Genomic DNA, 287,428 nt, shown 5'->3' with positions numbered 1-287,428 from the left:
CTTGGCCTCAGCTCAAGGAAAGCGCCTCTCTGTTGAGGAGGACATGGAGAGTTGTAGTTAAGAGAATGAGCTTTGGAGTCAGACCAGCCTGGGTTGGACTGAGTCAGAGAGCCAACACTTAACTAACAGAGTGACTTCAAGCAAGTCACTTAATCTCTCTGGCCTCAGTTTCCTCATCCGTACAATGGGAGTAATATGACCTAACAGCTCATGATAGCTACACAATTAGGTGAAAATCAAGTGAGATAAATACATGCAAATAGTTGGCACATAGTCAACTCAACAGAAAACAAGTGGTATTAGATCTAGGATTCCGTATTCCCCATTAACACATTGCCAAGCCCATGGAAGCTGAATAACTATTTGTTGGTTGGTTAAGTTAGCATTAATACATTTTATCCCTTTTTGATCTTTTGGCCTTTAGAACTGAAATTTTTTTTAGATTTTTTAAAATTTATTTATTTGACAGAGAGAGCACATGCACAAGCAGGGGGAGCAGCGGGCAGAGGGGGAGAGAGAAGCAGGCTCCCCGCTGAGCAGGGAGCCCAAGGCGGGGCTTGATCCCAGCACCCTGGGATCATGACCTGAGCCGAGGCAGATGCTTAACTGATCGAGCCACCCAGGTGCCCCAGAACTGAAATTTTTAATAAGGCAGGGACAAGTCGGTATAGTAAAACACGAAAGGCCCACTATAGCTAGTAGCGTATCCCTACACTGTGTGAGAACATGGATTCTTCACTTTAATTTAGCGATAAAATATTCACTTCACTTTAATTTAGTGATAAAATATTACATAGTAGACATTCTCAAAACATAGTGAGCTTCATTTGGTTCTTTTAATGAATAAAAATATATTCAAAGCACAGACCCTGAGTGAGAGAGCCACCAGAAAAGCTCTCTGCCCTTGCCTAATACTTCTTCTGGGTCTTAAAAACTCCTGGGACTAAACTGGCTTCAGTCCTTGCACAGTGACTGGTGATTTAGAGTCTCCGATTCTAAAAAAATATCTTGATTCTTGAGACAATCAAAACTGTATTTTGAAAATAGCACTAACTCCGAAGTAAAAGTGAGGTTCGAAAATAGCTCAGTCTAGACCAGGGTTTCTTAACAGTGGCACCACTGACGTTTGGGGCCCGATAAATCTTTGTTGTAGAAGGCTGTCCTGCGTGTAGTAGGATGGTCAGCAGAACTCCTAGCCTCTACCCACTAGATGTCTCTAGCACTCTTCCAGTCATGACAATTAAGAATGGTTCCACGTACTGTTAAATGTTCCCTAGGGAGCAAATTCACCCCTGGGTTGAGAAACACTGCTCTAGAATAATAGATTGTGGCTGAATAATGGACCTTGGCTACATACAGACATTTTTCATGGCTTGCCTAAAATATACATCATCATGTAAAAGATGTCATTCATTACCCAACAGCAATGCCAAGGTTTATATTAGGTTAGAAATGTCAGTATTATAATAGAAGATAGTACTTTAGACTTTTAGAGAAGGAATCTTAAGTGTTAGATTTTTATTGGTTATTGTGAGTTTATGTCCTTCCTTTCAAAATAAAACTACACTATTTCTTTTTTTTTAAACTACACTATTTCAATTCATTTTCTTTAAGATTTTTATTTATTTATTTGATAGACAGAGAGAGATCACAAGTCGGCAGAGAGGCAGGCAGAGAGAGAGGGGGAAGCAGGCTCCCTGCTGAGCAGAGAGCCCTATGTGGGGCTCGATCCCAGGACCCTGAGATCATGACCTGAGCTGAAGACAGAGGCTTAAACCACTGAGCCACCCAGGTGCCCCTTCAATTCATTTTCTTAAGACTTTAACTCACTTAGGGAACCCGGCTGCTTCAGTCAGCATGTGACTCTTGATCTTGGGGTTGTAAGTTCAAGTAGAGATTACTTAAAAATAAAAATTTTTTTAAAGACTTTAACTCGGGCGCCTGGGTGGCTCAGCGGGTTAAGCCTCTGCCTTGGGCTCAGGTCATGATCTGGAGGTCCTGGATCGAGCCCTGCATCAGGCTTTCTGCTCAGCGGGGAGCCTGCTTCCCCCTCTCTCTCTGCCTGCCTCTATGCCTACCTGTGATTTCTCTCTGTGTGTGTCAAATAAATAAAAATATTTTTTAAAAAAAGACTTTAACCCATTTGATATCTAAAACAAAACTTGATGCAAATAAAAAATCACTAACTATCCTCCAATCAAAACTAAGTATCCGTAAGCATCCATTAGAAATCAGAGGCAAACAATCAAATTAGAAGAGAGCAAAGTCTACACATCTGTAAGCAAAGACTTAGCTTCCTTTTTAACTAGCTTAACCAGGTGATAAGCTAGTCTTTAAAAAGCAGTTAGGCTGGGCCGCATGGGTGGCTCAGTGGGTCAAAGCCTCTGCCTTCGGCTCAGGTCATGATCCCAGCATCCTGGGATCAAGCCCCGCTTCCCCTTCTCTCTGCCTGCTCTCTGCCCACTTGTGATCTCTCTCTGTCAAATAAATAAATAAAATCTTAAAAAAAAAAAAAAAACAGGATTTGGGGCAAGTCACCGACACATAACTGAAATTTATTATCTTAGTCTACACAATACAAGGTTTCCATCCTGGTACCCTTGGATGATATTGTTGATATATTGTGGCTTATCTTCCCTCTCACTGTCACTTGAATCCTACTTCGACATGTTGTTTATACAACTGTAAGTGTGCCACCAACTGAAAACTGGGTAGAGGAACACCAGCCACAATGCACATCACTTCCTTTTCCTCAAAAAATGAGTGGAAGAGGGGCACCTGGGTGGCTCAGAGTGTTAAGCCTCTGCCTTCGGCTCAGGTCATGATCTCGGGGTCCTAGGATAGAGACCCACATTGGGCTCTCTGCTCAGCGGGGAGCCTGCTTCCCCCTCTCTCTGTCTGCCTCTCTGCCTACTTGTGATCTCTCTCTCTCTGTCAAATGAATAAATAAAATCTTAAAAAATAATGAGTGGAAGAAAAAAATGGGATGCCATTTTAGACATATCATGTTACCAAAAAGGAAAACCACTGCTTAAGTTTTGTTTTGTTTTTTCAAAAAGTATACTCAATGCCAGCCAAGGTTGTGGAGGAACCAATACACTATGTTAATGACAGAAAAGTGTAAAGAACCATAAACATATTCATGCTTTTTGACACTGCTATCCTATTTCACAGACTACCTTAAGGAAATAAGTCAAAACAGAAAAAAACAAGTTCAATGGACAAGAAACAAGTAATCTGCTCACTAGCTTAAGCAGTCTCACAAACGATAAATATAAAGGATTCATATTTGAATATGGATTCATATTCATATTCATATTCCATAGTTGGGGCACCGGCCTGGCTCAGTCAGAAGGGCACGGGACTCTTGATCTTGGGGTTGCAAGTTCAAGCCCCATGTTGGGTGTAGAGATTCCTTAAATAAATTTTTTTAAGTAAATAAAAATAAAAGATTTGTAGCAACATGGAAATATAATTAGTATGTGAATAATCTTCTCTACAGTCACAATACTCAATATTGAAAGATGACAGCTGTGAAGTCTTATCTCTCTGCTGCAACGACACAGAAGAATCCGAATAGCAAAGACAATGTGGTGACCACAAGGAAGAGCTTTGGATGAATGCATAATTATTCTAAATGAGTGTGAAACTCCTTGGCATTTTAAGCATGAGTGGATATTGCTAATTTTCCAGTTGCCATTTAAAAAAAACCCTCTCGGAAGCATTTGTCTACAGCAAGAAAGAGTAATCAGCAATTATTAACTGTACTTTTGTGACATCCATATTCTCAAGACTAATGATTTAATTAAGGATGTCTTCCTCAAAAGTGAAACAACATGAACATAAGCCATAAGCCTTACTTCCCGCGGCGAACCTCAAAATATAATGATGATGACAAAATAAAAGGAACTCAACAGAAAAAATATATATAATGATGAACTGTAAAGAGATGCCATTTAAGGGTCTATAAGCAGGACAAGGCTTCTTAAAGAAGAGTTCTAGAGAATAGATGCCAAAAACACACATCATGGGATGCCTGGGTAGCTCAGTCAGCTGAGTGTCCAACTCTTGATTTTGGCTCAGGTCATGATCTCAGGGTTGTGGGTTCGAGCCCCCCCCCACCCCATACCACTGGGCTCTGCACACAGCGGGGAGTTCAATTCTCCATTCCACCCACCCCCCGCCCCTCCCCACCACGCTCGGTCTCTCTAAAATAAATAAATCCATCAAAGATGGAAAGAAATTAAAATGAGTCAGTCTGGGGGAAAGGAAGCACTACACTCACTGGAGTTGGCATGTTGAGTTGGTAGTGCCAGTGTGACATGCAAATGCTCAGAATCTAACTGCCTAGAAGTTACAGCTTGAGATACAGACTTAGGAGCTGTCAGCACTGGGGACCTAGACGAAGCCATGGGACTGAATGAGCAATGAAAGGGAGAGGGTACAAAGAGAGGACTGGAATGCTGAAGACTGAACCCTGCATAGAGGCTAGAGGTAGGTGACAGGAAGAGGAAGGCAAAAGAAGGTCCAGAGCAGTACAAGGAGAATGATACAAATCACACTGAGAGAGTTTCACAGAATAGGTGCTGATTAGTTAGCTGCAGAAACTAAGGAGGGTGAAAGTTAGGGAAAGGCCATTAGATCTGGCAAGGGATCATTGGGAACCTTCAAGAGACAGTATTCAGGCGCACCTGGGCAGTTCAGTCGGTTGAGGTTCTGCCTTTGGCTCAGGTCATGATCATGTGGTCCTAGGATTAAGCCCCACATTGGGATCCTTGCTCAGGGGGGCCTGCTTCTCCCTCTCCCTCTGATGCACCCCTGCTGCTTGTGCCCTCTCACTCCCTCTCAAATAAATAAATAAAATCTTTTTTTTAAATCTTAGTATTAAAAAAAAAGAATCAGTATTCAGTGGAGTGTGACCAAAGAGACAACAAGTGATGGAGCCAACCAAGGGGAGAAGATTTCTGTCAGCAGTGTGACCATTCAGCATTCCATCTACCTTCTGAAGGAAGCTGTTGTCATACAAGACTCCCAGGAAAAAAGCAACCTGAGTCAAAGTGCTAGGTATTGAAGAAAACAGAAGCCTGAAATTACAGTGAGACAAATCCAACTGCACAGCACCCAAATATAAAAGCCAGTCAGTCACTGAGGGAGAAATCCAAAACAAAAGATACAAGGGGTAGAGACAACGTCTACACACAGCATCATGGGGGAACTTCACCAACAATACTGAGGAAAAGAGAGCAGACATAAAAGAGTACATCCTGTAGGATTCCACTTATGCACAATTCACAAACCGGCCAAATTAACCCATGATGCTAGGAGTTAGGGGAGCAGCTACCTTTGGGGAAGGCGAGTAGAGAGAAGTGGCTCCCGGGGCACTGATTGTGTACCATTCACTGACACCAGTGCCAGTTACAAAAGTGCGTTTACTTGGCGATAACTCACTGAGCTGTGCGTGCATGTTGTGTGCACATCTCTGTATGCGTATTTCAAATGAGAAGTTAGAAAAACCGCAAAACACATGAGGATCCTGGTTAGACCAGGATGGTGAGATGTCGTCAGGCCCTCAGTTTTATCTAAAACATCTGGTGGCTGAGATATGAGAGGAATCCTGCACAGTCTTCTTTGACCTGAGGAGATGAGGCTGGTAGGTCATAGGTAATACAGTATTAAACAGGGAGCCACCACCAAGATGCCTTGGTTTCTCAGATAACAGACTTGTCTTAAGGCTTTGATTTCTGACACATTTCCACAGTTTACGTATCTGTTGAACCTGACAGTTAGAGACAATACTTGAAATTTGTCCAAGTGACCTACATAAGTCATACAACTTGAAAGAAGAACCAGAACTTAAAAGTGAGGCAGGTAGAAGGGCGCCTGACTGGCTCAGTTGGAGGAGCTTGCGATTCTTCTTGATCTCAGGGTCGTGAGTTCAAGCTCCATGTCAGGTATGAAGATGACTTAAAAGTAAAATCTTAAAAAAAAAAAAAAAGTGAGGCAGATGGAATGGAACACTGCCTCGCTCATCCTGAAAGGGTCTCCAAGCTCTCAACTTCATTATTTTTCTAAATGGATCATTTTATAAACCACTCCATGTTGCCACCTACATCAAGCATTAATCTAAACAAGAGTTGCCATCACGTCTTGGACTCAAATAACAACCCCAAATGAGTAATCCTGAGAAGTATACATCTTGTCCCTCATATCTAATTGCTCAAATGACTACACATTCATTTAATCTATTTTTGCTAATTTAAAAGTTATTCAAGCCAGTTAATGTTTATGCTCGGAGGCCATTCAAAGGTGATTACACATAACCCTTTCTGTACTTTGGAACACATCCCTACTGCTTAAAAACATTCACCAGGGACAACCTTGAAGCTAAGTACATAAGGTCCCTCCAGTTCCCCAGGCTTTGCAATCTTTTATCCCCAAAGCATAAAAACGAACGTGATGACTTTGTTCCCTATTCCTTCCATTAATTGTTAATTGATGCTTATTACATTATGGCTACCTCCAGGTCTCTTCAGAGAGTCTGAAATGCATGAAGTAGTTCTGTGGTTACCTGTAAAAAGGAAGAAGATCAGGACGATGACCATTGTGTACCCAAAGTATAAAATGCTGCTTGCAAAGCCCGTGATCTGAAGTTTGGAGAAGAAGTAATGAACCGCATAAATGAAAAGGTAGACAGCTGTGAAACTGCTGGTAAAAAAGGCTCTCCACCACCAACGATAATCCTGCAAAAAGAAATAGAAAAAAAATAACTTTTTAGGTGAAATCTAACTATAAATGAGTTAGCAATTATTGTCATAAAATAGGCTCCATTAGATTACGGAGTAAGAGAAATAAAAGGGAAACTTCCATAAGAAGTTCAACGTGAAGGGTGCTGGGTGGCCCAGTTAGTTAAGAGACTGCCTTCAGCTGAGGTCATGATCCTGGGGTCCTGGGATGGAGAACTGGCTCTCTGCTCAGCGGGGAGCCTGCTTTTCCCCTCTCCCTCTGCCTGCTGCTCCCGCTGCTTGTGCTCTCTGTCTCAAATAAATTAATTTTTTAAATTCTTTTTTTAAAAAAAAGAAATTCAATGTGGTATACACTATCTGACTAATGTAGCTCTGCTTGGGGTGCCTTAACTTGTATAAACTCCTTGTTTCCAGGGAGACCACGTGTGCCTTCAGGGTCTGCACTCGTAATGCACACGTCTTTTCTATCAGGACGCTGCCTCAGCCTTGGAAGGCTTTTCCGGTCAGCTTCAATTTACTGGCCAGAGCTGCCTCGGGCTAGGTAGGAAACTGTTAGTATAGAACTTCAGATTGAGTTTTACAGCGAATTCGATTTGTTTTACCCTACTGAAGCTGGGATCCATGGAGGCATGACGGAGGTCAATACGCAGGTTCTGCGTATTCTGCGGGCTCCTGCTGATGCTAATTTTACTCTAAGGGGTGGGTAGAGCCTACAGACTCTTATCTCAAGGTTGAGTTCAAGCCCCACATTGGGTGTAGAGTCTACTTTAAAAAGAAAAAAAGGAAAGAATTTTACTGGAAAGTCACTATGGTCAGGGGCTAAGGGGATCTACAGTGCAGAGAAGAGTTAACATAGCAGGTTTGAAGTTACTATCTTTAGAAGAGCCCACTTGCAAATTTGGCGCTTAGCTTACATCTGGGAATTTGGCATTTAATCATTACCTGATGATAAGACTGGTTTGCTATACCTAGACTATACAAACAATGTGATTGATGATGAGCACTTGCTTTCCTTTTGGGAGTCTGGAATTTTTGTAGTTGCTACGCAGAAGTTGCCTGTGTGATTAGCTCCTAATGAAGACCTTGGATGCGGAGTCTCCAATGGGCTTCCCTGAGCACAAACACTGCATATCTATTACTATATTTTTTGCTGCCCGAGAAAGAAGCACAATTGATGTATTCTCTTATGGAAAAGAGAAAGCATGGGAAGACTGAATGTGGATTTCTCCAGGCTCTACCTGTGTCTTTTCCCCTTGCCGATCCTGTTGTGTATCCTTCGGCTGCAATGGGCCGTAGCCATGTGTACATCTATATGCTGAGCCCCATGAGTCCTTCCACTGAACTGTCCAATATGTAGGTGGTCTTGGGAGCCTCCAAAACATTTTTTTTTCTTAAGTAGGCTCCAAACTCAGCGTGGAGCCCAATGCGGGGTTTGAACTCATGACCCTGGAGCTGAGATCAAGAGCTGGATGTTTAACTGACTGAGCCACCTGGCACCCCATCTAAGAAATAGAAGTAGATACATGATATGTCTATGAAAATGCTCTCAGACATCAGGTACACGATTGTCATTCCCTAAACTCTCTATTGTCACCTTTAGAGAGTCATACCAAAACAAGAAGGATGTAGGGCATTTATGAAAATGATGTTCACTACCACCTTAATTATCCAGAATAACATCAGAAAAAAAAATGGGGGTGGAGTAGGGTTAGCAGAACTATTTATGTCCATGGTAACCAAAAGGCAATGAAATGAAAATAAGAGAAAGGGCCTTTAGCAGCAACCTCAAACCCATAAAACACAATGCTGGCCTAAGTGGCGAAATTTTAATTGTTATTAAAAAAAAAACACTATTGAAGCAGATCTTTTATAGGTCTAAATATCAAATCAGTTCCCTATATTTTTCTATGTTAGCTGAATATTACATAGCAATTACAGTAACTAGCCAGAGAGAAATTGCATTCTGTTTAAATTTTCCATCAAAGTTGCATTAACTTGATCAAAATCAAAATGTGTCATCAGGAAAACAATATAAAACTGATGCCACATTCCTGAAACCATGCGGTTAACAGTTGTTTCAATTCCTTCCTCAACACAAGCTCCTCATTCCATTAACACGAGTTTGAGAAGCAGAAAATAATTCATTTCTTAGGTCTTTACCTCAGCACACAAATGGAAATAACACAGCAAAACTGTAGCTTCTGAACAGGTAATCAGGAGAATTATAAAGACCAAGAAAAGGAAGCCAAACATGAAGTACATCTGATGAGACCTGAAAATAAAAATGACAGCTTTAAAATTAACTTCGAGTACACAGAAAGCCCAATCCAAATCCAATACGAGAGATGGCCACACTTCTCGAACCTTAGCCATTCATTCCAAACCTTGATCTATCCATCCAGTATCCAAAAGAGACTTCCTGACCTGTGCGGCTTCTGAGTCCCCCCCCCCCCCCGATCCTGTCCAGACGGGTGACCCCGTCTGGCTACTAACCCATAATTCCCTGCTCACGTAATTGAGACCCATCAGAATCTCCGTCATTTTCTCTTTATGCACACATTAAACCACGCTTTCTTTTTAGCAACGGAAGGTTGTAAGTGCCATAAATATCAGCGGCGACGTTATATAACAGAAAACCACAGAATCAAATACGCTTTGCCTTTGAAGCTCTATTGATAGGCAGCCTCTCCCGATGGGACTTGCTAGCACAGCGCACATAATTCTATTAAATATACTTTCAGACATGCATCCTCTTAAAGCTCTGTGTGTGGACTCCATTTCTGCCAGACTTTGCAGGAACAAAGTCATTTCTTTCATTATGACAGAGCTGAGCTGACTAAATTGGGATGAGCAATTTTTAAGAGCCTCCTGAAGAAAAGAAACTGAGGAACCAATCAATACCCCATTTTACACTCTCCTGCAGAATGCATTCCCCGGGCACAAGGGCGAGGGACAGGGCTTGGGGAGAATCTTTTTTTTTTTTTTTTAAGATTTTATTTATTTATTTGACAGAGACCAGAAGTAGGCAGAGAGAGAAGAAGAAGCAGGCTCCCTGCTGAGCAGAGAGCCCAATGTGGGGCTTGATCCCAGGACCCTGGGATCATGACCTGAGCCGAAGGCAGAGGCTTTAATCCACTGAGCCACTGAGGCGTCCTGGGAGAATCATTTCGATAATGAACATATACACAGTTGTATACGGCAAGCACCCTCTGTTTCACTGAAATAAAACTTGTCTGAAGACTCTTCTAGTTTTCACTTGAAAATTATTTTCCCATCAAAAACATCTGGAAAATGCAGTTACTATAATCGATTTTACAGCAGGTTAAATATTTAGTTGCTGACAAGGTAACAGACTTTATTGCTTATCTTTTAAACAAATTTGGCACAATGCTGTTTAAAAGGTAAGCGATTAATGTGCATGATTAAGCCTAACTTTTGAGGACTTGAAAGCTGTGCCTGGAAGGTGGCTTTGGGACAAAAGCATTCTAAACACACACAGCTGGCTACTGCATTTGATTTGATCATGTGTTTGTCCCATCTCCAAAACTCCCTCCAGAGCGCCACCCCACTGACCAGCTCCTGAAACCAGAATGCAGTCAAAAATCAGGAATTAAGGAAAATAAAGGGACTTGGGAGAAGCTGAAGCTGTCGCACTTGCATCAGAGAGCTCAGATTCTTACTTAACATATCAAGATTCTTAAATCACGACAGATTCAAAGTAGCCAAGAGAAAGGGGAACGTTGTAAGGAACAAGCATCCCAACATCAGAGATAACAGCTGACAGACAGGAAAGCAGAAAAATATTACTCACATACAGCTCAGTATAGATGAAGACCCAGAGTCAGTGGTCTTCAAGGTATTTTTAGCGGAGGAACTCTGAAATCTTGCATGGAAGGTCAGTACGGAAAAAAGAGATACATGGGAGCCCCCTCTTCCCATGTTCAGATGCCTCCTTCCAAGGGACACCCCCACCCCACCTCCTGCAAAGGCTCAAAGAAGTATGGTGGGAGCCAACTTTCTAAGTCATCCGGAAAGGCTTAAAAAGAGGTTATTACTTTTGTAAAAAAGGAAACCCGCATAGAAATTTCCATCAAGAGCGCCTGGGTGGCTCAGTGGGTTAAGCCGCTGCCTTCGGCTCGGGTCGTGATCTCAGGGTCCTGGGATCGAGTCCCGTGTCAGGCTCTCTGCTCGGCGGGGAGCCTGCTTCCTCCCTCTCTCTCTCTGCCTGCCTCTCTGCCTGCTTGTGATCTCTGTCTGTCAAATAAATAAATAAAATCTTTAAAAAAAAAAAAGAAATTTCCATCAAAAAGTGTCTTCAAAAACTTGTGAATTAAGTCTTAATTCCCTAGGAAACTCCCCTGGGGTCAGATCGCCATTTCCTGGATACAAAAATGTGGGAGGGGGGACAACTGAAGTTTTATCATACCAGAATTAAACCTCCTTGAAATACAGGAAAATTAACTGATCAACAATTAAGATTTTTTGAGATTATGAAGATATAATACTCACCACATACTGTTTAGAATGAAAAAGAGTTGAATAAAAATACAGCCAAAAGGTAAAATGCCACCGATTATGATGCCAAAAATAGGTTTAGTAAAGAAATTCTGCCGAGGAATGTGACGGGGAATCTGGTTTGTGTGAACTGGACACCTAAACTGCTCGAAAAGAAATTCAAGTGAAAATCAGAATAACATGAAACTGAAGTGAATTTATATACTTATAATCACATACTGAATCCTAAATTGGAACAGGTCAAGGAACACTGCAGAGGCTAGACCAACTCTATGCGAGAGAAACATAATGCAAGCCATATATGCAATCTTAAAGCGTTTAGAAGCTGCATTTTGGGACACCTGGGTGGCTCAGTTGGTTAAGCAGCTGCCTTCGGCTCAGGTCATGATCCCAGCGTCCTGGGATCGAGTCCCACATCGGGATCCTTGCTCCGCAGGGAGCCTGCTTCTCCCTCTGACTCTGCCTTACACTCTGACTGCCTGTGCTCGCTCACGCTCGCTCGCTCTCTGACAAATAAATAAATAAAATCTTAAAAAAAAAAAAAAAAAAAAAAAGAAGCTGCATTTTTAAAAAGTGGAAAGAAATAGGCAACATCATGGCGCCTGGGTGGCTCAGTCGGTTAAGCGTCTGCCTTTGGCTCAGGTCATGATCTCAGGGTCCTGGGATCGAGCCCCGCATTGGGCTCCCTGCTCACTGGAGAGCCTGCTTCTCCCTCTTCCTCTGCCCTTCCCGTCCCTTGTACTCTCTCTCACTCTCTCAGAAAAATAAATTTTAAAAATTTTAAAAAGAAATAGGCAGAATCAATTTATGAATACATTTCATTTGATCTAACATAGCCAAATATTATCAGTTAAACTTGTCATCCATACAAAAAGTACTAACTTGATGTTTTTTATTTTGTTGCTGTTGTTCTGTTTGAAATTCACTGTGTATTTTTTTTTTAAGATTTTACTTATTTATTTGAGAGAGATACAGTGAGAGAGAGCATGAGGGGGAGAAGATCAGAGGGAGAAGCAGACTCCCCGTGGAGCTGGGAGCCAGATGTGGGACTCAATCCCAGGACTCCAGGATTATGACCTGAGCTAAAGGCAGTTGCTTAACCAACTGAGCCACCAAGGCGCCCTCACTTTGTATTTTATACTTCCTTACAACACTTACCAGTTTGGAACTTGCCATATTTCAAGCACTCAAAAGTCATATGGGGTGGGGGGCGCCTAAGTGGCTCAGTGGGTTAAGCCTCTGCCTTTGGCTCAGGTCATGATCTTAGGATCCTGGGATCGACCCCCTCATCAGGCTCTCTTCTCCTTCCCTCTCTCTCTCTCTGCTTGCCTCTCTGCCTACTTGTAATCTCTGTCTGTCAAATAAATAAATAAAATCTTTAAAAAAGAAAAAAGTCATGTGGGGCTGGTGACCACCATACTAGAGAGCACGCAGCTACATAATAAGAGACTTTTATCCTTTCTTATCACTTTCAAGGAAGAGATTAGACAAGATTTAGTGGTGATTATTCCAATATGAAGTATTTGATAACAAAAAGTCCACTCAGAATGTATAGAAAAACCTGAAAGACTCCATCAAAAAATTGCTAGAACTACTACATGAATTCAGCAAAGTTGCAGGATATAAAAATCAATGTACGGAAATCAGTTGCATTTCTATAGACCCATAATGAAGCAGCAGAAAAAGAAATCAAGGAATCAGTCCCATTTACAATTGCACCAAAAACAATGAGATACCTAGGAATAAACTTAACCAAAGAGGTAAAAGATCTCTACTCTGAAAACTATAGAATACTTATGAAAGAAACTGAAGAGGACACAAAGAAATGGAAAAACGTTCCATGCTCATGGAGTGGAAGAACACTGTTAATTGTCAAAACTACCCAAAGCAGTCTATATTATCAAATGCAATCCCGAATCAAAAATGCAATCCCTATCAAAATACCAATAGCAGGGGTGCCCGGGTGTCTCAGTGGGCGAAGCCTCTGCCTTCAGCTCAGGTCATGATCTCAGGGTCCTAGGATCGAGCCCCGCATCAGGCTCTCTGCTCAGCAGGGAGCCTGCTTCCCGTCTCTCTCTGCCTGCCTCTCTGCCTACTTGTGTTCTCTCTCTCTCTATGTCAAATAAATAAATAAAATCTTTTTTAAAAATACCAACAGCATTTCTCACAGAGCTGGAAAAAACAATCCTAAAATTTGTATGGAACCACAAAAGACCCACATAACCAAAGCAATCCTGAAAAAAGAAAAGCAAAGCTGGAGGCATCATGATTCCGGACTTCCAAGTTACATTACAAAGCTATAGTCATTGAGGCAGTATGGTGCTGGCATACAGACACACAGATCAATGGAACAGAATAGAGAACCCAGAAATGGACTGTCAACTCCATGGTCAACTAATCCTCGACAAAGCAGGAAAAAATGTCCAATGGAGAAAAAGACAGTCTCCTCAACAAATGGTGTTGGGAAGACTGGACAGCAACCTGCAGAAGAATGAACCTGGACCGCTTTCTGACACCATACACAAAAATAGATTCCAAATGGATGAAAGATCTACATGTGAGACAGGCAACCATCAGACCCTAGAAGAGAACACAGGCAGCAAACTCTTTGCTCAGCCATAGCAACTTCTTACTAGGCATGTTGCTGGAGGCAAGGGAAACAAAAGCAAAAATGAACTATCGAGACTCATCCAGATGAAAAGCTTCTGTGCAGCAAAGAAAACAAAACTAAAAGGCAGCCTGCAGAATGGCAGAAGATATTTGCAAGTGGCATAGCTAATAAAGGGCTGGTATCCAAAATCTGTAGAAGTCATCAAACTTAACATCCGAAAAACAAAAATCCAATTAAGAAATGGGCAGAAGACATGAACAGACATTTTTCCAAAGACATCCAGATGGCCAACAGACACATGAAAAAGTGCTCCACATCACTCATCATCAGAGAAATACAAATCAAAACCATAGTAAAATACCACCTCACACCATTCAGAACGACTAAAATGAACAAGACAGGAAACAACAGGTGCTAGTGAAGATGCGGAAGAAGGGGAATCCTCTTGCACTGTTGGTGGGAATGCAAGCTGATGCAGCCACTCTGGAAAACTGTATGGAGGTTTCCCAAAAAAGTTAAAAACGGAACTACCCTACAACCCAGCAATTGTACTACTAGGTATTTACCCAAAGGATCCAAAAATACAGATTCAAAGGGGCACATGCACCCTGATGTTTATAGCAGCAAAGTCCACAATAGCCAAACTATGGAAAGAGCCCAGATGTCCATTGACAGATGAATGGATAAAGAAGATGTCATAGGTACATATACATATACATATACAAATACATATATATAACTATAGTAGATAGATAGATGTGGTATGTATATATACACACATATAGAGGGATGTAGTACACACACACACACACACAAAGTACACACACACACACACACACACATACAAAGCATGGACTATTGCACAGCCATCAAAAAGAATGAAATCTTGCTACATGCAACCATGAGGTTAGAGCTAAAGGGTATTACACTAAGCAAAATAAGTCACTCAGAGAAAGACAAATACCATATGATCTCCCTCATATGTGGAATTTAAGAAACAAAGAGATGAGCATAGGTGAAGGGAAGAAAAAGAGAGAGGGAAGCGGACGGTGAGGCTCTTAATCGAGAGAGGGTTGTTAGAAGGAGGCGGGTGACACACGGACCACATGGGGATCAAGGGGGGCACTTGCTGTGGTGAGCACTGGGTGGTCTTTGTAAGGGATGAATCGATAAATCCTACTTCTGAAACCAATATTAAACTATATGGTAACTAACCAGAATTTAAATGAAATTTTGGACCAAAAAACAAAAGAGAGAATTTCTCTTAAAATGTGTCAGTGCTTTTCAGGCGTCTTTCTTTTTTTCTGCTCTGTGTGGAACCAGCTCGTGTTTTGTCTTATCTGATTTCTCTCCTGCAAATGCACACCATATCTTTGTACAATCCTTTTGCAGGCTGGCCTCATTTAGTTTTTTTGATATCCTGCTCCTTTACCCTATGCATGGAATAGGCTAACTTCAGATCTATAAACTGAATAGCTCCATTTTTCAGACTGTATCTTTGCTTTCTTCCCCCACTCCATAATCTTATTACTTTTCTGACTTTGTTAAAGTCAGCCTTCTAACAATATGTCCCTTTAATTTCATCTAACAGAGATAGACAGAAATATAAACAACCTATAAAATGGGAAGTACATTAAATAGTGTCTTTTGAAGTGTTACTGTGTTTCATTTTTTTAATTTTTTTAAATTTTTTATTCTAACATGATTATTCTTTGTAGTTTTTGCCAATGGTACATTTCACTTTCCATGTATAGTAATATACGCTTTGAGGTATTATTACAGACATTAGTCAATGGCCAAAAGCAGGATTTTACAAATTTACCTTTATCTTGCTTCCGAAGTATGCACCCAAAAATGTTAATGGTACAGAAATTCCAAACCACAGCGCAAGGATACCTATCAGGGTACCAAAGGAGATGGCAGCTGATGACCTTTCCACCCAAAGAATCAGGTTCATAAAGAACAGGTCGATGAAGACGACACTAGGGAGAAAAAAAAAAATCAGGAAACAATACGCTTTCAGGAAAATGTTATAATTATACTTGATGTGAATGTCGGGAAATTCTTTTGGTGGGAAGGCTAGAATAAATGACAAGGCAAAACCCTAGAAGAATATTGTGCCTCAGGGACGCCTGGGTGGCTCAGTTGGTTGGACGACTGCCTTCGGCTCAGGTCAGATCCCGGAGTCCTGGGATCGAGTCCCGCATCGGGCTCCCAGCTCCATGGGGAGTCTGCTTCTCCCTTTGATTTCTCCTCGCTCATACTCTCTCTCACTACCTCTCTCTCAATAAATAAATAAAAATCTTTAAAAAAAAAAAAAAAAAGAATATTGTGCCTCACTGTGGAAACCCAGCCACTGAGCTGGGGCTTAACCCTAACACCATGTAACGAGCCAGCAGTTGAGTCCAACAAGCGTTGACTTAACACAAAAGCTTTCAATCAGTCACTCAAAATCAAGGGGTCAGCTGTGAATCTACTGGGTAAATCACGAGGCGAGCTACTGTGGGCTCCCCCTGTGGGCTCCAGCCAAGCTTGGCCAAAGCTACAGGTGAGTCTGGGTATGGATGTGGGTGTTTCTGACACCCACATTTTAAGTTTTCTTAAAAGATGAGAATGCTACTGTGCTTTTGAAAGGCTCATGTGTGCTCCTGCCAGAGATGCATGTGATTTGAAGCCCTTCCAAATGACAACAAACCTTAGGTCTCATCACTTTCTGGCATCTTAATAAGGGATTCTGGTTTCCTACGATTTAACCATACTTCTTCAAATGTTTCTTAATACCTTTCTGCTCTAATGAATTTGTTCAGCCACAATACTCCTCTGCCAAATTTCCCAGCCTTTGAGAGATTCATTTCAGCTGTTATCATTCCACGGCCAGAAAAATTACTTCTCACTTGACAAATCATAACCTCCCTTCTTATACATAAACTCAATTAACCCGTCTCAACAATTTTCCTTTTGAAAGTACACTCTAGAATGTTAATATGTGTTTAACAATTCTGTAACTGCCCTTCAGTTTCAAGTTTTTATATTCTAAATAGCTCTTCCTTTGTTGATCTCTAATTATTTCTAGACCTTTTCATGGAATCTTAAACAGCAAAACTAAAAGGAAACTAAAGATGTCATCTGGGGTCATCTCCTACCTGAAACATTTATTCACATGTTCATCAAACATTTATTGAGTACCTGTGTGTTAGCCCCTGGAGTTCAGAGGTAAATAAAAACCCTTGCTCTGAAAAGCTTAGTCTGGTGGGAGAGAGAGATAAATAAATTACAATACAACATGGGATATACTATAGCAGATGACAAAGACAGAGCAGTAGGAACAAAGAAGAAAAGAGTGACCAAAAATACTTTATAGCTCACAAAACAATTTCACAATCCATTAGTTCATTTACTTCTCTAAACGACTGTGACACAGGCATTACCAGGCAAGGAAACGGACAATCAGGAAGGTTGTAGGACTTCTCCCAAAGTCACTTACCTAATACCGAGGGCCTGATCGTAAGTGCTAGAATTCAGGCTTGCTTCTTTCTAATTGTAAAGTTTGGGTACATGCCCATCGAAGTAGGCTACCTTTTCCTTTTCCTACCTGCCACTTTTGGGGTTACATGAAAGAAAAGTATATGGTTGAAGAATCTTACTTTCTTCAATTTCTTTTTTAAAAAGATTTTATTTATTTATTTGACAGAGATCACAAGTAGGCGGAGAGGCAGGCAGAGAGAAATGGGGAAGCAGGCTCCCTGCCGAGCAGAGAGCCCGATGTGGGGCTTGATCCCAGAACCTGAGATCATGATCTGAGCTGAAGGCAGAGGCTTTAACCCACTGAGCCACCCAGGCACCCCATTTCTTCAATTTCTTTTAGGGAATGTCTATGTTCATTAGCCTGAATGCTTCTCCTTTTAAGTTAAAGCCGTTTTTATGGTGCCCATTTAAGGCGCCATATGAGCTATTCGCACACTGATCCATTACGAGGCACTGAACTTCTCTCTCAACCTACTACAGTCTAAGAAATGAGAACACCAGTACCTTACGATTCTCTCTCATATACCTAAGAGAGCCCTCGAACCACTTGAGCGAAATATGTCCTTTGTATCATGCCTGGTTTATTACTTTAAAATTGCATTCAGTTCTACCAACAGAACAAGGAAACCAAATCTGTTTTGCATTTTTAAATTATTCATTTGATTCGATCATACAGTAGATATTTACTGAACACTTACTCCATATAAGGCACTTGGTTACATGCTGTGAAAGATACAGAAATGATTAAGACATAGTAATCACCCTGGTGAGATTTAGAATGCACAATGAGATAAAGCATATCACAAATAAGTCCAATCTAAGGAACACTGTGACAAGTGTTATAATAATGATAGTAGACGCGATATAATTCCAGAACATGGAAGTGGTAGCATTTCAGCAGGGACATAAAAAAAGAACAGGAGGGGCACCTGGGTAGCTCAGTGGGTTAAGCCTCTGCCTTCAGCTCGGATCATGATCCCAGGGTCCTGGGATCGAGCCCCGCATCGGGCTCTCTGCTTGGGGGGGAGCCTGCTTCCCTCTCTCTCTCTGCCTGCCTCTCTGCCTACTTGTGATCTCTCTCTGTCAAATAAATAAAAATCTTAAAAAAAAAAAAAAAGAGGGGCACCTGGGTGGCTCAGTGGGTTGAAGCCTCTGCCTTTGGCTCGGGTCTTGGTCCCGGGGTCCTGGGATCGAGCCCCGCATGGGGCTCTCTGCTCTGTGAGGAGCCTGCTTCCTCCCCTCTTTCTCTGCCTGCCTCTCTGCCGACTTGTGATCTCTCTCTCTCTCTCTCTGTCAAATAAATAAGTAAAATCTTAAAAAAAAAAAAAAACAGGAATCTGGCATTGGAGGATTGGAAAGAAGTGATTAGAAAAAGAGGGAACAGCATGAGCAAAGGCATGATGGCAAAAGTCAAGAGTAGCTAACAACCACAGCTACCATTTGTTGAGCACTCAGTATCTGCTAGGCACTCTTTCAAATCTGTCACACATCATCCCATTTAATCCTCACAGCAACCCTGAGGTAGATAACACCACGATCTGCATACTCCAGAGAAGGAAAGCCAGGATTAGAGAGGTAAAACCACTTGCCCAACAGCCCATGATTAGCAAATATATTAGTTGAAGCTCTTTTTCGTCCAATTTAAAAGACTATAGCATAATGCGATCATTATAAATCCGTGTTGACGAGCATGCACAGTATTAAGATGTCATCTGTCTGGCAATAACAGCACAAGGAAGGAAGGAGGGAAAGGCGCTACATAGGAGCAAATTTTCCGTATAATACTGAAATTAAATTAATCCAAACCAGACTGGTGTAAATTGAGGCATTAATTGTAATCTGTAAGGTAACCACTAAGAAAATCATTCAAAAAAATAGTAAGAAATGACAAGGGAATAAAAATAGTAGAAAAATATCTATTTAACGCAACAGAAGGCCAAGATTTCAAAGAGAGGCCCAAACCCCTATGTTCATTCAGCAATATTCACAACGTGCACAGGGCCTGGTAACTTGAAGGAGGCAGAACTGGGAAATGAACTGCTGTGTGTGTGTTGAGTGTAGGGTTGGTGTACAAGGGAGAGTGCCTGTGGGTGTGCGTGCACGTGCTCGGGTATGTGCGTGTATGTGTGTCTGTGTCTGTGTATCTGACTCTAAAGTGTGTGCTTTTAGCTTCTATCAGTATCTCTCCCCTTTAATATACAGTTATGAGTTGTTATTGTTGTTTATAATGAAATTATTTAAAAATTATCTAAAAATTAAAATAAAAATTACTTTAAAATAATGAAATGATTTTTTTTAATAATGAAATTATTTTAAAATTTTTCTAAAAGGTGGGGCACCTGGGTGTGTCAGTCAGTTAAGCATCTCTTTTTTTTTAATTTTAAGATTTTATTTATTTGACAGAGAGACAGCGAGAGAGGGAACACAAGCAGGGGGAGTGCGAGAGGGAGAAGCAGGCTCCCCACTGAGCCGGGAGTCCGATGAGATCATGACCTGAGCCAAAGGCAGACACTTAACAACTGAGCCACCAGGTGCCCCAAACATCTGAGTCTTGATATCAACTCAGGTCTTGATCTTAGGGCATGGAGCCTACTCAAAATCATAATAATAATAAAAGTAACAAAATAAAAATAGAAATAGGTAACAAATGCATACCGTATACGATGCAAAACTTTTTAAAAAAAGAGTGAAAAGTAAATCTGATATAAATAGTCTCCTTCACACTACTGCCCCCAGCCATCCAAAACCCCACCCAGGACACAACCACCATTATTTAAATTTGTTTTTCAATTTTCAATTTTTTGTTTTATTTTTACAAAACTATGGCTTCATACTGCATCGTGTCATAATCCACATAAACCTGAGCCCCATGATTATGGATTTCTGCTCAAATTTTTGAATTTTTCTGTGTAAGAAATCCATCTCTTCAAAATGTTTTGAATCCCAATTTGCTCCCATAGAAAACATGATGAAAACAGCTCATAGTGTGTTGCAAATGCTAATGCCTTTCAGACATTAATTGTTTAATTTGGCTAATCAAGCTTAGTGATACAGTATATTCTAATTCTTTTACATCTATTTCAATGATGTAACTTCTTTTTGCAGTAAGATGGGACATCTGTGTGATGAAAAATGGGCCATTATTATTCATCATGAGCCACGAAGCCAGAGATTTAGGGGCAATTTGTATTTATTTCCTCTATAGTGCCTAGCATAATGCCTTAAATATAATAAAAACAAAAACAAAACAAAACCAAAAAGACCACAGTAAGTATGTTGAATGAGTAACTAAATAATGCAGAGAACAGTGAATGGCTTATTGACTGGCTCTCGCGTGTAATATCCCTTGTATTACAATCCAGTATAATGACTTCTGCACAATGACACTTCGTCGCCAAATTTATTCAGTTTTGGATTCATTTGAGGCTCAAACTGGAAGCAACAGATATCTGAAGTATTGTCAAGGACACTGCTTTCTTACAGAAATGTAATAAAGCATTCACCTCAGAAAAGACCACCCATTCTTGTTCCCTTGAAAAGAGTTATAGGAAAAGCAGATGGCTCTATTCAAGGTGGGGGAGGGGAGCGGAGGGCATTGTCTGTATTTGAAACCAGTTTAAAATTCTGAGGTTCCCGTATTTGATGTGCAAACTTGGAACATTCAAGCCTTTCAATGATCTAATCTTTTTCCCTGGAGTTTGAGAGAAACCAGCCACATGGAGAAGAATGATTATGGAACTACAGAACCCATCACTGTATTGCATGACTTATTGTGTGACGCGCAGTCACAGACCATTATTGAAGCATTTGCTCTCACTTTGTCACTATTCAGAATGTAACGTAACTGAATTCACTATGTGTAACTTTCACTATTGGACCTCTTCTGCTATTGCGACATCCTCTTAGCATCACGGATGTGAACTTCGTAACAAGTAGAAATTAACGTACCACGTGACAATTAAGATATAATCCACTACTTTCTCCTTAAAAAAAAAAAAAAGCTATCCTTCCTAACAGATCAAGGAAAGAATATTAGAAATGAAACGTGCTGTGGACTGCATTGTGTTCCCCCTCCATTCATTTGTTGAAACCCTAATCCATAATGTAATGGTATTTGGAGGTGAGGCCTTTGGGAGGTGATGAAGCTTAGATGAGGTCATGACAGGAGGGCCCTCACGATGAGATAGGTGCCTTTAGGAGAAGAGACACCAGAGTTCACCGTCTCTGCCTGCCATGTGAGGAAACACTGAGAAGGTGGTCGTCTACAAGCCAGAAGACAGCCCTCACCAGGACCCGACCCTGTTGGTGCCCTGATCTCTGACATGACTGCCTCCAGAACTGTGAGAAATCAAATTTCTATTGTCTAAGCACCCCCCGACCCCCGTCTATGGTATTTTGTTATGGTAGCCCAGACTAAGTAAGGAAATGAAATGCAGGAAATAAAAGGAAAGGAATGAAAGGAAATAAAAGTGCCGGGCACCCGGGGGTCTGGCTTAGCCAGTGAAGTGTCTGCCTTCAGCTCAGGCCATAATCCCAGGGTCCTGAAATTGAGTCCCGGGTGGGGTTCTCTGTTCATCGGGGAGTCTGCTTCTCCCCCCTCCTCCCACTCATTCTCTCTCTTTCTCAAATAAATAAATAAAATGTATTTTATTTTTTTTTAAAGATTTTATTTATTTATTTATTTGACAGAGATCACAAGTAGGCAGAGAGGCACAGAGGCAGGCAGAGAGAGAGAGGAGGAAGCAGGCTCCCTGCCAAGCAGAGAGCCCGACGCGGGACTCGATCCCAGGACCCTGAGATCATGACCTGAGCCGAAGGCAGCGGCTTAACCCACTGAGCCACCCAGGCGCCCGAAATAAAATGTATTTTAAAAAAGAATTCAACAGGGTGCCTGGGTGGCTCAGTGGGTTAAGCCGCTGCCTTCAGCTCAGGTCATGATCTCAGGGTCCTGGAATCGAGTCCCGCATTGGGCTCTCTGCTCGGCAGGGAGCCTGCTTCCCCCCCTCTCTCTGCCTGTCTCTCTACTTGTGATCTCTGTCTGTAAAATAAATAAATAAAATCTTTAAAAAAAAAAAACAATTCAACAAAATGTGAAAGAAAGAAAGAGAGGGAGGGAGGAAGGAAGGAAGGAAGAAAAAAAGAAAGAAAGAAAGAATAAAAGAAAGAAAGAAAGAAAAAAAAAGGAAGGAAGAAACCCAAAGTGGGTCAGCACTTCATCAGCGAGGTTCTGTGGGAAGAGCCCTGGACAGGATGCCGGGAGGACTTTCAGCCTGGGCTCTGTCACTAACTTCGCATGTGACCTCGAACACCTGCTCCCCAGCTTGGCCGCCAGTCTCCCGTCTCTATAATCAGGGGGCGGAGGGAGCTACTAGCACCCACCCCGAGCAGCCACGCCTACTCCCCCTGGGACAAGGACCCTACCTGGGAGTGGCAGTCACTACTGATACCGCAAGAACCAGGTGAGACAGGAAGAAAGGATCAGGGAAGCCCGTGACAGGTGGTATGGAACGCGAGCTATATAACCAGATGCGCATTTAGGAACTCCGCTTGCAGACCAAATCTCAAACTCGAACACAGCAGCACCAAAGCCGTCCCTCTGTCCTAGAGGGTACGATGTACAAAAAGATGAAAGGAATGCAGATACCACAAAGAGAATGCCGGCGCTACAGAGAGCACAAGGGTCTCTCATCTCCTGTCTCCTCATTACCGCGTACAGTGATTTTTTTCCAAGATGGAATCCAAGAAAGAGTATAATTGTGTAGAGAAAAAAGAACAAGCAATACTAACCCAGGACATAAGAGTGCCGTCAGCAGAAAATTTGTCTTCCAGTTAACACCTTTAAGTGCTGAGGAAGGAAAAGACAGAAATAGTTACTGTAGCAACTTATTTAGCCCAATTACAGCTACTTTATACCCAGGGCCCAATTACATTTTGGTAGGCCGGTTAAAATGCCACATGCAATGTTTAAATGTTTTCTTTTACGGCCTTTTAATTTCTACATTTAACACACCAACTAACCAGAATGATAACAGTTGCGATGCTTACTTTTATACATTCTGGCGGACACGTATCCGGCAGGGGTTCCCAGGAGGACCCATAACACGACGGCACAGGTCATTAAGGCCCCTCGATTGGCGGGGGACAGAAAACCAAAGCAGGCTAGAACTAAAGGTACAAAAAAGAAATATCAAAGCAGTGACGGTAACAGTCTCAGAGCCACACAAGATTTTGTAATAAATTTAAGATCTGCTCATTAAGACCCATTATGTGTAACAGCACACAAGGAAATTCTGTGGTGTGAGTACTTAAATGACAGTGGGAACGACTGTTATTTACTTTGCTTTTTTTCTGAACAAAAAGGTGTGGTTTCTCAATACCAGGCAAATGAAGTCCGTTTCCAAGTGGGGTCTAGTCTTTAATCTCACTGTTGAAATCAAAATTAAACAAACTAACCCCCCGTTCCCTACTCCGGGATCACAACCTAAAGACAAATAATTTTTCCACACAAAAATTTCCTTCTACTTCCTTTTATTCAAGGTGAGGGATAAAAAAAACAAAAATCAAAGTGAGACTTAGTCTCAAGAAAATACAACCTTAGGAGCTGAATTTTGAAATTATCACTGACATGTGAAACACCTAATAAGCCTTTTTTTTCCTTTTTAACAGCAGCTTTGTTTATAAAAATCACCACTCTGGCTATCAAAAACTGACAAGCTCCATATTCACTTTATAAATGAAGGCAGCCAGGGTTTGTCGGCTGTTGTAAGACTACTCAAGAAGCCGTTGTGTTTATACATTTAAAGACCAGTGCCTAGGCTTCCCGTAGCATTTCAAAATGCTAGTCGTTAGGGGCCCCTGGGTGGCTCAGTGGGTTAAGCCTCTGCCTTCAGCTCGGGTCCTGGTCTCAGGGTCCTGGGATCGAGCCCCGCATCAGGCTCTGCTCAGCAGGGAGCCTGTTTCCCCCTCTCTCTCTGCCTGCCTCTCTGCCCACTTGTGATCTCTGTCAAATAAACAAATAAAATCTTTTAAAAAATGCTAGTCATTAATTATGAATTCTCTCAGTCCATGTTAAATATGCTTCTGCCCACATACTGATTTTCTTTCTTTCTTTCTTTCTTTCTTTCTTTCTTTCTTTCTTTCTTTCTTTCTTTTTAATTTGAGAGAGAGAATGAAGGGGAAAGAGAACATGAGAAGGGGGGAGGGTCAGAGGGAGAAGCAGACTCTCCTCTGAGCAGAGAGCCCGACGCAGGACTCAACCCCAGGATTCCAGAATCATGACCTGAGCCAAAGGCAGTCGCCCAACTAACTGAGCCACCGAAGCCTCCAATACATGTTGATTTTCAAGAAAGCATTTATTTCTCAAAGCAAGGAATATGGGTATTAGATAGTACAATAAATTATTCAGAACTGAAGAAAGCCACAAAAGGTCCTTGACATAGGAACTATTCAGAGTCCTATCCTTAATTTGCAAAGATGGAAATGTAAGTACTATAAAACACACATTTTCGTAAAACATCAGGGTATCTTCAAAATCCTTTTGTGCATGTGGATCAAAATTTAACATACGTCAGCAGTTGACTAAGAATGTTTAAGGTGACACCAACTGATCTGAGTCTACTCACATAAGGTAATAAACGTCATAATCAAAACTTGGGTTCCTTGCCCCAGGAAAGCTGACAGCAGCATTCTGTTCCTTGGAGGTCTGAATACATCCCCATGAACCAACTTCCAACCGAAGTCCTCCTGGATGCCTTCCTGCATGTGAGAAAGTCTTTGGTAAATGCACACTATAACCGAAAGTTACCGAAAATCTGAAATGTGCATGAAAATGAATTTTCCTCTAAAGACAGATTAATGTTGGGGCACCTGGGTGGCTCAGTGGGTTCAAGCCTCTGCCTTCGGCTCGGGTCATGATCCCAGGGTCCTGGGATCGAGCCCTGCATCGGTCTCTCTGCTCAGCAGGGAGCCTGCTTCCCTTCCTCTCTCTCTGTCTGCCTCTCTGCCTACTTGTGATCTCTGTCAAATAAATAAAATCTTTTTAAAAAAGACAGATTAATGGAAACCAGTAGCTCATTTTGGATACAGTGAGGTCTCTGTAAGGTTAGTGATCCTGCCATACAAGTAAATTGCTCCCTTACTTTAAGGTTTGCACTGGGCAGGGGACGGGGTGTTCACCTTATAAGGGCACACACCTGGCTTCATTTCATGAAGAAAGCAAAATCATTTAACACACAAAAGGAATTGAACCAATTTTATAGACATTGAAAATTCACCATACGCAAATGATGATAAGAGTTAAAACAGCATAAATGAGATGAAAACTAAATTTAGCCTAAATGATAGCATTTTGCAATGTTTGGTACATTTATTTCTTGCTCTAAATTTATGAAAACCTTAAATAATAATATTCTGCAAGTTCAGAAACATACCAAAAGGAATGGAACCAGAGTTGATAACAAATATTTCTCTAATTAGCTTACTTGTGCTTTTTAAAAATCTATACAACTCCATAATTTCTGATTTGGTCTAATAGGCAAAATGACTAGACATCAAAAATGTGCTGTATTCAAGGTATTATATACTCTAAGTACAAGTATAACATTGACTACTGGGCAGCGTAGGCATTTAGATATGTGCTGAATCAAATATGTGCATTTTTACTTACAGAATTTGTCTGATTATATCTGATAATATCTCTATGGAGGGTTCTTAATAGAATCATAGCCACCATCCCAGACAAGAAGAGAGCAATAACGAAGGAATTCATAATACTAGAAAATTTAAGGAAGAACAAGAGAGAAGTTAGATCTCAAGGTCCTTAAACAGTGAAGAGAAAATGTGTGTACGTATAAAAGAAAGACATGCAAATTATCGTTACAGTGATCAGCTTTCCAAGGTTAAACTTAGATCAAATGCTGAATGCATCAATATATAAACAAACTTAAAGCTCTACCATAAAAAGGCATTACAAATAAAGCAATAGAAGCAACACTATTCTTCAGGTGATTTTAGAATTTTTTTAAGAGTACATTCTCAGGGGCGCCTGGGTAGCTCAGTGGGTTAAGCCTCTGCTTTCAGCTCAGGTCATGATCCCCGGGTCCTGGGATCAAGCCCCACATCGGGCTCTCTGCTCAGTGGGGAGCCTGTTTCCCCCTCCCTCTGCCTGCCTCTCTGCCTACTTGTGATCTCTGTCTGTCAAATAAATAAGTAAAATCTTTAAAAAGAAAAAGAGTACATTCCCAAAAAGAAGCAAGGAGAAGTAAATAAGATCAATAACAGAAACTCAGTTCCAGAGCATGGAACTGAGAACGAAAGTGCAGGAATCAAGGTTGAACTAATGGCAGACCGACTTCTTCGCTGATAAACCAAGGTTGTAGTCTTTTTGTCATTCTGTGAGCTTCAGGGTAATGACCCCACGGACGACTGACCTGCCAGCTCTTACTGTTACTAAAACTACAACTTGAAAATTATCCCCAAATCACAACCAGTACGTCTGCCATCCCACCACCCAGCCAAACCAGACACATCAACAGATTCCACCAGAATCTATGAAAAGACCAGCACTGTTTTAGAAAGATGCCAATAAGGTGATGGATGTCTACGACTGTCTGTGAGGGATGGGCAACACAGGTGAAGGGGAGCGGGACGGCAGGCTTCCAGTCATGGAATGAGTAAGTCACAGGGATGGAAGGCGCAGCCTAGGGAATGTCCCGAATGGTATCGAAACGGCCCTGTATGGGGACAGATTGTATAGGGAGCATGGCAGAACGTGTAGATTTGTCCAGTCACGATGTCTTACACCTGAAACTCAGATAATATTGTGTGTCAACTAGAATTTTGGATATAAATAAATAAGCAAGCCAGCCAGCCAGCCCTGGGGATGAAAGGTACATCACAAGGAATATAGTCAATAATATTGTAATAACTGTATGTGGTGACAGATGGTAAGGACACTTATCACGGTAAGCATTTCGCAATGTACACGATTGTCAAATCGCCATGTTGTGCACCTGAAACTAATAATATCGTCCGGCAGCTATACTTCAATTAAAAAGTTTTAAAAAGATGAGTGACTTCTAAAATGTCTGTTAAATGTTGTAAGTAAATTAGCTCATGACAGAAACTGAAGTACATTCCCTCATTACGCTACAAAGATCACTACTATTAGAGATTAGCCCCCACAGTGTATCCGATTGCTTTTACAATCCCTTTGGAGAAACCATTCACCTAAATTTTATCTAAAGAGACTTCTCAGGGTGTAAGAAAATGGAACCTGGACATTTGCCCAAAGAAAAGACTCAGTGGAAAAGCTATGATATGATCATAATAATGAAGATGAAAAGGAGGAGGGAGAGTGGGAAGAGAAGGAGGAACAAATCTAGAAAAACAGGAGTGGGGGATGCTGTTCTCACTTTTTTTAAGATTTATTTATTTAGAGAGAGAGAGAGAGAGAATGCATGCAGGGGGTAGGGGCAGAAGGAGAAGGAGAGAGAGAATCTCCAGCAGACCCCCACTGAGTATGGAGCCCAATGTGGGGCTCGATCTCACCACCCTGAGATCATGACTTGAGCTGAAACCAAGAGTCACTTACCAGCCACACCACCCAGGTGCCCCGCTATTGTCACTTCAAAGGCAATGTCAATATTAGGAAAATCATCACCTCAAAAGACCATACTCAGAATCACACCTTTCCTCACTTTCATTTTCCCTTTGATAGTCTTCTTCCACCCCAAATTGAGCTAACACCCTACCCCTCCCTCAGGACTTTGCCACAGTCGTGCCCGATCATCACGTTCTCAGCTGGTGTATCCCTCTGTCTCAGGCTGAAATTCTAACTCTGTGGCTTGGCCCTGTGGAAGATTCCTAAGGAATCAAGCACTTTCCCCGGAATCCCCTAGAACGTGGTAAGCTTCATGGGAGCGGAAGTCTGCGTGCCTCACTCACACTGTCTCAAAGCCCAGCAGAGTGCCCGGCTGCCTAAGAGAGACGAGGAAGAACTCCAGTGGAATGAGTGAGCTCACTTTTCCTCACACAGTCCTCTCCACTAACTGCCCTGCTGATAATTAAATAATAAATAATAAAGCTGCTCCTTCCCTTCGGCAGAAACATTCGTGTATTTAAGACACATCTTCCTTTCTTACTTTTTCTCTGTGTATGTGCAGAGGTGGGAGATAGGAAGGTGTGGAGAAACTAGCCAAACGTCACTCAAGATCATCTCTGGTAACAAAATAATTTTAAAAAATAGGGCTGCCTGAGTGGCTCGGTTGGTTAAGCAACTGACTCTTATTTCAACTCAGGTCATGATCTCAGGGTTGTGGGATCGAGCCCAGCATCGGGCTCTGCGCTGGGCATGGAGCTTCTTTGGGACTCTCTTTCCCTCTGCTCCCTCACCCTTAAAAAAATAATGTATCAAAAAATATATATATAGGGGCACCTGGGTGGCTCAGCGGGTTAAAGCCTCTGCCTTCAGCTCAGGTCATGATCCCAGAGTCCTGGGATCGTGCCCCATGTCCCGCTCTCTGCTCAGCGGGGAACCTCCTTCCCCCTCTCTCTGTGCCTGCCTCTCTGCCTACCTGTGATCTCTCTCTCTATGTCAAATAAATTTAAAAAAAAAAAATCAATTTCTTAGGGGCACCTGGGTGGCTCAGCGGATTAAAGCCTCTGCCTTCAGCTCAGGTCATGATCCCGGGGTCCTGGGATCAAGCCCCGCATCGGGCTCTCTGCTCAGCGGGGAGCCTGCTTCCTCCTCTCTCTCTGCCTGCCTCTCTGCCTTCTTGTGAGCTCTGTCAAATAAATAAATAAATGTATAATGTATATATATATACATATATATATATTTATATATATGGATGTATAGGGGCGCTGGGTGGCTCAGTCAGTTAAGCCTCTGACTCTCGATCTGGTCTCAGGCCATGATCTTGGGGTCCTGGGACTGAGCCCTGCATCAGGCCCCATGCTCAGTGGGGAGTCTGCCTGACATTCTCTCTCTCCCTCTCGCTTTGCCCCTCCCCTTGCTCTTGCTCTCTAAAATAAAATCTTAGGGGTGCCTGGGTGGCTCAGTGGGTTAAGCCGCTGCCTTCAGCTCAGGTCATGATCTCAGGGTCCTGGGATCGAGTACCGCATCGGGCTCTCTGCTCAGCGGGGAGCCTGCTTCCCTCTCTCTCTCTCTGCCTGCCTCTCCGTCTACTTGTGATTTCTCTCTGTCAAATAAATACATAAAATCTTTTAAAAATAAATAAATAAAATAAAATCTTATATATATATATATGATACAAATAAATACTTACATCTCCCTCCCTTAAACTATGTATTCTTTGTGTCATAAACTACTTACATAGGGGCACCTGGCTGGCTCAGTTGGAGCAGCGTGAGATTTGATCTCAGGGTCATGAGTCAAGCCCCACATTGGGGGTAGAGATTACCAAAAATTAATTAATTAATTAAAAAATAAAAATAAAGTACTTACCTAAACCACTGAATGTTGGTATGAGGCATGGACTCCAAAATATAATCCCATCTAGATGCCCACCTGATACTTCTGTTTTCCTAAAAAACAAAAATATATAATTACATGACCGACTGTCACTGACCTTTTTCCTGGTTATAATCCTAAAACAGGCAGAAAGTTATTCTGCATGTACTTTCTCTATTTCTTTATTACTAAATTCGTGGAATAATGAGACGTAACCTGGCATTTTTATCTTTTATTAACTGATACTCCTCTTCATTTCGGGAAGAGACTAGGAAGAAAGTAATCTTAGCTCGCTGCTATTCCCCAGAAGCCGCAACCTTTTTTTAAAAAAAACAAACTATCTAAGGTCTCCTGGATGGCTCAGTTGATTATGCGTCTGCCTTCACCTCAGGTCATGATCTCAGGATTCTGGGATCGAGCCCTGAGTTGTGCTTCCCACTCAGCAGGGAGTCTGCTTGTCCCTCTGCCCCTCCCCCTACTTGAGCACGTTCTCTCTCTCTCAAATAAATAAAAATTAAACAAAAATAAAACAGACTATTCATTAACTTAAAGTCATCTGTACATTCAATGTGGGGCTCGAACTCACAACCCCGAGATCTAGAGTCCCACGCTCTTCCGACTGAGCCAGCCAAGCATCCCTACATTTTTTTTTCATCCCTACATTTTTATACCTTGAGTATTTTGAGATGTAATGGCAACAAGTTTATAAAAAGATGTTTTGTTTTCAAATATTGTAATTTTCAACACTGAATAAACCACAAGAAAATACAATTACCAATCAAGCTGTTTCTGCTGATGTGTGATCAAACTCAAACTGTCAGTAGCTTTCTTACAAAATATCCCCAGTAGATGAAGATCTTAACTAGTAACCCCAATAAATGCTTACACCATTAATACAGAGTAATCACCCCTCAAATCAATAACATGCTCTCAGCAGAAGGAAAATGCTGGTACAAATTGATCAAGTAATGTCTGAAATGACTTATTTAAAATTGGGTGTTTGTAAGACAAAATCAGAGAGGGACAGAAACCATAAAAGACTCAACTCTAGGAAACAAACTGAGGGTTCACGGAGGGGAGAGGGGTGCGGGAATGGGGTAACCAGGTGACGGGCATTAAGGAGGACACGGGATATAATGAGCCCTGGGGGTTCTAGAAGACTGATGAATCACTGACCTCTACCTCTGAAACTAGTAGTACATTATATGTTATTTACTTGAATTTAAGTTAAAAAAATAAAATAAAATATGGGTGCCTGGGTGGCTCAGTTGTTAAGCAGCTGCCTTCAGCTCAGGTCATGATTCCAGGGTCCGGGGATCAAGCCCCACATCCGGCTCCTTGCTGGATGGGAAGCCTGCTTCTTCCTCTCCCACTCCCCCTGCTTGTGTTCCTACTCTCTATCTCTGTCCAATAAATATTAATTAATTAATTAATTAATTAAAACCTTTTTTTTTAAGATTTTATTTTATTTATTTGTCATAGCGAGAGAAGCGAGAGCAAGCACAGGCAGACAGAGTGGCAGGCAGAGGCAGAGGGAGAAGCAGGCTCCCTGCCAAGCAAGGAGCCCGATGTGGGACTCGATCCCATGACGCCGGGATCATGACCCGAGCCGAAGGCAGCCGCCCAACCAACTGAGCCACCCAGGCGTCCCTAAATAAAACCTTTAAAATAAATAAAATAAAAGTAGGTTTTTGTTAGGTGTTTTTTCTGAAGTTTAGAGTTGGGAGTATGGAGAAACTCAATGTGCATTGCTTTTTTTTTTTTTTTTCCACAAGTAGGCTCCAAGCCCAACATGGGGCTTGAACTCAACCTTGAGATCAAGAAATGATACTCGGAGCGCCTGGGTGGCTCAGTGGGTTAAAGCCTCTGCCTTTGGCTTGGGTCGTGATCCCAGAGTCCTGGGATGGAGCCCCGTATCGGGCTCTCTGCTCGGCGGGGAGCCTGCTTCCCGCCCCCCCCTCTCTGCCTGCCTCTCTGCCTACTTGTGATCTCTCTCTCTCTCTCTCTCTCTCTGTCAAATAAATAAATAAATAAATATATTTAAAAAAAAAAAAAGGGGCACCTAGCTTGTTTAGTTGGTAGAACATGCATGTGACTCCTGATCTCAGGGTTGTGAGTTCAAGCCCCAAACTGGGTGTGGAGCCTACTTAAAAAAAATAAAAATTTTTAAAAATCCAAATGATAGATTTTAATTGGGGTTTGATTCAGCAGTGGATTTTAGTTAAAAGCTGATGAGCAAACAGCTACTGATCCCCAAACTGTGTCGACAAATGTTTCAAGTAGTCATCATACATACATCACAAAGCCATCGTACATCTAAAAATGTTTTCCATCCAACATGGTTTTAATTGATTCCCATTGCTTACAGGGATAAGCCTTAGACATTTAAGTTTTGCACTCAGGGGTATGGAACTTTTTCCACACTGTCAATGACTAAAAGAAATGTTACTGTATATTTACAAAAAGGGCAGCATCAGCTCAATCAGTTTAAAAAATAAAAATTTACTATGAGAACTGTTAAGAATCTTCCCTTTTAGGTCCATTGCCAAAGGACATTCGAATACTGCATTTCTGCAATGACTCTGCAGAAGCATTTCTTGGAAAATTGCTTACAAAGGATATATTTTAGAAAAAAGAAACGGCCATGGAAGTTTAAGCCTTATTCAAAATGCATAACAGCTGTATTAAATTCTCTGAGTAGGCGCGCCTGGGTGGTTCAGTGGGTTAAAGCCTCTGCCTTCAGCTCAGGTGATGATCCCAGGGTCCTGGGATCGAACCCCGAATCGGGCTCTCTGCTCAGCAGGGAGCCTGCTTCCTCCTTCTCTCTCTCTGCCTGCCTCTCAGCCTACTTGTAATCTCTGCCTGTCAAATAAATAAATAAAATCTTAAAAAAAAATTCTCTGAGTAAAGAAAGAAACGTTCCAAAAAAAAAAAAAAAAAGCTGATGACCAGAAGATCGTGATTAACCAGTGACAAGGCAGGTTTACATCACATGCGACCTAATGTGCGACATCACTTCTGCCATGTAATCTCTGCCTAGAATGTGGCCTGAGCCTGTTCATAAAGAACCATCAGACATTAATGATCATCCTGCAGGTTGCCAAGTCCTGACTCTATAAAAATTTCAAGGATGTGGAAGACAGAGAAAGAACCAATCTGGATTGGAGATCACAAACTAAACAACACACACTCCTGGATAGGATCTCAAACCACAAAGGGAAAAAGTGACATTTTTGGCCAACTGGTGACATTTGAATGGACGGATGTGGACCAGATGGGAATGAGATACCGATGCAGATTCCTGATTTGGAATCACTATGCTAGTGGTACGCTATGCTAGTAGGAAAGTGATCTTGTTTGGGAGAAAGACTCTGTAGTGTTTGGGGGTGTTGGAACACCTAGATCTCCAAAGATTCAGAGAAAGACTAAGGCTAATGGACACACAAGGGTGAAGAATGCAGCAAAATGAGTAAAATGGCAACGATTGGGACATCTGATTAAAGGGACTACGGGAGTTCTTTGCATTGTTCTGACCATCTTTCCGTAGTCTGAAACTGTTTCAAGATAATCATTATTTAAAACCAATAAGGAGGGGTGCCTGGGTGGCTCAGTCAGTTAAACATCTACCTTTGGCTCAGGTCATGATCCTGGGGTCCTGGCATCAAGTCCCGAATCAGGCTCCCTGCTCAGCAGGAAGCCTGCTTCTCCTTCTCCCTCTGCCTGCTGCTCCCCCTGCTTGTGCGTGCTCTGTCAAATAAATAAATGAATAAAATACTTTTAATAAATAAATAAAACTTATAAGGAGGGGTGCCTGGGTGGCTCAGTCGGTTAAGCGTCCGCCTTTGGCTTGGGTCATGATTTTAGGGTCCTAGGATCGAGCCTAGGCATCAGGCTCCCTGCTCGGCAGGGGGCCTGCTTCTCCCTCTTCCTCTGCCTACTGCTCCTCTTGGGCTTTCTCTCTTTCAAATGAATAAATAAAATCTTTAAGAAAATAAATATTAAAATTAAAAAACCTATAAGGAAATCAGAATTCATAGACAAATCAAGGGAAGGATTAAATATTCATTGCATGAAAGCATGTATCTAAGCCATTCTATTAAAATATTGTTTCTACAGTAAAATGTGACTTAATTTGTAAAAATTTGAATTACAGGCATCTTCGTCACCAGTCTATCCATTGCCTTAAGCATGTTAACTCATATCAAGTCTTTCAAAACAGACAAATATTTTAAAATATGCGCCAAGAAGTTTGGATTTTAAATACAAAGAGATCTTGGAAAAATCTGCATTTGTTAAGCCTAATAGTTTTGCACCCAACACTGCCATCTGCTGGAAATAACAGACCATAACACATATTACTCCTCCCTAAGAGAATAAGAAACCATTTAAAAATCCTACAGCACATTTGAGAACAAAATGACAAAAGCAGACAGATAACTAAGTGGTGAAACCTATTTCCTTAATCCACAGAAAACTAATGAGTTATTCTGCTTCTTTCCATGCCAGAGTTTCAAAGAAAACATTCATGTTTTCTTAGACATAGCAAATTCCCCTAAAACAAGTCCTTAATGTTGTCTATACTGGACACATAATAAGCCAAGTTGGAAACACACACACAGGACTTCTAGAGTCCTGACACAGTGTCCCATGATGGATCTCACTCAATAAATAACCAGGCAGGGGCTCCAAGAATCAAATGGACAGACAACTAGGGCTTCTTCTAGTCCAGATGTTTTTCAACATGGGGAGCAGCACCCCCTAGGAGGTCAAATGAAAATGTGTATGGATATTTCCAGCGTTCTGCAGCAGAGAACGCCAGACTTCCTACAGGGCACTGGGAGACCAACACAGCAACAAATTGAGAAAAACTTCCAAAGCGCCACCCAATATGGTTTGAGGGAAAGACTGCTTATGATTATGATCTGTGGAAAGCTGAGGTGGTTCAGTCGGTTAAGTGTCTGCCTTTGGGGGCGCCTGGGTGGCTCAGTGGGTTAAAGCCTCTGCTTTCGGCTCAGGTCATGATCCCAGGGTCCTGGGATTGAGCCCTACTTCGGGCTCTCTCCTCAGCAGGGAGCCTGCTTCCTCCTCTCTCTCTGCCTACTTGTGATCTCTCTCTCTGTGTCAAATAAATAAATAAAATCTTTAAAAAAAAAAAAGTGTCTGCCTTCGGCTCAGGTCATGATCTCAGGGTCCTGGGGTCAAGTTCCCCATCAGGGTCTCTGCTCAGCGGGGAGCCTGCTTCTCCTTCTGCCTTCATCCCTCCTCCCGATCGCGCTCTATCTCAAATAAATAAAATCTTTAAAATTTTTTATTATTTTTTTAAAGGATTATGATCTGTGCCTAGAATCAAGTTCCATTTTATAGCTAAAGTACCTTTATGCATTTTTAATATACAATGACTTTTGGGGGGAGTGCAACTACCATGTAGTTGAGGGAAAACAGTATTATGTTTGGTTTAAAATTTTTTTAATTTTTTTAAAGATTTTATTTATTTATCAGAGAGAGAGAGGGTGAGAGAGCAAGCACAGGCAGACAGAATGGCAGGCAGAGGCAGAGGGAGAAGCAGGCTCCCTGCCGAGCAAGGAGCCCGATGCGGGACTCGATCCCAGGATGCTGGGATCATGACCTGAGCCGAAGGCAGCTGCTTAACCAACTGAGCCACCCAGGCGTCCCTGGTTTGAAACTTTTTATTTGACAGAGAGAGAGCACAAGCAGGGGGAGCAGCAGGCAGAAGGAGAGGGATAAGCAGGCTCCCCGCTGAGCAGGGAGCAGGATGCGGGGCTCGATCCCAGGACCCCGGGATCATGACCTGAGCCAAAAGCAGCCGCGAAACTGACAAAGCCACCCAGATGTCCGTTAAAACTTTTTTTTTTAAACAGTATTTTTTTTCTAGGTAATCTCTCAGCCCAATGTGGGGCTCAAACTCACAAGCCCAAGACTGAGAATAGCATGCCCTACCGACTGAGCCGTCCCTGGTTTGCAACTTGACCGAAATTGATCAGCATTTCAGAGACTCCTGTCTTCATGTGGAAATATGAGCTACCAATGCACAGTATTCTCATCTTCATCTGCCTCCATGGCAATCACATTTATAGTGATTATACTCATTGGCACATGCATCTGACAAGCTGATATATGTACTGAATTACATGTTATTTTATTAGAAGTTATTTTCTTTTTGTTTATTTGATATTATAGCTAGGCTGTTATACTGATGTTTATTGAAACTACGTGTATAGACAGGTTCCATCATTTAGTATCTATAAATATGAATTCACAGTAGTAAAGGGAGACCACAAAAACATTTGATATTAAAACAGGACATCAGGGGCACCTAAGTGGCTCAGTCAGTTGAGCATGTCCGACTCTTGGTGTCAGGTTGGGTCATGATCTCAGAGCTGGGGGACTGAGCCCCCACATGGATCTCCAAGCTCAGCACGGGGTCTGTTTGCCCCTCTCCCACCCCATCACTCACACCAGTGCTGTCTCTCTCAAATAAATAAAATCTTTTAAATAAATAAAAGAGGACATCAATGTGATAGGGTTGAGAACTACTGATCCGTTGTCAAGCCTCGCTTTTATTATGGGGAAACTAGAGTCCAGACAGGCAAATAAACCTCCTCAAAGTCCCAGGATGAGTTTGAGGCAAGAGAATGCCAAAATACCAAAATATTCCATTTCTCAATTCAGTTAGTGGCCCATGCTGCCTACAAATCAAGAATATATTTTGGAGGGGGTGCCTGGGTGGCAGTGTCGGTTAGGAATATATTTTGGAGGAAAAAAAGCAAAGCTAATAAGTAAATTAATGAATTAATTAAACCAAAAAAAAAGGAAAGAAAAGAAAAAAATGCTATAAATGTGGCCAGGGTCCCAGGTTAGCCCACAAATAAAGCTTATATAATTCACATAAATAGCTAAAAGTACTGGGATTAGAATGAAACAAAAAAAAAATTTGATTGGTGGTATAAAAACAGTAAGTTTCTGAAATAAAAGTACTGGGAATAAAAACACCTTAGCCTAGCACTCAAAGCCATTCAAAATCTGACCCATGTCTATCTTTCTGACCTTTCTACCAATACTATATAAACACTTAAAAGTCTAGAGTGTTAGACTGAATCTTTTTGGCCATTACAAACCAGCACCTAAATGCACTTAATGTCCTTTGATGATCGGATAAGCAACACTTTGTTTCAACTGGATGTTTGTTTGCTGTTCTCCGCATACACCATGCACAATCTTATCCGAAAAGCCTTACCCCACCTCCTCTCCAAATTTGTAAAATCTGGGTCTCTTAATTCAGTCCATTGGCCTTCCCACAATGCCTTGTACACCTCTGTCCCTTTCATCCAAATCACATGCAGCGTCCTTTGAAGCCCAGCTCAAGGCCCCTATCTTATAGTGTCCTCTTGGACAATTCACCCAAAATAATTCTTTTTTTTTAAAGATTTTATTTATTTACTTGACAGACAGAGATCACAAGTAGGCAGAGAGGCAGAGAGAGAGGAGGAAGCAGGCTCCCTGCTGAGGAGAGAGCCCAATGTGGGGCTTGATCCCAGGACCCTGGGATTATGACCTGAGCCGAAAGCAGAGGCTTTAACCCACTGAGCCACCCAGGCGCCCCGCCCACAATAATTCTTTACCATTTTAAGGTCACACCGTGTAGTTGAGAGGCTGTGTTAACAGCGTGGACTCTCTACTCTAGTCAAACTAGTTTTGATTTATTAGCCTTTACAGCCATGACCTTGGGCAAGTGACTTTCCCTCTGTGAGTCTCAGTTTTATTTTCTATAAAATGGAGATTTAAAATAGTACCTGCTTTCAGAGGACTATTGTGAGAAATGAAGTTAGACTAAGTACTTCAAAAAATCCCCATGCCAGGCATACAATAGGCACTTGATAAATATTTGTCATCTAAATGGATGAATGAAAGGTCTTCGCTCTGATGTTAACTTTATGACCCATCCTTCAATGACTTCTGAACAAATTTGTTATATAAACTCCCAACCTTATACCCCTTTGGGAACATGAGTCATTTTCCGAAAACATAAAGTACACAAGATGTTTAATTTAATAACCAAAACCACAGAATTTTTTTAACTAAAAATTGTATTGTCAGGGCATCTGGGTGGCTCGGTGGGTTAAAGCCTCTGCCTTCAGTTCAGGTCATGATCTCAGGGTCCTGGGATCGAGCCCCGCATCGGGCTCTCTGCTCAGCAGGGAGCCTGCTTCCCCCTCTCTTTCTGCCTGCCTCTCTGTCTACTTGTGATCTCTGTTTGTCAAATAAATAAATAAAATCTTTAAAAATAAATAAATAAAATAAAAATTGTATTGTCTCTGGACCTTTCTGTAGCCAGTAGCTGCCTAAGCAGGGGCTTAGGCCCACAGTCTCAGCCGATGACCATGGGCTCTGCTTCCAAACAACAGCTTGCAGGTGGCTGTACAGGAGATACAAGGAGGTCTAAGGCGATAGAGGGAGGCCAGGAGGAGGGGGGCCACAAGCCAGGTGGCCGAGGAGCCCCAGCTGCTGCATGGCTTGACATATGCATGAAGTTTGGCTTCCTGTCCATGTCCCCCGGCCCCACCTCTGTGTCCGGATTGTGCGTGCCCCTCCCCCGCTGATCCTGAGAAGGACTCTGTGTGCCAGAGGTACATTAAAGGCTTCCACCGTATGTACGAGGGTGAGACGGTGTGGTTTGCCCAACCAAGGGCCTGGAATCAATCCATGTCACAGGACCTGGTGGGATCTTCTGTACTGGGAGTGAGAAGCAGCAAAAAGAGGGAAAACAGGGGTGCCTGGGTGGCTCAGTGGGTTAAAGCCTCAGCCTTCAGCTCAGGTCATGGTCCCAGGGTCCTGGGATCCAGCCCCACATCGGGCTCTCTGCTCAGCGTGAATCTGCTTCCCCCTCTCTCTCTGCCTGCCTCTCTGCCTACTTGTGATTTCTATCTGTCAAATAAATAAATAAATCTTTTAAAAATATATATTAAAAAAAAAAAAGAGGAAAAACATGCAGAAGCATGGACCAAAGGGGTAACTCCCAGGAAATGGGGAGGGTTAGATCTTTGCCAAGATGACAGCAACTTGTCACCTGTGGCTACTGAGCACCAGAAATGTGGCTGGTCCGAAGGGAGATGAGCTTTAAGTATAACATATACGCTGGATTTCAAAGACTTGGTACAAGATAAAAGAACACAAGGTATTGCTTTACCAAAACAAGTGCTAAACAAATATGGCATTCTAGTTAATAACTGTGTCTCTCACAGGGGTATAGGTTACAGACACTACATGTATGCTAGGGTTGAACAAATAAGTCAACACACGGTAGACGATAGGCCAGAGTCAGAGAATGACCAATGAGCGAGGGGAAAGGGCTAGCCGGAACCCCACAGTACTAGGTTAGGTCTGAGTTACTGGTATGAGCTCATATTCACTTATTTCCTTATCCACTCACTTATTTTTCTATTTTCCCATTTGCAATTAGCAAGTCGTCTGTGGTCATCATACTTTGCTACTGTGAGAGTGACCAGTTCCCCAGTACTCATTCACCTCCAATTTTAACACCCACTGATAACATTGACCTGAATCGATTATTGGACTGGAGGGTGAAAAATAGTGGTTTCTGAATTTAAATTCAATTTCCACTTCAAATAGTCATGACCACCGAAGCATTTCAAAAAATGATGATGTCAGCCCAGCGAGTTGACAAAATCCTGCACAAGCCATAGTGCACTTTTATATTACAGTTACCAGCGTGGGAAGCTTTGCTTATTTGCACTGAAAGTTCAAGCTGTGTTAGGAGTTCAATAAGATTTTGTGAGCTACTCCAAGATGCAACAACCACGTACACTTGGGAAAACCGAAGTGACATTCACTATGCAACATAAATTGTGTTCCAGAAGAGGGCGCCTGGGGGGCTCAGGTCATGATCGCAGGCTCCTGGGATGGAGCCCCACATCTGGCTCCCTGCTTGGCAGAGAGCCTGCTTCTCCCTCTCCCACTCCCCCTGTTTGTGTTTCCTCTCTCGTTGTGTCTCTCTCTGTCAAATAAATAAATAAAATCTTTTTTAAAAAATCATACTCCAGAAGAGGACTCCAGAGCCAAGTGTAGATATAAAATGCTGGGTTAGACTCAGTCAAAAGGTCACTTTACTAGGAGACTTTTTTTTTTAATAAAGATTTTATTTATTTAAGAAGGGGCGCCTGGGTGGCTCAATGGGTTAAGCTTCTGCCTTCGGCTCACGTCATGATCTCAGGATGCTGGGATCAAGACCCGCATCAGGCTCTCTGCTCAGCAGGGAGCCTGCTTCCCCCTCTGTCACTGCCTGCCTCTCTGCCTACTTGTGATCTCTGTCAAATAAATAAAATCTTTTAAAAAAGACAGAGAGAGTGCGAGGGGTGAGGGGTGTAGGGCAGAGTGACGAGGAAGACACAGGCTCCCCACTGAGCAGGGAGCCCGATGCGGGACTCGATCCTAGGACCCTGGGATCATGACCTGAGTCAAAGGCAGACGCTTAGCTGACAGAGCCACCCAGGCACCCTAGGGGACTTTTAAGTATTTTACTGATGGGCTTTGTGAAGCTAGAGAGCAGCGTTTTCCAAACTTGTTTGACTAGTGTCCTAGGGAATGCGCTTTGGAAAATGCTGATGTATATCACTGTCACTGGGTTTTCAAAAAAATCATTTTTCAACTAAAGACAATAAAATGAACGGCAGAAGAGTTATACAACACCACTCCTCTTGACAACCCTCCCCCACCTACAACAGCAACATTCTGGTGTTCAGACCAAGAATATGGTGGCTCCACGTGCTCTCTGCACGCATGAGCCATTGTCATGTGAGATACTTAGGAATCACGGGCTCCTGTATCCTCAAGAAGGAAGAAGAAACATTGCGTGTCTACTACGGCTAGGCCCCGTGCTAAACGTTTTATGTGAGCTCACATATCTTGGATAGTAATCACTGGAGATGATGATTTTATGCCCATTTTACAGATTAGGAAAAATAGGCACAAAGTACCCCGCCCAAGTTCACACAGCTAGTAAATGTCAGAGCCAGAATTCAAATCAGACATGTCTGGTTCTTTCCATTGTGCCACTTCTTGAAGCCAAGGGCCTTCTAAGCACCCTAAATGAGCTTCAACAGGAGAGGGAGAGAATTCCCCAGAAGCTCTGGGCTTCCAGGATAGAGGCCTGTTAAGAAACAAGGGATTGAGAATGTTTATAGCAGCAATGTCCACAATAGCCAAAATAGGGAAAGAACTTAGATGTTCCATCACAGATGAATGGATAAAGAAGATGTGATACACACACACACACACACACACACACACACACACACACACGATGGAATACTATGCAGCCATCAAAAGAAATGAAATCTTGACATTTGCGACGACGTGGATGGAACTAGAGGGTATCATGCTTAGCGAAGTAAGTCAATCGGAGAAAGACAATTATCATATGATCTCCCTGATATGAGGAAGTGGAGATGCAACATGGGGGGTTTGGGGGGTAGGAAAAGAATAAATGAAACAAGATGGGATTGGGAGGGAGACAAACCATAAGAGACTCTTAATCTCCCAAGACAAACTGAGGGTGGCTTGGGGGGACGCAGGGGGAGGGAGAGGGTGGTGGGGTTATGGACATTGGGGAGGGTATGTGCTATGGTGAGTGCTGTAAAGTGTGTAAACCTGGCGATTCACAGACCTGTACCCCTGGGGCTAATAATACATTATATGTTTATTTTAAAAATTTAAAAATTAAAAAAAATTAAAAATGAGGGGTGCCTGGGTGCCTCAGTGGGTTAAAGCCTCTGACTCTGGCTCAGGTCATGATCCCAGGGTCCTGGGATCGAGCCCCACATCAGGCTCTCTGCTCAGCGGGGAGCCTGCTTCCTCCTCTCTCTCTGTCTGCCTCTCTGCCTACTTGTGATCTCTGTCTGTCAAATAAATAAATAAATAAATAAATAAATAAATGTTTTTTAAAAAAAGAAAAATGAAAAAAAAAAGAAACAAGGGGTTGAACCCTAACCCCAAATAAGGCAATTTCTCCATACTCCCCCCATTTGATATAGCTGCATCTGAACTTGTACTTCAGCTTTGGATAGCCACGGTTGCTTCCTGACGGCCAGATGTCATGTAGGCTCCTGATATAAATCTGGACTTCAATTTAGAAGCGTTCTCCCTTGGCTTTTACTGTAAACATAAGGCTTCCTACATTTATTTTTTTTAAGTAGGCTCTGTGCCCAGCATGGTGCTTGAACTCATGTCCCTGAGATTAAGAGTCACCTGCTCTACTGAGTGAGCCAACCAGGCGCCTCCCTTCTACATTTAAATTTTTAACAGTTGATGAATAAGAGATAAATATGTAGAAGGGCTTCCGTTCTTTGATCAATTTCTGACAGTAACTTAGACACTTAGTAATATTCTTGATCACCGGGGAAAGTTTATTTTAACTTCTTGAGTGTATTTCATCCCTTCCCCCAGATTACACTTCTGCATTTCATCCCAAGATCAGGCAGCTGACTGGACTATACTTATCGGACTAGTAAAATGCCTGTTTTGTTTTTTTTTTAACCAATTGTATTTTGGGTGAACTGCAGGATGTGGGATCAAGTAATCTTGACCTCTAGCTGGATGATCTAAAGTACACACACACGCAGGTGCACACGCGCACACACACACATACACACACACATTTCTAATGCAAAAGCTTCTCATTTTCTTCGCAGTAACTCTGTGGACAGAAACATAACTGACCTTTAACGTTGAAGGGCAGAATAATAGAGTAGAAAAGTTGTGACTCTGGAGGCCAGGCAGATCTGAGTTTGAATATCACTTCCACCTCCTACCAGCTATGATCCTGAGAAAATTACTTCACCTCGCTGGGCATCAGGATCCTCATTTAAAAAATGGATATAACCACATAGGTGATCTAGAGGGACAAAAGCAAGCCATCCCCAACCTGGAATTGCTTTCAGAATGGGATTAGGAAAAATCATGTTCTGATGGCTGTCAGGCATCTTTGGAAATGATACAAACTGAGCACAATTTGTAAATATTTGAAAAAATTTGAGACTTAATCCCAAATAATATGATTAGGGTTTGGTCTCAAGAAAGCACATCAATGGGGCGCCTGGGTGGCTCAGTGGGTTGAGCCTCTGCCTTCGGCTCAGGTCATGATCCCAGGGGCCTGGGATCGAGTCCCGCATGGGGCTCTCTGCTCAGCAGGGAGCCTGCTTCTCCTCATCTCTCTATCTGTCTGTCTCTCTGCCTATTTGTGATCTCTCTCTCTCTGTCAAATAAATAAATAAAATCTTTAAAAAAAAAAAAAGAAAGCACATCAAAAGCTTTAAGAAATAAGCCTTTTATACAAAATTAAGTATAATCAAAGCAGAATCAAAAATATGAGATACAGGGCACCTGGGTGGCTCAGTGGGTTAAAGCCCCTGCCTTCAGCTCAGGTCATGATCTCAGGGTCCTGGGATCGAGTCCCACATTGGGCTCTCTGCTCAGCAGGGAGCCTGCTTCCCCCTCTCTCTCTGCCTGCCTCTCTGTCTACTTGTGATCTCTCTCTGTCAAATAAATAAATAAAATCTTATATGAGATATAGGGTGCCTGGGTGGCTCAGAGGGTTAAAGCCCCTGCCTTCAGCTCAGGTCATGATCTCAGGGTCCTGGGATCGAGTCCCACATTGGGCTCTCTGCTCAGCAGCAGGCCTGCTTCCCCCTCTCTCTGCCTGCCTCTCTGCCTGCTCGTGATCTCTCTCTCTCTCTCTCTCTCTCTCTCTCTCTGTGTGAAATAAATAAATAAATAAATTTTTAAAAAGATGAGATATACATATGATCTCCCTGATATGAGGAAGTTGAGAGGCAACATGGAGGTTTGGGGGTAGGAAAGGAATAAATGAAACAAGACAGGCTCGAGAGGCAGACAAACCATAAGAGACTCTCAATCTCACAAAACAAACTGAGAGTTATGGGGGTGGAGGGTAGGGAGAGGGGGGTGGGGTTATGGACATTGGGGAGGGTATGTGCTATGGTGAGTGCTGTGAAGTGTGTAAACCTGGCGATTCACAGACCTGTACCCCTGGGGCTAATAATACATTATATGTTAATAAAAAATATAATAAAAAACATATATGAGATATAGTCTTTAAAACAAAACTAAAAACAGGGGCGCCTGGGTGGCTCAGTGGGTTAAAGCCTCTGCCTTCAGCTCAGGTCATGATCCCAGGGTCCTGGGATCGAGCCCTGCATTGGGCTCTCTGCTCAGCGGGGAGCCTGCTTCCCCCTCTCTCTTTGCTTGCCTCTCTGCCTATTGGTGATTTCTGTCTGTCAAATAAATAAATAAAATCTTTAAAAAAAAAAAAACTAAAAACAGAAATACATGGATCTGTATAGTCATAAAAGGTTTTCCCTATAAAAGGAGAGCCCCAAAGTTAATCTTTTGGTGAAGCACCTCTAATACTGCCCAGGGCTGAGTCCCTAACTCATGAATATGAACATTTGGTCCATGGGCAAGCAGAGCACTAGAGTGCCATGAATATCATCTTTCAATACCTTATTTCCCTTTGCTCTGGGGTCCTATGCTCACCATGAAACTTTCTATTCATTCTATTCTGTTTCTATTCGCTTTTTCACATATCATTATAACAGGCAGATGTGCTAACCAGCTCACATGAATGGTGTGGTCTGCTAGGCACTTTTATTTCTCCTTGTAAATTAATAAGTTGGTATTCTGATTTATACATTGGACCCTTAGGAGTTTGGTTAGTATGAATCAATCTTCCTTTGACATACTCACAGAATTAAAATTCTGAAGAAAGATTTTTTAAAATTGACAAAAACCTAATGTTGCTGCATATGTGAGGAAACAGCAGATCCTCAGGCCCAGCAACTTGTCTGGACAAAAATTTGGCAATGTGTTATCAAAATATGTACATCCTTTTATCTAAATAAGCCTACTGCTAAGAATTTAACTTTAGGAGGTAATCATACAAGAAAACAAATAAGAATGTATTGTTTATAGTAATTAGAAATTAGACATTTGAGTCATTTTTATCAATAGTACACTAAGGAAATCAACGATGTCCTACACATTGTGTGTATGTAGTAGGGGGTATCTTGGCAGCCCAGTCGGTTAAGCGTTCAACTCTTGATTTTGGCTCAGGTCACGATTTCAGGGACATGGGACCAAGTCCCACATGGGGCTCTGCGCTCAGCATGGAGTCTGCTTGACTCTTTCTCCTTCTCTTTCTGCCCCTCCCCACCCTCCCCTCTCTAAAATAAAAATAAGTCTAAAAAACTTTTAAAAATGGAGTGCCCAGGGGCGCCTGGGTGGCTCAGTGGGTTAAAGCCTCTCCCTTCAGCTCAGGTCATGATCTCAGGATCCTGGGATCGAGCCCCGCATCGGGCTCTCTGCTTAGCGGGGAGCCTGCTTCCTCCTCTCTCTCTGCCTGCCTCTCTGCCTGCTTGTAATCTCTGTCTATCAAATAAATAAATAAAATCTTTTTTTTTAAAAAATGGAGTACCTGGGTGGCTCAGTTGGTTAAGCATCTACCTTTGGCTAAGGCTGTGATCTCAGTGTCCTGGGATCAAGCCCTGAGTCAGGCTCCCTGCTTAGCAGGGGGTCTGTTCCTCCCTCTGCCTCTGCCCCTTCTCATGCTTCCTCACCACCCTCTCTCAAATAAATAAATAAAATCTTTTTAAAATTTTAAAAATAGGGATGCCTGGGTGGCTCGGTCTGTTTAGCAGCTGCCTTCGGCTCAGGTCATGATCCTAGGGTTCTGGGATCAAGCCCCGCATCAGGCTCTCTGCTCAGTGGGGAGCCTGCTTCTCTCTCAGCCTCTGCCTACTTTTGCTCTCTCTCTGACAAATAAGTAAATGAAATCTTTAAAAAATTTTAAATAAATGTGCCAGGCAGTAAATAAAAAGAAGGCTGTGACTCTATATTTATTGATATGGAAAGATGTCCATGATAAACACGGAGTGAAAATAGCATGTGTTGTATCTCATTTCTACAAAGTCACATATTTTTTTGGTACCACAGGCAGTGTTTCCCTTGAATATGTTACAGAACATTATAATCCATGAGTTCTGCCATTGTCTATGAAATGCCACGTATCATAATCATCTTCTGAAAAATCACAGTGCTTTCAAACATAATGACTACTCTCGATGCCATTGTTTTAACATCATTTAACTCAACTTTATCTGAAGTAAACTCGTCATAGAATCCCTTTTTCACATAACGCTTCTGAAAATACAAAGCAAAAATAAATAAAATAGGGGCACCTGGGTGGCTCAGTGGGTTAAAGCCTCTGCCTTCAGCTCAGGTCATGGTCTCAGGGTCCTGGGATCGAGCCCCACATCGGGCTCTCTGCTCATTGGGGAGCCTGCTTCCTCCTCTCTCTCTCTCTCTCTGCCTGCCTCTCTGCCTACTTATGATCTCTGTCTGTCGGATAAATAAATAAAATCTTTAAAAATAAATAAATTAGGGGCACCTGGGTGGCTCAGTGGGTTAAGGCCTCTGTCTTCGGCTCAGGTCATGATCCCAGGGTCCTGAGATCGAGCCCCACGTTGGGCCGCTCTGCTCAGCGGGGAGCCTGCTTCCCTTCCTCTCTTTCTGCCTGCCTCTCTGCCTGCTTGTGATCTCTGTCTGTCAAATAAATAAATAAATAAATTTTAAGAAAAAAAAATTTTTAATAAATAAATATTAATTAATTAATTAATTTAAAAAATATGAAGCAACGAATTTCCAGAAAAATCTTTGGGAAACATGGGCATCACAGTGCTGACAAATTATTCACTAGAATGTTAATAGTCAGTCTGTATGTCTATCCACCTGCCCCCAAATACAGACCACTTCATAAAAACAGCCACTTACAAAAGACAAATGAGAGATGTAAAAACAATAATGAGTGCCATATGTTGGGGACCTACTGTGTCATGCTAAGGTCTTTATATATTCTGAAAATGAGGATGAAATAACATGTGAAAAAACATTTGAGCCTGAGGTCAAATGACTTACCTAAGCTCACACCACTAGCAACCGGCCAAGCCTCAACTTGAACCACAGGTCAGTCTGAGCCCAATTAAGGATGTGCTTTTCAGGGTGTCTGGGTGGCTCAGTCGGTTAAGCATCTGACTCTTGATTTTGGCTCCGGTCATGATCTCAGGGTTGTGGGACTGAGCCCTGCATCAGGCTCTGGGGCTTTGCATGGGAGTCTGCTTGACATTCTCTCTCCCTTTGCCCCTGGACCCTCTTTCTTTCTCTCAAATATATTTTTTAAAAAATTTGAAGGACTCTCTTTTCACTACATGATACTCTGTCCTTTAAGGTTCCACTGGAGCAGCCCGACAGCCTGCCGACCCCAAGTGAGACTCCTCTGATTTTCCAAGTACTTCTTTCAAACCTCCACTTAAAATAAGAGAAAGTAAGTTATCTGACACAGTACCTGAAAGGGAGATTTAATACAGAATTCCTTTCACCATTGTCCTCTGACTAGTTTTAATATAAAGAACTTACCTGCTTTCCTGGGCTCTTAGCTGTGTTATAAAAAAACTTGATGGAAATTAAGGCTTTACTATTAATGAACATATAGTATTTATATATTTGATTTGGAACAAAAGTAAGATGATGGCATGGAACGCTTACTTCAAATCTCACGGAGTAAGTATAGGTTACATTCATCTTATCTGTATCTTCTCCAGGAATTTCCATAGGGGGTCCACTGCAAGTCAGGTGGTTTTCATCTGAATGCTTATAGCTAAGAAAAGGGGGGGGGGGAGGGAAAACCGCTGCTGTAAATTTCCGAGTCATGGTAATTCAGGCATGTAAGAATAGCAGACAGAAGAAATACGCCTTCCATTATATTTCATATTTAACACTCTTTATGGCTTAAAATACTTCTGTTTCTAAATGTCCCTAACACTCAAATGAGAGTCAATATCCTGCCCAAAATGCAATACAGCTTTTCCGTAGCTCACTTTATTCCACTTCGCTTTAATGAAAGCCCTACATTAGCACCTGTTTTCATGAACTAACGGGAAGAAATGCGAAGAAGATTTTCACTTTTACAAAAAATCGAAAAGAGGATTCAGCATCACTTTTGCAGGAAGCCATCCTAAACGCGGCTCGCAGTCCCGAAGCGAGAATGGCGCCACCCAGCGACTTTCCTGGGAACTACACAGCATGTTGACCTGAAGCCGTCAATGCTCTGAACTGTGTCTGTGAGCATCTGCGCTTGACCTTGCTTTACTTTGTGCATCCATTAGCAAGCTGTGTCTTAAGGCATTAGAAAAGCCTATGTGAGGTGATCTGGGGGGTCTGGGAAGGCTCACAAATTTTTCCATATAAATTAATGACAATTCCGTCTTCACTTCGGCATTTCAGCTTCCAAATACTTTTAGAGGAATGCTCTACTTCAGACAGCAGGGGAAAACATATCCCTAAGAACCTTCTCACAGTTCTTCTCATGAGCCTTGCTGGCTCAGTCAGTAGAGCGTGCAACTCTTGATCTCAGAGCTGTAAGCTCAAGCCCCATGTTAGATGTAGAGATTATTTAAAAATAAAATCTCAAAAAAAAAAAAAAGGAATCTTCTCTTTGGCTGTACACAGATTTTTTTTAAGTCCTTCTATTAGCAAATGGCTTTATTTCTCATCTCTCACCTTATCCCTCCCAATATGTTAAACAACCTAGCTTGTAATCTTAGCTGTAGGCTTAGAAAACCAAACAGAGGGCGCCTGGGTGGCTCAGTGGGTTAAAGCCTCTGCCTTCGGCTCAGGTCATGATCTCAGGGTCCTGGAATCGAGTCCTGCATCGGGCTCTCTGCTCAGCAGGGAGCCTGCTTCCTCCTCTCTCTGCCTGCCTCTCTGCCTACTTGTGATCTGTCTCTGTCAAAGAAATAAATAAAATTTTAAAAATTAAAAAAAAAAAAGAAAAGAAAAGAAAACCAAACAGAAATCATATTTATAGGCAGCCAGGGATCTGAGGGCCTACTGTGTATAAAATGCTACGATTAGTGATGAAAGGTCAGGAGGACATAATCGATGCACACAGGACTGATGCACTGAACAGGACTGATGAAAATGACCAGCGCCTAGTCAGGAACAAAGAGACTGTAATATTACTTGAAAAGTAAAAGCGGAATAAAGGGGAGAGAGAAAAATTGAAAGGAGAAACAGTGGTTCTTCCCTTTTGAATTATTTACTCAACATACAACTTATCCCTTGGCTTCTGTGTAAAGGAGAATATGCAACCCTTATGGGATGGTTATTTCTACATGTATATGCACAATAAAAACATTCACTCACAATTGCAGGAGTGACTGACGTGGCCCTCTTGCTATTCATTTTTGTAACCCTAATGTCTGGCAATATGATGTGCCCTTACTAAGTGTCTGTAGGCTGAATTCTATTTATAGCCAAAATGTAGGAGCACCTGCATGGCTTAGTCAATTAAGAAGCTGCCTTGGGCTCGGGTCATGATCACAGGGTTCTGGGATCGAGCCCCACATCAGGTTTGCCGCTCAGTGGGAAGCCTGCTTCTCCCTCTCCCACTCTGCGTGCTTAAGTTCCCTCTCTCGCTGTGCCTCTCTCTGTCAAATAAATAAATAATCTTTAAAAAAAAATAAGGCCAAAATGTATTTTTAAAAAGCTATGAATTAGGGCGCCTAGGTGGCTCAGTCGGTTAAGTGTCTGACTCTTGATCGTGGCTCAGATCTTGATCTCAGAGTGGTGAGTTCAAGCCCCACACTGGGCTCCACACTCGGCCCAGAGCCTACTTTTAAAAAATTTAAAAATTAAAAGTAAAATAAAACAGCTATGAATTAAAGAAATGATCACTGTTAAGGCTACCGATTAAAACTTCACATCTACAGAAAAACATTCCATCACCGAATGACAACACATATCAAGGTTTACTGTTTAAGTGCGGGCCTTGAACCCAGCATAGGAAATACCTGAATTTCATGTGAGAGAGATCATGCACCAAAAAGTGTATTAAGATCTCCAACCAGGGGCGCCTGGGTGGCTCAGTGGGTTAAGCCGCTGCCTTCGGCTCGGGTCATGATCTCAGGGTCCTGGGATTGAGTCCCGCATGGGGCTCTCTGCTCAGCGGGGAGCCTGCTTCCTCCTCTCTCTCTCTCTGCCTGCCTCTCCGACTACTTGTGATTTCTCTCTGTCAAATAAATAAATAAAATCTTAAAAAAAAAAAATCTCCAACCAATGTAAAAGGCCTATTTTAAACCACTGGCCTTACATACGGGTTGCATAAGGCCTTCTAGGTCTTTTGAAAACTTGGGCCTTTAAGTGAGATCAGAAGCCACTGGAAGATTCTGAGCGGAGGACTGACAGGAGCTGAATGCTCTGTACAGAATGCTGCTCGCTGTATGGGGAACAGACTGCTGGACGACAAGGATGGCACCAGGGAGACTGGCGAGAGTGTTGCCACCAGTCAGGTGAGATGTAACGATGTCTTGGACCAGATGATAGAGGTGGAGGTGATGAGAAAGATGTCCTGAATATATCTTAAAAACACGGTACCATGGTCTGCCAAAGGATTGGAATACATACAGGGTAGGAGTGAAAAATTGTAAAGAGGAGTCAAGGAGGCTGCCAGTAGTGTGGGGGCCTGAGCAACTGGAAGGACGTAGCTTCCATTTGCTGAGATGGACAAGACAACAGGAAAAACAGGCTGGAGGGAAGATTACAAATTCATGTTTGGTCCCACTAAATTTGCCAGGGCACCTGGGTGGCTCATGGAGCTCAGCGTCTGACTTTGGCTCCGGTCATGATCTCAGGGTCTTGGGATCGAGCTCTGGGCAGGGAAGCCCGCTTCTCCCTCTTCCCCTTCCCCTTCTTCCACCACTCGTGCGCTCTCTCTCTCTCTCTCTTTCTCAAATAAATCTTCTTACAAAATTTCGAATGCTTACTAGACATCCATGTGGTCATGTCAATTGGACAACTAGATATACAAGTTTACAGGTCTAAGGGTCATTGTTGGATTTAATACCAAGAGATAGGATAAGATTACCAATGTGGAAGTATATATAAGGAAGAAAAAAGTTCAAAGACTCAGTCCTGGGGCCCTCCAATATGAAGATGTTGGAGAAATGAGGAAGACTGATACACAACCAGTGAGACAGGAGACAATCAGTGAAGTATGGTCATTCAAAAGCCAAATGAAGTCAATAATTTTAATAAAAAGAAATGATCAACTATGGTAACCAACAGGGAAATTAGCTGGGTACAATCCCTAATAAAAAACACAAGACTGTAGGTCTAGAATACCGTGAGGCCTAACTCACTTTGTATGACCTTGAGCAGACTGCCTAATTGTAAAAAAAATGATTTGCAGCACAGTCCTTGTTCTCAAGGGGCCCACATAAATGACCTTTACAATGATTAGATAAAAGTTTCATTGCATGCATACATGAACTGTTACTATGTGCAATGTTGAATAAATATGTCTAAAAAATATTTTCTTGGCTTTTTTACTCTGAGTCTGACAATAGGAGATATAACTGTAAAGCATTAAGCTTGATTTTCATACAGCTGATGGGACTAGCTTCCTGGGTGAGCCCTACCTATGTCTGTGTTTACTACCTAATGACTGTACGTTAACTACCTAATGACTATGTTTACTACCTAATGACTTCAAATATGAGCAGCCATCCTGAGTTAGACCTCACAGTCCAGCCTCCTAACATTCTGTTGAAGTGACATACACCAAAAAAAGCATCGGTGATTGCCCTTGACAAGGATTAGTATTTCCTGTTAATTTAAAAACAATTTCAAAAGAAGATCCTTTTGGGTACCTGGGTGACTCCATTGGTTGAGCAACTGCCTTCAGCTCAGGTCATCATCCCAGAGTCCCGGGACTGAGGCCCACATCAGGCTCCAGTTCCACATCTGGCTACCAGCTCCATGGGGAGTCTGCTTCTTGCTCTGACCTTCTCCCCTCTCAAGCTCTCTCTCTCTCTCTCTCAAATAAATAAATAAAGTCTTTAAAAAAAACTCTAAACAACAAATTTTAAAAAAAAAAAAGGATATCCTTTTACTAAGATAAACCAGAGTTGGAAAGTACCAGTGTTCCTCACCACTTGGGGTCCATTTAATGAAATCTATAGGCCCTTTTTATCCAGAAAAATACACATCAATAAAAATTTCCAGAGTTTGGGGGTGCCTAGGTGGCTCAGTGGGTTAAAGCCTCTGCCCTAAGCTCAGGTCATGATCCCAGGGTCCTGGGATCGAGCCCCACATCGGGCTCTCTGCTCAGCAGGGAGCCTGCTTCCTCCTCTCTCTCTCTGCCTGCGTCTCTGCCTACTCATCTGTTGAATAAATAAATAAAATCTTTAAAAAATAATTCCAGAGTTTGATATATCAGGGACCATATTAAAAACTCCTAATTCAAAAAAAAAAACAAAAAACAAAAAAACAAAACTAATTCAGTCCTCTCCTTTCACAGATGAGGATATTAAGCCTATGGCAGATCAAGTTAACTGACCCAATGGTCAAAAGTTTGGCACAATACAGTTTCTAGCTCTTCTTTCCCTTTGGGAATCAATCATCTGTGCCAGACAGAACAACCTTGGCTGACGTCAAATAGGGCAGTAACCTTAAAAACAATAAAGTCTGATCCATTTCTATAAACTAGGGTTGACTTACAAAATGGAACCAGGAGAGTTGAGACTAAAATCCAAATTTCCTAATTCCTCATTTTGTCTTGGAAAACTCTATCACAAGGGCCTCCTTTAATATACTCACATTCTTTCCCCCATCTTAGTATTTCAGGTTTTATAATAGTTTGCCCATAATGGACCATGACTTTACACATTGTGTGCTATATTCCCCTCTCTGTCTTAATTGAAGAGTTCTCATTTATCCTATAGTTTTGAAGGATCCTAGTTGCAACATTCAAGGTTACCTGTCTAGTCTCTTACATAGTGCTGATTGTGCTTTACAATCTGTTGAGCATTTACTGGGGACCAGACACTACACTGGATGCCTAGTTATGAACTCTCTAACAGCTGTGCCATCCATTGTTAGTAGATTCTTCCTTATTTTCAGTTTATATCTGCCTGACAGACTCCAGTAATAGACCTGTCCAGAGAAGAAATCCAGATCTAAATCCCAGCTCTTTGTCCTATGGCAGCCAGCAAAGAAGAGCGTTAGGAGCCCTCAGTAAGTCTATTCCCTTCCACATCTGTCCATTTTTCCTCACATTACATGATAGGCAAACGCTAGGGAATAAATGGCCTGTTTGATTTTTCGAACCATATGTCTAAGGTTACATTACACATGTATCCTAAAAATGAAAATTCTAGTTGAGAACTCCCACATTCTGAATTAATTTTTAAATTAAAGGGGCTAATTAAAAAGATAGTCTATAATTACCTTTGGGGGTCAAGTCTAGCAGCAACCAATCTTGCAGTACTCCAATTTCTTTCACTTTCTTTGTGATATGTGATAATAATATCAACGTGGTTGAAGAGGTAGAAAGTATTACTTTTGTTGAATTCAGGCTGCAAAAAAGACATGGAAATTTTAAAGAAGCTTGAGCTTTTCCCAGAATCTAAAAAATATATAATCTGACCATTGATTTAAAATGAGACCCATTATAATATTACTGGCTAGGGGGTACCTGGGTGGCTCAGTGGGTTAAAGCCTCTGCCTTCAGCTCAGGTCATGATCCCAGAGTCCTGGAATTAAGTCTCGCATCGGGCTCTCTGCTCAGCAGGGAGCCTGTTTCCCTTCCTCTCTCTCTGCCTGCCTCTCTGCCTACTTGTGATCTTTGTCTGTCAAATAAATAAATAAAATCTTTTTTAAAATTATTACTGGCTATATTCCCTATGCTTTTTATCTTCATAACTTATTTATTTTATAACTGGCAGTTTGTACTTCTTAATCCCCTTCACCTATTTTGCCCATCCCCCATCCCCTCCCCTCTGGCAACCGCTGCCTACACCTTGATCTTGGACTTCTAGACTCCAGAACTAGGAGACAATAAATGTTTGTTGGGTTTTTTTTAAAGATGTATTTATTTATTAGAGAGAAAGAGAGAGAGCATGCGCATGGCGCGGGGGCAGAGAGAGAGAATCTCAAGCAGACTCCTACTGAGCAGGGAGCCTGATGCACAGGGCTCCATCCCAGGACTCTGAGATCATGACCTGAGCCAAAATCAGATGCTTCACCAACTAAGCCACTCAAGCACCCCAAACTTTTATTGTTTTAAGCTACCCATTTTGGTTTGTTTTTTTTTTTAAGATTTTATTTATTTATTTGACAGAGATCACAAGAGGCAGAGAGGCAGGCCAAGAGGAAGGGAAGCAGGCTCCCTGCTGAGGAGAGAGCCCAATGCGGGGCTCCATCCCAGGACCCTGAGATCATGACCTGAGCTGAAGGCAGAGGCTTTAACCCACTGAGCCACCCAGGTGCCCCTAAGCTACCCATTTTACAGTGTATTTTTAGTGAAGCCCTAGCAAATAAAGGGCTTTGTAATACGAGCTTTGAAATCAGACAGCACCTACAAGCTATATGAACACAGACAAGTCACTTAACCTCTTTGAGCCTCAGTTTCCTCTTTTTAAAAATGGGAGCAATAAGGGAGCCTGGCTGGCCCAGTTGGTACAACATGTGATTCCTGATCTGAGGGTCATGAGTTTGAGCTCCACCTTGGATGTAGAGATTACTTATAAAAATAAATTTAACTGGGATGCCTGGGTGGCTCAGTCAGTTAAGCATCTGCCTTCAGCTCCAGTTGCGATCCCAGGGTCCTGGGATCAAGTCCTGTGCTAGACTCCCTCCGCAGCGAGCCTGCCTCTCTGTCTGCCTCTCTCTCTCTCACTCACTCTGACAGATAAAAATATAAATCTTTTAAAAATAGATTTAACTAGGGACACCTGGGTGGCTCAGTGGGTTAAAGCCTCTGCCTCCAGCTCAGGTCATGATCTCAGGGTCCCGGGATCGAACCCCGCATCAGACTTTCCGATCTTTAAAAAATAGATTTAACTAAAAAAAAAATGGGGACTATAATAGGATTGCTCATAGAATGGTTGAGGATTAAATAGAATAATGTATGTATTCAGTACAGTGCTTGGCATAAGAAGCCTTCAACAAATATTAGCTATTACATTACCCAAGCCCTTCAATCTTCAGAAAATGAATCCAAACGAACCTTGTCAATTACCATATTCAGTAATCTACAACATGCAGGACACCTAGATTGAGAATTATGGCTCTGGAAATCCCAGAATTGAGGGTGATGGCCTGAAGGAATTTTAGAGATCCTTTAGTACAATGATGATAGAGAAGAGGGTAGGAGTGATCCTGTGGAGGAGTCTCACAGTCAGCTTAGGGTGGAGAGTAAGTACTGCTCCCTGCAGGGCTGTCCGTAAATGCAAAGGATTAAAAACCACCAAGAAACCACTGTCTATCCACTCAGTTAAATGAAACATGGTGTGATCATATAGAGAAATAAACTGCAGCTAGCAGATTTGCATGTCCTAGTATGGAGAATACCACGTATTGGTATCGGATGTCCATGATATATACAAATAGAAGCAGCCAGCGTTGTGGTTAAGGTTGTGGTCTCCACAGTCAAACTGCCTAGGTTGAAAGCTCAGGTATGAGATATACTAACCTGTGTGATCACAAGGCTAGGAACATTGCTTCATTCATTCATTCATTCATTCAGCAAATATTTTTGAACATCTGTTATATGCCAGGCACATCTTAACTATGCCCTAAGGGCTAACATCCTACAAGCATTCAAATAATATAAGAGGGAGTTCCCTATGTTGCAGAGAGAATGGAATTTGGACCAGAAAACACTGGGACGCAATTCAGATTTTGCCACATACACTCTAGGGAGTTTTCTTTTTCTTTTTTTTTTTTTATAAATTTATTTATTTCACAGACAGAGATAGGCAGAGAGGCAGTCAGAGAGAGAGGAGGAAACAGGCTCCCTGATGAGCAGAGAGCCCGATGCAGGGCTTGATCCCAGGATCCTGGGATCCTGACCCGAGCCAAAGGCAAAGGCTTTAACCCACTGAGCCACCCAGGAGCCCCTGGCCGTAGTTTTCTTAAAATGGGGACACCATCACTCACTTCATAAAATCATTAAGTGGATTAAATGAGAAATTATAGGGAAAGAACTAGCCCAGCACCTGGCACAGAACAAGGAGATCATTAAATGTTAGTTTCCTTCCTACTGATGTTAAAATTGTGCTTTGAATCTTCACCTAGATTTCCAATTCCAATCCACTTTGGGCTAAATCTCCTGCTGAAAACTACAAATGATAAATATAACATAACAAATATCTTCATAAAAGCAACATGAACATAGAATGTACAACAGCAAAAGTCAACCGTAATGTAAAGTACGGACATTGGGTGTCAATTGTTCATCAGTTGTGTAAAATGTACCACTCTGGGGTGGGCAGCTGGCTCAGTTGGTAGAACATGTGACCTTCAATCTCCAGCTTGTAAGTTCAAGCCCCACGTTGGTGTAGAGATGACTTAAAAATAAAATCTTTTTAGGGGTGCCTGGGTGAGTCAGCCAGTTAAGTGTCAGACTCAGTTTCAGCTCAGATCATGAGCCCAGGATCATGAGATCAGGACCCAGACCCAAGTCTGCTTGTCCCTCTTCCTCTGCTCCTACCCGAGCTCTTGATTTCTCTCTCTCAAATAAATAAGTAAAATCTTAATTTTTTTAAATTTATATATATATATTTTTTAAAGATTTTATTTATTTATCAGAGAGAGAGCGAGAGCGAGCGAGCACAGGCAGACAGAATGGCAAGCAGAGGCAGAAGGAGAAGCAGGCTCCCCACCGAGCAAGGAGCCTGATGCGGGACTCGATCCCAGGACGCTGGGATCATGACCTGAGCCGAAGGCAGCTGCTTAACCAACTGAGCCGCCCAGGCGTCCCTTTTTTTTAATTTTTAAAAACAAAATGAAATATACTACTCTGGTGGGGGAGGTTGATAGTGGGGGAGGCTATGTATCTATCGGGGTAGGGAGTCTATGAGAACTCTCTGTACATTTCCTCTTAATTTTGCTGTGAACCTAATCCTGCTCTAAAAAATAAAGTCTTTTAAATTTGAAACAAAAACAAAACATGAGCTGAGGAGAAAATGAGGAATTACCATGCCAAATTCTAAGGGAAATCTGGAAGCCAGAGAGTTAAGCTGGGTGAGGGAGCACGGACATGGCTATTGCCCTGAGGACACCTGCTGTTCTGGGTAAACTTGAACTTAAGTTTGGGTAGCCTCATGGGATAGGGAGGAGAGCACTCAGGGAGGGCCCTCCCAGCTGAGAAGGCTAAAATGAGACCCTATGCCCATTAATCTGAGACCACTGACCCCTCGCAAAACCAATACCCTCAAAGGTAAAGATGAGCCAGGAGTAAGCCTTCTCCACAACCGCCAATGGACTATAAGGAAGATGGCCTTGATGCTAAACACAAAAAGGGAGTGGGGGAACTGTCCTTGAGTAGTTTTGGCCACAGGCCAGTCCTAACATAGATTTGCAATGTGGATTCCCATCACCTAAGTGGCCCCAGGAAATTCAAGTTGTGAATTTGCTTTAAGGCAGTCCCAGGCTGGTATTTCCCAAAGACGCTTTGCAGAAGTGAATGAAAATCTTCTCTGGAGGAAACTAGTTTGACCCTGGGACTCAAAGAAACTCCACAAACAACTTTCTTTTAGAGATTGAGAGAGTGAGCAAGAAGCATTGGGGGCCAGAGGGAGAGGGAGAATCTCAAGCAGGCTCCACGCCCAGTGTAGAGCCAGACACTTGAACTCACGACGCTGAGACCATGACCTGAGCTGAAATCAAGAATCAGACTGACTGAAATCTAGTCATTTGCGATAACGTGGATGGAACTAGAGCGTATCATGCTTAGCGAAATAAGTCAATCGGAGAAAGACAACTATCATATGATCTCCCTGATATGAGGAAGTGGTGATGCAACATGGGGGCTTAAGTGGGTAGGAGAAGAATAAATGAAACAAGATGGGATTGGGAGGGAGACAAACCATAAGTGACTCTTAAGCTCACAAAACAAACTGAGGGTTGCTGGGGGAAGGGGGGTTGGGAGAAGGGGGGAGGGGTTATGGACATTGGGGGAGGGTATGTGCTTTGTTGAGTGCTGTGAAGTGTGTAAACCTGGCGATTCACAGACCTGTACCCCAGGGGATAAAAATACATTACATGTTTATAAAAAATTGAAAATTAAAAATTTTTTAAAAAAAGAATCTGGCTGAGCAACCCACGTGCCCCATCAGAAGCAGATTTAAAATTAACATTTACTATACTTCAAAGAAGTAAAATACAAGCATGATAGCATGTGCATGAAATAGAAAAGTACAAAATAATGATATAGCAAATTTGCAAAAGAACAAAACAAAACTTGCAGAAATGAGAAAGCTAATTGTTGAAATTAAAAATTCATTGCCTATGAGGGTTTTTTTAGGATTTTTGAGGTTTGTTTATGTATGAATAAACTTATAAATTATCAGATGCCAAGGCAAAGGGCTTAAAAATATGAGATACAGGGCACCTGGGTGGCTCAGTGGGTTAAGCCTCTGCCTTCAGCTCAGGTCATGATCCCAGGGTTCTGCGATCGAGTCCCGCATCGGGTTCTCTGCTCAGCGGGGCGCCTGCTTCCTCCTCTCTCTCTGCCTGCCTCTCTGCCTACTTGTGATCTGTCTGTCAAATAAATAAATAAATAAAGATCTTTTAAAAAATAAAAAAAAAATGTGAGAACAAAAATCTCAATATGTTTGATATCAATGTTATTGTAATAAAACATTTCTTTTTTTCTAAGTTCTTATTTAAATTCTAGTAAGTTAACACACAGTGCAATATTGATTTCAGGAGTAGAATCTAGTGATTCATCATTTACATACAACACCCGGGGCTCATCACAACATGTGCCCTCAATGCCAATGTTCATAAGAGAAGAAACAAATGAGAAGAAAATTTAGACTAGAAGATAAGCCAGAACACAGCACAGAAAAAAATGGAAAATACAGAAGGGAGATTAAGAGGCATGTAGGAGAAAATAAAAACATTTCACACAGCTTTAACTGGAGTCTGAAGGAAAGAAGAAAGCATCTGACAATGCTGAGAATTCCAGAACTGATAAGGCACACCAATTCAGGAAACTCAAAAAAGTTACAAAGAAGATTAAAAACAAAGCAAAACAAAAATCTATAACTAGACACCTAATCATGAAACTGCATGAGACCCTTTAAAGAAAGAGGTGACTAATAATTCCATTTCATGGAATCTAAAATGCCACCAACTATAAAACATTATTTTAGTGGCACAGTCAGTTAAGCATCTGACTCTTGGTTTCGGCTCGGGTCGTGGTCTCAGGGTTGTAGGATCGAGCCCTGTGTGGGGCTCCATGATCAGAGTAGGGTCTGCTTGGAGATCTCACTCCCTCTGTCCCTCCCTTCCCCCACCTCCACTTTCTCTCTTAAATAAATAAATCTTTTGGAAAGACATTATTTCATGTGCTGCTAAGAAAAAACATTGCTAATTAAACTTTGCCAAGCCATCAACTGAAAGGGACACATTCTGATTTCATAAATGTTAAAATATAGGAAAAGATGAGTTTTAGAATCAATAAAATGCAGAATATAAAAATTATGAACAAAGGGTGCCTGGGTGGCTCAGTAGGTTAAAGCCTCTGCCTTCGGCTCGGGTCATGATCCCAGGGTCATGGGATGGAGCCCTGCATTGGGCTCTCTGCTCAGCAGGGAGCCTGCTTCCTCCTCTCTCTCTGCCTGCCCCTCTGCCTACTTGTGATGTCTGTCTGTCAAATAAATAAATAGAATATTTAAAAATAAATAAATAGGGGTGCCTGGGTGGCTCAGTGGGTTAAAGCCTCTGCCTTCGGCTCAGGTCATGATCCCAGGTCCTGGGATGGAGCCCCACATCGGGCTCCTGCTCAGCCAGGAGCCTGCTTCCTCCTCTCTTTCTGCCTGACTCTCTGCCTATTTGTGATCTCTGTCTGTCAAATAAACAAATAAAATCTTTTTTAAAATAAATAAATAAATAAAAACAAAAATAATGAACAAAACCATAAACTAGTATAACAGAAGTGAGACCAAACATCATATCAGTATATGTAAATGGCTTAACTCACCCAGTAAGAGGAAAAGGACTTTCGGAAGATACCACAAAGCAAAACTCAACATGTTGTGTACAAGAGGTACAACAAAGAGGTTCTGAAAAGCTAAAAAGGGATGGGCAAAGTTACACCGAAGGAATGCACGCAAGAAGAAAGCAAGGGACTTGGACTCCCTTCTTCCGACATGATGGAATAATGCAAGACCAGATTTATCCCTTCACTTTAAACAACTAAAAAAAATGGGTAAAATATATAAAGACAACATTTTTTAGACTTCAGACAACAAAGAGCATTAAGATACTGATTACTGGGGCACCTGGGTGGCTCAGTTGGTTGAGCAACTGACTCTTGGTTTCAGCTCAGGTCATGGTCTTGGGGGTCCTGGGATCAAGCCCCACATTGGGCTCCACAGTCAGTGGGGAGTCTGCTTGGGATTCTCTCTCTCCCTTTGCCCTCCCCAAATGAATAAATAAATCTTTAAAAAAGAGAGAGAAAGACTGATCATTAAGAGAAAGGCAACTAAGGTGAGCCCACCTATTGCTTCAGGCTTACTTCCCAGGGAGAATTTTCAGGATCTGGGGCAAGGAAAGGGTACCCAATCAGAATTGGGTATCCCAGAATTGAGGAGACAAGGTTCACAATCCAGGGATGCCCAGGGGCTACATTGTATGGGGTAGAAACCAGAGAGAAGAGAGCTACACAGAGATTTCATCGGTAAATGCATATAAAGTGTGCCAGTGGGGCGCCTGGGTGACTCAGTGGGTTGAAGCCTCTGCCTTTGGCTCAGGTCCGGATCCCAGGGTCTTGGGATTGAGCCCCCGCATCGGGCTCTCTGCTCGGCAGGGAGCCTGCTTCCCTTTCTCTCTCTCTCTGCCTGCTTCTCTGCCTACTTGTGATCTCTGTCTGTCAAATAAATAAATAAAATCTTTTTAAAAATAAATAAATAGGGGTTCCTGGGTGGCTCAGTGCGTTAAAGCCTCTGCCTTCGGCTCAGGTCATGATCCCAGGGTCCTGGGATCGAGCCCCCCATCAGACTCTCTGCTCCACAGGGAGCCTGCTTCTCCCCTCTCTCTCTGCCTGCCTCTCTGCCTACTTGTGATCTCTCTCTCTCTGTCAAATAAATAAAATCTTTTTAAAAAATAAATAAATAAATAAATAAATAATAAATAAAGTGTGCCATAAAGTGTGCCAGTCATTGACTTCTTGCCTCACATCTCCAAATTCATTCCTTTTGGCCTCTATGAAAATTATGCAGGCCCTTTAATTTTTTTTCTTTGGCAGGTGACTGGGTGGCTCAGTTGGCTTAGGTCGTGATCCCAGGGTCCTCAGATCAAGGACCACATCGGGCTCCCTGCTCAGCAGAGAGTTTGCTTCTCCCTCTCCCTCTGCCTGCTGCTCCCCCTGCTTGTGCATTCATCCGCTCCCTCTCTCAAATAAATAAAATCTTTGTTTTAAATATTTTATTTATTTATTTGATAGACAGAGATCACAAGTAGGCAGAGAGGCAGGCAGAGAGAGAGAGAGGAGGAAACAGGCTCCCTGCTGAGCAGAGAGCCCGATGCGGGGCTCGATCCCAGGACCCTGGGATCATGACCTGAGCCTAAGGCCGAGGCTTTAACCCACTGAGTCACCCAGGCGCCCCTAAATAAAATCTTTTTTAAAAAATTGTTTTCCGGGGCACCTGGGTGGCTTAGTGGGTTAAAGCCTCGGCCTTAGGCTCAGGTCATGATCCCAGGGTCCTGGAATCAAGTCCCACATCGGGCTCTCTGCTCAGCAGGGATCCTGCTTCCCCCTCTCTCTCTGTCTGCCTCTTTGCCTACTTGTGATCTCCGTCTGTCAAATAAATAAATAAAATCTTTAAATTTTTTTTAAAAAATAAAAAATCGTTTTCCTTTGCAAGAAGGTGTTGAATGAAGTGTTGCCAGTAGAGGGCGCTGGACAAACATTACCAGGGAGAAGAGTTTGGATTTCTGGTTGAGGGGAGCTCTGGCTCTAGGCTCCCGCTCCAGTTTCTCCAGTGAACACAACCTCTAAAGAATTAATGGATCCATGTGTCTCAACAAAAAGAAAGATAAAAAGACATCAGGGTTGGGGTGGGAGGGAGGGATGAGTAGGCATAAGGAAGAACACAGATTTATAGGGCTGTGAGACTACTCAGTAGGATACCCTTACAGTAGGTATGTGTCATTATACATTTGTCCAAACCCATAAAATGTACAACACGAAGAGTGAACCCTACTGAAAACTGTGCTCTCTGGGCGATAATGCTGTGTCAATGTAGGTTTATCAGTTGTAACAAATGTGCCACACTCTGGTGAGTGATACTGATCATGAGCGAGGCTATCTATGCACATGGGGGAGGGCAAGGGGTCTGAGGGAAAATCTCTGCACCTGCCTCTCAATTTTTCTCTGAACCTAAAACATCTAAATAATAAATCTGTTTTTTTGGAGGGGGGATCCTGGGTGGCACAGTTGGTTAACTGTCTGACTCTCAGTTTCAGCTCATGGTCATGGTCTCAGGGTCATGGGATCTAGCCCCAAGTCAGACTCCACACACAGCACAGAATCAGCTTGTCCCCCTTTTTCTCTTTTTCAAGTAAATAAAATCTTAAAAATAATAATAATAAATTCATTTGTTAAAAAGGAGACATCATTTGTCTCTTGAAAGAACGCACCACTATCTTATCTCACCAAGAAATCAAACTTGAATCTGATCAAGCCAGCAGATCCATCTGCCAATTTTCAAGAACTAAAAGAGAACATGCAGCCTTGTTTGGATGAATGATACAGGGATAGACAAAAGGATAGACATGGGATAAATCAAATATTTTAAAATGCTAATTTGGGGCATGTTTCTGGCTCAGTTGGAAAAGCATCCAACTCTTGATCTTGGACTCATGAATTCAAGCCCCTGTTGGGTGTAAAGATTACTTAAATAGAACTGTAAAAAAAATTAAAACGTGGGGCGCCTGGGTGGCTCAGTGGGTTAAAGCCTCTGCCTTCAGCTCAGGTCGTGATCTCAGGGTCCTGGGATCGAGCCCTGCATCGGGCTCTCTGTTCAGTGGGGAGCCTGCTTCCCCCTCTCTCTGCCTACTTGTGACCTCTGTCTGTCAAATAAATAAATAAATAAAATCTTTTTTAAAAATAAAAAAAAAATTAAAACGCTTATGATAGAATCTAGGTACTGGGGTGCCTGTATGGCTCAGTGGGTTAAGCCTCTGCCTTCAGATCAGGTCATGATCTCAGGGTCCTGGGATCAAGCCCCACATTGGGCTCTCTGCTCAGCAGGGAGCCTACTTCTCCCACTCTCTCTGCCTGTCTCTGCCTACTTGTGATCTCTGTCTCCATCAAATAAATAAAATCTTAAAAAAAAAAGAATCTAGGCACTGCGTATATGAGTGTCCACTACATAATGAATTAAGCTTTTCTATGTGTTTGAAATTGCTCATAATAAAAGATTTTAAAAAGATATATGAGGGGTGCCTGGGTGGCTCAGTTGGTTAAGCATCTGTCTTCAGCTCAGGTCAAGATCTCAGGGTCCTTGGATCGAGCCCCACATCAGGCTCCCTGCTTAGCGGGGAGCCTGCTTCTCCCTTTCCCTCTGCCTGCTGCTCCCCATGCTTGTGCTCTCCCTGTGTCAAATAAATAAATAAATAAATAAAATCTTTAAATTTTTTTTAAATCTAAAAATCTTCAAAAAAAACATTTAGGGGTGCCTGGCTGGCTCAGTCAGAAGAACATGTGATGCTTGATCTTGGGGTCCTGAGTTCCAGCCCCAGGATAGGTGTAGAAATGACTAAGACTAAGTAAACTAAAAAAATTTAATAGATAAATAGTAAGTCCCTCAAATATGACCAAAATCACCAAGATGGTGCATAAATGACTGAAATTTCAGAAGTACTGCACTTTTCTCTGGAAAGAAACAGTTAAGTGCACCATCAGTTAGACAACCAAGGCAGAAACTGGGCAGTCACCCTACACTCTTCCTTCTCCTGTCCCTTTTGTCCCCATCACTGACCTGCATCAAGTCACCATACAGAAAACAGATCAAAAGCAGTGCTGCCCTGGTGGAGCCCTTTCACGTCCGTTCGGCCCCTTAGTCATGCACCATGGCAGCCCCAAGACACTCCTGCTAGTCTGGAGCCTGGTAGGAGACTGCCTGAGAACCGCAAGGCAGAACAGTGTGATTGGGACATCCAAGCTAGAAAGATCAGAGCTAGAGTCCACTTCTGCCACGTAACTAGCTTTATGCCTCTAGTCATGCCATAGCCTCTCGGAGACTGAGTCTCACCTTCTGTAAAATGACAGCAGTGGATCCCCACAACAGGGCCATTCTCAGGATGAAATCAATCACTGTCTAAAGCAATACAACATCGGGGTGCCTGGGTGGCTCAGTGGGTTAAGGCTTCTGCCTTCAGCTCAGGTCATGATCTCAGGGTCCTGGGATCGAGCCCCTCATCGGGCTCTCTGCTCAGCGGGGAGCCTGCTTCCTCCTATCTCTCTGCCTATCTCTCTGCCTGCTTGTGATCTCTGTCTGTCAAATAAATGAATAAAATCTTAAAAAAAAAAAAAAAGGTGTTGGCAATGAGCCATCTTACACCGAACATCAATGCAATATTTTAAAAATAAATAAATAAATAAAGCAACATAACATCGCTCCTGGCCCAAAAAGAGGCATTCAATACAATTCTCCTCACCATTGGACACAGGACTTCCCTCCATGACCTGGCTTCTGCCTACTCCCCATTTTAGCTTCATCTCTAGCTGTACTTTCCAAACCCCAAAACTTATGCTGAGAGACATGCTCGACTCCTCACAGTCCGCCAATCACATCATCCTACTTCAGACTTCCAAGCTTTTTTTTTTAAATTTATTTATTTGACACAGAGAGAGAGATCACAAGTAGGCAGAGAGGCAGGCAGAGAGAGAGGAGGAAGCAGGCTCCCCGCTGAGCAGAGAGTGGGGAGCCTGCTTCCCGATGTGGGGCTTCCCTGCTTCTCGATGTGGGGCTCGATCCCAGGACCCTGGGTCATGACCTGAGCTGAAGGCAGAGGCTTAACCCACCAAGCCACCCAGGCGCCACGACTTCCAAGCTCTAGATCACATTGATCTCCCTCCTAGAAATGCTCACCTACCCATTTATTTCACAAATACTTTTTCATTCCCTCCATTATATCCTCCTTGTCCCTTTTATACAGGGCCACCTCCTTACTCAGGACTGGGAACTTTGTGAGGACAGAGACCATACCTACTTGAGTTTGTATTCCCAACACCTAGCCCAAAACCTAGAAGATGGTAGGTGTCCCGTTAATGTTTGCTAAGTGACTATAACAGAAAGCAAATTACAAGCAACTTATATTCTATAGTAAGTTCTCAACACTTACGCGGATAGCGCAAACATCTTTTGCTGCGCCATCTTTGGTAATAAAACAGCCTATCGGAAATCCTGTTGTGCAGTACTTTCCATCCTCAATAACGTGACACCATATTACTGGCATATTATCAATAATCCTAAACATAAATAAAAAATAAAAGATTTAACAAGCATGCATGTCACACCAAGCAATACCAACATCATCTTGCATATATTTAATTCAAATATGTATTCAAAGTCACAAAAAATAGTCTATAATTTCAAGTATTAATTAAAACTACTTTTTTTTAAAAAAACTATTGAAAGGACTTAAAATTTTTAATCAAAGTCACCAAAATAGTGTACAATTTCAAGTACTAAAACTACTTTTTTTTATAAAAAACTACTTCTGAAAGGACTTAAAAAATTAAGTCATGTTATCTCAGTGTTATCGCAAACCTACCAGTGATGTTGATAGTTTAGTTGTATCCCTTTCTTCAAAAAAGCCAGTTTTTTCTTGTGGTGGTCATTTCCTTTATCGTAGGATTTTACACAGACTTTTCTACATGTTTCTGTCTTGTTAAAAGAAAACTGTTAAAAAACATTTAAAATAATGAAAGATTTGACTACATTTTAGAAAACAAGTGTCACAAAATAAGCACTTTACCTTACAGATAAAACTTGTTCTCAGAGATTTAAGTATGCCATTAGCCTCAATACTCTCTCCTTTGAGTTTCAATTCATACCTGAAATGATTACACTACACACACACACACATATAATACACACATGCATGCACACGCACACACACACATGCGCACATACATTGACAATATGCTTTCACCACTAAGCAGAAGAATTTTCCTTCTTCAGTAACACATAAGGTGGGATATAATATCTACTGTAACTTCCTAAGACCACCTTGATATGGAACCCTTCACTTAAAAGTGGTAACAAAATTGATTTTAGTGATGGTCACACAATGCTCTGAATATACTAAAAAAAATTAAGTCAAAGGGGCGCCTGGGTGGCTTAGTCAGTTAAGTGTCTGCCTTTGGCTCAGTCCATGATCTCAGGGTCCTGGGATTGAGCCCTGCATCAAGCTCCTTGCTCAGCGGGGAGTCTGCTTCTCCCTCTCCCACTCCCCACCCCTGGCTTATACCCTCTCTCAAATAAATAAAATCTTTAACAAACAGAAAATAAAAAATAAACAAACGTTAAATCAGATACTTCAAGGGGTGCCTGGCTGACTCAGTCAATGCAGCATGCAACTCTTGATCTCCAGGCTGTGAGTTCAAGCCCCACCTTGGGTGTGTAGAGCTTACTTTAAAAAAAAATGGCCACTTCAAATAGGTGAATTCTTTGGTATGTGAATATTTCTCAATAGAGCTGTTAATAAAAAAGTATTAATAAAATATTTCATACTTTTAATATGAAACCTCTTATTTACAAAGTCTAGCTATCAAGGATTATCAGGACGAAGTACCAGTGTTACTAATCAGGAAATAATGGGCAAGAATAAACTACGAAAAAGAGTTATAGTAAGGACCTCATACCCTGAAATCATACAAATATTAACCAAAAAGTTCCCTATTGGCAGCTGAGAAGAACACTGTCATCTTTCTTTCTTCCTATCTTTCTTTCTCTCTTTCTAGTACTATCATGTTCTTCATTTCAAGGGACAGCACTCCTTGAAAAAGTTCCCTTTTTTGTTAGGACAATGGTACTCCACGCAGGTATTTTGTGCAACTTTAATTATCAAAAAGCTAATGCCTGGGGCGCCTGGGTGGCTCAGTGGGTTAAAGCCTCTGCCTTCGGCTCAGGTCATGATCCCAGGGTCCTGAGATGGAGCCCCTCATCGGGCTCTCTGCTCAGCGGGGAGCCTGCTTCCTCCTCTCTCTCTGCCTGCTTCTCTGCCTACTTGTGATCTCTCTCTGTCAAATAAGTAAATAAAAATCTTTAAAAAAATTTTTTTTTAAAAAGCTAATGCCTGGGACGCCTGGGTGGCTCAGTTGGTTGAGCGGCTGCCTTCAGCTCAGGTCATGATCCCAGCGTCATGGGATCGAGTCCCACATCGGGCTCCTTGCCCCGCAGGGAGCCTGCTTCTCCCTCTGACTCTGCCTGCCACTCTGTCTGCCTGTGCTCGCTCTCGCTTGCTCTCTCTCCAACAGATAAATAAATAAAATCTTAAAAAAAAGCTAATGCCTGACACACAGACCAAAGAAACAGATCAACAGAGAACCCAGAAATAGAACTCTACAACTATACCTGTGTGATTTTTTTGACAAACATGCAAAAGCAATTCAGAGAAGGAATGACAGTCTTTTGAACAGATAGTGTTGAAGCAAATTGACTTCTACTCGCCAAAAAAAAGAAACCCAAAAAGCAAAACCAAAAAAATTCTCTAATTTCAATCCAAACCTCTACCTGATACAAAATAACTCAAAAAAGATTACAGACTTAAATATATAAATTATAAAAGTTTCAGAAGGAAACATAAAAGAAAATCTTCAAGACCTAAAGGCTTATGTCATGTGTTCTTAGACTAGACACCAAAAACACACTCCATAAAAAGGAAATTTGATTATTGGACCTCATAAAAATTAATGTTTGCTCTGTGGAATACTCTGTTAAGAAGATGAAAACAGGGGCGCCTGGGTGGCTCAGTGGGTTAAAGCCTCTGCTTTCGGCTCAGGTCATGATCCCAGGGTCCTGGGATCGAGCCCCGCATCGGGCTCTCTGCTCAGCAGGAAGCCTGTTTCCTCCTCTCTCTCTGCCTGCCTCTCTGCCTACTTGTGATCTCTGTCTGTCAAATAAATCAATAAAATATTAAAAAAAAAAAAAAAGAAGAAGATGAAAACACGGGGCACCTGGGTGGCTCAGAGGTTAAGTAAGTGTCTGCCTTTGGCTTGCATGGCGGTCCCAGGATCCTGGGATCAAGACCCAGAAAAACTGCTTCTCCCTCTTCCACTCCCCCTGCTTGTGTTCCCTCTCTTGCTGTGTCTCTGTCAAATAAATAAATAAAATCTACAAAAAATAAAATAGATGAAGACACAGGGGTGTCTGGCTGGCCCAGTTTGTTAGAGCACACTATTCCTGATCTCAGAGTCATGAGTTTGAGCCTCAAGTTGAGCAGAGAGATTATTTAAAAATAAAATCTTGGGGCGCCTGGGTGGCTCAGTGGGTTAAAGCCTCTGCCTTCAGCTCAGGTCATGATCTCAGGGTTCTGGGATCCAGCCCCTCATCGGGCTCTCTGTTCAGCAGGGAGCCTGCTTCCCCCTCTCTCTCTGCCTGCCTCTCTGCCTACCTGTGATCTCTGTCAAATAAATAAATTAAATATTTTTTAAAAATAAATAAATAAAAAATAAAATCTTAAAAAAAAAAAAAAAAGATGATGGAAACAAAAGCTACAGACTGGGAAAAAACTATTTGTAAACTACTGCCCTAACAAAGGAATCACACCTAGAATATATAAGGAATTCTGAAAACTCAATAGTAAAGGTACAAACAATCCAAATATAAAAGGGGTAAAAGAGGAGACAGAGGGCCTGGGTGGCTTAGTCGGTTAAGCATCTTTTTCAGCTCAGGTCATGATCCTGGGGTCCTGGGATCAAGCCCCCCACAACAGGCTCCCTGCTTAGAGGGGAGTCTGCTTGTCTCTCTCCTTCTGCCTCTTCCCCTGCTTCTGTTCCCTCTGTCTGTCTCTCTCTCTCTCTCTCTCTCTCTCTCTCCCCCAAATGAATAAATAAAATCTTTTAAAAAATAAATTAAATTGGGACGCCTGGGTGGCTCAGTGGGTTAAGCCGCTGCCTCCGGCTCAGGTCATGATCTCAGAGTCCTAGGATCGAGTCCCGCATCGGGCTCTCTGCTCAGCAGAGAGCCTGCTTCCTTCTCTCTCTCTCTCTGGCTGCCTCTCCGTGTACTTGTGATTTCTCTCTGTCAAATTAAGAAATAAAATCTTTTAAAAAAATAAAAAATAAAAAAATAATAATAAAATAAAAAATAAATTAAATAAATGAGTGAATAAAAATCCTAAAAAAAAGTTTAAAAGAAGCTAATTCCCAATGGTTTCACAAGAGTATACATAAATTAATATTGAGCAAACTACATACTTTTAAAAAAAGTTTTATTTAAGTAATCTCCAAACCCCATGCAGGGCTCAAACTCACAGCCCTGAGACCAAGAGTTGCATACATCTCTGACTGAGCTAGCCAGTTGCCCCCAAACAAAACACTTTCAATATGTGCAGTGTATTGTACTTCAAGTAGACTTCAATGAACTTGGAAAAAAAAGAAGAAAAAAGTTAATGCCTTCATAATCATAACTGCTTATGAAAACATCCCTACTCTATCCCCGAATCTATTAAGGTATTGAAGGCAAAATCAATACACAATGACAGTCCAATGACATCTGCTTATACCACCTTACCCAAAACATGTAGGAACAATAAAGGAAACTGTTTTCTTTACAAAGCAAAAGTGGTCATGTGGAACCACTCCCTACTGCAGATAGTTCGAAGAGCACATATTCAGGCATTCTTCTGACAATACCACATCCTATCTCCTTTCCTTTTTCTCTGCCTCCTTCTAAAACAGACTCTTTGTGGGGCGCCAGGGTGGCTCAGTCGGTTAGGCTCAGGTCATGATCCCAGGGTCCTGGGATCAAGTCCTGCATCAGGTTCCCTGCTTGGTAGGAAACCTGCTTCCTTCTCCCCCACTCCCCCTGCTTGTGTTCCCTCTCTTGTTGTGTCTCTCTCTGTCAACTAAATAAAATCTTTAAAAAGAAAATAAAAATATAACAGACTTTCTGCTACAATTTTAAGTAGCCAGTTCTGAAAAGATTCCATTTAAAACAATATTATATAAGATCCACTGAATAACCTTATAGGGAGATGATGTTATTCGTTCTCCGAATAGTACTTGTCCAAGATTTTCAGAAGGGTTTTTCTTCCCAGAGGCTTGACAGAAGTCAAAGCTAGAGGGAAAGTTCAAGGAAGGAAAAAAAAATCAGCAAAGAAATTAATCTTTGTAATTTGTCAAGCCTCTCCACTGTTAATGGTAGATACTTCTAAAAACATGACCCAGAAGGTCTCTAATAATGATTTATAGACCTCATTTTTTAAACCGTTTAATCTCTTATAACTATGAATTCATTATTTAAAATGCTTATGGTACTGCTCTTGACTTTTATAATGTAGATAATCACAATCTTAATAAAACTCACAGTATCTTCAGGGTTAAACTTCAAATTACATTTTTAAAAAAGCAAAGAATAGTTTAAAATCTGTACTAATTCTAACCTGAGACATTTAGAAACTGCTGTTATCAGTTCTGATCAAAGGGGAACTTAAACAACAAGGTCCCTTTTCAATTACAGGCCCATAGACTCACTCACAAATCAAATGGTTACCACATGGAAAGAATTACAACTGCCTTTAAGCAAATGGGAATACATAAAATTAAATATAAAATGGTAAAAAGAGAAAATCAATGGTAGGTACGTGTAATATTTTAAATGCTCGTGCTAACACCCTATGTCTAAATGTGGCATTTTAATGAAAATTAGACCTGGTTTTATTTCTGTTTAATTAGTAGAAATAAATACCAGAGGGAGCTACAATCATTTTTCTTTTTTTTTTTTAAGATTTTATTTATTTATTTGACAGAGAGAGATCACAAGTAGGCAGAGAGAGAGGAGGAAGCAGGCTCCCCGCTGAGCAGAGAGCCCGAAGCGGGACTCGATCCCAGGACCCTGAGATCATGACCTGAGCCGAAGGCAGTGGCTTAACCCACTGAGCCACCCAGGCGCCCTACAATCATTTTTCTAAGAAGTGTAGCATTTGTTGCTATTCTCAAATGACTGATCTTGATCTTGATTATATGATACTGGCCCAATACTAAACTAAGCACTTGCATCCATTAAAAGCCTTAGTAGCGGGGGCATCTGGGTAGCTCAGTGGGTTAAAGCCTCTGACTTTGGCTCGGGTCATGATCCCAGAGTCCTGGGATCAAGCCCTGTATTGGGCTCTCTGCTTAGCAGGGAGCCTGCTTTCTCCTCTCTCTCTGCCTGCCTCTCTGCCTCCTTGTGATTTCTGTCTGTCAAATAAATAAACAAAATCTTTAATAAATAAATAAATAAAAGCCTTAGTAGAAACTTCCCTATCCCATGTTTTAAATAAACTACACTTCTGCAATTATTTTTTTGAAATTCAAAATATAGTAGATTTATAATTTGTTTTCCTTACAAAAATCAAGTATGGCAATTTCCTAAATTCTTGAGCATTTGCCTCACACTGAAAGCACTCTGTTTTAATTTTGTTCCTGTTACTTTTATTACAAAATTGCCACCATATTTCTTAATATATCTAGGGCTTTCATTCACTGTCTTTAAAATTTTAAAACACCTTTAACACAATAATATTATAATTACGATGTAACTGCAGTAATATCAATTCTATCAGGTACAATGACATTACCTATAACTTACGTATTATATTCATAAGGCAGGACGGATTCTGTTGAGTCCAATCTATTTACAAAAAGTGCTATTGATGACTACAAAAAGAAAGAAAACACTAATTAATAATACAAAATAAAAAAGGTAGCACTTGCAAAATACATAACAAAGTGAAAAGTAATTGGATCTATGGCTCCCATCAATGTATGACTGTGCAATTACAAATTTATAACTTAGCACAGTGTTATACATGTATAACAATATGGTTATAAATTTTTAACTCAGTACAGCTATAAATTCATAACATTTCATTTAGGTGGCATCATTGGAGTCTCTGAAAACATCAATTTTTCAGACATCTCAGCCATTCTTAACCTTTTTTAATTATAGAACCCTTTGAGAATGTGATGAAAGCTATGGGCCCTCTCCCCCAAAAAGCCCACATACTCAGCAAAGTCTCTGTTCAGGTTTCAGAGGCTTCATAGGGCCTCTGGAGTCCACGGAATTCAGGTTAAGAACTTGAGATAATTAAAGCTACCTGTGTAAGAGCTCTCCTTGTATTATTTTAACCATTTTTATAAGAATCATTCTAAAATACACTTCATCATTTCCTATCTTAAACAGAACATGGTGATCACAATTTAACCTTCCTTGATGGCTCAGGATCATTTTGGAACATCAATCCTTGCACCAGCTTTGACTCTGTGACATCCTCAGGATCAAACTAAGTGAACGCTATTTGCCCCAAAACTCCACTGCGATAGATGGTACCCACACCCCTACTACCCACACCCCTCACCCAACCAAAGAGCTTCAACTTTTTTTGTATAGATTTTACGTCTTTCTTTTCAGCGGTGAGTTGTTGTGACGCTTCTTCGCCCTTCTCCCTTCTCCCACCCTCGATCTGCTAGAGAGCCCTCAACTTGTAGAATAAATCACAGATTTGTTAAAACGAAATCAAAAAGACTCAGAGCATGAGGGTTAGTGCATAAGCATTAGGATATCTCTTCCCGCTTTTCACAGGATACTTCATTTACTTCCCTGGATCTCAGCTGGGTTCTTGATAATCTACAAGATAGGGTTTTTGTTTTGTTTTGTTTTGTTTTGTTTTTATGTAGGCTCCATGCCCAGCATGGAGCACTATGTGGGGCTTGAACTCATGACCCTGAGATCAAGACCTGAGCTGAGATCAAGGGTCAGATACCTGACTGGGCCCCCCAGGTACCCCCAAGATAGGATTTTTATTTTTATTTTTATTTTTATTTTAAAGATTTTATTTATTTGACAAAGAGAGAGAGATCATAAGTAGACAGAGAGGCAGGCAGAGAGAGAGGGGGAAGGAAGCAGGCTCCCTGCGGAGCAGAGAGCCCAACGCGGGGCTCGATCTCAAGACCCTGGGATCATGACCTGAGCCGAATGCAGAGGTTTTGACCCACTGAGCCACCCAGGCGCCCCAAGATAGGATTTTTAAAAAGACTAAAACAGCAGAACTTTAGTGAACACTATTCTTGTTCAAAATTCCATAAACTGCTTTTTTTTAATTGAACATCTGCTATCATCTTTACCATAAGGTTAGATTTTTTTTTTTTAAGAGGAAGAAAATAATCAAGTTTGGGACAAATATAAACAGTGTTACTGTAACTCTGTAAGAGTATTGTATCTGTACTTAATGAAACCTTGTCAGAAATTCAGCAACAGTTGGGACGCCTGGGTGGCTCAGTTGGTTAAGCAGCTGCCTTCGGCTCAGGTCATGATCCCGGCATCCTGGGATCAAGTCCCGCATCGGGCTCCTTGCTCGGCGGGGAGCCTGCTTCTCCCTCTGCCTCTGCCTGCCATTCTGTCTGCCTGTGCTTGCTCTCTCCCCCTCTCTCTCTGATAAATAAAATCTTTAAGAAAGAAAGAAATTCAGCAACAGCAACATATATCAGTTAGAGTTTTATAAAGGCGAATAGAGAAAAGCAAAGGACAGCAGATAATTAAGGATAATAGTTCTCATCTAGAATCCCAATACACAACATACATAAGATTCATATTTTAAAATGCATATCTGGAGATTACTATATTTAAAAGAACCTTAATGGTTTCACAAGTCAAGTGAAGAAAAGAGAAATTATTCAATAATGGTAGATAACTGGTCAGTGATCTGGGGGAAAATAAGTTAAGCTGGATACTTACCTAATACATATACCAGGAAATATCAATCTTATTTCTTAAAATTTAAACCATAAAAGTAATAGAAGAAGCCATGGGAGAATAATTTTATAATCGTGGCTGGCTTGGTTAAGAACTTTCAAAACAGGGCACAAAAGTCAGAAAACAAAAAAAAAATGATATATTAGAATAATAGCCCGTTTTTCTAAATGCTAAAAAACAAAAACAAAATACAATAAACAAAACCAAAAGACAACTGACAAACTTGGGAAAAGAATGTCACAGGTAAAGGACTAGTTTCCTGATTTAAGAATGACCACAGAGGGATGCCTGGGTGGCTCAGTTGGTTAAGCAACTGCCTTCAGCTCAGGTCATGATCCCAGCGTCCTGGGATCGAGTCCCACATCGGGCTCCTTGCTCCGCAGGGAGCCTGCTTCTCCCTCTGACTCTGCCTTCCACTCTGTCTGCCTATGCTTGCTCTCGCTCGCTCTCTCTCTGACAAATAAATTAAAAAAAAAAAAAAAAAAAAAAGAATGACCACAGAACCAAAAAAAAGTGTCCACAAATCAATTTTTTAAATGTCCAACCTTCTAGAAAAATGAGCAAAGAATATATAGATAGTTCACCAAAAAGAAAATACAAGTTGTTTTTATTTATATGAAATGATTCTCAATTTTAAAAAAAGACTCCTGATAAAAGCATTATAAACTAAAACCATAAGACACAATTTTTCACCCATAAAATTGTTCAAAGATCTAAAAGTTTGACAACACGCTGTCAAGCTGTGGAGAAGCAGGCACTCTCACACACTGTCTACGGAAGTGTAAATTAATGCAACCTCCATGGAAAGCAATTTGAGGATATCAAAATTGCTAAGTGCATCTATTCTTTGACCCAGCAATTGCGTTCCTAGTAATTTATTCTATGGATATTCTCATATGCAACAATGTTTGGTAAGATCAAGAGTATATAAACAAGCTAAATACATACATAAGGGACTATGTAAATCCAATATATAACATCCTTATAATAGAATGATATACCATTAAAAAACAACAAGGGTGTTCTTTATATATTGATATAAAGTGGTTTCTAAGCTATATCATTAAATGATAAAGGCACCTGAAGGTGAGAACAGTATACTCCCATTTGTGTAAAAAAAAAAAAAAAAGGAGGAAAAAATAATATAAACACATATTTGTTCATTTAATCAAGAAATCCCTAGCATGGGCGCCTGGGTGGCTCAGTGGTTAAGCCACTGCCTTCGGCTCAGGTCATGATCTCAGGGTCCTGGGATCGAGTCCCGCATCGGGCTCTCTGCTCAGCAGGGAGCCTGCTTCCTCCTCTCTCTCTCTCTCTCTCTGCCTGCCTCTCTGCCTACTTGTGATTTCTCTCTGTCAAATAAATAAATAAAATCTTTAAAAAAAAAAAAAAAAAAAAGAAATCCCTAGCAGGATATGAGAAACTGACGATATTGGTGCTCTCCAGGGAGGGATACTATGTGGCTAAAAGACCCAGGTAGATGAGACCTTCACAGGGAAAAACCTCTTATCTGCCTGTATCCTTCTATATTATTCTAAGTGAGATCATTACAATCAAGGGGATGAACAGTTTCAAAGACTTTGATGTATATTTCAAATTGCTTTCCAAAGGGTTCAAGTTTAACTATTAAACCAATCTGAATGCCATCATAAGGCAGCAAAGAGACAAGGCCAGGTGGATGGGGCATTGTACAGGAGAAACAGACTAATCCCTTTTATAAGTTAATGTTATGAAAAGAAAAAGCAGGGACTGTGCTTAATTAAAAGAACCATAGACTATAATAAAGAGATGAAATTTGTGGTCCTAGATTGGATTCTGATTTGGTTATTTCAGGGATAGCTAGGGAAATCTATGAACTTGGTAACACATGAGATAAAAATGCATTCATGTGGAAAAAAATCTGTTGATGTGGAAAGATAGAGTTGTTAATAGAAAAGTGCAGGTTATGGGATGGTTAAGTGTCTGCCTTCGACTCAGACTCAGATCATGATTCCAGGGTCCTGGGATCCAGTCCCACACGGGGTTCCTTGCCTGCCACTCCTCCTGCTTTTGCTCACTCTCTCTGACAAATAAATTTCAAAAATCTTTAAAAAAAAAAAAAAAAGAAGAGAAACAAGGCATTGGTTAAAAAAAAAAGAAAGAAAAGTGCAGGTTACAAAAAAACGTGGATACCATTATTTTATGTAGGTAAAAAATGCATTTGGACTTCCATTCATTGCTAGTGGGAATACAAAATGGTACAGCCAATTTAGAAGAGAGCTTGGCAATTTCTTAAAAAAAAAAAAAAAAAAAACTAAACTAAATATAGGGGTGCCTGGGTGGCTTAGTGGATTAAGCCTCTGCCTTTGGCTCAGGTCATGATCTCAAGGTCCTGGGATCAAGCCCCACATCAGATCTCTGCTCAGCGGGGAGCCTGCTCCACCCCACTCCCCCCACCCCCCCCACCCCCGCCTGCCTCCTCTCTGCCTACTTGTGATTTCTCTCTGTCAAATAAATAAATAAAATCTTTAAAAAAAAAAAAAAAAAAAAGAAATCCCTAGCAGGATATGAGAAACTGACGATATTGGTGCTCTCCAGGGAGGGATACTATGTGGCTAAAAGACCCAGGTAGATGAGACCTTCACAGGGAAAAACCTCTTATCTGCCTGTATCCTTCTATATTATTCTAAGTGAGATCATTACAATCAAGGGGATGAACAGTTTCAAAGACTTTGATGTATATTTCAAATTGCTTTCCAAAGGGTTCAAGTTTAACTATTAAACCAATCTGAATGCCATCATAAGGCAGCAAAGAGACAAGGCCAGGTGGATGGGGCATTGTACAGGAGAAACAGACTAATCCCTTTTATAAGTTAATGTTATGAAAAGAAAAAGCAGGGACTGTGCTTAATTAAAAGAACCATAGACTATAATAAAGAGATGAAATTTGTGGTCCTAGATTGGATTCTGATTTGGTTATTTCAGGGATAGCTAGGGAAATCTATGAACTTGGTAACACATGAGATAAAAATGCATTCATGTGGAAAAAAATCTGTTGATGTGGAAAGATAGAGTTGTTAATAGAAAAGTGCAGGTTATGGGATGGTTAAGTGTCTGCCTTCGACTCAGACTCAGATCATGATTCCAGGGTCCTGGGATCCAGTCCCACACGGGGTTCCTTGCCTGCCACTCCTCCTGCTTTTGCTCACTCTCTCTGACAAATAAATTTCAAAAATCTTTAAAAAAAAAAAAAAAAGAAGAGAAACAAGGCATTGGTTAAAAAAAAAAGAAAGAAAAGTGCAGGTTACAAAAAAACGTGGATACCATTATTTTATGTAGGTAAAAAATGCATTTGGACTTCCATTCATTGCTAGTGGGAATACAAAATGGTACAGCCAATTTAGAAGAGAGCTTGGCAATTTCTTAAAAAAAAAAAAAAAAAAAACTAAACTAAATATAGGGGTGCCTGGGTGGCTTAGTGGATTAAGCCTCTGCCTTTGGCTCAGGTCATGATCTCAAGGTCCTGGGATCAAGCCCCACATCAGATCTCTGCTCAGCGGGGAGCCTGCTCCACCCCACTCCCCCCACCCCCCCACCCCCGCCTGCCTCCTCTCTGCCTACTTGTGATTTCTCTCTGTTTCAAATAATTAAATAAAATCTTTTTTTAGAAAAAAGGAAAAAAAGAAGAAAAAAATAAATATACTCTTAATAAACAATCTAGCAGTGATACACCCTGGTATTTGCCCAGAGGAGTTGAAAACATAAGTCTACCCAAAAACCGGCACAATGTCTATAGCAGCTTTGTTCATCAATGTGAAAACTTAGAAGCAACCAAGATGTCTTTAGTAGATAAATATATGAATGAATTGTGGTACATCCGGATAACGGAATATTCAAAACTGAAAAGCAATGAACCATTAAGCCATGAAAAGACACAGAGGAACCCGGGGCGCCTGGGTGGCTCAGTGGGTTAAGCCACTGCCTTTGGCTCAGGTCATGATCTCAGGGTCCTGGGATCTAGTCCCGCATCGGGCTCTCTGCTCACTCTCTATCTGCCTGCCTCTCTGCCTACTTGTGATCTCTGTCTGTCAAATAAATAAAATCTTAAAAAAAAAAAAAAAGACACAGAGGAACCCTAAATGCATATTACTAAGTAAAAGAAGCAAGTCTGAAAAGTCTACGTACTGTATGATTCCTATAAGACATTCTGGAAAAGGCTAAACTATGAAGACAGTAGATAGATCAGCGGTTGCCAGGGATTAAGAGAGGGGCGGATAATAGCAGAGAGCATAGAGAATGTATAAGGCAGTGAAATTACTCTATATGATATTATAATGATAGATACATGTCATTACACATTCCTCCAAACTTCACCAAGGGTGAACTGTAATGTAAACTATGGACTTTGGGTAGTAATGATGTGTCAGTCCAGGTTCATCAACTATAAGGAATGCAACACTCTGGTAGGGGCTGTTGATGAAGAAGGCTAGGTATGCGTGGGGGCGCGGCTATATGGGAACTCCACTTTCTGCTCGATTTTGCTGTAAACCTAAAACTGCTCTAAAAAATTTAAAAACTTTATTAAAAACACACATGTGAGGTGCCTGGGTAGCTCAGTGGGTTAAGTAACTGCCTTCAGCTCAGGTCATGATCCTGGAGTCCCAGGATCAAGACCCACATCAGGTTCCTCGCTCACTGGGGAATCCACTTCTCCCTCTGACCCTCTCCCCTCTCATACCCTCTCTCTCTCTCATTCTCTCTCTCAAATAAATAAAATCTTTTTTTTAAAGATTTTATTTATTCATTCGACAGAGAGAGATCACAAGTAGGCAGAGAGAGTCAGGCAGAGAGAGAGAGAGAGAGAGAGAGGAGGAAGCAGGCTCCCTGCTGAGCACAGAGCCCGATGTGGGACTCGATCCCAGGACCCTGAGATCATGACCTGAGCTGAAGGCAGCGGCTTAACCCACTGAGCCACCCAGGCGCCCCTAAATAAAATCTTTTTAAAAATACACATGTGGGGGGTGCCTGGGTGGCTCAGTGGGTTAAGGCCTCTGCTTTCGGCTCGGGTCATGATCCCAGGGTCCTGGGATCGAGCCCCACAGTGGGCTCTCTGCTCAGCAGGGAGTATGCTTCCTCCTCTCTCTCTGTCTGCCTCTCTGCCTACTTGTGATCTCTGTCTGTCAAATAAATAAATAAATCTTTAAAAAAAAATACACATGTGGGTATGGGTATGTGTAGAAAAAAATCTAGAACATATGGTAAGATAGTAATAGCAGTAATTCTCTAGTTATTAGAAATGTTTTTCTTATTTTTGCCTATCTGCATTTTCTAATCATCTATCATGCATGCTACTGCTTTTGTAATAGCAAAAGTTTCAAAACTAAAAAAAGGGGGGGGGCTGGATGCTACCAAATGAAGTAAGTTTAGAGTGTTAAACCTAAAAATGAGAGACTCACCAAAAGACAGAAGGCAAAAACTCAGAATAAAAAGTAGAACACATGTAAGGATGCAAGTAACAGCCCAAAAAGAAAAGAGTTTATGGAAAAATTCCAGATATTTGTTATGGTTAAAGATCACGTTTCTTTGCTAGGAATCCTGATGAAATAAAGAATAGAGATTCAGGATGAGGAATTACCAGAGAAAAGGCAGACATAAAAATATTTTGTAAATGCCATTTCCTACATTACACGTGTTTGGCAAGATGTTGGCTCAAAATGTTACCATCAAAACTTCACACAGGAAAAGGCAAGTTCCAGGTTTTAAGGGCAAACTTGTGGCCCCAAAACTGACCTTTAAAAAATACTGGAAAATGGGACACGTGGGTGGCTCCGTCGGTTAAGTAGCTGCCTTCGGCTCAGGTCATGATCCCAGTGTTATGGGATCAAGTCCCACATTTGCCTCCTTGCTCATCAGGGAGCCTGATTCTCCCCCAGCCTGCAGCTCCCCCTGCTTGTGCCCTCTCTGATAAATAAAATTTTAAAAACAAAACAAAACACCCTGGAACTTTCAACTTGGTTAAGTCTATAGTTAAAGCACACCCAGCACTGTTCTCAACTTCCCAGTGCCTTTGTGGTGCCCTATGACAGAACACTACCCCATCCAATAAATTAGGCAACTAGGAGTCAGAAAAATAAGTCTTATTCATTAGTATCTTTTGAAGTGATTACTTGCCTCCCCCCCAAAAAAATACAACACACAACCTTTTTTGGACTCAGCTTAGTTACAGAAACCAGGCTGCTGAAGAAAGGAGTCAGGAAGTTATTGGAGAACTTCAAGAGGACAGACACGTTGCAACTCTTGATTTTGAGGTCTTGAGTTCAAACCCCAGTTGGGTGTAGAGGTGACTTAAATAAACTTTAAATTTAAAAAAAAAGAAAAGAAAAAACGAATAATGATAATGATAATAATGATAATAGTTACCATTTATGGAAAGCTTACTAAGCTTACTAAGCGCCAGGTATAGTTGTCAGTGCTTTTCATACATTGTCTCATTTTATCCTCTCAAGTCTGAGAGGTAAATAATACCTTGATGTTTACAGGCAAAGGGCCTAGGGGAGACAAAAGTGCATTAACAAGAATTAGAGAGGTAACAAGCAGGCTGCCTGGAGGAGTGAAGAATGACAGAAAGGAAACACGGTGGGGTTGCGTCTAAGGCCACAGTGAGGCGGATGGGGGGATGGGTGAAATAGCTGATGGGAACTAAGCAGCGCACTTGTGACGAGCTCCTGGTCTTTGTATGGAAGTGCTGAATCACTAAATTCTACACCTGAAGCTAATATAAGAATGCATGTGAACTCACTGGCATTTAAGTCAATTTTTTTAAAACGACCAAGGTGACTGTGTGAGAGAGAGTACAAGGGAGACAACAGGAAACGGAAGAAGAGAGCCAGAGGAAAGAGCCCAGGCGTTGGAAGGAAAGGAGCTGCGACAGAAGAGGAGGAGCTAAGTGGAGGAGCAGCCAATAGGGAGGGAGGAGCTCCGAGGAAGGAGGAACAGAAGGAGCTAAGAAGGGCGGTGGAGAAACACTGCAAAAAGGAGGAAGCAAGGGCTGCGTGTGTGGCTTAGTCCTTAGGCATTTGCCTGCGGCTGGTGTCATGATCCCCGCGTCCTGGAATCGAGCCCCGCATGGGCCTCCCTGCTCGGTGGGAAACCTGCTTCCCTCCCATTCCCACTGCTCGTTTTCCGTCTCTGTCTGTCTCACTCTTTCTCTCACTCTCTCGCTGTGTCAGATTAAAAAAAATCTTAGGGGGGCGCCTGGGTGGCTCAGTGGGTTAAAGCCCTGCCTTCGGCTCAGGTCATGATCTCAGGGTCCTGGGATCGAGTCCTGCATCGGGCTCTCTGCTCGGCGGGGAGCCTGCTTCCTCCTCTCTCTCTGCCTACTTGTGATTTCTTTCTGTCAAATAAATAAATAAAATCTTTAAAAAAAAAATCTTAGGGACGCCTGGGTGGCTCAGTTGGTTGGACGACTGCCTTCGGCTCAGGTCATGATCCTGGACTCCCAGGATCGAGTCCCGCATCGGGCTCCCAGCTGCATGGGGAGTCTGCTTCTCCCTCTGACCTTCTCCTCGCTCATGCTCTCTCTCACTGTCTCTCTCTCTCAAATAAATAAATAAAATCCTTTAAAAAAAATAAAATAAAATTTAAAAAATCTTTAAAAAAAAGGGGGGGGAAGCAAGGGGGCGGGCCCAGAGGGAAAAGAAAGAGGGAGGGGTGGAGCCAGGCAAAAAGGGCGGGACCCAGAGGGAAGATTGGAGGGAAGGGGTGGGGCTAAGTGGAAGGGAGGGCGGCGCCATGCATCGGGGGCGGGGCCTGGAGGGAGGGAAGGGACTTGAGGGAAGTGGGGAAGGGAGGGGCGGGGCCTAGAGGGAGGGGAGGGGCTACAAGGGAAGTGGGGAAGGGAGGGGCCCAGGCACCGGGGCGGGGCCTAAAGGAGGGGAGGGGAGGGACTGCGAGGGAAGAGGAGAAGGGAGGGGCGGGGCGGGGAGGGAGGAGAAGAGGAAACGCTGAGTTGAAAGGGAGGGAGCCGAGAGAAATGGGGGAAAAGGAGGAGCTCTGAGAATGGAGGAAGAGCTGAGCGGGAGCTGGGCGAACGGAGAGTAAGGGGAGGGGCCGAAAGGGAGGGAAAGAGAATCTGGGAAAAGAGTGGTCCGGATGCTCCACGTGCAAGGCTCAGAGATAGAGCCGCAGAGACACACCCACAGAAAGGGCTGTGGCGTTCTGGGTCATAGGCGGAAGAGCTCGCGACCGTGGTCTCCCCCCGGCGTGCCCCCTACCCCTGCCGGAAGCCTTCCCCTCACATCTCACTGCCTCCCACGGGTGCTCACCTTGCAGGTTGCAGTCTCTCGGGTCGCCTCGCAGAAGTTAACTGGAGCCAACCCGGGGAGGTAGAAGGCCGCGCTGGGGGTGGCCTGAAGCCCCAGGAACAGCCACAGCCCCAGCAGCCACCTCAGCCCGGGGAGGGCGAGCCTGAGGCGGCAAGGGTTGGTTCCCACGCGGAAACCACGAGTACTCATTTGAGGAGCCGGCTCAGGGCTCGGGGGCGCACTACAGGCGAGATCTAACTAGTGAACGGGAGAAACGGATATGATAACTCGGCTGGTGGGACTAGAACTCCAGGAAAAGCCACTTATTCCGACGAAACAGTGGCTTGGAACCCGTTGCTAGGGCTCCAGGCTACTCATATGAGCACGCGGAGTACGCATGCGTGCGGGTCCCCGCTAAGTCTTCCACACGCCCCCCTCCACCCCCGCCTTCCCCACCCCCCACCCACAGCCCGGCACTTTCCCGCGGTTAGAGGTGCCTCGGGGAGCGGGGAAGGCGGGCAAGGGAGGCTGGCTGAGAGGTCTCAGCATGCAACATCACAACTAAACAGGGTGTTGTGTCCTCCCTGAGTTTGCCTCAGTCCCAAAGTAGCAGTGTTTACCCCCCCCCCCATTTTCACTTTTTCCGGCGGGGTGGTGGGACAAGAATGGGGAAGAGGGGAAATTACGGGGCCAAGCTGTCCAGTATGGTGGGTGTTAGGCGCTTGAAATGCAGCCAGTGCAAAATTGATGTTCCATAGGGCCAAGTGCACACCCAGTATCAGGGACTGCTTGGAAAAAGGAATGCAAACCTCTGCGTTTTTATATTGATTGCATGTCAAAACAATAATATTTTGGGTCAGTTGCATTGAATAAAATATTATTAAAATTAATTTCACCTGTGTTTTGTTTTGTTTTTCACAAAGATCACAAGTAGGTAGAGAGACAGGCAGGGTGGGGGGTAATCCCAAAGTGGGGCTCAATCCCATGACCCTGAGATCATGACCTGAGCAGAAGGTAAAGGCTTAACCCACTGAGCCACCCAGGCATCCCTCACCTATTTCTTTCTAAAGTATGATTGCTAGGGGCTCCTGGCTGGCTCAGTCCATAGAGAATGGGCCTCTTGATCTCAGAGTTCATGAGTTCAAATCCCATGTTGGGCATGGAATCTACTTTAAAATAAATTTAAAAAAAATAAATTGTGGCTGCTAAAACATTTAAAATGACATGTTGCTCATGTTATATTTCTTTTTTTATTCATTAAAGCACTCTTAATATAAATAAATTCTGCGGAAATAATACAGCAAAACAAAGCCATGCACTGATACAAATTAACCAGTTCAGCTATTCGATATTTTTATGTTGTCTGTGATGATACATGGATTGCTCAATGTGTAATAAATTCTGGCATCATTCCTACCTGGGAGAGACAACTTTTATTTTATATTGATGACTTAAGTAGAATACGTTTATTATATTGTGATTCAATGGTAATCTGAAAAACCTTTAAAATCACCTTAAGGAAAAAAAAAGCACAAAAAGAAAGAAAGAAAAGAAAACCATAATAATCACATCCTAGAGACTGTCAGGTGAACTTATCCTAAATATGTTCTTTGGCGTATTGTCGACACACAATATCACATCAATTTCAGGTGTACAACATAGTGATTCCACAAGTTCACTGACATTCCATTTCTGTTGGACAGCTCCTGTCTGGGGGAGGAGGGTGGCAGGGGCAAAGATGAAACAAGAGGGAGGGAGAGGGAAGTGTTGCTCTCAGTCTTTGAAAGAAAGTTCTCCCTCGCTTAGCTCCAGGGATCTTATTTTTCGACCTCTGTAGGAATCCTTGTAGCCCTCACCTTCTGCTCCTTGTGCTGTCCTATAATGCAAAGTGCTTGTATTTGGACCTAGACAGTAGTGTAGGCATCATACAACAAAGACAGCAGAAGAGCTGGTCATTTTTCCTTCTTGTCTGTCAAGAGCTTTGGAGAACAAGAGGTCACTTGTGTACGCTGAGACCAGTGCACCTCGCCATTCTGTCCAAGTTCCCTCGCTCTGAGAGGTCTGCATCCTCTGTTGATTGGCAGCCTGCAATTCCAGGCGGAACAAAGGCAGCGAACCGGCGGTTAGCAGAGGCCTGTAGAATTTAGTGACTTAACTCCTGGATCAGAGAGGCAGGAAAAGTGGCAGGAGAAAATGTACCAATGATCAGAATTCTGAGCGTTGCGAGGGCAGGGAGAACGAACTTGACCACGCGGACTGGAGAGGCCCTTGTAAAGATTTGGAGAAGGGGATAAGGTGATCAGAAGGGGCACCACTTTTGTGAGGAGGAACAGGAAAGAGCAGTAGAGCCTTCACGAATCGAAGCAACCAGAGCTTGAATAAAACTCTTGCGTTTTGCCACTATGTTACCACCCTTCTCTGGTCAGTCTTTGGCTGAAAAATTGTACGTGTTAAAATAAACGGGATGCTCGGCCAGCCTTTGAGGCCTGGGCCGGGACGTCTAGCGGCTGAGCTAGGGCCCCGCGGGCCAGGACTGCAGCGGGGACAGGGTGTCCTACTGACCCAGCCAGGGCGGCCCACCGAGTGCGGGGAACATGCTCGACGAGGCTACCCGGGGCTGGTGTGTCACCCAAGTCGCCTACAGGAGACCGGCCCCAGCCCTTCCGGAGACCGACGAGCTGGAAAGAGCAGCCGTCAGCCTGTTTGCGAGCCTTTTGGCCCCGGCCCCGTCCTCATCTACCGTTCAAACTGGGGCTTTGACGTCTTCCATAAAAGCTGCCGTGATGTGTCTGTTAAACTCAAGACGTAAAGCATCACCGAGGGCTACGTCCCCATTCTCAGCAATAAGACACAGCCCTCCCGGTGTCCCCACTGTGTGATTGTCACCAGCTCTATCCACCTGAAAGGGGGGGGGGGCTCGTTCTGGTGGATTCTCTGTGCTGCCTGTGCTCCAGGAAGCCATTCACTAGGCAGGCCTGGCTTTGCTCTGCACCAAGGCTCCTCCTCCCCCATGCGCCAATTTGAAGACCTCTTCCAGAGTGAAGCCCGAGGGCCACCTGTAACTAGACACAGCTTTATTTATTCCTTTCCAGTTCCTATGCCTCTCATTTCTTGTTCTCCCCTTGTTCACTAAATAGGGTTTCCAATAGGATATTGAATAGAAGTGTGAGCAGACATCCTTACCTGTTCTCCATCCCAAGGGGAAAGCAGTATGATACAGCTATAGGCTTTTTTTTTTAATTTTTTTTTTTTTGACAGAGAGAGATCACAAGTAGGCAGAGAGGCTGGCAGAGAGAGAGAGAGGAGGAAGCAGGCTCCCTGCCAAGCAGAGAGCCCGATGCGGGACTCGATCCCAGGACCCGGAGATCATGACCTGAACCAAAGGCAGCGGCTTAACCCACTGAGCCACCCAGGTGCCCCAATAGGCTTTTTTTTTTTAAGATTTTATTTATTTATTTGACAGAGAGCACAAGCATACAAGCAGGGGGAGCGGCAGGCAGAGAGAGGGGGAGAGGCAGGCTCCCCACTGAGCAAGGAGCCTGCATAGGGGCTCAATCCCAGGACTCTTGGATCATGACATGAACAGATGACAGATGCTTAACCGACTGAGCCACACAGGTACCCCCCCCCTCCCAGCTACAGGCGTTTTATACTTGTTCTTTATCAAGTTAAGGAAGTTCTTTTCTCTTCCTAGTTTGTTGGAAATTTTTACCATGATGCAATATTGAATTTTATTCAATTTTTTGGCAGTGTTTCTTAGTAAGACTATTAATATGATGCATTACATTGACATTTAAATGTTGAATCAGTAATGTATTTCCAGAATAAACCCCACTTGGTTGGATGATTTGTAAAAAGAAAAAAGGCAACAACAAAACAAATAGGGGTGTGTTTTGGTATAGAATGCAAAATTTGCAAGGCTTTTAAAAGATAAAATTCAGGGGCACCTGGGTGGCTCAGTGGGTTAAAAGATAAAATTCAAGGGGCACCTGGATGGCTCAGTTGGTTGGGCAGCTGCCTTTGGTTCAGGTGATGATCTGAGGGTCACGAGATAGAACCCCACATTGGGCTCCCTGATTGATGGGGAGTCTGTTTCTCGCTCTCCCTCTGCTGCTCCCCCTGCTTGTGCTCTCTTACTCCTGCACTCTCTCTCAAGTAAATAAGTTTTTTTTTTTTTTTTTATTAAAAGATAGGGGCACCTGGGTGGCTCAGTGGGTTAAAGCCTCTATGCCTTCAGGTTGGGTCATGATCCCAGGGTCCTGGGATGGAGCTGTGCAGGCTCTCTGCTCAGCAAGGAGCCTGCTTCCTTCTCTCTCTGCCTGCCCCTCTGCCTACTTGTGATCTCTGTCAAATAAATAAATAAAATATTTTTTTAAAAATTAAAAGGTAAAAGATAAAATTCAAGAGAGAGAGGCAAACCAAGAGACAGAGACTTAACTATAGAGAACAAACTGATGGTTATAAGAAGGTAAGTCGTGGTTGGGGGGAAACAGGTGCTAGGGTTTAAGGAGGCCACTTGTGATGAGCACCTGGTGGTGTATGGAAGTGTTGAATCACTATATTGTACACCTGCAACTCATATTACACTCTGTTAACTAATTGGAATTAAAATTAAAACTTAAAAAAAAGATAAAATTCAAAAAAAAAAAGATAAAATTCAAAGAAATTAATTTCTTAATGTAGGCTATGCCCCAAACTCCAGGGAGACATGGGTTTTCCCTTCTGTGCCATTAGGAGTATTTTAGTGGAGAGTGAAGAATACATTTTTCATTTTATTTGCTTACTTTTCTCTCACGCTCTGCTGAGAGTAAGCTCCTTAAGCACAGGATCCTTTTTTTGTCTTCATGTTCCTAGCACAGACCCAGGCACTTGGTAAGAGCACGTGGAAGAAGAAAACTTTGTCTCTACCCTTCAAGGTTCTTTTGATTGGTCTAGGAATTACACGGACATAAGACAGATTAACAGGAGAAAAATCTAATTTAATTACGTACATATAGGGAATCCACCAAAAAAAAAAAACCAAGAGATTTCAAAAACAGGAGAAAATGATGTTTGTGCTATTCTGGACTAAGGAGAAGGGAGTAGGGGTCTGAGGCTTCAAAAGGAAGGCAGACAATTCACAAGGAATTGGGAAAGAGCAAATATTTTGTGAACATATGTTTGCCAGGCTGTACAGAAACAATGGGACACAGAAAAAAATTTTAACCGACTTTGGTAAGTTCCCATCTGTCTACCACACCTAAATTATGCTATACTATAGTTGTCTGTCACTATAGCTCCCTTTCTAGAACAGGACCTCTGTCTGGATTCTTTGGGGGTGAGGGGGGGTACACAGGGAGAGGGAGAATCTTAAGCAGGCTCCATGCCTAGATGCAGAGCCCAACACCCAGGGCTCTATCTCAGGCTCCTGAGACCATGACCTGAGCCAAAATCAAGAGGTAGATGCTTGGGGCGCCTGGATGGCTCAGTGCATTGGGCCTCTGCCTTCGGCTCAGGTCATGATCTCAAGGTCCTGGGATTAAGCCCCACATCGGGTTCTCCACTCAGCGGGGAGCCTGCCTCTCCCTCTCTCTCTGCCTGCCTCTCTGCCTACTTGTGATCTATGTCTGTCAAATAAATAAATAAAATCTTAGGAAAAGAATAAATGAAACAAGATGGGATCGGGAGGGAGACAAACCATAAGTGACTCTTAATCTCACAAAACAAACTGAGGGTTGCAGGGGGGAGGGGGGATCAGGAGAGGGGGTTGGGGTTATGGACATTGGGGAGGGTATGTGCTATGGTGAGTGCTGCAAAATGTGTAAACCTGGCGATTCACAGACCTGTACCCCTGGGGATAAAAATACATTATATGTTTATTTAAAAAATAAAATTTAAATAAAAATAAATAAAATCTTAAAAAAAAAAAAAGAGTCAGATGCTTAACTGACTGAGCCATCTAAGCACCCCAAGATTCTCTTAGGCACTTAAGGGGAAGATAAAAGAAGAAAAACTTCCTAGGGTTCCTGGCTGCCTCAGATGGAGGAGTCTGCAACTCTTGATCTCAGGGTCCTGAGTTCAAGCTCCACATTTGGAGTAGAGATTACTTAAATAAATATATAAACCGGAAAAAAGAAGAAGAAGAAAAGAAACAGGGGCGCCTGGGTGGCTCAGTCGGTTAAAGCCTCTGCCTTCAGCTTGGGTCATGATCCCACAGTCCTGGGATCGAGCCCCACATGGGGTTCTCGGCTCAGCAGGGAGCCTGCTTCCTCCTCTCTCTCTCTCTCTCTGCCTGCCTCTCTGCCTACTTGTGATCTCTGTCTGTCAAATAAATAAATATCTTTAAAAAAAAAAAAGAAGAAGAAGAAAAGAAACATTTCCCTAGTCTTCTATTTCTTAATAATCAGCTTAGGGGAAAAAAAAATAATAATCAGCCTAGGGAGGCCTGGCTGGCTCAGTCGGACTCTTGATCTCAGGCTCAGTGAGTTCAAGTCCCATGTTGAGCACAGAGATTATTAAAATAAATAAAACTAGGGGCGCCTGGGTGGCTCAGTGGGTTAAAGCCTCTGCCTTCGGCTCAGGTCATGATCCCAGTGTCCTGGGATCGAGCCCCGCATCGGGCTCTCTGCTCAGCAGGGAGCCTGCTTCCTCCTCTCTCTCTGCCTGCCTCTCTGCCTACTTGTGATTCCTCTCTCTCCGTCAAATAAATAAAATCTTTAAATAAATAAATAAATAAATAAAACTTAGGAAAAATTTTAGAAAAGAAAAAAAAAGAATCAGACTAAAATAATCCATATGGCAAGAGACTCACTTGTGGGTGTCAAATTTTGCCACCAACAAGCACAATGCATTGATTCAGAATAAATGAAAAGATGGAAGAGTGAATACCATGTAACTTACACTGTCTCTGGGAATTTGTATATATTTTACTTCATTTAGAAGTCAAAAGAGGATGCAATCAATGGGAGTAAATTTAGATAACCAGGATAATCCCACTTTTTTTTTTTTTACAGCAGTAGAATCTGCATAGCTCTTGCCCATCCATCTTTGACGTTATGCCCCCGGTAGACAGGGTAGTCATTTTATGTGAGATAACTGAGGCCACGGGTAGCTAATTTGCTTGTCCAAGTTCACACTGTAATAGAGGACCAAGTCAAAGGAAGGAAGCAGATCCCCTGATATCTAATTTAGTTCTGAAATATAATGGAATTAAGAGGAAGTGCCAGGGGCGCCTGGGTGGCTCAGATGGTTAAGCTTCTGCCTTTGGCTCAGGTCATGATCTCACAGTCTGGAAATCAAGCCCCTGCTCAGTGGGGAGTCTGCTTCTCCCTCTTCCCCTACCCCTCACCCCTGCTGGTGCTCTCTCTGTCTTTCTGTCTCTCTCTCAAATAAATACACAACATCTTATTAAAAATAATAGAAGGAAGGACCAAGTGGTAATAAAAAAGAAATACACTCATTTTATGGAGCTGGAAATTCGACAGCAACATCAGCTATGAAACATGCAAGTAAAAGCTTCAGTGAAGCATATGAACCTGAAGTTGGGAGCTCTCTTGGGCATGGGTGCACAGACAGATTCAACCATGAAATTCGTGATACACAACGTCACTCAAACGACTTTGGGAGAGGAGAGAAACACAAAGAATGGCACTTCACAGAAGTGGGTACTTCAGGGGCGCCTGGGTGGCTCAGTGGGTTAAGCCTCTGCCTTCCGCTCAGGTCATGATCTCAGGGTCCTGGGATCTCGTGCCGCATGATCAGGGTCTCCGCTCAGCAGGGAGCCTGCTTCCCCGCCTCCCCCCCTCCCCGTCATCTGTCTCTCTTGTGATCTCTCTCTCTCTGTCTGTCAAATAAATAAATAAATAAATAAATAAATAAAATCTTAAAAAAATAAAAGTGGGTACTTCGGCCTGCACTAAAGACAACGCGTAAAATGGACGAATATAGTGACTAGGTCTTTAATAGTTCCTTTTTCCCCTGGATTCTAACTATTTTGAGTTAAAGATATCCATGTGACAGTTCCCATCCTCTTTCCAGATCTCTCTGGCATATATATACCCAAATTAAGGAGTGGAACAAAGGAATACTGTGGTCCAGTGAAATCATGCTCTATTTAAGCCATGTTTCTTTTTTTTTTTTACGAGACCAGTGCTCTAACCCCTGAGCTACGGAGCCTCTTTTTTTTTTTTAAAGATTTTATTTATTTATTTGACAGAGAGAGATCACAAATAGGCAGAGAGGCAGGCAGAGAGAGAGAGAGAGGAGGAAGCAGGCTCCCCGCTGAGCAGAGAGCCCGATGATGCGGGACTCGATCCCAGGACCCTGCGATCATGACCTGAGCCGAAGGCAGCGGCTTAACCCACTGAGCCACCCAGGCGCCCCTAAGCCATGTTTCTAAATCAGCATATGGGGACATCAAAAAAAAATAAAAATAAAAAAAGAACTAATGTGCCACGGTAGGCAAGGGTGCCAACTCCAGGGGCCAAATCATACCTTTCATAGTGTGCTGACAGGGCTGGTCTAGCTTATCCCTGGGGCCTCCTGCCTTTAACTCACTTTTCCTTCCCAGTTTCCCCCAAACCTAGATAGGTTTCTTTCATACTGGTAGTGTAAATCTCATCATCTCATACCGTCCCTTAAAATCCTTTTCTGCACAGGGGGGACTAGCCAGCTCAGTTGGTAGAGCATCCCACTGTTGGTCTCAGGGTCATGAGTTCAAGCCCCACACTGACTATAGAGATTGCCTCCAGAAAAAATTAAAATTTAAAAATCCTTTGCTAGGGACGCCTGGGTGGCTCAGTTGGTTAAGCAGCTGCCTTCGGCTCAGGTCATGATCCCAGGGTCCTAGGATCGAGTCCCACATCGGGCTCCTTGCTCCAGGGCAATGGAGAGCCAGTAGGAGAGTTTTTCAGTTTTTTACTTTAGATAATTCTAGATTTACAGAAGTGTTGCCAAAATAGTACACAGAGGTCTCATATACCCTTCTCTGAGCTTCACTTAATGTGAACATCTTACGTAACTGTGGTACAATGATCAAAGGAAGAAATAAACATCCGTTCAATGGTATTAAGCAAACTAAGACTCTATTTGGCTTTCATCAGTATTCTCACTAGTGTCCTTTTTCTGTGCCAGGATCCAGTCTAGGCCCCCCACATTACACTGATTTGTGCAGTAAAGAATTATTTTTAAAATTTATTTTAAAGATTTTATTTATTTACTTGAGAGAGAGGGAGAGAGCAAGAGAGCACGGGAGTGGGAGGGAGAGGGAAAAGCAGGCTCCCTGCCAAGCAGGGAGCCCAATGCTGGGTTCCATCCCAGAACCCTGGGATCGTGACTTGAGCCAAAGGCAGACACTTCACCAAATGAGCCACCCTGGCACGCTAGCAAAGGATTTTTATTTTATTTATTTTTTTTTTAAGATTTTTTTTATTTATTTGTCAGAGACAGAGGGAGAGAGAGTGAGCGAGCACAGGCAGAGAGGCAGGCAGAGGCAGAGGGAGAAGCAGGCTCCTTGCTCTCTGTCTTTTGTATATGGCTGTTCAGTTTTCCCAACACCATTTACTGAAAACAGTGTCTTTTTCTCATTCTATGTTCTTGGCTCCCTTGTCATAAATTAATTGACCACATATATTTGGGTTCATTTCTGGGCTATTTTGTTCCCTTGATCTAAGTGTCTGTTTTTTTATGCCACTACTATACTGTTTTGATTACTGCAGCTCTGTAGTATAGTTTGAAATCAGGGAGCATGAGGCCACAAGTTTTGTTCTTTCTCAAGATTGCTTTGGCTACGGGGGCACCTGGGTGGCTCAGTTGATTAAGCATCTGCCTTCAGCTCAGGTCATGATCTCAGGTTCTGGGATGGAGCCCTTGCTTAGCAGGGAGCCTCTATCTCCCTCTCTCTCTGCAGCTCCCCCTGCTTGTGCTCTCTCAAACTAATAAATAAAACCTTAAAAAAATTATTCTGCAGGCAGTATATGTTTTTAAAAAAAGATTGCTATTCTGGGTCTCTAATGGTTTCATACAAATATTAGGATTGTTCTATTGTCAGGTGGTTCTAGAAAAAACCTTATATTCTCTAAAACAAAAGGGAGCAGTGAGAAGGGTGGTATTGTTTTTCATTTTGGCCCATCTCCTTAATGTCTGGCTTCATAGAAGATAGCCAGATTCTCCTACTTGCTTCTGCATTCAATTTGTGGTGATATCACAGGTCACACAGCCTCAGGACTACCGCATATTCGGAATTATTATGCAATTTTTCATCTTGGGAACACACTGGATGTGTCTCTGGATCCTTCCAGAGTTCTCGAACCAACCTTTGAGAACCTCTTGACTAGAGCATTAACCTAGTGTTAACTGTGGACATAATGAGATATTTAGGAGTTAAAACTGATAGGATTTGGTGATGGATGGGTGATACTGCGGGCTGAGGCAGAGGGAAGGGTCATGCTGATTCACAGGCTGCTGATTTGCACAAGTGGCTGGGTGGTGAAGCCATGGCATTGGGAGAGGACTAGGTTTAGGGTGACAGAGAGAGAGAGAGAGATCAGGAGGGGTTTTTGGAACTGTTAAACCTGAGGAGACCCTGAGAGTTACAGATGGAGATTAATTTTTTTCATTTAAATTCAATTTAGTCAACATATATTGTATTGCTCGTTTCAGGGGTAGAATTTAGTGAGTCGTCAGTTGCCTCTAACACCCAGCTCATCACATCACATATCTTCCTTATTCCCATCCCCCAGTGACCCCTTCCCCCACCCCCACCCCTCCAGCATCCCTGTCTGTTCTCTAGAGTTAAAAGTCTCCTATGGTTTGTCTCCTTCTCTGTTTTTTATCTTACTTTATTTTTCCTTTCCTTCCCCATGTTCGTCTGTTTTGTTTCTTAAATTCCACCTATCAGTGAGATCATAGGATGATTGTCTTTCTCTGATTGACTTATTTCCCTCAGCATAATACCCTCTAGTTCCACCTTTGTTGTTGCAAATGGCAAGATTTCACAAATGGAGATTTCAAGCATGAATATATAGCTCTGGAAAGGAGACATAAATTTGGGAATTGATGGCTTATGATAGAAGAAATTACATACAAGATGAGTACAGGAAGAGAGCAGAGGAGGGTCTAGGGCCAATCTTTGAAAAATGTCAACAGTTTGTAGTCTAGTAGAACGCGATAAACTACAGTTGCTAGAGAAGAAGCAGGTGGAGAGGTAGGTGGAAAACCAGAACTATGTGATGTTCGATCTAAAAGGGCTTGAAAGCCAAAGGAAGACAGCCCTTCAAGGAGAAAGTGCTCAAGAACCAAAAAACAACAAAACAAAACAAAAAAAGCAAGTAAAATAGCAGACATTTAATCTATCTGATTTGGTGACACATGTTGTTGGTGACATGAGAGAGAACTATCTGAGGGAAAATTATCAGGAGAAAAGCCAGATTGGAACAGATTGAGCATTGAGTAACAGGTGATGAAATGAAGGTAGTTAGGGGCGCCTGGGTGGCCCAGTGGTTAAAGCCTCTGCCTTCAGGTCCGGTCATGGTCCCAGGGTCCCTGGGTCCTGGGCTTGAGAGTCCGGCTCTCTGCTCGGCAGGGAGCCTGTTCCCCCTGCTGTCTACCTGACTCTCTGCCTACTTGTGTTCTCTGTCAAGTAAAGAAATAAACTCTTTTAAACAAAAGAAATGAAGGTAGTTGGTATAGACAACGTTCTTTTATTTGATTAACTTTTAATTGCATAAGTAATATAGAAATATGTTTCTCCTTTATAAAAATTAGAACGTTCAGGGGCGCCTGGGTGACTCAGTTGATTAAGTGTCTGCCTTAGGCTCTGGTCATGAACTCAGGGTCCTGGGATGGAGTCCTGCATCCAGCTCCCTGCTCAGCAGGGGGTCTGCTTCTCCCTCTCCCCTGGTTTGTGCTCTCTGTAGCTTGCTCTCTCTCTCTCTCTCTCTCTCTCAAATAAATAAACGAACCCTTTTTTTTTTTTTAAAGATTTTATCCATTCATTTGACACAGAGAGCTCACAAACAGGCAGAGAGGCAGGCTTCGAGAAAGAGGAGGAAGCAGGCTCCCCGCTGAGCAGAGAGCCCGATGCGGGGCTCGATCCCAGGACCCTGAGATCATGACCTGAGCCGAAGGCAGCGGCTTAACCCACTGAGCCACCCAGGCGCCCCAATAAACGAATCCTTTTTTAAAAAAGAATATTAAATCTCCTTTCCTTAAATTGTCCTTTATTTATTTATTTTAAAGATTATTTATTTATTTATTTGACAGAGAGAGATCACAAGTAGGCATAGAGGCAGGCAGAGAGAGAGAGGAGGAAGCAGGCTCCCTGCGGAGCAGAGAGCCTGATGCGGGACTGGATCCCAGGACCCTGAGACCATGACCTGAGCCGAAGGCAGCGGCTTAACCCACTGAGCCACCCAGCTGCCCCCAAATTGTCCTTTATTTAAAAGAAAAAAAAGAGCATTACAGAGAAGACTAAAGTCCTCTGACCACTGCCATCAATTGTGGAGTTCTCACCTTCTGGAGGTAACCATTATTATTTCCTGACCTTTTCCATGTAGTAACATGTAGTGTTGTCTATAGTATAATTTTACATATGTACATGCATATACACATATGCATATACTGAGGCATATTTTACATATACCTATTTTCCATATAGTATAACATTACGTATAAAGTAATGTACTTTAGTGTTTTAACAGATGTGCTACGGATGTCACATACTAGGAGAACATCAGTATTTATTCCACATTCCTCTACTGATAGTTACTGAAGTTGTTTCCACTTTTGTCCCTAGTTGCTAACAATCCTGCACACACACACACACACAAATCTGCTTTATACACACTGGCCTGGGCAGGGAAGGCGACAAGAAGAGGAGGGCTCACTGAAGTTTTCATAGACACCACTTGTCCTTCTGATATTTTCACAGATACTACCAAACTGCCCTCCCAGATGGCTGTTCCAGGTTTTCTTCCCACCGGCAGTGGGAGTCTCACAAAAAGTACTAATGACCCACTGTCCCACACGTTACTCAACTCTTTTGAGATGTTTGGTTGTGGAGGGGAGGAAAACTAGCAAGTGGTAGCCAGAAGGGGATAAAAGACTGAGTTGGGGGAGGTTCTTTTCTTTTTTTAAAAATTTATTTATTTATTTATTTATTTATTTATTTTTGTAGGTAAGCTTTACACGCAACTTTGGGGCTTTGAACTCACAACCCTGAAGAGAGAGGGAGAGTCAGAGAAATCACAGAGGGAGAGGGAGAAGAAGATTCCCCACTGAGCAGGGAACCGGATGAGGGATTTGATCCCAGAATCCCGAGATCATGACCTGAGCCAAAGGCAGAGGCTTAACCAACTGAGCCACCCAGGTGCTCCCGCAGGGGGTTTTCTACATGAGAAAGGCTTGTGCATGTTTTGATGTGCTGGAGAAAGTTTCAGTTGAGCAGTGGTTGAATATATACAAGAAAAGAATTAATGACATAAAATTCCCAAGAAAGCAGGGGAGGTCACTGTCCAAAACACAGGTAGAAGAACTGGCCTTAAATGAGAAGAGCCATTAATCTTCCATTACATCGGTTCCCCAACTTGGTTGTGCAGCAGAGTTTCCTGGAGAGCTTGTCAAAGCACAGATTGCTGTCCCTTCTTCCACCAGAGTTTGGGATTCTGTAGGTCTCAAGGCAGAGTCTGCAAATGTGCATTTCTAACAAGTTCCCAGGCCCTGTCCATGCTGCTGTTTGGGGATGGAGGCTAACTACACTGGGGGAGCCACTGTCCTACCAGCAGGAGGGGAGGAAGGCAGGATGGGTAGCGATATGGAGATCCGCATGGTTTGGTAACCAGAAGATGAGAGATTACCCATCCACGGCCTTCTATATGTCTATGAAATAAGAGTTGAAGTCAAATATTGGGGCGCCTGGGGGCGCCTGGGTGGCTCAGTGGGTTAAAGCCTCTGCCTTCGGCTTAGGTCATGATCTCAGGGTCCTGGGATCAAGCCCCGCATCAGGCTCTCTGCTCAGCAGGGAGCCTGCTTCCTCCTCTCTCTCTGCCTGCCTCTCTGCCTACTTGGGGTCTCTGTCTGTCAAATAAATAAATAAGATGTTTAAAAAGAAAATATTGGGGCACCTGGATGGCTCAGTCGCTTGAGCGACCCTCTCTGTCATGATTGTAATGCCGAGCGCGTTGTACAGACGACCAGAGACACGAGTTAAAGCCAAACAGCCAGGGTCGTTTATTGCGAGTTCGAACCCGGACCTCTGCGCCCTTGTTGCCGGTGACGCTGAGGTGTCATGCAGAGTCAGTGCAGGGTTTTTATAAGCAGGTACAGACAAGTTTTGGGTGGGGTACAAACAAATTTAAAAAATCATACCTGGGGACGCCTGGGTGGCTCAGTTGGTTAAGCAGCTGCCTTCGCCTCGGGTCATGATCCCAGCGTCCTGGGATCGAGTCCCACATCGGGCTCCTTGCTCAGCAGGGGGCCTGCTTCTCCCTCTGCCTCTGCTGCCACTCTGTCTGCCTGTGCTCGCTCTCCCCCCCCCCCATAAATACATAAAATCTTTTTTTAAAAAAAAGTCATACCTGGTGTTGGTTGATTGGTGTTGGGAGCGCGCGCACGCCGTCAAGCAAGCATTCAAACAGAAGCGAAAGTCGCCAGTTAGCCCGCGCGGTGAGCAAGCACTTTTACAGAAGCAGAAGTAGCCGGTTGAGAACACTTTCCGGCGCAAACAACTTTCGGATGAAGTAAAGTTTGTCCAGGCCTTTCAATGATCTCATGTTGTGGGGTGAAGCCCCACAAGGCTTCCTGCTTGCGCAGGGAGTCTCCTTGGGATTCTCTCCCTCTGCCCCTCCCCCCACTCGTGAGCTCCCTCGCTCTCAAATAAATACAACTTCAAAATAAATTAAAAAAAAAAAAAAAGAATTGAGGGGACGCCTGGGTGGCTCAGTTGGTTAAGTGTCTGCCGTTGGCTCAGGTCATGATCCCAGGGTCCTAGGATCGAGTCCCGAATCGGGCTCCTTGTTCAGTGAGCAGCCTGCGTCTCCCTCTCCCTCGGCCTGCCACTCCCCCTGCGTATGTGCTCGCTCGCGTGCGCGCTCGCTCTCTCTCTCTCTCTGACAAATAAATAAATAAAATCTTGAAAAAAAGAATTGAGGTCAAATATTGTTAAGTTGGGGGGTGGGAGGGAAGTGATGCTGGGGGTAGAAGGTTAGAGAAGAGTGGAGAAATTTCTACAAAATGATTGCAGTAGGTAGGACAGTTAATTGACTAAAGATATGTAGTAAAATTCCTCATCTGCCCGACTGTGTCAATTTTTCCAGTAGATATGGAGAAATTAAATTTTGGGTTTCACCCAAGAGTGAGGTTTTTGTCACCTTAGTGTCTCAAAAAGACATCCAGTAGCTCATGCCAGAATCCTGGCCTCACTGGGGATTCCTCCCTCCCTCCCCATAGCCAATGTGCCACAAGCTCAATAGTTAACCCTTGGTATAGAGCTTACTCTTCTCTAGACGATGTTATAAATGTGTTGCATGTATTAAATTCATTTAATACTGACCCTTCCTGTAAGTATTATTATAATCTTCATTTTGTAAATGAGGACACCAAAATGCAGAGAAATTAGTAATTTGCTCTAATTCATACAGCTTGGAAGTGGCAAAGCCTGGCTTCAAACTGGGCATTTCAGCACCTGCCTAGTCTTTAGGCAGGCTATTGTTGTACCCGAGTTTTCACATCCGAGAGACCACCAAGGAGCCAACACCGATGCAATCACACGAGGGTTTATTCAACAAGCTTAAGCTTGGGCCCAAGTATACCCAACACAGCAGAGTAGGGACTTGGACCCCGAGCTTAGTTAAGGCAGGGGTATTTATGGGTTCCTGTTATTAAAGAAGGGTGGGGGTTTCTGGAACCAAAGCAGGGTGGGGGTTCTTGTTACTAAAGCAAGGTGGGGGTCCTTAGAACTAAAATAAAGTAGGGGAAAGTTCAGCCCTTGGGTACAGGGATCTGAGATGGCTGCCAGAGCTAAGATGGCTGTACTTATGCTAAGGCTAAACCTGAGGTGGGATGGCCTTAATTTTTCTCGGCCTTCACACTATTCTGCATTGTTTCCACTTCATAACCAGATTTCTAATCTACCCATGTTTCTCTATCTCCACAACCACTACCCTAGCGTAAGCGGCATCCTCTCCTGCTCTGAATACTGCCTTAAACTCATAAGTGGTTTTCTGGCTTCTGTGCCTGCCCCCTTTATCACTCATTCTCTTCTCAGCTGCTAGAGTGATCTTTCAAAAATACAAACCAGCTCAAGTTTTTCTCCTGGATAAAAGCTTCTTATTGCTCTTAGCAGAAACCCCCCAGATCTCAGGCAGGACTTGGAAGGTTCTGGATGCTCTGACACTTCCCCAGTCTTCCAATGACACCACTTGCCACTGTTTTCTTTACTCCCCCATGTGTCAAAGTGGCTTCATGTAAGTTCTTCAAACACATCAAATTCTTTTCCTCAGCAGGGCCTTTGCACGTGCTGTGGCTACTATCTAGAATGCTCTTCCTATGGGTGGTTTCTTCCTGTCATTGAGAACTCTTAGCTTCCGTGTCACTTCCTCAGAGAGATCTTCCCTGGCTATTGTAAGTAGGTTTCCTCCCCTTGCACACACATACTTTAAAAGAAAGTTCTGTATCTCAGCAACTTGTGTTATTCATAGCGATTTTCACTTTTTAAATTTTCTCATCTGTTTTCTCTCTCTCGTGTGCTCGCTCTTTCTCTCTCCCTCTCCCACATACACACCCCAACTAAAACCTAAGTTTCATGAGGGCAGAGAGAAAGTCCATTTTATTCACTATTGTATATTGCAGGGGAGCAAAACATGCCACCCCAAAGTGTGTCTCTGTGAAATGTGGGTTACTTTTGGCTGGTGATTTTAATTTTTTTTTAAGTAAAAAAAATTTGCCTGGTGTGGGGCTTGAGCTCACGACTCTGAGATCAAGAGTTGCATGTTCTGACAACTGAGCGGGCTAGGCCACCCAGGCTGATTATTTTGGAAAAAACAGAGGACTCAGGAAGTTTTTGTTTTTGCCTCTTAACTGCCTAAAAGAATCTAGATCAAGGACCTGCTCCAGGCAAGGAGGTATCAGCATAGGAAACTGTAGCTTAATAGAAACTAGGTGTAGACAGGGAATAACTTTGTGAAGTCTGTTAGAATTCTCTGTCCCACTGTTTCTGAATAGCCAGGCAAACATTTGTTTACCAAATATTTGCTTTTTCTCATCTTCCTGCGAACTGCCTGCCTTCCCTTTGGAGCCCCAGACCACTACTGCCTTCTCCTTAATCTAGAATGACATACCTACTTCACTTTTCCTGACTGTCTTTGGAATCTCTCATGTGGGGTGTGTGTGTGTGAGTGTGCGCGCGCGTGCGTGAGTGTGGATTCCCTGTAGGTACATAATTAAACTCGATTTTCTCCTGTTAATCTCTCTCATGTCAATTTAATTCTTGGACCAGCCTGAAAAACCTTGAAGAACAGAGGAAATTTTTCCTCCCCAACAATACAGGTCCCAATCTTGGTGACTAATGCCCAGTAGTAGGTAGCTGATCAATAACCAGTCAGGGAATGAATTAATAAACTTGAGGCAGCTGAGGGGTAATGTGTGACAGGAGGTTGGATATGCAGGTCGAGGAGCTCAAGGAAGAGATCTGGCATGGAAATACAAATCCGGGGAAACATAAGGGTATTTATTGCAGTGGACACTCTGGTAACGTATTCGATAACCTAAGAAGTGAGACCAGAATGAAAAGGCGAGAGGGTCTAGCAACAAGTCTTAAGAAACTCCAATTTAAAAACCTCTTATAAAGAAGGAGCCCTTCAAAGACATTTGAGGATGAATGAATGCTCTTACAGTCAGATGAATCAGTCTTTTCACTCATGCCATCTGGATTTTGTGTCAGAAAGTCTTTTGGCTTCAGCCTTCAAAATATATCCAGAATATAATAACTTCTCACCGCCTCCACTACCGTCTCCTCTATCCCAAACCCTATTCCGATAGTCTTCTCATGGGTCTCCCTGCTTTCACCCTCGCTCCCTACAGTGCATCCTGGAAAGAGCAGCCAATGTGAGACTGTTAGGAGGTAAGACAGGTAAGTCACTCCTCTGCTCCCCGATTGCCAGTGGCTCTCGATTTCAATCCCAGTACAAGGGGAGGGGGCAGAATTTGCCACCCGCAAATAAGCCTCTTTGGCAAAAGGGTTATTTGCAAGGGATTATTTTTTAAGAACTGCAAACTCAGGAGAAGCCCTAAACACCCAAGTAGAAGTTGCCTTTTCAGAAGACACATTAACATTTACAAGGGAATCTCCAGTCGTTAGGGTGTCTCCCTTTGTGGACCAGGAAGAGGATGACTCTAAACCTCTAGAAACTCTTACCAATGGAGAAGGTAATGACTTAAACTTGCATAACAACCTTACCCTTGTTTCTTGTTCATTGTCTGCTGCCCTCCCATAAGGTACACCCCCATCCCCAATGTTTTTCTTTTGTTGTTAGCTGAAGATGCTAATTAAGATGATGGCTAGGGCCATTTCAGAGAGATGCTCAGATTTCCTGGGTCTATTCCATGCAGGTAGGGACACATGCTATTAAACTTGTTTTTCCTCCTGTTCATCTGTCTTTTTTTATGGGGTGAGGGAGTATATCCTCAGCTGAGAATTTAGAAGGCTAGAAGGATAATTACTTTTCCTAACAAAGGTAAAGACTTCACCACTGTCTACAAACATCTACAGGCTCTGGCCCCTCTGCTACTCAGAATCCTCTCATGCTCCTGGACTCGGTTTCAGCAATACTAGCTTCTTTGCTGTTCTTAGAACATGGCGGGTAGGCTTCGTCTTTCTGGCGAACTTTCTTCCCAAATATCCACACAGTTTACTCCCTCTCTTATCTCTGCTTCAAATGTCACCTTAGTGGGCCGCCTGGGTGACTCAAGTCAGTTGGGCGTGCACCTTCAGCTTGGAATCATGATCCCGGGGTCTTGGGATCGAGTCCCACATTGGGCTCCCCGCTCCCTGGGGAGCCTGCTTCTCCCTCTCCCTCTGCCTGCCGCTCCCCCTGCTTGTGCTCGCTCTCTGTCTCTCTATCAAATAAATAAATAGATAAAATCTTTAAAAAATGTCACCTTAGTGAAGCCAATTCTTATCTACCCCTTCAATGTTGCCCCTTTCCTTTCCATACTCCAGACACCCCCCTCCTTTATTTCTTGCACACCACTTTTCAATTTCAAACATACTGATTGATTGATTGATTTGGATTGTTTACTGTCTCCCCCCACCCCCCACCGGCAAAATGTTAGCTCCGGGTCAGCAGGCGCTCTTCTTTCATTTACGGAGGTATTCCCAGCACTTATTTCTGTGCCAGCACAGAACAGACACTGTGTTTGGATAAGGATTTGCTAAGTGAATAAAGGAATGGATGGAATTCTTCATGCCCGGATGATAAAAACACCTACCCAATTTTCCTCTAGTACTTCAGTGGTTCTACCCTTTCCATTTAAGACTTTGAACTGGAATTTATTCCGGGGTCAAAAGTGTGGTTATGAATCCAGATTTTCCCCCCTTCAAATGTCTAATTGACACAATTTATTGCAAAATCCATTGTTCGCCACCCCTTCATTTGAAATGTTTCTGAAAACATACTTCAGGTCCTTTTAATCAAGTATTAAGTTCGGTTAAAACTCATTGCCTCCTTCATTGTGGCGAAAGGTCCCGCAGAATTAGATCTTCATCTCTTCAACCAGTTTCTATAGTGATACCAGAGCCACACTTTGGCTTACAAAGTTTTTATTTCTTGCTTATTGTAGCGAAATTGGCTATCTTCTGGACAGTGGCTGCTCTAAGTGGTTTGGAAAGTCTCCCAATCATTAATCTCATGAAATTCTTCCCTCCCTTCCTTCTAGCTCAAAACCAGATAACAGATGTTTCTAGAACGCGTGGCAGTACATCTTTCTGGCGTTTGGAGAACAGGCGTAACTGGATGCAGAACTAGCGACCTTATATCTGCCCTTCGTGGGAAAATGCAAGCCTGCCCAGAGAGCTTCGATTTGCTCGTCTCGGAAGTGAGCCCTAATTTGATGATCGTAGTTTCTTTTTTTTTTGGAAGGTTTTTTTTTTTTTTTAATTAAGCAAAAGGTATTTCTTAATCATTTAATTACTTTTAAAACTATAGGGTGCTTTTCGTTGTCGTTTGTTCTAGTATTTAAAAAAAGTGAGCTCTTTGCAGGTAAATTGAGATTTAAGACAAGGCTACAGTATTCATTAAATACTCACTATGCCCCCATCTCATACGGAGTACCATGGAGAATAAAAAGAGCTTGCAAGTCATTCAGCCAACATTTATGTGGCCCTGATTATACTCCAAGGATACAGAGCAGTTAAGTAATATTGCTTGACTCTGTCTATCAGTCAATCATCGAGATGGCATCTGGAGAGAAATAACCAGACCGAGGGAAAATTTATAGTAAAGAGAACAACGTGTAACTATACTTAATGATAATCCAAAGGAGTAAGTTGAAAGAAAGCAGCTAAGGGAAAAATCGAGAGGATCCATGAAGGGGAGGGATGGGTTTCAAAGCTTCCTTTTGGCAGTGTGAGTCCTGCTTTTCGCATTGTCCACTGGCCAGATCCCTTACCACTGGGCAGGCCCATGTCCCCTCTCCAAGATTACGTCAACAATACCCTGCTTCCAGCTCCTCCCTCCCCCAATACAGTCTCCAGGCAGCAGCCATGGTGGTCTCTTTAAGATGGAGTCTGATTACCACGTGCCACCCCTAAGAAAGGCTTCCCTCTTCATTGCTACCTGGATCTAGTCAGTAGGCCCTCCCTCTCCAGTTTCTTTTGTCCCCTCTGTCCTGACTTGCATTCTGGCTTCTTGTCCTTGGAAGTCCTGTCCCCACCCCACACCCCACCCTCCTGGGCACTAATTGCAAAGACCAGATCTCTCTGGTCCATATAGATCCACATTTCCCTCTTGACACCCAGGGGGACAGGGACATTTATGATAGAGTTGGCCCTGTTCTGCTCTAGACTGGGGGAGGCCTGGCTGAGTCTCAGAGCCTGGGCGAAGGTCTGGTAGTGCTCTGTCTGGATTTGAGACAGAGAAAGACAGCGCCTGCCAATCCAGGGGGAAGGATTTCTTCTGATTCCTCCTGGGGCTGCAGACTGCTTGCTGAGCCCGACATTTAAGTGGTTTTTGCCAACCTGGCCGATTCCCAACTATTGCCATAGCCAGCAATTTAAATAACTCATCCCGAAGGCAAATGGACAGGACTTTTGCTTTATTTGTCATTATTTGGCTAGGAAATAAAGGAACCAATATGCTCGCCATACTGATTACTACTGAGTATCAGCCCCTCCCGTAATGTTAATAATGCAGAGCTGGTTCCAAGGCTCCTTGGGGTTTTTACCCAGAACCTGAACATCATTTACTACTACCTGCCTGGCATATATCCTAATACACCATGGGCAGAGTAACTGTGTTTTTTTTTTTAAGGTTCTATTTATTTACTTGCCGGGGAGAGAGAGAGAGAGCACGCACAGGAGTGCACAAGCAGGGGGGAGCTGGCAGGCGCAGGGTGGGGGCAGGGGAGAGGCAGGCAGAGGGAGAAGCCGACTCCCTGCTGAGCAAGGAGCTCCACTGATCCCAGGACTTCGGGATCATGACCTGAGCCAAAGGCAGGCGCATCATCAATTGAAACACAGGCGTCCCTGGGCTGGGTTATTTTAACTGTGAAGAAGAAAAGTAACAATTGTTCACAAATCCTACCCCCACCAAGATCAACTGGTAACAGTTCAGCATATTTCCTTCCAGTCGTTTCTCTCCATACACAGATTTTCTAGTTAATAATGTGTGATCTCGCGCCTTCTTCTCCCATCGTGTTCTCTTTTGTGGTGGGCTCATTCTTGTATTATCATCTGTAAGCAACAATTTAGCTCTGATCTCCACTCTGAGCATCAAGTTGTCCACGTCTCCATCCCAAACTTCCTTCTCTGCAACCATTTTGGTAAATGCCGCCCCCCCCCCATTTATGCCAGGCAGCTACCTGGTCATGCATACCGACCTCTGTTGCCTCAATTCCACCCCAGCCCTTTCCCATCTGATTCATTAGCAAATTCAGTGCACCCTACCTGTCCCATACACCTAAGGATTGATTGTTCCTTCCTCCCCATCCTCACGGCCACGCCCCTAATTCAAGGCCCCATCCGCTCTCTCCAGGTCTGTTAACACAGTCCCAGAGGTACTTCTGGTTTCACACTTAACCTTCTGCAATCTTTTAATGGGTTCCAAGATTCTGCCTACCTCCTCGGTTCCTTCGCTCTCTCTCTTTTTTTTAATTTATTTTTTATTTCTTTTCAGTGTAACAGTATTCATTATTTTTGCACCACACCCAGTGCTCCATGCAATCCGAGCCCTCCCTAATACCCAACACCTGGTCCCCCCCCCCCCCCGTCACTTCAAACCCCTCAGATTGTTTTTCTGAGTCCATACTCTTGATACCCCTTTAATTCCTGACACCCTGGATCTCTTTCTGTCTCTTGATCCCTGCAGGGTCTTTCCCTCCACTTTCTTAGTGCTCCCTCTTTTTGAAAAGCACTCCCATGGCTAGTTTCTTTTCTGCATTCAGTTCTGATGTGGCTTCTAAAAATCAAATTTGGTCTCCTGTATACTGCCCACCAGAGCACCTAGTTTGCTTCCTGGCACTAATCACAACACGTAATTGTTTTGTTATTTGTATTGCCATTTTTTCCGTTGGGTTTTAAATAAATCAGAGAATGTTTAACTTTTGTAATCCCCCCCAACACGAGTGGATTGACATAGAAAAAAAGACACAATGCCCACTTAAATTTGAGTTAACCATTAAGTTTTCTGTACATGGTCTGGGGATATACATGCTTTAAGAATTTATCTGAAATTCAAACTTAACTGGGCGTCCTTTATTTTTATTTGCCAAAGTTGGTAGTTCTACCTTCGATGTAAATGCTTTCTTGCCCTTGTCTCCGCTTGTTGAGTTGTAACCCCGCAGCCTGCCTTTGATTAGTAGGTGTTCAGTAATTGTTCTCTGTGAAATGACTGCTGTTTCGTACTCTTTCCTCCCCTAAGTAACGTTCATTTGTCAGAATTTTCCCCACCCACTAAAAGTTCCCGTTGAAGATATTTTGGGAAGATATATTTTATTATCTAAACTTCTTTGTTTCCCCTTGACGCAAAATTAGCACAGTTAGGATCAACCTTCATCACCTTGCTTTGATAATTAAATGAGTTAACGGGTATAAAGTTTAGCACCGTGCCCGGCCCCCGGAATAAGTCATAAATTTCAATTCGGTATTAAACGCAGACCTTGAAGCATTTTAGCGGAAAGCAAAAACGCGGGTCTGGGGAGCACGGGTGGGGGCTGGGAAAACGGTTACAAGCGGGCGCCGGCTACAACGCCGAGGGCCTGGGGTAAGGGGTGGGACAAGGAGTGAGTGACAGAGAAGAAAGCCAATAGGGAGACTGGGAACGGCTCCCCCTCCCTTTGCGTTTCAAATTCTGAGCTCGGTTTCCATCCGGGTCCTTCAGCCTCGTTCCCGGGCAGTATAAAGTTTGCTGTCTCCTTTGTTCGCCCTCGTTGCGCAGTATTGCTGGCGGCTTCCCTCTTCCGTTCGCGGATCCGGCGGCACTCCCTCGTGCTGAGCTGCTACGAAGCCCCTGCCGGCGAGCTCGTAGGAGCTTGGAACCGTTGTCACCCCTCCGGTACGTGTTAGCCTTTCCTTCGGCCGTTTCGCGTGTCTTCTTGCCACGTTAGAACTTGGGATTATCTCCCTGGAGATGGGGGTGGCGGGCGCCATTTTAAGAACCGAAAGGGGCCGACCTATTTCGATAAAGCGGCGCGTGTGCGAGGAAAACAGACGTGGGGGCTCCGTCCCGCTGGGTGCCTCTCGGGAAAGTTTGGTTGTCGCCTGCGGGGGTGGTGCCGGAGGTCGGGGCTGAAACGGGACGAGGGCAGAGCGCGCCACCGCGGTACCTGCATTGGGATGGCGCTGGCGCTACAGATGGGCACGTGCACTTTTACGCGGGTCCTTGTTCATTGGCAGCCTCGGAGAGGAGGCCCTTTGACTTCTCGCAGCCACTGCTGATACCAAAAGTTACTCCCCTGACCAGTGTAGGTTTTCCTGGGCCGAATCCAAGTGTCGCCATTTTGTGTTTTCCACGCGGTTTTTAATGACGGATTTTAATTGGATTCTGCTGCAGTCATGGAGCGTTGAGTGATACGATGCGCGCTTCCACCTTCCGTTATTATGAAACGATACTGAAACCTTTTTTTTTTTTGTTCTAAAAGAACCTTTTCGGCGGGTTTAGGGGTTGGTTTAGAAGAGGAGGTATAACTTGGCTCAAACTTTAAATTTCTATTTAGATTGACTAGAGAATCCCAATGAGGAAAGGCAAAGTTCTTGGAAGAGGACCTGTATCTGGCCTGTGACCTTGAATGAGGCGATACGCTTTAAAAAAAAACATTAGGGTAATTAGAAGGTGATAATTGAATCTTTAAAAGGAACACATCTAGGGTTAAAACTAGAATTGCTTTTTCAGAGGCTGAGTAGCTGTTACTTTATTAAAATTGTCGAGGTGGATTAAAGATGAAGGTATTAAGTGGTCCTTTAGTTTAAGGTAAATTGCAGCATCACTCAAATACTTGAATTGGTTTCCTGCTGAGGCTTTAGGAAAGTAGGCTTTTTGGTGTCTGCTGTTTTTAAGGAATGATAATCTTAGTGAAAGAAGAAATATGCACTAGTAAATAGACATGTGCCCCATAAACTTGAACTTTTTATAGGGAGGTAATACTGCTCTTTTTCAACAGACTCTCACCAGGGGGGAAAAAATGGTTGAAGCAGATCGCCCAGGAAAGCTTTTCATTGGTGGCCTCAATACAGAAACAAATGAAAAAGCCCTTGAAGCAGTATTTGGCAAATATGGACGAATAGTGGAAGGTGAGTTATTTGAAAGGATATAGGGAGCTGTTAAAGTTTAAAATGTAAGCTGTGATGTATTTGATTGCGTTGATGGTTTGAAATGATACATTTTGTCCTCTAAGAAGTTCTGAGCTTACATGTTGTAGGTGCACTTTTGTTATTTAATTCGAACTAGAGTAACCCCCCCCCCCAAAAACGGCTTTTTCAGTTCTATTGATGAAAGATCGTGAAACCAACAAATCAAGAGGATTTGCTTTTGTCACCTTTGAGAGCCCAGCAGATGCTAAGGATGCAGCCAGAGACATGAATGGAAAGGTGAGATTGCACAATGGTACTGTTTCCTAATGCATAAAGAGTGTTACTGAAGTCTGGTCTAGAAAAGTTCTTGATTTGTGTTTGAATGTATACCTTTCCAGAACCCGCTAATCTTCTGCCCTTTGTAATTTCATGCTTTGCAGAGTTGTGGATTGTACTTTTAAATTGTTTCAGTTGAGAAAATTATATGACCGTGTGTTCTCTAGAATCATAGAATGCCTCGATATCTTGGCTTTCCTTTGCTGTTATCACATTTAATAACAAATTGATTGTCTAGCTTTTAAAATGTTATTGACCAGCAGTGTGATGGATTCACTTTAATGTTGGAGTTAAACTGATTAGTATCATTCTAAAAAACTTAGAATGGAAAATGACCCTATATTTTATCGCTTTTCTCAGATTAATTGGTGAGCTAAATTTACCTAAAAACTTATATTTTTGGAGGGCACGTTGGTGTAATAACACATAGTGAATGGATGTGCAAGGTCTTCTTAAATATTGATGCAGTTAACTGTTTTCGGTGTTTTTTTAGTCCTTAGATGGAAAAGCCATCAAAGTAGAACAAGCCACTAAACCATCCTTTGAAAGTGGTAGACGTGGACCACCACCACCGCCAAGAAGCAGAGGCCCTCCAAGAGGTCTTAGAGGCGGAAGAGGAGGAAGTGGAGGAACCAGGGGACCTCCCTCACGTGGAGGGCACATGGGTAATGACTTCTACCTTAGGCTTGTTGTAGAATTAGGAACTGTAAACCCCACACCAGTCTGTGCATTGGTTAAGTCCCGTAGTAAATGCTCCAGCTTTTGATCATGAAAAGACCTCATTCATCAAAGTCATGACTTCAGAGAAACCTAGAAGGCATCCTAAGTTAGTATTTAAAAAAGCTAGGCTCCCATCTATTGCTAATAACTCTTGGTGACAGGTAATGAGTAAGTCTTGCATTGGATGTAGAGATTACTTAAATACCAAAACAATAAAACCGTGGACAACAAATTTGTCCAGAATTTGCAGAAAATTTTTGATGACATGTACTTTGGTGTATAAAAATGAAACAGTTTGTATTTTTCTTTGAAGCAACTAAAGAGTACACTTTAGTTATATTATTTTGTTAGTTTGTGTCAACTCCCTTAGAGTTGTTAGTCTTACTCAAGTGAAAAAGTCCGATTCCCCAACTAAACAGAAAATGGTCATTGATAACAGCAAAGTAAACATAAATAGCTTTTATTGATGCTGGAATTAATAATGTTTCTCTTTTCTATTTCAATGTAGATGATGGTGGCTATTCCATGAATTTTAACATGAGTTCTTCCAGGGGACCACTTCCAGTAAAAAGAGGACCACCACCACGCAGTGGTGGTCCTCCTCCTAAAAGATCTGCCCCTTCAGGACCAGTTCGCAGCAGCAGTGGAATGGGAGGAAGAGGTAAATGCTGGATTTATAGAACATTCTGTTGTCCCACTATAACAAAGGATTGGTCAGTGATTTTCAAAAATGATGCTTCAAAATAAACGTAGGGGTGCCTGGGCGGCACGGTCTGTTCAGTGTTTTCCTTGCCCCACATGGATCTCCCTGCTCAGCCTGGGGGGAGCCTGCTTCTTCCCCTCTCTGCTGCTTGTGCTTTTTCTTGCTTGCTCACCTGCTCAAAATCTTCAAAAATGTTTTTAAAGCCTTAAATGTTAAAAATGATGCTTAATGAAACTCTCTCATGGACTAGGCTTGCATAAAGTTAGAAGTACTGAAAAGAATTTGGTTTGTGCGAAGGAAATTTTTAAAGAAACTCCTTTCCACGGTCTCGTCTTTAAGTCACTGCTTTTCATTGCCTAAATGTACATGCACATTTTGGTTATATTGAAAAAAAATTTTTTTTTCTTAAGCTCCTGTGTCGCGCGGAAGAGATAGTTACGGAGGCCCACCTCGAAGGGAACCCCTGCCCTCTCGTAGAGATGTTTATTTGTCCCCGAGAGATGATGGATACTCCACTAAAGACAGGTAACCGATGAGAGTAGTTAGTTCGTTGTCTTAATAACTGAGGTTGAAGGGAGAACCTAGGAAAAGTGTGAACCGACTTAAATTTTTGTCTTTTCAGCTATTCAAGCAGAGATTACCCAAGTTCTCGTGATACAAGAGATTATGCACCACCGCCGAGAGATTATACTTACCGTGATTATGGTCATTCCAGTTCACGTGATGACTACCCGTCAAGAGGCTATAGGTAGGGTACTAACTGCTGCCTGCCGCAGCTTGCTGTAAAAAATGGAAGTCGCTCTGAAATTGATGTCTTGTGCCTTAACAAGTGTTTTTTTTTTTTGTTTTTGTTTTTGTTTTTTTTTTTTTTCATTTTAACTGCAGTGATAGAGATGGCTATGGTCGTGATCGTGACTATTCAGATCATCCAAGTGGAGGCTCCTACAGAGATTCATATGAGAGTTATGGTAAGATACTGGTTGAGGGTCTTTGAATATCACCAGCTTGAGTTTTTAGGTTCATGAGCCACTTTATTAGGCTGTGTGGTGCTTGCTTTTTAAAGGGATATTTGCTTGCTTTTAAGGGGTACCTTTATCAGCTGGGCTTTTCCTAGTTTTGTGAGGGGCTTTTGTTTTTTCTAAGTTTTTTTTTTTTCTTTTTGAGGCTGTTTGCTTGCTTTGGAGGGGATTTTGCTTGCTTAAATTGGCAGCCTTATGTGTTTTCCCCCAACAGTGAAAATACAGTTTAAAAATTTTATTAACAAGATCAAATGTTTACCATTGCAATATGAAGGAAAGTCTACAGTTCAAAATTGCAACTTATCACTGGAAAGTGTCTGAGTGCCTACTATAAAATAACAAGCTGTCTGGAATATCCTCTTGAAATACACACCGTCTTCAGTCTTTTCAAACAAACATTAAAACCCATCCATTTCCGTATCTCAGCAGATGAGCAAATCCCTGTTAATGGCCAGCAATGGCAGAGTTTAAAACCTCCCATTTAAGAAAGTAAACGTTTAATACAAGAATTCTGTAAATTCAGATTTAAATGTTGTATATATACAATTTATAGTGTTGCCATATTACCTGACCATTGACCCTGCAGGTAACTCACGTAGTGCTCCACCTACACGAGGGCCCCCGCCATCTTATGGTGGAAGCAGTCGCTATGATGATTACAGCAGCTCACGTGACGGATATGGTGGAAGTCGAGACAGTTACTCAAGCAGCCGAAGTGATCTCTACTCAAGTGGTCGTGATCGGGTTGGCAGACAAGAAAGAGGGCTTCCCCCTTCTATGGAAAGGGGGTACCCTCCTCCACGTGATTCCTACAGCAGTTCAAGCCGCGGAGCACCAAGAGGTGGTGGCCGTGGAGGAAGCCGATCTGATAGAGGGGGAGGCAGAAGCAGATACTAAAAACAAACAAAACTTTGGACCAAAATCCCTGTTCAAAGAAACAAACAAAAAAGTGGAACCTTTTCTGTCATAACTACCCAAGGACTACTAAAAGGAAAAATTGTGTTACCTTTTTTTAAATTTCCTGTTTAAGTTCCCCTTCCATAATTTTTATGTTCTTGTGAGGGAAAAAAAGTAAAACCTGTTTAATCTTATTTGACTTTATGACATTGCTTTCAATAAGCAAATGTTAAATGTGTTAAGACTTGACTTGTGTACTAGTGTTGTAATTTTTCAAGTTAAAAGTGTCCCTAAAGGCCACTTTTCCCAGTAAGTGAGGCAAAGCAATTCTAAGACCTTCCACAAACATCTAGCCATCTAAAATGGAGAGGTGAATCCTTCTGCCTATACAAACAAGCTAGCTGTTAGAGGGTGGTCGGGGTATGCTACTCGTAGGGTTTCAGAGGGTCTTCAAACTGAAATCTCAAATGTTCTCAGTATGAAAAACCTGAGATCAGATGCTTATGTAAGGAAAGTGCTATTCACCCAGTAAACCCAAAAAACCAAATGGATAATGCTGGCCATATTTTGCCTTTCTGACATTTCCTTGGGAATCTACAAGAACCTCCCCTTTCCCCTCCCCCCAATAAGACCATTTAAGTGTGTGTTAAGCAACTACAGAATACTAAATAAAAAGTTTGGCCAAAACCAACCATGAAGCTGCAAACGGTGCTTGCTCTTACTGTTTCAAATTTTTGCAACTCTGTAGTGTCTCACTTTTAAGGAACAGCTTGATTGCAAAGGAGAAAATAGATAAGCAATGAAGTTATCTCCAACTTCTCAAAGGCTTATGACTTCTAAAAAGTGAATCTATCAGCATTCCACATCAGATTTAAAGCATCAAATGCCTGTGAAACAGCAAAGATGGTAAGCAAAGCAAACTAGTTTTTCCGTCTAAGTCGAGATTGAACACTTACCTTCCTCATAGTACAGTGAGACATACTGTACCTCATGGCAATGGAAATGCTTTCTAGATTTAAAAAAAAAAAAACTTTTGGAAAAGCAAAGTGTTCGATAGCATATTAGAAGTCCTCCAAATTCAACACATGGATTTTTCTTTTTCTTTTTTTTTTTTTAAAGCATGTATGACAGTTAAAGGCCTTAATAATACAGCTGTTGTTTACCAATGGCAATCTGGGGCTCGGGAGGGGGTGTCTTTTTTTTCTTTTTTAAGTATTTTTTGATGAAGACCTTTAAACATGCTTCATACGTTTTAACATTTTTCAAAATAGCCTTTTAGTCAATATAGGAAATGGCTTAAGTTTGGGGTCCCGATCTCTGCCCCTGTAAGCCATTGCAAACTTGACATTTAGTTGGATGCCTGACATGTTTTTAGTTCTATGGAACTACACTGTATGGAGAAAATCTATTGCAAGTGGTCTTTAAAAAGCAAAACCTGAGGCAGCATGACCCAGGTCCAGCCATGAAGTTGAAAAAGATGCTCTTGAATATAGTAAACTTGAAGACCTCCAACTAAAATCCTTATACTGCACTTATTCCTTCAAATAAGTTTTGTCCGTTCAACTTATGGATTTAACATGGCAGTGCACCATTGGAACAGAATGAGAATCCATAAGCCATGCGACCTAACCATTTTAAGCCATTCCAGTCCATCCCAAGCCAGTGAACCTACCACCACTTTGAGAATTAGTAGAACATGAAATAACGTTAAGCTGCAAGTCTGAACTTGCCTTTTCTTTCTGGAAAAGAGCAGTTGTAGGCAAGTTTTGAAGATTTTCCTTTAAGAGCGGTAACTAGTTACATATTTAATTTTTACAGGTTGAGGATTTTGGTCATTATGCTTGGAGTGCTGATTAATTCACACTAGATAAAGCTGGCAGCAAGAGAAATCAAATGCTAAGGTAAGTTTCAGAAGCTGTGGCCTTAGAGGTGTAAGTAATAGCTTTTCACTATGCATACCTGTGGTATTAAGTTTCTTTGTGAAGGGGCTTGTAACCCAACTTGTGGATTAGGAGGATAAAGTGCTGTAATGTGTAACCCCTTGTACGTTCATTTACCCATTAGAATGTAGGGCAAAGTTATTTTAAACAGGTGTGTTTCCGTTAGTGGCTCAGTCATGCCCCTATTGATTTTTCCTATATTCTGTACTTTCCAATGGAGTTAACTTATCCTGTAACTGGAAGTTTGTACCTCTTAAGCTCCTTTATAATTAGCTTATTTTTGAATGTATAAAGCTTGCTAATATAGTCCCCATAAGCAGTGGTTGATTGGAGCTGTACACTTTATATGAACAAACTTGACATGCATGAGGTTTAGACTTGTTCTCGTGCATTTTTGTAAGAGGTTACCCCCTTTTTAAAGATTTTACTTATTTTATTGACAGAGGGAACACAAGTAGGGGGAGTGGGGGAGGGAGAAGCGGGCTTCCCGCTGAGCAGATAGCCCAATGCGGGGCTTGATCCCAGTACCCTGGGATCAAGACCTAGGCTGAAGGCAGACGCCCAATGGCTGAGCCACACAGGTGCCCAGAGGATCCCCTTTTTATTATTGGTGCGCCCTCAGCCATAGTATAACTTGACTAAGGGGAGAACAGATGCCACTGCTTCTCAGTTCCCACTTGGAGAGTGGTGGTGTCACTGGTGTATTGATGACCTAGTAGCACTCAGTATTCCCAAACTGATAACAGGAATTATTAATGAATGTGTTTGGTTGCATTTTAGAACTTGCAGCTTAAAGCACATGTTTCGTTGCCAGTTAAAGCAGTAAAAAAGTATATTTAGAGAATGGGTAAGGGGGGAGTAATTTCCAGTGTAAAAGAGCGTCTTGTGATCTGATCACATGCTTTTCATTTTACAGAGTTGTTGAAGCAGAAGAATGCTGATTGTCGATAAGGCACAACAGTTGCATAAGCAGTACTCATCAGAATTGGTTTGGTGCAGGCAATAGATTTTTGCCTTCGAGGGTTCCTGTGGATCTAAGGAAGGAAGGAAGGCATGGCATCAGTGTTGGTTAGCACTTAACTAGGGAGTGGTAGTTACTTTAAAAAAGTAATTGGCCAGATAAAGGGGAGCAGCTAAGGAAATTGGTAAGTGGAGGTAGTAAGTTCTTGTGGTTCTTTATGTGGATTTTACAGCTTTGGTTTTCATTTTGCTAAAGTCTTGGGGACAGCTCTGCAATTTAGAACTTCTAATTATTGCTGTCAGAAAGCTGAAGTAGAAAAATGAAAGGCATGAGTGGTAACTCTTTATCCAGTAAACTGATTTTTTCAGCAAGTGGGGATATTTGATTTGGTGTAGTTCATCCAGAAGTGGGGTTCAGTCATAAAATGAAGGAAGTAGCATCTGGAAACTAAAGTAACTGGAAACGTAGCTGAAATGATTGAAAGCACACTTGAAAAACTGGAAACAAATTGGGCCACTTGGCTTTTTTTAAGTGTACTATTTGTAAGTCTGCTTTACCCCACCACCTGTCTTGGAAACAAACCAGTTGTGTTGGAGATTAAAGCTGATAGTATGTAAAGCTAATGTTCTTAAAGGGACTGGATTGGAGTTGTTGGGTTAGAAGAACTAAGTACAAAAACTTCTGATATTTTTTTTTCCATAGTAAAATCAGTGCTGTCATGTTTAGTCTTCGCAGTTGTGAGAAATAGTCCAAAAATTGTAACCCTCATTGGACAGGCTCTTCCAATCCTAGACCACAATGAGGGATTGACCAATTTTAAGTAGCTGTTGCACTTAACATAGCTGTCTTCCTTGGTCCTGTAATGTAAACTACCTGGGATTAGGTTTCTCATTACTTCTTGGCTCTGGAGATTTTATTTAGGTAAATTGAAAATAGGGTAGAACATAGAAATTAATCATAGTAAATGTGAATACTAAATTCAAATGAAGCATACCTAAATCACCATTCAGCTGTTTGGCAAATAGTTTACTGACCCAGCAGACTTATACCCCCATTGGAAAACGAATCTGTCTTGATTCTTACGGCTTTATACTGGTTGTAAAATGATAAAGAATGTTTTGTTTAACAGTAGTTGAATATAGAACTTAGATATTATAGATCACTTTTCTCTTTTTGGAATGTTTTGTATTTGAAACTTAATAAAACTTAACATGCATTTTTTGTGGCCCCTGGGTTCTTTTTATTTTTTACAACAAGGACTACAGGCTTTTCAGTATTCTCTTCCTATATCTCCTCCCCCAAACTACTTCTCACATACTTCTGGCAATTCTGAGCAGTTGCCACAGAACATTGTCACCAAGATGGCCTGTTCTGTGACTTGGGCTCCCTAATTAGGGGAATGAGCTTCAGGTGTAGGTATCAAGGTAATTGAGGTGTTTGCCATCAAAGAACTAGAAGTTGAAAGACCCAAGGATGTACTCTTGGTTCTTCTGCTTAACTCTTGAGGGAAAACCGGTCCATTTTAGCTCAGTTCAGTAGCGAATCCCAGTTTGGGCCTTAAGCAATGCTGTTAACCCAGCGCCTGATTAACACACTTCTGTATGGGTCACGGTCTCTGCTTGTGTCCGCTGCTCTCTGTATCCCTGACTCCTGGGGGACTGTTCAGTGACCTTTGTCCTTTATCAAAGGGAGATAACCTGTGCGCTGGAGTGCAGGGCCTTGCGGAGCTTCTGCTTCCAGAGGGCTTGAATGTGTTGCAGAGCTTTGGAAGAAGAGGTGGTGTGGAAAGGCGCGGTTTGGCTGGGCGGTCCTGTGCACGGTGAAGCTGAGGTGGACTGGTTGGTGGGTGAGGTTTCCTCATCTGACCAGTTCAGATTTGTGACATGGGCCATACTACTGGGGCAGCCTCCATTTTATGAGTCCCCATTATATGCATGAAATTCATCTGCACCTAACCCGTGTATTTGGATTACGTAGGCAGTTGAGAAAAATCACATGGGAAAGTAATGCCACCAGGTTGGCAGAATAAAGCCCTAAGTATTGACCTGTAAATAAGTTTCTTAGCTCCATGCCAGTTACTCTAGAAGAGCCAGTCCTTCCTATCAATGAAGTTGCACACATCTGTATGCTTCCCTAAAAGCGCCTCTATCCGTGAGCTGAGTTTGCAGATTTTGAAAATGAAAAACCTGTTCAAAAGTTATTTTGTGACTCTTCCGTAAGACACCTGCCTATTCAGGAGCATCTAAATGGAATCAAAAGTGGAGACTGGCAAAGGCTTTTTGTTCTTAAGCAAAACGCTTTTTAAGATTCTCCACATGTGGGACGCCTGGGTGGCTCAGTGGGTTAAAGCCTCTGCCTTTGGCTCGGGTCATGATCCCAGGGTCCTGGGATCGAGCCCCGCATCGGGCTCTCTGCTCCGCGGGGAGCCTGCTTCCCTTTCTCTCTCCGCCTGCTTCTCTGCCTACTTGTGATCTCTGTCAAATAAATAAAATCTTTAAAAAAAAAAAAAAAAAAAAAAAGATTCTCCACATGTGTATCCATAGTTACTTTTTGTGGTCAAGGATAAGCATATGGTACAGTTTACCTGTTGGTGGAGACCTGGGCCTTTTCTATAGCTCTTGGCTGTTCTGAATAAAGTGCTGTGTGTATTCTAATACAGAAGTCTGAGTAATGAGATAAAAACACGAGTTGCTGGATCCTATGGTTAATACTTTGGTAGGAAGTCACAGTTTTTCCAAAGTTGTAACGTTTTACTTGCCACCCACTTGGAACAGAGGTTATTCTGTGCCCTTACCAGTATTTGGTTGTTTTATTTATTTATTTTTTATTTTAAAGATTTTTATTTATTTGATAGACAGATCACAAGTAGGCAGAGAGGGGGGAAGCAGGCTCCCTGCTGAGCAGAGAGCCTGATGTGGGGCTCGATCCCAGGACCCTGAGATCATGACCTGAGCTGAAGGCAGAGGCTTAAACCACTGAGCCACCCAGGTGCCCCTATTTGGTGGTTTTTAAATGTAGCCATTCTGATGGGTACCTTGCATCTCATTTAATTGTATCTCTGATGAATGAGTGGCATTTCTATTTTTAAAAAAAATTTTACTTGCACTGAAAAGACACAGATCCGTGTTCAGTTTGATCAGTCTTGGAAAAGAGTTGATAACCCATTTATCAAGAGGCAGGCTATTTCCCTCTGAAAAGTTCCTTTGTGCCCCTTAACCAGTCAGTGTGTCTTCTCCCAGGCCCAGAGAAACACCACTGACCTGGTTTCTATTGTTGCAGGGTAGATTGGCTATTTTAGGATTTCATGGGAGTTGAAGCTTACATCACTGTACTTTCTCTGTCTAGCTACGTTTGGCATGTTTCTGAGATGCACCCATGTAGTGTTTTTGGTGTAGAGAAGTCCAGTGTAGAGTTTACAGTGTAGATTGTCTGTCTCGATGGACATCTGGACTTCTAGCTTTGGGCTATTACAAACAACGTTGCTATGAATGTTGTCCAAATCTTGGGCGTACAGTTCCATTTCTTCTGGATAAAATTTGGGAGTGGAATTGATGAGGTAATAGGGTGGACTCTATGTGTTTAATTTTTACACTGCTGAATAGTGTCCCCAAGAGTACGGTTTTATGCCCTCCTAGCAATTTGAGTGTTCTGGTTGCTTTCCAACATTGGCCATTTTAATGGGGGGTGGGGTGGGGTGGTATCACACTGAGATTTTAATTTGCATTTCCCTGATGACTAATGCTGTGCACTCTAAAAAAGTGAACTTTATTTTGGGATGGTTTTAAATTTACAGAAATGTTGCAAAGATAGCATAAAGTTCCATATATCCTACACCCAGTTTGCCCTAAGTTTAACCTCTTAACGTAGTTATGGTGTATTTGTCAAAATTAAGAGATGAACATTGGTATATGTACTGCAGGTCTGGTAGTTTTAACTTTGTTAGGTCTGTAATTCATTTTGAATTGGTTTTTTTAAAATAAGGATTTCCATTCTAGTATATGTTGAAAACTCTGCTATTTGTTGAATTACTGCCTCGTGGAAACCGTTACTATACATTTTTATTAACATGTTTGATCTTGGTTATTGTAGCTCTATACTGTAAGCTGTTTAAAGACATTATTTTTTTATTCTTTTTTTAAAAGATTTTATTTATTTATTTGACAGAGATCACAAGTAGGCAGGCAGAGAGAGAGGAGGAAGCAGGCTCCCTGCAGAGCAGAGAGCCCGATGTGGGGCTCGATCCCAGGACCCTGAGATCATGACCTGAGCCGAAGGCTTTAACCCACTGAGCCACTCAGGTGCCCCTATTATTTTTTCTTCTTTATAAAGATTTTATTTTAAAAAGAGTGAGCCAGGGACAGTGCACAAGCCTGAGGTAGGGGGCAGGTGGAGAAGCAGAGGGAGAAAGAAGCAAGAGCTCGGAAGGGAGCCTGGGATCCATGGGGTCATGACCTGAGTGGGAAGTAGATGCTTAACCCAACTGACCCACCCAGGTGCCCCAGGAGATACTAATTTTTTTAAGGATATTTTTTTCCCCCGTGGACTGTATTTTCCTCAGAATTATTGTTGCTGAGTTTTTATTTTACTTAAAATTACATCTTCCATATTTAGAGGCTTGCTTAAGTAGAGATTTTTGGTTTTGCGCTCATGGTTACAAGAGATGAACTTGTAAGCGCTGAGGGCTCTTCACCTGAGCTCCGCTGTGGGGCTGTTTCCCTGATAACCAGTGACTTTAAGTTTCTCCTCTTGGGGTAATCAGATCCCTCAAGGGAATCTTGGCCACATTCCTGCCTTTGAGGGTCTGAGGTGTACTCACTGGTTTAAGATGTGAGGTTGGGATCTCAGGCTGTGTGTGGCGAGTGTGGTGGAGCCGATGGGCCTGGGCGCTCACACACGCACTGGGCTCCCCACTGCGGTGGCTTCCCTGCTGCCTTCATGGAACCCTTTCCTGCGGGCTTGGCACCACTGCTTTTTGTCCTAACGTGGTGATGAGGTGGAAAAGGCTTGTTCCAGAGTAATGTTGGGGGAGGCAAAAAAGGGGGTACAGTTGGACATTTCTCCGGCCTCTGTCCTGTCTGTGGTGTTTACCCCTCTTCCATTTTAGGCCGCTCTCTCCTGACCTCCATCCCTGTCCTGGACTCACCTTGTCAAGACTGTAGGTGTTGCTCAGTTTTATCTAGACTATCTTGAGTCAGATTCAACCTCCGGCATTACCAGTTGTGTGACCTGAGGTGATTGACTTAACCTCTCCTTGCTTCCTCCCGTATTAAATGGGGAGAAGGATATCTGTCTCCTAGCACTGGCTGTCTCAGAGCAGGAGGGTTAAATGAGTTAATAGTGCCTGGTGCGGTAAATGCTGCAGAAGTAGATTCCATCATCTGTCCGTTTTCCTCGTGTGTTATCTTCAGGGCTGGAATTGGGGGATGGAGCCCAGCACCTTATGTTAGAATCTTGTCAAGGACTGGAAGTCCCTATTACAAGCCAGGGTTCTTCCTTTGTTTTCCCCTGAGTCATAGTCCTTAGTTTTTTTGGTACATTATGGTGATTAATCCATACAGGGCCCCTCTTATTTCATTTTCACATTTTTAATTCTCTCTCACTCCCATTTACCATTTTCTTCTCTTCCAAAGAGCAGGAGAATGGGGGGAGAGGGAGAAGCAGGCTCCCTGCTGAGCAGAGAGCCTGACATGGGACTTCAATCCCAGGACCCTGAGATCATGACCCGAGCAGAAGGCAGACGCTTAACCGAATGAGCCACCCAGGCCCCCCATCCCCTGCACGGTGGCAACCATTGGAACGCATTTAATGTATATTGTTTTACATGCACGTATTTTGAAGCTACTGAAATGCTGTATGTTGTTAACTATCTCGTCCTGTTTCTTGTAACTTCTCATCATCGTGTTTTGAGGGTTTAGCCATGTTGCCAATACATATCTAGTCCATTGTTTCTTTTTTTTTTCTTTCTTAAAGATTTTATGTATTTGACAGATCACAAGTAGGCAGAGAGGCAGCCAGAGAGAGGAAGGGAAGCAGGCTCCCCGCTGAGCAGAGAGAGAGCCCCATGTGGGCCCCGGGATCACAACCTGAGCCAAAGGCAGAGGCTTTAACCCACGGAGCCACCCAGGTGCTCCAAGTCTGTTGTTTCTAACTATAGTATTTAATGGGCTGCGTCCCCATACTTTGACTTTCTGCTCCAGTTTGGTGTGGAAGCTGGCTCTTCTGGGTTGTAGTGTACACCTGACTGCCTGGGGCTTGTCAAGATTTGACCCCAGTTATGGAACTCTCGTGGCAGATGGTGGGGTTTTGGTGGCCCTGAAGGAGAATAGCTCTCGCTTTCAAGGAGTGCCCCACGTGAGGTTATTCCAGAGTTTTTTTTTTTTTTTTTTAAGATTTTATGTTTAAATAATTTCAGAGAGAGCAGGAGAGGAGAAAGGTCAGAGGGAGAAGCAGACTCGCAGTGAGCATGGAGCCTGTTGTGGGACTCGATCCCAGGACTCCAGGATCATGACCTGAGGCAAGGCAGTCCAACCAACTGAACCACCCAGGTGCCCTATCTCAGGGTTTTTAAGCAGACGAAGGCTTATTTCTAGGCATTGCCAGGCAGTCTGCTTCAGCTGGTCAGGGAGATTCAGAATGACTTTTGGAGGTTAAAGATAGTGCGTGCGTTTCATCTGGGTCCAAACAGAAGTGTCCAGCAGGGTCTAATTGCTTACCAATCCCTGCCCTTTCGTATGAGAATCTCCGTGAGCCTGTATTCAACTGTGGTGGTTATTCGGCACCCTGTACAGTTGATGTTCAGGACTATCAGCCCTGTGACTACGAGAGATAAGTCATGGAAGCTCTTTGAGTCTCGACTGTGGTTGGAGGAGCAGACAGTTAATGGACTTGACCCTCTGTTTTTCTTTGTAAGCATTCAAGTGAACTCAAACCACCTAACACTAGTCCTTATGGTCACCTTAACTGCTACAGGGTCAAGTGCAGCAAGCATTTGGGCTCTTAAAGCATGCACTTCTGTGAGCTCTTCCTAATTCATTGTGATGCTCCTACATGCCGTGGATTACGACCATCCTCGCTCCCATTCAGAAGAAGCACTGTACTCCAGCCCAAAGGCACGAACAAACCGATCCTTAGATGCTGCTTTTATGGGGTTCATCTCCAGTTGTCTCTCCAGGGTCTGTCTCTTGTTGGTCAGTTCAGTAATTATTTGGGTCCAGTTGGAAGAGAAACCAGTCATTTGAACAGTGAAGGTTTGATACAAAGACTTAACATACGTGGGGAAGGTAGGGATTACTAGGGAAAGAAAACTTTTTAAAGATTTTGACAGAGGACACAAGCAGGGGGAGCAGCTGGCAGAGGGAGAGAAGCGGGGCTCTCTGACACAGGGCTTGATCCCAGGACCCCAGGAGTCATGACCTGAGCCGAAGGCAGATGCTTAACTGATTGAGCCACCCAGGCACCCCAGTAAAGAGAACTTGAATGACAGAAATAACATATAATGTATATAATAGACACTAAGAAGGCCAACATGTTTTACTCAGGAAGACACCCCTCACTCCTGCCAGGGCAGTGATAGATCCAAGGAAGGGCCCTGCCGCCAGCCCAGGGCTGAAATCTAGGCATGGTTGGAGAGGTGTGGCTGTGGTTGTGGTCCCCTTCCCCTACTGGCAGAACTTAAGGGCTATTTTCTAGGATACTGGAGAAGGTTGTAACTGGGGAGGGAGGTCTCACCAGAGGTATTGGGCTAATAAAGGGGACTTGGAGGCCTGGGGAGGTTGATGGCCTGGACAACCTCTAGAACGCCAGAAGTGCCTGAGGCTGGAGGAACGGGCCCTCACTGCGGGAGGGAGGCCTAGGGGAGTTGCCCAAGCTAGAAAAGCGCATCCTGTTAGAGCCTGCCAAACAAGCGAAGCTGAAGCCAGAAGCAAAACCCTTTTTCTCCCTGCAGTGTCTCTTTGATGCCCTTTATTGATAAAACCTACTGGGCTATTGTGGTAGATTAGGAAATACATCTTTCGGGTTTTCATCCCCAGCTCCTGAAACAGCTCTGGAGGAATAAGGGTTAAAGGTGCATCTTTTGTTCTGAGTTTTGTCCTCAGTTCCTGAAATAGCTCTAGAGTGATAAAGGTGAAAAGAATGTCTTTTGTTTGTTCCCAACTAGCCCCTTTCAGCCACACCCGGGTTTATGTTAATTAAATTTGCTTTGGGAAAGTCCCTAAGGATGGGGGCTGGTTGCCCCGGGAACTGACCACGTGACTGTAACTGTAGAGGATTAGAACATTCAGCCCCGCCCCCTCGACCTCTGGGAAGGGAATCACTCACCAGTGGCCAGTGATTCAATCAGATTCAATCAGTCGTGCCTACGTAATAAAACCGTCACAAAAGCACCTAACCTACGGGCTTTGGAGAGCCTCCTGGTGGGCGAACGCACTGCTGGGGCGGTGGTACCCCCATCCCTTCCCCAGACCTTGCCCTATGCATCTCTTCAACTGGGCTGTTCCTGAGTTGTGTCCTGTATGATAAATGGTTAATCGTGAGTACAGCTTTTTTCCTGAGTTCTGTGACCTGTTCTCAAAAAGTATCAAGCCCAGGGAAGGGGTGGCTGGAATCTCTGGTTTATAGACAAGTAGAGGAGGCCCACCTCGTCATTGGCATCTTACCTGAGGCGGTCTTGTGGGCCTGAGCCCTTGTAGATGTCAGCTCCAGGTGGGTGGAATTAAATTGCAGGCCACCCAGCTGTTGACAGAGGATACATCATTTAGGGAAAAGACCTACCTTTGGTGTTTGGTGGCCAGAGGTATTGAAAGTAGTAGGAGACAGAAAACAAGTTTTCCTTTTATATACTGTTACACACCAGCTGGCAAAGGGAAAATGTTTAAAGGGTTTAGCTTTCTTTTCATTTTTTAAAGACTTCCTTGTTTGAGAGAGAGAGAGAGAGAGAGCAGGAAGAGGGACAATAGGAGAGGGAGAGAGAATCCTGAAGCCCTGGGGCTTGATCTCAGACCTGAGCAGCAATCAGGAGTCAGACACTTACCTGACAGCCACCCAGGCGCCCCAGATTCATTTTCATAGAGAAGCAAGATGTGAATTTGGAGCTGAGAAGCAGTAAGTCGATAATTGGTATGAACAGTAATGCTGGTCTTATAAAATGAATTAAAAAATGTTTCCTTCTCTGTTTTCCAAAAAAGGGAATGATTGGCATTGTCTTTAAATGTCTGATAGAATTCACTAATGAAATCTGGGCCTGGAATTCTGTCTATGGGAAGATTTCTTTTGTTGTTGCAAATTTTTTAAACTTACTTTAATTATGTTTGAGCATAGTTGACAGTTACTTTAGTTTCAGGGGTACGACTTAGTGATTGGACAAGTTTATACATTATGCGGTGTTTAAAGATTTTATTTATTTATTTGACAGAGATCGCAAGTAGGCAGGGGGCAGGCGGGGAAGCAGGCTCCCCACTGAGCAGAGAGCCTGATGCGGGTCTCGATCTCAGAACTCTGGGATCCTGATCTGAGCTGAAGGCAGATGCTTAAGGACTGAGCCACCCAGGCGCCATGTTACAGTGTCACTGACTATATTCCTTATGCTGTGTCTCTTATTCCTGTGACGTATTCATTCCAGACTGCATTCCTGTATCTCCCGCGCCTTCTCACCCATGTTACCCAGCCTCCCATCCTCCTCTCCTCTGGCAAGCATCAGTTTCTTCTCTGTGTTTATAGGTATCTTTGCTTTTTGTTTATTAACTTTTTTGTTTCAGGTTTAATTTCTTTTTTTTTAAAGATTTTATTTATTCATTTGACAGAGAGAGCACAAGTAGGGAGAGAGACAGGCAGAGAGAGGGGAAAGCAGGCTCCCTGCTGAGCAGAGAGCCCCATGCGGGGCTCGGTCCCAGGACTCTGGGATCATGACCTGAGCCGAATGCAGAGGCTTAACCCACTGAGCCACGCAGGCACTCCTCAGGTTTAATTTCTTGAGTAGATGTAGGTCCATTCAGGTTTCCTACTTCTTTTTGTGTCTCTGGTAAGCGGAATTCCAAAGTGGCTCCCCAGATTTCTCTCTCTAGTCCCCGGGGCTGCGAATATATGTCCTAGTCATGATTGTGTTATGTTACAAGGTAAAAGGGAGGGGTACTTGGCTGGCTCAGTCGGGAGAGCATGTGACTCTTGATCTTGGGGTTGTGAGTTCGAGTTGTGAAAAAAGTAAAAGGGGGCCGCCTGGGTGGCTCAGTGGGTTAAAGCCTCTGCCTCCAGCTCAGGTCATGATCCTGGTATCCTGGGATCAAGCCCCGGCATTGGGCTTTCTGCTCAGCGGGGAGCCTGATCTCCCTGCCGCCCCCCCCCCACTTGTGATCTCTGTCAAATAAATAAATAAAATCTTAAAAAGTAAAGGGATTTTGCAGATATAATTAAGGTTACTAATCAGTTGACTTTGAGTTAATCAAAAAGGAGATTGGGTAGGTAGGCCCAGCATAATCACATGAGCTCTTTAAAAAGAAGTGATTGTGGGGGAAAAAAAAAAGGTACAGATTGGCTGACTGGTAGCAAAAGAGATGTCAGAGGTCAGAGCATGAGAAGGATTTTGTGTGCTCTTGCTTGCTTGCTTGTAGATGGAAGGGAGGCTTCTTGTCAAGGAATAAAGGTAGCGTCTAGACTTTGAGAGCAGCCCTAGGCTGATGGCCAGGGCCAGAGGGAACTAAATTCTGCCATCAGCCCCAAAGAGCTTTAAAAGCCGATTCTTCCCCAGAAGGTCCAGAGAATATCCCCAGTCCAGCCCAGCCAACAGCTTGAGTTTAGCCTGACCTGTTCTGCAAAGCAGGGAACACTGGACTGGACCTACTACCTGCTGCAGATACTCGTTTGACTCACTCCCTCACCTCTTAAGTCTTTGCTCGCAGCTCGCCTGCCCCAGTGAGACCTATCCTGACTGTCCTGTTTTCATACTGCATCTGTCCGTGCCCTCTCCCCCCATTCCCAGCATGCCCGAGCCGCATTACCCTGCTCTCGCCCCCCACCCCCACAATGCTTATTATTTTTTTACATACCTTGTAATTTACCTTCTTACCATATCCATTGTTTATTTTTTGTCTTCTTCTGTTAGAGTATAATCTCCATGAGATCAGGGAACTTTGCCGGTTTTGTTTATTGTTTCCCAAAAGCCTAAGTGAGTGCCTAGCACAGTAGGAGTTCAACAGATATGTGTAGAATGAATGAATACACTTTTCTCATATTCTTTCAAAAAATGTGTCTGCCTAACACACTTTATTTCGCACGTATACCCAAATGTATTGCTTCATGGCCTCCACAAAGAAAGATACTCTAGAGTTTCATGAATAATTAATAAAGCTCCCCAGTTGCAAAGTCTCTGGGAACTTATCTTCATATTCTCCAATATATGGGCTAAAAATGTTAAATTTATCTCCAAACGTTCTTTTTTTAAAATTACTTTTTGAAGATTTTATTTATCTATTTGAGAGAGAGAGAGCATGAGCAGCAGAGAGGGGCAGAGGAAAGAGAAGCAGGCTTCCCTCTGAGCAAGGAGTCCAATTTGAGACTAGATCCCAGGACCCTGGGACCTTGACCTGAGCTGAAGGCAGATGTTTAATGGACTGAGCCACCCAGGTGTCTCCATTCTTTTTTTTTTTTTTTTTTAATTTTATTTTTAAGTAATCTCGACACCCAACATGGAGCTCAAACTCACAACCCCGAGATCTATGCTCTAGTGACTGCCCCAGCCAGGCGCCCGGTCTCCAGATACTCTATATTATTGGAAGGAAACAAGTATGATAGAGCAGGGGACATAATTCAAGTGGGATCCACAACACTTGCTTTGGTAACTGGTCACAAGATCATACTGATATTTACAATGTTCTTCCTAAAAGATCCATTTTATATTCCCTTTTACCTCAGTTAATGATGGTAGTCACTTGGTGTTATGACCTGAACCTTTATTTTTGAGGGGTAAGCCCTTGGTGATGCTACCTGTGTGTGGTAGTAATCTTCCTTTAACTTTTTATTTTTTTATTTTTTTTTATTTTTTATTTTTTTTTTAAATATTTTATTTATTTATTTGACAGAGAGATCACAAGTCGGCAGAGAGTCAGGCAGAGAGAGAGAGAGAGAGAGAAGCAGGCTCCCGCTGAGCAAAGAGCCCGATGCGGGGCTCGATCCCAGGACACTGAGATCATGACCTGAGCCGAAGGCAGCGGCTTAATCCACTGAGCCACCCAGGCGCCCCTTCCTTTAACTTTTTAAAAACATGAAAAATACCAAAGTATAGCGCACAGAAGAGTGAACCAAGCAACTTCCACGTCTGGTAGTGATGGAGTAATTGGTATGAAACCTGCTTTCCCACCATAAACAGTTGTAAAACTGGACAAACTAATGAAACAACCAGGAGGATCCATTTCCTTTCTCATTTGGGTTGTTGGTAGATTTCATTTCCTTGTAGGTTATGAATTTAATGTCCACGTCACCTGCATGCTGTAGACTGGGGGATATTCCCAGCTTCTAGAGGCTACCGAGTTTTTGTTTTATCCCCTTTCCTCCAACTTCAAAGTCAGAAATGGCAGGTTGAGTCTTCGTCATGTTTCATCTCTCTGACCTGTTCTGCTCCCACCTTCTATTTTTTTAAAAGATCTTATTTATTTATTTGACAGAGATCACAAGTACGCAGAGAGGCAGGTAAAGAGAGGGGGAAGCATGTTCCCTGCTGAGCAGAGAGCCCAATGCAGGGCTTGGTCCCAGGACCCTGAGATCATGACCTGAGCCAAAGGCAGAGGCTTAACCCACTGAGCCACCCGGGTGCTACCCCCCCCCATCTTCTATTTTTAAGAGTCCTTAAAAATGCGTGGTTTGACTGGGCCTATGTGGGTGATATAGAATGATCTCCCTATCCTACATAAACTGATTAGGAACTTTAATTCCCTCTTCAGCCTTAACGCTTCTCCATGTAACATAACATTCACAGGTTCTGAGGATCAAGAGTTGGACATCTTGGTGGGGAGCCATTATTCAGCCTACCACACCCAGATGTGCTCTCTAACTGGAACCAAACTAGGAATCGGTAATAGAAATGCAACAGGGAAATCAAAACATTTGGAAAGAAAACTTTAGCACTATTAAGTAATCCATGGATCAAAGAGAAAATTTCAAAGGAAAATTTTAAAATATATAGAATTGAATAACAGTACAACATACGTGGGACTCATTGAAGGCATTGCTGGAAGGGAAATTTTTTTTATATAGTAGCTTAGTTGATATGTAATTTACCCTTTTAAAGTATGCAACTCAGTGGTTTTTAGTACATTCACAGAGTTGTGCCTCCACCACCACGAATTTATTTTCATCACCCCAAGAAGAAACCCTGTAACTGTTTGCAGTTACTTCCCATTCCCCATGTTCCTCTCTGCCTCTCGGTCCTAGAAATAACTAATCTACTTTCTGTTTCTGTGGATTTGCGTATTCTTCTCACATGTAAATGTAATCTTACAATATGTGGCTTTTTGTGACCGGCTTGTTTCACTTAACATGTTTTCGAGGTTCATCCATGTTGTGGCATCTATCAGTACTTGATTCCTTTTAATTTCCCCCAAAGATTTTATTTATTTATTTGTCAGAGAGCCAGAGCACACAAGTGGGGGAAGCTGTAGGCAGAGGGAGACGCGGGCTCCCCACTGAGCAAGGAGCCAGATGTGGGACTCGATCCCAGGGCCCTGGGATCATGATCTGAGCCGAGGGCAGCTGCTTAACTGTCTGAGCCACCCAGGCGTCCCAGTACTTCATTCCTTTTATTAATCAAGTAATACTGTGTTGTTTGTTCACCCATTCAACAACTGAGGGACAGTGGAGTAGTTCACAATTCTATTGGTTGTTGTGAATAAGGGTTCTGGGACTGGTCCTGTGCAGGTTCTTTTGTAACCATATGTGTCCAGTTCTCCTGGGTATATACACCCAGAGTCCTATAGTAACTCACTTTTACCATTTTGAGTTAATAACAAAATTCTTTTCCAAAATGAAACCATTCTCCAATCCCATGAAAGAGAAATTTTTAAAACTAGAAAAGAGGAAAGTTCTCAAATCAATAACTTAAGTTTCTCTCTTGAAGCAACTAGAAAACAAAAAGCAAAATGAAACCAAAGCAGAAGGAAGGAGATAATAAAAATGAGGGCAGAAATCCCCCAAATTGAGGGGTGCCTGGGTGGCTCAGTTGATGAAGCATCTGACTCTTGATTTTGGTGGTGAGATCAAGCCCTGCAGCGGGTTCCGTGCTGCGAATGGAGCCTGCTTAAGATTCTCTCTTCCCCCTCTCCCCTCTCCCTGCTAGTTCTCTCTTAAAAAAAAAAAAATCACTGAAATTGTAAACAGGAAAACAATAGAGAAAGTGAAACAATAAGTGATTGTTCTGGGCGCCTGGGTGGCTCAGTTGGTTAGATGACTGCCTTCGGCTCAGGTCATGATCCTGGAGTCCCAGGATCGAGTCCTGCATCGGGCTCCCAACTCCCTGGGGAGTCTGCTTCTCCCTCTGGCCTTCTCCCCTCTCATGCTCTCTCTCTTTCTCTCAAATAAATAAATAAAATCTTTTTTAAAAAAGTGATTCTTCTAAAATAATAAAATTGATAAAGCTCTAGCAAGGTTGACAAAGATAAAAAGAGAAGACATAAATACCAATATCAGGAACCAGACTATAGATCCTGCAGATGCAGAAAGAATTAAAGAGGAGTATCAGGAACAACTTGGCACTCCTAAATTTGAAAACTTAGAAGAAAGGTGCCAATTCCTCCAAACCACAAAGTACCTGTGATGGTAAATTTTACGTGTCCTCTTGACTGGGCGAAGGGATGCCCAGATAAATAATCTAACATTATTTGTGGAAATGTCTGTGGGGGGTGTTTCATGGAGCTGCTTTGCTCGCACGTGTGGAGAGCTGGTGTTGCCTGAGTTGACGTTCCCCCTCACAAAAGCCTGTTCCTCCTCACCTGCAAGCCATGCGTGGTCTTTTCCCAATGATTGACCGATGTGGGAGCATGAAAGTTTGGTTCCTCTGGCTTAAGTAGAGACAAACTTTTGAGTCAAAATTTATGCTCAGAGTCCCCCACGTGGATCATACTGAAGCAATCCTCCACAGGGATCTTGCCAGAAATTATGCACTTGGTTAGCTTTTTCCTGTTTCCTGTTACGCTTCCTCCGTTCTCTTGTCGGGTTCTCTGGGGAACACTTCTTAAAGTTCGTTGCATGGATATGGGGGTGCCTGGGTGACTTAGTTGTGTCAGTGTGTCACTTTGGCTCAGGTCATGATCTCAGGGTTGTGAAATTGAGCCCCATGTTGGGTTCTGCTCAGTGGGAAGTCTGCTGGAGATTCTCTCTGGCCCTCTCTGGCCCTCGCCCCTGTGCTCTTTCTCTCTAAAAGAAATAATCAATCAAGAAAATTCCATGTGCGTGAATTCTCATCTCAACATTTGCTTCTGGAGAACCCACCCCGAGACAAGGGGGGCTCCTTATTCTTTATTCCCCAGGTTTCGGGTAGGGGGACATTTATTAAAGTAACACTTCTTTATGTCCTTCACTCACTTTCCTCCCTGCGGGGGAGGAGTGACATGCTGAACTGTGAGTTTGGGACTAGGAATTTCATATCTGTTGATAATCAGATACTCTGTGAACCCGTAGGTAGTGGTGCCGGCTGCGGCCTTCCTTGTGGGCAGCTAAGGCAAGTCCATACTTGGCATGTGTGTCAGCCTCTGCCAGAATGAACTACTGACCTTTCCAAAGGGAAGAGGTCAAGATAAAATCATTTTGACGCCAAGTCCGTGGTTGCTGTCCTCAGGGGATGGTGTCATATTGGGGATTTATCTCTGGTCTGTGTTGCTGGAAGGTCAGATACCTGACCACAGCAATATGTCAATACATCTTGGGAAGAGGAAGGCCATGCTGCCAGACCCGTGCGTAGCCTCCGTCACATCAGCCGGCCAGTTCGTCCTGTCGTCTTGGCCATTTAGTGCTGCTGCTGCTCTCTGGTGGGTGTCGATGTGAAAAGACAAAACTCTTCGTGTTGTGCCATTCCCCTAAGTCCACCCATGTGCCTCTTTCTTAGACGTCCTTGACCCCAGTCTTCTCATCTTTCCGTTCCAAACCCCTGACCAGCCAACCAGATCCGCTGTGGCCATGAACCAGTATGTGTCATAACGCCAGGACACTTCTTCCACACAGAGAGGATGGATGACCAAGTGTGCCACCAAAAGCCCTCCCCGTGTCTTTTCTAGAAATCCCTGAGTGTGGCCAGAGGGAAGCAGCTGCACAGCCGACCCATCCACGAGCCAGGTGGGAGCTCTTTCCTTTCATGGCAGCTTGTCACGAGTGGTGCACACGGTTGTCTTCCGTGTGCCCATAGCTGTGAGTTGGAGATGTAGCAGGGGTGGTAAGTCACCCACTCGTGTGTCTGGAACACCTGTTCCCGCAGCTTGCTTGTGCCCCCTGGGCCCGCCAGGGCCTCATCCTGCTGCAGGTACCACTTTTTATCTTACAATGGGTTGCTGCTGGGCCTGTGCAGCCTTATGACTGGGTAGCTCTGACAGAACCCAGCTCATGATGGCCCGTTCTGGGAATACGATGTCACTTGATGTCCCAAGGTCAATGCTCAAATCTCTTCCACAGCCCATAGCATGTCAGGAGCTCGTTTTCAAATGATAGTTCTCCGCTTCCAGAGAACTGGCATGGTCTTGCTCCAGAACCCTAAGGGTCTGCACTATACTGCTCCATTTTGAGCTTATCAGCACTTTTTTTTTTTAAAGATTTTATTTACTTATTTGACAGAGATCACAAGTAGGCAGAGAGGCAGGCAGAGAGAGAGGAGGAAGCAGGCTCCCTGCTCAGCAGAGAGCCTGATGCGGGGCTGGATCCCAGGACTCCAGGATCATGACCTGAGCCGAAGGCAGAGGCTTTAACCCACTGAGCCACCCAGGCGCCCCTTATCAGCACTTTTTTTTTTTTTTTTCTTAGAGAGGGAGAGAGTGTGAACAAGCACATGCAAGCAGAGGGAGGGGCAGAGGGCGAGGAAGAAGGAATCCCAAGCAGATTCTGTGCTGAGCGTGGAGCCCAATCCGGGGCTGGATCCTATGACCCTGAGCTGAGATCATGACCCAAGCTGAAACCAAGAGTCAGTCGCCCAACTGACTGCTACCCAGGTGCCCCAGCACTTTTTTTTTTAATTTAACCACAGATACATTTTGGGGTGCCTGGCTGGCTCAGTTGAAAGAGCATGTGACTTTTGAGTTCAAGTCCCATGTTGGGTGTGGAGATTACAAAAAAACAAAAACAAAAACAAAAAAAATAAATAAAAAAAAACCCGAAAAAACCCAACCCAAACCAAAACTACATATATAAAAACAAACAAACAAACCCATAGATACCTCTAGTATTATGGAACTTTCTGGATCATCTGACCCAAGTGGCAGATTTGCATTTACTACAGCTTGAACTGGCCCCAGAGCCCATTCTTGCACTGGGCCTAATTCAGAACTAGTAGCCTTCTAGTTCATCCAATAAACGGACCAGTGCGGTATTCCCAGTCTGGGAACATGTTGCTTCCAGACCTGAAGAGATCCACTTTTACACCCTTCCTTAGAGGGTGGAGGAGTTTCAAAGCTCGAAAATCACTTTGGAGCAAATGTCTTGGCCTTTCCCAGACCCCAGATTGCTAAAGCCCTCACTCGTGGGGCTCATCAGTGCATGTTCGTAAGGTTTATCTTGGCCTCTCCAGAGCGCATATGTCCTGGACCACCCAGGGTACTTCTGCTTTTCACTCCTCAGATTTGATTAACATACCATCAATATTATGGACCCATATGATGATCTATGAAATAGCCAGATGGTTTAGGTCCCTTGGTGCTGTAATAGGCGAGAGAACAGGAGAAAAAACATAGCCCTGGGGTGAGATTGTAAATCCGTATTGGTGTCTGTTCCATGAGAATGGAAAGTGTTTTTGATTTTTCTTCCAGATGGGCATGAAAAAATTTATTTTCCCAAATCTGTAGCCACCTGCCACCTGCCAGAGGCTGTGTTAATCTGCTCCAGTAAAGATACCACATCCAGCCCAGTAAATGTAATTGGGACTATTACTGGGCAGGAGCCAGACTAATTAAATGGGGATACGGTAGGGGACCGTGACTATTGCATCATCTAATTTTCTGAGGGTGACGCTAATTTTTGCCATCCCCGGCGCCCCTGTCGGGGGATGTGACGTTTTTTATTTACTATCTTGGTCACTAGAGGATTTTTTTGTCGAGGGGGTAGGGTTTCAGGGGCTTCCATAGTGCCTGCCTTTCCTATTACAGTAGGAAAAGGGTTGTGACTTTTCCATTGGGGCAGTTGACTGCTGTCTTCGTCTGTTTGGGCTGCTGGAGCAAGACATCGGAGACTGGGGGGCTTATAACCTAAACATGTATCCCTCATGGTTCTGGAGGCCGGGAAATCCACGACCAAGGTGATGGCAGATTCCGTATCTGCTGGGAACCCGCTTCCTGGTTCATAGACAGCCAAGGCGTCTCTTCACTGTAACTTCACATGACAGGAGGGGTGAGGGAGCTCTCTGGGGCTTCTTCCATAAGGGCATTAACCCCAGTCATGAGGGCGCCTCCTTCATGACCTCATCACCTCCCTAAGGCCCCACCTCCAAATTCCCTCTCATTGGGGATTAAGTTTCAACATAGGAATTTTGAGGGGGATACAGCCAACTATAGCCACCTTAGACGGCTGCTTATCTAATCTTCATTGTATATAAAGCAATACCCTTGTTGTCTGTGCTATCTTGCCCCTAGGACGCCATGTTTTGGGAGTCATCTCCTTAGACACCTGTGGGTCAGGCTTGGTGACATCCGACCTTCCTGCGCTCTGTGGTAATTATGCCCACCTTGCTTCTGACGGTTACATGCTATGTCCTGGCCTCCCCACTCCAGAGTCCTAACACCCCACCTGCTCCTAGGGAGCCCAGTTTCATAAGAGCATCTCCTGTCGCCAGCCCTGCCTCATGTCCCTCATGTCCCTCCCTCCTCCTTCCTGTTCCAGCAGCATCAGAATCCAAAACCTTGTTTGCCATTGCTTAGGAAGGAGTCCGGTATTTAGGACAAAGAATTCCTCAGGGGTTTTTGACTCCCCTGTTGCTTTTTCTAATCATTTACAGGAAAACTTGGAGAAATTTGTTCCACTAGAGGGATCTGTAATTTTCAAAATGTAGATGGTTTGCTGGCAGCCCCAGAAACCGGAGAGCAATGTAATACTGATTGATGCTTTGGCTTGGTTATACTTTTTTGCTTTATAAGGGGCATAAGGCCTCACTAGACAAATTGAAGTATCACTAGCCCGAGGTAGAAGATTGAGGGCGTCTGTTGTCGCGACTACAGACAGTGACAAGCTAGGGAATCAACCCATTCTGCAGATCAAACCACTGACTAAAAAAAAACTTAAGACAGTTTTGTTTTGAGACCAGTGCGATATTGCAGACAGGGAGTGACAGTTTTCTCTGGCGAAGCAAATGCATGACAATCCTCCCGACCTTCTGGTTTGGTTTCTGGAATCTAAGGAGGGTTTGGACAACAGAAATTGATAATACCCTCTCTCCCAGTGTTGGGGATTCCAAATATTGAAAACTCTGACCTCATTTATATGATGTTCTTGTTCAGAATGCAGATGTCATAGTATTTACCCACAGCTAATGTGCTCTGCCTGGAGGTGGCCAACGTCAGGCCTCCTGTGCTATGACGACTTACCGACCGACCTTGGAGGCTCACGTTTTGTCTGGAATTCAACCCGTGCATGCAGACGGTTCATACTAGTTCCTACAGCTGTAGTTCTTAGTTCTGGACTTCAAAGCAGCATATAAAATCAACTGCTAGTTAATATCTGTTTGGGTGCTGGTCGTGCAACAGCACAACTTACAAAACACTGGAGGATTTTTTCCTTTATTAAGCTAAAAAGAGGGGCACCTGGGTGGCTCAGTGGGTTGAAGCCTCTGCCTTCGACTTAGGTCATGATCCCCGCATCAGGCTCTCTGCTTGGTGGGGAGCCTGCTTCACTTCCTCTCTCTCTCTCTGCCTGCCTCTCTGCCTACTTGTGATCTCTGTCTGTCAAATAAATAAAATCTTTAAAAAAAAAAGGAAAAAAAGCTAAAAAGATTGTTCATGGACAGAATATCTCCTGGAAAACTGGTAGCTGATTCATTAGGGGCTTTACAGCAAAATGCTCAGCCCCTAGACTTTGTTCTGCCGACTACAGCTGCAGTGGGACTGTGGACACATGGTAACTCCAAGTTTAGACTCCCTCTTCTCCCTACAGTAAGAAACTTTTGTTGTTAAAAAAAAAAACTGGAAAATAAATAAATAAGGTGCTTCACCAAAGGAAATGGACCAAGGGACTGAAACAGAAGCCAAATTTGACCGGGCTATGGGAATTATCTGACACTATTTTTTTTTAAAGATTTTATTTATTTATTTGACAGAGAGAGAGATCACAAGTAGGCAGAGAGGCAGGCAGAGAGAGAGGAGGAAGCAGGCTACCTGCCGAGCAGAGAGCCCAATGCAGGACTCGATCCCAGGATCCTGAGATCATGACCTGAGCCAAAGGCAGCGGCTTAACCCACTGAGCTACCCAGGCGCCCCTATCTGACACTATTTTTTATGCCCCAGTTAGTGTTGTTTCATCAACAAAACCATCTGAATAGAAGGACATTTTAAAGGTATTTTACTCTTTTTTTAAAAAAAAGATTTTATTTATTTATTTATTTGAGAGAGACAGAGCCAGCGAGAGAGAGCACAAGCAGGGGGAGAGACAGAGGGAGAAGCAGACTCCCCACTGAGCAGGGAGCCCGATGCGGGACTTGATCCCAGCAGGGGAGGGGGGGACTCCCCACCCCAAGGATCATGACCTGAGCTGAAGGCGGACGCCTAACCAACTGAGCCGCCCAGGCGCCCCAACACTTGACTCTTAACTATGCCTACCAAAAAGATGGAATTATTCAAAATATATTAAAGAGATGCACTATTTATCAGTAGAATTCTGTACAGGCCACTCCCAAGGTGTGCCCCAGAGCATCTCCCTAACCAGTTTTACCCGGGTCCTGGAGGAAGTTGGATTTCATAAAACTAGCCAATGCTTGCAGAAGGTAAGAGATTTGTCTCGTTATGATATATATGACATTTAGAGGGCCTGAAAATTTTCCCATTTCAAAAGCTGGTGTTCAGACAGTGCTGTAGGGCTTGTTTGATGCACACAGTGCCCACTTTTGGTATACTGGAGCATACTGACTAGGACAAAGGAAATCATTTTATTTCTTCTGTTGTCTAGGAATTATGCCAATGTTGGCAGGTTCCTGTAAGCCTCAGTCCTCTGGATATGCAGAGCAAATGAATCAAACTCCTTGGCTAAGATTCAGCAGTCTACCAGGCTAAAGTGACCTAGAGGCTTATTAAAATTTAAAGTGACCCCTGTAAGCAAGCACGCACTCTCTCCCTTTGAACTTAGTTTGGCAGTTCTATGAATTTGGGTCTGAGGCCAGCTCCTGTGCCTTATTTAACTGAAGTTTCTCATATTCGTGTTCAGTATTTTATTTATTTTTAAATTTTTTTTCAGTGTTCCAAGATACATTGTTTATGCACCACACCCAGCACTCCATGCAGTACAGGCCCTCCTTAGTACCCACCACCAGGCTCACCCCACCTCCCACCCTCCTCCCCTCCAAACCCTCAGTTTGTTTCTCAGAGTCCACAGTCTCTCATGGTTTGTCTCCCCCACTGATATCCCCCCACTCCCTTCTCCTCTCCATCTCCCCATGTCCTCCATGTTATTCCTCATGCTCCACAAATAAGCAAAACCATAATTGATTCTCTCTGCTTGACTTATTTCACTCAGCATAATCCCCTCCAGTCCCGTCCATGTTGATACAAAAGTTGGGTGTTCATCCTTTCTGAAGGAGGCATAATACTCCATTGTATATATGGACCACATCTTCCTTATCCATTTGCCCATCGAAGGGCATCTTGGTTCTTTCCACAGCTTGGTGACTGTGGCCGTTGCTGCTATGTACATTGGGGTACAGATGGCCCTTCTTTTCATTACATCTGTATCTTTGAGGTGAATAGCCAGTAGTGCAATGGAAGGGTCATAGGGAAGCTCTATTTTTAATTTCTTGAGGAATCTCCACACTGTTTTCCAAAGTGGCTGCACCAACTTGCATTCCCACCAACAGTGGAAGAGGGTTCCCCTTTCTCCACATCCCCTCCAACACACGTTGTTTCCTGTCTTGCTAATTCTGGCCATTCCGATTGGTGTAAGGTGGTATCTCAGTGTGGTTTTGATTTGACTCTCCCTCATGTTCAGTATTTTAAAGGGCTTCTCTCTTTCTTAGAAACCTGGAGACTTAAGGTCATAGGACCTGGAAGGACCTGCCTCAAGAAGTCTAACCCCTCTAACAGTTGGGAAACTTCGTCTATGTAACTGTATTCCGGAAGAAAGACAGGCTGTCACCTAGCTGAAAGGTACACTGTCAAGTGCTGCTGATCACCCACATGGTCAGCAAAGTAAAGGAGAAACTTAGCTTTCACCACAGGAAGTCAGCACCCAAGGAAGACTGCACTGTGGTTCCTACAAAGGACCTTTCTAGAATAATGGATATTGATAGTGAACTTTAATGAAAAGAGATAGTCTAGAAAATTGATTACTGTTCTCATAGGCTACATTGATGTCCCCCTCCTGGAAGTGGTTATTACCATTACTTGAAAGAATCACAATTACTTAAAAAAAAAAAAGAATCACAATTACTAAGAAAAAAAGTGTTGGTACACTACTCTTTCTTTCTGCACTCCAAGTAATGGTTCCCACAACCACGTATTCCGGATAGCTCTACATCAGGCTCTTGGTATGGGCATGATCTGGGTTTCCAAATCCAACATTCTGATTATTGGCACAGTGCAGGAGGGACCATCTTTATTAGTAATTTTTAACTATAACAAACTCGAAGTCGTTACTGTGCCTCTGTGTCCTCAATCTCTCAATTTAACACAGGTATCTTTTGTTGACTGGTTTGATCGGAGGGTTGATGTAGAAAATAAAAAAGCAAAAACAATGAATTAACAAACACTAGAAATCGAAACTGCGGAAGTCAGATCTGATATCACGAGATTAACCTTGGGAGGTAAGTTCTCTCTGGTCCCAGTATAGATGGATAAACAAAATGAATGCCTGCTATGTCTGGTCAGTTGACTGTTCAAGAATATAAGCACTGATTTAGACTAATGTGAAAAATGACCCCATAGGAGCGGTGTATCCTCAAGACTTAAGACATTACACACATACAGTAAACACCAGAGGTTCTGTCCATATCTTGAACTGCTGCCTCATCATAGGACTCAAGGGGTCCCTGGGTGGCTCAGTCAGTTAAGCATCTGACTCTTGGTTTCTGCTCAGGTCATGGTCTTATGGGATGTAGGATCCAGCCCCACATCAGACTCCACGCTCAGTAGGGGATCTGCTTGAAGATTCTCTCCCTCTGCCCCTCCCCACCTCTCTCCCTCTCTCTTTCTCTCTCTGTGTCTCTCTAAAATAAACCTTTTAAAAAGTAATAAGACTTTGATACTAGATGATGGGCATGGGAATCTTTGTATTTCAAATCTTGAAAAAAATTATTTGGAAAGATCGAACATTTACTGAAAGGCCTAAATTATGTGATAATGATGTTGCTTATGTCATTGATGGACCTCGGTGAAAATTTATTGGCCTTAAAAGGAAAAAAAAATTTTTTTTTAAAGATTTTATTTATTTATTTGACAGAGAGAAATCACAAGTAGATGGAGAGGCAGGCAGAGAGAGAGAGAGAGAGGGAAGCAGGCTCCCTGCCGAGCAGAGAGCCCGATGCGGGACTCGATCCCAGGACCCTGGCACCATGACCTGAGCCGAAGGCAGCGGCTTAACCCACTGAGCCAACCAGGCGCCCCGGAAAAAAAAATTTTTAAATAGTGTATTTATTTCTTTGAGAGAGAGAGGGAGCAGGAGCACAAGCAGGGGGAGGGACAGAGGGAGAGGGAAAAGCAAACTCCTCACTGAGCAGGGAGCCTGATGCAGACTCCATCCCAGGCCTCTGGCAGCTTGACCTGAGCCAAACGTAGACGCTTAATGGACTGAGCCACCCAGGCGTCCTTCTATCGCACTTTTGAGGATTGCTTTGCTTTGTGTTTTTCTATGCATTTGCTTGATTTAGATGGTTTCATCTTCTCCAGAGAAAGGAAAAAAATGGTGATGATTAAAACATTTTCACCGCGATTATTTTATATTAACACAGGGAGGAGATTATAAGGACAAATAAACAGTTAAAATAAGGGGTTTAGGGGCACCTGAGTGGCTCAGTGGGTTAAGCGTCTGCCTTCAGCTTAGGTCATGATCTCAGGGTCCTAGGATCGAGTCCTGCGTTGGGCTCTCTGCTCACCGGGGAGCCTGGTTCCCATTCTGTCTCTGCCTGCCTCTCTGCCTACTTGTGATCTGTGTGTCAAAGAAATAAATAAAATCTTAAAAAAAAAATAAAGTAAGGGGTTTAATTTTCCCGTTAAAAATAAGTCATGATAGGGACGCCTGGGTGGCTCAGTTGGTTAAGCAGCGGCCTTCGGCTCAGGTCATGATCCCAGTGTCCTGGGATCGAGTCCTACATCGGGCTCCTTGCTCTGCAGGGAGCCTGCTTCTCCCTCTGCCTCTGCCTGCCATTCTGTCTGCCTGTGCTCGCTCTCTCACCCTCTCTCTCTCTGATAAATAAATAACATCTTAAAAAAAAAATAAGTCATGATATCTCCCTCCCTTTTCTTTTCTCAAAGCATTTACCTTAGAAACTTGTAATTTTAAGCACTTCCTCATCTCTTTGAAATGTATGTAAATCTTTTTGAAGACTACATAGACCTTTTGTCAGCTTTGGAACTCAGGAGTGTCTTTCTCAAGGACCTGGGAATATCTCTTTGATGTGAACTTCTAGAGAGATGGCATCCCTGGGGCGCCTGGGAGGCTCAGTCAGTTAAGTGTCTGACTCTTGGTTTCTGTTCAGGGTCATGAGATTAAACCCCAAGATGGGCTCTGTGCTCAGCGGGGAGTTGGCTTCTCTCCCTCTCCCTCTGCCCCTCCTGCCCCTGCTCTTGTGTGTGCAAGCGCACTTTCTCTTCCCCTCTCTCTCAAATAAATAAATGTATCTTTAAAAAAATATTTAGAGGGGTGCCTGTGTGGCTCAGTGTAACCCACATCAAGCCCCACATCGGGCTCTCTGCTCAGCAGGGAGCCTGCCTCTATGCCTACTTGTGGTCTCTGTCAAATAAAAAAATAAAAAATCTTTAAAAAAAGTATTTAGAGATAGCTATGTCCCAGCTTCTGTGGGAGGGTAGGAGCCTAACTTTGGTTGGCACCTTGCTCCGAGTTGCAAAACTACTTCCTGTCATAAAGGTATGAGAATTTGGTTTTTGTTTATTGGTTTTTATGTTTTTCTTTGTGGTTGTTTTGGGGGGTGAGGGAGAGGGGGAGAGAGAATCTTAAGTAGTTTCCATGCCCAGCATGGAGCCCATCACAAGCCTTGCCCCACAACCCTGAGATCATGACCTGAGCCGAAATTAAGAGTCGAATGCTTAGCTGACTGAGCCACTTAGGCGTCCCTGTTTTTTTTTTTTTTTTTAAGATTTTATTTATTTATTTATTTATTTATTTAATTTATTTTTTTATTTTTTTAAAAGATTTTTTTTTTTTAAAGATTTTATTTATTTATTTGACAGAGAGAGATCACAAGTAGATGGAGAGGCAGGTAGAGAGAGAGGAAGGGAAGCAGGCTCCCTGCTGAGCAGAGAGCCCGATGCGGGACTCGATCCCAGGACCCTGAGATCATGACCTGAGCCGAAGGCAGCGGCTTAACCCACTGAGCCACCCAGGCGCCCTATTTTTTTAAAAGATTTTATTTATTTGTCAGAGCGAGCGAGAGCGAGCACAGGCAGACAGAGTGGAAGGCAGAGTCAGACGGAGAAGCAGGCTCCCTGCCGAGCAAGGAGCCCGATATGGGACTCTATCCCAGGACGCTGGGATCATGACCTGAGCCGAAGGCAGCTGCTTAACCAACTGAGCCACCCAGGCGTCCCTTAAGATTTTATTTTATAAATAATCTCTATGCCCAGTGTGGGCTTGAACTCAACCCCAACATAAAGAGTCACATGCTCACCCAATAAGCTAGCCAGGCACCCCTGGAAAGTTGGATTTCTTAGCTCCATAAAGCCAATTAGCTAACAGATATTTACGCAGATTACAAAGTAAAGTTAGGGTTATCTATGTGTGACAAATGGCACTGTCAGGCCCTCTTCCTTAATATATATGTATCTTCAGAACGTGCATGTAGTAGGTTGTATCTGCCTGGCTGTTTCTTTTTTTTTCTTTTAAGATTTTTATTTATTTATTTGACAGAGATCACAAGCAGGCAGAGAGGCAGGCAGAGAGAGAGAGAAGCAGGCTCCCTGCTGAGCAGAGAGCCCGATGCGGGGCTCGATCCCAGGATTCTGGGATCATGACCTGAGCTGAAGGCAGGGGCCTTCACCCACTGAGCTACCCAGGCGCCCCTGTCTGGATGTTTCAAAGGGTGAGATTTCTTTCTGTCTTTGCAGTCTCTTAGTAGCTCACCTGTGATGCACATCACTTTCTGGTTTAATGCTTATTCAATAATAAAAGTTTTCTCTTTCTCTACTATCATTATGGGGATGATTTCTGGGTTTGGAGACTATTTCATTTTTTTTTTAAATTGTATTTCTCCAGCTTAAGCAAAATAATGAGCCCTCCCCAAGATGTCCATGTCCTAATCTTTGGGACCTGTGAATTTTTACCTGACGTTGGCAAAAGGGATTTTGCAGATGGGATTAAGAGAGATGGGGAAGTGATCCCTGATTGTCCAGGTGGTTCCAGTCTAACCACATGAGCTCTTAAAAATGGAAGGGGGGGCAGAAGAGTGGGGCAGAGCTGTGATATGAGGATGCAACCTGCTGTTGCTAGTTTTGAAGATGGAGAAAGGGAGTGGAAAGCTGGGACGAGCAGGTGTCTTAGTCTATTCAGGCTGCTGTAATAAATACCCCAGATTGGGTAGTTTCTAAACAACTTCTTACAGTTCTGGATGCTGGAAGGTTCAAGATTAAGATGCCAGCATGGTTGGGTGAGGTCCTTCCTCCTGGTTCAGAGCCAGTGCTTACTTTTTCTTTTTTTAGATTTTATTTATTTATAGAGAGAGTGCACAAGCAGGAGAAATGGGAGGTAGAGGGAGAAGCAGACTCCTTGCCAAGCACAGAGCCCAATGTGGGGCTCAATCCCAGGACCCCGGCATCATGACTTGACCCCAAGGCAGATGCTTAACCCACTGAGTCACCCAGGTTTCTGCCCACTGCCTTTTTTTTTTTTTTTTTTTAAGATCTTAAGTGCTTTCACACTATGTCCTCACTTGGTGAAAAGGATTGGAGAGCTCTCTGAGGCCTATTTTCTTTTTTAAGATTTTATTTATTTATTTGACAGAGATCACAAGTAGGCAGAGAGACAGACAGAGAGAGAGGGGGAAGCAGGCTCCCTGCTGAGCAGAGAGCCCGACTCGGGGCTCAGTCCCAGGACCCTGAGATCATGACCTGAGCCGAGGGCAGAGGCTTAACCCACTGAGCCACCCAGGTGCCCCTATTTTTATATTTCTAAGTAATCTCTGTACCCAACATGGGGCTTGAATTTACAAGCCCAAGATAAGATTCGCATGCTCCACCTCCTGAGCCAGCCAGGTGCTCCTCCCTGGGGGGGGGGTGTCTCTTTTATAAGACACTTACTCCATTTATGAGGGCTCCACCCTCGTGACCTCCTCACTATCCCAAGGCCCCGCCTCCTACAACCATCCTATCTGAGAGTGAGGATTTCAGTAGGCAAACTTTGGGGAGGGGCCAGGCACAGACACTCAGACTGTAGCAGCAGATGGCCTCCAATGGCTAAAAAAGACAAATGGATTCTCCCCAGACTTGTCTCTAGAAAGGAGCATAGCTCTTCTGACACCTTGATTTTAGCCCTGTGAGATCTATGTTGGACTTCTGACCTGTAGAACTAGAAGTTAGCAAGTCTGTACAATTGTAGCTGTTTTGGTCCCACCCATGCCTGGGTAGCTCAGTTGTTAAGCATCCGCCTTTGGCTCAGGTCATGATCCTGGGGTCCTGGGATCAAGTCCCGCATTGGGCTCCTTGCTCAGTGGGGAGCCTGCTTCTCTCTCTCCCACTCCCCCTGCTTGTGTTCCCTCTCTTGCTGTGCCTCCTCTCTCTGGCAAATAGATAAATAAAATCTTTAAAAAAATAGATTTTAGTTAAAGAGAGAACATGAGAGAGAGCATGAATGGGGGGAGGGATAGAGAGAAAGGAGAAGCAGACTCCCCGCTGAGCAGGGAGCCTGATGCAGGACTTCATCCCAGGTCCCTGGGACCATGACGTAAGCCAAAGGCAGATGCTTAACTGACTGAGCCACCTAGGCTCCCCTATTTATTTAAAGAGTTTATTTATTTATTTATTTGAGAGAGAGAGAGAGAGCATGAGCAGGGGGATCTGCAGAGGGAAAGGGACAAGCAGACATCCCCCTGAGCAGGGAACCTGATGTGGGGACCTCAGGATCATGACCTGAGCAAAAGGCAGACGCTTTACCAACTGAGCCACCCAGGTGCCCCCGATTGTGATTTTGTTATCATCAACATGTATCTTCTGAACTTGTCAATATTTCCCTAAGATAAATTTCTTTGAGGAAAGACTTTAAACATATAAAAGGGAAAGATTGGCATATTTAATTATCTACAAAATTTTAAACTTCTGTATAGTAGCTATTAAGAAATATACAAAAGACAAACACTAGCTAGGAAAGAATTTAAAACATATATACCAAAAGGTTAATATCCTGAAACTCTAAGGAGCCCTTATCACAACAATGAACTATATTAGGTCTCATTTGTTGCATGATATGGAACAATAATTAAAAGTAAACTAAGCCAACTTCTGCTTCTACCCATGAAAGATTATGTGATTCGGATTTTTTCTCCTAATAGAAACAACTAGAAAACTGGACAAAGTATATAAACCAACTCTTTTTCCAGACACTGAGACAACAAGCAGTGCAGGACATTGAGCCCCAAGAGGAGGGAGACATGATGAAGAACCCTACAGTCACTCAGATTTTTTTTTGCCTCAAAACAAAGTACTATGACCGTAAGGAAGGGCAACTTGATTGGATGCTGCTTTGAAAAAAAGTCTCTAAAAGACATTTTTAGGGACAATTAGATAAATCTTATTATAGACTGAATATTAGATGGCATTAGTGAATTATTGTTAATTTTCTTAGTTGTGATATAAATCTTTGGTTATGTTGAAAAGGTTCTTAATTTTAGGAGAGGCATATTGAAGTATTTAGAGTTAAGTAATAAGAATAGTTTATTCATAATTTTTTAAAGTAATCTCTATACCCAACATGGGGCTTGAACTCAATGACTGAGATTGAGAGTCAGATGTTCTACTGACTGAACCAACCGGGTGCCCCATTTTATTTTTAAAAATATAGCCACCGGGGGCACCTGGGTGGCTCAGTGGGTTAAAGCCTCTGCCTTCAACTCAGGTCATGATCCTGGGGTCCTGGGATTGAGCCCCACATCAGGCTTTCTGCTCAGCAGGGAGCCTGCTTTCCCCCCTCTCTCTGCCTGCCTCTCTGGCTACTTGTGATCTCTCTCTCTGTCAAACCTGGGTGGCTCGGGGGGTTGGGACCTCTGCCTTCTGCTCAGGTCATGGTCCCGGTGTTCTGGGATCGAGCCCTGCATCGGGCTCTGGCTCAGCTGGGAGCCTGCTTCCCCACCTCTCTCTCCCTGCCTGCCTCTCTGCCTACTTGTGATCTCTGTCTGTCAAATAAATAAAATCTTTAAAAAATATATAGCCACTGTACCTATGTAGGCAAGTGAAATATAGCAGAATGTTACTAATTATTAAATCTGGATGATGAGTATGAAGGAGACATCATACTATTCTTTCAATTTTTCAATATGTTATAAATTTTTCTTAGTAAACTGTGTGTATTTGGAGGACTGTTGTTTTATTCTCCCCCTCTTCCTTTTTCCTGATGGCTTGGAATGAAGACTTGATGGCTGGAGCTCAAGCAGCCTTTTTCTTTTCAACTCACAACTGCCTTTTAAAAAATAACAGCTTTACAGAGACATAATTCAGGTAGTATAGATTCACCTACTTAAAGTGTATCATTCAATGGCTTCCAGTATATTCAGAATTGTGCAACCATCACCAAATCATTTTTAGGACATTTTCTTCACCTCCTCCCAAAAGAAATCCCCATGGCCATTAGCAGTCACTTCCAGTTTCCCTTCAACCCCCACCCCAGTCCTAGGCAACTGCTGTTCTACTTTCTGTTTGTATGGATTTGCCTATTCTGAACATTTCATGTAAGTGGAATCATATAATGTACAATCTTTTTTTTTAAAGATTTTATTTATTTATTTGACAGAGAGAGATTACAAGTAGACAGAGAGGCAGGCAGAGAGAGAGCTAGGGAAGCAGGCTCCCTGCTGAGCAGAGAGCCCGATGCGGGACTCGATCCCAGGACCCTGAGATCATGACCTGAGCTGAAGGCAGCGGCTCAACCCACTGAGCCACCCAGGTTCCCCAATGTACAATCTTTTGTGTCTCGTTTCTTCTGGTCAATATGTTTTCAGTGTTTATCCATGATGTGGCCTCTATCAGCACTTCATTCATTTTTATGACCAAGTAATATTTGATTGTACCACTTTATTTATCCATTCATCAGATGATGAACATTGGATTGTTTGAACTCTTTGGAGGTTATGACTAATACTGCTATGAATATTTGTGTACAAGTTTTTATGTGGACATGTATTTTTATTTCTCTTGGAGAGGAATTGCTGGACCATACTGTGACTATGTTAACATTCTGAGGCACTGCAAAACTTTTTTTATAGCAGCTGCACTATTTGACATTCCCACCAACAATGTAGGAGAGTTCCAATTTCTCCACGTAACAGCACTAGTTCTTATCTTTTTTATTTTTTTTTTTAGTTAAAAAAATTTTTTTTAGTAATTTTTAAACCCAATGTGGGACTCAAACTTCTGACCCTGAGATGAAAAATCACATGTTCTTGGTGCACCTGGTCGGGCAACTGACTCTCGGTTTCAGCTCAGGTGGATGGAGAGATGGAGGCCCCTGTTGGGCTCCATGCTCAGTGCGGAATCTGCTTCAGATTCTCCAACCCTCCCTCTCTGCTTCAGCCCCCACTATGCTCTCTCTCTCTTTAAAAAAAAAAAAATGGCATGCTCTTCTGACTCGGTCTCTTTGATTATGTCCATCCTAATGGGTGTAAAGTGGAATCTCATTGTGGTTTTGATTTGCATTTCCCTGACCACTAATGATGCTGAGGATCTTTCCCCGAGTTTATTAGCTATTTGTATATCTTCTTTGGAGAAATGTCTATTCAGATAATTTGCCCATTTTTAGTTATTTTTACTTTTATTATTGAATTATAAGAGTTCTTTATATATTCCGGATACTAGTCCCTAATTAGAGATATGACTTGCAAATACTCTCTCTCATTTTGGGGTCATCTTTTCACTGTCTTGATGGTGTCCTTTGAAGCACAAAATTTTTAATTTTGATGAAGACCAATTTATCTGTTCTTTTGTTGTTGCTTGTGGCTGTGGACTGATATCTAAGAATAATAAGAAACCATTATTGGCTAGTCCAAGTTCACATTAGTCATTTTGAAACATGAGGTGGGAAGCTAAAGATGGTTAAGTAGCAGGAGAGTAGAGTCCTGGGTTTCTTTCTTTCTTTCTTTTTTTTTTTTTTTTTAATATTTTATTATTTATTTAACAGACAGAGATCACAGGTAGGCAGAGAGGCAGGCAGAGAGAGAGGAGGAAGCAGGCTACCCGCTGAGCAGAGAGCCTGATGTGGGGCTCGATCCCAGGACCCTGGGATCATGACCTGAGCCAAAGGCAGAGGTTTTAACCCACTGAGCCACCCAGGCGCCCCTCTTTTTTTTTTTTTTTTTTTATTTATTTGAGAGAGAGAGCTCAAGTGAGTCCACAAGTAGGCAGAATGGCAGGCAGAGGGAGAGGGAGAAGCAGGCTCTCGCTGAGCCGGGAGCCTGATGTGGGGCTCGATCCCAAGAACCCTGGGATCATGACCTGAGCCGAAGGCAGATGCTTAGGACTGAACCCCCCAGGCGCCCCAAGTCCTGGGTTTCTAATGACTATGAAGCTGCATGCTAGTCTTGGACTGCCCGATTCTGGATTTATTTTTACATGAGAGTGAAATAAAATATCTTATTTTTGAAAATCAAGAACTTCTATTTCCTGAAACACACCACATTTTACACCATGATGAAAAACAAGAGTACAAGAGGATAGTCACAAACATATTGGTTTAGTTTCCCTAATGTATTACAGACTTCTACAGATCAATAACAAAAAGACAAACAACCAGTGGAAAAGTGGGCAATGAAAATGAGCAAGTATTTCCCAGAAGAGAAAATATGTATGGCCAATTGACATATGAAAAAATGCTTTAGGGGCAGCTGGGTGGCTCAGTCGGTTAAGCATCAGGCTCTTGATTTCTGCTCAGGTCATGATCTCAGGGTTGTGTGACTGAGCCCTGGTTGGGATCTGTGCTGTACGTGGAGCCTGCTGAAGATTCTCTCTTTCCGGAGTGTCTGGGTGGCTCAGTGGGTCAAAGCCTCTGTCTTCGGCTCAGGTCATGATCCCGGGGTCCTGGGATCAATCCCTGCATCGGGCTCTCTGCTCAGTGGGGAGCCTGCTTCCTCCTCTCTCTCTCTCTGCCTGCCTCTCTGCCTACTTGTGATATCTGTCTGTCAAATAAATAAAATCTTAAAAAAAAAAAGATTCTCTCTTTCCCTCTTCTCCTCCCCTGCCCACTCTCTTTCCCCCTCTAAAAAAGAATTTTTAGGGGCGCCTGGGTGGCTCAGTGGGTTAGGCCGCTGCCTTCGGCTCAGGTCATGATCTCAGGTTCCTGGGATCGAGTCCCGCGTCGGGCTCTCTGCTCAGCGGGGGGCCTGCTTCCCTTCCTCTCTATCTGACTGCCTCTGTCTACTTGTGTTCTCTGTCTGTCAAATAAATAAATAAAATCTTTAAAAAAAAAATAAAAATAAAAAATAAAAAAGAATTTTTAAAAAAATGCTTTAACCTTATTAGTAATCATAGAAAAGTAAATTCTACACCTATGAAAATTTAAAAAAAGTTAGAAGTCTGAAAGGTGTATGAGCTATGATGTGGAGCAATGGGAGATTAGAGCCTGATTGTAGGAAAGTAAAATTCTATAATCAGTTTAGAAAACAGTACTTTGAAGATCCCTACAAGGTTAAGGGCTACTTGTCATGGGAGAAACTGAACAAGCCAGCTAGAAAGATGGTAGGTTGTGGTTAGAAAATGTAATGTTTGAATTCATGATTGAGGAAGCAGAGAGATTTGTGTGATGACAAAAAGTACAAGCTGTGACCTGGCAAGTGGTTGGCTAAAGCGGAGGAGTGTTCACTGAAGATAACAAGGCGGGTCAGTCTGGGTCCAATCAAGACAGAGAAACCACAGAGGGATTTGAGCAGGAAAAGTTTAACATAATTGTCAGCAGTGACAGGGGACTGCAGTAATGAGGGATTGTCTAGTGAGAAGTAAAGAGAACTTTAAAAAGAGTATAGAAGCAGATACAGTGTGAAATAATACATACTAGTCACTCCCCTAGAGCTGTGAGAGCCTCCCCTCTCCACCGGTAGCCGAGATCCACGCCTAATTATAGAAGTTGTCATTGGGCTGAGTCAGTGGAACTTGCTGGACATCCGCCCTCTAGGACTTGCTGAAAATGTGCCCTGGGAGGGTGCTTGTTTCCCATTCACAGGGGAGGTGTCTCACCAGAGATACTTTGGTACAGAACGACCCCCCCAAAAGGTGGTGGCAGGGGAAGCTAGCTGCTACCCGCTGTGCCCTGGTGGAAGCCAGTGCCGCGGAAGGGGAGCACCAAGAAAGCCCGGAGCTTGGCGGGAGCCTGTGGAGTGAGCACACAGGAAGCAGGAAGTAAAACCCCTTCTTCCTGCAATGTCTCTACCACCTGCTACCGATAAAACTTCATATCGTGCCAGCTGGCAAAGTAAAAATGATTTAAAGTCCCACGTCCATGTTCACAGAGCGGGCCAAAAGAGGGGCCGGAGGTAATCCATCAGTCACAAATAGGGAAGTCAAGGAACTGAGTGGCCATGACCCAGATGGTGGCAGAAATTGGGGCACGTGGGGGGCTCAGTCAGTTAAGCCTTCGGCTCAGGTCAAGATCCCAGAGTCCTGGATGGAGCCCCACATCGTGCTCGCTGCTCAGTGGGGAGTCTGCTTCTCCCTCTGCCCCTCCCGCTGTTCATGCTCTCCCTCTCAAATAAATAAAATCTTAATAAAAAAAAGAAATTGGGGTAGAGTGGAAGATTATAAACCAACTTGTTTCTCCAAGTGTGACCTTGGTCTGTGTCAGGTTCCTTTGCCCCATAGTGAGGTAGGGGACAGGGGACTAGTACTCCCAACTCTTCATTCTTTTCTCCGCCTGCCCTCACAAGAGGTGACTATTTTTGGGCACTGTTGTTTGTAAATCATGGGTTTAGGTGATGGAGAGCCTTTGAGGGTTTTTGAGCACGAGTATTACGTGATCAAAGAGTTGTTTCTGGAAAATGAACTGGAGTGTGTTCTGCCAGAGAGTCCATTAGGATGAGAGGATGCAGGTTGGAAAGCCAGGGAGCGAGGAGGCTGGCTCAGTGGCCCAGGGTGCACACTCCTGAGGCTTGGGGGTCTGAGGGAGAAACCTTTGCTCTTTTTACTCGCGCTGTCCTGTGAAGCCTGTTGCTTCCTGTGACTAGCCTGTGACCACCAGTCTTCCAGCGGTTGCCCCTGTGCCCCCAGTTCATCAGCTCCTCTGTGTCAGCACTTGCTTCCCTAACCAGCCTCGGTTCCAGCCTCGGTTCCAGCCTCGGTTCCAGCGCTAGTCATTCAGCCCCGTGTTTGCTACAGTCCTGGGATCCCTTGCTCTCCTGACATTTACTCTCCATACCGACCCGTAGCTTCAGGTCCTCATACTAATAGAACTGCCTTGAGGAGGTGGCCTTGCTTTCTTGGTTTTTCTTTAGTACTTAATTTGCTGTAGCCATTGTCTAAAATGAGGCAAATTTTCACCCGGGCAACCTCCGTGGGCTCAAGCCTGTTTTGGGCTAGGCCGGATTCCCAAAATCACTTAGGCTTTATTCTTGATCAGAAGATATAAGCGATACCTCAATAATTCTCTCAGATTTGTTTGTCTGTGCAGTTTTTTTTTTAAAAGATTTTATTTATTTATTTGACAGACGGAAATCACAACTAGGCAGAGAGGCAGGCAGACAGAGAGGAGGAGAAAGCAGGCTCCCTGCTGAGCAGAGAACCCGAAGCGCAGCTCGATCCCAGGACCCTGGGATCATGACCTGAGCCGAAGGCAGAAGCTTTAACCCACCAAGCCACCCAGGCGCCCCTGTCTATGCAGTTTTGATGAGCAGTTGGGAAAATGTGTCCAAAGGACGTAGAAAAATGTGTTCAAGTAGGTCTGAGTGGGGAATTTAATCGACCCACGAATGGAATTTGTATTTCTCTCTATGACATAGCTTTGACTATGGTCAAAAGTCAAGTAAAACTTTTGATTGTCTATACTTATTTTGCTTCTGAGTATAATTACATCAAACCAAACATTGGAGGTCAAATCCTTGTTAGAGCACTACTGATCGACCAGACAATGTGAATGAATGTCAAATGGTGATGTTGGTGATACAGAAGAAACCGGAGAAAGGGAAGTACCATACTGTATGCATTCAATTATATAGGATTCTAGAAAATGCAGACTAATCTACAGGGAGTGAAAGCAGATTGGAAGGGAAGGGAGGTGAAAAAGAGTTTGAAAGGGCACAAGGACATTTTTTGGGGACGATGGAAAGTTTTACCTGGATTGTATGTGAGATTGTATCACAGCTGTATACATATGTCAAAATTCATTAAGTTGGGCATCTTAAATATGTGCACTTTATTATATGTCAATTATCTCTCAATAAAAGTAAAAATCATGGGGTGCCTGGGTGGCTCAGTGGGTTAAAGCCTCTGCCTTCGGCTCCGGTCATGATCTCAGGGTCCTGGGATCGAGCCCTGCATCGGGCTCTCTGCTCAGCAGGGAGCCTGCTTCCCTTCCTCTCTCTCTCTGTCTGCCTCTCTGTCTACTTGTGAGCTCTGTCTGTCAAATAAGTAAGTAAAATCTTTTTAAAAAAAGTAAAAATCATTACTAAGGAAAGAAGTTTTGTTTTAAGTCCTAGGAGTTCATTCATTCATTCATGCATTTGTTCAGTGTTTTTTTTTTTTTTTTTTTTTTTTAAAGATTTTATTTATTTATTTGACAGAGAGAAATTACAAGTACACTGAGAGGCAGGCAGAGAGAGAGAGAAGGAAGCAGGCTCCCTGCTGAGCAGAGAGCCCGATGCGGGACTCGATCCCAGGACCCTGAGATCATGACCTGAGCCGAAGGCAGCGGCTCAACCCACTGAGCCACCCAGGCGCCCCTGTTCAGTGTTTTTTTTTTTAAGATTTTATTTATTTATTTAACAGAGATCACAAATAGAGAAGCAGGCAGAGAGAGAGAGGGAAGCAGGCTTCCTGCTGAGCAGGGGGCCTGGTGCGGGGCTCTATCCCAGGACCTGGGCTGAAGGCAGAGACTTTAACCCACTGAGCCACCCAGGTGCCTTGTTCAGTGTTTTTTGTCTTTTTTTTTTTTTTTTTAAGATTTTATTTATTTATTTGACAGAGAGAAATCACAAGTAGATGGAGAGGCAGGCAGAGAGAGAGAGGGAAGCAGGATCCCTGCTGAGCAGAGAGCCCGATGCGGGACTCGATCCCAGGATCCTGAGATCATGACCTGAGCCGAAGGCAGCGGCTTAACCCACTGAGCCACCCAGGCGCCCATTGTTCAGTGTTTTTAAAAAAGATTTTATTTATTTATTTGAGAGAGCAAGAGAGAGACCACGGACTGGGAGAGGGGGTGGGAGGGAGAGGGGAGGGGAGGGTCGGGGAGAGGGGAGGGGCAGAAGGAGAGGGAGAAGCAGACTCCTCGCTGAGCAGGGACCCTGACCCTGGGCTCCATTACCAGGACCCCAGAAAGATGACCCAAGCCAAAGGCAAACACTCAACTGACTGAGCCACCCGGGTGTCCCTCATTCAGCATTTTAAAACATCTACTGTGTACTTGGAGCTGCTGGGAACAGTGTTAATTAAACAAGATGGACAAGCCCTCTGCTCTAGGGAGGTTACATTCTGGTAGAGGAGACATACCAACAAGTAATAGTAGTGAAGTGTGATAAATGTTAGGCACAGGGCAAGAAGGGGAAGCTTTGAAAACATTTAGCAGGATCATCTAAGCTGATTATTTGGTAGTAGATGTTTAAAGCTGTGTTGAGAAGGCTTCGGAAGCTTAGCCGGATCCCCCGCGTGAGGAGGGGCAGTGACCGATGGGGAGGACCATGCCTTTGCCAGTTTAAGGCCATGCCATTCCCCATGGTCTTCTCATACCTTTCCCAACAGTATGTCTCTTTCAACTGGTTGTGAAAATGTTTGAGGATAATAAGATCTCTTGTTTTAGACGAGGATTGGTTTTTTTCAGAGCAGCATTTTCAATGCAAAGTGTTTCTTGTCGGGGAAGCATCAACTTTCCAGACTGTAGTATAGACAGAGGACAATCACTCTTTTGTTCTCAAAAGTTCTGTTTTTAAGTGTTTTGTACCCGCTCATGGGACTGTGTCTGCCCCTTTGCTAGGGGTACCACAGCTGGAGTGTGTAGTGGAACCAGGTCCAGAAAAAGAATTGCTAAAGAATGCAAGTAAACAGGATGTCAGATGTTATCCTTAGCCTGTTTCCCTAAACATAGCTTTTTTGGCTGCAAAGTAAAATACCATTCTTCTAGCTTCTGCTTCCACGCTGGGATGGCTGACGGCAGGCACGGTCTTCATTCGCTGGTTACGTTATCACCGTGCAATTCAAGGTGTTCTACAAGGAATGATCCTGAGACACCATCTCTGTGAGACAGGATGTGGACATCCGGCCACTTCTTGGAAGAATTTTCTCGGCCTACCTTCCCCATGAGGCTCAGATCTGTCTGACCTAAGAGCCAGTTGGCATCTTCCTCCTGACAGAAGCCAGATTTTCACTGGGGCTAGACTATTTATTGACAGTGTTTTCCCAGACCGACCCGTGAGTGTCTCATTTCCAAGGTCCCCTCTGTTTTCCAAGAGCACTTGCTTCCTTCTCTCTCCTCCCTCCCCAGCCTCCTCCTCATTTCCTTCCTTTACAGCTTCTTGCACGGTTGGGTTTTTTTTTTTTGGGGGGGGGGATGGTGTTTGTGTGTGTTTCTTCTTCTTCTTCTTTTTAAAAAAAAAAAAAAAAACCCTAATGAATTTGTTTTGCAGGTTTGGACAAAAAACCCAGCATTATCCAAGGATTTTTCTTCCTTCTATGTCTGCATCTTTTAAGCGCTCTCTCTGTGGCTTTAAGATCCCGGCATTCAAGTGGGTTCCACGGTTATCTAAGAAAAGTTGTCAAGAGGCTTTGCTCTGCAAGCCCCAGAAGAGAACTTATAAAAACGGAAGGCAGTAGCAGATGCAAGTACGGATGTGGCTTAGTCGTTGCAGCCGCCCCACGGAGCTGTGCAGAGCATACCGTCCTCAGCGATGAACCCAGAAGAGCGAATCGTGACATGGCTTATCTCCTTGGGAGTTTTAGATTCCCCCAAAAAGACCATCTGTGATCCGGAGGAGTTCTTGAAGTCCTCGCTGAAGAATGGGGTAGTGCTGTGCAAATTGATCAACAGACTTAGGCCTGGCTCTCTAGAAAAGGTAAGGGAGATGGGCAGTCTCTTTGCCATTGCTTACCACCAGAGAGCAGTAATAATGTAACCCTTGAGACGCTCTGTTGCCTGGGGCCTCCGGACTCTCCCACTTGAATCTCTTCCTGGGAATTTGGCATTCTCTCTTGTTTCTGTAGTCCAGAAAACACAGAAAATGAAAGGTTATCCTCTAGCAGTTGGCCCCCAAATATAGCAAAACCGTGATGCACCGTTGGTGCCAGGGGACAAGGAGAAAATACCCATATCATTTGCTCTGTCATAGAGAGACATGTTCTACCTCCCCGTGTACCAAGGGCATATTTTGAACTTGAGGTATATATGAATCTTTGTAATAAGGGGATGATTTATGACAGATATTGATGGTGTTTATTGACAATTTGGCTCAAATCAATGTCGATTTTCTTCTCAAAGAAAGAAAATAGCCTTTGAAACAGAGGCAACCAGGAGAAATAATCCCAAGTGTCAGAAAGGTTTGTTTAAACAACAGAAAGCAGATACATGTGTTGAATGCAACATGTGTTCAAAGTGAAATTAACCTCAGTCTCTTTTCAAAAGCCTAAAGTTTTATTGTTGGAAAGCTACTAGGTCGTGAGGATGGGCAATTTCTAATGTAAGCACTTTAAGTTTAAAGGTCAGATCCCACAGCTAATGTCTGCAGGTTAACAGGGGATGTGACTGTGAGCATAACATGAGTTCTTTTGCCTTCTTGAACCGGTTTGTGTTTTTATTGAGCAAATTGATTTCCTCGTAAGTTTCCTTAAACTTGAAAAAAAACAGCATACAGAACTGTAACCAAATGTAGCAAACAGGAGAACAGGATTTTAATGTCCCTCATGGGGAGGAGGGAGCCAGGTAATAGATTAAAAGCAAGAACCAAACTCAGAAAACAGTCTGGATCCAATTCGCTACCCCCACACCTCAGCAGAAGGCAAAGAAAAGGTTTGTCAGTAGAGATAGAGGGTTTGGGACTGGAAGTTTGGTGACATTTGAAACAGACCGACCGTTTAGACTTACATCACTTCCTCCAGTGGTTGTTTCTCTTCCTGGATTGATAGCAATGTGGCCCTCTGTCTTAAAAAGCCTACTTATCTAGTTATCAGAACCTGAGGGCTAGGGTGTGCTTGGCATGGGACCACAGTGTCTGAGTGACATGTGACTCTGTTTCTCTAGTACTGCTTGGAGCCCCAGACCGAAGCTGACTGCCTCAACAACATTGGTGACTTCCTGAAAGGATGTGCGACCCTTCAGGTGGAGGTAAGCCCTGGGTTGATTTTGACCATCAAACATGGGTAGCATATTGTGGAAACCATGGTTAAGACTGGTGGTCTCCAGAGGTGGCGTGCTAGTTTGTCTAGCACTGAAAACCAGTGCCAAACTCAAACCAAACCAAACCAAATCAAAACTCAGAATAGGATATCTTTGAATACAGCATCCGAGCCCTGAAAGCAGGCTTCCGGTGACAGAAGTTATGTGTGGAGCTTCTCCGCTGGGGGAACTGGCTGCTCTGCAAGGGAGCTGGGTGGGGGGCGCGTCACTGTAATGCCTCTGTACTGGGGAAAGAGGAAAGTATATTGTCCCTTTTCCCCATTAACCCTTTAGAATAGAAGCCTTGAAAAGCCCAGAGAACCTGGCCCTGTGGTAGAAATTGTGTATTAAATTACATTGCCTTGTTTTATAGTATATGGATCTGTACAGTACATATGGGGGTCTTGCTGGAAAGGAGGTGATACTTTTGTCTGAGTGTCAAAGTACTTCTCTGCTCCTCTGTGTGTGTATCACATCTTTATTTGCAGAAGCAAAAACCATGGAAACAATATCAGTATCTAGCAATAGGGGAATAGTCAAATAAATTCTAGTACATTCAAATAATGCTGAAGTCTTACACATTCATTTAGAAAAGATGGTAGGTGGGGCGCCTGGGTGGCTCAGTGGGTTAAGCCGCTGCCTTCGGCTCAGGTCATGATCTCAGGATCCTGGGATCGAGTCCCGCATCGGGCTCTCTGCTCAGGAGGGAGCCTGCTTCCTTCTCTCTCTCTCTGCCTGCCTCTCAGTGTACTTGTGGTTTCTCTCTGTCAAATAAATAAATAAAATCTTAAAAAAAAAAAAAAAAGAAAGAAAAGATGGTAGGTTTTTTAACTTGAAGTCTAGTTGACATATATTATGTTAGTTTCATATGTACGACAGTGATTGGACAATTCTATACATCACACAATGCTCACCACGCTGAATGTAGCTACCATATGTCACCACATAATATTATTTTTTTAAAGATTTATTTATTTAGCGGGGGATGGACAGAGGGAGAGACAGAATCTTGAAGTAGACTCCCTGCTGAGCACAGAGCCTGGTGGGCAGGTGGGGTGGAGGGAACTTGGCTTTGGGCTTGACATGGGGCTCGATGCCAGGGTCCTGAGATAATGACCTGAGCTGGAATCAAGAATTGGCCGCCTAACTGACTGAGCCCCCTCAGGTGCCCCTACAAGTTATTGACTATGTTCCCTATGCTGTGCTTGTCATCCCCGGGCCTGCCTTACTTTATAACTGGAAATCGGTGCCTCTTTGTCCCCTTCATCTCTTCTCTCTGTCCCCTCCCCTCTGGTAACCACCAGCTTATTCTCTGTATTTATGATTCAGTTTCTGCTTTGTTTGGTTTTTGGTTTTTAGATTCCACGCATGACGGAAATCATATGATAGCGGTCTTTCTTTGTCTGACTTATTTCACTTCGCATGATACCCTCTGGGTCCATCCATGGTGTCACCAATGGCAAGATTTCCTTCTTTCTGTTGAGTTGGTCAAGTGCATATATTCCACATCTGTGTCCATTCATCTCTTGATGGACCCTTGGCTGGTTTCCGTAGCTTAGCTGTTGCAAATAATTCTTTGATAAGTGTGTGGTTGTGTATCTTTTTAAATTCGTGTTTTTGTTTTCTTCAGGTATTTGCCTCAGTGTTTTGATCTGTAAGATGGACACATTAATTGCTACCTCATGGGGTTGTTTTACGGATCAAATGAGATGCTACATAATAATTTTGAGCTAAGAGCTTGGACCCAAAAAAGATCTATGAGATGATAATGTATGTACAGAGCTCATCAGGGAAACAGGGACATTAAGAAGTGGAGACACGTTGTGACAGTAGTATTTGTGGAGAAGTATTCGTAGTGGGTTGATCATGGACTATGATCTAAATTGTTTGGGTTCAAAATCTCAGTTCTCTCTCAGCTTTGTGACCTTGGGCATGTTCCTTGACTGTGCCTCGGTCTCCCCATCTATAAAATGGGAATAATAACAGCACTTATCTCGTAGGATCAGTATAAGATGTCAATGCATTCATGTCCCCAGAAGAGTGCATGGCACATAGTAAGCATTTCTCCAAGTGTTAGCTATTATTATTAGTAGTAATACAAGTCGCTTTGCCCCAGATAAACTTGGCTGGCTTCAGAATTTTTCCTAAAGTTAGCTACAGCATCAGGCTATAGTTGTCCCAGAATATTTTATCCAGGTGTCCCTGTTGCCCACTGTGAGCTGCGTGTGTCTGCATTGGCTCGTGTATGTGTGTGTGTGTGTATGTGTCTTTTGAGATAGGTGTAGCCTGAGACTTTTCTATATATCTTCTAGAATAACATCTACTATTGAATAGATCATGGTATTTTCCATTTTATTTGACAAATAAAAACATGGTGAGGCTGCCAATGATTTCCGTGCTGTGAAGCTGCCAGAAGGTATCCTGAGCTTCTTTGCAGTTCTCTGAGAATACTAGATGATACGGAAACACCTCCTGGGTCTAGCACTGTGGGAGAACGAATCGTTTCACAGAAGTGGATTTTTCTGATAGCTAATGCTTACTCGTTTAAGTACCAGTGCTTAAAATATTTTCACCCACTTTGGAGATGAATCTTTTTGAAAAATGCATATTAATATTCATTTCTTGAATGGAAGGCACTGGGTGTATTTTTATCTCTCTTTGATCATTGAGGCTGGCCTGAACATCGCAGGGGTATTGGAATAGGGCGGTATCTGGCACGCAGGCGAAGCACGTAACTTTCTCTAGTTTGGCAGACTGGGGTTGGAGTCTTGGCTCGGTCAGTTACTGACTGTGGACTCCAGGCAAAGTTACTTGTCCTCTTTCTGTTTCAGTTTCCTCATCTATATAATGGAGGCATTAACAACATGTACTGCATAGGATCGTTTTAAGGATCAAATGAGAGAATATACCCAAGGCATGAGATTGAAAGTGAAGCTGGGGGGGGGGGGTCCCACAGCCAGGAATATGCACCACCCAGTCTCAAGCTTCCAGGGAGCTAGGAGACAGACCGAGACACACATAACTACAAAGTTTTGTTTGTTTTTAAAGATTTTATTTATCTATTTGACAGACAGAGACCACAAGTAGGCAGAGAGGCAGCCAGAGAGAGAGGGGCAAGCAGGCTCCCTGCTGAGCAGAGGGCCTGATGTGGGGCTCGATCCCAGGACCCGATGCTGACCCGAGCCAAAGACAAAGGCTTAACCCACTGAGCCACCCAGGTGCCCCCCTATTACAAAGTGGTTTTTTTTTTGTTGTTGTTGTTGTGTTTTTTTTAAAGATTTTATTTATTTATTTGACAGAGAGAGAGAGATCACAAGTAGGCAGAGAGGCAGGCAGAGATAGAAGGGGGAAGCAGGCTCCAGCTGAGCAGAGAAGCTGATGCGGGGCTCGATCCCAGGACCCTGAGATCATGACCCGGGCCGAAGGCAGAGGCTTTAACCTACTGAGCCACCCATGCGCCCCTATTACAAAGTTTTTTCAATTATTTTTTTCAGTTGACTATATTTGACATGTGACCTGTAACCTTAAGGTGTACAGCATGTTACATTGCTGTATCTATATATTGTAATATGATTGCTGTCATAGATATACTTATCATATCACATAGTACTAGTACGATATTGTTGTCTATATTCAATATTACGCCAGGCATTAGACCACTGTGGCTCACTTAGTCCTTAAGCAATATCAGTGTTTATCTCCCCATCTCCCCATCCCGTGGTAACTACCATTTTACTGTCTTTTTTTCTGAGTTTAACTATTAAAAAAAATTTTTTAAAAGATTTTATTTATTTATTTGACAGAGAGAAAGACACAGAGAAAGAGCGAAAGCAGGGGGAGTGGGAGAGGGAGAAGCAGTCTTCCTGTTGAGGCGAGATCCCGATGTGGGGCTCCATCCCAGGACCCTGGGATCATGACATGAGCCGAAGGCAGAGGCTTAACAACCGAGCCACCCAGGTGCCCCATAAGTTTGACTTTTTTAAGGTTTTGTTTACTTAGACTTGAGAGAGAAAGGGTGAGAGAGCGCAAGTGGGGGGAGGGGCAGTGGGAGAGGGAGAGAGAGAGAATCTCAAGCAGACTCCCTGCTGGGCATGGATTCCCTAGTTGGGGGTTTGATCTCAAGACCCTGAGGTCATGACGTGAGCTGAAATCAAGAGTCAGGGGCTTAACTGACTGAGCAACTCAGGGACCCTGAGAACACACTATTACTTAGCTAAAGAAAGAGTTCTGGCTTGAAAGGGTTAGTTGGGAAATGTAGACAAATGTAGAAACCAGAGCTGGGGCAGCACAGTGATATCTTGAGTACTGGCTGTGGGGCACAGCGGCCCCATTAAAGAGCTGCTGGCTTCTGAACCTCTGGGTGGCCGGTGGGTCTCTCCAGGGGACCTCCATCCTTGTGCTCACAGATGGCTATAGTGTCCTAGGGCCTCTAGAAGATCACACAGCTAGTAACTGAGAGGTCTGCTGAGACAGCTAAGAAACAAAGCCCTCTCTAAAGCACTTTCCCAACGTTGATATTTTGAAACATAGAAGTTTTTAAATTTTTATTATTTTTATTTATTTTTAAAGATTTTATTTATTTACTTGACATACAGAGATCACAAGTAGGCAGAGAGGCGGGCAGAGAGAGAGGAAGGGAAGCAGGCACCCTGCTGAGCAGAGGAGCCCGATGCAGGGCTTGATCCCAGGACCCTGGGATCATGACCTGAGCCAAAGGCAGAGGCTTTAACCCACTGAGCCACCCAGGCGCCCCCCTATAGAAGTTTTTTTAAATGTCATAAAGTCAAATTGATCTGTTTTTGCTGTTGTTTGTGTTTGGGGTATCATGTCTAAAAAAACCCCATTGTCTAATGCTAGGTCATGAAGAGTTATACATAATGTTTTCCTGTAAGAGTATTAGAGTTTCAGCTCTTACATTTAGGTCTTTGAATCATTTTGTGTTAATTTTTGTATATGGTGTGAGGTAGGAGTCCAATTCATTCTCTCTTTTTTAACGATTTTTTTATTTAAGAGAGAGAGAGAGCACAAGTGGGAGGAGGGGCAGAGGGGGGAGCAGACTCCCTGCTGAGCTCAGAGCCTGATGTGGGGGTGCATCCTAGGACCCTGAGATCACGACCTGAGCCGAAGTCAGATGCTTCACCAGCTGAGCCACCCAGGCACCCCCCAAATTCATTCTTTTAAACACTATTTTTGAAAAGACTGTTCTTTTCCCCACTCAATCAATTAATGTAGCAGTGTAATAAGTTTTCAAATCAGAAAGCATGAGTCTTCCAAATTTGTTCTTCATTTTCAAAATCATTTTGGCTATTCTGGATCCCTTGTATGCCCATATGGATTTTAGGATCAGCCTGTCCATTTCCACAAAAACAAACAAACAAAAAACCCACAAAAAACTCAGCTGGCATTTTGATAGGGATTGTGTTCAACCTGTAGATGGCTTTGGGGAATATTGCCATCCTAACAATACTGAGTCTTCTGATCCGTGAACACAGGATGTCTTTCTACTTATTTGCGTCTTTTAAAATTTCATTCAACAGTGTTTTGTAGTTTCTAGTGTGTGTATCTTATACCTCCTTGGTTCCTTTTGATGCTATTGTAAATGGAATTATTTTCTTAATTTCATATTTGGATTGTTCAGTGCAAGTGTATAAAGATACAACCAATGTTTGCTTATTGCTCTTGTATCCTTCAACTTTGCTGAACTTAACTCATCAGTTTGAATGTTTTTTTGGATTCCTTGTGGATTTCTTATACAAGATCATGTCATCTGTGCATAGAGATAGTTTTACTTCTTCCTTCCAATCTAGATGCCTTTTATTTCATTTTCTTGCCTAATTTGCCTGGCTAGAACCTTCAGGTCAGTGTTGCATAGAAGTGATTAAAGTAGACATCCTAGTGTTGCTCTTAATCTTACGGGAAAGCCTTCAGTCTTTCACCATTAAGTAGGATGTTAGCTGTGGGTTTTTCATAGTGGGAGGAGGGGCAGAGGATTTGGACTGAAGGATTCCCTTCTATAACTGTTTTTTTTTTTTTTTAATTCTTTTCTTGTCCTGAAAGGGTGCTGGATTTTGTCAAATGCTTTCTCTGTATCTGTTAAGATGACTGTTGGTTTTCATCCTTTATGATCTTGATAAGTTGTATTACTTTGATTAGTTGTCATATGTTAGATCAATCTTGTAATGCTGGGATAAATCCCAGCGGGTCATGAGGTTGTATGTGCACATAGAGATGGATTTGTATACATCTGTGATTATTCTTGAAGCTTTTTTTTTTCATAGAAATGGAATTACTGTGTCAAAATTTGATAGATATTCTCAAATCCCCTTCAAAAATGCTATATGAAGCTCTACTCCCACCAGGTGAGTAGGAAGTGCCTTCTTCCTGATGTCCCTGGCAGGACTGGATATTATTTATCTTTCATATTTGCTAAAATGTTGGGTGAAAATGGTATTTCGTTTACTGCTGTAATTTGAGGTTCATGATCCTAGTGAGTTTGGGTATCTTCTGACCCCTTTATAGTTCACTTACATTTCCTTTTCTGTGAACCAGCTCTATCTTTTTTATGTGTTTCCAGAATGGAGAAGGCAGGAAGGCACTCAGGCCTCAAGAGAAAATCTTCTAGAACATATGGAAAAACCATTCTAGCAGTGTTTTGTTTTCTTCTTTTTTTTTTTTTTTTGAGATTTTATTTATTTATTTGACAGACAGAGATCACAAGTAGGCAAAGAGCAGGCAGAGAGAGAGGAGGAAGCAGGCTCCCCAGAGCGGAGAGCCCGATGTGGGGCTCGATCCCAGGACCCTGGGACCATGACTTGAGCCGAAGGCAGGGGCCCTAACCCACTGAGCCACCCAGGTGCCCCGGTAGTTTTGTTTTCATTCTGCCTTTGAACTTGGGAGGAGGAGGGACAGATACAGTTCTTCTGATCAGTGGAGAGTGGCCTGGGTGCTACCTCTTTGACTACACTGGTCTGGCTACAGCCCCCATGCTCTGCTCCCGGCTTCACCTCCAGCTGATACTCCTGCTCTGTCCCCTGCTACCTCTGCTGCCAGCCCACTACTATCTCCTGTTTTGCTCCTGGGCCAAGCCTACTTTTATAAAAAGAGGTTTTGCTTATTGAATGTCTATGAGGCTCCATGAATGCTTCTCTCTATCTCTTTCTCCCTCCCTCCCTTCTTTTCTTTTCTCTCTCCTTCTCTTTCCAGTACCAGCTGGTATCAGTAGGGCTTTTCTTTGTCCCCGCCCCCTCATTGCCTCCTGTCTCCCTGAGTCACTCCATCTGCCTTGTCACTGGAACAGCATGGGTGCCATCCCCAAAGTGGGGCCTGTGGGATGGACGATCTGCCATTCCCCAGGGGCTGCTTTGCATGTAGGCCTTTCTGGAAGGGAGGCAGATCTACTAATGACCAAGAGTCATAGCTAAATCTCCTATAAGAGAGCTCCAGCTCTAGGAGAGCAGAACCATCTTGGAGGAGTGAGGCCTGAGGCCAGGTACCTGACCAGTAGCTGTAATGGGTATCAGTCAGACCCTCCTTCAAGGCCAAGTCTGCCACCTGTGTGAAGTCAGAGACCCCCCCACCCCTTCCCTAGGCCTCGGTTGATTCATCTGTGAAAGAGGAGACTAGAGTAGGGATTGGTAATGTCTAACTGTTGGGCACTCTATTTTTAACTGGCTCAATTCCAAAAGTTTCTGCTGGGCAGAGCTTTGTATATTTAGCCGCTCAGTTTGTGCTAGTGGGAAGAGTAAAGAGGCTATCGGAAGTTTTTTGTTTTTCCGGTTGAGCAAATCTGACACTCCTAATGGAATTTCCCTGAGTTCCAGGGCTCTGGCCGTCCTAATCTTTTACCGACTGCATCATATTTCTGTAAAAACTGGATTTCAAGTAAGGCAGTAAATATTCCACATCTGTCGTGAACCTTATTATGCTCCTAACAGGCCCCTTTGACCTGGGTCCTGTTACCAGAGAGCCCAGGAAGGGCATCCAGGGTAGTTGGGGAAGGGATGGGTGTTGAGGGCCGCCCGAGAGCGCTTCCTTTCTCGCCCTCCGGCTGGGCACAGAGCGGGGTGGGGGTGGGGGGGGGTTCCAGCTGGCGTCGGGGATCAGGAAGCGGGCCGCCAGGAAGGGCTCGTCCGCCAGGCCGGGATTCCCTCCCGAGGCCCCGGCAGTGGCCGGCGGCAGGCCAGGCGCCCGCGGCCCAGGGCTCGGTGGAGCCGGAGGCGGCAGCATGCGCAGTGTGGCCGTCGCCTTTCCACCGCGGCTTCTGCTGCTGCCACGGCTACCCGGGCGGCGGCGGCGGCTGCTCTGCCGCTGTCACTTCCAGTTCCTACTTCGGAGATCCAGGTCCGGGTCACCGCTTCCCCGCCACTGGCCCGGTCCCTCCAGGCCGCCCTCCCTGCCGGGCTCTGGCTCCGGGCCCGGAGGGGCCAGCGCGCGCAGCCTGGCGGGGTCCCCGGGCCGCCGCTCCCGCCCTCCCGCCGCCGCCGCCCCGCGCGCCCTGGCCCGGCTCGCCGCCAGCGCACCCCGCGGGCGCGTCTCCCGCAGCCCGCTCGGCGCCGCGCTCCTCCGCCTGCCGAGCCGCACGGCTCTGGAAGCAAGAACTTGAGGGCAAGAATCTGGCATCCCTTTAGATTTAAAAAAAAAAAAAAAAAAAAAAAAAAAGGCATAAAGCAAATCCTTAGGCTTGAGAGGTGGCGGGCGCGGCGCGGAGTTTGGAGACGGGCGCCCCCTCCTCGCCCGCGTTCGGGAGCAAAGTTGCAGCCGCCCCTCCCCGCCCGGGCAAGCCGAGCCCAGCTCTCCAGTTTCGCTCGGGTGGCGGCCGCGCTCAGGGCAGGGTCCCCTCTCCGGCTCGGTGCACGGTTCCCGCAGCCTTGGCAAGGGCTCGCCCGCCCGCTCGCCGGCCCCGTGACTCGCGAGGGCGAGCCGCTTCCAGGAGTCAGCGGCGGCGGGTGCGCGGCGCGGCCGGAGCGAGCGAGCGAGCGAGCGAGCAGCGGGAGGAGCAGCGGGCAGCGGCCGAGCCAGGTGACCTGTCTGGGGGCGACGGGGTCAAGGGAAGGGGAGGACGCGAGGGCCGGGGTGGGGCCGAAGGACCCTCGTGCAAAGGAGCCGCCCTTCCTCCCCCTGCCGTGGCTCGCAGCCCCAGCCGCGAGGTCGGCTCTCGCCCCGGCCTGGCAGTGCCCTGGGATCCCGGGGGCCCGGAGGGGGAGGGGGGCGGGGGCCGAGGGCGCGGAGCGAGGACGCGCCAAACTTAGGGGCGAGTTGTCCGGCTCCGGCCTCCGGCTTTGCAGAGGACAGGGTTCCTTCTTTCCCGGGGAACCAGGGCAGTAGTCGATAGTACTGTTTTGGATACTAATTTGATGCCTGCCCTCACCCACCCCCCCCTCAGTCCCCGGCATCGCACGTTTGGGGAGATTTTCAGCATTGAGCACACAGGTCGGTCGCAGGAATGGTTTGTGGATGGGGTAGGACCTGTACTCTGCAAGGTGTACCAATGTGCCTGTAGTTAATTTCGAGTTTTCATTTTCCAGTCATTTAGGAACCCAACAGGTATTTGAGCTATTTCGTTTCTTAGCTCTAGAGTGGAGAGCCCATAAGTTTATCTCTGTCTCTTCAAAAATCTTATTTTTATTTTTGGTTTGTTATTGTTTGGGGCTGTATGGGTGACTCACATGATTTTTTTCTTCCCTTTTCTTAATGTGTAGTGGGAATACAAATGGAATAAGGGAATATATTAGCCTATGCAACTACTTATGGTTTTATGAATAAAAACGTCACGTAACCCCCGAAAAAAAAAATCACACAATAGGATAAATTTCAGTTGATGTTCTGTAAAGTATTAACAATTTTAACAGCAAGATTCTAAGGTCCAACTGCTTTTCTAACTTCTATTTGCCTGGAAAGCCCACAATTTGTCCTTGAACTTCCTATCTTAATTTTGACATTGACCATGGTAAGAGGAGCTTGGATGACATCATTTGCTCCAGCCACAGTTCTGGTGTTTTGTGACTGAGAGCACCTCTCTCCAAAATGTTAAGGCCTGGGCCTGCCCTTGGACTTCAGCTGAGGCATTTCCAAGGATTTCTCTTAAGCAGAGTATTACGCTACATGCCAGGCAGTGCTGCAGTCCCTTCTTACATAAGTGAGCTTCAGGCTGGGTGTGCTTGGAGCGGTTAATATCAGAGAGTTCTCAGTCTCCCGGGGGTGGTGGTGGTTGGAGATTGGAGTTTGGAACAGAGTAAATTTGCAGCTTCCATCGTCGTCTTGCATTTCTTTGCTGCTCATTTTTTTTTTTTCAAATGCCTTCTACGTACCTTATCTGAAACTCGCAGGGCCCTTGCAAAGCATGTAGGAAACCAAAAAGTTAGTTAACCAGTCATATACAGCTTACCAGTCACAGCATCAAAACTCCAACCTAGGTCTTCTGCTCTCAGCTCAGCACTTTTTTGTTTGGTTTGTTTTTACTGAACTATGACATTTTATACAACAGCGTTTCATTTGGCACATTTTACGGATGGTGTGTCTTCCAAGCTACTCGTTTTTCTGTTCTTTTTGCCAACTCACATCTTGGCCTTGTCTTTGCTCGCACAGGGCTGGCGCTGTTCTTAAGGATGAGGGCAGGAGAAAAGCCTTCCAAAGGAGGGTCTGTGGTTTGTATTTACGGACAGTCTGTGTCCTCTCCATTCATCTTCAGGAATAGCAGGTTTGACATCATTAGTCCAGGTATAATATTACTCCAGTCTTTACAAAGAAACTCATTCAGGAGGAGAAATTGGAGAGTGTGGGTTTTGTGCATTTGCAGCGATCTGCTCATCCCTGTGCTTAGATGCAAAGGAGGAAAAGGAATGGAATAGCTACCACTGAGCCACCACTTCTTAAGAACCTGCTGCTATATTCTAGGTACTGTGCTTGGTGCTTTACCTATATTACCGTTTCATCCTGCCAGCAATCCTGGGAGGGAGGTGGTGGTGTGCCCATCACACAGCGGAGGAAACTGAGGTTTGGGGACCATCCAGACAAATGTCAGTGCAGATCAGAACATCACTGCTGATGGGTCTGGCTCCAGAACTCGTTCCCTTTGCCATGTACCAGACTGTCCCCCAAAGGAGCTATTGATAAATACAGGAACACTAAGCCCCTTGGTTTTCAGATATGGCTGTACATCAGAGCCATCTTGGGAGTTTCTATAAAATACAAATGTGAGGTTTCCCCCCCCAACTGAGCACTGAGCCTAATTGGTCTGTAAGTGGAGCCCAGGCCTGGGTATTTCCTTTCTTTTCTTTATTTCTTCTTCTTCTTCTTCTTCTTTTTTTTTAGAGAGGGAAAGGTGTAGAAAGAGGGAGAGGGAAAGAGAGAATCCTTTTTTTTTTTTAGGATTTTATTTATTTACTTGACAGAAATCACAAGTAGGCAGAGAGAGAGGGGGAAGCAGGCTCCCTGACGAGCAGAGAGCCCAATGCGGGGCTCAATCCCAGGACCCTGGGATCATGACCTGAGCCCAAGGCAGAGGCTTTAACCCACTGAGCCACCCAGGTGCTACAAGAATCTTTTTTTTTTTAAGATTTATTTTTATTTATTTGACAGAGATCACAGAGAAGCAGGCAGAGAGAGAGGAGGAAGCAGGCTCCCTGCCGAGCAGAGAGCCCAATGCGGGACTCAATCCTAGGACCCTGGGATCATGACCTGAGCCCAAGGCAGAGGCTTTAACCCACTGAGCCACCCAGGCTCCCCCACCTTTTTTAAAGATTTATTTATATATTTGAGAGAGAGAGAGAGAGTGCATGGGAGGGCAGAATAAGAGGGGGAGAGAATATGAAGCAGACTCCCCGCTGAGCATGGAGGCTGACATGGGACTCGATCTCCCAACCCCAAGATCATGACCTGAGCCAAAATCAAGAGTCAGGGCCACCTGGGTGGCTCAGTCAGTTAATCGTCTGCCTTTGGCTTAGTTCATGATTCTAAGGTCCTGGGATCGAGGCCCATGTCAGGCTCTCTGCTCAGTGGGAAGCCTGCTTCTCCCTCTCTCTCTGCAGCTTCCCCTGCTTGTGCTCTCTCTCTCTCTGTGTCAAATAAATAAATAAAATCTTTAAAAAAAACAAAAACAAAAATCAAGAGTCAGCTACTTAACCAACTGAGCCATCCAGGGGCCCTGGTATTCTTTTTTTTTAATGTTTGAATAAACTTCATATTGAAATATAATGTGAATTCAGAAGTCGCACAAATTCTAAGTATGATTGAACCTTTACAAATTGATTGAACCTTTACAAATTGAACACATCCATATAATCAGCACACCAATTAAGAAACACAACATTCTCATCCCCTGGAAGCCACCTTCCTGCCCCTTCCCAGTCACACCCCTCACCAGTGGACCCCACTGCCCTGACTTCTAAGACAATAGAGTCACTTTATTCTGTTTTGACATATATGAGTGGAATCATATAGTAGGTACTCATTTGTATACAGTTTCTTTTTTTTTTTTTTTTTTAAAGATTTTATTTATTTATTTGACAGAGAGAAATTACAAGTACACTGAGAGGCAGGCAGAGAGAGAGAGAAGGAAGCAGGCTCCCTGCTGAGCAGAGAGCCCGATGCGGGACTCGATCCCAGGACCCTGAGATCATGACCTGAGCCGAAGGCAGCGGCTTAACCCACTGAGCCACCCAGGCGCCCCTGTATACAGTTTCTTTTACTCAGGGTAACATTTGTACAAGTCATCCATGTCGTGGGGCCAAACGGTTCATTCTCTTTATCGCTGATCATATCCTATCCTGTGGCTGTACCATCTTTTGTTTATCCATCCACCTGCTGGTGGCCGTCTGGGTTGTTGCCAGCTTTGGGCTGCTGTGAACAGTGCCGCTGTGCGCCGTGCGTGTCTCGTGCCCAGCTTCTGGTGCTGGGTTTGTACATGGGAATGGAACTTCTGGGTCACAGGCTATGTCTGTGTTCAGCTTCGTAGGTTCTGCCCAGCAGTTTCCCAGAGTCACCGTGTCTTGTAATTAGTTTGTTTCTTGGAAGGTCCCCAAGCGATCCTAATGTGCAGCCAGATGTGAGAACTACGTCCGTGGTTTATCTCGAATTCAGCCATCTAGCAACCTCCAGTGTCTGCCACCTAATTGAGAACCGTAAAGAAAGAGATACCAAGCTTCCTCCAGAATCTCGGATCTTCTAGAAAATCTTCTCTGCTGGATCTGGCAGTTATCGTCTTCATTCCCATAATCCTTTGCGCCAGGCTCTCTTAATGCTGGCGGGCCACTCCTGATAGGGATCTGTGGACACATTTATCTCTCTCCTAGTCTTGGCACTTCTCAAAGGCAGGAAGCTGAGTTTGATCATTCTTAAAATGCCAGCATTCAATATAACATGTGCCCCTAGTAGGTACTCAGTAAATGTTTAGTGGCTAAATGACCAATAGCACGAGTGAGTGGTGAGGGAAGGTCTGGATTGTAGAAAAGAGCCCCCCCCCCCCCAATCTTTGCACCAAGCCTTTGGCACTTCATTCCCGGGAGATTGCCTCAGGATCTCACTTGAAGCCTAATGACTTTTACTTCTCTAAGCATGTTGGAATTATGGGTAATCTAGTTGCTCATCCCCAAACGGATTAGAAACAGAAAATTAGATTAGATAAGGTATGTGGAAGCACTTTGCAAATTGGAGAACAGCATGGAGATAGAAGGTTGTGATAAAAGGAGGAAGGGGGCTGCGAGGGCCTGGATGTGCCGGCAGTGGCAGAAAGAGTTCATATCCATGTACAACATGGAAGAAATGAAATCAACAGCACGCCCGGAAAGGAGACAGGGAGACTCTGAAAAGCAGACTCCTGAATACATAACCATCTGGGGCTTTCTGGTTCGAGGTCAGGCAGCTCAGCACATGCTCTGCGGTTGAGTGGCTCGAATTTGTGATTTTCCCTACCTTGGTCTGGGTTTGAATCCTGGTCAGGGAAACTGTGTTCTTGAGCAGTCGCATAGCAGGGCAGGGCCTAAGAACCCCAGCTTTGGACTTGAACTGACCTGGGTTGGCCACTTCTTATGTGTGCGTTGACTTCGGTGGCAGTAGCAGTAGGTAATACTAGGAATGTGCTACTTCTCTGTATCAGGTATACACTACCCCTTAGCTGTAAATGAGAGAAAGCAGAGAAAGCACTTGGCACAGTGCCTGGCACTGAGCAGACTCAATGAAAGCTAGATTGTAACTGGAATTTTAATATATCCCAGTGTTCACACATGATAACATTGAGTTATCAAAAAAAAGTTCACTTAAGTCTTTAGTTATATTAAGCAAACTCTAAGAAGTGACTCATGATTTAGAGAGAGAGAGAGAGAGAGAGAGAGAGATCTTCTTTTGAAATCCTAACACTTTAAGGTGTAAAGAGAGCTGGTGTATTCTGGATTTTTCAATTTATTTGAGGGAGGCTTGGATGGCTATGTATTTCCCCCTTGGGACTGCCTTTGCAGTATCCCATAGGTTTTGGACCAAAGTGTCTTCATTCTCATTGGTTTCCATGAGTTGTTTACATTCTTCTTTGATCTCCTGGTTGATCCAAGCATTCTTAAGCAAGGTGGTCTTTAGCTTCCAGGTGTTTGAGTTCCTTCCGAACTTTTTCTTGTGGTTGAGTTCTAGTTTCAAAGCACTGTGATCTGAGAATATGCAGGGGATAATCTAAGTGTTTTGGTATCAGTTGAGCCCTAATTTGTGACCTAGTATGTGGTCTCACATGGAGAAAGTTCCATGTGCACTCGAGAAGAATGAGTGTTCTGTTGTTTTAGGGTGGAATGTTCTGTATATATCTATGAGACCCATCTGGTCCAATGTGTCATTCAGTGCTCTTGTTTCTTTGTTGATTTTCTGCTTGGATGATCTGTCTATTACTGAGAGTGGCGTGTTAAGATCCCCTACTATTAATGTATTCATAACAATATGACTCTTTATCTTGATTAAGAGTTGTTTATATAGTTGGCTGTTCCCATATTGGGAGCATAAGTATTTACAATTGTTAGATCATCTTGGTGGATAGTCCCTTTAAGAATGATGTAGTGTCCTTCTGTATCTCTGACTACAGTCTTTGGTTCAACCAACTGAGCCACCCAGGCGCAATAGTCTTTAGTTTAAAATCTAATTTATCTGATATGAGAATTGCTATCCCAGCTTTCTTTTGAGGCTTATTGGCATGAAAGATGCTTCTCCATCCCTTCATTTTCAATCTGGATGTATCCTTAGGTTCAAAATGGGTCTCTTGTAGACAGCATATGGACAGGCTCTGTTGTTTTCTCCAATCTGTAACCCTGTGTGGTTTTATGGAAACATTTAGGCTGTTCATGTTGAGAGTGATTATTGAAAGATATGTTTTTATTGACACCATGTTGACTGTGAAGTCCTTGTTTCTATTGATTGTCTCTGTAAATTTCTGTTCTGTGTCACTCTTGGGTTTTTTCTTCTTTTATAGAACCCCCCCTCCCCTTTATATTTCTTGTAGTGCTGGCTTAGTGGTCTTATGTCTCCATCAGAAAGGATGAATACCCAACTTTTGTATCAACATGGACGGGACTGGAGGAGATTATGCTGAGTGAAATAAGTCAAGCAGAGAGAGTCAGTTGTCATATGGTTTCACTTATTTGAGGAGCATAAGAAATAACATGGAGGACATGGGGATATGGGGAGAAGGGAGTTGGAGGAAGTTGGAGGGGGAGATGAACCATGAGAGACTGTGGACTCTGGGAAACCAACTGAGGGTTTTGGAGGAGAAGGGGATGGAGGAATGGGTGAGCCTAGTGGTGGGTATTAAGGAGCGTGTGTATTGCATGGAGCACTGGGTGTGGTGCATAAACAATGAATCTTGGAACACTGAAAAGAAATTTAAAAAAAAAGAAATTATAACACTGAAAACAACTTGCCAGATGCCTCAATTGGTTAAGTGTCTGACTCTTGATCTCAGCTTAGGTCTTGATCTCAGGGTTGTGAGTTCAAGTTCCACCTTGGGCTTCATGCTGGGTGTGGAGCCTACTGAAACAAACAAACAAAAAACTTGGATACAGGGCAGAGTAAACTGTGGCCTCTGTGGGATGATGGCTTCTTCCAGGTTTCTGGAAGTTATACCAGTTACTTGGAGAATTTAAACAGGGAGGAACCTTAAAACAGGAAAACAAAATCCGGCCATCTTGTTTCTTAGTTCCATGCTTTATTGGACAGAGACTTCTTGTTTGTGGGGGAAAAACATCCATTTTTTTTAAAAAGTAAAGTTGAAGGTAAAATGCCCACATATTTTCTTCTGAAGGCAAAACCAAGCTGAGTGTTTTCTGGGAACTTTGGATGAATCGTGGTGGCGGCCTTGGCCTCTGTTCTCGTATTGACCAGCACGCATCAGGCCTTTCAACATTATTACCATCTTTCGCTCACTAATTGAAGCTCTTTTCTTTTTTTGTACTTGAAATTCTCAGTGCCTCACATCATAGAAAATAATTTGAATTTAGATTAGAGTGTACTGAAATGTGTTTAAAATTATTTATATGTCCTATTTAATTTGTTTATGTATTTTATTTGGAGGGCTCCCTAAAGACTGTTTAAATTTCAGTGGTATCATGGCTCAGTGATATCCACAGAACAGAGACTAGAACCTTTAATTATAATTTCTGTCAATTTACGTATAATCTCAAGAGTTTTATGAACCAGATATGAAAGTTCATGTTAAGGTCTCCAGCTGGTTGTCTTGCTGTTGTTCTCAATGTTTTGCGTGGCCAATTTTTAACTGCTGAAAGCAATTTGTATATGGTTTCCTTTATAAGAACTCAAGACTAGAGATGTGTGGGGCTCCAGTTCTGGAGAAGACAAAGCAACTGAATTCTTCAGAGACGATGAATTATTCAGTTGTTAGCCACAGTAACTTCTTTAGCTACCATTTTGTGTGCTAATAATAGAAACAGTTTGGATGGGTTCCTCTTGGAATTGAAAAAATCAGGAATGCTTTTTGCTCTTTTCTAGTCTATGCAGAAACTAGAAGGTGATAAAAGAATATTTTCAGTTTCTCACGTTTACTACCTGGGTGAGGTAGTTTTAATTTTTGTGTCTTCTGTTTGTTTTATTTTTAATTTTTGTGTCTTTTAAAGCAAACACGTTTGTTTTATAATTACAATAGCTTGAAACTTAAAAATATACCCCAGAGCAAGATGCTTGTTGTTTTAGTTAAATTACACAATTCAACAAATGGTTTTCTATTTTGGTGACGACTGACAAAAAACGTCTCCCCTTGCCCCCTGGGAAATAAGTAGTAAGTCTGTCAAATTGGGCATAGTGGAGGGAGAAAATCAAAGTCAGTTGCCTCTATACAAAAAAGCATGTTATATAATACTTAAAAAGGAAACATGTCATTTCTGGGTTGGGTTGAATGTATATTAATAATAACAAAAGGCATGCATTTTGTTAGAAAATTGGATCAGCTGAGTCTCCCTTATCTTGTTTTAAATCTCATTCCCTCTAATTGGGTTTTCATGTTGATTCTAATCCGGACTGTTGCTGGGAGCCCCAGAGCACACAGTCTTGGCCAGCTCTCCCCTACTCCAGCCCCATTCTAATCCGGTCATACGTTACCGTTCGAGGCAGCCCCCAAGGACCAGTTGTTGCTGGCACAGCAGAAGCTGTGCCCTACCATTGGCAATGACTTTGGGGTTAGTACCAAAAGGAAGTGCAAGGTCTGGCCTTGGAACTGCAAGTAAAGAAGGGGGAGGGCACCTGTCAGTTTCATAGGGCCTTTGCTGGCCAATGTTTTAGAGGGGATGTATGTCCCCCCATTCCAAAGGTGTTCCACCTCTGTATTTCAGTAGTGAATTGCCACTTCCTCTGCTGTCATCTGGAAGAATGACTTAGGATCCCAGACATCTGTCTGATTAGCTCCAGGCTTTGTTGTTGTGCCTTGGCCGACTTAGACCCTACCGCATGGAGGGGAGTCTGGGTTCAGAGAGGTGGCTCATTCGGAGGAACATAGAGCCATCCATCAGTTCTGCTTGACTTCTGGCAGAAGATTTACCTTCCTAATTAAGTTCTGCTTAAACAAATAGAGTAAAATCCCAGCTTTATACTTTCTTGGGGACCTGAATATTATTACAGATATCAGGTGTATCAGCTAAGGGATTGAAACGGGCAACAGGGAAAAGAAAGGATTAAATTAAGGTTAGATGGAAGGCGGTGGTTTCCAGAGCGGTGAGTAACACCGTTAAATTAAGGGCTTGTCTCGCTCTAGACAATAGCAGGCAGGTTTCTCTACCTTGGGAAGCATGGACATTATTTTAAGAGGCATCTTTAAGGTGTCAGGGTCTTCACATCATTTTTATGAAGAGCCTAGCCTGTGAAGCAGGCCTGAACACTTAAGGAACATTCTGTCTTACAAGTTTGTCTCTTCTTCATGGCAAAGTCTCTAGCCGACTGGGGCTGTTTACCAGTAATTTGTGAGAAACGTGTGCAAACCGAGAATGCAATATATTTTTTAAAATTTTATTTATTTGAGAGAAAGAGAGATCGCGAGCATGAGAGAGAGAGAGAGAGAGAGCATGAGAGGAGAGAGGTCAGCAGGAGAAGCAGACTCCCCACTGAGCAGGGAGCCCGACGTGGGACTCGATCTGGCGACTCCAGGATCATGACCTGAGCCGAAGGCAGTCAGTCACCCAACCAACTGAGCCACCCAGGCGCCCAAGAATGCAGTATTTTAACACCAAGAAATGTAACTACTTCTTTGGGGGCTTATGTGTTGTGATAGCGTGACTGGACATCTTTGCTGGAGCGTGACCACGTTGCGTTCTTTGAAGACATGCTGGTGTTTGGGAGTGGGTTATGGACTGGGGAACATCTTGATTTGGGATTGCAAAAGTACCTTCCAGGACAGACAGCAGAGTGGAAAAGAGTGGTTTTGGTAAGCCCATGGGTGACTCCTTTAGTTGCCAGATTTTACACACTTTCCATTTTATTTCTCATCTTCCAACAGATTTACCTCTTGGTGCCTGGTGTATGCCAGGTCTTCAGTAAATATTTGTTAAATGAAGAATTACTGGATGACTTCTTATCTTTTTGTTCTTGTTGTTGTTTTTGAGAGCGTGTTTGGGAGCTGGAGGGGAGAGAGAATCTCAAGCGGGCTGCACGCTCAGTGGAGAGCCTTGACGTGGGCCTCGATCCCACGACTGCGAGATCATGACCTGAGCTGAAACCGAGAGTTGGATGCTTAGTGCCTGAGCCACTCAGAGGCCCCAGGATGAATTTTTAAGAATGTATTTTAGATAGCTTGTATATCTAAGAGTCTACATAGATTATCAAGAGTTGACTTTCATTCATAGAAATGACTCTTCAGTGAATGAAAATAAGGATAAAAAGAAAGCTAAATACTAAATTCTACAGTATTTACTGTTTCTTTACGCCAAGCTAGAGTACCTGTTTCATTAAAAGAAAGAAAGGAAGATTAATGGTGTGTGAATTAGGTCCCATGTCATATGGAAGACCTTCTCTGCCTTTCTAGCCCTCAGCTCACTTCTTTTTTTTTTCTTTAAGGTTTAATTTACGTATTTGTCAGAGAGAGAGATTGAGAGGGGCCGGCAGGCAGAGGGAGAAACAGGCTTCCTGCTGAGCAGGGAGCTGGATGCCGGACTGGATGCCAAGACTCCGGGGATCATGACCTGAGCGGACGGCAGATGCTTAACGGACTGAGCCACCCAGGCGCCCCACACTTCTTATTTCTTATGTTACCCAAACTCTCTTGATTTCATTGGATTTTCAAGGTGCGACACTTGCGCATTAGGACTCTGATACTGGGATTCTCCCAAGTGATCCCAGGCAGTACCTTTACTCCTTTTAGTGAGATAAGTGCTTCATCTGCATTCTTCGTGACTCTCAATCACAGTCTTCCAAAGAAGAATGTTACCAAGTGATGGAAAAATAGATGAGCCCTGACTGATCAAGTTTTACCAGAAAACAAACAAACAAAAAATGACCTTTCCTCTGTCTTTGCTTCCAGGGAAGGCATGCCAGAAGGACAGGTGTTTCTAGGGGAAGAAATACCTGTTTAACTTTTTAAAAAGATTTTATTTATTTATTTGAGAGAGAGAGAAAGCATGAGACGGGGGGAGGGTCAGAGGGAGAAGGGGACTCCTTGCCGAGCGGGGAGTCTGATGCAAGACTGCATCTGGGGCTCCATCCGGGGCTTGATCCGGGACTCCAGGATCATGACCTGAGCTGAAGGGAATCGCTCAACCAACTGAGCCACCCAGGTGCCCTACCTGTTTAACTTTTAGGTGAAAAGGAAAGCACCATAGTCAGCAGGTACTCATTCGCCATCTGGGTGCTGTGCCTGTGGCATTGTGGGAAGAGCCAGCAGGTTTATGGGAAATCGTGGAGTTTAACAGTGTGGATGGCAGCGTATGGTGAGGTATCCAAGTTAGTGGGTTAGTCTAGAGCTTAACACAGAGTTCAGAAGAAGCCTGTTGCGTACCAAGGTGTAGTGTCTGGTGCAGACCCTGTGGAGGGGGTGGTGATGTCATCTGGGCCCCAAAGGACAGCTGGGATTCAGATGGTTGAGGGCACTCTTACGTAAGGACAAGTGTGCATATTGGAGAGAGGCACAGTGAAGAAAGTGGCTTCTGGGGCTTACAAGTTGACAGTGGTGAGAAATTATGGGCTTGAGAAGAAATCCGAATTCCAGCCTGAAGACTGGGGATTGGATTTCGTAGGCACTTAAAGACTGTGTTCCATTAGGCCGAGCGGCGTGGAGGTTCATGGAAATTCCTCCCTTCCTGACCTGTCTGATTGGTGAGCTCCCGAATACCCACCTCGCCAGGTTTGGATTGCATCCTACGTGTAAATCTTATTTGAGATCAGATGGAGGAACCTTCATTCATTGATTGATCGATGTCTGTTGGGCATTGATGGGCATCTCTGAAAATGACATACTTTTGAAAAGGTGACTCACCCATACACATAAGCAAGGAATGCCCAAGTTTGCCAGATACACTGTTGAGGGTGATCTCTAAAGAGAGAAAATGGTTGTAACTTTGGCAAAACAGCCCTCCTCCCCAGCTAAGCTGGTGTACAAGGGACTCGGGGCGTGCGGGCTGTAGGCTTTCAATTTGCCTCTCACCCCCTCTTGCTTCTTCGTGAGTTCCTTCAGCATATTTTGCCACATGCCGCTGTGCTCTGGCTGTGACTCAGAGCCTGTTTTGGTGAGTTTGGCTTTACAGTGTTTGTCCTTTAAGCGATGTGTCATGGAACAGTTCCAAAAATACGGCCAACTCCAGCAAAGCGGTAAAATCCCACAGTTCTTTTCCCGCTTCCTTTCTCTGTAGTGCGGAGGTCATGGCGCCTTGTGAGGAGAATGAAAGGCCCCAGTATGACCCAGGACAGGCCAGCAACTGCAGACTTGGCCCAAATTGGGCACATAACTCCATGAAATAAATGCACAGCCTTGGAGTTGGAAGCACCTTTGGTCATCTCACAGTCGCGCAGCTTAATTTTGCTGATGAGTCTGGGCGTATTGTTAGGTGAGCTAATTGGTGTTTCCTGCAAAGTCATGTGGAAATTTGATTGTTTCTTCCTTAGTCTGATTCTTTTGAACTCTGCTGTCCTTTTGGCGATACTTTTTCTTCAGTTGTGATTAATCATCTGCTGGCAAGAGCTTCTAAACTTTCCTCATGTCATCAAATATTTATTAAGCACCTGCTTCTAGACACTCAGGATCCAGAAATGAGAAAGTTTTCAAAGAACTGGCTTCACAGGCCTTGCGTTTGAGGCCTGATTTGTGTTTAAGTTCCTCCGGCTGATCAGCCAATGAATGACTGTTTCTCAAGTCTCTCATACATCGGACATTGGTCTTGCTCTGTGGGGTGCAATTTGGGCTTCCGAGGGTCCGCCTTCTTGTTGGAAATCCAGAGCTAATCTTAACATCCACAGAATGAATAGAGAATGTGACCTTGGTAGGTGGCTGAAGGCTTGAGTGTCTGGCGTCTCTACAGACTAAGAGGCTGGGGCAGTTCCAAAGAAAGAAGCCAGAGGGTAAGGCAAGGTGGAACCTTCTGGAAGGCAGCAGATTAAGGGACAAGAGGAGCTGCTGCAGAAAGCAGCCTGCAGTGGTTCCTCTTTTCATGGTCCTCCTCCCTCGCTGATCTTTGTGGGGGGTTCATGTAACACCAGTCTCCCCCATGCGTGGACTCTGTAGTAAAGCTGTTGGTTCTGCTAGGCCTCCTGGCCTCCAGCCCTGGCTGACTCCCCGGGAAAGCCAGAGCTGCAGGAGCCCTGTCTGCCCGTGGGAGGGAGTCTCCTCCTAACTGGCCCCATGAAACAGGCGGGACTTGTCAACTGTTAAAATTTCTGAGGCTCTTCTCACCGTCTTCCTGTGTATCACTTGATTCTCTAATCCTGCGCAGTTCTAGAATAAATAGTGCTTGTAGTGGTTAGGGTAATTGTTCATCCTTCAACTTGAAAGGAGAAGGAGAAAGTATAATGGATGTGGACATGAATCTGGGACCAGGCATTCTTCAGTGTAAAACGGAGTCTTTTCCGAAATTTGATTTGTAAGTTATTGTTCGCAACACAGAAAACCTTTTCCCCCTAGAAGCCAAGTTCTACGTGCTGATTAAGATTTCCGACTGGCCCACAGCCGTCTGGTTAGTAAGTGTGGCTGAGCTATAGAATTCACACACTAAGTGGCAGACGTGACTGTGTCTCTGGGAAAATGGGTTCTGCATTCCAGTTTGGAATGTCAGGAAAGAAGTCCCCTTCCTTGACGGGGTATGGGTGAGGAGCTTGGGGAGCTCACCCCCAGGCCTGGTGCCCAGATGCTGTGGCAGCTGAAGAATGACCCGTTCACCGCACCCGTCAAAACAGGCAGCCAGTGTGGCTCCCTGGAAGGTTCTAGTGACTGGCATGTGGGGGCGGGGGGCAGGCCGCAATGGCGTCCGGCTGAGCAGCAGCTGTTTCTAGGCGCCCTGCTTCCAGTCCGGGGCTTGGCAAGCCCTTTTAACAAGGGAGATTTCATCTTTTCCTTCCCTTCATGCCTGCTCTCTTCTTGGTGAAGTTATCGAAACCCAGTTATTCTGTCTCTTTCTCTTTTTAAATCTGCGACGGTCCTGGCCAAGATACCTGTGTCATTCCTTGTTCATCGCTCTTTCTGGAACACATAATACTCCATTGAAGAGGGGCGTCTGGGTGGCTTGGTCAGTTAAGCATCACCCTTCTGCTCAGGTGGTGATCCCAGGGTCGGGGCACCCTGCTCAGTGGGGAGCCTGCTTCTCCCTCTCCCTCTGCCCCTCCCCACTGCTTGTGATCTCTCTCTCTCTCTCAGATAAATAAATAAAATCCTAAAAAAAAAATCAGTTGAGGAGAACTCCCTGTTGTGGAAAAAGTGTTTTTCTCCTAAAGGAGTGCTAACAAGGAAGAACGGAAGCCATAAGGCATTGCTGATGTTGCAGTGGCCCTCAGGGACAGGGTTTGGTGATGTCGTGAGGAGGGGTGAGATGACGCGTTACTGTCAGATCTTCACTCCTGTCGCAGAAGCTCTATGGAGCTGAACTTCCTGGCTCTGGATTCTGTAATGTCCAGGCAGTCTAGAAACCCCTATTACTTACATAAAATGACACCATATAAACCCAGGGACAAAAGAACATCGATTGGTTAAAGCTGTCCACAGTTACAGGCCAAGTGCCACTAGATGGTGATAGCAAGATAGAGCTAGAGTTTATAAATAGGTCATTAATTAATCAATTATTTTTAATTGTTTTTATAGAGGGAAGGGGGGAGGGAATGAAGAGAGAGAGAGAGAATCTTTTTTTTAAAAAAAGATTTTATTTATTTATTTGACAGACAGAGATCACAAGTAGGCAGAGAGGCAGGCAGAGAGAGAGAGGAGGAAGCAGGCTACCCGCTGAGCAGAGAGCCCGACGTGGGGCTCCATCCCAGGACCCTTGGACTATGACCTGAGCCGAAGGCAGAGGCTTCAACCCACTGAGCCACCCAGGTGCCCTGAGAGAGAGAGAATCTTAAGCAGGTTCCACGCCTAGCACAGAGCCCGAGGGGCTCGATCTCACAACCCTGAGATCATGATCTGGGCTGAAATCAAGAGTCAGACGCTTAACGACTGAGCCACCCAGGTGCCCCAGTAGGTCATTTTCAAAAAGTCTGCTTATAAACAGGTAGTAATTACATTAGCTTGTGATACCCTAGACTCACTTTGTTTTGACTGTATACTATCCAACAAATTTCTAGTTCTGATTTGGCTTATCATGCAGATTTCTCTCTTGGGAGAGAGTAATGTTGGCTAGAAGATGGGACTATCCAATCTTATTAATGGTCTGTTTCTTAGAGCAGAAATTAGCAAATTGGCCATTTACTTGATGTTTTGGCCTCTTTTGAACTTGGTTAGAATGAGCCCATTCTCAAGAGCCATGACAATGGAAGACCAGATTCTGGACCTTGGGGACACAACCAACATGCCTGGTCTGGCCAAAGACATCTGTCACCTCTCACTTTCCAGATGGGAAACAGAGCTGCAAAAAAAGTGTGACTTTCCCAATGTGCTCACAACTGCTCAGCAGTGACGAATCTGGGCTTGGAATCACAGTCTCCGGACCCTCACGCTGGAGCTCTTTTCAGAGACCGATCTCATCACAGCCCCATACCCAGGTCTGATCTTGTCCCCTGAATGGCCGAAATGGGCAGTTAGGAAGGAAACAAGAGAGGACCGGAGGGCAGGATTTGCGGTCTTTTAAGTGTGCTCCCTATCAGATAGGAAGTTATCATTTAAAACCAGGCACAGTACAAGTGCCATCCACCGCATTCTAGGAGGGGGAGTGAGTGCCAGTGGCTCATGGAGTGCCACGCCATGAAGTGTCACGCCTGAGCTACGGGCATGATTTGGTGCTGACGTCATGACCACTATTGGTGGGAGCTGTGTGGAAGCATCCCTGGTGTGTTCACAGAGCCACCTGGTGACGTATGACTAAGCAGCTCCAATTGGCTTGCTCTGGTGCCCCGTGTAATGACATTTCCTCCAAAGTTCAGGGGTTAACAGTGGCAGCGTGCTCAGCTGGGGGAATTGGAGAATGTGACTCAAGATGGGCTAAGTGAATTTGAGATTTTATTTAGCAGGAACAAGGGAGACATGGAATCTTCTTAAAACATTTAGAATCTGGGTTTTTTTTTTTTTTTTAATGGGCCTGAAGCAGAAGCCAGGTCCATGGGGTTCCAGTGCTAACAGTTGAGTGATGGAGCCCATTGTGATCACCCCAAACCCTAAATTAATTTGAACTGGAAGTCAACTGAACGGTCCCGAAGCCCTGTGACGTTAGAGATGTTCCCCCTGTTCTGAATGAGTATGCGGTGCGGCTTCTTCCCTGAACAAGGATGTGGCCAGGGCCACCACCGGTTATCTCAGGTGGTGAGAGCAGGGTGCCAGGGAGCAGTTTAGCATGGCCCTGGAAGCATGGGCCGGACCCCCACGTGGGCGACCCCTCGCAAGGTGGAACTGGCAGCTCAGCGCAGCCCTGCCCTGCTTCTGGCATGGTGGAGATCAGAAATGTTAACATGTACGGAAACATTTAGAGATTAAATGTCTTGTGGAGGGCCTGGGTAGTGGAGTCAGTTAGGTGCCCGACTTTCGGTTGAGGCTTGGGTTGTGATCTCAGGGTTGTACGATTGAGCCCTGCGTTGGGCTCTGCACTGAGCAGAGAGTCCGCTGGAGATTCTCTCTCCCTCTTCCTTTGCCCGCCCACCCTCCAAGGGACACACTTTCTCTGTCTCTCTCAAATAAATAAAATCTCTTTTAAAATTTTATTTTTTAAAATATTTTATTTATTGGGGGAGGAGAGAAAGAGTGAGAAAAAGAGAGAGGGACAGCATGAGCAGAGAGAGGGAGAAGCAGAGTCCCTGCTGAGCAGGGAGCCCGATGCGGGGCTCGGTCCCAGGACCCCAGGATCATGACCTGAGCCTAAGGCAGAGGCTTTAACCCACTGAGCTACCCAGGCACCCTAAATAAAATCTTTAACCAAAATAAAATGTCTTGTCTGAGTTCAGCTGCTGATGTAGAATTGGACCTTAGGTAATCTTATGTAAATTGGCCAGAAGTCTCTTGGATAACATCAACAGTTAACTCATATTTTGCACATTATATGTATTATATACTGCATTCTTAAAATGAAGTAAGCTAGAGAAGAAAATGTTAATAAGAACTCATAAGGAAGAGAAAAATACATTTATAGTACTGTGTTGTGTTTATTGAAAAAAAACCCCACGTGTCAGTGGACCTGCGCAGGTCAAACCCATATTGTTCAAGGGTCAACAGTACTTAAAGAGAAGAAAAAACAAAACCCATCTTTCATGAAGTTTCAGCTCTGTCTTTAAGATTTTATTCACTCATTTGACAGACAGATCACAAGTAGGCAGAGAGGCAGGCAGAGTGAGAGGGGGAAAGCAGGTTCCCTGCTGAGCAGAGAGCCCGATGCGGGGCTCGATCCCAGGACCCTGAGATCATGACCTGAGCTGAAGGCAGAGGCTTAACCCACGGAGCCACCCAGGCGCCCTGTTGTTGATATCCTTGAACTCCGCCTCATCCCACTGTGGGAGCGGGACCTTAAAAGCATCTAGCAGTATAGCCTGAGAAGCAACCCTTTCTTTCTTGTCTGCATCACATTTGTGGTCAATGGAGGGAGGGAATCCTGTGGTTCATACGACCTTGGCAGATCCAACTGGAAACTAACCAGCTAATTTCTGGACCCAAATGGTAGAGAGAAAGTTCAGCTCATCTGGGACTCCGCTTCATGCCATACTAAGCAGGCTAGTGAGGCTTGCACAGAGTGGCAGAAGATGAAAAAGCACAGGCGGGGCAAATATGCAAATTTGCATTTCCTTTAACAAGCCCCAGTGCTTTGCAGATAGGAAAGGGGAATTGCTTCTCCATTTTGTATGTATGAATGGTTGGGATTCGCCCAAGGCAAATGGCCTGTCCCACAGCCTACTTCTCCTTGTTCTCCCCATGCCCACTCCACGTTGGACAATTCTGCTCTTTCCCAGCTGGGATACGATGTTCACTACCATGCAGTTTGAGGTTTGGAAGGGTGTGGTACTGGGGACAGGATTGCTGGTTATATTTGCTTTTTCCACTGCTCGCAAATCGTAGCTGTTAGGCTTTGCTTTCTGTACTCCGCCCTAGAGGCCTCTTCCAGCTCCTTCTGGTGTAGCTCCTTGTGCTACAGAGCAGGCTTTTAGAGAGAACAGTGTCCCTGGGTAAACTCAAGTGTATCGGGCTTTTCCAAAAAGGAAACTCTATTGTTGCGGCAGCGCCCCTCCAGCAGATGCGGTGGCTGACTCTTGCTGATGATGTACGTTTCATTTTCTGATCAGGTGATTTGTCCTAATTCCAGCCAAGTGCCCGAGTGAGTGAATAACGCCAGTGTTGGCACATACGGGCAGTCAGTCAGCCTGGAGAGGGAGCAACAGAAAAAGAAAGGGGCAGGTTTTTTTTATCACTGCTTTTGCTCTCCTGCCTTATTCTGCTGATATTTATTTCTGCTTCTTATTTCGGACTCTCCCCATCTTCACGTGCACACACATATTCATGCTCCCATTAAGAATTATGGGCTAAAAATGAGTGAATATTTTGCTTTGTTAGCATTTCGGTGTGCATGGCATTAACACTTCCCCCTAAGGGACGTTCAGTGAATCTGGAATCCTCTGGGATACTAGGTTCTTTCTCCAGGGTCTGTCATATCTTGTTCACCCAGACTTTGGCATCCTGAAACAGAATGCCTAATTATTCCTGGACAACTTTGAGGTTTATATTGGACTGCAGTGTCATTTGACTCCTTACTCTTGAGTAAAGGGCTCATCAGAGCCCTTTACTAAAAGTAGATTAGTGTGTCATTTGGTTTTTATTTTTTTTTGAAGATTGATCGATCGATTGGTTTGAGAGAGGGAGAGCACGCGTGCGTGCATGTGAGTTGGGGGAGGGGCAGAGGAAGAGAAAATCACACGATCCTGAGATCACGGCCTGAGCCCAAATCAAGAGGCGGCTGCTTAACCAACTGAGCCACCCAGGCGCCCCTAGTGTGTCATTTTTAGATGTGATTGGGCTCCTCGGTCGTATTGTTTTGACTGCAGAACATTCGTTGATTAAATGAATAGCACAGTCATGAATCCCGGAATAGGCAGACTTCTCTAGGCTCGTATTTGCATACAGTATCTAGGTTGATACTGTTTCCCAATTTGAAAAAAAATGGCTACTATATATTTTCGTTCTAGAGACAGAGTTTAAGTCTTGAAGAATATGTACACAAAGAAGATAAAATTTTGCCTTGATGTTGTCCCAGAAAACACACAGATTAGGAATTAATTGGGCCCATTACCAATCTTGTCCCACACAAAGAGGTACATTTTATTCCCATCACTGCATCTGGGAAAAGAAGATTCAGACTTCTAGACTTCCTGGAATGAAATGTTTTTAGAAGGTGCATTTCCATCCAGGATGTGGGTTTCCCATAGATAAGTATATCTACATTATTGGTTCGCAAATTCGTGGATTGTGCCTATGTTCGAGGATGCTTCTAGTTTCAAATACATGTATATGAGACTAGAAGAATTGTCCATACATTTTAATACATTGAATACATTTATAAATCAACAGTTCATTTGTATTTAAAACAACAGCTGACTGGTGTCTTCACTCGGGACAGTGGCCTATCAGAATGAAGGCAAAGTGAAATGTTGTATTTATTTCCTGTTTTGTTGCTGACAGTAGAGTACTGTTAGGCCAGAGGTCCCATCTGAAAAAGTCCCCTGAGGCCAGGAAGAGCTGGCACAGGTTCAAATCCATGAAGATAGGCTGAGAGGGGCAAGGTCAAACAGCAGAAACCAGGCACTGAGGCTGGGAACCAAAAGCAGGCCTTGGAAAAGTTTGGGTGGCATGGAGTTGGGATCCCAGGCCATTGGGACCCAGTGGGTGGCAGCGGGGAGGACGGGGAGCAGAGGAACAGGCAGTGTGGACAGTGGTCCTACTGAATCCGGTGATTAAAACGTGCACTTGGAAACGTGTCAGAAAGGTTCCGCCCCCTTCTTCGCGGACCATCAGTACGTTGTGTAGGTGACAGGTATGAACTGTAACCCATGCATTCGGGTTTTCTGGAACTGGCCCGAGGATTGACATGCTCAGATCGGATGAGCGCATTTGCTTGTGGGTTGTGCTTCTTAGCTTGGCTCTCGTTTCCTATCACCGCTGCGCTCTGACTCACCGATGGCCTCCCACATGTCATTAGGTGGCTCAGCTGCTGCTTTCACTTCTCCCAAAGGTGCACAGAGGTTTGGGTCTCAGCTTGTACATTTTTGTCTCCCAAGAGCCAGAGGAAGTGGCCGTTTGCTAGTTTGGTTTGCTGAGTTGAATACTTACGGTGTCTGACAGTTTCAATTTCCTTTCTCATAGGTATTCGATCCTGATGACCTTTATTCAGGGGTCAACTTCTCCAAGGTTCTGAGCACACTTTTAGCTGTCAACAAGGCAACAGAAGGTAAGCAGGCTTTGTGATTTATGAGTGGCGCGTGACATGTTTGGATCCACGGGCTTCTCATTCCCCTAGGAGCCAACTGTGGCCAGGACGGTTCGATTGGGGTACATTTCTCCTCTCCTGGCAAATAAATCCCAGTGGGGGTCACATGCTTTACTTGTCCATGGAGTAGGATTTTGACACGCCTCTCACAGATGTTACTGCAACGCCCTTCATATAAGGATAAGAACCAAGAAGCTATTTTGTTCAAAGCTGTGGAATAAGCCCCTGAGTGTTACAGGACAGAAAGGAAAAGGAAAAGACAAGTTCTCTTTTTCATAAACTTCACAGAAGATAGTTGTTACTTCCCTGTCTCCCCTACTGACATGTTTTTCTCAGATTTTTGTATGTGTTTCTCCATGTAAAGGAAGCCATCAGTAACCTTGCACTGGAAATGAAACCTCAGGCTCCTAGTGAATGAAAAAAATCCTTTTTTTAAATTATTATTTAAATGTTTAATAACCACCACATCGGAGGTACTGGATATAAATCTTTTTTTTTTTTTTTTTAAGATTTTATTTATTTATTTGAGAGAGAGACAGAGAGAGCATGAGCGAGGAGAAGGTCAGAGAGCAAAGCAGACTCCCCATGGAGCTGGGAGCCTGATGCGGGACTCGATCCCGGGACTCCGGGATCATGACCTGAGCCGAAGGCAGTCGTCCAACCAACTGAGCCACCCAGGCGTCCCATAAATCTTAAAGAATGTAAAGAAAATGTGGATATCTTGGAGTATAACTTCACTCCTTCTGCAAGACAGCATCTTCTTACCTACAGCGGGATGGAAATCACCAGAATTAAAATGCGTTGAGAAAAAAAAATGCATTGAGCCCTTACCATGGGTCTAAAACAATTCTAAGAACCATCGGTGGGCTCATCTTTGAAACAGTTCTAGGGGTAGGTATTATTAATAGGTCCATATGACAGATAAGGGAAATCAGGCCCGCAGTTGCCCAGTTAGCAAGTGGCAGAGCCGGGATTCAGACCTGCATCAGATGGAGCCCTGACCCTTAATGCCAGAGCATGGCTCTTGGGGTTCAGACTGTTGGAAAGTCAACAGGCTGTGTGCCCAGCACTGCCAAGCGCCACAAAGGAAGTGTAAGATACAGTCCCGCCCTTGAGAAAATGTCTATTTAGGAAGGCTCCACTTCCCCACGTGAGACGATTGGCGAACAAGAGCAGACAATGTAGTCAATGCCAAAGCTATCAAGTAATTACCATTTTAGTGAAAAGAGCTGTATATAATAGCAATAAGTGTAAAAATACTTCTCTGGAGTTGTTCTTTTGCTATTTGGGAAAAAAAAATGCTTTTGAGCCATTGCAAGGCGCGTAGCAGAAAGTACAGCTAATTCAAGGAACTATATTTAACACACACGACAAGCACCCAGGGCTGGGCAGGGAGGATCGTGTAATTCTAACATTATGCCATACAAATTATACGTTCTTTTGCCAAACTCTGCTAGCAGGTTTTACAGTCTCTTCCCTTGCCACAGATATTTATAAAATATAAGGAGGTGAAAGTTAAAACATCAAGGAAATTACTTGGATACTGAGCTTGTCGCCTAGGGAATGTTTGGGCTCTAGACTTTTGCAGTTTATGTCTTTTAAAAATAAATGGAGAGGAAAAGAACCCTCATTTGAATTGTCAAGAAGCTAGCTACTCTCTTTTGCACGCTGTCAGCATACGGAAAACATCCAGCTCAGCGCTGGTCTGATCGGATTTCACGAGGTTTCAAGGAAGGGAAGATTCTTGAATTTGAGTTTTTCAAAGAAGGATCCTCGGTGTCAAGATTGCATCTCTCCCCGACACATGTTCTCTCTCCGATTCTCCTTCTCCGGGGCTCCCACCCCACCGACCCCACCCCCAGCCCCAGGCTGGTCACAGACGCCACACATACTGCTGCATACGAGGACGAGAACCAACCAGTTAAGGGCCAAAACACAAAGAGAGAAGTTTGAAATATTTCAAAGTAATAAGAGCCACAAACAGCTGTTTGGTACCCAATATAGTTCTGCCTTGGATAACAGGGCGTACTGTTGCCACTGGTTCAAGAGGGGCCAGTGGTAGGGAAATGGGTTAAGCGAAAATGTGGCTGTGTCGCTGTTTTTCATTCTACTGGACAGCGATGGCCAGTAAGGTTACGCAGGAGGAAGCTGGCCGCCGGCATGGAGGGGGCGGGTGGTGCGGAATGAAATGCACTTGGCACGTCCCTAGCCGCAACCGTGCAGCCCCGGGAGCCTTTGATGATGTCCCAGGAAAGACGGCGTGCTCTGTAGCTGTGTTTCGGACTGGAGCATTTCGCTTTATCTTGCCTTTTCTTCTTTTCACAGATCAGCTCTCAGAAAGACCATGTGGACGTTCCTCTTCTCTTAGTGCTGCTAATAGTTCTCAGACGAACCCACAGGGAGCGGTGGTTAGCGCACCTCCAGGCCCGCAAAGGCAGTCCAAGGCAGTGGTAAGTGCAGAACCCGATTCCCCTTGCCCGTTCTAAGATCCGTCAGATGAGATCCCCTGACCCGGTTTCAGCTGCCTCGGTGGTGAAACAGCTGGCCTCTGTGGTGAAACAGCTGGCCTCTGTGTTGGGGGCCTTGCCCCCAGAACGACTCTGGAACCCGGCTGCCAGTTCAGGCCTGTGGGGGTTGAAGCCCTGGAGTTCTTCCCTTTCCTCGAGCCGAGTGAATCCCTTCCTGCAGAAGGCTCTGCAAATGGAAGTCACTAGAACAACCTCCTGATGGTGGTTTCAGTCCTCGTCTCTTTCTTGCTCTCATTATTCTGATCGTCATTTTAGTTTTTCTCTTTGCATTCCTGGGGGGCCTGTGAGGATCTCCCGCATTGGCTGTACCCCGTTTTCTTTGCATTTGGTCTTAATGGGAGCGTTTATCGGGGAGGAACCGCCTATCTTCTGCTCGTTAGAGACTTTGTTCCCTGTCAGAAGCCACCCACTTGCTCTAAGCCATCAAGAGCTCTTGCTTCCAAAGCACTTTAACTACTTCCAAAGCGCTTAACCTTTTGAGATCATGATCCCTTTGAGGAGCCGATGAACACGACAGTTCCACAGCTCTGGGACCCTCTCAGATTGTGTGCAGAATCTCTTGCCTGTGAACTTCGGGGGGGTGTGTTTTGGGTAAAGGTCCGTTGTGCTCATCAGCTTCTCGAAGGCACCCATGACAGCTTAACGACTCCCCACTCAGGTAACGAGGGGGTATTTGGTGTTTGCCAATGACTAAATCTTAGCCACTTTAAGATATTCTTAGCGATGGGGAGGTGGGTGGCAGATTTTATGGGTAGATTAGTACCTAATCTTGGCTGTGTAATTGTGTAAGACCGTGTCTGTGTGTTGGGTAGAGGCGGCTCATTTAAATAAGTACCTTCAGATAATACAAAATACACATGCTCTTCCGAGGGGCTTATTAACCAAGCCCACCTCCCACCGCATCCCACTCCTTAGCTAAAAACTCAAAACTGAGGGAGAACCTGGGGTTTCACTTTACTGGCCTCCATTCATTTAATTTCTGCCCCTGCCCCATTTAGGGGGCCGCTTAATCTGGTGTGGCTTTTGTTTCTCTAGGAGATGACGGAAAATGGAAGCCATCAGTTGATAGTAAAGGCAAGATTCAACTTTAAGCAGACAAATGAAGACGAGCTGTCAGTTTGTAAAGGGGACATCATTTATGTCACCAGAGTTGAAGAAGGAGGCTGGTGGGAAGGCACATTAAATGGCCGAACAGGCTGGTTCCCTAGTAATTATGTCCGAGAAATTAAATCCAGTGGTAAGTAGATCTTTTAAAAGCCTGTTTCAGTGTGACTCTTGTACTTTCTTATGTTCCTGCTGCGATGCTGGTCGTTTTACTGGGTTCCCAGAAACTATTTGTACTTGCACGTGCGTGCCAACAATAAGGGTGGAAGAGAACTGGGGGAGAAAAATCTGTGATTAGATATTTTGAAACAGTGTTGTATTTAGATTACATCAAGACAGCAAAAACCTCAAAAAGCCAAAGAATTCGAAGCTCAGACAACTGTTCTACCTTAACTATGTCTCCTTCTGTTTACTAATTCTAGACGGTGGAAGACAGTGCACAGTCCTTCCTGCCGCTCCAAGACTCACCATGGTAGAACACAATAATAAGAGAGGCCATGTGCTAACTTCCTTTTTTTAGCCCTAAGCTCTTTAAGCAGATCTAAGTCTAAATGCCTCCGGGATGTGTTCGAGAAATAACAATAGTAGGACTGCAAGCTGTCTGGCTGCTTTTATTCTGAAGAAGATTTTCCTTAACTCCTTGGGTACTGTTAACTGCTTATCCTCTTTCATAATAATATCCAGAGAATGCAATCTAATAATTCTTCAGTAGTCCTTCTAGAACTTTCTTAGGTAACCTCCTTGCTTTTTTATTATTTAAGAAAGTAGGCCCTGCCTATATTACCAAAGACCCCTGATGTATAAAGATATACACAATGCAGATAACATAGTGTTCACTTATTCACGTTATTATATCTCTTTACTTCCCCAAAATATTCACCCAAGGGCTCCTTTGAGTGGTTAGCTCTTCAGTGCATTTTTTCTTTCCTAGATGTCTTGTTTTCTTAATGCCTCAAAATTAATGACTGTATTAAATGACTGTAATTATAGGCTCATTGTAAATGAATTAAGACATTACAGAGATATATAATGTAGATAATATGAATCTTCTTTGCACCCTCCCCCAGATAACCACTGCTTGGAGTTTTTTTTTTTTTTTAAGAATTTATTATTTGACAGAGAGAGACACAGCAAGAGAGGCAACACAAGCAGGGGAAGCAGGAGAGGGAGAAGCAGGCTTCCTGCTGAGCAGGGAGCCTGAGCCCGAGGCAGGGCTCCATCCCAGGATCTTGGGATCATGACCTGAGCCAAAGGCAGCTGCCTAACTACTGAGACACCCAGGCGCCCTTGTTTGTACTTTTTTTTCCCCCTAAAGCATTTAAGAGAAAGTTTAGTTTTCTGTATTGTGTGTTCATTTAAGGGTGGCAGGGGTCTGGGAGAGGGCATCTCCTTTAATGGAATAAATGTTTACTAACAGATTTATAATTACATGTGTATGTATAGACTTTTTAGCACTTATTTATTTGCTTATTTATTTATTTGACAGACAGAGATTACAAGCAGGCAGAGAGGCATGCAGAGAGAGGGGGGGGAGGCAGACTCCCCGCTGAGCAGAGAGCCCAATGCGGGGCTCGATCCCAGGACCCTGGGATCATGACCTGAGCTGAAGGCAGAGGCTTTAACACACTGAGCCACCCAGGCTCCCCTTCTTAGCACTTTTTAAAGATTTTGTTTTTAAGTAATGTCTGCACCCAACATGGGGCTTGAACTCAAACCCCCGAGATCAAGAGTCACAGGCTCTACTGACTCAGCCTGCTGGGCGCCCCTTATCACTTTTCATTACTCGGAATCACGACGTTTCTCCTGAGCCCTGAAATATTTTTCTGCCTTGCTTGGAATTTCCTTGGTTTTGATGATCCTTGCAGCTGATACTTACCTCTTGCTACAGCTTTCAGTAACTGTGAGCTGGTGGTCAGGGTCTCTAACTTTCCAGATTCACACTAGCTTTGTTCCTTGATTCCGTGTCTTCATCTGCAAAATTAAAAGCCACAGCACTTGCTGCCTTGCCTGGGAATCCCAAGCATTGTTGGGAGGACACGGGAAGTGGACAGACAGCATGCCTTCACCGTCATGTCCCTCACCGACATGCCTCGTAGCACAGTCTGGCTGTTGGTTCCAGGCTTTAGACCCTTCCCTTCAAGTTTCTCTTAGATTCTCTTTGGTTTGGAGCTCAGTTAAGGACTCTCACGACAAGCTCTGGCTGATCTGAGCACCTAGGTAACCCTCAGAAGCATCTTACCCACCCGTCAAGGATAGGTCTGGACAGCGGGGGCCAGCAAGCCTGCTAGTTAAATGAGACCTCACTTAAACTCAGTAACCAGAGTGATTCTTTCTAAACAAAACTTGGGTGATGGCTCCCCATCTGAAACAGAGTAGAAGCCAAGGTCATCTCACTGCTCTCCGAGGTCCTCCAGGATTTGGCTTGCTGGTGCCCCTCTGCCGTCCTCTCTGACCCTTCTCCCCCTCACTCTACTTCAGCCACACGGACACCTGCGTCCCTGGCTGCGCCTCTGCCTGGGACTCTCTCCCCAGATCTGCACGACGGGTTCCCACATCTCCTTTAGGTCTTTGCTTCCTTGTCTGCTTCACAGAAGGGCTTTCCCTGGTCATTCGAGGAAATGGAACCTTATCCCCACGGCCCCGCTCCCCTCCCCTACTCTGCTTTTTGGTTTACTGTTTCTGCCTAATGTGGTATACATGTGCTGATTTATTTCATTCTCGGTCTATATCTTACCATTACAATGTACATACCATGAGGACAGAGATGTTCTGTTTTGTTTAGGCTCAGGAAATCTCCGTGAAATGAATGATTACGTGGGGCAGGCCATCACGTTGTGTTTGGCTTGGTCACTGAGGGTCAGATACTGGGTAGCCACGATGCTGTAATAGTCTGTCCTCATGGACCCTGCCTCCAAGGACCTGACAGTCTAGCGGTCAAGCTAAGTGTGGATGTAACCAACTGGAACAGGATGGCACAAGATAGGTAACACAGGCAAAGCTCTGAGTCTCGGTAAGGTGCTGTTAGAGCAGTAAAGAATTGACTCTGTTAACAATAACCTGGGGGCGGGGGAGGGGGTAGCCCTTAAACTGGGTCTTGAAGGATGCTGAGAAGCTTCTGCAGTAGAAGGCTGGAGGGCGATTGTAAATTAAGGAATGGAAGTCAGAGGGCACGGGGTGGGTGGTGGGGTGACTAGGGTCGAGGGGATGGCAAGTCGAGAGAGTGGGGCCCTGGCCGGAGCCACATGAAGAACGGAGTCAGCGAAAAGCAGGGGATCGCATGTGGTTCCAGGGGCTGGATGGCGGAGAAGAGGTCGGGGTACTCAATGAGGGTGTGGGGGAGCCAGCCCAGGCTCTCGCTGAGAGCGAGGCAGTCCAGGTAGTGGTATGGGCCACTTTCGCGATAGTGGAGTGGAAGAAGTGGGTGGCTGCAGTAGACACTGTTAAAATCCAATCGAGAAAACTTGCTGATGACTTGTTATGAGCGAAAGGGAAGAGGTGAGTATAACTCCAAGTCTAGGGGTCCAGCTTGAGGGTGAGCTCTTTAAGGGCATGTGGCGTTCCTTGCCACGACGGGCTGTTAGGCAGAGAAATGAGACATGAGTTTTGCTCTGCGTTCCTAGTCTAGTATGGGGCAGGCGAGACCTCCTCGAATGTAGTAGGATAAGCTCGGTGATAGCGTGAAGTGCAGGGCGCTGTGGAGTGCGGTGAGCTGAAGAGGGGAGCCTGACTCACAGGACGTGCCGGGCGATGGGGTCTTACTCATCTTTGTCAGGAGATGGTTGACTCGTGCTGAACTCCATTAATAGAGAGGAGAGGGTGAGGAGGGTGTGTGTGTGTGTGTGTGTGTATGTGTATGTGTGTTTCTATTGGGTGGGTGGTGAGCACCGAAGTAGAGGTGTCAGAGAGTCGTAGTTTGGATGATTTCCAGCAGGTAGTTGTCCTTACGGATGAAGGGTCCGGGGGAGAGCGAAAGGCTAGAGTTGAAACCGACAAAAAGTGATGATGAGGTGGAAACTCCGGAGCAGATCGTCAGTGGACGGGGAGTGCGCTGTGCGTGGAGAGATCCGAAGAGGCTTCACGGAAGAGGCGGGCTTTGAGCTGAGCGCGCAAAGGCATGGAGGCTATGGGTAGGCGCAGATGAGGGGAGAGGACAAACCAAGCCACAGTGATTGGTGGGGACAGGACAAAGGCCACACAAGTTCGATGCCGTGCTGTTTCGTGCTTGGTCTAGAAAATACCTGTCAATTTTTCATTTCTTTCCACGAAGCTCTTACTGATGTATAAGCTGAGGAAAGAAGGTTTGTCTTTAAGGAGTTTTTAAAAAACGATTCAGAGGTGAAATACATCTCTCCTAGAAATGAAACTGTCCATTTCGAGTTTTAAACCTGGCGGCCACACAACCTTGTGGGTCACTGATGAAGTTCAATCAGGCATGGAACTAAAGGACTCTCCTGATCTCTGTCTACTTAGGATTGGGTCAGACCTGTAACACTGAGGTCACTCCAATCTTCCGTAATTATGACCAACTTATTCATGGTACCTTTGGGTACCTCCTGCTCCTTTAGGCGGACTTTGTCTATTCCTTTGTGTTCTCTTAAAAACAAAAGCAACCAACCCTAGCCCCGGGCAAACCCTGGCCCTGCAGATTGCCGGGCTGTGGGAGTTCTGTGCACAGTTTCCTTCCCTTGAGCCTTTCGCCTGACAAGAGCACTTTGTGCTCTGGTAACTGCCCTCGGGGAGTGGTATTTTAAGTTTTAGAATCTGCTGTAGCTTTTGTCTAGGAGATAATTATGGTCCAAGCCCTGGGGGCAGCTTCTTCCCTCTGTTCAGGTGGAGGCTGGTTTCAGAGGTCTCGTGGAGCCACCAATCTCCCACTGTAGAAACTTTAGAAATAGCATATTTGAGTATGTCGCTCACACACACGTGTAACTCCTTTCAACGTGAGCTTGAGGCTGAAAGATAGAGTAGGTTTTTGTGACCGTGAGGGTAAAAGCCTCTCACCAAGGATGATGGAACCTGGACAGTGGTGACATTATGAAGCTGTTGTTCCCAGTCCTGCTTGTGTACCTCTCAATTTCTTGTTACATGAGAAAAATAAACCCTAATGTGAACAAAAGTATTTTTTCCAAAAGATTTTGTTTCATGAAAAATACATGTATGAATAACTTAGTCATGATATAAACTACAGAAGCTTTCTTAAGGGCCTTTGCTCCTCTGTGTGGGTCAAATACATTATAAATAAGAAAATTAGCCACTGATACAATTATCAGTCCTTTACTTAAAAATCAGCGGTGACCTATAAAGTAACACGTTATTTATACCTTAGAGAAATTTCTGCCAATGCATCAGGAACATGGTGACTTTTCTCTCTTTTTCATTTTTGTTTTTGTTACTTAGGGAAGAGCTCAGGGTTCTGTTAACTTGGTGTTAAAATTTTCCTGGCAGAGTTTCCATGCCAAGGAAGTATTGGGGCAAGTATGATCAGAACAGATATTTTAGGCAAATTCTGTCTTCTGCCACTGGTTCAGCAAAAGGGTCATTAAATCCTTCTTCTAAAACTTCTTATTAGCAGGTAAATATAGATATCAAATGCGGAGATTAGGTAGCATTCTAATTAAATTTGTATTAAGGCAGATTAAGAAATGGCTCTTCCTACTGATTATAAACCAAAACTAGGATTGAGCTTTATATTTAGATTTCCTGTTGTAGTCCCCTGGGTATGTCCCATGGATGTTTTGTATCCAGAGAAACTAGTTGTCACTAGATGTCTTTTTGTCCAGTGTCCACCACAGACAGTAGGATTGGGCGCCCCAGCAAGGGAGGGGAAGGAACCCGAGGTTAGTTGGAAAGGAATCTTTACATCAGAATTAGGAGGGTTTCTTAGGGCTCTGTCTGTGTGATTTGCTGCTGTTCGAGTTCTCATATGCCGGATAACCCATTTGAATTCTTCTCTATGCTCAGTGATGTCAGTGATGGGATTGGATTGAGAGAGACCACCTTGCCTCTTTCCTGACCTTAGCGGTGCATGCTCGGCCTTCTGTCTTGCGCCATTCCTCTTAAACCCTAGCTGTGGGTTTGGGGTAAATGTTCTTTATTGATTTGAAGGCATTCCACTTCATTCCTGTTTTGGGGGACTTGGGTGGGAGGTGGGAGTTTTGTTCCCCTTGAATGAGTGTTGAGTTTTGTCAAGTGCTTTTTCCACATTGATTGATATTATTACCACGGGATGTTTCTTTTTAGAGTATTGATATTGTGGGTCACGTTGATTGATTTTTTGACTATATAGCCAACCTTGCATCCCTGGGATGAGTTCCGTGGTCTACAGTGCTTTAAAAATATTGCTGAATTTTATTTGCTAACATTTTGCTAAGGGTTTCTACATCTATATTCATGAGGGCCGTTGGTCTGCAGTTTTCTATTTTTTGACTCTCTGTCTGGCTTCAGGATCAGTGTGAGAGTGACTTCATAAAATGAGTTGGAAGGTTATCCTTCCTCTCATTTTCTCTAAGACATCGTGAAGAATTGGTATTGCCTCTTCCTGAAACATTTGGTAGCATTCTCCAGTGAAACCATACAGGCCTGGAGAGTTCTTTTTCATGAGTTTTAATTTAGAAATTCAATTTCCCTAATAGTTATAAGGCTCCTCAAATGGTCCATTTCCTATTGGGTAAGTCATGATAGTTCTTGTTTTCTGAAGAGTTGGTCCATTTCACATCTAATTATCAAATGTCTATGTGTAGAGTTGCTCAGAGTATGGCTTTATCATCTTTTTGATATCTCCGGGGGCTGTAGTGATCCTGTTTGATGTTGGTAATTCGTGTCTTCTCTCTCTTTTTTTTCCCCTCTGCCAGTCTTGCTAGACTAGGTTAGACAATTTACTGATCTTAACCAAAGCACCAGCTCTGTCTTTGCATCACGTTCGGCCACCCAGGAATCTCCAGACTGGCTACTTCCTTTCAATTCATGTCTCTCCATTCTACTTGACATAGTTAACATTTTGTTTCAACTGCCATCACCCATTCCCATGGCCCTTCCTTCCCTCTTCTGTTTCTTGGCAGGCTCTCCATTACTGTTTACCTTCCTTTTCAGCCTGGCTTTTGGAAGGTGACCATATCTTGCTGGTATCTCCAGAAGGTCTCATTTTTATCAAGACTGGCTTACATCATCGCACAAAGTTTCTGTGCATTCTAAGTAGAATGATTATCGCTGTACTAGAGAAAACTTGCTTGATAAAAACCCCAAAAGAACCCGGTAGCGGTCACTTTCGAGTATGTCTAAGAGTACAGCACCATGGCGGACTGGAAGTGCAGTGTCTGGTTCAAGTCCTGGCTCAGCCCCCGACAGTCTCAGATAGAGGCAAGGTGCCTCCGCGTTGCTCTGCTTTGCCCAGTTAGGCCCTGTGAAGCCACCAGGTAGATCTGAGATCTTGAAATAGCGTAAAGCTCCCAGAAACTGGCTATGCCCCACTTGTCATCACTTGGCAGTGACAGAATTGGCCCAGATTGCTTCCTTTTGGTCTTATTTTCACTCTACCCAGCATGGCCCAGCTGGACGATTCACTGTCACAGGAACAGTCCTTCCTTGAGCATTGCTGTTTCTACAGCTGTGCTTCTGGAATCTTCCCTGCCTGGAGAACTCTTCTACTATTTTCTCTCCCAGTTTGAATTCTTTTTTTTTTTTTTTTTTTTTTTTTTTTTTTTTTAATATTTTATTTATTTATTTGACAGACAGAGATCACAAGTAGGCAGAGAGGCAGGCAGAGAGAGAAGTGGAAGCAGGCTCCCCGCTGAGCAGAGAGCCCAACGTGGGGCTCGATCCCAGGACCCTGGGATCATGACCTGAGCCGAAAGCAGAGGCTTTAACCCACTGAGCCACCCAGGCGCCCCCCAGTTTGAATTCTCACCACCCTCCAGGACTAGATTAAGTGCCCCCATAAGGCACCTGGGTGGCTCAGTCAGTTAAGCATCTGCCTTTGGCTCAGGTCATGATCCCAGGGTCCTGGAATCAATCCCTGCATCAGGCTCCCTACTCAGCGGGGAGTCTGCTTCTTACTTTCCCTTTCTCCCTCCCCCCACATGTGTTCTTTCTCTCACTTGCTCTGTCTCTCTCAGATAAATAAATAAAATCTTAAAAAAAAAAAAGTGCCCCCTGTCTAGCAAAGTCTTCCCTGACCATCCCAGCTCAAACTGATGGTCGCTCTGAAGTCGCATAGGAATCACTGCCAGTGCCATCAACTGAAGCCTTCAGTAGCTTTCTGTCTGGACATCATATGGGTTAGGAGTGCAGGCTGTTCTTCAAGCACATACCTGGGCTTCAGTCTTGGCTCTGCCATTCCAAGATATGTGCCCTTAGGCAACTGACTTCATCTCGCTGACCTCAGTGACCTCTTCTGCAAAATGAGAACCTCTCTGCCGGACAGGGCTGTTGTGAGAATCAAATAAAATGTCTTAAAATCTACTAAGTACCAAATAAATATAAAGGATTTTAAAAAAATATTTTATTTATTTATTTGGCACAGAGAGACACAGAGAGAGAGGGAACACAAGCAGGGAGAGTGGGAGAGGGAGAAGCAGGCTTCCTGCTGAGCAGGGAGCCCGATGTGGGCCTTGATCCTAGGACCCTGGGACCATGACCTGAGCTGAAGGCAGACGCTTAACAACTGAGCCACCTAGGCGGCCAAGGATATTTTTTTAAAAATGAGTATTCAGTTAATTAACATAGAACATATCATTTGGTTTCAAGAGGTAGAGGTCATCTTCTATAATACCCAGTGTTCATTATATCACATAAAAGATATTTTTAATATAATAATAATTAAAAGCCAAGGATAGATGAAAAAATATTCATGAAATAACATTGTGCTAGGCGAATTACAGAGGAGCACTTGGCTGGCTCATTTGGTAGAACGTGCAACTCTTAATCTTGGGATCTTGACTTTAAGACCCACCTTGGGAACAGAGATCGCATAAAAAAAAAATAAAAAAAAAAGGTTGTTAGGAGAATTACAAAACTGTAAGTAAAATAAGAAAGATCCCTGGGTGTGTGTCTGTTTATGTGTTCACAAATACATATATAAAAAGAGTAGGAGGCATATTTTATAATGTTACTCTAATGATGGTTAGCTCTGAGTGACGGATTAATCATTGGTTTTTATTTTCTTTTCTAAAATTTGCATTTTTACGGCGGGACTGTAATAGATTTGAAACTAGAAAGTATTTTTCAAAAAGGAAAATCAAGCATGATGATATCTTATCGTTTGGTTATTTATATATACTCTGCCATGCTTCAGAAAGAGTTTAAGGCGTCATATAATACAGGAAGATAGAAATGGAACACACAGCAAAGTGAGCAAAGGAGAAAATGAGAATAGGATAGGAATGATCACCATCTTGTATTTATCTTAAGTGTTTTTTTTAATGGAAGAATGTATTAGGATGTCTCTTAGTCATGAGTTTGAAAGGTAAGAGTAACTTTGTAAAAGAAAGCATTTTATCGCTGAGTGTCATGATATTAAAATGATAAATCAAAGAATCAAGAATTTCCTGCTATTTTTCAGTGTGTTAGAGATTCTGATTATTTTATTTTTGGCACAGTAGAGAGCCCCAACAAAGGATGGTTGCTATTTTCTATATTATATTATACTCATATAATAACTTACAAGTTGTAGGGGTGCCTGGGTGACTCAGTGGGTTAAAGCCTCTGTCTTCGGTTCGGGTTATGGTCTCGGGGTTCTGGGATCGAGCCCCACATGGGGCTCTCTGCTTAGCAGGGAGCCTGCTTCCCCCTCTCCCTCTGCCTCTCTGCCTACTTGTGATCTCTCTCTCTCAAATAAATAAAAATCTTTAAAAAAAAACCTTACAGGGCGCCTGGGTGGCTCAGTGGGTTAAGCCGCTGCCTTCGGCTCAGGTCATGATCTCAGGGTCCTGGGATCGAGTCCCGCATCGGGCTCTCTGCTCAGCAGGGAGCCTGCTTCCTCCTCTCTCTCTCTCTGCCTGCCTCTCTGCCTACTTGTGATCTCTCTCTGTCAAATAAATAAATAAAATCTTTAAAAAAAAAAAACAAAAAAAAAAACTTACAAGTTGTAAATATGTAGATTTGGTTAGCATTGGCTTTGCTTATCTGTTTTGAGTAAGTTGAGTGGAGAGACAGACTCCAGTAAATAAACATGGCCAAGTGGAGAGAAAGTCTTGCCCTGGCCCTGCCACTCATTAACTAGGCTTTTTTTTTTTTTTTAATATAAATTCCATTAGCTGTCGTTAGTATTTGATATAATCAATGATTCATCAGTTGCATATACCACTCAGTGTTCATCACACCATGTGCCCTCCCCAGTGTCCATCACCCATTACCCGCCTCCCCTCCAGCAGCCCTCAGTTTGTTTCCTGGAGTCAACTCAGGGATTGAGCGGGCCTGGACAAGGTCTAACTTGGACCATCTAGAGTTTAGTAAAGTTAGAGTTTTACTTGTCGAGGAACGTACATTTCCACTCATCCTTCCATTCGACACTGTTTATAGTAGGTTAGCTGACCGACATTATAAAAGTGTTCCTCTTAGCCTTCTATGTTATTAACATCTTTAAATGTCTTTTTTACAGAGAGACCTCTGTCCCCCAAGGCTGTCAAAGGATTTGAAACGACTCCACTTACCAAGAACTATTATACTGTGGTGAGTGTTCAGATCATAACCAAAGAGTTTCTTGGGAAACTCTTTGGAATTCTCTGTGGAGATTCTCTGTGGAGATTCTCTATGGAATCTTTTCACTGGCTGAGCCACTGAGGTGTTGAGGTGACATGGGAGACTGGGTAAGCTATTGCAAGGGTCTGATATCTGCTTATAGGCCTCAGACAGATGGCTAGAAGTTTTGCCTTCACTGGACGGTAAGATTCAAAGGTAGTGCAGAGATGGAGAGCAAGGTCCATTAAACAGTGCCAAAAGAGAACTTGGTTCACATGGAGGTGTTACGGAGAAGTCTGGAAGGTAGATATAGCCTTACCAGATACTTAGAAGGTGAATTCCCAAGTTCCTCTAAGCAGTAAGCTATAAGTGATTACATACTGTGGTTTTATTTTAGAATCAATCAATGTGTTATGATGTCCTTGGAGATATTATCAACCTTGTGTTCGAGGACAGCCTGAAGGGAAGACTGCCCTTTGGCACAGAGGGAGGAATGGAATGGCTCTGGCTTGAACACAGATATGTCAGAATCTATTAGCTATAAATAGGGCCTGTGCAGGATTCAAAATAAGTTCCCATTTGGAAAAAAATCATGTTATTCTCCTTAATCTTCTCTCTGCTTTCCTTCATGTCTACTTTCCAGACTCGGCCCAGTCACTAATGAAAAGGTCGAGCCATCCTAACCGCTAAGTTTTCCTGTCTGGTAGCTTTGTCGTCGCCTGCCAGCTCAGCTGAAATAGTGTCACTTTTCACCCAATGTTGGATGTGCGTTGGGACGGCATCTTCCTTTCCTTTTGCGCGTGGATAGTTTTTAAACATCTCTGTACGTTGCTTTTCAAAAGACAGAATAGCGCTCTTTAGTGAGTTTGCTCCACAATGATGACATGAGCAGTAGTTGGTGTGAAAACCCAGGAAGGAGCTTGCTTCATGGGTGACATGGACAGTAATCGTAGGGGACAGTTTTATCACTATTTTTCTTCTTCCATTTCTGAGGTTAAAATATGTTACCCAGCAGAGCCGGGCTCCCTTCTTCCTTCCTCTGCGACCATTTCTTTTAGCTTCCAGGTGACCTCTGATTTTTTTTTAAAAGATTTTATTTATTTATTTGAGAGAGAGAAAAAGAGAGAGAGAGAGTGTGTGAGCCAGAGGGGAGGGGCAGAGGGTGTGGGACAGGGAGAGAATTACAAGCAGACTCCCCATTGAGCACAGAGCCCAGTGGCGGGCTCTGTCCCATGACCCTGCGGTCATGACCTGAGCTGAAATCAAGAATCAGAAGCTTAACCACCTGAGCCACCCAGGCGCCCTGCCAGCCCCACCCCCCACCGCCCCAGTGATTTAATTTTTAAAGAAAGGATGCTGTCAAATATGGTGGATGAAAATATTACCATAACAGCTCCCTGCTTTGGAGCTGTCTCTGCCTCTGCTGATTCTACCAATTTAGTATTTCAAGTTTTTTATTTAAATTCCAGTTAGTGAACATACAGTGTATTATTAGTTTCAGATGTAAAATTTAGTGAAATCATACGGTATCTGCCTTTCTCTATGTCACCTAACGTAATACTGTCTAGCGCCATCCATGTTGTGAATGACAAGATTCATTCTTTTTTGTGGCTGATTAATATTCCTCTTATGTGTGTGCATGCACCTATGCGTGTGTGTGTCTCAAAAAGTTAAAAATAGAACTACCTTATGCCTTATGACCCAACAGCCACGCTACTAGGTATTTACCCAAAGAATATGGGAACACGAATTCAGCTTAACTGACTGAGCCACCCAGGTGCCCCTTACCTCTCTGATTCGTATGGACCTTCTGCAAACCTTACGTACAAATTCTGGATGTCCTGCAGTCTGTATCTCTCGCCTCCTGTTGGAGTTCATGTGCATTGCTTCGAGGTCCTTGCTGCTATAGAAACAATTCTGAAGTGAGCATTGTAGACATAAGACTTTGGCAAACTATATCAAGATGTGTAGAGTGGATTCCTAGAAGTTAAATTGTCCAAAGGCCTGAGGACCAGGAGAGCCAATAATAGTGTAAGTTCTAGTCCAAGGGTAGGAGAAGACTGATGTTTCAGCTCAAGAAGTCAGGCGGAGAGAACGATTCTCCCCTTCTCTACCTTTCGGGTCTATTCCTGCGCTCAGCAGATTGGATGATGCCCAGCCGCACTGTTTTACTCCCTCTCCCAGTTGGAAGGCTCATCTTTTCTGCTTATAGGCCTCAGACATATGGCTAGAAGTTTTGCCTTCACTGTACGGTAAGATTCAAAGGTAGTGCAAAGATGGAGAGCAAGATCCATTATACAGTGCCAAAAGAGAACTTGGTTCACATGGAGCCGTTACGGGGAAATCTGGAAGGTAGATGTAGCCTTACCAGATACTTAGAAGGTGAATTCCCAAGTTCCTCTTAGCACTCATAGACACATCCAGAAATAATGTTTAAGTTGGGTACCTTGTGATCCAGTGAAGTGACATGTAAAATTAACTATCACGGGGCACCTGGGTAGCTCCTGTGGTTAAGCATCTGCCTTTGGCTCAGGTTGTGACCTGTGACCTCTGGGTCCTGGGGTCAAGCCGTGTTGGATGCCTGGTTCATCGAGGAGTCTGCTTCTCCCTCTGCCTCTTCCCCCTGCTCGTGCACTCACTCTCTCTCTCCCTCTCTCAAATGGATAAATTAAAAAATCTCAAAAAAAATAGGGCGCCTGGGTGGCTCAGTGGGTTAAGCCATTGCCTTCGGCTCAGGTCATGATCTCAGGGTCCTGGGATCGAGCCCTGCATCGGGCTCTCTGCTCAGCAGGGAGCCTGCTTCCCTCTCTCTCTCTCTCTCTGCCTGCCTCTCTGCCTACTTGTGATCTCTTTCTGTCAAATAAATAAAAAATAAAAAACTTTAAAAAAAATCTCAAAAAAATAAAATTAAATTAACCATACATCCTATAAACTTGGGCAGGATAGAGACTTCTTGAATTGGCAAGTCTGTGGATGTTATCTCCCTCTTTTCAAGTTTTCACAGGATCATCTGCTGATTTCTGCCCCATTCAGTCCTTGATGCAGTCTGGTGGCACCTCAGTGTGTCCGACTGTGGCTGGGCCACTCCTGGCCTGCTGTTCTGAATTGGGTATTGAACTCGTGCTGCCCCTGACCTTGGTTCCTTCCATGTGCTCAAGATACACTGCCATTTGTTGAACTTTTTGCACCATTGCAAAACAGTGTATCATTTTTCTATTCATTGTGTTTCTGATAATCTTATCATGCTCCTTGTCTTTCCTTGCCCATCATAACTAAGGTTATGTGCCAGGAAGTATTTAAAAATAAAGCAACAAGAGGGGCGCCTGGGTGGCTCAGTGGTTTAAAGTCTCTGCCTTCAGCTCATGTCATGATCTCAGGGTCCTGGGATCGAGCCCCACATCGGGCTCTCTGCTCAGCAGGGAGCCTGCTTTCCCCTCTCTCTCTGCCTTGCCTCTCTGCCTACTTGTGATCTCTGTCTGTCAAATAAATAAATAAAATCTTTAAAAAAAAATAAAGCAATGAGAAAGGAAAATGGTAACAGTGTGTGGGGAGGGATGCTCATTTTTTTAAAAGATTTTATTTATTTATTTGACAGAGATCACAAGTAGGCAGAGAAGCAGGCAGAGAGAGAGGAGGAAGCAGGCTCCCTGCTGAGCAGAGAGCGAGATGCAGGGCTCGATCCCAGGATCTCTGGATCATGACCCCAGCCAAAGGCAGAGGCTTCAACCCACTGAGCCACCCATGTGCCCCTTGAATATTATTATATCATTAGCTCGGTTTTGGTGATCACTTTGCCGTGTGCACCTGTTATCAACCTCCAATATATATACCTTTCATTCGTCAGTTGTACCTCAGTAAAACTGAAAAAATAGAGACCAGAAAAAGGAGTCTAAGTGGCTTCACTATCAGGCTTAATTTTACACACAACCCCTAGGTCTTGGCCCCCACGGCCCCGCTGGGAAGGCAGGACAGACATGATGGTGAAAACCACGTGGCAGAGAACAATGGGAATTGTCCTAAGATGGGTTTCTCAAAATGTGGTTGAGGGATCGTGCCTCCAAAGCCCCCCGGGAAGCTTGTGCAGCTGTCTGGGCCCCACACCTGACTTGCTATACCTCAGAATTTCTGGCCCCAGATCACGGGAAACCGCATTTTAAACACCTTCAGCCCCTTCCTCGCCCCTCCCACCGCCCCACTCCCCGCCAAGTGAGTCTGAAGCTCACTAGGCTGCCGTTTGGAGAACCAGTAAAGGGAAAGGGTTCAGTGGAAGATGGGAGTCCAGCGTGCCAAGACTTAGAGAAGCAGAAAGGAGCTGGAAGGGGGTTCAGGCAGGGTGGTGGGGGCACTGTCTGGGCACAGCCCCCCCGGGCAAGAAGTGTGCACGCCTGCAGTCCGCCAGCATTTTTTTTCTCCCTGACTTTCTCCCACTGCATTGTAACTTGTGGCAGATGCCTGAAGGGTGTGTCTTAAAGAACCTGCATCCGGTAGGAAAGATGGGAAGTGGGTGGCATGTTAGAGCGCAGAAAAATCCCACGAAACCTCCTGCAGTTTCTGCTCTCCCCACGCACCTGTTGCTTACTCCATTCTCTCTCTTACTCATCTGTCTGCCCACTTGTCCCCACCCTGAATTTTCTCTCCCTTTCTCTAGTGCTTACCCGCCTGCCCCCACCTTTTTAAGGCTTTATTTTATAGAGAAGTTTGGGGTTCACAGCAAAATCGAGCGGAAGGTACAGGGATTTCTCATGTACCGTCCCCCCCAGCCCCTGCCTCAGCCACACTCATGCAGTCTCGCCCTCTATTGGCATCTCCCACCAGAGGAGGGATCGGCGACAACTGAAGAATCGTTACCCTTTAATGTCCATAGTTCACATTAGGGTTCACTGGTGGTGTGGAGTGTGCCCCATATCCTGTGTACTTTTTCACCTACCCCCTTTCCTGCCTTACTCATCTGTACATAGTTGAGCCTTGAACAACTCCGGGCTTAGGGGCGCTGACCCCCTTTCGATGGTGCACCATCGAAAACCCATGTATAGCTTTTGACTCCCCAAGAACGTAATTGTTAGCCTGCTGTTCACCAGAAGCCTCGCTGAGAACACGAACAGCTGATGACCACCTATTTTGTATGTCACGTGTGTTATATGCAATGTTCTCACAGTACAGTAAGCTAGAGAAAAGGAAGATTTTTTTTTTTAAGATTTTATTTATTTGTTTCACAGATAAAGACAGCGAGAGAGGGAACACAAGCAGGGAGAGTGGGAGAGGGAGAAGCAGGCTTCCCACCGAGCAGGGAGCCTGATGCAGGGCTCGATCCCAGGACCCTGGGATCATGACCTGAGCCAATGGTAGATGCTTAACAACTGAGCCACCCAGGCGCCCTTAGAGAAAAGGAAATGTTATTAAGAAAATCATAATAAGGGAGAAAAAATACCTTTAGAGTACTGTACTGTATTCATTGAAAAGAATTCGTTTCTAAGTGGACCTGCGCGCTTCCAGCCTGTGTGGCTCGAGGGTCAGCTGTTCATCGTCCGTCTGAAGGCTGGAGGTAGAGGTGGTGACAGGATTTGCTGAGTCTGCTGAGAGGGAGCTTGTGCTGCTTGCTTCCGGGAAGCCCAGGGCCTGGAGGTGTGAAACCAGCCACGGCATCCAGTGTGAGCAAGGAGGCGCTACTAGCATGTAAGATGGCGCCTTCTCCCTTCCCATAGGGCTTTGTCAACGTGACCTCATTTTCACAGACATCGTAATTATCTGGGAATTCCTGTAATATGATGCCTCGGCTTCGATTTAAGGTTTCCTGAGGCCACTAGAGTCCTCCTTGATCATGGGACACGTCTCTGTTTCCAGCCTTTCTTTGTGGATTTTTGCCTCTTAAAAGAATTCCTTCACACTCAATAACTCTTTCCTTTTGGAAGAAGGAGTTATAAAATGAACTCACTCTCAAGCCTTTCCAGGAAGCATGGGAAATACATTTTACTGGAAAATCAATAGCTCGGGATAGAGGTACAAAAGGCCTCCACCTCTCACCATCTGTCTTACTCCGAATTTGGTCAGAGGTTCATGGAGCAAAAGGATACTCAGTTGTCCTCGGGAAGACAGAGTCGGAGGCAAAGGCAGTGTCTGGGTGTAGCCTATTTTAGTAAGTTCGAATGGATTTCATCTCAATCAAACCATACTGCTCGGAAGCTGGTCGGCTTGCCAAACCCCTTGCCTTCTGACTCACCACTGAGGCCTTCTGTTTGGGAACACACAGCCTCCTCTGTCTGCTTCCCTTTTTATCCTTCTACAGGAGATGCCCTGTGGCCTGCAAAATAAAGAACCAGTGTCAGAAGTTCATCAGTTGGTCTTTTGAGATTGAGGAGAGCAATAAAGGCCTAAATGAATTTGGGAAAGAATCCCAAGCATCCACCCAGATGAGCATTTCTACTAATCAAATCATAGCAAGGGCAGTGCTGTTTAGTGTGTTATCATTCAAAATTTTTTTTTTTTTTGCGTTACTTAATGAAGGATTCATTGACCACCTTTGTCAGTTTAGCTCTAAAGATTTTATTTATTTATTTGACAGAGATCACAAGTAGGCAGAGAGGCAGGCAGAGAGAGGAGGAAGCAGAGAGCCCGATGTGGGTCTCGATCCCAGGACCCCGGGATCATGACCTGAGCCGAAGGCAGAGGCTTAACCCACTGAGCCACCCAGGCGCCCTTTATCGATTACTTTTAAAGGAGCCCCGGATCACAGCATTTTAAAGGAAATGGACATGAGAATGCTGTTTCAGTGGTGAGAGGGAGGTCATATTAAAGCAGTGTTGTTTGTTTTAAAAATCACATTGTATGATGTAAATAATGTCTGACTTTCCTAATTTAAAAACTCCCTTGAGGCAGTGAATGACTGGATCTAGTTTGATTTTTTTTTTTTTATTTTGTTTTCCTTGTTTCCAGCAGACATTATCATTTGGGTAGGGTGACAGTTAGAGGCAACAGTGCTCAGAAGGAGGGTGAGTTTGTGGGATGGCTGGTTTCCAGACATAGTCTTTTCAGAAAAATGTGAACAAAGGGAGATGATTAGAGGACTTCATTCCTTCCTGAACACGAGCAGGAAGGCAGGCCACCATCCTTTTCCCCCTCCTCAATATAGATCCTACAGGCAAATAATGCTGTTAATAAAGCAGTCTGCATATGTTTTAGCACCTTCTTAATAATAGAAGGCGATACTGCTGCATTCTGGTGCGGTTCTCCCAATTTCTTAGAATACAGACGAAGATCAGTGCTGAGCATGAATGTACACCTGCTTGAGCTGAGGCATGGCAGTGAGCCGCGGCCCAGCTGGGCAGGGAGCCCTGTGATGGACAGATTCAAGGTTGGAAGGCTTCTCTCCTGGATGAGGACTTGGAGGCCAAGACAAAAACCTGAGGAGGGGCGCCTGGATGACTCAGTGGGTTAAAGCCTCTGCCTTCGGCTCAGGTCATGAACCCAGGGTCCTGGGATCGAGCCCCGCATCAGGCTCCCTGCTCAGTTGGGAGCCTGCTTCCCTTCCTGTCTCTCTGCCTACTTGTGATCTCTGTCAAATAAATAAAAAAAATCTTTAAGAAAAAAACCTGAGGAATTTCTTTTTTTTTTTTTAAAGATTTTATTTATTTGATAGAGATCACAAGTAGGCAGAGAGGCAAGCAGAGAGAGAGGAGGAAGCAGGCTTCCTGCCGAGCAGAGAGCCCGGATGTGGGGCTTGATCCCATGACCCTGAGATCATGACCTGAGCTGAAGGCAGAGGCTTAACCCACTGAGCCACCCAGGCGCCCCATGGAGTTTCTATTAATGGATGAGAAATATGTGCTTTGACTTTTTTTTTTTTTTAAGATTTTATTTATTTTATTTGACAGACAGAGATCACAAGTAGGCAGAGAGGCAGGCAGAGAGAGAGAGAGAGAGGAGGAAGCAGGCTCCCTGCTGAGCAGAGAGCCCAATGCGAGACTCGATCCCAGGACCCTGAGATCATGACCTGAGCCGAAGGCAGCGGCTCAACCCACTGAGCCACCCAGGCGCCCCTGTGCTTTGACTTTTTTAAAAATAGTTTTATTGACATATAATTCACATACCACATAACTCACCATTTTAAACTGTACAATTCACTGATTATTTGTAAGTTAACAGAGTTATGTGACAAACACCACAGTCTGGTTTTACAATATATTTTTAGAAGATTTTATTTATTTATTTGGCAGACAGAGGTCACAAGTAGGCAGGGAGGCAGGCAGAGAGAGGAGGAAGCAGGCTCCCTTCCAAGCAGAGAGCCCGATGCGGGGCTCAATCCCAGGACCCGGAGACTATGACCTAAGCCAAAGGCAGAGGCTTTAACCCACTGAGCCCCCCAGGAGCCCCCCACCCTTTTTAAAAAGATTTTATTTATCTATTTGACAGATGGAGATCACAAGTAGGCATTTAAAATATTTTGATCACCTGATCACCTCAGTAAGAAACCCTGTACCCAGAGCAGCAATGTTCACAATAGCCAACCTATGGAAAGAGCTCAGATGTCCATCAACAGATGGATGGACAAAGAAAAGGGGATATGATATGTATTATATATACATAATATTATATATATAATGTATAATATTATATATATTCCCATATATAGAATATATATCATACCTCCAATGGAATACTACTCAGCCATCAAAAAGAATCGAAATCTTGCCATTTGCTGTGGCCGATGGAACTAGAGTGTATTACGCTAAGCAAAATAAGTCAGCAAGAGAAAGACAAGTACCATATGATTTCACTCATATGTGGAACTTAAGAAACAAAACAGGTGAACATAGGGTAAGGGAAGGAAAAATAAAATAAGACAAAATTAGAGAGGGAGACAAACCATAAGAGACTCTTAACTCTAGGAAAAAATTAGGGTTGCTGGAAGGGAGGTGGGTTGGGGGATGGGGTAACTGGGCGATGGGTGTTAAGGAGGACACTTGAGGGGCGCCTGGTTGGCTCAGCGGGTTAAAGCCTCTGCCTTCGGCTCAGGTCATGATCCCGGGGTTTGGGGATTGAGCCCCGCGTCGGGCTCTCTGCTCCGCGGGGAGCCTGCTTCCTCCTCTCTCTCTGCCTGCTTCTCTGCCTGCTTGTGATCTCTGTCTGTCAAATGAATGAATGAAATCTTTAAAAAAAAAAAAAAAAGGAGGACACTTGATGGAATGAGCACTGGGTGTTATAGGCAACTGATGAATCACTAAAGTCTGTCTCTAAAGCTAATAGTACAATATATGTTAACTAAATTGAATTTAAATAAAATTTTTAAAAAAGAAGAAACCCTGTACCCATTACAAATCACTTCCTCCAGGCCTTGATAGCCACTAATCTACTTTCTGTTTCTATGGATTTTGCCAATTGTGGACATGTCATGTAAACTGAATCATACATAATTTTTCCTCTGTGTCTGGTTTCTTTCAGTTAGCATTTTATTTTCATCGTTTGTTCATGTTATAGAATGCACCAGTACTTTCCTTTTTAAGGTTAAGATTCTATTGTGTAGATGTACTAGGTTATGTCTATCCATTCATCAGTGGGTGGACCTTTGGACTGTATCCACTTTTTGGTGGTTATTAATAATGCTCTGTGAAGGTTCATGTGCAGGTTTTTGTGTGGACGTATGTTTTCATTTCTCTAGGAATTGAACTGCTGGGTCACATGGTGAAACTCTATGGCTGTTCAAATTCTTAGCCAACTTTCAAGTAATTATTTTTACTGTTGAGTTTTTAGAGTTCTTTATATATTCTGGATACTATGTCTTTGCCAGATATATGACTTGTAAGTATTTCTCCCAATCTGTGGCTTGTCTTTTCACTTTCTTGATAATCTCCTTTGACACACAAAGTTTTAAATTTTTATAAATTCTAGTTTACTTATTTTTTTCTCTTGTTGCTTGTGCTTGGTTTTTCTTTTGTTGCTTGGTGTCAGATCCATCGTCGTGAAGATTTCCTCTTTGATTCTCTTCTAAGGGTTCGGTTATTTCAACTCTTGAGTCCATGTTGAATTAATTTTTGTGTATGTTACAGAGTTGGAGTACAAATTCTTTTGCATGTAGATACCCAGTCGTCCTCGCCATTTGTTGAAAAGATAGTTCTTTCCCTATTGAAATGTCTTGGTACACTTGTCAAAAATCAGTTGACTGTGGGTTCATTTCTAGTCTCTCAATTCTCCTCTACTGATACATCTATCCTATACCTGTACTAAACTGTCTGGTTACTGTAGCTTTGTGATACGTTTTGGAATTGGGAGGTGTACCCTCTACTCTGTTCTTTTCCAGGATTTTAAGAGTTTGTGAAGGGGACGCCTGGGTGGCTCAGTTGGTTGGACGACTGCCTTCGGCTCAGGTCATGATCCCGGAATCCCAGGATCGAGTCCCGCATCGGGTGCCCAGCTCCATGGGGAGTCTGCTTCTCCCTCTGACTTTCTCCTCACTCATGCTCTCTCTCACTGTCTCTCTCTCAAATAAATAAAAAAAAAAAGAGTTTGTTAAGGACTGATAGAAATTCTTTCAACTTGTAGAATCAACCAGTAAGATCTTCTCATCCTGGGCTTTAACTTAGGGGAATTGTTTTGAATGCTTATTCAATGTCTTGTTATATTGTTGAGACTTTCTGTTTCTTTTGTGAGTCAGTTTTGGTAGCTTTGTATCTTTCTAGAATTTTCTTTTTACTTTGAGAAGTTGACCTAGAGTTTGCAATGTATATTTAGAACTAGTGCAAAAGGAGCACTCTACTGCTTTACAGGTAGCATGAATACCTTATAATAACAGAGGACTCGTAATTCCTCCCTCCCATCCCTCATATCCTCGCTGTCATTCATTTCATTTATACATGAGCATTATATATATGCCTATCTATGAGCATATCTATCTATCTATATGCTTTTTAAGATTTATTTATTTGAGAGAGAGAATGAGAGAGACAGAGCACGAGGTGGGGAAGGTCAGAGGGAGAAGCAGAGTCTCTGCCCAGCAGGGAGCCCGATGCTGGACTTGATCCTGGGACTCTAGGATCATGACCTGTGCGAAAGTAGTCTCCCAACCAACTGAACCACCCAGGCGTCCCTGTATGTGCTTTTTAATAAGCGTATATATATACATACTTATCTTAATTATATATATATATATAAATATATATATATAATTGAATACATTGTGGTTTTTAAAAAAAGATTTTATTTATTTATTTGACAGAGATCACAAGCAGGCAGAGAGGCAGGTGGGGGGGGGGGGAAGCAGGCTCCTTGCCGAGCAGAGAGCCTGATGTGGGACTCGATCTCAGGACCCTGGGATCATGACCTGAGCCAAAGGCAGAGGCTTTAACCCACTGAGCCACCCAGGCACCCCAACCTTCTTCTCCTTCTGATATTCTCTTTAAACATGTGTTATCCCACAGTTTGTAGGTATTCTGTAAACTCTTTTCTTTATGCTTGCTTTTCTATTGATATACCCACAAGTTCATTTCTGTTACAGTGTTTTGGATTACTACCATTTCATTTTCATTCTAAGTATTTCTGTCTTTCTGCTTACAATACCCATCCGTTCTTGTATGTTGTCTACTTTCATCAGAGCTCTTAGCATATCACTCACAGTCCTATTAAAATCCTGGTCTGATAATTCCAGTATTCGTGCCATACTTGACTGTGGTTTCAGTGTTTTCTCTGTCTCTTCAGACTGTGTTTCTTGCCTTTTAGTATGCCAGCTTTTTGTTGGAGGCCATACATGACATACTAAGTAAAAGGAGCTGCAGTAAGGAGGCCTTTAATAATACGGTGGTGAGGTGTGGGGGCAGGGGAGGGATTCTGAAGCCCAACGATTAGGTCTCTGTCTTTTGGTGAGTTTATGTCTCTCGATTGTGAACTTCACCATTGCTTCTCAGGTTGTTTTCCTCCTTCACGCAGGACAGGAAGGCTCGAGGGAGCTGAGGTAGGGTATTTCCCTTCCCCTAGCTAGGTTAGGCCCTGGTAAAAACCTGATAGGTTAGGCTCTGGTAAAATAATTTCTCTCTTGAGGGCAGACCTTGTTAGGATGGACAGAATGCTCCGGTGTATTTCAAAATGGCTTCCTTTCCTTTCCTGCTTCTGAAGCAGGAGGGAAATTTCCCTCCTCTCTTCTTTGTGACAGCCTGGGAGAGCTGCCAGAGGTACCACAAAAGGTGGGTGTGCTGCCCTGTGACTGGGCCCCCTGGGAGTTTGAACTCTCAGACTCGTCCACACTGTGCCCCCAGTAATCCAGTTACAGCTCAGGTTTTCCTGCCCTGCTCCTGATCTCCGTGGAGGCCTCTGCTCGTGGGTTTCTGCTCCAGCAAGGTTTGATTTTCTGTATCTGCCTGCCTGTCTCTCCACTCGTGGGGGTAGCACCCCCCGCCCCCGCCCCGTGGCTTCAATTCCCTGACAGATATAAGGAAAGTCAGGCGGGTGTTTTTTTCCAGTTAGTTCAGCTATCGACTTACTGTTAGGATGGAGTAATGACCGCCACGCTGCTTAAAGGCTGGACCAGAGACCGGAAGTCCTCTTTATTCTCTTTTGATATGGACATTTACAGCTGTATGTTTGTCTGCTTTAACAGCATCCCAGGAGTTTTTAAATTTTTTTAATTTAAAAAAAAATTTAGGGGCGCCTGGGTGGCTCAGTGGGTTAAGCCGCTGCCTTCGGCTCGGGTCATGATCTCAGGGTCCTGGGATCGAGTCCCACGTCGGGCTCTCTGCTCAGCGGGGAGCCTGCTTCCTCCTCTCTCTCTGCCTGCCTCTCTGCCTGCTTGTGATCTTTGTCTGTCAAATAAATAAATAAAATCTTTAAAAAAAAAAAAAAAACTTTAAAAAAAAAAATTTAAAGACTTTATTTATTTGTCAGAGAGAAAGAGAGAGTGCACAGAATCAGGGGAAGTGGGAGAGGGAGAAACAGGCTTCCCTGTTGAGCAGGGAGCCCGATGCGGGACTCGATCCCAGGACCCTGGGATTATGACCTGAGCTGAAGGCAGACGCTTAACAACTGAGCCACCCAGGTGTCCCCCATGAGTTTTTCATGTTGTGTTTTCTTTTTTGTTCATCTCAAGACAGTGGCCCATTTCCTTTGTGGTGCTTCAGCTTTCTGTGGGGGTGGGGATCATTTCTGTTCTGTCACTGGATTAGTTTCAGAGAGCATTAGTGCCTGCAGGTCCCAGGATTTATTGATATTTTCACCTTTTGAGAGTAGTTTCTGAGGAATAGAGGAACTGAAAGGAGACATGAGTGGCTGGGGAGGAGGGGATATGACTTAAGCCTTTGCTTTTGAAGCCACGCTGTGGCCTGTGGCCCCTAAACCAGGGATTCTCAGCTGGGGCGCTACCGTCCTTCAGGTGGCGTTCGGCAGTGTCTGGACGCGTGTTCGGTTGCCCTATGGTTGGGGGGAGGTGCAGCTGGCATGTAGTGGGCCACGGACACTACTCAACATCCCATAATGCACAGGGCGGCCCTCACAGCCAAGAGTTGTCTGGTCGGAAGTGTCAGCGCTGCCCTGGAGAAACCTTTTTTAACCCCTTCCATTGGTGGGCCTGTTTCCCGCTCACTCAACACCTACCTGTCCAGTATCTCAGTCCCTCTTCACAATGGTCCCTGAGGTAGGTGAAATGTCACAATCTGAGGTGAGGCGAGTGAAGCCTTAAAACTGTGGCCACCTGTCCATCAGTAGCAGAGCCTGGACGACCCCTCCTCAAGTCTGGTGGTTCCCCCCAAAGCCCACAGTGACCGAGGCCTCCGCTCGCTTTGTCCACTCCACCTTTCCAAAAGCGGACCATCATGCATTGTCCTGTGAGTCTCTTTCTGGAACCCTGGTTGCCTGAGGGACTCCTCGCAGCCGAGAATGCTTCGCATTGTCCTGTGGTCCCCTATTTAACGCCCCCCTCTGCAAACAGAGTGGAAACTCCCCACAGGCCACGTGCCATTGGGCATGGAGAGAAAATACACCGAAATGTTAGCTTGGTGAGCTCTAGGAGCTTGAAATGTAGGTTGTAGCTACTTCCAGAAGAGTTTGGGGAATGGGGCAGGCCCCCAAGACTGGTTGGGCAAGAGACATTATGTTCTGTACGTTGGTGGTTTTGCCTAGAGGAATTTAATTTGGTTATTTTTCAGAATATCAGTAGGCATTATTCCACTATTAAATTTCTCCCACTGGGGCGGGGCGCCTGTGTGGCTCAGTGGATTAAAGCCTCTGCCTTCGGCTCTGGTCATGATCTCAGGGTCCTGGGATCGAGCCCCGGCATCGGGCTCTCTGCTCAGCGGGGAGCCTGCTTCCCCCGCCCCCCCCGCTTGCCTCTCTGTCTACTTGTGATCTCTGTCAAATAAATAAATAAAATCTTAAACAAAATTAAATTCCTCCCACTTCAGCTTCCTCTTCTCTTTGAATTGTTCATACTGGCACTTTTTACTTTTCCTAAAAGAATGGTTCTAACTCTATGTAATGATTCACTGTGGCCTCGGGTTCTGTCCCCTAAAGCTCTTATCGAAACATAACTTAAAGAAAAATCTTTTGTGGTATTGGACCTGTTATTACCCTGATATCGAATCCGTATGTCTTAAGGTAGCTGGTCTCAATGTCTCATCCATAAAATGGGAAAATATGATCCTTTGTTAGCTGAGACCTTTCCCTGAGGATAAATGATTTAAAGCCCATGAAAGCATTCCCAGCAGTGCTGTGTAAATGGCCAGGTCCTTCCGGTTATGAGTAACTGTGAGAAACTATATTCATAGGAATTATGCATTATCACCAGGAGTCGTGCAATTATTCATTTGCTGGAATGAATTTCGTTGTTAGTTTGCATTCAGATTTTGTGCTTTTTACCTACTGGGGTGCTAGCCTAGTAATTTGGTTGAAACATCTAAAGCTCTATCTTCCCTCTGGTTCTCCTGATGAATACAAGATCTTGACCTTGACCTTTGTTTCTCTACAGGTGTTACAGAACATTTTGGACACTGAAAAGGATTATGCTAAAGAACTTCAGTCTCTGCTTGTCACTTACTTAAGACCCCTGCAGTCCAATAACAAGTAAGATTTACATTTTCAGCCCCTTGCTAAATAAAGCCAGATAACGTCAGCAGCTGGAGTCATTGCTCTCATGTCACTGAATAATTGATTTTGCCCTTTAGAAGAATTTCCACAGATCACAGGTTGCCAAGAACATGGTCAAGGCAACGGAAATTACACAGGAGGTTGCTGCTGGAGAGCTTGGCTTTCTGTCTTCTGTGGCCGTGGAAGGAATGAGCACGTTTGCATGTCTGTCTGTCTGGCATTTTGTGAATGTTTGCAGGGGCACTTAGAACTCGAACTCGCGTTTCCCCCAGGCCGAAGAGAATGTTAAGAGCTGTTCACGTGTTTTGTCTTGTCTTAAATAAAATACTCAAACTTTATTCAGGTCTTAGAAGTGACTGAGGTTTGAGTTGAAAACTTTGTTTTCATGCAAGCAAAATATGGACCATTTGTGTGTGTGTTTGTAGGCGTGGCCTGTTTAATAACTATTGGCTAATGGCATTTGTTTGCATTTTTATTTTAATTGATTACACTTAACTAGGGATTATAATCTAGAAGGCGAATAGAAAATTGAGCTGCGGGTACACATACTAGAGGACAAAAGCCTCCCCTTTTCCCTCAGGAAGAGCTTACTTTTGCTGAACAGCTGCTTCAACTCTTGGACTTCAGGCTTAAATACGTTTAACAGATTTTGCGATCCCTCCCCCTGCTTTTTTGCCAAATCGTGGTTGCTAAGGCAGAAGGTCTTGCTCAATTTCCCATGGCGCTGTGGGAATTTCACTTCGGTATGAAAGGATTTTGTATTCCCAAGTTTTCTAAGAGTCGAAATGCGATCAACAACAAAGTGTCTTTTGTTGTTATTATGTAAAACGCAAAGTGAACCCTGTGAATCATACTTCCTAGAGCTGAGTGGAAGGAACCTCAGTGAATCACTGGGTCTAGTCCCCACTGAACAAATGAGAAAAGTGAAGTCCAGAGAGGTTTACTGCCGGCCATGCCCGCCACACAGCCAGTCCGTGGCCAGACTCGACCCAGACGCCACCTGCTGCATCTCCTGCCTCCCACTGAAACGCGCCTTCCATTTTGTGAAGGTGACAGGCAGAGACAGGAAACCGGGGTGGTGGCCCTGTGAGGAGCGATGATAAGATTTCAAATGCAAGAGGCGGGGAGCCTGACTCAGAACTCCCCTGATGCCGCATAAATTCAGAAGGCGGTCAGGGTCACTTTCCGCCAGGCTGTCTGGAGCCAACCAGACTGTTCACCGTCTGATCCTGGGCAGGCCGAGAAAGCCCCGTCCCCAATCAGGTTCACGTCGGCCTGCCCGTCAGCTTCTGGGGGCCATGAGAGAGCGAAGTCAGGGAAGCCGGCCGGCTGAAGCTTTCGCTTTTGTCCCCCACGCTGGGGGGTTTCCCAGCTTGTGGTTCAGAAGGGCACGATGCAGAGGAACTGGGCACTTCTGGTGCTCGAGGGGTTACTGGTAATGTTCGTGTGGGGCTTCCTTTGCTTTGTCAGCAAAAATTACTCTCTTGGAAACACTCCCCTTGTATTATTACATGAAGAAGCAAGAAGACGTGGCCGCCCCTGGCCTTTTAAATCTTCAGGAAAGGTGTGTGAGAGCATGGACTCTGGAGCTAGAATGTTGTGGTTTAAATCCTGGCTTCACCCTTCCCAGGCTTTGTGATGTTGGGTGATTTGCTTAACCCCTCTGTGCCCAGGTCTCCTTATGGGTAAGATGGGACACAACAGCACCTACCTCATGACCTTGTTGTCAGGCTCAACCGAGTTATTTGGGAAACGCCTGCAGGGGTGTTGAGTGCTGGGTGAGTGGTGTTGGCGGTTTGTTATCACCTACCATTTGGGAGGGGAAGAATGGAGGAAATTCATTGTACAGGGGCTCTCCATAAAACCATGGTTTTATCAGCTGGCCTTTATCTACTCCATTCCCTTCCACAAACAAACAAATCAGTACTATTTTCTTCTCCTCTACTTCTTCTGTTAAAGATTTCCTTTTGTTGATTTATGAGCATTTTAAATCGGGAGAAACTGGATTTTGTGGTTTTCTCCTGTGCCGTCTATGAACCTATATAATACCTTTCAATTATTCTCCCGGTTCCTCTAGAAGAGAATACTCCAAATTGTGTACATTTATCCCCTGCTGTGATGGATTTTGCCTGTTGAGGTACTTAGATATTACATACTTGTTACTTGTCCACTCGTCGCTTGTAAAACACCTAAATGTCTTTAATAAACACTTATTTGCTCTAGATCATTATTCTTATTGTAGAAAAAGGAAATCAAGGAAAGACACTTTTTTTTTTTAAGATTTTATTTATTTGTTTGTCAGAGAGAAATCACAAGTAGGCCGAGAGGCAGGCAGAGAGAGAGGAGGAAGCAGGCTCCTCGCTGAGCAGAGAGCCCGATGTGGAGCTCGATCCCAGGACCCCGAGATCACAACCGGAGCCGAAGGCAGCAGCTTAACCCACTGAGCCACCTAGGCACCCCTAGGAAAGACACTTTTAAATGTTGTTTAAGACCACAGAGCTGGTGTAAATTAAAAAGCAAAAGTTAAAATGTAGGGATTGCTTCCCTCGTGCCATTGGTCAATTTTTTAGCAGGTTATCAGCTCACCAGACTAGCGATGGTGGGTAACAGGAATCCTCCTGAAGTTCTATCCACTGACACTGTGTATTTTTTTTTTTTCAGTCTGAGTACTGTGGAGTTTACATCTTTATTGGGGAACTTTGAGGAAATATGCTTGTTTCAGCAGACGCTCTGTCAAGCCTTGGAAGAATGTTCCAAGTAAGTATTGCCCATTGCCCTTAGGCTGGCTAGTAAGTATTGCCCATTGCCCTTAGGCTGGCTAGCCACACCATTTCTTTTCCTGCTGGCTGCTGTCTTAGATAGGGATACTTTTTATCTACTCACTTGTTACAGCGTTGATAAACTGTCCCAGTACAGAGAAAGGGCACCAGGGAGAGCCAAACCCCTTGTTGTAGATCCGTTGTAGATCAGGGCTCTACAAGTAGTAAACCATTTCTGACTTTATTTAAAAATCATTATCGATTTACTGCTCCTGGTCAGTATGAGAGACAAATCAGGTCTCCATCCACCGGGGATGATGCCTGTGACCTTGATTCGATATCTCCTTTTGTACATTGCCAATTACTTGGGAAAGTTAGTCAGGTGATTCATTCAGTTGCATAAGCTGCTTTTTCTCTTTCAATCACACCTGGTAGCTTGTTAACACTTGAAATACACAAAAAGTTGAGGAAGGGAAGTATATCTTGATGAGAACCACAGTACATGTCTTGGTGGTTGAGGTGTTCAGCCCCATACTGCAGAATGGACTGCAGTGATCATCAGGCCATATAGTTCTGTAGCAAGATGAGTTTTCCAAGCACTGTATCTCAGAGAAGTTGGCAACTTTCATCATCTCCAGGGAAATGTGGGTGACTGCCTGTTTCTCGAGCTTTCTGGGACACAGGTGGTCATCCAGGAAGAAAGATGGTTAAGGCCTGAGGAACCATCCTAAATGCTGTTAGGGATCCAGCTTATTGACGTGGAAAGATAAGTGACTATGTGAGAAGAACCGATTACAAGCTAGGTTTGTAATCTTTGTTTTCCATTTCATCAAGAAACATTTAGAAGGAAGACCAAGGAATATGCCAGAATTATCCTAATAGCTATCTCTGAATGGTGGAATGCTGAGTAATTTTTCTTTCTTGCACTTCTCTGATTTGCCTACAAATGAAAACAGGTGGCTTTTAACTCAAAAAGATTAAAGTCATGAAGCCATCCTGCCTGGCAACCCCCAAACCACCGAGACTACATAATACTCCTTTGTGGTGTGTCAGTCTGGGGTTTGATTACTTTTGTCTGTACTTGAACTTCATATAAATTAGCCAAGAGTATTTTGTGTGTGTGTGCCTGGCTAAAATTTTGAATACTGTAGTTTGAACAAATGTCTTTAAAAAACACTATCTGGTCCTTTCAAGTAAGTATCCGGCCTCTGTGTATGGGCATCACGTTTGGTGGCTTGAGTTTGGCGTGGTGGTCCAGTACCCCATCAAAAAAAAACAATAATAAAGTAGCGGTCAAGAACTTGCATTCCATGGCAGAAGTGTTATAGTTTCTCTCTTCACTTTGGCAAAAGAATTCAAAAGGTTTGCGTGTTGCTTCTTATTTTACATTTTGGGTTTCAATCTGTTTTACCTGCAGGTTTCCAGAAAACCAACACAGAGTCGGAGGTTGTCTGTTGAACCTCATGCCTCATTTTAAATCTATGTACCTGGCTTACTGTGCAAATCATCCGTCAGCTGTCAGTGTGCTTACACAGCACAGGTAAGTTGTTAGCATTTCCCCAGAGAAGCGGTTCCACAGTGCGATCCTTTCCTAGGACCGCTTTGTTTGGCAATCCAAGGTCTCCAGTGGAACTTCTGATCATCCCCCTTCACCACTGCAGGAATTAATCCGTCGTTACACGGATTGCATATCTGCTCAATGGGGAGTTTACTAAGCATCTGCTATGTGCACGGTCATGTACTAGCTGATGGGGCTACAGTAGTCCATAAGGAAGAGGCAGTCCCTCCCCTCCTGGAGCACAGAAGCTTGAGAGAGATACGGACATGAAATTAAAAGTCATAAACATGTGGTTTTACAAAAGGGTAGTTAAGAAGATGCTGTGAGACTTTGCAATGTGGTAGCAGCTTTGTGTGGGGCGAGGGAAGGATCAAGGAAGGCTTTCCTGAAGCCTAATTCTGTTTACATTCAGTGTTTTAGCCTTCCCCTGCCCCAGCGAATGGTTTGTCTGAGTTGCTGGCAGATAGCTGGAGTGCCTGGGTTCATCTCTTCGTCACTTTCGCTTTGGCTGGTGGGGGAAGTTTCCAAGCAGTGCTGTGGCTCAAAGGCAGATACTCGGGAACTTGGAAAGGTGGAGGGAAACTAGCAGTGTGGACTGTCTGGCAAGCAGTTTAAGCAATGGGCTGTGATAATTGTGCATGGAAATGGTTTCTGATTCATGGGGAACAACAAAACGGTATCTCCTTTAAGAGTCCTTGCAGGGGCCCAAGACAGGTTCGTATCTCTCCCACCCTTCGTTACTGCCTGGTTGCCCATCCCTGACGCGTTCACTGACGCATTCACCTGTGCCAGAACCCCAGGTGATAGGCTTCAAGATGCAGGTTTTTTTAAAAAAATAATTTTGGTGTTTTTTTTAAAAGATTTTATTTATTTATTTGACAGACAGAGTCACAAGTAGGCAGAGAGGCAGGCAGAGAGGAAGAAGCAGGCTCCCTGCCGAGCAGAGAGCCCGATGCAGGACTCGATCCTGGGACCTTGGGATCATGACCTGAGCCGAGACTCAGAGCTTTATTGACTTAGGCCCGTGGGTGGCTCAGTTGTTTGAGCATCTGCCTTCAGCTCAGGTCATGATTCCAGGGTCCTGGGATGGAGCCCCGCATCGGACTCCCTGCTCAACGGGGAGCCTGCTTCTCCCTCTCCACCTCCCCTTTGCCCATGTACTTTCTGTCTCCCTCAAATAAATAAACAAATCTTTTAAAAAGGAGCTTTATTGACTTTATAGAACCATTAAGTAAGGACATTTTAAAGGTAGAATTCAGTGAGTCCTGCTTGAAGGTCCATTTTACCCTGATCGAAGTCATGAATTTTTGTGGAATAGCAGATACGGAAATTGGAGTTTGAGGAAAGAGAGGCCATGGTTCTGAGTTACTTAGGCAAGTGGCTCAACTCCTTAGAGCTACTATTGGCTAATAATAGTGCTGACAGCATTCCAGGCACATGACCTAAAAGCCTATGAGGGAATTACTATGACCACTGTCCCTGCTTTACAGATAAGACATTGGAAGGTCCGCTAGTCTGCCAGAGAGCTCATAGCTTTTAAGTGGTTGAGCCACAATTAGCATCCGGGTCTGTCAGCCTTCTAAAAACAGTATTTTTATTAAGATCTCTGTTTTACCTGCAGAGCATAATTTAAATGCAAATTTAAAGAATTAATAAAATGAACACCCATGAACACACACCACCCAGCTTAGGAAGGAAAACATTACCAAAAAGGCGAAAGAAAGACTCACCATTTCCTTTTTTATCTACTAGCCTTATTGAATTCTACTCCACATACCGCACGATTCACCTATTTGAGGCGCACAGTTGAGTTATTTTGAGAATATTCAGAGCTATGCGTGCATCACCACAGTCAGTTGGAGAGCATTTTCCTCACTCCCCAAACAAGCCCATGCTCATTAGCAAGCACCCTCCATTGCCAGGCCAAGGCAGCCACGGAAGACCTTTACATCACTCTGGCTTTGCTCCTTCTGGACATTTCATTTAAGGGGAGTCACACAGCATTAGGGCCTTTTGTGTGTGGCTCTCTTCACCTGTCATGTTTCCAAGCTGCATCCATGCTGTAGCACTTACTAGTACTTTGTTTTTTTTATTTTTCAAAAATTTTTATTTATATGAGAGAGAGAGAGAGAGAGAGAGAGAGCGCACGCACGAACACACGTGTGTGGCGGGGGTGCAGAGGAAGAAGCCACACGGAGCAGGGAGCCCGATGTGGGGCTCGATCCCAGCACTGTGGGATCATGACCTGAGGGAAAGGCAGATCCTTAACCGACTGAGCCACCCAGGCGCTCCTAGTACCTCACTTAAAAAAAAAAAATCACCACAGAAGATTCCATTATTTAAATACTGCATATCGTTCTTCCATTCACTAGTTTGCAGACATACAAACTGTAAATAATCCGCTGCTCTGTGTGGACATATGTTTTCATTTCACTTGGGTAGATTCCTAGGAGTGACATGGTAAGGTCATAGGATAACTCTTCCGTTTTTGCGTTCGGAGCGACTGTCAAGACTGTTTTCCAAAATGGCTGCACCAGGTGGTGTTCCTGCCACCAGTGTATGAGGGCCCCATTTCCCCCACCATTTGTTATTATGAGTCTGTTTGATTATAGCCATCCTTATGGGTGTAAAGTGATCTCTCACTGTGATTTGATTTGCAATTCCCTAATGAATAGTGATGGTAAATGTTTTTCATGGACTTATTGGCCATTTGTACGTCTTCATTGGGGGAAACGTCTGTTTGGATCCTTCCCCTATTTTAAAATTGGATTATTTGTCTTATTGTTGAGAAATTATCTACATACCATAAATTCACCATTTTTAAAGATTTATTTATCTACTTTAAAGAGAGGGTGAGAGCACGTGGGTGCACGCACGAGCTGGGGAGGGGGCAGAGGAAAAGGGAGAGAAATCCTAAAGCAGACTCCCCGCTGAGTGTAGAGCCCCACCTGGGACTCAGTCCCAGGACCCTGAGATCATGACCTCAGCCAAAATAAGAGCTGACTCAGCCACCCAGGAAGCCCATAAAGTCACCCATTTTAAAGTGTATAATATTGGCCACGTTGGGCAACCATCACCACCATCCAGTTTCAAAACATTTTCATCTCCCCCAAGCAACCTTATAGGCAGCGACAGTCACTCCCCTTCTTTCCAGCGGCTAATGATGTTGAACACAGTTACATATGCTTGTTGGCTCTTATAATAATCTTCTTTGAAAATATGTGTTTAAATCTTGCCCATTGTCTAGTTGGGATTTTCATCTTTTCATTGTTGAGTTACAACATGTCTTTATATAATCTTTTTTACATTCCTCTTATACATGATTTGCAAAAACTTCCTCCCACTTTGTGAGTTGTCTTTTCACTTTGTTGATGGTGTCCTTTGAAGCGCAGAAGTCTTAATTCACGTTTAATTTTGATGATGTCCAGTATATCTGTTTTCCTGCTGTTGCTTGTGCTTTTGATGTTATAGCTAAAACACTGTTACTAATCCAGGTCATGAGGATTTGTGCCTATTTAAACATTTTATACTGTTATCTCTTACTTACATTTAGCTCTTTAACCTATTTTTGAGTTAATTTTTGCATACGGTATGAGGTAGGGGTCCAACTTCATTCATTTGCATATGTCTAATGTCCCAGCACCCTTTGTTGATTTCTAGCCTTACAAATTTGTTAAATTGTTTTATGTCTCAGAATTGGGTCTATCTTGGTGAATGTTCCATGTGAGCTTGAGAAGAATATATATTTTGCTGTAGTTAGATGAAGTATTCTGTAAATGTAAATTAGATTACGAGATTGACAGTGCTGTCTGGTTCAGCTGTATCTTTACTAATTTTCCATCTGCTGGATCTGTTGATTACTGATAGGGGGATGTTGAGGTCTCTAACCACAATAGTGGATTTATCTACTTCTCCTTTCACTTCTATCAATGTTTGCCTCATGTATTTTGATGTTCCGTTGTTAGGTGTATTCATGTTAAGGATTGTTTTGTCGGAGAATTGGCCCTTTTATCTTTACGTAATGCTCCCTTGTTTTTAATTATTTTTTTAAGATTTTATTTATTTCTTTGACAGAGATCACAAGTAGGCAGAGAGGCAGGCAGAGAGTGAGAGGGAGAAGCAGGCTCACCACTGAGCAGGGAGCCTGATGTGGGGCTCAATCCCAGGACCCCGGGACCATGACCTGAGCTGAAGGCAGAGGCCTCAACCCTCTGAGCCACCCAGGTGCCCCTACTCCCTCTTTTAAAAATTTTTTTTTATTTTTTATTAACATATAATGTATTATTAGCCCCAGGGGTACAGGTCTGTGAATCGCCAGGTTTACACATTTCACAGCACTCACCATAGCACATACCTTCCTCAAAGTCCATAACCCCACCACCCTCTCCCTACCCCCCTCCCCCTAGCAACCCTCAGTTTGTTTTGTGAGGTTTAGAGTCTCTTATAGTTTGTCTCCCTCCCAATCCCATCTTGTTTCATTTATTCCTTTTCTACCCCCCAAGCCCCTCACATTGGCTCTCAATTTCCTCAAATCAGGGAGATCATATGATAGTTGTCTTTCTCTGACTGACTTAAGAGAAATTAACTTTTAAAAATACATTTAGCTTTGGGATGCCTGGGTGGCTCAGTTGGTTGGATGACTGCCTTCAGCTCAGGTCATGATCCCGGAGTCCCGGGATCGGGTCCCGCATCGGGCTCCCAGCTCCATGCGGAGTCTGCTTCTCTCTCTGACCTTCTCCTTGCTCATGCTCTCTCTCACTGTCTCTCTCTCAAATAAATAAATAAAATCTTTAAAAAAAAATACATTTAGCTTTATAACAAAATCCCCCTTAGGCATTAAACTTCCATAAAACACATCCTTTGCCCCTCATGAGTTATGCTCTTGCTTCAAAAAAGTGAAAAAAAAACTTAAAAATTTGTTGAAAATTTGTTGAAGATTAGTTGACCGTGGAGTCCATTTCTGAGCTCTCTATTCTGTTGCATTGATTTATGTGTCTGTTTTTGTGCCAGTACCATACTGTATGGATGATTATAGCTTTGTAATAGAGCTTGAAGTCTGGAATTGTGATGCCACCAACTTTGGCTCTCTTTTTCAACATTCCTTTGGCTATTCCGGCAGGTCTTTTCTGGTTCCATATAAATTTTAGGATTATTTGTTCCATTTCTTTGAAAAAAAAAAAAAAAAGGTGGGATTTTGATAGGGATTGCATTAAAAGTGTAGATTGATTTAGGTAGTATAGACAATTTCACAATATTTGTTTTTCCAATCCAAGAGCCTGGAACATAATGCTCCCTCTTTATCCCTGATAATTTTCCTTGTTCTGATGTCAGGTTTTTCTGAAATTAATATAGCTAATCCAGCTATTTTTAAATGTATCTTTTGTATCCTTTTCCTTTTACTCATTCTATCAATATCTTACATACAATCTACAGTTGAGTCTTGTTTTTTAATCCACTCTGACGGTCTCTGTCTTTTAATTGGCATATCGAGACCATTTATGTTTAAAGTGGTTATTGATATAGTTGCATTCATGTTTACCATGTTTATAACTGTTTTTTGTTTTCATTGTACTTGTTCTTTGTTTCTTTACTACCCCCCTTTCACTGACTTCTCTGGTTTGAGTGAAATATTTTATATGATTTCATTTTGTCTTCTCTCTTAGCATATTATACTTCTGGAAAAACTTTAGTGGGTTCCCTAGAGTTTATAATAACCATTTATAACTAATCTAACAGCACTTTTACATTAACACTTTCATTCCATAGGTAGCCTAGGTACCTTAGAACAGTATTCTCAATTCCCCCTTACCTCTTAAAACATTTTTCTCATTCATTTAATTTATCCATAAGGTAAAATAACCCAATATATTGTCTATTACTTTGAATAGTTATCTCTTAGATCCATTAAGACTCAGAAAAAAGAAAGGTTTTCTTTCACTTGTATGTAGTATTCTCTGACACTCTTCCTTTTTTATGTAGATCTAAGTTTCCTTTTCTCTGAAGAACTTCTTTTAACAATTTTTGCAGAGGTGGTCTACTAGTGAAAATTTCCCTCAGTTTTTGTTTGTCTGAGGAAGTATTATTTCTCCCTCCACTTTTTTTTTCTTTTAAGTAGGCTGCAGTCTGTGCATGAAGCCCAGTGTGGGGCTTCAACTCATGACCCTGAGATCAAGACCCAAGCTGAGATCAAGAGTCAGACTCATAACCCACAGAGCCACCCAGAAGAATTTTCCCTTTTATTTTTATTGTGGCAAAAAATATAAATAGCATGAGATCTACCCTCCTAAACAAATTTTAAGTATAAGAAAAGTACGCAAGGGGATTTTTCTCGATTTTCACCAGCAGAACTTGAGTGGGCTTGTGGATGCAAAACCCACAAAAGTATTGGGATCCCAAGACTGGGTCACTGGGAGTTTTTAACTGTCTAGCTAGTCCACACTTAGACTCTTAAAATTCATCAAAATTAGCATTTGAGTGTTGCTACTAGTTACTGGCTCCAGTGGCTTCTCTTTTAAGGAAGCGGATCTCTGTTTTAATTCTCAATATTTACTGGTCCTTCCAGATTTGGGGGGGGGGCATGGTTTTCCCTGTGATCTCAATTCCCAGTGGATCTAAGGAAAGTCATCGATTTTCAGATAGTTCAGTGTTTTTTCTTGTGAGAATAATAATGATGCCCTCCAAACTCTTTACATGTTAGAGCTGAAACCAGAAGTCTTTCAATGATTTTTTTTAATTCGTTTTTTGGCAATTGCAATGAGACTTTCCATATATGTATATGTGTGTATGTGTGTGTGTGTGTGTGTGTGTGTGTGTATCTAGATCTATATACATACATACACATATATATAAAATATATGGAAGACATATAAGATATATATATATTATCTTAACTTATCAGCATCTCCTTTATATTCACACTGATTTAATTCTAGTGAGATATACTGTTCCTGCTAGTGTAGCTTTGTATCTTCTTCCCTTTTTGGGGCTACTATGATATGTATTACATGTCTATGCTACAAACCCAGTAATGTTGCTATAAATATTATTTTATGTAATTTTATGTGTATTAATGAAACTGAGAGAGGAAAGGTGAACAAGGATCTGTTCCATTAACATTCTTACTTACTATGTGTTTATTGGGGAATGTTTTCTTCCCACCTACATTTTTGAAAGACAGTTTGGATGAATATAGAATTCTTGGTGGGCAGTTTGTTTCTTTACCTTGAATATGTCATTTCACTACCTCTGCACCCTTATTAACTCTGAGGAGAAATTAGTGGTTATAATCTTCTTCAGGTTCCCTAGCCCACGATGAGCTGTTTTTCTCATTCTCATTTTCAGATTTTCTTTTTGTTTTTGTCTCTCAGCATCTTTACTATAATTTGTACATGAATCTTCTTGTATCTCTCCTACCTGGCATTCATTGAGCTTTTTGGTTATGTACATTAGCATTTTCCTCAAGTTTAGGAAGTTTTCAGTCTGAAATGGATTCATTTTTCTTTATTCATCTCACCCCCCCTCTGTTTTCTCAGATTACATTAGCTCTATGACTCTATCATTAAAGTCACTGATTCTTTTGCCAGTTCACACCTACTCTACCAGCAAATTTTAAAATTTCAGTTATTGTACTTTTTATCCCTGGAATTTCCATTTGGTTCTTTTTTTTTTTTTTTTTTCTCCTGTAATTTCTCTACTAATACTCTCTGGTGAGACTGTCATTGTAGCTTCCATTAATTCTTTAGGCATAGTTTCCTTTTGTTATTTTTTTAAAAGATTTTATTTATTTATTTGACAAAGAAGGATCACAAGTAGGCAGAGAGAGAGGAGGAAGCAGGCTCCCCGCTGAGCAGAGAGCCTGATGCAGGGATTGATCCCAGGACGCCCCCGAGATCATGACCTGAGCTGAAGGCAGAGGCTTAACCCACTGAGCCACTCAGGCGCCCCAAACAATCCCTTTTACATCTCTTTGCCCATGTTTCCCCGAGTTTCCTGCTGAGCTGTCTGCGCCAATTCCGCGTATCCTCCCACTGCCAGCTCTGCTAATTTCCAGCTGATTGCGCTCATGTTTCTGACCATTCTCTAGGGGCATAAATGATCTGTCATCTGACCCAATGACGTTCAGGCAGGTGTAGTTTTTTTTTTTTTTTTTAATTTTATTTATTTATTTGACAGAGAGAGACACGGTGAGAGAGGGAACACAAGCAGGGGGAGTGGGAGAGGGAGAAGCAGGCTCCCCCATGAGGTGGGAGCCCGATGCAGAGCTTGATCCCAGGACCCGCCGAAGGCAGACGCTTAATGACTGCGCCACCCAGGCATCCCTGGGCAGGGGTAGTTTTTGAGACTGGTCTTCGATGCTTGTTTTGACCCTTCTTGGCTGTCTCTTTGGGTCTCTCTCACCACCTAACTGGCCCAGGATTTAGATTCCTGCTCTTAATTAAGAGGAACTGCCAGCAACCTCTCATTTACTCACCACCAAAATCTTCCTTGTTCTTGCAAGAGCCTTTAGGTTTGGGTTTCCCCCACATTTTTTTTCCTTTTTTTTTTTTTTTTTAAAATAGGCTCTACCCCCAGTGTGGGGCTCAAGCTCCTGACCCGCCCCCCTCCCCTCCCATCAAGAGTCACATGATCTACCCATGGAGCCAGCCAGATATCCCTCCCCACACTCTTTCTCAACTAAAACCAGTTCCTCTGGGGGAGAGCTTCAGAACTCTCTGGTCCTATAGGCTGCCTTCCTCCTTGGGCAAAATCTTTGTGCTGGCTGGCCTCTAGTCTTCTCTGCTTGCCTCTCCCAGCACAGAAGCTCTGCCCAACAAGTGAGTGGGGTGAGAGTATTGGGCCCCAGTGTTTCCAGCCTGCCTGGGGTTGAGCCTCCTCCCTATGTGTGTGTTAGGGGGTTGGGGTGCTGAGTAGAGAAGGGAGCCTCTGACCTCTCAGCCACACTGGCCAGGAATTGGCTTTTTCAGGTGTAGGAATTAAATGAGATAATGTGTACAGAGGAACCAGCAGCTAGCACAAGGTAGTTGTTAACACTCCTTATTTCTACCTTTATTCATGGGCTTCCAGTTCCTAGTTGCTCTTTAGGAGAAAGGTATGCGGTATTTCCAGCAGACAAAAAAACAGATAAAATCAAGTCCCCCCAGGTGGCCACCAATCAGCGTAAGAAACAAAGTCCGCTGCAGTTGGAGACCCGTGTGTGCTCTCCTAGTTCCTGCTCCTCCCTCCCATGCCACAGGGAACCGCAGTCCTGAATTTGGTTTTATCATTTCTAGGAATCTTTTCATCCTTTACTACTTATCTTCAGTAAAGAAGCAGAAATGATCCAGAAGCATTCTTCTGTGGTGGATACGTAAACATCCTGTGTGTATAAAAGCAAATTTCTTAGTAACAATATAAAGAGATTTCCCCCTCTTATCCTTTTAATCTGAGAACAACAATTCCAGAAAGAAATGGTGTGCCTCCAGGAGCAGACTTGTGTAGTGTTCAGAGAAGTTTCTGTTTTAACTCTGCGCGTCCAAACGTCACTGATTATATATACCCACGTTAGGAATTTAATTTTATAAGTAACAGTTCAGATTCCTTCAAACGTTATGATTTCAAGTTAATCTAGAGGTTCTCGACTTTGGGGGATATTATCATATCATTTATCATATCATTATCATATCATTTTGGTTAGTGATGTTTTTTGAGAGTCTTACAGTATCCCTTGAGATGATAGAACTGAATTTTGGTCTCACCTTTAATTTGCATGTAAGGGGTAAAAATTAAATTGAAGTGCTTGGGGGTTTCCCCCAGATGTGCTTCTAATATAATCTCAACTCTGTTACAGCCGTCTTGTGATTCATGCCGCCTAGTAGAGGCAAGGCATAGTCGAATGAAATTTACAGAAATTTCAGTCTAAAGTCCTGTTTTATTATCTTTTTAAAAAAATATTGATTTACTTGGAGAGAGAGAAGGTGAGTGGGGATGAGGGGCAGAGGGAGTGAGAGAGAGAGAGAAACAGAAACTTTAGCACTCACGGCTGAGCATTAAGCCCAATGTGGGCCTCCATCTCCTGAGCCGAAATCAAGTCGGACACTTAACCGACTGAGCCCCCAGGCACCCTTAGATTCCCGTTTTTGATCAAGGTGTCAGCTGAAACAAGGACATGAGTGGATTTCTGTTCTTTCCCGGCCACATCCGTTGGTGATTAGACACTGGAAAATCACTCCCGGCAGAGCAGGCCAGTCAGTTGAACTTCTCCCCTGCAGCCTGCAGGTGGCAGTATCATACCAGTGATGCGCCTGCCATTCGGCCAAGAGCTACAGCTTTAAAATTCATGGCGTGTGTTGGCACCTTGTTAAAAATGCAGTAACATATTATCTGAATATGGGTATAGAAGCCGACCCCAACTTTGATGTGTCCCCATATTTACATATATTTGAATGACGGCCCCAGTCTTTTGTTAACCCCTGGCTGAGGTCTTTTGGGATTTCCCCTCTCTTTCCCCTTCAGGCTTCTTACTGTAGCTCTTGTTTCTTCCTGGGAATAAGCTCTCCCTTACAAAAATACCCACTTCTCTCCTGTGCTTTGGTATGGCTCCTCTCCTTTTCATGAGGGAAAGGGACCCGGATTGAAAGAGAGAGCGAGAGAGGGGAGAGTGAGCCCTCAGACAGGTCTGAACTGTACTTCTGTCTCCATTGCAATGACAGACACCACTGTGTCACCACTGTGCCCTTTTCCTCTTGTTAGCTGTCACTCTGTTTACCCTGTTGTCAGCAATGAAGACTTCGAGAAAAACCCAGAGTTGTGTTATGTACTTGCTTCGGGGACTAGGAACCTAGGGAACATTCTGAGACTGGGTTCGGTTCTGTCTGTGCCTTTGAGGAACCAGGGAAGGGAGTGAGTGAAACCGATCACAAATAAAAAGTGATGGGAATGAGAGTCTCTTCCCAGGGAGCAGGGACTAGGTGAGTGAAAAAGCTCCTTGGGCCTCACTTCCCCCTTTCCAGTGATTTCCATGAAAGGGGGGTGAGCAGGAGGGTGTGGGTGTGTTGTGAGGGAATATCTGATCCTTTTCCAGCTGTTCTCATCATTCAGAGTAGAAATCTAGGCAGAGGTTCCACAGAAACACTCTTATATGATATGGTTATGAGCTCTGTAGAGATATCAGAAGGTAAGATAGTTTTCTGGGGCCTTCCAGCCCAAGCCAGAGCATCCCAGAGCCCCATTCACTCTGCGTTCTGTGAGATCAAGGTTTTGTTGAGTCTAAGACAACACTGATACATTGACAACTGCTTCTCTTGTGTCACATCACTCGTACAGAACATGTGAAGCTTGAAAAACAAGCCTGAACCCATTGACATTTCCAACAGGCTGTGTAGAACTAAAAACCACGTTTAGCTTGTTCTTCGGTACAATATAAATTTGAGTCTTTTTTTTTTTTTAAGATTTTATTTATTTATTTGACAGAGAGAGACTACAAGTAGACAGAGAGGCAGGCAGAGAGAGAGAAAGAGAGGGAAGCAGGCTCCCTGCTGAGCAGAGAGCCCGATGCGGGACTCGATCCCTGGACCCCGAGATCATGACCTGAGCTTAACCCACTGAGCTACCCAGGCGCCCATAAATTTGAGTCTTAACATTTTTGTATAATGACATTAATTTGTGGACTAAGTTTATTTGGCTTAGTAAAATGAGTCTTGCAGGATCTAGTTATTGTAATGGGCAGCAGCTTTTTAAAGACAGTTTTATTCTTCTGTTGCACAGTAAAATGTTCATTTCCTCCCAGTAGCCGATGAACTCATATTAAATTGAAAAATTAAAAGAAAAACCTCTTTCATAATATTCAGCAAGCCTAAAAGTTAAAATGCTGCATGGAAAGTAATAACAGAGTACATGTTAGTATTTGCTTTTAATTGTCACAAGCCTTTTATCAATTAGAGGAGAACATTGAGGACGGGGGACTTATTTAGTCATGAAAAGAAAATATAAGACTTGTTTACCAAATTGAAAAGAAATTAGGAAAGTGATTTTCTCTAAATTACATTTCTACTCAAATGCACTCTCCAAATTCAAGTTATTTTCTTAATTATATTTTATATGCAATGAATTTTTAAACCTCTTTGTGCACTTTATGCTCCTGGTTGGAAATTTAACATCAATTGGGTTTCCATTAAGCTGGAAATCACAGCTTAATGGTAGTTTCTAAAGATGTGATTTTAGCAAGGTATTTGCCTTGGCACAGTAATATAGTAATACAAATGCATTTACAAACTACTTTAAAGTTTACAAAATACTTTTCTAACACAGGGGCATGTGGTGTCATGGAAAGACCGGAGGGTTTGACTTCAGACCGGGGCTTGAACCCCAACTCAGCCATTTACTTCAGATTACTCACTCTTCCTGAGTCTCAGCTTTTTCATCTGTAAAATGAGGATAACACCTGGGTTGAAGGGCTGTTGCGCATATTAAAGAGGATTAAATGCATGTGAAAACCTTACGCTCACCGTGAAACAGACCCCAATGGTGAATCTTCAGAATCTTAGTGGGAAGTAGGTTTAATTTCTGTTTTACAGATGAGTCAGCTGACGCCAGGTAACGAACATGATCCAGGGTCCCCAGCCCTGTTTTATGACTCCAGGTCCAGGGCACTCCATCCTCCCAGGAGCTTCTGGGGCAAGTTGGCAAAAATGGATACAACCCCCCGCGTGGCTTTTCAGGCTTGACCACTCAGAGGTGACCCTGCTTCCGTGAAGGCAGTGATTCCCAGCCCGTTTTCCCTCTGGCATACATGACCCTGCGTGGCTCTGGGTCCCCGGGGCATTAGCTGAAACCCATCCCTTCTTCTCCCACTCTCAAAAGCCCAAGGAGGGCGTGTGTCCACGAAGAGGGGTAACGCAATCCACCCCATCCCCACGCCCACCCCACCCCCCAGTGTTTTACTGCTGGTGACAAGTTTCTTTGAACACATTTCACCACTGATTGCAGCACGCCGTGGTTGGGCACTGCCCTGCCTGAGCTGTCTTCTAGGGAGAATAAGTCAGTCATTTTGTCGTAGAGGGTTCGTGAACACAGACTGAGGAGAGAGATGGGTGGGACCCGTGGGAGGCTAGAAAGCACAGGCTCGAGTTTGCGGGAAATCAGGGGTTCCTGAGCAGAAAGTGACAGGGTCAGAGCAGCGGTCTGCAGGACGGCTGGGAAGCCAAAAGAAGCCGGGGATCTGGATCAGTCTCAAGTTTATCCCTTTCCATTCGCTGATGGGACGTGTACGCGCAAGCAAGGAGGCAGAAGGGGCCAAGTCAGAAGCCAAAGTTTCAGAACATGCCGTCCCGTAGGCGGGGGTCCTTATTTAGTTTTATTTTGCACAAATGAATATTAAAATGATCTTATAGCCCCAGGACTCAGTATCACGTCGCTGTAAAGGAGACCATCCAGATGGTGCAAAAAGGCAGAAAGAAAAAGCTCACGCTTACAGGGCAGAGTTCGTAACATACCAATAGTCTTTTTCTTTTAACCAAGTTGCCGCCTTCTGGGACTGTCTGTATAGCGTGCTGCACTGGTTTCAGATCCCAGGCTAAGTGACTTGGTGATTAGTCACACACACGTGCAGCTATCTGAGTTTTGAACTTGATTCTGAACATTACAAGTGGGTGCCCGGTGATAGGGGCTGTGCAGTGAGTTCTGGCCTTGGCAACTGACCAGCCAATAAGTAGAATGTTTGAAGTGACTAAAACCATACGTTGACACCATCTGATAGACTGTATGTCCCATGTCCGTGGGGGCAGACTCCTTAGGGGCAGGGGTTTTGTTTTGTTCATGGCTGTATCCCCAGCTGTACCCCTGTTACTTAGTAGCTGTCAGTAAGTGATTGTTGGGTGAGCAGAGTGGCTCACGGCAGGAGCCCCAGTGCTAGGCTGAGTAAAGGTTTACTGAATGGAGTTGAGGTGAATCAGACACTATTTGGATTAATGAAACTTGATTTCTCTTTGGATTCATATTGTGCGAAACACAGGAAAACAGTGTCTGGTTGCTAGTTCTGTACTTGGAACACGAAGCAGTTAACGAGACCATGGTCATTCTTTTGCTAGTGATGATCTGGAACAGTTCATGGAAAGCCAAGGTGCATCCAGCCCAGGGATCCTCATTTTAACAACCAGCCTCAGCAAACCGTTCATGCGACTGGAAAAGTACGTTACTCTCTTGCAGGAGTTGGAACGGCACATGGAGGTAAGGCAAGGCAAGGTATGGGCCTCTGCTCTGAAGGAAGCAGCCAGTCTTCCTCCAGACTAACCTCACTGAGGAATTCAGGAAAAGCCTTGGTTTCCCATTTTCCTCCTGCTGGGCATCTAGCTTCCTCCTTAATGCAGGGAAGTAAAAAGGGGACCTTCTTTCCCCGCCCCCTCCCGAAGGTTTTCTTATTTTTACTTCTTTTTTTTTTAAATTTTTAAAGAAAATTTTATTTCTTTTCAGCATAATAGTATTCATTATTATTTTTACTTCTTTATTTTTTCCACTTTTATTCGGGTATAAATAAAAACTGCGTATGTGTAGGTTGTACAATGTGGTTTTTTTAAGTGTACAGTGGGGTGGCTTAATATACGTAGAGATTATGAGATCATTATCATGAGCAAGTTAATTCGCACCTCCATCACCTTACGGAGTCATTAATTTTTTTTTTTATGATGAGAACACTTCAGATATACTGTCAGTGAATTTCAAGTACAATACGGCACTATAGACTAGAACCACCGTGCTGCATGTTAGAGCCCCAGAATTTATTCATCTTGCAACCGAAAGGTCCTCGTCCTTCACTACTAAATGTTCATGATCATTCTCCCTCCCAGCCTCGCTGCTACTGCTTCTCTCAAGTTGACTTGGGTTTTCCTCCTCTGTAGATGGTGGTTCAGTCAAAATTGACCAAGATCGTCTGCTGTTCTGGTATATGAACCACCTGATCTGGGGAGATAAAGCAAAACACCAGAAAATATAAATACCACTTTCACTATAGACGGGGATAAATATCTCAATCATTGAGCTTTCTGACTCTGGATTATGCTGGAACATTCTGGAATTTCCTTAAAGATTCGAAAATGGGTCCAGGGTTAGTTTATCTGTCTGTGTATCCTTAGGCCAGCATCAACGTTCCCTCACATTTGTGTTTATCAACTTAAGAGTTGATTGGCAACAGCTGTGGCATAGCTGTAATCTTTTCTGAATACTAAGATTTGCAGTGAGGCCTGATCATGGAATACTGTTTCAGCAAGAGGCCAGATCCTTTCATTAAAAACCAAGCAACAGGGATAGCTTCTAGAATCATCCTCACGCCATCGAGCATGGGTGTTTGAGGTGTGGGTAGGAGAGGAGGGCTCTCTGAGGGAGGCTGCATTTACCCTAGTTGCTCTTCCTGTGTCTGGGGAAAGGTTTTGAGGTTTTAAAGGGTTTGATTATCTTTAAAGAGAAAGGTTGCACGCTGCCGGTCTTGTCAGCATTTGGAAGGATTGAAAGCAAAACCACATTCTCAGGTTATTTGACCTGCCGGAAAGCTAGAGGCAGTGGGGAGCTAATGAGTAAAGCCTGCCGGCATGAAATTTCAGTTAGGGCTTGGGAAGGTGTTGACCTCTGGATGCCTTTCCAAAAGCTAAAGCAGTTTGCCGGACCGTTTGAGGTTTGCCCCTCCTTGCTTATCGCAAAAATCCAGAAACCAGTGGCCTCTGTTTCTGTTACTGCTCAATGCTGGAGTACTAATGCACCCTCAGTTTGAGGCGAAGAATCCCCAGCGCCCCCCCCCCCCCCCTCCGCCGGCCCACTGCCTGGGTCCTCTGTCTTGGGCTTCCTTGAGTTGCTGCTGCTCACCTGCCTTTGGCTGCCTTCTGCTTCCCACCATCAGCTAACTCGCAGCCTCAGGCGCCGGCTCGCCACCCGGTGAGATGCTCTCTCCAGACCTGGGGCTGTCGGCTCTGTGTTTTCTTACTGAAGGCCGGTGGAGCAGCAGATTTTGTCCTTCCATTAACCCAGCTGAATCCCAGAGGTGAGGTGGACATCTGGCCCCACGTCAGGTCTGTAGCCTCCCCAGAAATCTCCCCTTTCCCTTCAGGAGCAGTCCTCAAAGCCGCTCTTGAACCTGCCCACTTGCCAGGGTCGTTAGCACCACGGGACCGCGGATCGTAGATAGCACAGTGGTACGAGACCTGCCAGTTCGATCCCGTCTGCCATGCTGAGCCTGCTGAGGGAGAGTGCCGGCATTTTAGGAAACGAGATGGGATTGATTTTTCTCTACGCACCACTCGGTTCCCACCTCTTACCATGTATTAACAACATGGCCTGATGATGCCTCCCCTGCGCCCAACTGCTGATTAGTTATTCTCTAAAGTCTCCGGAACCACATGAACGATGTCGTTGCCAAGTCCTTGATGTGCCAAAAGCTGTCTTTGTTTCTTGGTCACCTGGTCATTGGAGGCGCTGAGATGCCAAGTGCTCAAGTGATATTTAAATTAGCCTCCAGTAAAATGGACTTCCTTCCTTTGGCTTTTATCACGCGTGTAGATTCCTGTTACCATTGCCGCGATGGAGATACAGGACGGTTCCATCATCCCCTCAGATTTGCTGTCTCCCGGCGGCCACACCCTCCTGCCACCCCTGACCCCTGACCACAGCTGATCTGTTCTCCTTTGATACTGATTTTACAATGTATTCCTTTACTAGGACACACATCCGGATCACCAGGATATTCTGAAAGCAATCATAGCCTTCAAAACGCTCATGGTAGGCGATGCTCTCACATTCTCATTCTCCATTTTGTATGCTTTGTTCCTAAAAAAGTGACTTGGGTGGAACGTTTATTTCCTCATGCAAAGGTCTGTAGAGTGGAAACAATAAGCTTCAGTGACAGTATCGCAGTGATTGCTTCATTTAATTTTGTCTTCCAAAAAATCAGGCTTACCTATGAAAGGTTGCCAGGCTGAGGGCATAAAGAGCTCATATTTGAAGTCTCTGCCACATTAAGCATTGCTGTGTAGGTGGGGGGTTTCCTTTTGTCTCTTTGTCTTTACCCCCATGTCGTTCACCTTATGTCTGTGTAGCTTGTCATTCGCTGATCAGCGTCAGTACTGGATTCATCTATCTATGCCGAAAGGTGTGAGTTTATTCTTTGCATATGAAAAAGAAATCCTGCATCAAATATAAAAGGAGAAAACCTACTAAGATCCAATTGCTTTATAGAGATTGCTATCAGAGCTCCCTGTAATCTTACATCTTGAGCCTGATGGTTAATGTCTCCTTGAACCCACTGATGTAAAACCACTTGGTGGCATTTTAGGAGAAGAGATAGAGTTTACTGGGCGATTGATAGGGTTTAGCTTCATTTTTTTAAAGATCTTTTTATTTGTTTGAGAGTGAGCGAGCACAGGCGGGAGGGCCAGAGGGAAGATGAGAGAGAACCTCAAGCAGACCGCACTGAGCATGAAGTCAGATGCGGGACTCGATCTCACGACCCTGAGATCATGACCTGAGCCAAAACCCAGAGCTGGATGCTTAACCAACTGTGCCACCCAGGCATCCCAAGTTGAGCTTTATTGTAGACATTTCCATGGCATTCCAAGTGGTTGGGATCCGTGGTTAGTTAGGATTCTTGCTATAAACTTGTGATGCGACATTCACCGTCGCCTCATTTTTATTGCTGTCGCAAGATCAGTGCCTGGCGTGACCACAGGTAAACAGCAAGTCGAAAACCAGAATAAGGTATTAGGTTAAAATTGCTATTGTCAGGGCGCCTACGGAACTTAGTTCAGTCTTAAGCGTCTGCCTTGGGGGCTCAGGTCACAATGCTGGGGTCCTGGGATCGAGCCCCACATCGGGCTCCCTGCTCAGCAGGAAGCCTGCTTCTCCCTCTCCCACTCCCCCTCCTTGTGTTCTCTTTCTTGATGTCTCTCTCTCTGTGTCAAATAAACAAATAAAAAGTCTTTAAAAATATTTTTTAAAAAATTGCTGTTGCCACAGGTCGGAAACAGTTACATGACTCGACCGAAACGAACAGCCCACTGAAACCTTTGGCATTTACCACTCTTTGTGTCCCCTTTATTTTGTCCTATAGCGAATGTAACATTCCTTTTTGAACGAATACTCTTTCTTTCTGACCAGTTCCCCAGTACAGATGCTTCAGAAATGTGTGCAGAGTGAACCGATGTCTTCCAGTTTCCACGTAGCTGAAAGGGACAGCAGAGATTTTATAGAAAACACCCCCCCCAAAACGATGACATTTATTTGGAAACAGTAACATAACTAACCATATGCTCATTTTCATATTCAACTTGGAATGATACCCTAAGAAATAACTTCACACGTATTCATATCCCACATATTGTTTCCGGGCTTGTATTTCCAGTTTGTATGTGTAAAATTCAGTTGTATCTCTTTTTCACAGTTCTCTTAGGAATGAAAATTAACTTAGTATGTTACCCCCACCCCAGTCTCCTGCTAGTCCCTAAAGTATAGGGCTGTGCCACAGTAAATGAAATCGCTCGTACATGAGATAAATGCATGGCCCCTGCTACCACACTATCTTCATCTTTTGGCAAAAGTAGCTCTTTCTCACAAAACATTTGGTTAGAGAGTTAGGATAGTGGATCTTTCTGTCCAGCTGAGGAATAGGGACTCGGTGGAAATCTGAAAGTCCAAAGCTTCATCTCACTTTGGTCTGGATTTTGGTCTGTTTTGTGGGAATTCCTGTTCCATTGTGTTCTCCTTTGGTTCTGTAGGGGCAGTGCCAAGATCTAAGAAAGAGAAAACAGCTGGAGTTGCAAATACTTTCTGAGCCTATCCAGGCCTGGGAAGGAGAGAGTATTAAAACCTTGGGAAATGTGCTGTTTATGTCCCAAGTAATGGTGCAGTATGGAACATGCGAGGTAAGACATCTCAAACCCCAATGCCCTTGCTTCCACCTTTCTTTTTTTTTCCCCCTTTGATTTGGCCTTCCATCAAGGTCAAGTGCTTGAACGTTCCAAGAAACTGAGCAGTCCTTCCTTGCCCGGCACTCTGGTAGGTAGAGAAGGTGCGATGATCCTTGCCTTTAAGGACTGTCTTGGAAACAGGTGGACGGGCGCTACCAGACCCAGGGCGTCAGCGTAGGGTGTGCGGTCTTCACGGTGCATTGCACAGACGTTCAGAGGGGGGGAGAGCGAGCAGACCTTATGGAGCTAGCACCGGAGGAGGGGGGCCATGAAGAGAAAAGGCGGGGATCCCATGAAGGAGAGGCCGTTCTTAGCTCCGGAGAGAACAGGAGCGTGGCCTTGTGCCGAGGTAGGTAAGCAGCAGAGGAGGCATGCTGGGAGAAGGAAGGAGTTGGGGTGAGACGAGAGGCGGCTTTTGAGAGCCCCAGGCGGCGGGGAGTAGCCATTCAGGTCCACCCAGTGGGCCGTGGAGGGGGCGGGGCCTGCTAGAGGGTCAAGTTGTATAGAAATGCCACGAAGGGGGTGTCGATGATACATAATCCAGAGGGGAGGGGGCTGGCCACAGAAGGACCAGCTGGGCTGCGAAGTGAGAAGGACCCCCGTCCACCCCGCGAAGGGCGGAGAGGGAGCAGGGACCCGTGGGCTGGAGATGACAGAGGTCCTCTTAGACGCGTTCACCTGCAGGTAACCAGCTGTAGGTCCCCGGGCGGGGGTGGTCTTGTAGGCGGCTGTTACAGCAGCAGAGGAAGGTGGGTGGGTGGGCAGAGCTGGAGGCAGAGGCTTGGATGTCCCTGACAGATGTGCCTTCCTAGGAAGCAAACACCCAGAGAGAAGCACGGGAGGCTGAAGATGGATTACGTCTTTTAGGAAGGGGGCAGAGTAGGGGAGGAAGGTTGCTTGTGTCACCTGGTATGATTTATCGGGTGTTAGAATTGCCGTTCTTGTCCCAAAACATGTCCCTATAGCCCCTGACAGGTCTCTGTCAGAGATTCATGACTGGGAGTTAACAAGCAATCTCATTCAAGACGCAGATACCCTGGGGAGGGCTGATGGGACCCGGAGTCCAACTGTTAGTCTTTCACACCTTTGGGATGAGCCTCTAGGTTGAAGGGAGGAGGAAGGGCCGGCCGGAGGGGACTGGGGGACCGTGTTGTCATGGAAACCCCGGGAGGGAAGGGCGGTGGAAGGCGGTCAGCCCGCTGAGTGTGGCCGAAGGTTCAGAGGTCAAGGAGTGTGGAGACCAAGAAGAAGCCAATGGATTTCACCAGAAGGCAGTTATTGATGACTTCGAGAGGGCAGTGGGGCCCCAGTCAGGGAGGAATCAATGGGGAGAAAAATAAGGCAGCAAGTAATTTGGCAAGAGAATGTCGAGGCACAGGGCCCTGGCGTACTTGGGAGGTGCTGGAGGTCTGCTTCCAGAGCCCCGCCACGAAGCCGGCAGTTCAGCGAAGTGAGTCCCATCAAGGTGTCAGTCCCTCGGTGCGTATGAAAGTTGCTTTTACGCCGTCCTGTAGTTTACTAAGTGTGCAACGGGGTCATGTCTAAACACAGCCTGTAGCTTCATCAGAAACACTCTGTGGCTACAAAAGGGCTCATCATCCTCGGAGCCTTCCGTGAGTCCTGATCATTGATCACCAGAATAGGCTCGAAATGTGACAAGAATTACCGGAACGTGACAGAGACACGAAGTGAGCAAACGCTGTGGGGGAAAATGGTGCTCGTAGACTTGGTCCACGCGGGGTTGGCCCAGACCCTCAGTCGTAAAAACCACAGCATCTGTGAATAGCACGAGGCGGGCCTGTGTGATGAAGAAGGAGCCTTGGGGGCCCGTGGAGGCCCGTCAGGTCAGGAGGTGGGCGGATGGTAAAGGCAAAAGGGAAGAAACAGATAAGCAGGAAAGGCTGCTAGAAGGAGAAGGAAGAAATGAAGTGTCTATAGAAGGAAACCAGGCAATAGAAAGATGTGAGAGGCTGCAGAGAACTTACTAGAAGAGTGAGCCCCGAAGGACTGCCCTTCTCAAGTGCAAGGAAGTAGTAGTGCATAAGGATTATTAGAGCAAACCGGCTGGTGTTTTTGCACCTGCTAATCGCCTCTCTGTTTAAGGGGTTCGGAGAAGCCCTCCTGTGTGAAATTTCGTTTTGTGCTGTTTTCAGAAAGTATTTACTTTTTCACGTTACATGGGTATGATAGTTCTCTTGTTCTTACCGGTTAAAAGTAATTTTATGAATAAGAATTTGAGACACATGCTAGAGCATAGGAAACTTCCTGTCACCTGGAAACCCCTTCTGTTTTGCTCCTTTTCAAAGTAAAATCGTTTTCATTTTGTGACCCCAGAGCCTCGTGCCTTGGCATGAACCACATGACAACTTAGGTGTGTATACTCGGGAAACCAGCATGGTTTTTCGTATCTCACTGTTACGTAGAGGCAGAAGAGAGATACACCACGGGTTTGTATTCCTTTCAAAGCAAAATCCAACCAGTTTGGTGCCTTGAGGTTGGGTATCTTTTTTAAAAGGTCACCGTTCGTGTTTCATTGCCTCCCACAAGCTCTGTGTTACACATTAGGGACTCCTGAAATTCTTAACAAATAAAATGCCCAACTTCTGTTCTCCGCTTAGCGTGTTTCATTTCACTTTAGGAAAAAGAGGAGCGGTACCTTCTGTTATTCTCCAGTGTCCTGATAATGTTATCGGCAAGTCCTCGGATGAGTGGCTTTATCTACCAGGTTAGTAGATTTCATATAAAGCACATAGCAGGATCCAGAATGAAAACAGGTTTCCATCCAGATGCAGTATTTCCACTGTGACGTAAAAAGGTCCAGCCAGAGAACACAGAATGTTCTGACCCTTTGTTGTAATTAAACAGCTTATAAGATCAGATGTTCTTTAGATCAGAAACCTTTATATTGCTGTAATGAGTTTATCTTCAATGTCCACTGCTCTGGTTAAGTGTGCAACCGGATAAATTCGCAGCCAAGTTTCACGGGCTCGTCTCACATCATTACTGCTGAGAAACTATAAAGCGGATTCGGGGTTCTGAAGTACAAGTCGTGAAGAAACTCCTTAGGAAGTTAAACTTCCTTCAACCTGCTCCCCAAATATGGAGGGGGCCGTGAGTTACGGTTGCCTGTTTTTATCTGTTGTAGCAATTACTAATTTTCATAAAAAAATTTTTTTATTTTTATTTATTTATTTTTTGGGAATCTTTACTTTGTTGACAGATTCTCCTGCAAATGTGTCAGAAAAAAGTGAGCTGTTTGTAAATCCCCACCATATGGTTTAGGGCGTTTTAGCAAAACACAACCCATTCAGCAGTGATTCTTGAGAGGGTCACAAAAATCTAATAGACATAAGCAGAGATGCATATAACCACAGACTTAATGGGAATGTTCTTTTCTTGATAGGGAAAAATACCAGTAGCGGGAATGGTGGTGACTAGATTAGATGAAATCGAAGGGAATGACAACACATTTGAAATCACAGGTAGGTAATTTTCTCTTTTTTCAAGTAGCTACTTGAAATCCTTTTTGGGACGAAATGGAATTTGAGTAAATTAATGTCATTATTTTCTGTGATAAGCCTCTGAGTGAGTTTTACCTGGGCAAGGCAGAGTGTAATTAGGGCCCAGCGATGGAACACAGTCTCCTGGTCATTTGGAAACCTCGGCTTTGCCATTAGGTTCAATCTCTTCTTTCATAAGAGCTGCTTGTTAGAACTCAGAAATAACAAAATGGACTGACATAAAAGCACAAACTGAAGAAAATGCCAAGCCTGACCTTTTGGCCTGTGGTGCCTTTTTGCCAGGACTGTGTGATTTCCATGTGACAGTGGTATTTTTTTTTGTATGGACTTGGCACGGTGGCTGACACTGGGATAATGGCCCCAGGCCTTACCCACTTCTTCCCCAGGAGGGAGCCTGAGATTAGATGTTGGTCCCGTTTCAACTTTGAATAGTTCGGTGAGGCAGTCCAGAATTCTCTCGGCGGGCTGAGATGGGCCCTGGCCTTCAATTTTTGCCCTGTGAGTTTGTTTGAAGTTTTACACTCCTTTCCTCTGATTCTGTAAGCAGTAGAAGTCAGGGACAGTGTTAGAAATCAGATACAGATACTTAATTTCCTGACCTCATGAACTGTTCCTCCTGACATAGAAGCTTCCACAGGGTTATTCTCTAGGTGCGAGTCTTAGTTGCGTTGAGTCTCTGTATGGAGGAGGTGAGCTCAGGCTTCTCGTCTCTCATTACCAAATGCTCCCCGTCGGACGATGCAGGTAACATAGAGAGAATCGTCATCCACTGCAACAGCAGTCAGGACTTCCAGGAGTGGCTGGAGCAGCTATGCCGACTCATCCGGGGACCCGCCTCCTGCAGCTCGTTATCCAAAACGTCATCGTCATCTTGCAGCGCCCATTCCGTAAGTGGCCCACTCGTGCTGTATGATGGGGGTTGTTGAGGCTCTCGTCAGACCTGCCTGCAGAGGACTTACGAGAAGTAGCGAGCATGCCCTAAGACTTCGGCTTGTCTATGTCTGTAGGTTTCGAAGTACAATAAAACCTCATGAATTCCAATGGCTGGTTTTGGACAAGGGTCCACCCAAGTTAAGACAGAGGTGTGCACTTCTGTTTGATGGTCCTAACGGTCTCCCCACCCCTCCAAATCTCATTTATGCCACCACATTCATTAGGTCACCTTCAAGGGTAAACTTCCAGCGTTGCCTTCTTCCGAGTTAGCATGAATTTGGACTTCCTGGAATTGGAATCGATGAGATTTTACCGTACTTGTTAAGTGAGAGCGAAGATTGCCGTGTTCTCTGTTAACACTCATACTGGCCATGCCAAAACTCCAGTCTCGAGCACGGCGTGTTGCGGTGCGAAGAACGAGGGCTTTGGCATTGGACCTGAGTTCAAATCTTGGCTTTGTCAGTCGCCAGCTAGTTTCTTTGCTTTGCTGATGTTCGTCTTCAGTTGTTCTGGTGAAATAACCTCTTTTGGCACCTAGTTGAGTGCCCAACACGTGACTGAACCCATTCGAGGTTAACTCTGCTTTCCTCTCTTCTAAAGGAAAGCCACCCCTGGCTTGAGTGAAATTCCAGCAGAGAGAGGGAAGACAGGATCATAGGATGTTGAGTCAGTGGGGTGCTGTTGCTCAGAGACCCCCGTAAGCTGGACTGAAAAGTGCTAGTTCTCAAACGGGATGCTTTTGTGTTCCCACCTTTTCCTTCCTGTGGCTGGCTTTGCTGATCCAATGACACTGCGCTGTTCTCTCGCCGTGTTGGCCCAAGGTCGGGTTCAGATGGCAGATTGCCAACATCTCATCAGACATTTTCCCAGTCTTTTAGCTCTACTGGACAGCCCCGAGGACCCCTGGAGCCTCCTCAGATTATAAAGCCGTGGAGTTTAAGTTGTCTGCGACCTGCACCTCCACTTAGACCGTCAGCAGCACTAGGTTATAAAGAGGTAATTTTTGCTACCTATGGTATAAAATGCTTCTGACAAGCTCATTCCCTAGCTCATTACAAAGAGTTCTGTGGGAATGTGCTAGAATTATGCTATGGCATACACGTCAATCACTTGGGAATTGTCAGACTCGGGGATTTCTTATTTATCAACTATCCGCAGGGTTTGTGTGCACTGCCTGAGCTCCCAGGTGCCCTCCCAGAGTGCCTCTGGTTCACCTTTCTCGTGGTCCGGCGTGTATACCCAAGGGCCACTTCACTGGACTTGAATTTCCACCCAAGCAGACCCAGTTGTGCATTTGGGATCATTCTGGTCTGTTTAGCCAAACTGGGAAAGTCTTACAGGACCAGGCCCTGGGTCTGAACTATGAGGGGCTGGACTTTTTGCTACAGTTGGGAGGGGAAAAGAATTCAATGAAAAGAATGTCCTTTAAGCAGAAGCTTCTAGGCAATAACCTTAGAGGGCATTGGATATTTGGGTAGTGTGGGGACTTCAAGGTTCTATGTTTTCCTGAAAGTTGCAGTCAGGAAGTATCAGTCACTGGCCTCTGTGGACATGTGGACTATTACTTTTCCCCCCTAAGCTGTTTCTCATCATTCCAGCTTTCAGTGAAGAGCCTCGTTTATTAGGAGCTGTTCTTTACCCAGGTCTTATCGAGTGAAGGTGTAAGTCTGTGAGGGTTATGAGGTGCATCTTGGAATTAGGGGGCAAAGACAGCAGATATTTCTATATCGAATATGTGTTTCAACGCACGACACAGATTCAGCTCAATTTTAAGTTTGTCTCCATCTCAAACACCGTGCTGCTATTTCGATGAATTGTTGCCTCCAACCCTGAGTGCAGTAAAAATAAAACGATCTTTGGACACTGGAGGATTTTTTGATCATTTCAGTTGGGCACGACAGGAGAAGGCTAAATCCTTATTACCTACCTCTGTTCAGAATTGGGCGAGGAAACAGTCCCACAGGTTTGCTTTGGAATTTGGCCCGTGATACCCGCAAGCATCCAGTTTTCTTCTCCGATTACATGAACCAGGAGGGCCACTTCATAGTTACGTGGGTCCCCTTTTTAAGGATGGCTATTTTGTAATTGTCAGTCACTAAGTTCAAGTGCCAGTGAGCCTTGAAGGGTTAAGTTGACTTAATCCTTCCCAGAACTAATCCTAAGGCATGATCATGTCGTTTCCACTGGGAGAAGAGAGTTATTAATATGTCCTTACTATGTAGTGTGTATTTCGGTTACTTTCAGTATTTGTTACTCTGCACGGAACTGTATTCCTTGGGCTTTTTGCATGGTGATATTTGCATCTGAGACTAATGTGGGAAACGTAATGATATTCACTCTGTGTAACTGATGATGACACTAACATTTCAAATGTTGTTTTAGAATTGTTGATAAATGGATTTGGTCATTATAACCATCGACCTCTCACGCTCATCTTCTCTTTCTTTACATATTCACTTTAGAGGATGTCTTATATCTTAAAGGTAAGGGTAGAACGATATCTTTGGCTTACAGTGACGTTTTTGCTTGTTTTGTCCCTTGTTCTGATTGGTGGCTAAAATATGAAGATGCAAATCTGACATGTAAGTACTTTCTTCAAAAAAGCAGGCTCTTGGGAAATACATTTGAAAACAACGTCTTAGACGCCCTAAAAAGGCCTGTTTTCCTTGTGTGGCTGTATGTGTTTTAATGCTCTTTTTCCTGTTATTTTTGTCATATGCGAGTTTTCCATGGCTGTCTGTTTTCAAGCCTAAGTGGGTCATTGTGGCTGAGTGGAAAAAATTAGATTCTTTGTTCCATATATTTTAAGGTACCAATGATTATCCACACATCACGTAGATGCATCGCATGGGAGATTGGGAGAATGGTCGCCATTCTAATCCATTTACTTGGTTATGGGCACTGGTTATTCAGACGGCAAAGGCAAACTCAATAATTCGTGGCTCTGTCATCTCCTAATTAAAAATATGGCTTTAGGGGTGCCTGGGTGGCTCAGTGGGTTAAAGCCTCTGCCTTTGGCTCAGGTCATGATCTCAGGGTCCCGGGATCGAGCCCCACATCGGGCTCTCTGCTCAGCGGGGAGCCTGCTTCCTCCTCTCTCTCTGCCTGCCTCTCTGCTTACTTGTGATCTCTGTCTGTCAAATAAATAAATAAAAATCTTAAAAAAAAATTAACTACGGCTTCAGATATGTATGTCTAAGCTTGGGTCTGCACCTGTGACTGCCGACCCGGAGTTATTTATGCAGAGAGCACTCATTTGGCTTTTCTCTCCAACTTCAGGGAAAGGATTCAGTCCCTCTGCCTTGATTTTCCCATCTGACAAATGGAAATTAATATTCTTCTTTGGGGGACTGTTGCTAGGGAAAATGTATTTATACCACTTTGAAGCTCTTTGAAAAGCAGTGTGTACTATAGTTGTTATTTAATTCCCTTAAAACTGTATCAGTGAGGACCCTAAACCAAATTAGGAATACGGTTATTTCCCTAGGATTGACACCCACTACTTTCTCTACAGATGGGCACATGTCCCTCTGGCAATTGAGAGGAGAGTGTCATTGCCTCTGTTTTATGTTACCTTTTAGAGCTTATTGGAGCCATTTATTGTGTGCATTATTAAATTTAGATGCACTCTGGAGATCGTCAAAATAAGAGAGAGCCATTTGGTTTAATTTCATTTGCTCTTTTTCATTTGTTTTCGGGGGGAGAATTCTAATTCATAAAGAAACCTCCATCCTTACAGGAGTCTAGTAAAAGCCCCAAAACGATGAAGAAGTTTCTTCACAAAAGAAAGACGGAAAGAAAGCCGTCGGAGGAGGAATACGTGATTCGGAAAAGTACGTGTTTTATACCTTTTGACAGTCGGTTACAGATGAGCTAGCAGAAGAATTTTGTTGAGGGCAGATGATCAGAGCAGTTTGTCCTCTGGTATCACCTTGTTACAGAAAACTGTGCACGCTCTCAGGTTCTGTCACCTCTAAGCTTTCTGAACGAGCTGCCTCCCGTTGCATTTCATTGATCTGAGCCAGACGGCTGCCCTATGACCTTCACCTTGGACATTTCATCTCGCCTGGTTGGGAACCACTAAAGGGCCCCATATGCTATGGATACATTGCCCCCCGCCTTATTTTCTGATGCCCAAGATGTTTTCCTCTGCCGAGACACACTAAATAGACCTGAAGGCCGAAACCCTTCTGGAAGTTAAATGCTCAGTGACATTCCCAGTTCGCCAAGGAATCAGCCTGCTGCCGTGTAGAAGCAGCTTGATTCTGAGGTGGACTGCGCCGTCAGTCGACCAGTCCCTATGTGCGCGTTTGCCTCGATCGCGGGGACCGAGGTACTCTGGGGCACGGGTAAAGGAGTAAGTGATGCATTGCAAAGGGTGTCTCAGCCAAAAATACACTCTGGAGAACTCTTTGCCACACTCCAGCTTCTGCATGGCCCAGCCTGCCCCCCGTGGAGTACGCATCAGTCCTCTGGCAGGGTTCTGCGCCCCCCCCCCCAAGTCCCTTCAAGAAGATTTTGGCAAGGGGAGGGAGAATCAATGACTTTGCTGGCTGGTTGGAAAAAGTGGGCGAGTTCTGTGCAGGAAAGCTTCCTAGAGAAGGGAAGCCTGGCAGTGTGGAGGAGGGGCAGTTTGTGGTGTGTCAGGGGAGAACCGAGGCTAGGGCCATGCCCAGTGCTGCCATCGTGGCTCCTAGGAGTCTAGTAAAAGCCCCCAATGATGAAGAAGTCTCCTCAGAAGAGAAAAATGGAAAGAGAGCCACCAGAGGAGGCTTTCCGGGCAGGGGGAGGGGGGAGCCGGTCCCCAGCAGCCGAGCGCGTGGCATCCTTTTGAGGTTCTAGAGACGGATCTCTCTCTGCTAAGTCTTTACCCCTTAAATCCCCCAGGTACCGCCGCTCTGGAAGAAGATGCGCAGATCCTGAGGGTGATCGAAGCCTATTGCGCCAGTGCGAACTTGCAGCCAGGCCACGGCTCAAGTAGGTCCCCCCACCCCCCGCAACCACTTTCTCTTCTGACTGTTCAGCGCCTCTTTGCAAAAAAAAAAAAGTGAAAAGCAGGTGACCTGGTGCAGAATTGCATCTTTCCGATAAGGTGCTTTGAGCTGCCAGGCGGTTTGTTTACCCGCTGCTTCTTTTCACCCAGAGAGAAAGACAGATGCAAGAGTAAAAAAGTTGGAGGTGATAGAAATGAAAAAAAATTTTTTTTTTTTTTTCAAAAAGTCCTTCTCCTTTGAAGTACACAGATACCTTCAGCAGCACTAGTTAGGAATTAAAGAGCCCAGAGAGTTCCTGTGTCTGTGAACTGATGCTAATCTCTTCTCATAGGCAGATTTGGAAAGGAAGTCAGAATACTATCTTTGATCAGTTGCATATTTAAGTGAACTGAACTGCACTTCACCCAGCTCGGGTTTCACAGTTGCTCTGAAAATCTGGAAATGTAGCTGCGAGGAGCAGGGGGGCTGTTGGGAATGTCCACAGTTTACAGGGAGCTGTCAGGGAAGCGTACAAGGGTACCGCCCCCCAGCCTCCCAGCACCTTTCAGGCTACATGCTGAGAGCGAGATGAGGTTTCCTGATTGATCCTTGAACTTGATCCTTGAACCACTTCGGGTCTGTCTTGTCTTCCGTGATTATAGACATTCAGGAGACCTGGTGTGAGGTGTTTTGATCTGCAGAAGTGAGTTCTCTCCCTGTTGGACAGCTACTGACCAATCACTTGAGTGGGGGTGGGGATGGCTTGGGTGATGGCCTTGACCGATGCCTTCGAAGTAATGTGTCCCCCAGGGCTGGCGCGAGGAGAACATTTGATGTCACACTTTGACATGTTTGACCATGAGGAGAGGACTGCCCTATGTTCCCCTTCACAGACAGATCCTGGCTGTGGCTTTAGGCACACCCAGCTCTGAGAACAAGTTTCGAGGAGGCAGGAAGGGAAAGAAAGCAGTTTGGGCTGTGAAAACTAGGAGGGAGAGGGTGCCAGGGAGACAGCAGAAGAAGCATCCCTCATATAAAACATGACCTCATCTGCTCCCCGAACCTGCACTCTTCACGTTGACAGCGTCCGCCAATCTGTAGGAGGCACAGGCAGGTGTTCTGGTCTCAAGAGTCCCATTTCCGCCCCTCCTGCCCAGCCTTCCCCTGAGACTTGGCCATGTCTAGCATCATGGCGGCCTCCCATCCCCCTCCCTCTGCAGCTGGAAGTCCCGTTTCCCAGGAACTCACTGCTGTTACTTCCCACCACGTTTAACCAGTCAGTCAGTCAGCCAGTCTGCTGCCTACTTGGTAAGCACCTGTGGAGTGCCGGACCCTGTGGAAAGCAGAGACACCACCACCTCAGCGAGGGGGAGGCAATGAGCACACACAACGCAAAGGCTGAAGGTTAAGGGCTCGAGCTCCAAAAGGAATGCTCCAGAAGCGAGGGGGAGGTTGGAGGTGCAGGAGAGCTCTTTGGTCCGGTCCCTTGTCTGTTCTGTCACCTCTTCCATCTCTAGACCCATAAAGATGCCCACATCTTTGTGCGATGTGGTAATGCGCACCCCCGCACTGACCTTCACCAAAATGGACTTCACTCACAAAATAGCCCCCACCCTGGCCAAAATCAAATCAATTATTTGTCTGTTTTCTCATGTCAGGAAGATTTTAGTCAGCAAGTGTTGGATGACTGCTCTGTGGGTACAAGGCAGCAACGTGCCATCGACAAAAACCCCTCAGCGACAATAGCAGAAGGGCCAACACCTAGAGTAGTCTCTTTTTCCCTCTCGCAACCCTTGTCTTCGTAGGTGCTCGCAAAGATTCACTCCCACAAGTATTACTCCCCGAGGAGGAGAAACTCATCATTGAAGAAACCAGGAGCAATGGCCAGACTATCATTGAAGAAAAGTGAGTAGAGCAGGCTACATTTTCTGATTTGTCTGGGGGCTGGAAAGAAGGTTCTGGCAGGGTAGTGCGTCTGTTGCAAAGCCCGCACTGAAGGACAGTGCCTCCTTGTCCAGGCGTATAGCCCTTTTTGCTCTCACGCCGCTGGGAACTATGGGAGGGCTGCCCCCCAACAAGGGGAAGGAGGAATGGGAAGCAGAGTGGGTGGAACTTTCTGGGGCCAGCTCCCCCGTACAGTAAAGTGCTTCAGAGTATTCAAGAATAGCACTCCAGGGTCCAGATGGTTCTGGGGAAGGCTACAGCACTACTTCTCCTGGCCAGAGGGTTGCTTCTCCCATTTACTGAGTCAAACCCTGGACATTCACATACTTGAATATTTAGAATCCTCCAGAAACCCAGTGAGACAAGCATTACTTTCACCACTTCTATTGAGGTTGAGGCACAGGAAAATGATGTTCCCAGTCTACCTTTGCACATTAGTGAGGGTGACCTAATGGGGAAAAATCAGGTTAAGTACCTTTGGGCTCATAAAATAAACAAAGTAGCCAAATAATTCATTTATTTAAACTTGAGTCATTTCTGAAGTCAGGCCTAAATTTGCATAGGACAGCATATTTCAAAGTGCTTGACATCGTCAATGTGTTTTTCCATCTGGTATATGAAGTGATGTGGCAAAATGGTAAAGCACTTGGGCTCAAGAGAACAGCCCTGGTTCAAGTCCAAATTCTGCATCACATTAGCTGTGTGACCTGGGGCCAGCCTCTTTAACTGCTTCATGCCTCGGTTTCTGCATCCATGAATGGGTATGATGGTAATACTTGAATTTAAGGTTTGTTGTGGGGCTAAATGGAAGAAGAAGTATAAAGGCTGGCCCATGGTCATCACTCAATAAATGATAACGGTTGTAATAACATTGTTATGAGAGCTATATTAATCTCCACAGCAACTTTGTGTGGCTTGCGGGAAATGTGGTATTATCCTCATTTTGTATGCAAAGAAAGTAAGACAAGGAGAGGAGGAGAAAGAAACTGGTTACCCAGGGCTGGAGGACTGGTAAGTGGTAGGATCAGAACTGGAACCCAGATCTCCAGAGTTCTTGTCCAGGGAGAGAGCCATCTGGGACTTAAATGTCCCATGACTCAGCCAGGGCAGTTCATCCTCTTTTAAGACAGGTGGGATCTTCCAGAAATAATGCCCCCGACTTTGTGTCATGCAGGGTCATGTAGAGTCGGAGAAGTGAGAACAGCAGTGCCATCACACAGATATCGTAAGATAGGCCTAATATGTTAGGTGATGTTCATTCCTGCCCCAAAGAAAGAATCAGAACCTTATGACGAGCCCTGGTCTCTCTTTGTACTCCCTCAAGCTGGGAAGCAAGCGGCCAAGGAAGAGAGCAAAATAGGAAAGGTGCCAAGACATGGCATTCGAATGACCATGCGTGCTGGCAGTTGTTTGCCCATAAAAATGGCAACCACAAGGATGGTTCGTAGCAGTCTCTCTCTCTCCTGACCAGCTAGAAAGTCCACTGCTTTTCAGGATCTGTAGTTCTCGAAAGCTGCTTTTATGGTTGAGTTTTCCTTAACAGCATTTCAGTGCCAGCTCTTAATCTCTGAACTTTATGTTGTAGGAGTCTGGTTGACACTGTGTATGCCTTGAAGGATGAGGTCAAAGAACTGAAACAGGTAATGAAATAGAGTAGTCATTTTCTCGGGTCATATAACAGGAACAAGGTGGTGAGGTGGGGATTTTTCTTGTGTCTTCAAGGTAGGTTTTGTTGATTTTACTGCATGGTCTTGGCTTCAGATTTCTCAGGATTGCTCATATACCTACTTAGCGGTTTGCAATAGGGTCCCATACTTAGTGATGGCTTTCCTGTGCTCTGACATCTGTAAGCAGAACGTTAACAAAGATAAGGCACTTGTGAGTGCGTGAGTATAAGGAGAACCGAGTATAAGGATTGAAGATGAAGCTTCTTACATGGGTCTCTGGTTTGACAGGGTGGTTCCCTTCATGGAGATCCAGAGCCACGGGAGGAAGAGAAGGTTGGGGTGGCTATAGAGATAGAGTTCACTTTAGGACATAATGAGTTTGAGGTACTTGTATATACCAAGTTGATACTGGGGGACTGTGGACCTAGTGCTTGTGAGATGAGATGAGGTCAAGTGTGTAAGAGACATGCACGGCCTCTGAGTTGAGCTGCAGGAGATGAGACACTAAGTGAAAAGAGAGCTAAGCCGGAAGAGGGCCTGGGCCAGAGCCACCGTGGATGCTTACGCCGCAGGCCCAAAGAATGCGAAAGCTCGGCCCGAGAGGGGTCAGAGAAGCAGGGGCCTGTCCTGCCTTAGAAGCTGAGAGAAAGGAGCCCGAGGAAGGCATGTACAGTCAGTGGTGAAGGCTGCTAAGAAGATGAGCAGGAGGAGCCCTGGGAAGGGTGCCCTTGGTTGGGGAATTAACCAGTCTTTTGCCATCATAGGAAAATAAAAGAATGAAGCAGTGCCTGGAAGAAGAATTGAAATCAAGAAGGGACCTAGAAAAGCTGGTGCGGAGGCTGTTGAAGCAGACTGATGAGTGTATTCGGGCCGAGTCCAGTAGCAAGACCTCCGTTCTTCCGTAACCGTCACTGTGCAACTGGGCACACGTGCCTCCGGGGCATCTAGAAATGTCCAGCTGAATGATTTGTTTGCTCACTTCCTTGGTTTTTATTTTGTATCTGAGTCAGTCCTCTCTCTCTCTCTCTCTCTCTCTCGCTCTCTCGCTTTCTCTGTTTGCTTGAGTGTTCGTTGTCGTTTGGTTATTGGTTGGTTATTTTCTTTTTGACCGGGGTAAAAGCGAGACATGGTGGTGGAACTCTCCCCCGAGTCTTTTCCACTCAATAAGAAAAGGAAAACGAGGATTTAAAATGGATTTTAGATGATTTAAATGGTCTTCATATGGCCTTCAATTTATAGTGCCTCTTCACCAGCCATTACTCGCCCCCACACCCCACTCTGTCACTCTTTTGGGGCTGCCGTATCAAAGTGGCCGGCCGTGGCTTAGTAAATGTGAACTTGACTTTTTCTTTCATGCTTTCTTGTATCTGGAAGCCCCTCAGTACCCAATTTAAGGAGAGCAAAGCTCCTTGAGCTATGACAAGGGTAGGGTCATTTGCCCAGTCATCCTGCCCCGACTATCATGTGCCACCCTCAATGCACACTTTTTTTTTTAAAATTACTGCCCTGTGTTGTCTATAAGGTCAAGAAAACAGTAGCATCCTTATTTCTTTTGTGTGGGTTTACATTTTAACTCTATGGGGCAGAAGCCCCGGTCACCCTTGCCAACACCAGACCCATTAGCAAATTGCAGTAGACAATCTTGCCCATCTGCCGCAGAGTTGACCATGCCCGCCCAGTGCATGATAGTTTTTGCCCGTCACTGTCTGCCTCGTGTGTAAGTTTTCTACTTCCCCAGTGCTTTTCAGCCAACCGTGTAAAGCGGTATGTAAACTCGTACGTGTGCACTTTGCCTACTTTTTGGAAATATAGACCGTGAGCAGTCACTTCATCTACATGGCATATTTCAACTTGTGAACCTCTCCTTCAAAACAATCCGCATTGAGGAGATAGCGTGCCCTAGTAGACTGCTTTAATTCACTTTATCACTCTTCCAGGTATGCAGTGCGAAGCTGTAATATTCATCAACCTCTTTGAGTAGGACTTGAAGCATTATTTGCAGAAATGTGCTGTTGGTCGAGTTTGCATATCCAGAAAGAAAGGACCCCCCCCCCCCGCCTATCCCCCTACCCCTGGCAGTGGTCGTATGCTGGTTCCTGGTGAAGCTCCGTGTTTGGAACTTGTCTACTAACATTGCTCGTTGACTCCAACAGTCCCCTTTGTGAGTGTCTCCAAATTTAGAACAGTGGTAAACCAGGTTTAGAAGAGGGTCCCAGAAGAGCAGAACACATCCAAACAGGCACAAATGGAAGTTGGCACGAGGCTCCAGGACAGAGCAGTGCAACCCACTGCCCCCTCTCCCCAAGACAGGTGCAGTCAGGCAGGTGGGGCTGATCACTGGAAAGAGAGGCAAAGGGCCAATGGACTGGTCAAGGTCACCTTCCAGATATATTTGGTGGGTCCCTCTAAATGTGGGTTTTGCCAATGGCGTTTAGAAACCACACTTGAAGTTTGAATCCCCCAGCTCGCTAAGCTCTTTTTTTTGTAGTACTCGGGGGGCCTCAAGTTCCCGTAGCTCCGCGGTACAGGGCTATTGACTGCTTGCCACACGGCAGAAATGACACCATCCACAGGAAGGGGACGGTTCTGGAAGACCGCCATCAGCCAACCGCATGCAGCCATCTTTGGAATGAAGAGTGAAGATTTCTAGAAGTGGCTCCTGTTCTGTTTTTAAGCCCAGCAGCTTAGATATACCATCCTCCACCTAAAAATGAACAACTACCACACAGACCTGAGCATCTGCCCCACCTGTGGTTAATGAATGGCTTGCAGTAAATGCACCAGCTATATCCGTAGGGAACATTTTTGTGATTACAAAATACTTTAGCTGATAAGGCATAGGATTGCTTACAATATTGAAAGGTCTTTATTTTAAAGTGATGTGTACATATGCATGTTTCTGGAACTGGGCCTTTTGGAAGAGAGGCCCTTGGTACTGTGGGTAGTGAAGCAGTCCTACACAGGAAACGAAGCCATGTTCACCCGAGACCAGTGTCTCCATAGGTGTGTTGTTTACAATCCTCTGTTAAGTGGGTTCCTGTCACCCTGTAATTAAACCGCTGCCCTTAGAGGCTTTTTAGTTCCTCTTCCGTCATGTCCCTTCTTACACAAGCTCAGATTTTCTAACTTGTTTTTATTTTGAAGACTTTTAAAATGGACATTTTCAATAAATAAGAATAACAGTGCTTTATAAACCAAGTCCTGTGTTTTTCTTCTCTTCTTTTTCTCTTCTCTTCTCCTCAGAAATATTTCTCACAGGGTGGCAGCTTCCTCCCCCATGTACTCCTGAGCTGTCCGCTGTCATCGGGTCCCCTGGCAGGTGCACTTGCTCCCCACTTCACAGAGATAACTCATGTCATAAGACAGAACCTTCCTTAACTTTGCCACCACTCTCCTTCTGGTCCCAACCTACGAACTGTTCGCACACCATTTTCCGTCCACAATCAGGATTTTATCAACCAGTGATAGCCTACATTCTGACCACAGTTGGAATGCTGGTGTCAGCCGTCAAGATGAAAATATTTGCTCCACCTTGAGACAAATGTGCTGGATATTATCTGTTTCGCTGCTCAGCACCCTTCCTACCCCTTTTGTGTCTCTCCCTGGAAGACTTAAACAAAACAAAACCCTCAGACTCCCTTGCAGCTAGGGTATGGAGATACAGTGTGCATCTCTGATACATTTTCAGTTCTGTCAATGAAACACCTTTGCACGATGTTTGGAAGGCTTACATTAGCTAGAGGCCATCGTCCTGGGGCTTCGCGGCTGGAGGGCCATCCCGGAGATGTGTTTGTGGCTTCTATACTCTAGCTTCCAGTGTGTCCACTCACAGCTTGTGCGTGGGAGACGGTCATGGCAGTGATCATGACGGAGCGAGAGCAGAAGCTTCCTGAACTAGATTTGGATCATAATTACAATACAATGACCTTGAAGCCATGAGTCCAATGTTAGTCCCCTGACTTCAGCTTCTGTCACCAATGATTTTGTAGGCACCAAATATTACCTCTCTGCTTGGGTTGCCTTTCGTGGTTGATGTTTCTTGCTCTGAAGCAGTCGATGTAATATCACACCTCTGTGGGCTGGGCTCTCCCAAGTGTTTATACGGTTGGGCTTAGGAAACCCTCGCAACCACTCTGTGAGCTATTGGCCATCCCCATCTGACGAAGGAACAGAAGCACAGATGTTGAACAAGATGCTAGTAGCTGTGGAGCTGGGATTCGAAACCCTGGTCTGTCCGCTTCCGGGATCTGTACTCTTTCTCCTTTGTGCTTGGCACCTGCTAAGTAGGCTACTACCTCAGCCACCTACTCTTGGGAAGTCACTCATAAGCTCTCAATCGAAAAATCCAGGGAACACTTTTCAGTTGCTAGCTTGTTATTTGACCCTTGCCTCCTTGATAAATCTCTCCTTCCTTGGCTTTCCTGATCCCAAGGTTTCTGGCATTCATTCAGCCTTTCTGACCACCCCTGTTGTCTCTTCTGGCTCTGTCTCCTTTGCCTGTCCCTTGGACATTTGCTGATCCTCGTCACTTTTCTTCTTGCCTTCCTTTCTATGGCCTCTTCCTGGACAACCTTGTCTACTCCAATAACTTCATTGATCAAAATGCAGGTGACTCCCATATCCATATTTTTTCCATCCCAATGTTTCTCCTGAGCTCCAGAACAATGGGTGCAGCTACTTCCTGAACAGTCCAGCTTAGATGTCCTACACAGCTCAAACTCAACATGTCCAAAGCTGGACTCCTTTCTATTCCCAGATCTGCTCCTCCGGTGTTTCCCATTCCACTGAACAGCCCTTCTGGCCACTTAGTTGGCCCAGTCAGGAAAATGGGCATTATCCTCTGCTCCATCCTCTCCCTCAACCCTGTATCAATTTATACATTAACGCTTTATAAGTCTAGTCATCCAATCTTACCATTTTTAACTCTGTTGTATCTCCTGAACTCGTCTCCATCCTCCTGACCATCACTTGTTTTTGGCACTTGTCATCTCTCCCTCAGACTGATGCATCTCCTTGCCTCTTGTTGCCTTCTCTAGTCTGTCCTCTTTGGTGCCAGTAGTCAATGTCATTCATCTGTTTAAAAATACAATCTCTGGCTACTCCCCACCACACAGTAAAATATAATCTCCATGAATTTCTCTGAAGTCTTGTAATATGCCTTTTGCCCTGCCTAAAATCACTTTCCCATCCCTGTCCATTGAGCAAATTCTTTCCTTTCCATTTAGAGTCAGCTCAAGTATCAATGTGAACTCGTGATTTCTAAAATGCATGTATATATGTGTGTCTCTGCATGTTTATGTGTACATTTATATGTATGTACTATGTATGTTTCTATGTGTTAGGATTGCCAGATAAAATACCACGATGCTTAGTTAAATTTGAATTTCAGCTGGGGTGCCCGAATGGCTCCATCGGTAGAACATGCAACTCTTGCTTTTGGGGTCTCCAGTTCAAACCCTACGTTGGGTGTAGAGCTTACCTAAAACAGCTGAATTTCAGCGATGCAACAAATACTGTTTTGATACAGATCATGTCCCAAATATTGCATGGGATATATTTATACTGTGTTTTTCACTCTTTACCTGAAATTCAAATATAAATGGGTATCCAGAATTTTTATTTGCTAACTCTGACAGCTTTTGTGTGTCTGTGTATAAATATATGTATTTATAGTTATTAGTATATGTTTATATATGTTATATTCCATATATATATATATATCCATATATACATACACATACATATCTCACATACACACACACACACACACACACTCTCTCTCTCTCTCTATCTCTCTCATACATATTTCCTAGGAGCAGGAACTGTGTTCTCAGGAACACAGTTAGTACCCAGAACTTGGTTTCTAAACACACTCTGTACTGAAAGGAACTAGAGCTCCTTAGAGAAATGGCTGATCCTATGGCTGAAACAGGGAAGGTATAAGATGAGCCTAGAACATCTTGTTGTGCCAGAAAGTAACGGAATGCTAAGAAAAGAAGCTGACAGGCTCACATCTCAAGGACACGGGCCAACTTGAAGAGGTTCCACTGGCCATATAAAGGTAAATTTGAGCACCAAAATAAGGATAGTAATGATTTAGAAAACATTGAAAAAAGTAGACATCTATGAGTCCATGCTGAGAAAGAAATAAGAGGGGAGAAAGGGTAAGTGACCGTGCTGAGTGTTGAGTGGTAAATGTGGAAGGAACCACATTTGTGTGATTTCCCAGAGTTGGGAAATCCTTGTTTTGCAGCCGCCATACTAAAGACTGATGCAGGCAAAAATGACTCTCAGATGCTAAATAAAGGGGAAAATGTTGATGATGAGAAAGATATTTGCATGCTCTCGAAGTGTTTCCCCCAAGACTGCTTACTTGTTAGAAAGGGGAGACTGGTGATTAGAGATGCAAAAACCAGACAGCACCTTCCTTCTCTGGGTGATCGGAATCCACATCAGCGAGGAGAGGCAAATGGCCATCATACGCCTCCAGATGTAAGACGCTGAAAGGAACACAACGTCATGTATGTGGTTTGCCATCCAGGAAAGCATCACTTGGACTTGACCATGAGGAAGCATCAGACAAACCCAAAATAAGGAACATTCTTATTTATTTATTTATTTATTTATTTTTAAGGAGGGGAGATGATTATTTGAGGCAAAAATGTCCATGTGTTAAATACAAAGAAAGGCTGAAGAGACGTTCTAGATGAAAAGGGACTAAAGAGATCTAACAACTACATTCAGTACCTGCTCCCCAGACTGGATCCTATAATGGAAGGGCAAAGCGATAAAAAAAGATATTAACAGTTAACATATAGTTTGTACATTCTCTGTGTCCTATGCTGCATTCTTACAATAAAGTAAGCCAAAGGAAAGAAACTGTTATTAAGAAAATCTTAAGGAAGAGCAAATATATTTATAGTACTTTATTCTATTTATTGGAAAAAATCCAAACCCTGTGTTACTGGGGAATCATCTGTGCTATGGTTATAAAGAAGAATATCTTTATTCTTAGGAAATGAACCCTGAGGTCATTAAGTCCACGACCTTAAATGGTTCAGGAAAAAAAAAAAGGTACACTGTTATTTTTATGATTTTTTTTGAACTTCTCTAACTTTGAAATAATTTCTAAAATTAAAAAAAAAAAAAAGTGAGCTCTAGTCTTGCCTCCTCCGGGAATCCAGACTCCAACAGCCCTTATCCTGTCATCACACTGTGCTTCCCCTGCCTGGGTCACCTCCTACACGAGGAGATCGTACCTACTCAATGAATATTTGTTGAACGAGCAAATGTTCCAAATAATGTGAATGGGAAACCTGTGAAAACTTGCCTCAGTGTCTACAGCAGAAGCCAACTGGAGGCCCACGCTGTCCGCGGCCTCCAAGCCTGCAGGGTCTGGCCTGTGGCCCAGCCTCCCGGCCACCTTCTCACAACTTGCCCCGTGGGCCATGTGGAGCCAGCCCCTCTGGGAAAGCAGGCCCGAGGATAGTTTCTCGCTGCCAAATGAGCTCGGGGCCTCTTCCTAGACTGGGCTTCCTCAGGAGCTGTGTGGCCGGCCATATACCAAGACCGGTTCCCACGCAAGGCCCTCCGGGGGGCCTCCCTGAACCCTATGCTTTTGTGTGTTCTGCGCTCGCCCTCGGGGGCTCCTTTCCTCCCCGCAGCATCCTCAGTCTGGGCCACCACTCCCAGAAAGCCTTTCCTGACACCTGCCTTCCCCTGCTCCTCGGAGTTTGTGTCCTTGGCATATAACCCGTGCAACACGGGTCCCTAACCCCTGGGGCAGCATGGACCCCAGGCTTTAAACGTTCGCAGCCCTGTTATGCAGAAGACTGTAAGCTCCTTGAGGGGAGGGACTGGATCGCATTTGTCTCGGGTTTAGCACAGAGCACATAATGTCCATCAGTGTTGGATGGATTAAAAAAAAAAAAAAACACCTAGTAATGAGAAATGTGAATCAAATCTGAGTTAAAGGGGCACCTGGGGGGCTCAGTTGTGGAAGCATCTGCCTTCGGTCCAGGTCACAGTCACAGGGTCCTGGGATCGAGCCCTGAGTCGGGCTGCCTGCTCAGCCGGGAGCCTGCTTCTCCCTTTCCTCCAGCTTGTGCTCGCTCGCTCGCTCGCTCGCTCTTTCTCTCTGCCACTATCTCCGTCTCTCTCTCTCTCACAAATAAACAAAAATCAAATCTCGGAAAAAAAAAAAAAAAAAAATCTGAGTTAAAGGTTGCACGTTGGCCTGCAAAGAGGTTTATAGCAGAGAAGTACAGAAGATAGGAATAGAGTTTGTGACAGAAAAATTATTGGACTTTAAGTGCGGTTACATTAGCAGAAAAGTGGGAAGGATAATTCAATGTAACTCCAGGAGTGGGGCACCCACTGGCGTTCGTGAGAGTTGCCGAGTCGCGTGCGGCGTTACTCAGAGGAGTGTAGCATGGAGGAAGTACATTTGGGTGCGGGTGTCCTTCAGAGCGGGAAGCAATGATCACAGTCCTTTTTAAAAGAAACCTTCTATATATATATACATATATGGATAAAGAAGATGTGAGGTGTATATATATATACATACATATATGTATGTATATATATATCTTCTTTATCCATATGTGTGTGTATATATATATAGAAGGTTTCTATATATATATAGAAGATGTGAAGTGTATATATAATATATGTATATATATGTATATATACATACGTATATATGTATATACGTATACACACACGCATATATGTATATACACACATACACACATATGTACATACACACACACACACATACATACATACATGTATGTATATGTATGCATATATACATACGTATATGTATATACGTGTATGTATATACATGCATATATGTATATGTATGTATATGTATACACACCTCACATCTTTTTTTTTTTATTATTTTTTTTTAAAGATTTTATTTATTTACTTGACAGAGAGAAATTACAAGTACACTGAGAGGCAGGCAGAGAGAGAGAGAGAGAGAGAAGGAAGCAGGCTCCCTGCTGAGCAGAGAGCCCGATGTGGGACTCGATCCCAGGACCCTGAGATCATGACCTGAGCCGAAGGCAGCGGCTTAACCCACTGAGCCACCCAGGCGCCCCATACACCTCACATCTTGATCCATTCATCTGTTGATGAACATCTGGGCTCGTTCCATAGCTTGGCTATTGTGGACACTGCTGCTATAAACACTCGGGTGCACGTGCCCCTTCCGATCACCGTGTTTGTATCCTTTGAATAAATACCTAGTAGGGGAATTGCTGGGTCATAGAGTAGCTCTGTTTTTAACTTTTTGAGGAAACTCCATGCTGTTTTCCAGAGTGGCTGCACCAGTTTGCATTCCCACCAATAATGAGGAATTTAAGAAACAAAACAACAGGGAAAGGGAAGGAAAAATGAAATAAGATGAAAACTGAGAGGGAAGCAAACCAGAAGAGATGCTGAACTCCAGGAAACTGAGGGTTGCTGCAGGGGAGGGGGTGGGGGGGGAGGAGTCATTGGGGGATGGGCACTAAGGAGGGCACGTGACGGAATGAGCACTGGGGGTTATAGGCAGCTGATGAATCACTGACCTCTACCCCTGAAATGAAAAAAAATAGGAGAAGAAGAAGAAGAAGAAGAAGAAAGAAACCTTCCTAAATATGCTAAATGTGGAACTGCTCAAGACAACCAAAATACTGGGCAACCCCAAGCCTTCAATGGGTTCAATGTTTTTGACAATGAAACTGTAAGAAAGAGTCTTTGCTCCACACAAATCTACTGTAATGTTAGGTATGTGATCTTACCCTGGCTTTTTTTTCTTTTACTTTTCTTCAAATTGAGTGTGGTCTTTGGTCTGCTACAGTGGGCAAGTCCTATTTTCCTCGGTCTCAGGTGTCCCAACCATTTTAAGATGGCTTCCTGTTCCAGAGAGCAGGCTCTGCTGCGGACTTCCTGTGAATGATCTCGTTAAACACTCACAAACCTGGCCAAACAGGCATTCTTATCATCCCTGCTTTCCAGACGAGGACACTGAAGCTCAGAGGAGGAGAAATGATCTGCCATGGTTTTAAAGTTCGTAAAATGGCAGAGGCTATGTCAGGAAGGTGTCTGTCTGACTCCAGATGCGACCACTACACTACAATGACTACTTCTGGGGGTTTTGTTTATTTTTAAAGATTTTATGTATTTATTTGACAAAGAGAGAGACAGGCAGAAGGAGAGGGAGAAGCAAGCTTCCCCCAGGACAGGGAGCCCCATGTGGGGCTCTATCCGAGGACCCTGGGATCATGACCTGAGCCACCCAGGCTCCCTTTTCTGGGTTTAAAAAAAAAATTATCTATCTGTCTGTCTATTTATCTATCTAAAAAGTCAGCTCTGTGTCTGGCATGGAGCCCAATATGGGGCCTGAACTCACGACCCTGAGATTAAGACCCGAGCTGAGATCAAGAGTCAGATGCTTAATTGACTGAGCCACCCAGGTGCCCCTGGTTTTGTTTTTTTTAACTGGAGATGTGTTTCACAGAGAAAAATAAATTCTACTTAGCTTCAAGTCCCGGGTTTCTGCGTCTGTTACTTCAGACAGCAGTGTAGCCTGCAACACGGTAGTATCAGGAGATGTGGAAATAGTCAAATTCAATGCCAGATAGGTTCCCTCCTGGAGCCCAGGGTGGGGGTGTCTATATGCTGTTTTCCTTTAACTGGGGTGCCCCGTACTGACAACTTTGCCTTTTTTAGACATTTGCTCCCTACCAAGTAACAGTGGCGGTAATATTTCATACTTCATTCATTTTCTCTGTCTGGAAATAAAAATCATTGGTCATTTCAAGCTTCCCCTCCCCCCAACCCTTAGATGGAAGGTAAAAGTACTATGTCTATAAAAATGGGATGAAATTAGATAACTTACGATTAAAATATTATAGGTACTCAAGTCCCCATTACTTACTAGAACAACTTTAAAAACGTTCAAGTGAAGTTTGGACCAACTTCATGTACTGTTTTACAAACTATCACGAACCATATAATGAAAATAGAGGATTTATTTTTTAAAGATTTTATTTTTAATACAGTTTTTTAAAAGATTTTATTTATTTGACAGAAAGAGATCACAAGTAGGCAGAGAGGCAGGCAGAGAGAGAGAGGAGGAAACAGGCTCTCCACGGAGCAGAGAGCCAGATATGGGGCTCGATCCCAGGACCCTGGGATCATGACCCGAGCCGAAGGCAGAGGCTTTAACCCACTGAGCCACCCAGGCGCCCCTTAAAGATTTTATTTTTAAGTTACTTCCACACCCATCATAGGGCTCGAACTCATGACCCCGAGCTCAAGCATCACACGCTCCACTGACCAAGCCGGCCAGGTGCTCCAGGAAAACAACTCATTTATTTTTATCTACAGTATAATTTATACATTCTCTATTCCTTGAGTACAGTTTTATCATATACATGTTGTTGACATAAAATATTTTTCCAGTATTGCAAACTTATGCTTTAACCAATGCACAGAATTATTTTATGAACTACTTAAATGAGTTGCAAGCAGAGACATTTATTCATTCATTTTTTTCTTCATACAATGAATCAAGGACCAATTGATTCATACAATGAATCAAGGCTCTGTGGCAGGCACTGGAGTCACCACAAACAGGTGAACAGGACAAGGTCTTCTTGCTCTAAAAGCTCACAGCATAGTCGGAAAAACCTCAACTTTGGCGAGTGCTGTGACACTCAGTGCAGGGTACAGTGGGGGAAGGGGACGGGGGTTCCAAGCAAAGAGAGAGAGCATGCTCGCCTGAGGCCCACGGCGGGAGAGCATGAGTAGCCTTGCTCAGCAGAACTGAGGGTTGGAGCTTAAGACATTGAGAGAGGTATTAGCAGGAGATGATGAAGCAGGACAGTGGAAAAATCAGACTTGTATTTACTTTTTTAAAAGATTTTATTTATTTGAGATAGAGCAAGAACAAGCGAGAGAGAGAGAGAGAGTGTGCGTGTGTGTGTGTGTGTTTGTGTGTGTACAGCAGGGCGGGGGGAGAGAGATAGGGAGGGGGAGGAGCAAGAAACCTGACTCAAGCCTTGATCCTAGGACCCCGGGATGATGACCTCAGCCGAAGACAGATGCCCAACTAACTGAGCCACCCAGGCACCCCAAATCAGACATTTATTTAAGATATCATTTGGTGAATGAGAGTGAGCAGGAGTAGAGGCAGGCGGGCTAGGAGGCTGCCAGAAGAAAGATGATGGTAGTGTGGATTAGGAGAGTGGCAGCAGAGATAGAAAGAAGTAGATTAATTTAAGGACTATTTAAGAAATAGGGGTGATGTATTTACGCTGGTAGGATTGGACACGAGAGTGAGGGCAGCGAGAAGTCAGGCCAGATTTCTGTTTTGGGAAGTAGGGCAGAAGAGGCTGGAACTCTCTGGAATGGGAAATACTGAAAGCGGACCTCGTTGTGTTGGGGGGAAAGATTAGGAGTTCCATTTGAATGTTTCAGGTTTGAGGGGACGAGCTCCAGGAGGCAGGTCAGGACTAAAGGCAGGAAGGTGGTCGTTGAGCCCATGAGCGGGCAGGGTCGGGGCGACAGCATGCTGTAAGCATGTAGATCAGGAAGAGAAGAGGGTGAAGGATGGGACTGAAGTTCTTAGAAAGGGCAAGGTGACCTCATGAGGAAGTAATCTGAGAGGTTGAAGGCAGTTGGCTAGGTGAGGCTGACATGCAGGGAAAGTTCTGGACGGGAGCTACGGGAGAGGTGTCCTAGCGAGCAGTAGGAAGCATGAGCGCGGAAGCAATAGACTGGAAAAGGCAGTTTTTGTATCTGTAGCATTCATTGTGATAACGGACATCGTTAGCAACTTGGTTGCCAGAGGCAGAGATAATTGGGAGATGCAGTGTCCGAAGAAGGGTTAATGTTTAAATCAGAGCGTGGGGGTATACGAAGGCTGTACAAGTTTTGTGCAGGCTCGACACGGATTCCCTTCTCAGGAACCCTAAAAGGGGTAATGCCTCTTGCCTACCCACACCCCCGTGTCTCACCAGGGCGAGCTGGGCAAGTCCAGCTGTCCCCCCAAAGTGGGCACTCATCTACCGTGAGGGAGGGAAAGTCACAGCCCATGGATTGTCCCTTCTCTCTGGGCGGGACCACACCCTCTTCTCAGCCAGACCTGGGGTCCTGACCTTCCTAAGGGAGCCCCAATACCTATGGGAATCTCATGACCCATGTCTCCTGGCTGCCATGGCCGCTGTCCCACTTCCTTCAAGCATCCCGTGCAGAGGACAAGGCTGTAGAAGAATCTTCGCTCCGGAGGACAAGACAGCACTGAGGACAACATATCCATGGGTCCCTGAATCACCCAGTGTCACCTCTACTCGTACCAAAATCCTCCCACTGAAGATGGTATGCAGCCGAGTGAGTTCAACTAGCATGATTTCAGCCTTGTGTTAGAAATTCATGCTGGAACGTGCTCAAAAGAACTCAGCCCAGAAGGGACTGTGTGGTCCTCCCACAGCGGACCACTCCATTCCCCTTCCTTATTTCTACAGTGATATTTTTCTGCTTGAACCTGTGGGGTTTGCTTTAAGCAACACACTCTACCGATAGGATGAACAAATTACTCTGGGTTTCTTGGAGGTGACCAAGAATAGCTCTGTTGGCTTCCGTGGAAGAACGCGGGAACCAGTTAGTCCCCGCTCCACTTCCTCTTGCCCGAGGTAGAACCACCTAGACAGCTCTGAAAAAGATAAGCAACTGCTTCTCACTGAAGCCCTCCCTCCCGCCTGGCTCAGCAGCGATGAATCAAGAACAAAAAGTCTCTTTTGCTCCCCTGCAGCCTTTCCAGAACACGCTGGGAAGAAGGACCCACGTTGATTTTCACCGAGCAAACTTCACGTCATCCACCAAAGCCTATGGCAAACTGCCAGGGAGGGGACTGTCGCCAAAATATTTTGTGGTCCAAGAAGTTTTAGAACCACGTTTGGAACCCATCACAAAGGTGAGATCCCTCTGAACGATTCCTCCCCCCTCCCCCGCCCCCACCTGGCCCAGGGCTTTCGGTGCTAGATGACAACAATAACGTTAAGGGCACTTTATTATTCAAAAAATAAATAACAAGATCATCCCAAGTTCACGCTGGAAACAATGGAGACTGCAGGTAGAGAAGAGAGATTTCCTTTAAATACAGTCATTTCAGGAGGAGTGGGCAGCCTCGGAGCCTCCGCCTCTGCTCCCTCCTCCCGCCTACAGTGGTGGAGACGGGACAGGGTTGAAATAAGATAACGGATTAGCAACAGCCTGAGTGTCGGGGTGGCTGGTGGGGGCAGGGTTTTCCAGTTCTCTGCTGCACCAGACTTTCTAGAGCCTGCCCCCTCCATCGGGGCCACGGGGACCCGGGCTCAACCAGGACTGACCGCGAGCTGAGGCTCCCCGTGGCCCTTCTGCATCTTCACTGGAAAATCAAATGCATTATCCGCTGAAAGACACTGCATGCAAAGAAACGAAATGAAACTTGACTCATGATCTGCCATTTACTCAGAATTCAGTCTGCGCGGAATGGTCTCGTCTTTTCACGGGACTCCCTGGGTGTCTGCATGCGTGGGGCCGCTGTTTCCAGAACAGAAACCTTAGGGAACGGGGCCTGCTGGGGCTTCAGCGGCCCCGGCGTTCCCTCACCGCAGCCCTACCTGCCTGGGGGTGTATAATAAATAGCTCTCCACGAGGAGGATCCTAGGGTTATAAATAGGCAGTTCAACAGGGGGGTGGTCTTAACTGCTTTGCTGTTTGGCAGCCCGCGAGGGGCCACCGCTCAGAGTTTGAGTAAGCCAAAAGACGTGAAGCCTGTCCCGTGGCTCACTTGGCTTGGATCAGTCACGTTGACGAACACCGAAGCACCGGGATGTAATTCAAATACGCCCCCCAAGTGGACGGACTGCTGCCCACAAGGCTTGGAGGAGCTGCGGGCGTTTGCAGCCCTGAGCAAGACCCGCTCCGATCCGCTTGGGGAATTCAGGCAGAGGCTGGCTACAAACGGAGCTTGACTCGAAGTGTCCCGATTGGAGCAGAAGGTGACTTGGGCGTAGATGTAATAGAGTCCTTGTCTTTTCACGGCCAGCTGTTTCCCGTTTTCGAGGGTTACCAGGTTGCTGCTTAGGGTGTAGTATCCTTTCGGGGCCCACTGCAGAACTGCAACAGACAGGGGGCACGCATGGTGAGGCGAAGCGTGCATGGTTCCCACTCCACCAGAACAGAGTTCAATGTTCCATCCTGGCTTCCCATACACACGGAAGCCGGGGCTGCCAGGGATGCTTACGGAGCCCTCCCGCCCTCAGTCTCTGACCGATCGGCGGGGGCTTCACAGTCGATGGAGCTGAGTTCCCACCCAGACTTTAGTCACGCTCACGCCCAGACACTTAATCTCCCTGAGCTTTTATTTCCTCATCTGTAACACGGGGCTAGTATTACAGTGTCTCTCAGAGACTTGTTTTGAAGATTAAAGAGAGCAACCGGGCGCAGTGAGTTTCCTTCTTCCTTTTAAAGCATTTAAAGCCAATTTACCCTTGAACTTCAGATGCGCATTTTAAAATTGCACGTCCTAAACTACACACACCTACAAGACATTCGGACAAAATCCTTGCTAATATGAACACTGTTATCTCATCAGCCTTGGATTTTACAAAGTCAAAGACTTGCCCGGCTGTGTAGCTCAGCCTCAGCTGACAAAAGGAAAGACCCCATTTCTTCCTACCTGCTCATGCTGTCGCAAACCCGACCTGCCTCCCACAGCAAGGACTAAAATTAGGCAAGGAAGTATGAAAATGAACCTGTCATTTCACTGTGTGTTTTGATCTTCCATTGTAGTGGGCGCTACCAACTTGAAAGTACCTGTGTTCTTGTGGCTAAACTTGAGTACCCACCAACGGTCTGCCATTTTCTCGGCGGAGATGTTGAGTGGGTTCAAAGGTAGTGTGTGCACCCGATTTCAAATCTCAGCTCCCACAGCGAGCTAGACTGCTGGGTGTGGGGGTTGGGCAGAAGTGAAAGTATCGATCATTTGCTTCCTTGAGCCGTTTTCTAAAATTCCTACTTGGCCATCGGGCACGGTGTGAGAGTCAAGCTGTTGAGACTCATCCTTTAGCAACAGGAAAGGCATCCTGAAACCTCTAACATTTCTTGGCCCTCCGGACCACTCCAGAAATGACACTTCCTTATGATGATTTCACTTGCAGACCATTTGAGAAGCCAAGGGGAGGTTCTCTGTCTTTTAGTCCACTAGGGTTATCTTCGTAAGTCCTTACCTAATCTTTGTCCTTGCTGTGGGATGCAGGTCAAGCTTGTGGCAGCGTGACCAGCCAGGAGTGGGGCCATTGCGACTGGGTCGGGGGATGGGGCGGTGAGGAATCTTTTAGTCTTCACACCTTATCCCCTTCAGACCTCCTGTGAGGCAGACTGAAATATGCTGGGATCATATCGATCTTGGGCACTTTGGCAGAATCTGAGCACCATGAAATCTACCCAAGGGCAAGGGTTTCCTTGCTGGTGGCTAAACCCCGGCAGAAAGCTACTCTTCTAAGTGGTGTATCTGTTGCTGTCATGCAATCTGCGTATGCAAGTGTCATGCGGACTGCCACCCTGGCCACACCACCCCAGCTGGAACGTTCTCCCATAACTGTATTTTCTGAGAACGGCTACCTGGCAGGATTATTAAATATGGTATTAACTAAGGGCTTTCTGTGACTCTTCTGACATCCAAACTACCATAAAGGAAGCTAAGTAATAGTACCTTACATTTGTCTGACCCGTGATAACATAACCTTCTTCCACATTAGCTGACTGGACGCTGAGAGCCACCCTCGGAAGTAAGTCAAGCGTGACACGGCAGCAAAGGGACTTGCCCACGGTCACCTAGCAAGTGGTAATTCATGGTTCCAGAATCTCAGTTCAAAGACTTCCTATCCAGTGCTCTTCCTTCCGTATCACCATCCGTGACAACCACGTATGTGTTACGCCCCGTGAGAAGCCCAAGCTGCCTCGGAGATGAGGGGGTATGTCTCTCCTCTTCTCTCTGTCTCTGTCTCTGTCTATCTCTCTCGTTGTGTGTGTGTTTCACTCTCTTATACACACACACACATACACACACACACACAGTTTAGAACTCCTTTCTGGAGCACTGTGCTAAGTTTTTCCAAGACTGCTCTGATGCCCTCAGACTGCATTTATCTAACAAGGGGGGTTTTGTGCTTGCGGGCGTGTTTCCATCCATTTATCAGATGCGACGCATTCTCGGGCACCAACTCTCTCAAGGTACAGGTTTGGGAAAAAAGATCTAAGAGCTAGAATGATGGCAGAACGTATATGGAAATAAACTCGTTCAGAGTTGAAAAGATGACAGTATGTTGTCTGTTGTTACTTCATTGGAAAATCTAACGTCCTGGAGCCTATTGATCTTTGCAGAATGATTTTACCTTTAATTTCCCTGAGGTTGGCCCCCGCGAGGCTGGGGTTAATCATACAGGGATTGACAGATGGCAGGAAGTACCCCCTGAGGCCCATTTACACACAGCGAAGAGGGGTTAGCATGAGGAATGCTCCCAGCCAGGAGGTCACTACCTGCCATCTCTTCTGTGTTCTCAGAATAATGGTCCCTCCACCCAGCAATTCATCATTTAGAATCGGCCATTGGGCAAGAACGTAATGAGAACATCGGGATTGCTTCCCATCTCCTTTTGTCCCTTCAAGTCCCATCTGTGCCTCTGAGCTCGCTTTGAAGACAAAGCTCAGCCTATGAGAGGTGTAGGGGTGGGTTGGTAAATTGGGCCCCAGAGGAAGAGAGGAGCCTGATCATTAGGCCGCCCTGCTTCTGCATCTCAGCCTTCCTGCCGGGGTGACCAGCTCAGATGCTTTCGACTTACCAGACGCTGTGTTACTACTGGCCTCACTTATGACATGGGCTGCAATTTGAGGATCCTGATCACCTGGAATGAAACCAAAAGCCAACTGTCAGGCCAAAGCAACACAACACTGCCCACAGAACGATCTGGTCTAGTTCTACAGCTCTGTCACAGAGACCCGGCTTAAGTAGGTTACACAACAGGAAAAGCGCAACGGTCCGAAATCCCTGTCCCCGGGGAAAGCTGGTTTCTAGAATCTGAACAACCGAATTGGCTATTTGCACTGACCCCATTCTTCTAATGGGCGTTCAGTACCCAACTCCACTTTACCTAGATTGACACAGGCTAACACTCTGGGTCTTCGTGAAACACACTTTGAATCTTGCCATCAGAAACAGCTCCCATCCATTGGGAGTCCCACTGAGCCCCAAGGTGATGTCAGCACACTTCCCTATATGATGCCAACAGCATCTGATGTGGTCAAGCAACTGGCCAAACTACTGTGCCTAGCTTGGGTTGTTTCTCATGTAAAAGCCTTGCTCTTTAATTAGATGTGCTGATACTCTGTGTTCAGAGACTGTGTGGAAGGTCCCCCCCACCCCAGGAATGAGCTTGCTGTCAGACACTTGGCAGGTGCCCTATAAATATTGAATCAAATCGCATGACCTAGATAACCAGTTGTGTTGAGTTGATCCTTTTCCTGAAGATGGCTAGGCAACACCCACGTGCACCCATTTCCTCATATTTCACTGTAAGTCACAGACAACATGGCACCATTCAGCATATCTTACAATCTGAAGACGAAAACGTCCTGGAGATAGGATGACCTTTGTATCCAGAGCAACAGTTAAAGCGAGCTCTGAGTATGCTCCTGGCCTCCAAAAATGATATCTGTATCTCTGTATGTATATATTTCTTTGTGTGTATTAGTTTGCACAAGCCATACATCATTTTCATGGACATTGTGAATAACACTCATCTGCTACTCCAGGCATTGTTATTGTGTTTGGGGTGCTGAATTTTAAGAGGAATAGAAGACGAAAAACCCCAGAAAGCGTCATGGGATGCACAGTGGAAGACACTGGGGAGGTTTAGCCTGGAGAAGAAAAGGCTCAGCGGCCATGATGGCTATTTTCAACATCTGGACAGCTGCTATCTAGAAGAATTCTACTTTACTTAGTATGGCCCCGAAGAGCAGGACTGGGTCCAGTGAGTGGAGATTTTAGGAATAAACTTCAACTCCAGAGGAGGGAAGACTTCTCTCTGAGTAGTCTAGTAATCTTACTATAATTACTAGAATCGTTCAAAGTTGGACCAGGATGACTAATGGGCTAGGAGGTGCCCAGGCATGTTGGATTGGAAACCGGATGGTTGTGAAGATTTGTGCTCTATGGGTGGCACTGCGTTTGAGAACCTTGCCTTCCAGTCAAGATCCCATCCAACCCTGAGATGTTTGACATGTTCTGACATCAAGAACGGGGCAAAGAATGGAACATTGTCACATAGAACCATTCCTTGATCTCAGATCCTCTGCTGGCATGGTTCTCAGCCAAAAACTATTATCATTGAGCAATGAATGCCAGCGATGACTTTCTTGTCATCTTATCCTCTGTGGGGGGCACCAGGCCATATGGTGCTTTGAAGAAGATATTGAAAAGAGTGACATTTCTTCATACTTGGTACTGTCAGCCTCAAAGGAACACAGCCTTCCCCATACATGGGTCCATACTAAGCCTTTCCAAATCACAGGTGCTAGAGAAGGTGTCAATCTGGCCATTGTAGTCCTGTTTTATTTCCAGGACTCCAAGTTCCCTAATTCTAACAACGGGGTTGTTCAGCATGATCAGCCCAAAGCTTCCTTTAGGTGTTAAGTGCTCACAAAAATGGATAAATAGCAACCTACCTTTTTGCATCGCAACGCTTTTTTCTTGCTTCGCTTCTTTGTTTAGCATTATGTCCTAAAATGAGAATCAGTGCTAAAGGTCATTTTGACAGGAAACCTGGTGTGGGGTTTTGGAGGTATCATTCATTTGGCATCTGTCATGACTCTAGTGCCTGTTCCTGGGGAGGATTATCATATGGACTTAGATCCTGTCATTAATTCCATCATAGCGATTGGGAACCCATGGCACTGACAGATGAGCTGACAGCCCAGAAAGCCCAAGGGGTGAGCCTGGAGGCAAGATCAGGGCCCTATTATCTGCACTGCAGGGCTCTCCCCAGACTGGAGGCTGTGATGCTGACCCTTCCTATGACCCCAGCCTCCCTGCCTTTGATGGGTATTGACAGATAATGCTGAATGGGGAGATGTTTCTACCTTGGAACCGGTATATGGAATATTATTAAACATAAAGCAGGGGATGTATCTATTAGAATAAAATTGGTCTGAAATCTCTTAGGAAAGGGTAATAGTACGTTTGATCTTGGGAAGAAATTCCAGACTACAAACAGACCTTCAGGCATTTTTTATTGTCTTGTCCCTGTCCACGAGATGAGGGAGATTCTCTTGCAGTTGGCTGCCTTGTGTGGCCTGTATATATTTAGAATAATCAGCATATAGGAAACCCAGGTAGTCTCCCGATGATGCTGGTGTTCAAAGGCAAATGCAACACTCCCTAAGTGGTTTCTTTACACTTAGCAACCAGGGAAGTTCACAGGCACGGCCATCGGCACAAGCAGGAAGGGAGTCAGGGATTCGGCTGCCATTTTGAAGATCACGCAAGGTCATGCAAGGAGTCTGAGGCTGAAGCCAAGAGCAGGAACTCTGAGATCACGTTCAGAGGTCGACCTAGCTCACGCCATCACTTTGGACTCTAAATACAAGGGCCAAGCACAGTAGTATTTTCCCTTCTGATAATCAAAGTCTTACCCGCTTTCCCATTCCTGGACTCCAAGTTTTCTACAACCCCCCCCCCCCTTTCCGTCCTTCCCCAGATGGAATTAGTGTCGGGACTGTTGAGAGCCCCGGGGGAGGCTCAGCTTGGTTGCCAAATATGAGGGTGTAAGTCTCGGAGCCCCACCAGGGAGCCTCGAAATGCCACAGGGGCCACAGGCCTTCAAGTTTCCACTTGAGCTGAGAAAGTGCGGCGACAGGAAGATGTTTGTGAGACACCCAGTAAACAAATGAGTATTTAGTGTCTCCTCAAAAATGGAGTGTGATGATCGAGGTTGAGATACTTTTCAGCTACGTGGTTGTGCTGGTGTCAGGGTTTGGCCAAAATGAAAACATGAAGTCAGCAAAGTTTGTCTTTTATGTGCCCAGCCCTGTCTTCCTGCAAGCTTGCCCTCAGCCACACTTCCCCAGAGCCTTTTTTTTCCCTCCCTTCCTCACTCCCCACCTCGACTGAAAGACTTTTCAAAGTTGACGTTCAGAAAATCTCAGATTAGTGATTTCTTTCTTACTGGGGAGTCTACGTGGGCAGGTATGGATGGGTTGGCCTCTACCTTCAAAAGGAAATGCGTCGACCCCCATCAAAGACATCTCAGTCCTTGAGGGGGCAGACAAGCCTGAAACTGACTAGTCTAGTGGGATGGCGTCGCTAGAGCTGTGCAAACAGACCTTGATGACCACTTGATAGGGACCGTGGAGAGAAGACAGAGGCCCTGGGTTGATCATTGGATCTGGTGACTTCTAAGACCCCTTCAAGACCTACGATTTGGAACCCCCAAATTCAAACCTTTTGGTTGTTCTGGCCCAGTCAGACAGTGAAGCCCAGAAAGAAAGCCTGCTAACACTCGCTGAGAATACTAAAATCCACTTTGGGGTTATTCTACAGGTGACCAGTTGGATTTTTTTAAAAAGCCCAAAATATGGTTTAGAATGAGAAATTTGGGAGAACGGATATTGGAAAGGGGGTCAGTCAGTCTTCACGGGAGGACTCTGTGACACGTGGCACTCATTAGGATCCCGCCCTGGGGAGCAGTAGAGGTGAGGGGCTTCCTCTGCCTTACGTCAGGAGCCCTGGTTGACATGTTTAAGAAGGTATGCCTTTCTAGAATATGAAACTTGGGAGCTGTCACTTTGCTCATTCAAGCATAAAGCAGAGAGGCAAGCCCAAGGAGCCCTTGCTCCTATCCTGGGTAGCTGATTTGGGAAGTTTTATATGTCTGACCTGAAATAGAACCATTGGAAACTGGCCATTGAATGATAAGACTGTCAGTAAGACAGAGTTCTCTCATTTATAGATGAGAAAACGGGCCCGGAGAGGGGAAGCCATTTGCCCGAGGTCGTAAGACTGAGCACGTTAAATATCTAATAAATATTTGAATTATTAACTGCTATTCTGAATGTAGCTTTCTTCATATTTAAATTTGTAACCCCTCCAAGTACCCTATGGTACTGGCCAGAGTCCTCGGACAACCAGAGAAGCTCAACTCATTTCCAGTGAGTTGGCCAATGAAGAGGAGTCTTCATCTAAAACCTAGATTAGTGTAAAGAATGTGAAAGCCAACAGCAGATTTGGGCTGCCTTCTGATTCCCGTTAGGGGACCCAGGAAGAGGTTATTAGCGTCTTTACCGTTGGAGGACAAGAATAAACTCAGAAATAAGATCTTAAGTCCTTTACTCCTGGGTTAAATGATAGATTATTTATATGGGAGAAATAACTGCTGTTGGTTTATCCAGATTACCCTCGACACCCCATAGCTTGGCACAGAGCTGCTGCCTTCAATGTGGAGAGCTGCCTCTTACTGATGACCCCAAAGTGAGCTGAGGGCCCGGGGGATTCTACTCAGTGTTTTTTTTTTTTTTTTTTTTTTTTTTTAAAGATTTTATTTATTTATTTGACAGAGAGAGATCACAAGCAGGCAGAGAGAGAGGAGGAAGCAGGCTCCCCGCTTAGCAGAGAGCCCGATGCGGGGCTCGATCCCAGTACCCTGGGATCATGACATGAGCCGAAGGCAGCGGCTTAACCCACTGAGCCACCCAGGCGCCCCTCTACTCAGTGTTCTGAGAGGGGAAACAAGCAGAAAGGCAGTTTGATATTCTGCTTCAGGAGAAAGAACATTCTAGACTCCTTGTACATGATGATGGAATTCATGTCGTAAGTGCATCCTCAGTTAATCCTCTAAGGCTTGTTTGCTCTACCTATTACCGGCCCCGGTGACTACAGGGACTCCTTGCTGGGGCCTCTGTCTGCCTCAGGGCTTGGCCAGCAGTCCTACACTGGACTGACTTCATGAGCAAGTGGTGTTTCGTGGGGTCTGGTTTGAGCAGCACAGAGAAAGTCCAGCCCCCTTTCCCCATAGCTCTCCTCACAAGAAAAGGGAAAGATCTCACTTTCATGGCACTTGAAATTCTGTCATGAGGGAAGTGTTTGTTCCCCAGCCTTCAGGAATCCTTACTGCCCTCAGTAAAGTCAGGGCTTGACCCTGGGGCCATCCGGTGATCCTCGCTCCCCTGGGAAATGGGGACCGACCATGGGTCCGTAGGGACAAGGCAGCAAGGTTTGGATGGAAAGGTAAGAAAATACCAAGAGCCAAACTCGGTGTGCTTCATAAATGTTCACAGGGTAGTATCCCCAAGAGAGACTCCTTTTGTTCCTCTCGAGAACATTCTTATGAATGTGCACACTTCCAGTTTTCCTTTCCCTTTCACGTAGGATTTTGGCTTCATTTTTCCTTTTTTTTAATTGGATACATATACCCATGTGTGTATGTACGCACATATGTACGTATGTCTACAAAATGTCTATGTTGTCAGCGTTTATTTCCCGACCAGCAAAAGCAATAACAGCCCTTTAATCAACAGCTGAGCTCCTTACCTTGAGAAAGGCTTCAAACCGGCTTTTAATTTCCTCACAGTTCAGTAAGGACAAGGACCCCTCTCCTTTGTTGCATTTCTGTAACGTTTTCATGAATACAAAATCTTCGTAAAGATTCCTTTCATCTTCTATCTATTTGTGAAATAACAGGGACGTGAGAAACATAACTCTGGAGAAGGTGGCTGATAATGTCTCCCTCCACAATCACTTCCATGGCATCAATAACAGAAGGAGGATTTTGCAGATATAAATGCGGAATAAAAGTTATTATACTGGATTATTGTTATTTGGTATCAGCCATTAAAAAAATCAACAAAAGCCAGCAATTAAAATGTCCTACTACCCAAAACTCTAGGTAGAAATCACAGCTATTCTAACAAAATTTTATTATGAAATGTACATTTCGTCCACGTATGATAGCGGCAATGTTCGAGAATGGTCGTACTCCTCATTGCTCTGTAAGGATCGGTCATTGTGAACCCAGTGTATAAATTCGTTTTCCACTGAGCTCATTTGCCTAGTTCACTTTAGCTGGTGCTGCAGTGTTTTATAAAAAGCAGTTAATTTGCAGTGTGTGTCAATTAAGTTGAGTTCTAATTACATCTCTCTCTTTTTAGCTTTAGTATTTGTGGAAAACATTTGCATTTTTAAGGAAACCATCTTTCATTCCCAAAGTTAACGAGTTAAATGTATGGAATTCACTTGTGTAATAAACTGATTTGGGGCCGTTTTCTTGTTTTAAAATGAAATTTTTAGATTCAAAACAAAAGCTACTTAGCCAGCGGCTTCCACTGTCCCTAAGAACACACCTCAAGGCTTTGGGAGACGTGGTCGCTGCTTCTCCCCATAGAGGCTTGGTATCATTTGATTGACAGAGCCTACCAGGCCAAACACAAGCCAACAACCAGACCCTGAATCCTGCTCTTTACTCAACTACAAATCTGAGTAGCCCAGTGCATTGCCTCAACCTTCACTGCCCCTCCTTATCCTGATGAAAATAATGGTGCTAATTCTAGCATGGGATCCCAACAGACGGCATCGAAACATCCCTGGGAAAATGCAGTCTCCAGATGCTGTGCATCGACAACCCCTTTACCCAGATGTATACCAACAGCCAAATAATTCGTCAAATCTCTCCTTTTCATGTATGAATGATGTTCTTTTGTACAGCCAATAATGCCGCTCAGTGGAAGTGGGTAAACACACTGAAATGGGATGAATCCTAACAGTTATTTTCTCCTGACAACACCCAGCTACCTCCTAAGTTACTCTACTGTTTTGTTCCTGTATAAGTCCAGCCACTTAAGCGTGTAAAACATCTCAGAGGGAAATGGAGCAGCTTGCAACAGTCAGTGTTTGAAGAGGGATAGAGACAATGCGACTTGTACTCTAAGACTGTAAATTCCAGACTTATCCATGTCTGTGCTAATCTGAAACACTAGGAAGTTTCAGATCAAATTCCTACTCTCCTTCTTTAGTTAACAATTTAAAGAAAAAAAAAAGGTGTCTCCATCAGAAAAACAAGTTTACTTTTTAAGCAAGACTTTAGCAAATAATTATAGCTAATGCCCACCTAGTGCTCCCTCTCCACTGGTTCTGGTCTAAGCTGGCTACAAGGCTAAATTCATTTAATCTACGAGGTGGGTACTATTATCTTCCCCGTTTCTAAGATGTGGAAACTGAGGCACGCAAAGATAAAATAACTTGCCCAGGATTGCAGAGCTAAGAGGGGGCAGAGTCAAGATTTGAACCCACCCAGTCTGATTCCAGAACCCAAGCTCTCAACCAGAGACAAGAAGAGAAGACCTTACGAACTAGATGACAAACATAATGCCGTGAGACCATTTCAGCTATATGGGTTCCCACCACGGTCCATCATCTGGGCAGACCTAAAACCATTCAACCCACAAATCAATAAGGACCCCCCGCTTGAGTTAACCAGGGCACCTGGTTCAGCTTACCTTGTCCAGTCTTCTGTGAAGATACACAGCAAAAAGTGCTGACCCAATCATCTGGGTGATGAGAAAACCAGTAAGTAAATACATAAAAATTTTCATACTGACGGGTGGTCCGGTGGCCACAGATCGGGGAGCAGTTTGGCTATATGTTTCGATCATGCTGTGTTAGAGTTGAAATGATATCTTCAGACCGAGAAGGTGGCAGGGGCAGCATGAGAACACTGTCAAAGTGGCCACCTTACTCAGGATTAGTTAAGAGCGCACAATCGTTACAGCCCACACTTCCTGGAAAATGTGCTTCGTAGTCTTCTCTCCCAGCTAAAAAGTTACGTAAAGGTTTTTTTTTTTTTTTTTTAAATTATACCCATATCATTCACTTCCAGGCTTTCCCTTTTGTTAGTAAAGAAGAAACAAGTCTCTTCTTCCATACATTCATTCTTGCCTTGAAATGTCATAGACTTCTTAACAGACAATGGCAGTATTTTCCTATCGCTAACTTTCTGGGTTCACCAGTTTCAAGGAAAGTGACAAATGTGTCCACCAGCAACAGACTTATTTCAATTTCAGTCTTACTAATACAAACTGGGAACCTGGCATACGGGGAAAGAAACAAATGTCAACAAAAGTTTGGATTGATTTTATGACTGGTATACCCCTGGCTTATTGCTTCTCGAGACTTCTTTCATCTTCAAACCCAATGAAATCCCAGCAACTTTTCAAGTCTACGTGGCACGAAGCAAAAAGGAGTGCTGACAGTTATTTTTTAAAATTTTAGCTGGACTGGTAATTCAAGAAAAAATAAATTCCTCAAGGGCCAGGAGGAGTAGGGTCTTGAAGGAAATGGTTCCCAAACTCCGGGATCAAGGTTAAAGTCGGAATCTTCGATTGAGATGGCCAAATTGCTTGTCTATACTGTTCCCATCTGTCAGATAATTGCTGATGCTGGTGAATGGCTTGGAATAGAGAAAACGGGCTCCAGTTAAGAGAGCTCAATTCTAGTCCTTCCTCTACTAACAAATGGCTATGGACCTCCAGCAAATTACTTTACCTCTCCAGGGCTCTGTTCCCCCAAATCCGAAGGGGGTAGTAGCACCCGCCTTGCCTATCCCACAGGCTTTGGCCAAGATCAGATAAAAATGTGCATGGAAGATCTTTGACACAAGTTAAGCAATAGACCAACAACTTATCCTGAATTGGGGGGGGGGTCTGTTTAGCCAAAGATAATGAGTTTTCCAAATAATGGCCACCTCCTGACATACTCGTAAAAAAAAAACAAAAAAACAACAGCAACATCAAAAACACCCCAAGTTTTGGCAATGAACTGAATCATTGAGGCATGTAGGATTATGCATTTCTCAATGGCTTTTGTGTCCTCTTATCAGATCGCCTTTGAAACAAAAGCAGCCATGGAAATCCCTACCCCACCATCCAACCTGGTCTAGAAACCATGATAAGATCACTTTGGTGATTCCTATAAAATTGTTTTGAGAGACAAATAGGAAATGTAACAAAATGCTCTGGTAGGCACACTCTCGGTATTGTTAGCACCTGCTCTCTTCCCTCCCACGCACCTGCATCCTGTCCTGGGCCCAGAGCTGGGGAGCTTTTCACTACATCTGCCAAGTAGGTGGCTTCAATGCACGTGATAAACTTTCATCAGTCAGGTCAGAAGCTTCAGTTCTTAGACAAGTAACCTGAGTACCACTGAAGGAAAATGATCACGAGAGCTAAAATGGGCTGGAGGACTTCCCTAAAGCCTGTTTCATACAATTACAGAGGACGCTGAAGGGACCACCACAGAGAAGCAGACAATGTCAGTACTTGTTCACGTGACCACCATCCAGAAAGAGTTCTCGTCCATTCTCCCTGCCTCCCAGCCTCCTGCAGGCTAACTTCCGCCCCCACATTCCCCAAAATGGTTTCCACCATGATTAGCTCAATAGATTGGGCTGAATACTTTTTAGGGTTCATTTCTAGTGACCTTTCTATTTGTCTGTTACCCTATGATTCTGTTGTCCCCCTTCTGAAAGCTTTCTCCCCTCGCCTCTTAGAATACTTCTTTGTGTGATTCCTCTTTTCCTTTTGGTATTCCTCTGGCACCCGGGTGGCTCAGTGGGTTAAGCCTCTGCCTTCGGCTCAGGTCATGATCTCAGGGACTCTGGATCGAGCCCTGCATCAGGCTCTCTGCTCAGCAGGGAGCGTGCTTCTCCCTCTCCCTCTGCCTGCCTCTCTGCCTACTTGTGATCTCTCTCTCGCCGTCAAATAAATAAATAAATCTTTAAAAAAAACCAACAAACTTTGGTGTTCCTTCTCCTCATCCTCACTTCCCCTCCCCCACCCCTTCTCCGCTCCTCATTCTACATGTTTTCCTCAGGAGAGTCCCATCGCTCTCATGGTTTTCACTATCACCTTTGTTGTGATAAATCCCAGATCTGTAACTACAACATTGAACTTCAGATTTGTAAGTACAGCCACCTCTGAACATCTCCACTTGGATAGCCCAAAGCCGCCTCACATTTGCTTGCCCTACACTTAATTCAGCTTCCATCCCAGACCTGTTGTCCCTCGAGCTTCTTCCTATCTCGGAGTACGATGTTCCTATACCTAACTAATCATCCTGGAAGCCATCCATGACTCCTCCCTCTCTCTTGCCCAGATTCCTCCCCAATCCCAATAGCTTCTTCTTCCCCAAAGCTTCTTGACGCCACCACTTTTTCATGCCGACATCAGAGTCCAGGCCCACATCCCCTCTCTGCTAGATTGCTGACTTGTATTCTCCTAATTTCTCTCTTTAATTCCCTTCCTGCCCTACCCCATCTAACCTTCATACCACCAGAAGAATGTTAACTCTTATAATTAAGAATTATTATAACATATAATTCTTATGGTAAATCTTACAAGTGACCTTATCTAATCTGCCTTGATCCCCTAAGACTCTGCCCCAGACGCAGGGAAACAGAACAACAGAGTGCCCTGGCATGTTCAACAGGAATGGGATTAGCTCCAGAATAGTCAGCTTGAACTTCAGTCTTTGAAACCTTATCTTTCTTCTGTCCTTCTTCTGCCTCGTCTTCTTCAACAATTGGCTATCTTTCCAGCTTCAAACTTGGGCTCTATTTTCTGATTTCTGATTCTCAAACAAACAAGCTTTGGGTCAGGATGACCCATACCTGTCTCTCCTCCAAGAAGGAATGTCCTTGCCCCTGGTGTTGGGCTCCCTTTGAAAATCTTCAGCTGCTTAAGGCATCTGGAAGTCATTCTTGACCTTAGTTGCCGAGAAATCTGTAGATCTATGGAGTGCACAAAAATGCCTGCATCCAAAGTCAAATGTTGACCATCTTTTTCTTCATTAACAGAAAGAAGGAAGTTAATGCATTGAATTGTTTCAGTTTTTAGTTTTTCTTATGCAAAATTTTCTGAAATCTCTGTCCCCCCCCCCTTTTTTTACTACTGCTTTCCTGCAAGCTAGTGATTGAAATACAGCAAATAAGTATCAAGGGAAAAGTTCAAAAAACAATGGATCAAACTTCAACGGTTTGTTTTTGGTGTGACTATGCTTGTGGTTGTGATTTTATATTGATAACCTAGAACACAGTCATAATTTCTGCTAGGAAAATTATTTCCAGTACATATGAAAGAGTTAAATATATCACCATTTTTTTTTTGTTCTACAAATGGCCTAGTGGAGACTCTTTTCCCTGAATGTGTCTAGGAAACTATAGCCTAGAGCACAGCACCCAATTATTAGCACAGAACATGATTTGTTCCCTGTCCACTTTTCTGTCTTCATCTCTCATAACTTGGTCCTGCTCAACCCTGAGCATCAGCCATATCAATCTAGGCTTATTCCCCTAAATGTACTGTGCTTGGTTAAGCTGTTCACTGTGCATGCCCCCCCCTTTATCCATTATGGTTGATGAAGAGACATCCCCTCCCAGCAGACAAGCATTTGCCACATTACCTCATAATTGACTTGTTCGATTTCCCTACCATTAGCTCGTAGTGGAAAGAGACAATTAGAAAAAAATCGCAGAATCTTTGCTTCCTGACACATGGGAAGGAATTAGTAAAATCTCTGCCAATTTACTGAATTTTCTTTTAAGGAGATCAAAAGGGGAGCTGTACAACATTCTAATCTGATGGAGTAGCCCTAGCAAGCCTCTGTGACACAAATCAGAATATATTTAAGTTTTCTTCTGGTCTTCTAGTTATCTTTCTCTCCTCTGGCATCAGTTCCCTTTGTTTATTTTGGTCCTTCTCTTTCATGTTGATCGTTTCCCTCAAATGTCTGATGACCCTTTGTTGTCTGGTCATATTTATGTATGAAAAACCAAGTTTATTTTTATGGGTAGATAGCACGGGTTTCCTCTGCAATTGTACTGATCTGTTTCCCCCCACAAAGCTTTCTCCGGAATAGGAGGGCTGACTGCGGGTTCTCTTTCAGTGGGTAGAGTCTGTCAACAGGCGGGCTTCCCTTTAGGTTATGTGGGTGGAGAGGCAGGAAGGCCAGGGACCCCCACAACTGATAAAGCAAGGAGGGCTTTTCTCTGGGGGTGAAGCCCTTTAGAGGGTTTCACTCTTGACTGATGCTGGTTTTCCTTTTGTTTTCTTTTTCCTGTCTTTTGCAGAGGTCTTAACATCCTCCCTAGAGCCCTCCTCAGGCACTTCAGCCTGAGGGCAAAGGCCAAATACTCCTGCTAACAAAGGGTTCCTGGGGGAAGGGAGAGAGAGAGAGAAAAGAGCCCACCTGTCCCAGCTGTTTCCACTGCAACTCATCAAGAGTCACCATAATGATTACCTCTCAGCCTACCCCTGCTCTTTGCATTCATTGTCGCTGGGATTGGTGTTTCCTTGGGAAAACCCACTCTTACCTCTGAGTTCTGAATTGCAATGTTCTCTGCTCTGATTTCTCTTCTAGTCCAAGTTCATTGCCTTTCTTACTTGTTGGTACCACTCAAAATTTGTTTCACACTGATGTCACATTTTCTTGTTTCCCCATGGTTGCAATTTCATTTTTTTTTACATTATTTTTGGCCAAATAATACAGTCACATGGTTAAAAAGGTAAATGATATGAAAAACTGTGCAGTGTAAAATCATCCTTCCACCTCTTTCTCCCAGTCCTCCATGGTCAACTAGTGTTGTCGGTTTCTTCTGTATCTCCCAGAGATGATTTTCTTCTCATTCAAGAAAGTTCATATTCTCTTCACCCTTTTTACACACAGTAGTATACAACACACTGTTCTGCATCTTTGCTTTTCCATTTAACAGTTTATTTTGGAGATTATTCCATGTCAGCAAAGTGCTTTACACTCTCTCTCCCTCTTTTTACAACTGCCTAGTATTCCACTGTATAATGACATACCACAATGTATTTAACTAGTTCCCTATTGATAAACATTTAGGTTGTTCCCAGTCATACAGTATTGAACAATGCTGCAACAGGGGCACCCGGGTGGCTCAGTTGATTGAGCATCTGTCTCTTGGTTTCCACTTGGGTCATGATCTCATGGGCTGGGAGATTGAGCCCCCAGCCCCACTCTGAGCTCAGGGGGATGTCTGCTTGAAGATTCTCTCTCTCTCACTGCCCCTTCCCCCTTTGTTCTCTCTTCATCTTTCTCTCTCTCAAGTAAATAACTAAATCTTTTAAAAGCATAATAATGCTGCAACAAAAAGCTTGGTACTTATTCATTTTATTTAAAGTTGCTTTTCAGACATTTCTATGAGATCTGGAAGGCAAAATAAATCACATTTTTTAAAGACACTGAACAGTCAACATGTTAGCCTAAACACATCACACTCAAAGGAAGAGACTTTAAAAGTCATTGTTTATTTTCTGTTAGTCAACAGAAAATGAAAGTTTCCATTATCAATGCACAGTAAATTATTTGTGTTATATATCCTCTTCAAAGCCAGGTATTGCATTTTAAATCTTCCAACACAAAGTTCTATCTGGCCTTGAGAATTTTTGTTGCCCCATGTGGGATTCTCCATGTAGAATTGCAGCAAAGAGCCAGGAGCTCCCAGTTCAGAGCAGCCAACCAATACATGAGCCGACAAACATAAAACAGTGTGAGATGTGCCACAGTAGAGAGGAACACAGACTGCTGTGGGAACATTAAGAAGGAGAACCTAGCAGGTGGCTGGGGTAAAAAAAATATCAGGGAAGTTTCCCTAGGAGAAGAGATACTTGTCATAACATTGAATCCTGGCTTCTAGCACTCTACCAACAAATTCCAACATTCAGTGTCCATCTACTTTGGCTTTTCTAGTCCAGAATCTTCTAACTCTTTTCATTCTGCAGTAATCTTCTCATTGACTGTATTGACTCTGACACTCCAAAGTCTCAGGAGGAGTGAGGTAGGAGGGGGTTGGGGATAATCATCTCCAGCATAGATGAATGATGTTGGCGACAGGGATGTTTGGAATATTGGCCTGGTTTTAGGTATTAGTTTTGCTAGCGTGACCAGAATCCTCAATCTCTGTTAACTACAAGTCACCTATCTCCATCCCAGATCCCCAAAGTGAATTTTGTTGACAAATGCTCACTCCTTGTTTCTGACTTGTAGGTACTCTGTCTCCACTCCCCATTTGTATAAGAAAAATAAAGCTATATTTATCCGTATGCTTAGATGGACAAGAAACACAGGTAACACTGATTACCACTGGGAAGTATGAAGCGGGAGGTGGGGAGGCAGCTTTTGCTCTTTGCTCTATACCCTCTGTACTTTTTGCATTATTTTTTACAATGAACATATTTTACATTAATAAGAATTTTTTAAAAGATTTTATTTATTTATTTGACAGACAGAGATCACAAGTAGGCAGAGAGGCAGGCAGAAAAAGAAGAAGAAGCAGGCTCCCTGCGAAGCAGAGAGCCCAATGTGGGGCTTGATCCCAGGACCCTGGGATCATGACCTGAGCCGAAGGCAGAGGCTTTAACCCACTGAGCCACCCAGGCACCCCTAAGAATTTATTTTTAATAAACTTTTATTGAGGTAAAACTTTACATACAGAAAAATGCACAGATCATAAGCTTAATGGATTTTCATGAAGTAAACATACCCATTGTAATCATCACCCAGATGTAGACCTTTATACTCCTGCTGAAACCCCCCTCTTGTCTTCTCTCAGTTACCTCTAGTTCTCACAAAGCTAACCACTATTCTGCTCTTATCACCAAAGATAGTTCTCACTGGGAGTTCCAGTTGCTTCTTATCTTTACTAGCACTTGGTATCATCTGTATTATTTATCTTAGCCATTTTAACAGGTCTATAATATTATTTCATTATAATTTTGATTTGTGTTTCCCTAAAGGTTAATGATGTTGCACATCTTTGCCTGGGCTTCTTTGATACCCACATGTCCTCTTTGTTGCTAACATTTTTCAAAAATATAGAACACAATCATCTAAAACAATTACTTGAAAATAATAATGCCATTAACTTGACTACAGAAGAGTCCTTGGGTGTCACAATCCTAATGAGAGGCAGATGAGGGTGATGGAAATAGCCAGAATTTGGTAGCAGATATTCCAGTCTGTTCTTGCTGTGGGTTCTTAGCTGAACTATTTAATCTTTTTGTGCCTTTGTTGCCTTGTCTATGAACCAGAGGTGACAACAGTTCCTGCTTCATAGGGTTGTCCTCAGAATTAGATGAGAAAATTACATAAGGCAATCTGCTCCAAATGTTCATCAGTGTTCTCTCTACCTGTCTGGCCAAGCCTGGAAAGAGGCCAAGGGAGAGAAGTTCATCTTGAGGTAGTCGGCAGCTTAGTATATGACAGAGAATGGGTAAGTAATTCCTCTTTTTCTGGATCTAAGGATTAAAAACCCTAGAATTGTATTCTAGCTGCAAGATTCTGTCCCCTCACTCCCTTCTGTGCTCAACCCCAAAGAACAGGAACAGCCTGCTTTGAGGAAAATTCTAGAAGAAATTTCTAGTCATAACTGGGCTCTTGGATGCTGTTACACCCCTTGGATGAGTTTGACACCTCCTTCCTACTGTATGTCTAGCAGAAAGACACAAGTCCCATGACATCTTTTGGTATAATTTCCAAGGGTTTCCCCATTGTCTTCTGTGGCAGGACTGCTTGAGGTGTCCTGTGGCTGACACCAAGTAGGCAACATCCATGTAGCAAATATTTTCCCAGCAGTTAGGAAGCACTAGTCTCTCTGATAGGTCTGGGGAGCCAAAATGAAAAAGAAAGAACTAATAGTTTAGGAGATAGGAAGGCAAGGAGTCACTGGGGAGGCATCACAAAAGGGCAAGTAGATGGGGTTTTAGGAACATGCAGGATGAGTGAGGGTGAAGTGTTAGAGGATCAGAGAAGGTTCCTGGAAGAAGTAATGTTAGAGCCCGGAGGGAATTTTGGATCATGTTGGATCAAAACCCTGCTCTGGGCTCTGTACTGCACCCCAGTGTCTTCCAATGGACCCTTAAGGTAGAACACAGAATATTAAGACTTTATAGTAAAAAAAAAAATACCCTTTGTTCCAGAGTGAAGGATCTCTGGGATCAAGTGCTCTATGGGTGAGTATATTATCAGCACCCATTTTCCTTCAGAGATCAGCCTGATATGAGTGAACATCTAAGGCTTGTCTCTGTGGTTGTAGCCCATTTTTAACCTCCCTCATTCCAAACTTAGCCAGCCTTCTGCATCTCCCTTGGAGCTACAGAACTCTGGCAGGCTGGCCCCTAGGTCCAATGCTTCAAGACCCCACCACACAGCCTTCCCTTGGGCCTCTCTTACTTACTCCTACCCAATCCCTCTTCTTGACTTCACAGGTTCAGGGTCCTCTCCTGTCTCTCCCCAACTTATAACTACAATTCTACGGGCTGTCCTCTTTAGTTCTGACCCTAGGGTTGAGCAGTCCCTCTCTGATTCCTCCCTGTGGTTCATTCCTGGGGCTGTTTCTGAAATAGTGCTTCTGCTCCTAACCCATTTCCTCCATAACCCCACAGGAGACTGTCTTCTTAGCAGGACCTCACTCAGAGGACCTCTAGTTCTCCTGCAGGGTCTCCTAGGGCCTGCAGCATGTTTTCCTAAGTGGGGAAACTGAGGATCAGAGAAAGGGGATGACTTACCAAAGTCACGCAGCAAGTTAGTAGCAGAGTAGAGACTAGCCCGGGCCTCCACACTTCCAGCCAATGCTCTTTATCGGGAATCAGGCTGCCCCTCACAAGGCTCAGGGCTTCTAGGCACCATCAGCTCCCACCCACTGAGTGCAGTGCACCATCTCCGTTAGCACTTCCTTCCTGAGTCAGTTCATTAAGACTGCAGCTGGCCCATCCAGGCTTCTGACTCAGCAGCCCACCAAAGAACATCCAACCATGTCTGCATATAATTAAGGAAATACCTGGGGCAGGAAGCATTTTTTTTCCTGGCAGAGTGTGGGTGCAAAAGGAGGTGAAGAGATTCAATTAAATGGTAAGATGTCAGGGATCATGATGAGGGTGGGGTGAGGAGCAGAAGGGTTGTGTCAAAGGGTTTAGGATTAGTGGTTTAACAAATTTTGGTTCAGAAGTATATTTACTGGCTTAAAAGGACCCTTGGGATACACTGTTAGTGCAAATATCATGACAAAAATAGACTGCTTCCATAGTTCCACTTGTGTAAGTTGAGAGTGTTCCCAAAGCACCGATGAGTACTAATTACAAATGAGCTATATGCAAGGGAAACAGTCAACAAAACCAAAAGACAACTGACAGAATGGGAGAAGATATTTACAAATGTCTTATCAGATAAAGGTCTAGTATCCATAGTCCACAAAGAACTTATCAAACTCAACACCCAAAGAACAAATAGCCGAATCAAGAAATGGGCAGAAGACACGAACAGACACTTCTGTAAAGAAAACATCCAATGGCCAATACACATGAAAAAGTGCTAACATCACTCGGTATCAGGGGAATACAAATTGAAACCACAGTCAGATACCACCTCACACCAGTTAGAATGGCTAAAATAAACAAGTCAGGAAACAACAGGTGTTGGTGAGGATGCAGAGAAAGGGGAACACTCCTCCACTGTTGGTGGGAATGCAAGCTGATGCAGCCACTCTGGAAAACAGGATGGAGGTTCCTCAAAAAGTTGAAAATAAAGATACCCTATGACCCAGCAATTGCACTACTGGGTATTTATGCTAAAGATAAAAATGTAGCGATCTGAAGGGGCACATGCACCCGGATGTTTATAGCAGCAATGTCCACAATAGCCAAACTATGGAAAGAGCACAGATGTCCATCGATAGATGAATGGATAAAGAAGATGTGATATATATATATATATATATATATATATATATATATATTCATTCCATTGTGTATATATATATATATATATATATATATATGCATACACACATAATGGAATACTATGCAACCATCAGAAAACCTAAATCTTGCCATTTGCAATGACATGGATGAAACTAGAGGGTATTATGCTGAGCAAAATAAATCAATCAGAGAAAGACAATTATCATATGATCTCACTGATATGAGGAATCTGAGAAACAAGACAGAGGATCATAGGGGAAGGGAAGGAAAAATGAAACAAGATGAAACCAGAGAGGGAAACAAACCATAAGAGACTCTTAATCTCAGGAAACCAACTGAGGGTCGCTGGAGTGGAGGGGGGTGGGAGGATGGGGTGGCTGGGGGATGGGCATTGGGGAGGGCATGTGCTATGGGGACCTCTGTGAATTGTGTAAGACTGATGATTCACATACCTGTACCCCTGAAACAAGTAATACATTATATGTTAGTTTTAAAAAAGAAATGAGCTGTATGCTCCCTTCTGTCCTCTGCACCCATGTTAATTTTTGCCCACAAGTTAATAATTGGAAATGATTACCACACTTTTGAGAGTGGCTGTGACTCAAGGTTCACCTGCAAATACATGGAGTTGAGGACTTTTCTCCTTCACAATGTTCCCTGGTGACTGTTGCCATCTTGCTAAGTGTAGACTTAGAATAGCTCCCACCAGAGCACATCTATGTCTCATCCAGCATCTAATCCAATCAAGGATTTTTAGAATCCTTCTAAGAGAAATAGTCCCAGGGTACCTTCATTTCTCATAAGTCATAACAAGTCATCTCTACTCCCAACATGGGGCTTGAACTCACAACCCTGAGATCAAGAGCCATGTGCTCTACCAACTGAGCCAGCCAGGTGCTCCTCCAATCAAGGATTTTGACACCAAGATGTTTTTTGCCTTAGAGGAGCAGGAAGCCCCGGGTATTGTGACAGGGTCATGGATACCCTGAGACTGCTCTCATGACACTGAAGAACCAACCACATCTGAGGCATGTTTAGATAAACAATGGGGTTGACACTTGTGCTGGGTCCAATAGCATCCCCCCCAAAATTCTTGTCCACCTGGAATCGGTGAATGTGACCTTATTTGGAAACAGAAGCTTTGCAGATAGTAGTTGAGTTCAGATGAGGTCATCCTGAATGAGGCTGGGCCTTATCCAATGACTGGTGTCCTTATAAGAAGAGGATAATTTGGTCACAGACACACACCGAAGGAAGATGGCAATGTGACAGAGGCAGGGACTGAAGTGACACTGCCACTAGCCAAGTAGTGTCAAGGATGGTTGGCAACCAGCAGAGGCCAGAAGAGGCAAGAAAAGATTCTTCCTTTAGAGCCTTCAGAGGGAACAGAGACCTGTTGATGCCCTTGAACTTCTGGCCTCCGGAAATGTGAGAGAATAAATATCTGTTGTTTTAAGCGACCTGATTCGTGGTAGCTTATGTGTGGAGTGCGCAAGCTTGCTGTAGGGTTATGGAAGCCATTGGAAACGAATACAACTCCTGTATGGAAAAAATTGGCCCCATCTTGGGAAATGCTATGCCAGTCGTGACATGAAGAGAAAGACGCTCACCAACAGAGGGCATACTCTCAAGAATAAGGACTGTGTGACCCCTCGGATTATGCTCTACATTGGTCTGCACATGCAGAAAGAAACAAGCCTGGAAGGTCCCACCAGACACGTCTCGGAGCAATAAATCCTGGAAGGTTTTTATCTACTTGCTTTAACTTGTCTGTATTTTCTAAGTGTCCCACAATGAATATGCATTACGTGGGTAAAAGATATGTGTCTCTATCTACCTGTCATCTATTTATTCACCTACCTATCTTGGATTGCTAGTACTCTCATGCACTCACAGAATCCTTCTAAGAGAAATAGTCCCAGGGTACCTTCATTTCTCATAGGCCTGAATTTAAGAATCACTCCCTAAAATTCCCATAGGAATGAAGGTAGACAAAAATGAAATTATATATATATATATATATATATATATATATATATATATATATATTTAAAGATTTTATTTATTTATTTGACAGAGAGAGGCAGGGGGTGGAACAGGCTCCATACTGAGCAGAGAGCCTGATGTGGGGCTCGATCCCAGGACCCTGAGATCATGACCTGAGCCAAAGGCAGAGGCTTTAACCCACTGAGCCACCCAGGCACCCTGAAATCATATATTTATATGGTATTTGATACTA

The 287,428-nt window shown here is 44.1% G+C and overlaps 4 protein-coding genes, 2 long non-coding RNA genes and 1 other non-coding gene across 11 annotated transcripts in view; 4 read left to right on the top strand and 3 right to left on the bottom strand.

The window, feature by feature from the left end:
• LOC131821951 (transmembrane 9 superfamily member 2-like) overlaps positions 1 to 82,721 on the bottom strand; it is an 86,767-nt gene extending 4,046 nt beyond the window's left edge. Inside the window, exons 1-16 of one of the 2 annotated variants that reach the window (XM_059158326.1) lie at positions 82,314 to 82,721; positions 71,848 to 71,915; positions 70,242 to 70,335; positions 65,825 to 65,952; positions 65,393 to 65,519; positions 53,261 to 53,388; positions 47,519 to 47,630; positions 29,861 to 29,940; positions 26,060 to 26,165; positions 25,017 to 25,149; positions 23,440 to 23,559; positions 23,182 to 23,239; positions 15,692 to 15,851; positions 11,253 to 11,401; positions 8,904 to 9,015; positions 6,569 to 6,740 (exon numbers count right to left, since the gene is read on the bottom strand). In XM_059158326.1, coding sequence (XP_059014309.1) covers positions 6,569 to 6,740; positions 8,904 to 9,015; positions 11,253 to 11,401; positions 15,692 to 15,851; positions 23,182 to 23,239; positions 23,440 to 23,559; positions 25,017 to 25,149; positions 26,060 to 26,165; positions 29,861 to 29,940; positions 47,519 to 47,630; positions 53,261 to 53,388; positions 65,393 to 65,519; positions 65,825 to 65,952; positions 70,242 to 70,335; positions 71,848 to 71,915; positions 82,314 to 82,502 — 1,936 coding nt within the window. In that variant the 5' untranslated portion in view covers positions 82,503 to 82,721. Of the gene's footprint in view, positions 1 to 6,568; positions 6,741 to 8,903; positions 9,016 to 11,252; positions 11,402 to 15,691; positions 15,852 to 23,181; positions 23,240 to 23,439; positions 23,560 to 25,016; positions 25,150 to 26,059; positions 26,166 to 29,860; positions 29,941 to 47,518; positions 47,631 to 53,260; positions 53,389 to 65,392; positions 65,520 to 65,824; positions 65,953 to 70,241; positions 70,336 to 71,847; positions 71,916 to 82,313 lie in introns of those variants that run through there. The other variant, XM_059158327.1, reaches the window with a different exon arrangement.
• An 802-nt stretch (positions 82,722 to 83,523) lies between these two features.
• Positions 83,524 to 96,828, bottom strand: LOC131822005 (uncharacterized). The gene is made up of 2 exons (XR_009350050.1): positions 96,636 to 96,828; positions 83,524 to 84,559 (listed from the first exon to the last, which is right to left on the bottom strand). It is a non-coding gene; the product is annotated as an uncharacterized LOC131822005 (long non-coding RNA).
• A 9,035-nt stretch (positions 96,829 to 105,863) lies between these two features.
• On the top strand, positions 105,864 to 115,060 carry RBMX (RNA binding motif protein X-linked). Its single transcript, XM_059157584.1, has 11 exons — positions 105,864 to 106,033; positions 107,139 to 107,268; positions 107,459 to 107,565; positions 108,098 to 108,269; positions 108,833 to 108,985; positions 109,438 to 109,552; positions 109,650 to 109,775; positions 109,913 to 109,995; positions 110,633 to 111,849; positions 112,762 to 112,844; positions 113,800 to 115,060. Exons 2-9 carry the CDS (start codon positions 107,160 to 107,162, stop codon positions 110,941 to 110,943), a joined length of 1,176 nt encoding a protein of 391 aa, XP_059013567.1. The 5' UTR covers positions 105,864 to 106,033; positions 107,139 to 107,159; the 3' UTR covers positions 110,944 to 111,849; positions 112,762 to 112,844; positions 113,800 to 115,060.
• Positions 107,317 to 107,385, top strand: LOC131822398 (small nucleolar RNA SNORD61). Its single transcript, XR_009350257.1, has one exon. It is a non-coding gene; the product is annotated as a small nucleolar RNA SNORD61 (small nucleolar RNA).
• A 10,883-nt stretch (positions 115,061 to 125,943) lies between the features above and the next one.
• LOC131821917 (uncharacterized) lies at positions 125,944 to 138,340 on the top strand. The gene is made up of 3 exons (XR_009350018.1): positions 125,944 to 130,155; positions 132,651 to 132,728; positions 136,232 to 138,340. It is a non-coding gene; the product is annotated as an uncharacterized LOC131821917 (long non-coding RNA).
• Positions 138,341 to 152,302: 13,962 nt separating this feature from the next.
• On the top strand, positions 152,303 to 252,528 carry ARHGEF6 (Rac/Cdc42 guanine nucleotide exchange factor 6). 4 transcript variants are annotated; one of them, XM_059158686.1, is made up of 22 exons: positions 152,304 to 152,827; positions 154,009 to 154,092; positions 183,569 to 183,653; positions 186,018 to 186,142; positions 187,256 to 187,457; positions 197,919 to 197,989; positions 212,937 to 213,031; positions 215,717 to 215,812; positions 217,232 to 217,354; positions 231,436 to 231,574; positions 234,050 to 234,109; positions 236,101 to 236,247; positions 238,931 to 239,017; positions 239,696 to 239,774; positions 240,558 to 240,700; positions 241,617 to 241,742; positions 243,209 to 243,229; positions 244,486 to 244,579; positions 245,634 to 245,723; positions 247,525 to 247,624; positions 249,249 to 249,303; positions 250,095 to 252,528. In XM_059158686.1, exons 1-22 carry the CDS (start codon positions 152,663 to 152,665, stop codon positions 250,233 to 250,235), a joined length of 2,328 nt encoding a protein of 775 aa, XP_059014669.1. In that variant the 5' UTR covers positions 152,304 to 152,662; the 3' UTR covers positions 250,236 to 252,528. The 4 variants fall into 4 exon arrangements, with proteins under 4 accessions (XP_059014670.1, XP_059014669.1, XP_059014668.1 ...); XM_059158687.1 differs by lacking the exon at positions 243,209 to 243,229 and having other exon boundaries at positions 152,303 to 152,827; XM_059158684.1 differs by lacking the exons at positions 152,304 to 152,827; positions 154,009 to 154,092 and adding an exon at positions 162,661 to 163,161.
• A 10,849-nt stretch (positions 252,529 to 263,377) lies between these two features.
• On the bottom strand, positions 263,378 to 275,534 carry CD40LG (CD40 ligand). Its single transcript, XM_059158052.1, has 5 exons — positions 274,915 to 275,534; positions 272,954 to 273,085; positions 269,095 to 269,149; positions 267,213 to 267,275; positions 263,378 to 264,486 (listed from the first exon to the last, which is right to left on the bottom strand). The coding sequence occupies exons 1-5, from the start codon at positions 275,068 to 275,070 to the stop codon at positions 264,110 to 264,112; spliced, it is 783 nt and encodes a 260-aa protein (XP_059014035.1). The 5' UTR covers positions 275,071 to 275,534; the 3' UTR covers positions 263,378 to 264,109.
• Between the last annotated feature and the right edge of the window lie 11,894 nt (positions 275,535 to 287,428).

Source organism: Mustela lutreola, chromosome X (genome assembly GCF_030435805.1).
Source record: "Mustela lutreola isolate mMusLut2 chromosome X, mMusLut2.pri, whole genome shotgun sequence".
NCBI lineage: Eukaryota > Metazoa > Chordata > Mammalia > Carnivora > Mustelidae > Mustela > Mustela lutreola.
Note: the sequence above shows the minus strand (reverse complement) of the source record. Positions and strands in the feature narration are given on the sequence as shown.

Coding starts and splice junctions, on each gene's coding strand:
- RBMX (XM_059157584.1), top strand. CDS start 107,160: ATGGTTGAAGCAGATCGCCCAGGAAAGCTTTTCATTGGTGGCCTCAAT. Junction 107,566..108,097: donor CCAGAGACATGAATGGAAAG/GTGAGATTGCAC, acceptor GTGTTTTTTTAG/TCCTTAGATGGAAAAGCCAT. Junction 109,996..110,632: donor AGATTCATATGAGAGTTATG/GTAAGATACTGG, acceptor TTGACCCTGCAG/GTAACTCACGTAGTGCTCCA.
- ARHGEF6 (XM_059158686.1), top strand. CDS start 152,663: ATGAACCCAGAAGAGCGAATCGTGACATGGCTTATCTCCTTGGGAGTT. Junction 243,230..244,485: donor GGATGTCTTATATCTTAAAG/GTAAGGGTAGAA, acceptor CCATCCTTACAG/GAGTCTAGTAAAAGCCCCAA. Junction 247,625..249,248: donor CAGACTATCATTGAAGAAAA/GTGAGTAGAGCA, acceptor TTTATGTTGTAG/GAGTCTGGTTGACACTGTGT.
- CD40LG (XM_059158052.1), bottom strand. CDS start 275,070: ATGATCGAAACATATAGCCAAACTGCTCCCCGATCTGTGGCCACCGGA. Junction 273,086..274,914: donor TTCACAGAAGACTGGACAAG/GTAAGCTGAACC, acceptor TTTCACAAATAG/ATAGAAGATGAAAGGAATCT. Junction 269,150..272,953: donor GGTTTGAAGCCTTTCTCAAG/GTAAGGAGCTCA, acceptor TTCTCATTTTAG/GACATAATGCTAAACAAAGA.